This window comes from Pristiophorus japonicus, chromosome 4, assembly GCF_044704955.1.
Source record: "Pristiophorus japonicus isolate sPriJap1 chromosome 4, sPriJap1.hap1, whole genome shotgun sequence".
NCBI classification, from domain to species: Eukaryota; Metazoa; Chordata; class Chondrichthyes; family Pristiophoridae; genus Pristiophorus; species Pristiophorus japonicus.
In genome coordinates, this window is record NC_091980.1 from 41,616,746 (window position 1) to 41,905,103 (window position 288,358).

General features: G+C 45.7%; 5 protein-coding genes across 7 annotated transcripts; 1 reads left to right on the forward strand and 4 right to left on the reverse strand.

Annotated features, from left to right (window-relative positions):
• Positions 1–21,564: 21,564 nt before the first annotated feature.
• On the reverse strand, positions 21,565–23,757 carry LOC139262038 (liver-expressed antimicrobial peptide 2-like). The gene is made up of 3 exons (XM_070877198.1): positions 23,692–23,757; positions 22,318–22,457; positions 21,565–21,601 (listed from the first exon to the last, which is right to left on the reverse strand). Exons 1-3 carry the CDS (start codon positions 23,755–23,757, stop codon positions 21,565–21,567), a joined length of 243 nt encoding a protein of 80 aa, XP_070733299.1.
• An 8,594-nt stretch (positions 23,758–32,351) lies between these two features.
• Positions 32,352–41,441, reverse strand: uqcrq (ubiquinol-cytochrome c reductase, complex III subunit VII). Of its 2 annotated transcripts, none has more exons than XM_070878111.1 (3): positions 41,355–41,441; positions 33,329–33,506; positions 32,352–32,572 (listed from the first exon to the last, which is right to left on the reverse strand). In XM_070878111.1, the coding sequence occupies exons 2-3, from the start codon at positions 33,480–33,482 to the stop codon at positions 32,478–32,480; spliced, it is 249 nt and encodes an 82-aa protein (XP_070734212.1). In that variant the 5' UTR covers positions 33,483–33,506; positions 41,355–41,441; the 3' UTR covers positions 32,352–32,477. The 2 variants fall into 2 exon arrangements, with proteins under 2 accessions (XP_070734212.1, XP_070734213.1); XM_070878112.1 differs by lacking the exon at positions 41,355–41,441 and adding an exon at positions 41,183–41,273.
• A 47-nt stretch (positions 41,442–41,488) lies between these two features.
• shroom1 (shroom family member 1) lies at positions 41,489–236,970 on the forward strand. Of its 2 annotated transcripts, XM_070877200.1 has the most exons (11): positions 41,493–41,573; positions 44,610–44,645; positions 98,241–98,318; positions 107,059–107,177; positions 175,786–178,483; positions 183,528–183,595; positions 186,504–187,244; positions 195,919–196,425; positions 201,919–202,051; positions 225,618–225,890; positions 236,581–236,970. In XM_070877200.1, exons 5-11 carry the CDS (start codon positions 175,865–175,867, stop codon positions 236,833–236,835), a joined length of 4,596 nt encoding a protein of 1,531 aa, XP_070733301.1. In that variant the 5' UTR covers positions 41,493–41,573; positions 44,610–44,645; positions 98,241–98,318; positions 107,059–107,177; positions 175,786–175,864; the 3' UTR covers positions 236,836–236,970. The 2 variants fall into 2 exon arrangements, with proteins under 2 accessions (XP_070733300.1, XP_070733301.1); XM_070877199.1 differs by lacking the exon at positions 44,610–44,645 and having other exon boundaries at positions 41,489–41,573.
• LOC139262439 (growth/differentiation factor 9-like) lies at positions 45,942–49,185 on the reverse strand. Its single transcript, XM_070877630.1, has 3 exons — positions 48,846–49,185; positions 47,342–47,798; positions 45,942–47,305 (listed from the first exon to the last, which is right to left on the reverse strand). The coding sequence occupies exons 1-3, from the start codon at positions 49,183–49,185 to the stop codon at positions 46,849–46,851; spliced, it is 1,254 nt and encodes a 417-aa protein (XP_070733731.1). The 3' UTR covers positions 45,942–46,848.
• A 24,401-nt stretch (positions 236,971–261,371) lies between the features above and the next one.
• On the reverse strand, positions 261,372–263,766 carry LOC139262040 (ankyrin repeat domain-containing protein SOWAHA-like). The gene has a single exon (XM_070877201.1). It carries the CDS (start codon positions 263,623–263,625, stop codon positions 261,748–261,750), a length of 1,878 nt encoding a protein of 625 aa, XP_070733302.1. The 5' UTR covers positions 263,626–263,766; the 3' UTR covers positions 261,372–261,747.
• Positions 263,767–288,358: the final 24,592 nt, after the last annotated feature.

The window sequence follows — 288,358 nt, forward strand, 5'->3', positions numbered from 1 at the left end:
CATGCACACTGTACCAGTACCCTTGAAATGCACACCCTGATCATAAGGGGTGAACTTGCGGGAGACACTCCTCACCTGGGTTTCCAGGTATAAAAGGGGAGGCCCCACCCAGGGTCAGTACTCCTTGGTCCTGGGAATAAAGTGAAGGTCACGGAATGACCATGTCTGATATATACATGCCTCGTGTGAGTTTGTAAAAGGTGCAGAGACACTACATTTGGTGACGAGAAACGGGAATCACTGAACCACGGGGATGGCCACCGGTGGCACAAAGGAACGCTACTCTGCGGGTGAGGACTGGGACGACTTTGCGGAAAGACTCCAGCAGAGTGGTCCACAGACGTATGCGCTGATGAAAGACCTGCTCGCATCACAAAAGTCAGTGGACAAGTCCTTCGAAGAGCTCAGCCAGCTGATCAGTGAGCATCTAAAGCCGGCAAGTAGCGTACACATGGCCCGGCACCGGTTCTTCTCTCACCGGCGTCGAGAGGGTCAAAACATCTCGGACTTTGTGGCGGAACTGCAGCGTTTGGCCAGTCTCTGTAAGTTCTCCGATGCCTGCCGGGGGGAGATGTTAAGGGACTTTTTCATCGAGGGCATTAATCATGCCGGCATTTTCAGGAAGCTCATAAAGACTAAGGACTTGACTTTAGAAGGGGTGGCGTTGATAGCTCAGACCGTTATGGCAGGGGATGAGGAGACCAAGCTAATTTACGCAAGCAGCCCTGGTTTTAACATTGCGATGAACCAGGGAGTTAATGTTGTAAAAGTCATACAGAACCCCGCAGGCAGGCAAGGGCAATTCGACACCGCCCAGGCAGCAACAAGCTCCAGGGTGGGCCCGCAACAGGGACAATGGAAAGGGGATTGGCAATTCATGCCATCACGAGGAACAATGCATCCCATGATGGGACCATTAACACCCTCCATCAGAGTGCTTAGAAACAGCCAAATGGGCCATCAGAGAGGAATGCCTGGGAATAGTCTTTTTGTTAACAGCACTCTCAGCTCATGCTGGAGGTGTGGGGGTAGACATACTGCTAAAATCTGCAGGTTCCAGCTTTATACCTGTAGGATTTGTAATGTCAGTGGACACTTGGCCAGGATGTGCAAAAAGTCAGTAGTGAGGCTAGTCTGCAAGACAGAGGAACCAGACGAGAGGTCTGCAATGCAGGATGAGGCCTGGGGAACAACCATGGATGCTGAAGTTCAGAGAGTTCATGTGGCTGACGTCCACAGCTCATACACTAAAATGCCACCCATGATGATGAAAGTCTTACTGAATGGCATCCCGGTGCACATGGATACGGGAGCTAGCCAGTCACTCATGAGCGCCCAACAATTTGAGAGACTATGGCCACACAGAGCTAGCAGGCCCAAACTGGAACACATTGAGACGCAGCTACGTACGTGCACCAAAGAGATAATCCCAGTGCTGGGCAGTGCAAACTTGGTGGTAACGCATAATTGATTAAAGAACCGGTTGCCACTCTGGATTGTTCCGGGAAATGGCCCCGTGCTTTTGGGGAGGAGTTGGCTAGCTGAGATGAATTGGAAATGGGGGGATGTGCACGCCATTTCATCCGTGGAGCGAAGTTCATGCTCGCAGGTATTGCAAAAATTCGAGTCACTCTTTTAATCCGGTGTCGAACGTTCAAAGGCACTAAAGTAGTGATACGCATCACTCCGAACGCCAGACCAGTGCACCACAAAGCCAGAGCGGTGCCGTACGTGATGCATGAAAAAATTGAAAGTGAACTGGACAGGCTGCTCAGAGAGGGCATAATTTCGGCCGTTGAATTCAGCGACTGGGCAATTCCCATCGTTCCCGTCCTCAAAGCAGATGGGTCGGTTAGGATTTGTGGCAACTACAAAGCCACCATCAACCGAGTGTCGCTGCAAGATCAATACCCGCTTCTGAGAGCGGAGGACCTTTTTACCACGCTGGCAGGCGGAAAGCTGTTCATGAATTTGGACCTCACTTCGGCCTACATGACTCAGGAACTGGCGGAAGACTCCAAGCTTCTGACCACCATCACGACGCACAGAGGATTATTTGTCTACAACAGGTGCCCGTTTGGCATTCGTTCGGCAGCGGCTATCTTTCAACGAAACATGGAAAGCTTGCTCAAGTCCATCCCTGGAACGGTCGTATTCCAAGACGACTTCCTTATAACGGGTCGAGACACCGAGGAACACCTCTGCAACCTGGAGGAGGTGCTACGCTGATTGGATCGGGTAGGCTTTCGGCTGAAAAAGGCCAAGTGCGTGTTTCTGGCCCCAGAGGTCGAGTTCCTGGGCAGGAAGGTTACCGCAGACGGGATCCGGCCCACTGAATCAAAAACTGAGGTGATTCGCCGGGCGCCCAGTCCCGGCAACACGTCGGAGTTGCGATCATTCCTGGGACTTTTGAACTATTTTGGGAACTTTCTGCCGAACTTAAGCACATTGTTGGAGCCGTTACACATGCTCCTCCGTAAAGGGTGTGAATGGCTTTGGGGGGATTGTCAAGAACGGCTTTCAATAAGGCGAGGAACCTGCTGTGTTCCAACAAACTGTTAACTTTGTATGACCCCTCTAAAAAACTGGTTTTAACATGCGATGCGTCATCCTACGGGGTTGGGTGTGTGTTGCAGCAGGGTAACGATGACGGCCGACTCCAACCGGTGGCTTACACCTCCAGGTCGCTCTCCCAGGCAGAGCATGGATACGGCATGGTCAAGAAGGAGGCACTCGTGTGTGTGTACGATGTGAAAAAGATGCACCAGTACCTTTTCGATAGACAGTTCGAGCTAGAGACGGACTACAACCCGTTAACATCCCTGTTGTCCAACAGCAAGGCTGTCAACGCTAACGCGTCAGCTCGCATACAGCGATGGGCCCTCACGCTGGCTGCGTATGACTACACCATACGGCACCGGCCAGGCACCGACAATTGCGCTGACGCACTCAGCAGGCTCCCACTGGCCACCACCGAAGGGGCGTCGGAGCAGAGCGCCGAGATGGTCATGGCCGTTGAGGCTTTTGACACTGCGGGCTCTCCCATCACAGCCCGACAGATCAAACTCTGGACCAACAGGGACCGCCTCCTATCCATGATAAAGAAATGTGTCCTGACTGGGAATTGGGTGCCCGCACACTGGGCATGCCCCGACGAAGTCAGGCCGTTTCAGAGATGGATGGATGAACTCTCTATCCAAGCCGACTGCCTGGGACAGCCGGGTAGTCATGCCCCAGAAAGGAAGGGAAGCGTTCATCAGGGAACTCCACAGCGAGCACCCTGGCATCGTGTTAATGAAGGTCATTGCTCGGTCACATGTATGGTGGCCGGGGATTGACTCAGACCTGGAACACTGGGTTCGCAGGGGCATGACGTGTGCCCAGCTGGGCAATGCCCCCAGGGAGGCCCCATTCAGCCCGTGGCCCTAGCCCACCAGGCTATGGTCATGCATTCACGTAGACGATGCGGGCCCGTTCATGGGGAAAACGTTCCTGATCATTGTCGGTGAATACTCGAAGTGGATCGAGTGCATCATATTGAGCTCGTGCACGACATCCATCACTGTGGAGAGTCTGCGGATGGTTTTCGTGACCCACGGCTTGCCGGACATCCTGGTGAGCGACAGTGGCCTGTGTTTTACCAGCCATGAATTCCAGGAATTTATGTCGGGCAATGGGATCAAGCACGTCCGGACAGCGCCGTTCAAGCCGGCTTCCAATGGCCAGGCGGAACGGGCGGTCCAAGTCATAAAGCAAGGCATGCTACGCATTCAAGGACCCTCCCTTCAGTACCTCCTATTGCGCCTCCTGCTGGCCTACAGGTCCCGGCCGCACTCGCTCACGGGAGTCCCGCCAGCGGAACTCCTCATGAAACGCACGCTCAAGACGCGGCTGTCCCTCATTCATCTAGACCTGGCAGACATTGTTGAGGGCAAGCGCCAATCCCAAACCGAGCTCCATGATCAAGGCTCAAGGGGGAGGTGTATAGAAATAGATGACCCGGTATATGTTCTTAACCATGCTTTGGGACCCAAATGGCTTGAGGGCACCGTAATTGGCAAAGAAGGAAACAGGGTCATAGTGGTCAGACTAAACAATGGGCAGATATGCCTCAAACACTTGGACCAAGTAAAGACAAGGTTCAGCATAGACACGGAGGAACCGGGAGAAGAGCATGATGAGATGGCACCCACACCACTGCCAGCGTACGAGCAACAAAGACAGCCCTCAGCATGCACAGTCCCGGCGGTCAGCCCGGACAGGCCGGAATCACCTCAAGTGACAGAAACGTGTGCTGAGGCTCAGACACAAGAGCCACAACTGCGGCGCTCCACGAGAGAGCGTCGACCACCCGATAGACTTAACCTCTGAAACTAAAAGACTTAAGGGGGGAGGTGATGTCATGTATTTCATCATCTTGCAATGACAATAGTTATGTAACTGTAACTCATGCACACTGTACCTGTACCCTTGAAATGCACACCCTGACGATAGGGGATGAGCTTGCGGGAGATACTCCTCACCTGGGTTTCCAGGTATAAAAGGGGAGGTCCCACCCAGGGTCAGCACTCCTTGGTCCTGGGAATAAAGTGAAGGTCACAGAGTTTGTAACAGGGTGCAGAGACACTACAGCTACCAGTTTGGTTCGCCCAATCAATATGCAGATTAAAGTCACCCATGATAACTGCTGTACCTTTATTGCACGCATCGCTAATTTCCTGTTTGATGCCATCTCCAAACTCCCTACTACTGTTTGGTGGTCTGTACACAACTCCCTCTAATGTTTTCTGTCCTTTGGTGTTTCGCAGCTCTACCCATATAGATTCCATGTCATCCACGCTAATGTCCTTTCTTACTATTGCATTAATCTCCTCTTTAACCAGTAACGCTACCCCACCTTCTTTTCCTTCCTGTCTGTCCTTCCTGAATATTGAATACCCCTGGATGTTGAGTTCCCAGCCTTGGTTACCTTGGAGCCATGTCTATGTAATCCCAATTACAACATATCCGTTAACAGCTATCTGCGCAGTCAGTTCATCCACCTTATTGCGAATGCTCCTTGCATTGAGACTCAGAACCTTCAGGCTTGTTTTTTTAACACTCTTTGTCCTTTTAGAATTATGTTGTAATGTGGCCCTTTTTGATTTTTTCCCTTGATTTCTCTGCCCTCCGCTCTTGCTTTTCTCCTTCCTACCTTTTGCTTCTGCCCCCTTTTTACTTCCCTCTGCCTCCCTGCATAGATTCCCATCCCCCTGCCATATTAGTTTAAACCCTCCCCAACAGCACTAGCAAACACCCCGACTAGGGCATCGGTTCCGGTCCTGCCCAGGTGCAGACCGTCCGTTTGTACTGGTCTCACCTCCCCCAGAACTGGTTCCAATGTCCCAGGAATTTGAATTCCTCCCTCTTGCACCATTCCTCAAGTCACGTATTGACCTGAGCTATCCTGCAATTCCTACCAGCACGTGGCGCTCGTAGCAATCCTGAGATTACTACCTTTGAGGTTCTACTTTTTAATTTAACTCCTAGCTCCCTAAATTCAGCTTGTAGGACCTCATCCCATTTTTTTACCTATATTTTTGGTACCTATATGTACCACGACAGCTGGCTGTTCACCCTCCCCCTCCAGAATGCGCTGCACCCGCTCTGAGACATCCTTGACCCTTGCACCAGGGAGGCAACATACCATCCTGGAGTCTCGTTTGCGGCCACAGAAACGTCTATCTATTCCCCTTACAATTGAATCTCCTATCACTATAGCTCTCCCACTCTTTTTCCTGCCCTCCTGTGCAGCAGAGCCACCCCTGGTGCCATGGACTTGGCTGCTGCTGCCTTCCCCTGATGTGTCATCTCCCCCAACAGTACCTAAGGTGGTGTATCTGTTTTGGTGGGAGATGACCGCAGGGGACCCCTGCACTACCTTCCTTCCACTGCTCTGCCTGATGGTCACGCATTCCCTATCTGGCTGTGTAACCTTTACCTGCGGTGTGACCAACTCACTAAACATACTATTCACGACATCCTCAGCAGCGCGGATGCTTCAGAGTGAATCCATGCGCAGCTCCAGTGCCGCAATGCTCCTGCACATGTAGTTGTTAGGGACACTGGAAGCATACCTGACTTCCCACATAGTACAGGAGGAGCATGACATAGGTCTGGGCTCTCCTGTCATGGCTTAAATTAACCTAATTGATAACAATACCAAAGATTTCTTACTGATCAGAAAAGAAAAAGAAAAAGATTAAATACTCACCAATCCACCAGCCAATCACTCTTGGCTATGATGTCACACTTCGATTTCTTTTTACTTCTTTGTTTATCTTCTGCCCCTGTCCCTGCACTAGCTGGCCTCCTCCGACTGCTGGGCCCCTTTTTATGGGCCTCGCTGCTCACGACCTGCTCCGCTCTTACCTCCTCCGACTCTTCAGCTCCCGCTCTTTTTAAACTGCCCGCTCCTTCGACTCTCCGATCCTTGTCAGAAGTGAATTCCTCGCCTACCTCCGGCCCGCCTGCTCCTCGGACTCCTGGCCTCCCAAACTCACGGACTTCCGCTTTCGGACTCTCCCGAACTTGGACTCTCCCGAACTCTCGGATTCTCCCAAACTCACGTACCTCCGAACTCTCTGGCTTCCCGAACTCACGGACTCCTGACCTCCCGAACTCACAGGCTCCTGGCTTCCCGAACTTCTCTTAATCCTGGCCTCCCGAACTCATGGACCTCCCCAACTCTCTGGCCTCACGAACTCACGGGCTCCTGGCTTCCTGAACTCTCGGACTCCTAGCCTCCCGAACTCATGTGAAACTGTACTCATGTTTCTATTAACAGAATTAATGGATGGCTGATGCCGAAACTGAAGGAAAAAGCCTGCTTAAAGAATGTATGCTTGTGACAAAAAGTCACTTCAAAATTCACTCTGTACCTTCAGAGATGTTCCCTTTCACAGAGAAATTGTTGCCTTCTAATCTGCTCCTCTCAATTTACAGAGGCACACATTCCCTAAAACGCACCCTCTCCAAATTTACAAAGGGACTATTCTCCTCCAACATCCAGTTCACCCATTCCTCCTCCCAAATTCATTCTACCTTCTCCGTATGCTCCTCATTGCAATTCCTACCTAATGCTGATTGGTTTTTGGTTCCAGTTTTAGTCTCTATGGACAGAAATTTTGTTCGAGAGAATTTTCACTTGCAGGAGAGTCCAATCCAGAGCAAAACCACAGCATACAGTGCAAATAAAATGGGTACATGGTGCTGAAGCCACCCTTCCCTCCTGCATTCCAAAAATAACCTCGATCCACATGGTGCCAGCGGCCTCCTTCCTGACCATAAAGTAGTGTGCGGCGGCCTGGCCAGGAAATCGGCGTGGTCCCGGCCTGCAAGACTATCAGCAGGCCGGGGCCATCAGAGGGAGCAGCGTGCGGCGGCGTACCACTGCAGGAGGGCGATGGCTGGGAAGTGCGGGCAGGCACAGCAGGAGGGGCGAAGGAGCAGCAAGAGTTTGTAGAAGGAAGTGACTGGGGCCCAGGAGAGGCGTGAATCTGGGGCCCAGAAGAGGCGAGGGCCCAGGGGCAGCAAGGGCCAACTGACACTGCGATATGTGTGTGCGCTCGGTCCATGCAGCAGAGCTGGTCTCCAGTCGTCTTGGGTAATCCTTGCCACTGGACCAAGACCTAGCTCTGTCAAGCCCGTGTGGTGGCTGGTGTGCAACAGCCACCACACGTTAAAAAAATCCAAGCACGGGCATTTTCCACATTCTAAGATATAGTTCAGGATCTGGAATATTAGGTCCTTCATGGAAACACCTGTGAACTCATTCCTTTTTGGTCTGGAAACAAGTCATCCTCGCTTCGAGGGACTGCCTATGATGATGAAAGAAAATAACCCATGGCTCCCACTGGCATAAAATGAAAGGCTGAAATTGATGGTATCCTTATATGAAATGAGTTTTAACAGTTTTCCAATAATATTAGGCTGGTGACTTGCCCTGTCCTACTGAAGTCATTTATCAAGAAAGAAAGGAAAAAAGAAAGACTTGTATTCATATAGCGTTTTTCACAACCACCGGATGTCTCAAAGCGCTTTACAGCCAATTAACTACTTTTGGAGTGTAGTCACTGTTGTAATGTGGAAAAATTGCAGTCATGTACTGCATTTTGGAGCTGCTTGCTGCTCCACATTCGTAAGCCCTGAGGTATTACTGTGTTCCTAACACAGATGAGGCTGCACACAGGGAGGTTAAAGTAACAGTGACCTCAGTCTTTAATAAGACACTCCAGAGTGAGGAACAGGCCTTAGGGGCTGGCTTATATACAGTGCTCCCAAGGGATGCTGGGATCCCGTTGGACTTCAGGGGATGAGCTCCTTGGTGGGAGTGCATGCTTTACAGATACACAACATCAACCCCCCCACAAAGTCAAAGTGAAAACTATTCACAAGGTGAGGCGGTCGGGAGCCTTTCTTTCACTGGTGGACCGCCTCGGTAGAAATGTCTGATCTGGTGTGTTGGCTGTGCCCTCGCTGGGCTGGTGTGTTGTTGGCCCTGCAGGGCTACTAGGTGAGCCTGGCCTTGCTGGGCTGTTGGGCGTGATGGATTTGATTTCCTGGTCCGGCGTGGTGTCGTTGATCCTTTGGGTGTGTGTTGTTGGCTCGAAAAAGGTGGTGTCTGCTGTGGGTTGTTCAGGGCAGTCTGGGAACTGCAGCCTCGTTTGGTCCAGGTGCTTTCTGCAAATTTGTCCATTATCTAGTTTGACTACAAACACCCTACTCCCTTCTTTAGCTATCACCGTGCCCGTGATCCACTTGGGACCACATCCATTGTTTAGCACATACACAGGGTCATTCAGATCAATTTTCCGTGACAGTGGCGTGACCATTGTTTACATTTTGTTGCTGCCGCCTGCTCTCTACCTGATCTTGCAGGTTGGGGTGAACCAGCGAGAGTCTGGTTTTAAGTGTCCTTTTCATGAGTAGCTCAGCCGGGGGCACCCCTGTGAGTGAGTGGGGTCTCGTGCGGTAGCTGAGCAGTACTCGGGACAGGCGGGTTTGGAGTGAGCCTTCTGTGTCTCGTTTAAGACTCTGTTTGATGGTTTGTACTGCCCGCTCTGCCTGCCTATTGGAGGCTGGTTTAAACGGGGCCGAGGCGACATGTTTGATCCCATTGCGGGTCATGAATTCTTTAAATTCGGCACTGGTGAAACATGGCCCATTGTCACTGACCAGTATGTCATGCAGGCTGTGGGTGGCAAATATGGCCCTCAGGCTTTCAATGCTGGCGGTGGTGGTGCTTCGCGACTGTCATGTTTGTAACTACAATGTAACACTACTGTATTACTGTATACAATCAACTTAGATGCACACCTTGACCACAGGAGGTGAACTTGTGGGAGACACTCCTTACCTGATCACATAGGTATATAAAGGGAGTTCCCACGCAGGGTCATCACTTCTGGACTCGTGTAATAAAGAACTAAGGTCACAGAGTGGCCTTGTCCCTGGAATGTGCCTCGTGTGGTTTCATGGTGTAGAGTAAGGACTTTACAGCGACATTATTTCACATTCAATCCATTTTGAAAAAGCATCCACCACCACCAGGAACACTTTACCGAGAAATGGGCCCGCATAGTCGAAATGGATCCTCGACCATGGTGGTGCCTCTCTGGGCACGTTGCTCAACTGAGCACATACGCTGCATTGCCGTATACAGGACTCTAAGTCAGAGTCGATACCGGGCCACCACACATGGGATCTGACTATCACTTTCATCATTACTATACCCGGGTGTGTGCTTGCTGTGGAGATCCGAAATGAACGTCTCCCTGCCCTTTTGGGGTAGCACTATGCGGTTACCACACAACAGGCCTGCATGCCTGCATGGCTCTTGCATTCCAATGGGGATGCTGGCCCAGCTCCTGATACGTCCTTACTACACAGTATAAATGCACACGAGGCCCATGCTTGAGAGAAGGTCAGTCTGTGGCCTGTCCTTTATTCCTTAGCACTCAAGTGATGAAGGTGGGTGGAGCTTCCCCTTTTATACCTGAAGGTCCAGGTTAGGAGTGTCTCCCACCTAGTGGTCAGTGTTCTCACGGTGTACAACTTAGGTCAGTTTATACATGTGTTACAATGCTGGTTGAATACATGACATCACCTCCCCCCCTAAAGTCTTATTGGGATCACAGGTTGAGTCTCTCTGGTGGTTTACGCTCCCTTGTAGAGCGCCTGAGTTGGGGCTCCGGTTGTTGGGTGCTGGCCTGAGTGTCTGCTGTTTGCAGTGCCTCAGGCCTGTCCGGACTGCCCACAATGACTGGGCTCTGCTCCCTTTGGTTCCGGTGTTTGGTCACCTGTGGTGGAGTGAACTCTATATCGTGTTCTTCCTCTGCTTCTTCTATGGGGTTGCTGAACCTCCTTTTTGTTTGATCCACATGTTTACGGCAGATTTGTCCATTGGTAAGTTTAACTTCCAGAATCCTATTTCCCTCTTTGGCAACCACAGTGCCTGCGAGCCATTTGGGCCCTGCAGCGTAGTTGAGGACAAAAACAGGATCATTTACATCAATACATCGTGCCCTCGCATTCCTGTCATGGTAGTGATATTGTGACTGGCGCCTGCTCTCGACAATTTCTTTCATGGTGGGGTGTATAAGGGATAATCGGGTTTTGAGCGTCCTTTTCATTAGTAGCTCTGCGGGTGGAACCCCTGTGAGCGAGTGTGGTCGGGATCTATAGGCCAACAGGAGGCATGATAAGCGGGTTTGTAGGGAACCCCCTTGGAATCTGAGCATCCCCTGTTTGATTATCTGCACTGCTCGTTCTGCCTGGCCGTTTGAGGCCGGCTTGAACAGTGCCGTTCTAACATGGTTAATTCCATTGCCTGTCATGGAATTCAGTGCTTGTGAAGCACGGGCCATTGTCGCTGACCAAGATGTCCGGTAGACCGTGGGTGGCGAACATTGCCCGTAGACTTTCTACCGTGGCAGAGGATGTGCTTGAATTTAAAATGTCACACATCGATCCATTTGGAGTAGGCGTCTACTACAACCAAAAACATTTTCCCCATGAAAGGACCTGCGTAGTCCACATGGATGTGTGACCAAGGCTTGGTGGGCCATGGCCAGGGTCTAAGGGGGGCTTCCCTGGGCGCATGGCCCAGCTGGGCACATGTGTTGCACCTGCGAACACAAAGTTCCAGATCTGCGTCTATCCCTGGCCACCAAACGTGTGACCTGGCAATTGCCTTCATCTTGACAATGCCCGAGTGCCCATTGTGGAGTTCTCTGATGAACACCTCTCTGCCCATCTGGGGCATGACTACGCGGTTTCCCCACAGTAGGCAATCGGCCTGAATCGAGAGTTCATCCTTGCGCCTGTGAAATGGTTTAAATTTCTCAGGGCATGCCCTGTACGTGGCTGCCCAGTCCCCATTCAGGACACATTTCTTGACTAGAGACAATAGCGGGTCTCTATTTGTCCAGACTTTAATCTGACGGGCTGTCACGGGTGAGCCTTCGCTTCCGAAAGCTTCAACAGCCATGAGCATCTCAGCAGTATGCTCGGTAGCCCCCTCAGTGGTGGCTAGTGGGAGCCTGCTGAGTGCATCGGTGCAGTTTTCGGTGCCCGGTCTGTGCCGAATTGTGTAGTCATAGGCAGCTAACGTGAGTGCCCACCTCTGTATGCGGGCCGATGCGTTTGCATTTATGGCCTTGTTGTCGGCCAAAAGGGACGTTAGGGGTTTGTGATCTGTCTCCAGCTCAAATTTCCTGCCAAACAGGTACTGGTGCATTTTCTTTACCGCGTATACACATGCGAGCACCTCCTTTTCTACCATCCCGTAGCCCCTTTCTGCCTGGGACAGACTCCTGGAGGCATAAGCTACCGGCTGTAACTGACCCTTGGCATTGACATGCTGCAACACACACCCGACACCATAGGACGACGCATCGCACGTTAACACAAGTTTCTTACATGGGTCATATAGCGTTAACAGATTGTTGGAACATAACAAATTGCGTGCTCTATTAAAAGCCCTTTCCTGGCTGTCCCCCCAGACCCATTCACGACCTTTGCGTAGGAGCATGTGTAGCAGCGTGCTCAATTTGGGAAGGAAGTTACCAAAATAGTTCAGGAGCCCCAGGAACGAACGCAGCTCCGTCGTGTTACGGGGTCTGGGTGCTCTCTGGATCGCTTCCGTCTTGGATGCAGTAGGGCTGATCCCGTCTGCTGCTACCCTCATCCCCAGGAATTCTACCTCTGGAGCTTGGAAGACGCACTTCGCCTTTTTCAGTCGCAGACCTACCCGGTCCAGTCTGCATAGTACCTCCTCCAGGTTGTGGAGGTGTTCTTCAGTATCGTAACCCGTAAGGAGGATGTAGTCCTGAAAAACCACCGTCCCTGGAATCGACTTGAGGAGGCTTTCCATATTTCGTTGGAAGATCACGGCGGCCGAGCGAATCCCGAACGGACATCTGTTGTACTCAAACAACCCCTTGTGTGTCGTGATGGTGGTCAGCTTCTTCGACTCACTCGCCAGCTCCTGGGTCATGTAAGCTGAGGTCAGGTCCAATTTTGAAAAAAGTTTGCCACCGGATAGCGTCGCAAAGAGGTCCTCCGTTCTCGGTAGCGGGTACTGGTCTTGGAGTGACACCCGATTGATGGTGGCCTTGTAATCGCCACATATCCTGACCGACCCATCCGCCTTGAGCACCGGCACAATCGGGCTCGCCCAGTCACTGAATTCGACTGGCGAGATGATGCCTTCCCTCAACAGGCGGTCCAATTCGCCTTCTATCTTTTCCCGCATCGCGTACGGCACCGCTCTGGCCTTGTGGTGTACTGGTCTGGCGTCCGGATTTATGTGAATCACTACCTTGGCCCCCATGAAATTGCCAATGCCGGGCTGATAGTGCGAGTGCACACCTATGTATGTGGGCTGAGGCGTTAGTATTTATCCCCTTGTTTTCAGCGAAAAGGGATGTGAGGAGCTTGTGATTGGTTTCCAGCTCAAATTTGAGGCCAAACAGGTACTGATGCATTTTCTTTATCCCAAACACACACGCTAATGCCTCTTTCTTAATCATGCTGTAGGCCCTCTTGGCCTTAGACAAGCTCCTGGAAACATAGGCGACAGGTTGCAACTTCCCCGCAGCGTTAGCTTTTTGTAATACACACCCGACTCCGTACGACGATGCATCACATGCCAGCACAAGTCTTTTCACGGGTTGTACAATACAAGCAGCTTGTTGGAGCATAAAATGTTTCTGGCGTTCTCAAAAGCAATTACTTGATTTTTTCCCCATACCTAGTTCTCACCTTTGCGCAATAACTCATGTCGGGGCTCTAAAAGGGTGCTTAACCCCAGTAGGAAGTTACCAAAATAGTTGAGGAGGCCCAGGAACAACCGCAGCTCCATGACGTTCTGTGGCCTGGGCGTGTTCCTGATAGCCTCTGTCTTGGCGTCTGTGGGCCGAATGCCGTCCGCCGTGATCTTTCTCCCAAAAAACCTCCACTTTTGTGACGCATTTCGACCTCTTCAGCTGCAGCCCTATGCGATCCAGTCGCTAGAGGACCTCCTCCAGGTTTTGTAGGTGCTTGGCGGTGTCCCGACCCATGACCAATATGTCGTCCTGAAAGACCACCGTGTGTGGTACCGACTTGAGTAGGCTCTTCATGTTTCTCTGGAAGATCGCTGCAGCCGACCGAATTTCAAACGGGCATCTGTTGTAGAGGAACAATCCCTTTTGCGTATTGATGCAGGGGAGGCCCTTCGAAGACTCCTCCAGCTCCTGCGTCATGTAGGCCAAAATCAGGTCGAGCTTGGTGAATGTCTTGCCTCCTGCCAGCATCGCAAATAGGTCATCTGCCTTAGGTAGCGGGTATTGGTCCTGTAGCGAGAAACGATTAATAGTTACTTTATAATCGCCGCAAATCTTGACCATGCCATCACTTTTGAGTACTGAAACAATCGGGCTGGCCCACTCGCTGAATTCCACTGGGGAGATGATGCCCTCGTGTTGCAGCCTGTCCAGCTCGATTTCCACTCTCTCCCTCATCATGTGAGGTACCGCTCGCGTCTTGTGGTGAATGGGTTGTGCCTCTGGGACCAAGTGGATCCGCACCTTTGCCCCAGAAAAGTTTCCAATGCCTGGCTCAACAAGGGAAGGAAATTTGTTGAGAACCTGGGTACATAAGGCCTCATCGACATGTGATAGCGCTCGGATGTCATCCCAGTTCCAGCGGATTTTGCCCAGCTAGCTCCTTTCAAGCAGTGTGGGGCCATCACCCAGAACAATCCAGAGTGGCAGTTCGTGCACCGTGCTCTCATAGGTGACCTTGACCATGGCGCTGCCCAGGACAGTGATAAGCTCTTTGGTGTACGTTCTCAGTTTCGTGTGAATGGGGCTCAGGGCTGGTCTGAATGACTTGTTGCACCACAGTCTCTCAAACATCTTTTTACTCATGATGGATTGGCTCACGTCAGTGTCCAGTTCCATGGCTACGAGTAAGCCATTCAATTTTACCTTTAGCATTATAGGTGGACATTTCGTCAAAAATGTGTGCACCCCGTGTACTTCAGCATCTGCCTCCTCTCTCTGAGGCTCGAAATTGCTTTGATCCTCCATGGACCGATCTTCCTCTACCACGTAGTGGTTAGCAGGTTTTGCAGAGTTTGCAGTTCGTTTGCAAGCTTGTTGGAGGTGCCCCATTGTTCCACAGCTCTTACAAACATACCCTTTGAAGCAGCACGAATAGGCTAAATGGAAGCCTCCACAACGCCAACAAGGTGTGAATTGCCTTGCATTCATCCTTTGTTGGGGACTCTAAGTCATCTGGGTCACCTGAGGCCTGCTGGCAGTTGCAGACTCGTGGGTTCTGCCCTGTACATTTCTGCTCGTAAACACAGTTCCAGTTAATTTATGAACATTGCTAGCACTTGTGTGCTGAGAGATTTGTTTGGTGTTATCACTGGTGGACATAAACGTCTGTGCTATCACAATGGCCTTACTGAGGGTCGGTGTCTCTAGTCAAAAGTTTTCATAGGATGGTCTCGTGGCCAATGCCCAGTACAAAAAAGTCTCTGAGCATTTGCTCCAGGTAGCCATCAAACTCACATTGTCCTGCAAGTCGCCTTAGCTCTGCGACGTAGCTCGCCACTTCCTGATCTTCAGATTGCTGGCACGTGTAGAACCGATACCTCGCCATCAGCACGCCCTCCCTCGGGTTAAGATGCTCCCAAACCAGTGTACACAGTTCCTCATACGGCTTATCTGTGGGTTTCACTGGAGCCAGAAGATTCTTCATGAGGCTGTAGGTCGGTGCCCCGCAGACTGTGAGGAGAACCGCTCTCCTTTTTGCAGGACTTCCTTCTCCATCCAGCTTGTTGGCTACAAAGTACTGGTCTAGCTGTTCGACATAGGCTTCCCAGTCCTCACCCTCTGAGAACTTCTGCAGGATGCCCACAGTTTGCTGCATCTTTGCGTTGGATTCATATTCTCGTCGCCAGTTATTGTGTTCCTAACACAGATGAGGCTGCACACAGGGAGGTTAAAGTAGCAGTGACCTCAATCTTTAATAAGACACTCCAGAATGAGGAACAGGCCTTAGGGGCTGGCCTACATACAGTGCTCCCAAGGGATGCTGGGATCCCTTAGGACTTCAGGGGATGAACTCCCTGGTGGTGGAACATGGGAGTGCATGCTTTACAGATACACAACAGGTACGTGATCATTTCTTCTTTTTTCTCTCTCTCAACACAGTCACTTATAGAGGCTAAGCTGCCTTTGGGTGAATTGCACAGATTTAGGCATGAGTTGTGCTGAATTTTTGGAAGCATTCATGCAAGACGTCAATCAATTCTGCACCTGTGCATGCTGCGTGGAAATATAGCGTAATCTGTACTAAATGCCAGTCACATTTTAAATCCCTTCATATTTGGCTTATTTTCTGTGTGCATCCATGATACACATGGCTTTTGAATGCGAGAGTTGTAGATCTGATATTAGTTATCTTTTTGCTGAATTACATTCTCTCCTGTCTAAGCTCTCCTATAATCCCTCCCTTCTCACTCCCTTCCCATTCATTACGCTACTTCCTTCTTTTGCCTCACCCCTTTATCCGATAAGAACACCCCTCCCATAAGAACATAAGAAATAGGAGCAGGAGTAGGCAATTTGGCCCCTTGAGCCTGCTCCGCCATTCAATGAGATCATGGCTGATCTGATCTTGACCTCAACCCCACTTCCATGACTGCTCCCCATACCCTTGACACCCTTTTCATTCAAAAATCTGTCTATCTCCACCTTAAATATATTCAAAGAACCAGCTCTCTGGGGTATAGAATTCTAAAGATTCATGACCCTTTGAGAGAAGAAATGCCTCCTGATCTCCGTTTTAAATGGGCGACTCCTTATTCTGAAACTACATCCCAGAGCAATCAGGGGGGTGATTTTCACTTTGATTTTCACACCAATTCTTCCCCTCACATTTTGCACTCTACCATCATAGTTCCGTTGCAATTTTTTGTTTAAAATAGATTGAAATCTCCGACACATCTCTGTGTTGATGTATGGGAGGTTAATGCAAAAGACTTGGGGGGCGTCATAACCCATGGACTATAAGGAACTTGAAGGCACATGTTTTTCTAAGTTTTCATGGTGCATAACTCCATTAAATTTAAATAACGTTTACTGAAAGAAGCATTAACCCACTGCCCTTCGGAGTGCTTCATTGGTGGTTTTCTCCAACAGTTCCTCATGTGGAGAATTTCCTGATTTCAACTGAACCATGAATTGTCAACCAGGCACTTTCCAGGGGTGAGGAGAAGCAATGACCACAGGCTAATCTCTCAACTGTCATAGTGAGAGGACACTACACCAAAATTGATATGTCTTTAATACATATATAAAGACTCCATAAAGGCTCTGTATTGTGCTTAAACTGGTGTGGCCTTAGCCCATTTATTTCAACTCTAGAGTGAGGCCACAGCATGGTGGGCACCCTTTTATTTGGCCCTTCACACCTGGGCAGGTAACCCCTGGGGCCTCCAACAGTAGCGCCCTCTGGTGGTACATCATGTCTGTTTACATAGTTAATACATAAAGTATACATACATAACATCATTCCCCCCAAAGCCTTTGATGCGAGTAACTGTCTGATTGGACTTTTGGGAATGGTGGGATGATCCTTGTGTTTGGTCGTGAGGTCCGTTGTAGATTTGGTGTGTGCTGGTGGGTCGCTGGAGACCAGGTCCTTTCACAGTAGTTCCTGGTTATCTGTAGTTCGCAGTTTGGTCTGGTCCAAATGCTTTCTACATTTGCCTATTACATGATTTCACAACAAACACTCCATTTTCATCACAAACATTCCATTCCCCTCTTTGGCTAATACAGTGCTAGCAGCCCATCTAGGGCCATGATCATGGTCTACATCATTTATTCTGATGTCGCGTGGAGGAGCCGTGCGATCATGGTACATTCTCTGCTGATAGCATACGAAAGGTTCGGTTCTGAGTGATTCTGTCTGGTGACTGCGTAGCACCCGGGATAACCGGGTCTGTGGGGAGCCTACCGTGACACGTGTGGTGCTTGGCTTTATCATTTGGGCTGTCCGCTCCGGAGTATTGTTGCTGACCCTAAGGTCTGGCAAGCCAAGGGAGGCTGCATGGTCCCCGTTGATCCTGGGGCATGGTATGGAGGCCCAGGACCACCGACTGTGTGTAGCCTTCCTGCCTTTCTTTGTAACGTTGCAGGGTTGCCCCATAGGGGGCAATCTGATGGGATGAGCATTTCGTCTTTGCGACAGATTAGGAAAAGGGGAGGTGCAACGAGACCTGGGTGTCATGGTACATCAGTCATTGAAGGTTGGCATGCAGGTACAGCAGGCGGTTAAGAAAGCAAATGGCATGTTGGCCTTCATAGCGAGGGGATTTGAGGTGTTACTACAGTTGTACAGGGCCTTGGTGAGGCCACACCTGGAGTATTGTGCACAGTTTTGGTCTCCTAACTTGAGGAAGGACATTCTTGCTATTAAGGGAGTGCAGCGAAGGTTCACCAGACTGATTCCTGGGATGGTGGGACTGACATATCAAGAAAGACTGGATCAACTGGGCTTGTATTCACTGGAGTTCAGAAGAATGAGAGGGGATCTAATAGAAACGTTTAAAATTCTGACGGGTTCAGACAGGTTAGATGCAGGAAGAATGTTCCCAATGTTGGGGAAGTCCAGAACCAGGGGTCACAGTCTAAGGATAAGGGGTAAACCATTTAGGACCGAGATGAGGAGAAACTTCTTCACCCAGAGAGTGGTGAACCTATGGAATTTTCTACCACAGGAAGTCGTTGAGGCAAATTCACTAAATATATTCAAAAAGGAGTTAGGTATCATCCTTACTACTCGGGGGATCAAGGGGTATGGTGAGAAAGCAGGAATAGGGTACTGAAGTTGAATGTTCAGCCATTAACTCATTGAATGGCGGTGCAGGCTCGAAGGGCCGAATGGCCTACTCCTGCACCTAGTTTCTATGTTTCTATGTTTCTATGTCTAGTGGTTCGCCGTTAGCAGGCGGTAACGTGGGATCCTGGCTGGTCCAGGTCCTAAACTAGGGAGCCGTTATGGTTGACTCCTCGCTCTCTAGCACTTCCATAACAACGAGCAGGTCTGCAGGCTGCGCCATTTCCACCCCGGTAGTGGGCAACGATAGCCAACTGAGGCCATCCACGCTGTTCTCAGTGCCTGGCCCGTGGCGGATCATGTTACAGTGCACAGACTGTGTTAGACATATTCGAAACAAAGCATTGATAACAGTGCCTCTGCTCTCCAAAACTATGAGATAGGCAGCTTGTCTGACTCGAGCAAATATTGGGACACATTTTGGTAAGTCTCTTTTGTCACGTGAACGCAGGCTACTGCCTCGGTTAACTTATTGGATACATATACAACCAGTTGGGGTTCGCCCGCTCATTTGGCTTGCTGTACCACATGCCCGACCCCGTGTGATAACACATCACTTGCTACAAGTACTTTGTTAGATACATATACAACCGGTTGGTGTTCGCCTGCTACTTTGGCTTGTTGTAAGGTGCCCTCGACCCCATATGATAATACATCATTAGCCGCGAAAGGGCACTCACATGGGTTACACAGTGCAAACAACTTATTGGAACGTAGTGGGTTCCTGGCCTTCTCAGAGGCCGCCCCTTTACATTTGCCCCAAGCCCAGTCGTCTTCCTTGCTGGGCAACACATGCCTCTGTTTCGTTGCGGCGACATCCCTTGGTCTGGAAGCACTTACGTCCCGTGGTCTGGACGCACTCTTGTCCTGTGGTCTGGATGCTCTTCCGTTCCGTGGTCTGGATGCACTCTCGTCCGTGTCCGTGATGCTGACTGCCGCGATCTTCCTCCCTAGGGATTCTGACTCTGGCATCGGGAAGGCGCATTCAGATTGTTTCGGTTGGAGTCTCACTCTGCTTGGTCAACCTTGAGCCTCTTCCATCATCGCGAAGAGGTTGTCAGCTTCGGGTGGTGGGTACCGCGCCTGTACCGCTGCTCGGTTGATCTTTACCTCCTCGTGGTCATTATGAACGGCCTGTGCCTTGGGGAACTGCAAATGGATCTGCAAATGAATCTGCAGTTCCATCAAATCTTCCCCATCCATCTTCTACCAAGCAGCATTGGCCCATCACCTGAAACAAACCACAGTGGTAAATCATGGGATACTCTTATATCCGCACTACCAATAACTGGTATCAGTCCCTTGGTGTAGGTGCGCAGCTTTGCCTGAATCGGGATCAGTTTGGGTCGTTGTGCTCTGTCGCCCTAGAGCATCTTTAATGCCTTCTGGCTCATAATTGACTGACTCGCCCCCATGTCCAACTCCATGGAGACTGGAATGCCGTTTAACTCAACTTTCATCAACCTGGGAGGACTTTCTGTAGTGAAGGTGTGTACCCTATACACTGCTTCCTTGGGCTGAGTTGCCTCTCTCGCTAATTCTCCATAGTCCTCACCGGACTGAAACTCTTCTGCTGACTCCTCTGCCACGTGGTGAGTCACAGTACGTTTGCACATTCGCTGGAGATGGCCCATTGTTCTGCAGCTTTTGCACTCACAGCCTTTAAATCGACATTGATGGCTCCTACGATTACCTCCGCGACACCAGCAATTTGTTAATGGATTCACATTTACACCCCTTGGTGGACTCTGAGTCATGCTTGGCCTAGCAAAAGCAGGCATGTAAGTTCTGTCATGTACAGTCCTTGTTTGTTCAACAGTTCTGCCTGAAAACGGCATTATTTTATGCACGGTACTTTCCAGTAAGCTTTGATTCCGCGAATAGATCATCTGTTTGGTATTGCAACTTGAGGACATGAATGCCTAGCCTATGGTGATGGCCCTCTTCAAGTCAACAATGGTTTCGGCAGCCAGTAGCTTGCAAAGGCTAGCCTCGTGACTTATACCAATCACAAAAACGTCCCGCAACACGTCTTTCAGGAACTCGGCAAATTCGCACGGTCCTGCAAGTCATCTTAGGTCGGCGATGTAGTTCGCTACATCCTGGCCCTCCGGGCGGCGGTGTGTATACCTGGCCATTAGGATGCTCTCCTTTGGTTTGAGGTGTTCCCGAATCAGCGTGTGCAGCTCTGCGTATGACTTCTCCGTTGGTTTCACTGGCACAAGCAGATCCCTGATGAGGCCATAGACCGTGGACCTGTAGCTGGTCAAGAGAATCGCCCTGCTCTTTCCCTCCAGCTTCTCAGCGTCCAGATCGTTGGCCATGAAGTACTGGTCTAGCCGTTCAATAAAGGCTTCCCAATCTTCACCCTCTGCAAACTCCTCTAAGATACCAACAGCAGCCATGATTGTGTGAAAGTTCTTGATCCGTTGCTCGTCGCCAATTGTTATGTCTTTAATACATATATAAAGACTCCACAAGGCTCTGTTCTGTGCTTAAACTGGTGTGGGCTTAGCCTATTTATTTCAACTCCAGAGTGAGGCCGCAGCATGGTGGGCACTCTTTTATACAACCCTGCACACCTGGGCAGGTAACCCCTGAGGCCTCCAACAGTAGAGCCCTCTGGTGGTACATCATGCCTGTTTACATAGTTAATACATAAAGTATACATACATAACAAAAATAATATATATACTAGTGAGTGGTTATTCAAGGAAAATGGTCTGATTCTAACTCTTTGTTGTAACAGACCGAGAGAGGTTGCAACGCACCTCTGGAGCAAGTAAAAACAACAGGTGTTAGTTACAGCATTGCTCATTAATTACAATGAACTAAAATATGGTGCTACCAATTCTAGGATTTTAATATATTATAAATGAAAGCCATTATTCTTCACACATTTGTATGTTTTATTCAAGCATAATGTCATATATACATATAAATATATTAAATAAATAACATACAATCAACACTGTACACAATTCATTTACAGGAGTGCATTGATCAGAAATTAATTTACACAAGGGCATTGATCAGAAGTTCATTTACACAAGTACAGTGGTCAGGAGTTCATTTACATGACTATATTTGACTGTGACTCCATACAAAAACTTTCCGTGAAACTCAGTCTCGATGAACAGTCAAGGAACAGCGACTCTTTCTGCAAAAACAAGATCATCTCTAGATTAGAATACAGCTTTGCTATTGTTTAATGCAACAGACTAAAATAGAAAATGTTTGCATGACAATCCAATTGAGTACCTAATTATTTAAAGGACTTTAAGGGGCATGTATCCCTATCACCATTAATATTATAAAAGGGAAGTAGCTTTACACTTGCTGGTATTTGAATTTTCTTTTGTTTCTTTACGTTTTATGTTTTACTGATTTATCATATTTACAATGTAGCTGGTGTTTGACTCTGTGATGCAAACAGTTCCATTTCCTAAATATGGTACCCTGTATCTAAAAAGCTAAATTCATGATTTTGGAGAAGACTTTATTTTTCTCTTTCAATTCCTTTTAATTAAACCGATTGTATTATGCAGATTCCAGGGATGGGCACTTTGGAATAAAACAATAACACACACAAGTTAAAAAATATTAGCTATGTTGAGTGAGGCAATGTGCTAGACATCGATTAGTAATGATTTATTTTTGCTTAAGTTCATGTGCCCTTTCATAAGAAATAGGAGCAGGAATAGGTCATTTGACCCCTCGAGCCTGCTCCGCCATTTAATAAGATCATGGCTGACCTGATCATGGACTCAGCTCCACTTCCCTGCCCTTTCCCATTTAGACCACAGTTAAAATACTGGTCATGATATTTTTTGTCTCAGTAAGTTTTAATCTTTCCTCAAGATTTTCCTTGCTTACCTGCAGTATTTTGAGCCACACTCAACATTGTCCCTGCAAGAGGATCCAAGGGGTTTGTAAGTGATCCATCTCCAGAGAGGAGTCATTCTTCGGACTCTCTGCAGCACAGTTTCTACTGGACCTATAGCAGCGCAGTCGGCCTAAGAGAAGAGCGCAGAATGACATTATTAATAATGGCACTGAAATCATCCAGTTGCTCAGATAGCACAATAATACTTTTTACGAAGTCACAAATCAATTACTGCTAAAAGTTTCTTTTTACCTTTCTCTCTTTCCTCATTTTGACTTTTCCCCGTTTAAGTTTCCATAGCGCACACATTCCCTGCCGCAGGTGAGCAGAAACCAGCTCCCAAGCCTCTGCCAGTGGCACTCTGCATTCCACCAAGAAGGTATAATGAAGAGTGTCACTGCACAGGGCTGAGATCTGGAACCCGCTATGGTTTGGAGCACCAGTCTACTTTGTTACCCTGCATAGCAGCTGATACTGGGCTATGGGGGAGAACTGTGCAGTGAGCGTAGATTTGGAGTGCTCTAGCAAATAGAGGCCATTGGCTGAATAGTCTCTTTTAGTGCTGAAAACTTCAGTAGCTTAATAGACTTTAATAATGTTTAAATATATATTTTATCTCTGATTAAAACTGCCATTAAAATACCATTTGCCATGATTCAAAAGCTACTGTTGTCCTTACCTACATATGCATGCAGACACACATTCAGATAAATGTGGTACAGATAAAAAGAGGAAAAAAGGTGGAAATGTGGTTACCATAAAAGATTAAAACGCAGAAGATTAGTTAATCCATTATCTCCTTAATAGTGGAATCCAAAACTAATGCCACTCTACTTTAAAAAAATAAACCACTTTTGACAACACAAAAAGCTCGCATTGGAGAAATACACCGTGTACTATTGTCCAGCTGACACATAGGAAGGTAACTTGCTCCCAGGCTTCACCTGTTGCAATTCTTTCACCAACTGCCACCAGTTGCATGAGGAGGTAACTCCAGAATGATCAGCCCTCCATTTTGCCATCCTTCCTGTGTGAAGCACCTGGCTTGGTGTCTCCCCAGTGATGGTCAGGATCTTGCTATGTAAAATCTCAGGCATGAACCCATGTTCAGCCACTGTTACAAAAGCAATATATTGTGGATGCTGAAAATCTGAAATAAAAACAGAAAATGCTGGAAATACTCAAATTAACTCTGTTTCTCTCTCCACAGATGCTGCCTGGCCTGCTGAGCATTTCCAGCATTTTCTGTTTTTATTTCAGCCACTGTTTCTTTTGATAAAATATTGAAACACAAAGTGTTATACATTTCATTACATAACCTCGTTACATGGTTTCATGAAATATTGTAATTTGGATGTACATACCTGGCTGCTCAAAAGAGTTGAAGCAATGCAAACAATTGTAAAGAGTTTCATAAGCTGAGTGTTCATTGTAGAAGAACAGTCTGTAATAGTTGTGCACACACAAATGTAGAACAGACAAATTGTGTCCTGCAATCTTTGGCACCTTGTTTTATAGGCAATTGTATGGCATAAACGCACACTCTTCATACGGTATAGGTGACGTTGCTGGCTCATGAAGCAAAGGTCAACTCTAATATTCATAATCTAGCAGATGCAGAATAAGCAACTATTTACAATCTATATTAACGACTTGGATGAAAGGACCAAATGTAACGTAGCCAAGTTTGCCAAGATGGAAGGAAAAGCAATGTGTGAAGAGGGCACAAAAAACCTGCAAAAGGAGTGGGAAAAAATTTGGCAGATAGCGTATAATGTTGGAAAGTGTGAGGTTATGCACTTTGGCAGAAAAAAATCAAAGAGCAAGTTATTATTTAAATGGAGAAAAATTGCAAAGTGCTGCAGTACAGTGGGACCTGGGGGTACTTGTGCATGAAACACAAAAGGTTAGTATGCGGATACAGCAAGTGAATAGGAAGGCCAATGGAATCTTGGCCTTTATTGCAAAGGGGATGGAGTATAATAGCAGGGAAGTCTTTCTACAGTTATACAGGGTATTAGTGAGGTCACACCTAGAATACTGCGTACAGTTTTCGTTTTCATATTTAAGAAAGGATATACTTGCTTTGGAGGCAGTTCAGGGAAGGTTCATTAGGTTGATTCTGGAGATGAGGGGGTTGACTTATGAGGAAAGGTTGAGTAGGTTGGGCCTCTACTCATTGGAATTCAGAAGAATGAGAGGTGATCTTATCAAAATGCATAAGATTATGAGGGGGCTTGACAAGGTGGATGCAAAGAGGATCTTTCCACTAATAGGAGAGACTAGAACTAGTGGGCATAATCTTAGAATAAGGGGCCGACCATTTAAAACTGAGATGAGCAGGAATTTCTTCTCTGAGGGTTGTAAATATGTGGGATTCTCTGCCTCAGAAAGCTGTGGAAGCTGGGTCATTGAATACATTTAAGACAGAGATAGATAGTTTCTTAACCGATAAGGAAATAATGGGTTATGGAGAACGGGCAGGGAAGTGGACCTGAGTCCATGATTGGATCAGTCATGATTGTATTAAATGGTGGAGCAGGCTCGAGGGGCCGTATGGCCGACTCCTGCTCCTATTTCTATGTTCTGAGCAAAAAGATAACAAGGACTCAGTTTATAGAAAATAGAAAAAAAAACATAGAAAATAGGTGCAGGAGTAGAAGGAAACACCCTGATTCCTCCTGATTCCACATCTTTTAATAACATATAAAGGTGTAATGCCATTGGCCCACTCTACAAGGCAGTGAGCAACCACGCCTGCCATCAATGCATATATACATACACACACACACATATATATATATATATATATATAGGTTACCCATACACACACACACACACACACACACACACATATAATATATATATATATTTATATAGGTTACCCACCACCAGTGCATACTTGGAAAAGTAGGCTAAAGTATAGAACAAAGACTGGCCATTCTTTAATCTGCTCCTTCCAACATTCCAATAGACCTTGCACTATCGAGAACTCTACCAACTTTAATTAACTATTAGAGTACCAGCGGGTCTAGAAGGTTCTGTGCTACCTGGGCTGACGAGTTCTTAAAGAATTTAGTTCACACTGTGACACTGTAAATTGTCTTAGTATTACTATAGGAATAGTTGTAAGAGAAGCTTTATCACTGTAATATTAATGTTATAATAACCAAAATGTAACATTTTGAACAAACTTAAGTAAAAGCTAAACATTATTTGAATCTTACTTTTGTGCTCATCTCTGTTCCTTCATTTTATCATCCATAATTACTATTTGAATTTTTATTCAATATATTTTATTTATTTAAAATAAATAAATAAAGAACTTGCATTTATACAACACATTTCATAACCTCAGGTTGTCCCAAAGCGCTTTACAGAAAATGAAATACTTTTGAAGTGTAGTTACTGTTGCACTGCAGGAAGTGTAAATAATACTAGCATTTGTGTGCTTCCATCACCTAATATTTGTGCTCAACCGTTGATCCTGAATGTGTGTTAGTTTATTAGCCAAATACAACATTTAGCAGCCTGAAGTGACCCAAGTACCCAGTGAATTAACTTGGTGAAAGCCTAGGGAGTTAGATACTGTTGAAATAAGTCAGCAGCATTCAAAATATTAAGCCCCTTCAGTTGATGTAGAACTATAGGTAAACCTGAGAAAACTAACATTTCTTCTTGACCCCTGAAGGTTGTAATTGACTGAAAACTTTATAATCTGCATTATTCAACCCTCAGAAGTTGCAATTCATAGGTGACATTCCTTTGGTCCATCAAAAGGATGCTGACAGTAAATTTATATTTATATACACTTCTTCCAAATAGTGTTTACAATTATTTTGGCTAAATAATTAGTGGTTAATTTCACTGTTAGCAGATATTTTCACTATAACAGGACTTTTATTGCATTAATTTTCTAGGCAAGTTCATTTGGACAGAAGAATTTTTTGCTATAAATAAAAATTTCACTGTCTGAGTACAATATAAGCAGATGTCCCTGTCGTGCATGCATGAGCTGGCAGTGTTACCTTTCTGTATTTTGACAAGACTCCAAATGGGGTAAAGAAGCAAAGGGATCTCGGGATACAGGTCTACAAATCACTAAAAGTAGTGACACAGGTTAATAAGGCCATAAAAAAGCAAACAAAGCACTGGGGTTTATTTTTAGACAGATGGCATTGAAAAGCAGAGAAGTCATGTTAAACTTGAACCTTGGTTTATCCAGAGAGTGGTTGTTGTTGTTTAAAATATGGAACTCCCTACCACATGAAATAGTTGAGGCGAATAGCAAAGATGCATTTAAGGGAAAGCTAGATAAACACATGAGGGAGAAAGGAATGGAATGCTATGCTGATAGGGTTAGATGAAGCGGGGAGGGAGGGAGGAGACTCGTGTGGAGCATAAGCAACGGATCAGTTGGACCAAAAGGCCTGTTTCTTTGCTGTACTACCACACCAAACTCGCTCCAGCCCCATTGAATTTTGTGGTGAATAGTGATCTGTGACATGTGACCTAGGGATGACTCTGGGCCACATTACCTTGTCAGAAAGTGCCCAGCCTTCACTGGGCACATTACCTTTTTCACCTGTTATGGCGCTCACCCTGTAGACAATAATGGGTGAGAGCCACGTCTTGGAGTTCCAACGTGTAGTACCATTGTATCACCTTCATAATCTCCCAGGTTGCCACGTGGTGTTACCAACATTTGTTTGAGTAGTGGACTTTAATATATTCCATTACCTTTGCCTGATCACCTGTGCATTATTATTTTATATTAATCACACTAAATCTTATCCAGAAACATCACTTGAGGACTTTTGTCCTCCAAAAGCCACAGTTTAGACCTTTGATTTTATAACACCGCTGTGTTGTTTTGTGTGTGCTGATCTGTTTAATAGTATATTTACACTTTGCCCTTTTTCTCTTATATATTCCACCTTTCCTGTTCTTGTATTATTGGTTTTGTTTTCTTTTAATTCATCACTTTCTTTAGTTACTTTATTTTCCTTTATTTAGATTCTTCCTTCCGTGTGCCAATCTCCAGCCAAGTGCACGTAGGCTGCTCTGTGACTTTTATCAATCCAGTGTCATACAGCTAGGAGATCAAGGTACAAACTCCATTCTTGATGTGCAACAGCTGAATCATTACATCTTTATCCGCTCAACACCATTGAAAGGGAGTATTGGAAATCGAATCCCCTTTAATTTTTCAGTTCTCTCAAGTCCAACCAGCAGCTATTATCGCTTAACCTTTATGCTGCCATTCTTCGCTGTCTTCATCCATTTGCATTCTTGGCTTCACTAAATACTTTATCCTTAATTTGGACTCTCTTCCAGTACGTGCAAAATAATAATGGCCAAGTTTTGTCTCTGTGCAAGGAAATACTGAGCCTCAGTCCACAATGTTATAGCCAAGGTTGTTAAGTCATGTGAAATCGTGGACCTCCCCAGTCTAATGGCTCACTGATGCTTCACTATTTGGTGCATTTACCCAGCAAGTCAACAGAGGGCTCAAAGCCATATTATTAATTCCACTGTTAACAACCCAAATTATACGAGCCACACAAATGCAAAGTGTTTGCTCGAATTGGTCAATAGGAAGAGACACCAAAGCTCAATTCATAATTTGCACATTAGAAAGTCAGCCACAGACCTGAATCCAGAAGTGGCAAAAAGCCAAAGGTATCACATATGTTGGAAGTCAGCAAGAGCAATTGGCAAATAATTAAAGAGCTACAGTCACTTTCTGCAGCCAGTGCAGGCTCTTGAATTGGAGTACAACACACACTCAGTTTATTTCACATTTGAAACACGAGAATGGGTGTGGGACAAACTGAGTATCTCAGTTCTGGAATAGAATCCATGCACAATCTTTGCATTTTAAGCCAGCAGAGAGATAGGTCTGCTTCTGAAGCAATCAAAAAAGTTTTTTTAATTAAAAAAAGTAGTTTTACCTACACTAAAGCAGGAGATACCGAGGGAGAAATTTGGTCGGGTGCTAACTTCTTACATTTTGGAAGTTTAGCACCAGGCGCAAAGGATTCTGAAGTTTTTCTAAATTGGGCTTTAGCACCCCAGGTAGGGGGCAGTAAATCAAACATTAATGACCTCATTGGGGCACTACAACCAGAGCATGACCAAATTTCAGGTGACTTGCATTCAGCAATCATCCTTAAATCCTTCACACTGGTTCATTCCAGCTCGTAAAATGGAGGTTCTATCAATCTGCAGCTGCTTATTTTCACCATTCCTGCAACTGAAGTTGACCTGATACCAACTGAAAGACTTTATGGCTTTGGCTGCTCCCAATCCAAATCAAAGAGAGAGCTCGTCAGTTCAATGACACCTCATTGGTGGCGGCAGTGGAACAAAGGAGGGAAGTGCTGTTCCTGGCAAGTGGAAAGAGGCCATTGTCCCAGGTCTTCAGGGCAACGTGGAGGGAAGTGGGACAGGAGGTCTTGGTCAGTAGTGTCGTGGAACCAGCCTGACACAGTGTCGTAAAAAGTTCAATGACCTCAATCAGGTGGTCAAGATGAGTACATGCTTCAACAGGTCCTACATACCAGCATCTGAACCTATGTCTGCACATTGTGCAAAGCACCATTCCCCCACCACACATCTGCAACTACTTAAACTCCATTGATATCTCACACCTTGCCTGCATTCACAGCTATTCAATGACGGCAGGCATATCTCCCGGCCACGTAGGTAGACTCTGACTCTCAAACATTCCTTTCTTTTGCAGGCCAAGATGGTCCACAATTGGAGGGAGCAGCAGAGGACAGGTGTGGTGAACCTCAAGCTGCAGCAGCTCAGACCTGGAGGAGCGCGTGCTATGGCACATTGGGCAGCAGGTGATGGGCACCACGGCCGTCAGCGACATCGACCCCGCTAGGGGCAACAACGGTATCTTCATCCCCTCTCCACTTATCATCCCACAAGCCTTTATCACTTTCCAGCTCATGATACTGTCTGTATTCCATTCCTGTCTCCCTGCCCTCACCTCAACGCGAGTCTTGTGCCCTTATACTTTCAGATAATCAGCCAGCAGATGATCAGCCTGTCCCTGAGCCCTCCAATGAGTGATGAAGGAGAAGAGGAGAACCCAAACACCGCGTCACTATATATCGCACCCGGAGGCACCACCTCAGAGACTGGCACTAAGGATTCGTTAGCAGTAAGCTGAGTAGAGGGATCTGCACTGGGTGATGCACCAGGCTGCAGCAAGGCCAAGGGGAAAGATAGCTTGGGGGTCAGCTCTCCAGAGGTAGAGTTCACGTGCGAGTTCTGTTGCACATGACTCAGATGAGGACCTCGTTGGGGAGGCGTTCACAACAAGGGTGATGGCCATCCACTCCGAGATGATAGGTGCAATGGCAAGGGTGCCCGAGAACCTCTCAGCAATGGTAAGGAGTGTCGAGGAGTCCGCCTCCAACATTGCAGAGAGCTCTGTGCATACCATGGAGCCCATCATTTTCAGTCTGCAGACAATGATGGACTCCCAGAGAGCGTGGGGACCAATAACCTCATGTCATGTTTCGCAGCTTCCATTGCAGCACAGGTTGAAGCAACACAACATCTTAGTGCAAAAATGCAGAGAATGGTTGCTGGCATCGAAGCTCAGACTGCTCTCATGTAGTCTCAACTGGATGCCACACGAGCTCTGACTGCTGCCATTGTCGCTGGGTCCACCACAGTTGACCATGGATCTCACAGTGTTGCAGCAGGGCACCAAACTGTGCTCCAGCAGTTTGGGAGAGATGCTGCACCAGGACAGTGGCAGTGAAACAGTGGAGCAGGACCACGCTGTCCTCTCTCAGGATGATCCCACCACTGCCACTCTGCCATTGCACTGGTCGTTGCCAGTCATTCAGCCAGCCCAAACTGCCGCCGTCCAGCCCGAGGTGGTGTAGTCTACAGCCAGTCTCTGGCCCTGACACTCAGCAGCCTTCCACCAGCTGTGCTGCAGCCATTGGGGAGACACTACGTAGGAGCAGTAGTATAGGTAAAGGCAGTGTTAGGAGGAGATAAGGGTTTTGCACAAGGGTGAATAAAAAATTTAGTATATGGTTAATGTTTTCTGATAAAAATGTAATTGGAATGTTGCATATTTGGTGCTGTCTTCCATTTCAGTTTTGGGGCTCTGTTATAGAATGAGAAATTAATGTAATGATGGGGATGTACAGACCAACCTGGAATTGGCATGGAGTTCAATGGAGCCGAAGTCTGATGAGGTGCATGCAGACCACCCTTGCAGAAGATCGAATGTGTACCTGGCTTCGCTGTCGCTGCTACTGCTCCTGTACCACCTCCTCCTGAGGTGGTGGAGTTCAACATCATCGGCGGTCCCTCGAACAAGGATGACTTGCTTCCACAGGAGTTCACAGATGTTTCAATGAAGGACCCGATATTCCAGTCTTGAACTCGAATTGAGGGGGTGGAAAATGCCTGTGTGTGTTTTTTTTTAAAAAACGTGTGGTGACTGTTGTGCACCAGCCACCACACAGGCTTGACAAAGCTAGGCCTTTATCCAGTGGCAAGGGTTAACCAGGACGACTGGAGACCTGCTCTGCTGCACGGATCTAGTGCGCACATATATCACAGTTAGCTTATAGTTTAATAATAAACTCCGATGGTCTGCTCATTGATGTTCCTGGTGACAGCATGGTTCTCATTATACAAGTGCTGGGCAGGAGTGTTGGGGTTGCAGAGGGGAGTCATGAGCCAGGAGGAGAGCTTATAGCCCTGGTCTCCGAGCAGCCAGCCGTGAGCTGGAAGAGAGCTGGCACATCGTGGCTGCTGTCAGGATAGCGGGCACTGATGGCGAGAATTCGCTGTGTGTGGTTGCACACCAACTGCACATTGAGTGGTAGCCTTTGCAGTTATAGAATACCTCAGGATTGTATTGCAGTGCTCGCAAAGCAGGCCCTGCACCATGGGGAGCCCGCTATCCTGACATAGCCAGATGCACGCTCATGATGCTTCTGTCTGGCGATGGGGAAGGAAATGTAGTCCCTCCTCCTTCTGTAGAGAACGTAAGTGACCTCGCGGATGCAAATTGGGAAATGTCTCTTCTTGGCACACTGGACGGATCCACTGGTGTAGAAATTGAGCGTGATGGTGACCTTGACTGCCACTGAGCCATCCACACCCTGGTCTGAGGCTCGAGGTCTGGTTGCAGGAGGTGGTAGACTCTGACCACATCCTTGCTGAAGTGCAGCCTTCAAACACACTGTTCCTCAGTGAAATTGATGCAGAACCGCTGCCGGAATAGCCTGGGGACGGTAAGGCCTCCTATTGAGAGCCATGTAGGGCTTCCTCCCTCTGGCCACATTTTGCTGTCTTTCTCTGTGCCTCAGTTGCCTCCGACAGTGATGCTGAAGCGCGAGGTTCAGTACCAGCACAGCCCCCATGAAACGAGATGTTTCAAATCTGTCTTCAATGAAAGTCATGAATCTTTAAGAGCCACAACTATCCTTCAACTGCAAATCGCTCAAAACACCCGTTTGCCTATTTGAAACTAAGAAAACATTATTGGCCGACTAAAACTTCACCAGATGCTCGTACCTTTAAATAGCGCTCCTCCAACCGAAACCTGAGTGCTGAAGCTGTCGCTGTCAGCGCGAGGGCCAATTTTTGTTCCGGGGTGCTATGCACGGTGATGACGTCAGCATCACCTGCGCAGCAAAGCGGGGCGCTTCGTGTTACTGCTGCCACAAAACCCTCACTTAATTCAGTGGGAGGTGCTGTTCTTGCCATGCCCGGTCGCAAAGTAGACCAATTTCTCCCCCATCTATTTTTACCATCTACCCGTGGTCAAGTGGACCCAAGTGAGACAATTGGCAAGCCACCAGTTTCCAGGCATCTGCCAGAGCCACTCAAATTGGACTTCAGGGCATAAACATGAGCAGGTCTGAGTCTCAAGTTCAATTTCTTGCCCATACTTCAACAAAGTACTTCAGCTCACAATCTTTTACTGTTAGTTGTAGAATAGTATCGTTTAGCGAAGAAAACTCACAGCAGGTAGTACACAATACATACTTTATTTTTCATTAGACAGGGACAATTTTTTCAGTAAAATTGAGCTGTTGGGAACGCTGATCAGGAATACCCTTTGTATGTCAGTATGATCCTCTCCATATACCACCATTCATTTATCATTGGCAAAGTCAGCCGGGTTCTTTCTCAGTGACAATTCATGATCATGGTTGGCCCAGGTATAAATAAGGTATGCAACCACAAATGCTGGAAAGAGAAAATACAAAAATACAATTAACTTCTAAAATCAGACAATAATACTTATTTTCATCAAGCTTAAAAATAATGCAATGCACCTACTGTCAACATGAAACAATTCTTGGTCAGATCTAGCACACAACGTGAAACACTACTTTATTTGGGGTAGTCCCAAAAATGAAAGGTCGTCATTCTAATCCACTGCAACATTCTGTCCCTACACTATCATAATTAATGCTTGCAATCTATCCTTGCCCAAATCAAAGTATAAATGACATATCAGATTCCTACATTACATGGAGTTTGTGATCTCAATACCCATAGTCGCATGGCATATGCACGTGTACTTTAAGCTTTTTTGTGCCTTTATTGGTAAAATGGTAAAATGAAAAGCAGAGCGTGCAAGTGTTTTTTCATCTTAGTAAATGCTTTACTGAATGGTGGTAAATGTTTGTTAAGTAAATACATGTGAACTACATTTACCTGAACTGTGAGAGTGTATGCAAGGCATTTGACTATAAATACGGCTAATATTGTAGCGGCATATGCACACCAATGCATCGTACCTTTAATTCTATGCATGTTTTTATTCAAATATAACAGGATCAAGCCAGACCCATATAAATAAAAGTTTTGAGAGGTTAGCAGAAAGTAACCTACACTTCACCTCTCAGAAGGAACCTGTAAAGCAGAACCCAAAATTATAAACTTCAATTTCAGTACAGAAAATGTCCGTACTACTAATGGAAACACTGCTATACTTACGTGGAGCAACTCGGAACACCTGGCTCTTGAATCTCCTCCATGTATTGGGAATGCCTTTGGACAAATGATTTGCAAATGCCTTTTGTTCAAAGGGAGAGATGGTGTAGGTGATGATGTGCCGCAACCTGATCAAGTTTCCAAAGTGGCGACCCATTTTGTAGCAACTAAATCCAAAGTTCTATGGAAAAGAGATGGACAAAAATATTATGGATCATTCAGGCATGTAACCTACAATTACAAATACCACACAACCAAACAATATTCGAATCTACAACGGTTACCGTATTTTCTACACAAGTCAAAGTGTTTGTTAGCCTGTTGTCACTAAATCTCCCAGTGATCAATAATGAAGGGTTCCATCCAAAGAAATCATTAACATATCGATCCCTTCGAAATACAGGTGCTTAGAAAAATGTCTCAAGAGTGCTTTGCTGGGGACTTGAAAGACTGAAAATATTGGGAGGGTGGGGGGGGGAAATCAAGTGCAGGGCGAGAGATAAGCTTTTAAGATACAGGTTGAACTTCCCTTATCCGGCACCCTCGGGACCTGGCCTGAGCCGGATAAGGGATTTTGCCACACGAGGGGAGGTTGATCGTCTTTTACAACTGCCAGCCCCTGCCAGCCAGCCCCAATACAGATATGCCCAACCCCGCGATCCACCGACACCGACACCCCCACCCCCCACCCCACGATCTCCAAGACTCATTGAAAGTAATGAAGAAGTATTTTCTTTTTGTTTGGCAGAGCGTCAAGGGCAGCGGCCCTACCTCGGAGGGAGCGCAGATGGCAGCTGGGAGCGGAGGGGAGAAGCGGCCAGCCCGAGTGTACAGCCCGTCGGCCTAACCCCGGAGGGAATGCGGACAGCAGCAGGGAATAAAATAACTTATAATTTAAATCAAAATATAATTATTAGTAGAATAGGTTGAACCTCTCTTCGCCTCCCCCCACCCCCGCGCCCCCAATACCCACCCTCAAGACCACTTAGGCGATCAGTGTCTTCAGAATCGGACCGAGGAAGGAGTGTCCGTTTTCAGGAAAAGCAGAGAATATTGGAGAGTGCGGAAACATTTTATTTGCACATGCGCCACCCGGCGGTTGGGAATGGGGCCAGACGAGAGTGTCCCGGATAAGAGAGGTTCAATCTGTACTTTTGAAAGTGAGAGACAGCAAGGTGAATTTGTTTTAGGAAGGAGCTCCATGAAGAAAGGGCATAATGATTGAACGATCAGCACCTATAGTAGAGTGCGAGGATTGAGTTGTTGCCCAGTCAGAAGAGTGAAAAGTGTGGACTGCTACATACAGCTGAAGGCAAGACCAAATTTGACACTTGGATTATTGAAGTTGATGCACTATTAGGGAGACAGTGGAATTATGCAAGGAAAGGGTGATAGGTAGAAACATAGGGCCCAAGTTTCCACACGAAAAAAAACGGGTGCCCCTCCGAGCTGGGCGCCCGTTTTTCACGCCTAAAACGGCGCCTAAAAAAAACCGCGCTATTCTCGAGCGCCCTGCAGCTCCTTGTCTGCTTGGCGCGGCGTACAGGGGGGCGGAGCCTACACTCGCGCCAATTTTGTAAGTGGGAGGGGGCGGGTACTATTTAAATTAGTTTTTTCCTGCCGGCAATGCTGCGCGTGCGCGTTGGAGCGTTCGCGCATGCTCAGTGTGAAGGAAACATTGGCACTCGCCCATTTTTGTAGTTCTTTGTAGCTGTTTAATTTTTGAACATTTTTTAATAAAAGCACATTGCCATCAGCACATCAGCACTGAGGCTTCCTGCAGCAGTGAGAAAGCCTCAGAAAGTTGAGGCAGCCGTTTCCCTCCCCACCCCCGCCCGCCATTGGGAACGCACTGAACGGCTTTCCCCCCCTCTCCCGCCCCGGTGGGGACGCACGAAACGGCTCCCGCCCCCACGGGAACGAACGATGGCTGAAGCACTTTCACGCAGGTAGGAAGATGGTTTATTTAATCTTTTCTTTGCTTATAAATGTTTATTCAGGTTGGATTTATTTGTATAATATTTGTAGAAGTATAAATAAGAATTTGTTGTAGAATTTAATGACTTCCCTCCCCCCCCCCCCCCCACTTCGTTCTGGACGCCTAATTTGTAACCTGCGCCTGATTTTTTAATGTGTAGAACAGGTTTTTTCAGTTCTACAAAAATCTTCACTTGCTCCATTCTACTTTAGTTTGGAGTACGTTTTCACTGTGGAAACTTTGAAATCAGGTGTCAGTGGCCGGACACGCCCCCTTTTGAAGAAAAAATTCTGTTCCAAAGTAGAACTGTTCTACCTGACTAGAACTGCAGAAAAAAAAATGTGGAGAATTGCGATTTCTAAGATAGTTCGTTCTCCACCAGTTGCTCCTAAAAATCAGGCGCAAATCATGTGGAAACTTGGGCCCATAGAAACAGGAGTAGACCCGTTCAGCCCCGCGAGCCCGTTCCGCCATTCACTTAGATCAGGGATAATCAGTTTCTTAACTCCACCTACCCGCTTCGGTTCGATAACCCTCATTACTCTTGCCTAGCAAAAATCTAACAATCTCGGTTTTGAAATTTTCAATTGACCTAGCCTCAATAGCTCTTTTTGGGGTGGGCGGGGAGGGGGAAGAGTGTTCCAGATTTCCACTACCCTTCGTGCGAAGAAGTGCATTCTGTTCCCAAAAGTTTAGAAGATTGAGATGTGATCTCATTAAAACATATAAAATTCTTAAGGGGCTTGACAGGGTAGAAATTGGGAGGATGTTTCTTCTGGCTGGGGGGTCTAGAGCTAGGGGTTAGTCTCAGAATAAGGAGTTTGCCATTTAGGACTGAGATGAGGAGGGTTGTGATTCTTTGGAATTCTCTATCTCAGAGGTTTGTGGATGCTTAGTCGCTGAGTATATTCAAGACAGAGATCAATAGATTTGTGGATACTCAGAGAATCAAGGGATAGTGCAGGAAACTGTTGAGGTAGAAGGTCAGCCATGATCTTATTAAATGACGGAGCAGGCACAAGGAGCCGAATGGCTGACTCCTGCGCCTCCTACTTATGTTCTGACATCACCCCTGAACAGCAAAACTCTAATTTTAAGGTTATGCCCTCTTGTTCTGGACTCTCCCACCAGAGGAAGTGGTAGTTTCTATCTAAGCTATCAAATCATTTAATCATCTCAATTAGATTGCCACTTAATGTGAGTGCGGGGTCTTTAAGTGGAAGAACGAGTCAGAGCTCTGGTTTAGCTGCAGTTTGTGGAGTGGACACTGGTAAGGAAAACATTTCAGAAATTAATTCTTGAGGTAATGAAACTGTGGCTTCAGGTTTTGCCACCATAAGAAAGAGTCAGTGATACAAGCAGGTAATATTAGGAAGTGGAATTGTTAATTCTTGCAAATCAATGATTCCAATCTCTTGCCATTTGACTTAATAATTAATTTTTAAAAAATGACGACAAACGTTAATGAAGTGACTCTCTTCCCTTCCCTTCCCGCACCCCCCACCCCCAACCCAACCAAGAATTTCTCAAAACAATTATAAGATATGTACAACCCAGAGTGATTGCAAGGCCATAAATTAATTTTCGGACTCAGACAAGTTAAGTACTCTCAAATCAGCTAAACTCGCTGATCCCAACCCTGCATTAACTGCCAGGTACTATTTTTTGTATAAATTGTTCTTGCTATTTTGTGAAAATGTTGTTCAATCGATGGCCCTTAATGTAATAAACCTTCAGGACCAATACTTCCCTGATGGATTAGTAGCTGAATACACCACTTGATCTAATGGCCTTAAATGTGTAACAATGGAGGATCACAGGTTTAAGCATCAGTTTGTGCTAATCAGCTCCAATAGGAACTTTACAAAAAAAAACATTAATTTAATATTTTATTTTAGTTGCTTAACTTCCTTTGCGCTTCCATTTTGATGTTGTGCAAGCTTTAGAAATCAGTACTAAGCCAGGTCACAATTATTTTTGCTATTTTAAGAAATATAGTTCCATTAAGATATCACTTGCAACAGATTTTTTGAAGAGTGATAAGCATCAAAATTGTTCATGTTTAAACCGACCATCTCATTCCTATTGTGAAACAGTAGGCAGGTCTTTAACCAATATTAAAAACGTGATGCTAGAAACTATTGGCAACACACATTTGGACATTTTCAATTCCCTGTCCCACTACCAATACAAACATTGCAACCTGTACAAGGTCTGACCTCTAGGGGAAGAAGCAAATTACAACAATTTAAGAAATGCCTTAATCATATAGCCAACAATTCAAAACCCTCCCCAAGGATAAACCAAAGCCAGATGGGAAATATTCCAAATATGGAGGGAAGGTCAGAGATTAGATTTAGGATCACAAGTTGCAAATGCATTTTAAAATATAGAGTCACTTTGAAAGATGGAACTGAAACCCAGCGCTCCTTGGAGAGGATCACACAATTTTTTGCAACCATGTGTCAGCTGTGGTTAGTTGGTAGCACCCTTGCCTCCGAGTTAGAAGGTTGTGGGGGTTCAATTCCCACTCAAGAGACTGGAGCACAAAAATCTAGGCTGAAACTCCAGTGCAGTACTGAGGGAGTGCTGCACTGTTGGAGGTGCTGTCTTTCGGATCAATGTTACATAGGATTCCATAGGACATACTGCACAGGAACAGGCCATTCGGCCCAACCAGTCCATGTCAGGGCATTTATGCTCCACTCAAGCTTCCTCCAGTCTTTCCTCATCTAAATCTATCAGCATAACCCTCTATTCCCTTCTCCCTCATATGCTTGTCTAGCATCACTTAAATGCAACTATACTATTCGCTTCAACCACTCCCTGTCACTCTTCGGGTAAAGAGGTTTCTTCTGAATTCCCTATTGGGTTTCTTGGTGACTATCTTATATTAATGGCCTCTAGTTATGCTCTTCCCCACAAGTGGAAACATTCACTCTGTATCCACTCTATCAAAACATTTTATAATTTTAAAGACCTCTATTAAGTCACCACTCAGCCTTTTTTTTTTAAATAAAGAAAAAATAAACCCTTTCCTGATATGTATACCCTCACATTTCTGGTATCATCTTTGTAAATCTTCTCGCAGCCACTACAGTGCCTCTATATCATAATAGGGAGACCAGAATTGTTTGCAGCATTCCACGTGCGGTCTAAACATGGTTTGGCATAACTTCCCTACTTCTATAAATAAACCCTATTGCTTGGTTTGTTTTTTTAAAATGGCCTTGCTTACATGTGTCACAACTTTTAGTGATTTGTGTATTTCTACTCCAAGATCCCCTTTTCCTGTACCCCACCTACCATCCAAGTAATAAGTGACCTCCCGACCAAAATGTAATACCTAACATTTATCTGTTTGAACTTCATTTGCCAATTATATGCCCATTCTGCAAGGTTATTAATGTCCTCCTGTAATTTGTTGCAGTCCTCCTCAGTATTGACTATCCCCCCAATTTGGTGTCATCTGCAAATTTAGAAATTGTGTTTTTGATTCCAAAGTCTAAATCGTTAATGTAAATTGTGAAAATAATAGGAGCAGGAGTGGGCCATTTGGCCCCTCGAGCCTGCTCCGCCATTTAATAAGATCATGGCTGATCTGATCTTGGACTCACTTCCCTGCCCGCTCCCCATTACCCTTTACTCCCTTATCGTTTAAAAATCTGTCCATCTCCACCTTAAATTTATTCAATGACCCAGCTTCCACTGCTCTCTGGGGTAGCAAATCCCATAGATTTATGACCCTGAGAGAAGAAATTTCTCCTCATCTCAGTTCTAAATGCATCATAGATTTCCCTAAGTGGAAACATCCTCTCTGCAGCTATCTTGTTGAGCCCCCTCAGTATCTTACATGTTTCATTAAGTTCAAATCTCATTCTTCTAAACTCCAATGAGTATAGGCCCAACCTGCTCAACCTTTCTTCGTAAGTTAACCCCTTCATCTCAGAAATCAACCTAATGAACCTTCTGCTGCTATGCCCTGAATGGTCAAATATCCTCCTGACACTGTCTAGGCCTATACTTGAATTAGCCACTTAGGTGAGGTACTGGAGGATAATCAGCATTCATGACCTGTTGCCCAGCAAGGAGTCAGTGCCTCCAGGAGAGGCAGGGACAAAATTGACAAGAATTATTTTCCAGATTAAATTTCGATAGAAACCTTGAACACTTGAATGGAGGAGACACCAGTCAGTCACAGTGAATTGCTGCAATTGCCGTGGTGATGGTGAGCTAGTGAGTAGGCCCAGAAGAAGCAAGTGCCCAGGGGCAGCACGGGCCAGCCCACATTGCAATATGTGCGCGCACAGGTTCCGTGCAGCAGAGCTGGTCGCCAGTCGTCCTGGTTAACCCTCGCCATTGAACCAAGACCTGGCTCTGTCAAGCTCGCGTGGTGGCTGATGTGCAACGGCCACGTCTTAAAAAAATCCTCACACAGGCATCTTCCACCTTTTAGGATGCAGTTCGGGACCTGGAATATTAGGTCCTTCATTGAAACACCTGTGAACTCATCCCTTTTTGGCATAGAACCAAGTCATCCTCGTTACGAGGAACCACCTATGATGATCCCTCCTTAAATAAGGATATCAAAATTGTACACAGTACTCCAGGTGTGGTCTTACCAATACCCTGTACAATTGTAGCAGGACTTCCCTGATTTTATTCTCCATCCCCCTTGCAATGAAGGCCAACATTCCATTTGCCTTCCTGATTGCTAGCTGTACCTGCATACTAACCTTGTGTTTTATGCACAAGGACCCCCAAGTCCCTCTGTACTGCAGCATTTTGTAATCTCTCTCCATTTGAATAATAATTTGCTTTTATTTTTCCTGCCAAAGTGAATAACCTCATACTTTTCCACATTATACTCCAAATGTTTGCCCACTCATTTAGCCTGTCTATGTCCCTTTGCAGATTCATTGTGTCCTCCTCACAACTTGCTTTCTCACCCATCTTTGCATCATCTGCAGACTTGGCTACATTACACTTGGTCCCTTCATTCAAATCTTAATATAGATTGTAAATAGTTGAACAGCAGTGGCCCCAGCACTGATCCTTATGGGACACCATTACCCACTTCTGCCCAGTGAATAGCTGTCCTTTACTCCAACTCGCTGCTTTCTGTCTTGAAGGAAGCAAGCTAGCAATCCATTCTGCTACTTGCCCCCGACTCTGCATTGGCCTTGTTCATCAGTCTATTATGGAGTACCTTATCTAGATTTTCAAAAGGCCTTTGATAAATTACATCCATTGCATTACCATTGTCTACTCTCTCTGTTACCTCTTGAAAAAATTCAATGAGGTTGGTCAAGCAAGAATTTCTCATTTGAAATCCATGTTGACGATTCATTATTATATTTTTGGTTTCTGGGTGTTCTTCTATTTTCACCTTTAGTGGGGACTTCATTATTTCTTCTACCACCGATGTTAAGCTGACTGGTCTATAATTCCCTGAACACGTTCTATCCCTTTTTTTAAATTATTACATTAGCTAGTCCTCTGGCACGACACCTAAACCGAGACTGTGTCTGCTCTCTCAGGTGAACGTAAAAGATCCCCTGGCATCGTTTTGAAGAGTAGAGGAGTTATAATGACCAATAATTGTCCCCCAAATCAACATTGCTAAAACAGATCATGTGGTCATTATCACAGTGCTGTTTGTGGGAGCTGGCTGTGCACAATTTGGCTGCTGCGCTTCCCAAATTACAACAGTGACTACACCTCAATAAGTACTTAATTGGCTGTAAAGCACTCTGCGACGCCCCGAGGTGGTGAAAGGCGCTACAGAAATGCAAGTCTGTCGTTTTCTCGGCAGTGTTCCGCACTCGGGGCCTTGGCCCTTTAGGTGGTGAAACCTGAAGATAAGGTATCAGCAGCACCTCAGCCGCCCTGTCCCGGTCACCCCGGCTGTGAGGGCGGCCCTTCCCCGGGCCGTAGCTCCCCGTCTTTCCCCAACAAGCTCTCGGTGCGCCGCCGCTCACTGCTCCACACTCCGCCAGGGCTGGCCCCAAACTCCGGCTCTCTGTCTGCCTGCCCCACTCCTGCTCTCACCTTCCCGTCTCCTTGGTTCCGACTCGAATGGCGGCGGGACGCAAGGTTCTACGTCATACGCACGCCACACTTGACGCATCCTCATCAGCGCGCGCAGAATGGTGACGTGTAACTTGTACCAGTCAGTGACAAAAAACACGGACACGTACTGTTGCAGATGTGGAACCAGAACTGCACAATGCTGCAAACAGCGGGTCGCTGTTTTTCATATGCATGCAGGTGTGTGGGAGATTGCAGCTCAGTTTCATTGTTTGAGGGGACTGCTCAATTTTGGGGGTAGATATTTACCCCTTACTCTCCTGCTCTTTGGTTACTGGATCTATTACAACAGAAAAAGGCTTGCATTTATGTAGCCCCTTTCATGATGTCTCAAAGCACTCTATAGCCAATGAAATACTTATTGAAGTGTAGACATTGTTGTAATGTAGGAAACGCAGCAGCCAATTTTGCGCATAGCAAGCTCCCACAAACAGCAATGTGACAATGACCAATCTTTTAGTGATGTTGATTGAGGGACTAATATTGGCCAGGACACCGGGGATAACTCCATTGAAATAGTACCATGGGATGTTTTACATCCACCTGAGAGAGCGGGGGGGCGCGTAGGGTGCATAACGTCTTATCTGAAAGGTGGCACCCCCGACAATGCCTTCCTACTGCACTGGAGTGTCATCCTAGATACTTGTGCTCAATCTCTGGAGTGGGACTCGAACTCACAACCTTTTGACTCAGTGGCGAGTGCACTACCATGGCTGACACTAATTGGCATTGTTCTTCATAGTCACTAGCAGAGGACAGTTTATGTTGAGAGTGCTTCCAAGATTAAGCCGCAGACTACTTGATATTTTCTCACTTCCAAGAAAAGGAGGCTGCACTCATAGATTATGATGTGACTCAGCCACATACTTGCAACCAGTAGCAAGAGTTTAAAATTCTTATTCTTATTTTCCAATCCCTCCATGCCCTTGCCCCTCCCAGTCTCCGTAACCTCCTCCAGCCCTACAACCCTCAGATATCTGCAATCCTCCAATTCCGCCCCTTTGAGTAACCACAATTTTAACCACTCCACCATTGGTGACAATGATTTCAGCTGCCGAAACCCTAAGCTCCGAATTCCCCTTTAACCTTTCCCCTTTAAGGTGAGCCTTAGAACCTCTTCTTCTTAGGTTCCTCGACTCCGAGGGACTGCATATCTCTTTGACCAAGCTTTTGATCATCTGTCCTAATATCTCATGTGACTCTGTGTCAAATTTTGTTTGATAATGTGGGGAAGCCTTGGCATATTTTCTCTTAGGTGGTCCCTCGTATTGAGGATGACTTGCTTCCACACCAAAAAGGGATGAGTTGACATCATCATCATCATCATCATAGGCAGTCCCTCAAATCGAGGATAACTTGCTTCCAACAAAAAGTTCACAAGTGTTTCAATGAAGGACTTAAAATTCCAGGTCCCAAACTACATGTTGAAGGGTGGAAGATGCTGTGCGTGGATTTTTTTAACGTGTGGTGACCGTTGCATACCAGCCAACACACAGGCTTGACAGAGCTAGGTCTTGGTCCAGTGGCAAGGATTAACCAAGATGGCTGGACACCAGCTCTGCTGCATGGACCTAATGCGCACACATATCGCATAATGCTGCCCCAGGTCCCTCACCTCAGCTGGGCCCTGAACTCACGCCTCTCCTGGGCACCGATCATGTCACTCTGCAATTTCTTGCCGCTCTTGCTGTACCTGCCCACGCTCCAATCAGCGACCTGGGTTATGATGACGTCCAATCCAGTCGTCTTCCTCCAAGACGTCGCTCTCCTGCACTACCTCGCGCTGCTCCCAGAAGTGGTATGCTCCTTTTATGGTCCAGACCTGCGGCTGGTGTTCTCACTTAGGACGGGGCCGCCACACTGGTTCTAGCATCGCACATTTTACTACATTAAAGTCATAATATAATTGCAAGTTGTTTGTTGTAAGGATCCACGACTCTCCAGTGTGAAACTTGAACAAGCATTGAGCTGGGCCCTTTGGAATAGCAAGATCAGTCATGATTCTTGTGGTCTCCCTGGTTGTTGAATAGTTAAAGTGGGAGTGTCATCATCCTCATTATCATAGGCAGGTCCTCAGAATCGAGGAAGACATGCTTCCACTCCTGAAGTGAGATCTTTGGTGGCTGAACAGTCCAACATGAGAGCCACAGACCCCGTCACGGGTGGGACTAGTTCGCCGCAAGCTCCCTCCGCCACCCGCGCTTGACCCCTACATGCTCTCGCCATTGAGACTCGAGGCGCCCAGCACCCCCCCGATGCACCTCCCCCACTCAGAGCGGTCCTGGGTCAGGGACACCTGTCAGTGGGGATGTCGCACCCCATCAGGGAGGCTCTGAGAGTGTCCCTGTAGCCTTTCTGCTGCCCACCTTTGGCTCATTTGCCGTGAAGGAGCTCCGAGTAGGGCACTTGCTTTGGGAGTCTCATGTCTGGCGTGCAAACTATGTGGCCTGCCCAGTGAAGCTGATCGAGTGTGGCCAGTGCTTCAATGCTGTGGATGTTAGCCTGAATGAGGACGCTGATGTTGGTGCGCCTGTCCTCCCAGGGGATTTGTAGGATCTTGCGGAGACATCGTTGGTGATATTTTTCCAGCAACTTGAGGTGTCTGCTGTACATGGTCCATGTCTCTGAGCCAGGAATTACTACAGCCCTGTAGACCATGAGCTTGGTGGCAGTTTTGAGGGCCTGGTCTTCAAACACTCTTTTCCTCAGGCGGCCGAAGGCTGCACTGGCGCACTGGAGGCGGTGTTGGATCTCATCGTCGATGCCTGCTCTTGTTGATAGGAGGCACACGAGATATGGGAAGTGGTCCACATTGTCCAGGGCCGCGCCATGGATCTTGATGACTGGGGCCGGGGGCAGTGCTATGCGGTGAGGACAGGCAGGTGGAGGACCTTTGTCTTACGGATGTTTAGCGTAAAGCCTATGCTTTCGTATGCCTCAGTAAATAAGTCGACTATGTCCTGGAGTTCAGCCTCTGCACGTGCGCACGTCTAGATTGAGAAAGTAGCTGATGGACCCATTGTATTCTTCAGGGAGGTATTCTGACTGCATTGCAGTGACAATGGGAGTGGGAGCGTACCCTGCTCGTCCCAGCCCCTCCCAGTTTTTTGGTGTTGAAGGATCAGTTGACCTTCATATATTTTGGAAGTGTCAATATTGTAGATCTGTGTCCATGCTTCTCACCAATTAATCCATCCTCAATTGGTTTGTTTGCAGACTGCTCAGATGTACCAGGCACTGAAAATGCCCAAGGTGAGTCTTTGAGAGCTCACTATTGTGCTAGATTGAGAAGGAGCTGATAGAGCCATTGTATTCTTCAGGGAAGCATACTGACTGCATTGCAGTGACAATAGGATGTTTCTGGCTCTTCATTGATCTTTTGAGTATGTATGAATGGTAAGTTTTGCAGGGCGTTAGTAACCAGTCTCAACCTTAAGTTTTGCCATGAGACCAGGGACTAGAAACCAGCCTGCCCAAATGTCCCAAGATACTTGTGTTACCATGCAAAATTTGACACCAAACCGCATGGAAATATTGGGACAGGTGACCAAAAGCTTGGTCAAAGACATGGGTTCTAAGGAGTGCCTTAAAAGCAAAGGTTTAGAGAGGGAATTCCAGAACTTATGTCCTAGGCAACTGAAGACACAGCTGGAAATAGGAGATGTACAAGAGGCCAGATATCAAGAGTTGTAGGGCTGGAGGAAGTTGAGATAGGGAAAGGTGAGGCAAGACTATGGAGGGATTTGAATACAAGGATGAGAATTTTAAAGGGAGGTGTTGTCAGATCCAGGGCCAATGTAGATTGCCCAGGGTTGATGGGTGAACAGGATTTTTTGCAAGCTGAAATTTATGGAGGGAGAGAGGCCAGCCAGACCATTCAAATAGTCACATCTGGAGGTGATAAAGCCATGGTGATGGCATCAGCAGCCAATGGGCTAAGACAGGGATAGATATGCAATATTATGGAGGTGAAAAATAGGTCTTTGTGATGGAGGATATAGGGTCAGAAGCTCAGGTCAAATAGATGCTGAGGTTGCAAAGAGTCTGGTTTAGCTTCAGTATGGCCAGGAATGGAATAGATAGCTAGGAAACTGTGGCATGGACCAAGACAATGGCTTTGTTCTTCCAATATTTAGTTGGAGGAAATTTCTACTCATCCAACACTGGATGGCAGACAAGCAGTGTGTCAAATCAGAGACCAGGCAGGTTGGGGGGGGGGGGGGGGCAAATCAAACAAGCTGGAGGTAGAGCTGGGTGTCTCAGCATGTGGAAATAGCTGAAACAGGAAGCTTTTCTCTCTTGACTCGAAGGCAGGGGGGGGGGGGGGGGGTAGGGGCAGCACAGATCGTTAGTAACTGGATATAGAACCACATTGAGTGTTGATGGATGCAAAGTTGCACTCTTGGCTGAAGATGTAGAGTTTGAAAAAGTAATCAAGAAATACTTAAGTCAGTCTCATGAAACTTCACCAAAATGGGTATACAACAGTATACTAATTTCCCACAAAGCAAAGAGGCACAAAAATCTGAGACTCAAATCATTTGCAATTGTTATTTATTTCTTTGCCCGCCAAGCAGGGTGTGTGTTCATTTGTTCAAAGATTTCATACACTAAAGTATAAACTTCACCAGATACCACCAGGGTCTTGTACCACACATCTCAGAATGGTGCAGGAAAGTTTCATTCACACTCAATGTGTCCTTAAAAACATGGTTTTTAAAAAGTTCATCTTTTTAGTTTAAACAACCATCAGCAGTAATGCAAGAATTTCCCCCACCTGTGGAGCAGTCAAGTACCTCCACATTCTCAGGTGATTGGAGTCTCAGCCCAAGTGTGGGAACATCTCAGTTCACTGCTGGCTATGGTGCAGTTTGTGAAAACTTTACAATAAAGACACTTGGTTCATTACTAGGATATATGTTTCAAGAGTTATGCTGAATAAATATTGGCAGCCCACCAAAATAAAACTAGCTACCTACATCACCAAACATTTGTATAAAAGTTACTTAATTTGGGGAGGGGATAGGGACAGGTGAAGGTAGCATTCGTGGTCCCGGTGTACAAAACTCTCTGCCTGTACAGCCAAGAAAAACATCATTTAGGACAGTTATTGCCTCTACATTTAAACACAGCTTCAAATACAACTTGAAAACATTAAAAACAAGATCCATTACTCAGACAGAACTACAGAGAGCACATTTAGCAAAACAAAACCTGTGCTTGATAAATCCAAATATACATTCACACGTGTAGCCAGTCAAACACTCTCCTGGGCATTTAGAAGTAGAATTTTCAACGATTAAATAGCACAGAAAATAAATAAAAAATAAAACAGTCCATATATAGTACACATGGCGATTTTCTTGGCTTTTCAAGCAATGACATTTCCCATTCCGACTGATCCGTCACACAAATTGCAGATGTTTAGAAACCTCAGGACTCACATCCTCCTCCACTAGCGGCAGGTACATGTTGTGGCGATCATATCATTGTACTCCTTGTAAACGATGGAGCCATCGTTTTCCAGAGTGAGCACGCTCAAGGGATTATACTGCGAAGGGACGCAGGAAGGGCGAGGGATCGACGAGTCCACCTTCTCGTACAGGATATTCTGGATCAAGGTGTGGACGGGGGAACCGTAGCGATGGCTCAGCGCCCGGGGGCAGCTGCCCTTGCAGTAGCGAGGATTGTAGTTGTGGGGAGCGATGATCCAGTGGTCCCAGAGCAGCTGGCTGAAAGACAAACGGAAATCGTGAAGCTGGCACTCATGATCAGGGTACTGGAACCAGGGGAGGCGGTGAGCTTTCGGCAAGTCCAGGGGCGAGGTGCCCAGCTCGTCACTTTTCGGACCGCGACGCCGGCGGCCGGACCTTGTGCCCGCTCTCTCGCCGTCGACGAGACTTTTTCTCGGTCTCGCTGCTCGGCCCAGCCTGGACTGGGTGCCGAGCTGAGCCGGGAGCCAGCTGTGAGGAACCTGTTCACGCGTGTCGTTGAGGAACAAGAGCAGGGAGGGCACCGCCACTGTCACTTTCAGCATGCCCTCTGAAATTCCCCGGCTGGCCGTGCGGTTTGCGCCTGGTTGGCCCGGTCGGGCGCACGTGTAGCGGAACACCATGTGCAGCTCCCCCCGGCGAGGCCCGACAAACGGCTGGAGGAAAGAGGCCAGGTCCACCTCTACCCACTTGCGCCTCTTCCTGCGCTCGAAGCGCACACGGATGTGCTGTGACCGCAAGTCGTTGGAGCACATCTGGTCCGACAGCGGATCGAGGTCTTGGACCGTGAGATTGCAGTGGCACAGCATCGGAAAGTACGCCGATTTATCGACAGGGTACAGGAGTACAGATCGCAGTAATTGCTCGTGAGAAGTGACAGGACCCAAGCCGTAGAAAACATCTTGCTCAAATGCTAAAAAAAAGATTAAATGTTACCAGGTGTAACTGATTTGCAAGAATCAATGCATACATTTTTTTTTTAATTCGTAGCCAATCGTTCCAATTCTTTGTCAAATCACAAACGCCAGAGGTCACCTTGCACACGCCAAGGATCACTCTGCGCCAATGCTCTTAGCCAAAAGGCCTAGAGCCACTGCACCGTTCCTGGAAGTACTGCAATACCAGGTTCGTGCCATGGAGGTGGATGGGTCAGGTCCCCCACACACCTCCGTGGAGGTGGATGGGTCAAGCCACCCCACCCACCTCCTGTCAATGCATACATGTTATAGTGAGTTAGGTACTAAAGCTGTCAAATTAAGGCGATTGGCAAAAGAACCAAAACTGGCAAAAGAACCAAACTTTAAAAAAAACTTTACGCAGCGAATGATCGGAAATGCAGTGCCCGAAAGGGTGGCGGAGGCAGATTCGATTACTGCTTTCTAAGGAGTTAGATAAGTACATGGCGAAACATTTGCAGGGCTACGGGGAAAGGATTAGCCGAAGTTCTCTTGCAGAGCTGGATCAGAGGGAGGCTTTAAATTGAATATCTTAATGACCTCGCATCCAACGCGAAATCCGTTTGGTACAGTTGACAACTCCTGTACCATCACTGCGACAATAAATATCATCCTGTGCCCCGCTCCAGAAATCTACAAAGTCACAGCATAGAAAAATGGCAATTGGAACAGGAAATACGTCGGCCAGGCAGCATTGGCCTGAAACGTTAACTTTCTCTGCCCACAGATGCTGCCGAATCTGCTGAGTATTTCAAGCAGTCTCCCTTCCATTTCAGATTGCCAGCAACCGCAGTATTTTGCATTGGATAGAAAAATGGCAAACATAAAACTCGGTGACACGCGATATATCGCAAGCGATCCGCGACAGCAACTTTAAAAACACGGGCAATATATTTGCTAAAGTCATTTAAAAAACCAGCACCTTGTAAACAAGGCGACTTTGGAAGATTGATTCTTCTAATATGTCGTTTGAAACATGAGGCTACACTGAAATCGGACCTTACCCTCCGTATCGCGGGATTCGGCTCGTGGCGTTAATAACCTCACGGTATTATACCGGTGATCAGTCGGTCTTTTGGGAACTCCGTCCTGCGTTGCGGACATAGTGTAGAATCTTTTCATATACTTCAGATACTTTGCATCGGGTTTTGTCGGAACCCGGTAGTCCCAGCCATTCTTGTCCATTAACAATTTTAACAGAGGAACCAGATTATAATCCTCAGGATTTTGGATTACCTCCAGGCTGCTGGAGCTGGTTGGAGTGGTGGGAGAGGTGGAACTGCTCAACAACGCTAGCCAAATACTGCAGCGAAGACACAAAAGGACACCTTTCACAACACACATAGTTCTTCAAACAGCGACTAGCCCAACACACTCAACAAAAGATACTCAGCTCAATAGAATTAAAGTCACTTGGTCGATGACCCTTATAAAGGGTCAGGTGCAACCACCTTATTAAGACCATCAATAACGGATCATTTAATAATCAGTGCAAGGACAACAGGCCCTTGTAAGGCATACAAGAATGTTGTGATCGTATTAGTAGTTTGATGAAATTAATATGGTTTTACAGAAATGTGCAATTGGACTTAAAAAAATAGGTTCAACAGAGTTTAGCTATCAAGATGGGATAAGCTTTGGGGCATTGCAGGGTATTGGCAAATAAACCTAAAAAAGTTTTTTTTTTAACAATTCACGATGAAGCTGCCACTTTAAAGCTATCAGTGTAAGATTTTGTAACTATTTGTAACTGCATTAACAATGATCTCTAGCTCCTGTAAGCCCCATTCATGCTTGAGGCTCCCATTCCCATCCCGCTATTAATGCTTATTAGCTTGAGCAAACCCTGTATTTAAAACAAATTGTTCCTGGGATGTTCCTGGGATGTGGGCGTCGCTGGCAAGGCTAGCATTTATGCCCATCCTTAATTGCCCTTGAGAAGGTGGTAGTGAGCCATCTTCTTGTACCGCTGCAGTCCGTGTGATGACGGTACTCCCATAGTGCTGTTAGGGAGGGAGTTCCAGGATTTTACCCAGCAACAATGAAGGAACGGCGATATATTTCCAAGTTAGGATGGTGTGTGACTCGGAGGTGAACGTGGAGGAGACGGTGTTCCCATGCGCCTGCTGCCCTTGCCCCTCTAGGTGGTAGAGGTCGCGGGTTTGGGAGGTGCTGTCGAAGAAACCTTGGTGAGTTGCTGCAGTGCATCCTGTGGATGGTACACATTGCAGTCACGGTGTGCCGGTAGTGGAGGGCGTGAATGTTTAAGGTATGTGTCATGTCTTCAACTGTCATTGTAAGCCATGTATAAACTGACCTAAGTTGTACACCGTGATAACACTGACCACTAGGTGGTGAACTTGTGGGCAACACTCCTAACCTGGACTTTCAGGTATAAAAGGGGAAGCTCCACCCACCTTCATCACTTCAGTGCTGGAATAAAGGTTACTGGTCACAGAGTGACCTTCTCTCAAGTATGGGCCTCGTGTGCATTTGTACTGTATAGTAAGGACATATCATTGGTGAAGAGAAACTGGGATTTAAACCACGTGAGCATGGCCACTAGCAGCACAGACGAGAGGTACTGTGTTGGTGATGATTGGGACGATTTTATTGAGAGATTACAGCAAAGTTTCATCACTAAGGAATGGCTGGGACAGGATTCGCCCGACAAACGCAGGGCTCATCTCCTGACGGTTTGTGGATCCAGGACATACTCCCTGATGAAGGACCTTCTAGCACCAGAGAAGCCGGTGAACAAGATTTTTGAAGAGCTCAGTAAGTTGATTGGGGAACACTTTAAACCAGCAAGCAGCATGCACATGGCGAAACACTGGTTTTACATTTACCGGTGGCGAGAAGGGCAAAGCGTTCCAGACTTCGTGGCAGATCTCAGGCGACTGGCGAGCCTGTGTAAGTTCCCAGATGCATGCAGAGCGGAGATGCTGCAAGACTTTTTTTTATTGAGGGCATCGGGCACGCTGGGGTTTTCAGGAAACTGATTGAGACCAAAGACTTGACACTGGAAACCGTGGCTTTGATGGCCCAGACATTCATCTCAGAGGAGGAAGAGACCAGAACGATGGTTGACAAAAATCTTGGCTTAAATGCAGCAAATGGACAGGGAGTCAACATTGTTAACGCGGCACACAGTTCTCCAGGCAGACAAGGGCAATCGGACATGCCCGAGCATGTAGTCGAACCCAAAGGGGGAATTCAACAGAGACAATGGCTAGCTGAACGGCAATTCACGCCATCGCAAGGGACAATGCGGCCATCAACACCTGTCAATGGTGCGTTTAAGGACAGTTACAGAGACAGTCAGAGACGATTGACTGGTAATGGACCTTTTGTTTCCAACAATGGCTCATGTTGGAGGTGTGGAGGCAAACACACAGCCAGAGCTTGCAGGTATCAGCAATATACCTGCAGAAATTGCAACATCAGCGGTCACTTGGCGCGTATGTGCAGGAAGCCTGCAGCCAGGTTGATGTACAAGGAGGACGGGCCCGATGTAAGCCCTACGAGGCCAAATGGACACTGGGGGAAATCGCTGGAAGCTGAAGTTCAGCGAGTTCATGTGGAGCACATATACAGTTCATACACCAGGACGCCACCGATAATGATGAAAGTGCTCCTCAATGGCATCCCAGTATCAATGGAGCTAGACTCGGGGGCCAGCCAGTCCCTGATGGGTATCAAACAGTTCGAAAAGTTGTGGGCGTCCAAGGCCAGGAGGCCAAAATTATTGCCGATTGACGCACAGCTACGGACATATACAAAAGAGATCATTCCGGTGCTAGGCAGCGCCACGGTAGTCGTGACCCACAAAGATTCGGAGAACAGGTTGCCACTCTGGATTGTCCCGGGGGACGGTCCTGCACTGCTGGGGAAGAGTTGGCTTGCTGTCATGAACTGGAAATGGGGCGATGTCAATGCAATTTCTTCTGTGGAGCGAATATCATGCTCACAGGTCCTGGACAAATTTGACTCACTATTTCAATCCGGCATTGGCACTTTCATGGGGACCAAGGTAGTGATTCAAATAAACCCGCACGCCAGGCCTGTACACCACAAAGCCAGAGCGGTGCCTTACGTGATGCGAGAAAAGATAGAAGGCAAATTGGACTGCCTGCTGAGGGAAGGCATCATCTTGCCAGTCGAATTCAGTGATTGGGCGAGCCCGATTGTGCCGGTGCTCAAGGCGGATGGGTCGGTCAGGATATGTGGTGATTACAAGGCCACCATCAATCGGGTGTCACTCCAAGACCAGTACCCGCTACCGAGAGCGGAGGACCTCTTTGCGACGCTATCCGGTGGCAAACTTTTTTCAAAATTGGACCTGACCTCAGCTTACATGACCCAGGAGCTGGCGAGTGAGTCAAAGAAGCTGACCACCATCACGACACACAAGGGATTGTTTGAGTATAACAGATGTCTGTTCGGGATTCGCTCGGCCACCGCGATCTTTCAACGAAACATGGAAAGTCTCCTCAAGTCGATTCCAAGGACGGTGGTTTTTCAAGACGACATCCTCATCACGGGTTGTGATACTGAAGAACACCTCCACAACCTGGAGGAGGTGCTACGCAGACTGGACCGGGTAGATCTGCGACTGAAAAAGGCGAAGTACATCTTCCTAGCTCTAGAGGTAGAATTCCTGGGGATGAGGGTAGCAGCAGACGGGATCAGACCTCCTGCGTCCAAAACGGAAGTGATCCAGAGGACACCCAGACCCCGTAACACAATGGAGCTGCGTTCGTTCCCGGGGCTCCTGAACTATTTTGGTAACTTTCTTCCCAAATTGAGCACGCTGTTAGAGCCGCTACATGTGCTTCTACGCAAAGGTCGTGAATGGGTCTGGAGGGACAGCCAGGAAAGGGCTTTTGATAGAGCAAGCAATTTGTTATGCTCCAACAATCTGTTAACGCTATATGACCCATGTAAGAAACTTATTTTAACGTGTGATGCGTCGTCCTATGGGGTCGGGTGTGTGTTGCAGCATGTTAATGCCAAGGGTCAGTTACAGCCGGTAACTTATGCCTCCAGAAGTCTGTCACAGGCAGAAAGGGACTACGGGATGGTCGAAAAGGAAGCACTTGCATGTGTATATGCAGTAAAAAAAATGCACCAGTACCTGTTTGACAGGAAATTTGAGCTGGAGACAGATCACAAACCCTTTACGTCCCTTTTGGCCGACAACAATGCAAATGCGTCGGCCCGCATACAGAGGTTAGCCGCCTATGACTGTACAATTCGGCACAGACTGGGCACCGAAAACTGCGCCGATGCACTCAGCAGGCTCCCACTAGCCACCACCGAGGGGGCAACCAAGCATGCTGCTGAGATGGTCATGGCTGTTGAAGCTTTCGAAAGCGAAGGCTCACCCGGGACAGCCCGTCAGATCAAAGTCTGGACTAATAGAGACCCGCTACTGCCTTTAGTCAAGAAATGTGTCCTGAGTGGGGACTGGGCAACCGTGTACAGGGCATGCCCTGAGGAATTTAAACCATTTCACAGGTGCAAGGATGAACTCTCGATTCAGGCCGATTGCCTACTATGGGGAAACCGAGTAGTCATGCCCCAGATGGGCAGAGAGGCATTCATCCGAGAACTCCACAAGGAGCACTCGGGCATTGTCATGATGAAGGCAATTGCCAGGTCACATGTTTGGTGGCCAGGGATAGATGCAGACCTGGAACTTCGTGTTCGCAGGTGCAACATGTGTGCCCAGCTGGGTAATGCGCCCAGGGATGCCCCCCTTAGCCCCTAGTCCTGGCCCGCCAAGCCATGGTCACGCATCCATGTGGACTACGCAGGTCCCTTCATTGGAAAAATGTTTTTGTTTGTAGTAGACGCCTACTCCAAATGGATTGAGTGTGACATTCTCAATTCAAGCACATCCTCTGAAAGTCTACGGGCAATGTTTGCCGCTCATAGTCTACCGGACGTCTTGGTCAGCGACAATGGCACGTGCTTTACAAGCATTGAGTTCCAGGACTTCATGGCAGGAAATGCTATCAACCATGTCAGAACGGCACTGTTCAAGCTGGCCTCAAACGGCCAGGCAGAATGAGCAGTGCAGATAATCAAACAGGGGATGCTCAGAATCCAAGGGGGTTCCCTACAAAGCCGCTTATCACGCCTCCTGTTGGCCAATAGATCCCGACCACACTCGCTCACAGGGGTTCCACCCACAGAGCTGCTAATGAAAAGGACGCTCAAAACTAGGTTATCCCTTATACATCCCACCATGAAAGAAATTGTTGAGAGCAGGCGCCAGTCACAATTTGACTACCATGACAGAAATGCGAGGGCATGATGTATTGGTGTCAATGGCCCTGTCTTTGTCCTCAACTATGCTGCAGGGCCCAAATGGCTCGCAGGCACTGTGATTGTCAAAGAGGGGAATAGGATTCTGGTAGTTAAACTTACCAATGGACAAATCTGCCGCAAACACATGGATCAAACAAAAAGGAGGTTCAGCAACCCCATAGAAGAAGCAGAGGAAGAACATGATGTAGAGTTCACTCCACCACAGGTGACCGAACACCGGAACCAAGTGGAGGAGAGCCCAGTCACTGTGGGCAGTCCGGACAGGCTTGAGGCACCGTAAACAGCAGACACTCAGGCCAGCGCCCAACAACTGGAGCCCCAACTCAGGTGCTCTACAAGGGAGCGTAATTCACCAGAGAGACTTAACCTGTGATCCCAATAAGACTTTGGGTGGGCAGGGCGGGGGGGCGCGGGGAGGTGATGTCATGTATTCAACTGACATTGTAATCCATGTATAAACTGACCTAAGTTGTACACCGTGAGAACACTGACCAATAGGTGGTGAACTTGTGGGAGACACTCCTAACCTGGGCTTTCAGTATAAAAGGGGAAGCTCCACCCACCTTCATCACTTCAGTGCTGGAATAAAGGTTACTGGTCACAGAGTGACCTTCTCTAAAGTATGGGCCTCATGTGTATTTGTACTGTATAGTAAGGACATATCAGTATGTATGGCTATTGATGTTCCCTATGAGCTTCTTGAGGGTGTTTTTTTTAAACAGGATTCCTAAGAATTTGACGTCCTGTGCCAGGAAAACACACTTCGAGCGTTTCAACCTGAGCCCCATGCGATCCAACTGACTAAGAACCTCCTCCAGGTTCTTGAAGTGCTCCATGGTGCCCAGACCTGTAACCGATATGTTGTCCTGGAAGACTACTATCAGGCTTTCCATGTTCCGCTGGAAGATTGCTGCAGCCGATCGAATCCCGAACGGGCACCGGTTGTAAATAAACAGACCTTAGTGCGTGTTCATGCAGGTGAGCCCTTTCGAAGGCTCCTCCAGCTCCTGCAGGCCGAGGTCAGGTCCAGCTTGGTGAAAGTCTTCCCTTCAGCCAGGGTCGCAAATAGGTCGTCTGCCTTGGGTAGCGGGAAATGGTCCTGCAGTGAAAAACGATTAATTGTTACTTTATAGCCACTGCAAATTCTAACTGTACCATCCTCCTTGAGTCCCGGAACAATCGGACTGGCCCAGTCGTTGAACTCCACCGGCGCGATGATGCCTTCATATTGCAGCCTGTCCAGTTTGATTTCCACTTTTTCACGCATCATGTACGGTAACGCCCAAGCCTTGTGGTGGATGGGTCGCGTACTGGGAATCAAATGGATCTGCACTTTCGCTCCCGAGAAACTTCCAATGCCTGGTCAAATAACGAAGGGAATTTGCTTAGAACCTGGGTGCATGCAGTGTCGTCAACTGACGAGAGCGCTCGGATGTCGTCCCAGTTCCAGTGGATTTTCCCCAGCCAGCTTCTGCCAAACAATGTGGGGCCATCTCTGGCACAATCCACAGCGGGAGTTCCTGTACTGCTCCATCATAGGAGACTTTGACTTCAGCACTGCCAATTACAGGGATTAGTTCCTTTTGTATAAGTCCTTGGTTTGGTGTGTATGGGGCTGAGCTTGGGCCTGTGTGCCTTCTTCCCCCACAGCCTGTTGAAGGCGTTTTACTCATTATGGACTGACTTGCCCCCGTGTCCAGCTCCATAGACACTGGAATACCATTCAGTTCAACTTTCAACATTATTGGTGGGGATTTTGTCATGAACATGTGTGCCCCGTACACCTCTGCTCCTCTGCATGAGTTTCCAATTCCGTCTGATCCACTGTGGACCGATCTTCCTCTGCAACGTGGTGGTTTGCAGGGTTTTGAAGCTCGCCTGCACATTCGTTAGAGGTGTCCCGTTGTTCTGCAGCCATTGCACGCATAGTGCTTAAAGCAGCATTGATGGGGCCGATGATCACCTCCACAGTGCCAACAGGGTGTTAACTGCCTCGCATTAACAGATGATGGAGGACTCTGGGTGAAATGAGGTCGGGCCACAGCAGCCGGCGTGTACGTTCTGTCCTGTACATTTCTGCTCAAAACCGACGTTACTTTATGGACAGTACTGGCCAAAACTTCTTTGTTCTGCGAAATCTGCTTGGTGTTGTCGCTGGTGGACATAAATGCCTGGGCTATCGTTATGGCTTTACTCCGATTCAGAGTTTCTATAATCAACAGTTTGCGAAGGATTGTCTCATGTCCGATGCCCAATACAAAAAAGTCTCTGAGCATTTATTCTAGGAATCCCTCAAACTCACTATGTCCTGCAAGGCACCTTAGATCGGCGACGTAGCTCGCCACTTCCTGGTCCTCCGATTGTTGACACGTGTAGAACCGATATCTCGCCATCAAAACACTTTCCATAGGATTTAGGTGCTCCCGGACCAATGTACGCAGTTCTTTGTAGGATTTCTCTGTTTCTTTAGCCGGGGCCAGGAGATTCTTCTTGAGGCCATAGATTGTGGCCCCACAGACAGTTAGGAGGATCACACTTCATTTGGTCGCGTTCTTGCCCCCTTCCAGATCATTGACTACTCCACGAAGGCCTCCTAATCTTCCCCCTCTGAGAACTTTTCCAGGATGCCGACTGTTCTTTGCATTTTTGCATGGTTCGTTACCTCATTGCCAATTGTTATACTCATAATAAATGGTCAGACCGAGTACTGTGTGTAATGACCAGTAGTTTATTGTAGTTCCAGAGTGCGGGTACCTCATGAGTGGCCTGCTTATATACTGTACTCCCAAGGGATGCTGGGATCCCTTGGGACTCCAACTGGTAGGCCCTCTGGTGGACAGATATGATGAAGGTTACAAGGCGTTAAATACATAACAGAAACTATATAGTAAATGTTTTCCTACAGATGCAGTAAAGGTGTAGCAAAGAAAATTTGAGATTGGAGACTTTCTGGCTACAGGTTTTGGACAGCAGGCAGAAGGCCCCATAGCCAGTGGACTTTACTCCTCTATTTCCAGGCAAAGCAAAGGCACTGCCAATGATGGGCATGCACCAGGTGAAAATCACATCTAGGTAATGTCCTGAACTGATATAATAGGAAGACTCCGGTCCCATTCCGTTACACTTTCACTATACTCTTAATTTTTTTTCTTTTCAAATATTCATCCACTTCCCTTTTAAAAGATATGCATTCCGCTCACACTAGTATTTCTGGAAAGATATTCCATTTCCTAAAAACCCTCTGCTTAAAAATACCTCTTCTAACCCCTTCATTATTTGATTTATGCCCAGGCTTACTGGAGAGGAAAATTGTCCCTTAAATGTTTTGAGCACTTTGCCTGTTCATCTTCCTGATTGTAACTATCATTTTCCAGAACATCCGTTCGTGTATGGTACTGTCATCATCTGAGATTCCTGCTTGCAGTAATCTTGATCTGTGCTGGATGCAAAAGATACATTTTCTCTCTGGGCCCGAACTTGGTGGCCTTACCGCTTGCTGCCGCCGGCGGCCACCGACTGCCACTGAGTTTTTTCGGCGGTCTCCCACCCCGTTGCCAGTTTCCACTAGACCTCCCGTTAACGGGAGGGAAGGACCGCTGGGAACCGCCCGCTGACGGCCACTAGCGCGCAAGGCACGTAAGTGGCCTCCCGCCCGCTGAGCTGGCAGATTCCTCCGGGCGGGAGTCGGTGGCAGCAGGGGGAAGGACCGCTGCATGGAGGCAGGTCTAACCCCAACGGTATTGATTGGGCTAACCAAACTGGTAGCAATGCGGTGGAGGAGGATTTCCTGGAGTATATTAGGGATGGTTTTCTAGACCAATATGTCGAGGAACCAACTAGAGAGCTGGCCATCCTAAATTGGGTGATGTGTAATGAGAAGGGACTAATTAGCAATCTTGTTGTGCGAGGCCCCTTGGGGAAAAGTGACCATAATATGGTAGAATTCTTTATTAAGATGGAGAGTGACACGGTTAATTCGGAAACTAGGGTCCTGAACTTAAGGAAAGGTAACTTCAACGGTATGAAGCGTGAATTGGCTAGAATAGACTGGCAAAGGATACTTAAAGGATTGATGATGGATAAGCAATGGCAAACATTTAAAGATCATATGGATGAACTTCAGCAATTGTACATCCCTGTCTGGAGTAAAAATAAAACAGGGAAGGTGGCTCAACCGTGGCTAACAAGGGATATTAAGGATAGCGTTAAAACCAAGGAAGAGGCATATAACTTGGCTAAAAAAAGTAACAAACCTGAGGACTGGGAGAAATTTAGAATTCAACAGAGTAGGACTAAGGGTTTAATTAAGAGGAGAGAAATAGAGTACGAGAGGAACCCCTCTAAACTTCCGAATGTACTAGGGGACAGTGGGTCTAGTGAGAAGGAGGAACTGAAGGATATCCTTATTAGGCGGGAAATTGTGTTAGGGAAATTGATGGGATTGAAAGCCGCTAAATCCCCGGGGCCTCATAGTCTGCATCCCAGAGTACTTAAGGAAGTGGCCTTAGAAATAGTGGATGCATTGGTGATCATTTTTCAACAGTCTATCGACTGGATCAGTTCCTATGGACTGGTGGGTAGCTAATGTAACACCATTTTTTAAAAAAGGAAGGAGAGAGACACCAGGGAAATATAGACCGGTTAGCCTGACATCAGTAATGGGGAAAATGTTGGAATCAGGATGAAATAGCATTAAGGATGAAATAGCAGCGCATTTGGAAAGCAGTGACAGGATCGGTCCAAGTCAGCATGGATTTATGAAAGGGAAATCATGCTTGACGAATCTTCTGGAATTTTTTGAGGATGTAACTAGTAGAGTGGACAAAGGAGAACCAGTGGATGTGGTGTATTTGGACTTTCAAAAGGCTTTTGACAAGGTCCCGCACAAGAGATTGGTGTGCAAAATCAAAGCGCATGGTATTGGGGGTAATGTACTGATGTGGATAGAGAACTGGTTGGCAGACAGGAAGCAGAGAGTCGGGATAAACGGGTCCTTTTCAGAATGGCAGGCAGTGACTAGTGGAGTGCCGCAGGGCTCAGTGCTGGGACCCCAGCTCTTTACAATATACATTAACGATTTGGATGAAGGAATTGAGTGTTATTTCTCCAAGTTTGCAGATGACACTAAACTGGGTGGCAGTGTGAGCTGTGAGAGGGACGCTAAGAGACTGCAGGGTGACTTGGACAGGTTAGGTGAGTGGACAAATGCATGGCAGATGCAGTATAATGTGGATAAATGTGAGGTTATCCATTTTGGTGGCAAAAACACAAAGGCAGAATATTATCTAAATGGCAGCAGATTAGGAAAAGGGGAGGCGCAACGAGACCTGGGTGTCATGGTTCATCAGTCATTGAAGGTTGGCATGCAGGTACAGCAGGCGGTGAAGAAGGCAAATGGTATGTTGACCTTCATAGCTAGGGGATTTGAGTATAGGAGCAGGGAGGTCTTACTGCAGTTGTACAGGGCCTTGGTGAGGCCTCACCTGGAATATTGTGTTCAGATTTGGTCTCCTAATCTGAGGAAGGACGTTCTTGCTATTGAGGGAGTGCACCAGACTAATTCCAGGGATGGCTGAACTGTCATATGAGGAAAGACTGAATCAACTGGGCCTTTATTCACTGGGGTTTAGAAGGATGAAAGGGGATCTCATGGAAACGTATAAGATTCTGACGGGACTGGACAGGTTAGATGCGGGAAGAATGTTCCCGATGTTGGGGAAGTCCAGAATCAGGGAACATAGTCTTAGGATAAGGGGTAGGCCATTTAGACTGAGATAAGGAGAAACATCTTCACTCAGAGAGTTGTTAACCTGTGGAATTCCCTGCCGCAGAGAGTTTTTGATGCCAGTTCATTGGATATATTCAAGAGGGAGTTAGATATGGCCCTTACGGCTAAAGGGATCAAGGGGTATGGAGAGAAAGCAGGAAAGGGGTACTGATCAGCCATGATCTTACTGAATGGCGGTGCAGGCTCGAAGGGCTGAATGGCCTACTCCTGCACCTATTTTTTCTATGTTTCTATGTTTCTATGACCCGGATCAGTTACCTGCTTTAGAACAAAATAGGTGCAATGTTTTCTCTAAGCAGGTGGCTGTATTTGTTTTAAAAAGGTGGTATGTTTTGGGGAAAAGTGAGGGGGTTAATCATGAATCAGGTTTAAGGAAAAGCATATGGTCAGGTTTATAAATACTTACATATTGCATTCTGCATTTGTTTTAGATGTTCATATTGGACTTTTTAAATGCTCATATTGCTAATTTTATTTTGGAATTGTTACATATTAAACCTTTCTGTTTTTAGAGGCTCACCTATTACACTCCTTTTTCAGATGTTTGTATATTCTGCTTTTAGATACGTACATATTGCAACTTTCTATTTTTGGATGCTTACGTAGTGCACTCTTCTGTTTTTAATGCTCTCATATATTGCATTCTTGTTTTTAAATAAAAAGGCTAATGGAATCATAGAATCATAGAATAGTTACAGCACAGCCCGTGCTGAATGGTGACCAATACTTCAAAGCGGTTAGAATACAAAAGTGATGAAGTGATGCTTCAGTTGAACAGAGCCTTGGTCAGACCCCATCTGAAGTACTGTGTTCTATTTTAAGAACCTCATCACAAGAAAGGTTTATTGGCATTGGAAGAGGTGTGGCGCAGCTTCACCAGAATCCAATACTTCAAAGGGTTAAATTGATAGGTTGCATAAACTTGGTTTGTGTTCCCTTGTGGTGATAAAAGGAGCAGATACAGAGAAACTATTTCCTCTGGTGGGGGAATCCAGAACAAGGAGGCATCATAACATTAGAGTTAGGCCTTTTAGGAGTGAAATCAGGATGCACTTTTTTACTCATCGTGCAAATGTGGAACTCACTCTCTCAAAAAGCTGTTGAAGCTAGGTCAACATCCTGTGTGGAGGGGAGCGGGCAGGTCGGAAGGCCTTGTAGGACTGCTCCTGGGCATGGCCAAGGTGGCCATTAACCGGTCCAGGCAGTGGGCAGCCGAGGGGGTCGTTTAGCCCGACTGCCTGCCTCTCTTCCGCGGTTACGTTTGAGCCAGGGTGTCCCTGGAGATGGAGTACGCGGTGTCTATCAATATGCTCGCGGCCTTCCGCGAGAGGTGGGCGCCGGAGGGACTAGAGTGCATCATTTCAACCGGGAACAGAATTTTAATTTGAATTGATTTGACAAAGGTTCCCTTTTATGTTCAATTGTTAATTTGTGGTTTTTGGTACCCTAAAAAAAAGGGGGCACTTGAATGAAAGTTTCTACCAAAATAGTTGAAGCTAGGTCAATTGATATGTTCAAGGCTGAGATTGATAGACTTTTTAAGCAAGGGTATTAAGGGATATGGAAACAAGGCAGGTAAATTCAGTTAGGATACCGATCACCCATGATCTAATTGAATGGCAGAACAGGCTGGAGGGACTGAATGCCCTACTCTTGTTTCTATGTTCCTATTGTTGTGGAATATTTCAAAATACTCTGCACAAGTCTGACATCGAGAATTCAAACAGTCTTTAATTGCACGCGTGGGGCGAGAACTTGCTTTCTGCCCTTAGCCAAGTTTATCCAACTTGATACAGAAATTTACAGATATTTACACTCATAAATGACACATTGTACAATGTCCCCACCTACTTTCTAGGTTACATCATTAGTCTTAATTCCTGTTTACTACCAGATGTTCACCTTAATTTTGATAACAGGTAGACAGTAGGCAGTTGCAGTCAACATTATATAACACTTAGTCACTTTATAAACAGTTGTGGTCGGCAGCTAGTCTGATCTATGACACACATTGTTGCAATTGATTTACTGCTGGCAGTTCAGTCAGCAGATTCAGCTTAATCACATTTCGCCTTGTCTATTGTTTTACCACTCAAGCTGTTGTCCAAGATATCCTTGGTTTTCCTGCCACATAAGCTATTCCCAGATTCCCCTTTCATTATATTCCTAAATGCTCACATATTACACTTCTCTGTTTGTAAATACCCACATGTTTCACTCTGTTTTATTTTAACAGCTCACATATATTGCACGTTCTTTTTATATTTGCATATACATGGCACTCTGTTTCATTTTTAGATTCGCTGGTACTACACTGCTTTTTAATATGAGATGTCCATGCCTATTGTTTGGAATAATTTGTTATTTTGCTATTTTTATTATTGTTTCATAGTTTTAATACAAACTGAGAATTAAGACAATTATGTGCTAAAAAAAATTATCTTGTTTTCTTTGAAAGTGGTATAAATTTTACTTGGGTCCCTTGAGATAGGCCTAGAGGTTGACTTGAAGATAAATATGGTGGAACAGAGGGCTCGCAGGCTCACAATTTCATTCTGCGCCTAGGGCCAAATAAATACTTAGTTCTGCGCCTATATGTCTAACCGTTGCATTTGTTGGTCTAAACAGGGTTTTAATTTAACTCGCATCCAAAAGACAGCACCTCCGACAGTGCAACATTTCCTCAGTACTGCACTGTAGATTATGTGCTCAAATCTCTAGAGTGGGGCTTGAACCCACAACCTTCTGACTCAGAGATGAGAGTGCTATCACTGAGCCAAGGCTGACACCAAATGTGGTATAACATGGTTGACTTGAAGGCAGAGAGAAGAGAAATGTATAATTTTTCACAAAAAAGCAATGCATACTGTACTTTTAGTGTACAGTAAAACTTTTAAGTACAATTACTAACCACAAGAGAGTGACAGACCAGCATTTTTGTCCAGAAAGTATTATGTCACTCCTGTAGAGGGCAGCAAATCAACTGGTTATAGACTGTAGGTTCATTCCTTTGTGATTAGTGTTACTCCATAATAATTTTTTGTCGAGAGCCACAATCAGTAGATCACAAGGTAGTTATGGTCAGGATGATCATTCAACCCACCTAAATTCATCCATCCAGAAAGATCCAAAGGCCTCTTGTTGCAGTGCTCAACTAGTTCTTAAATGTTTCCAGGGATGTCACCTCCAGTAGTCTATCTGGATGTCTGATTCATATATTGGTCAGTCACTTTCTGTATGAAGAAGAATTTCCTGCTATCAGTCCTAAGAATTTCCTGCTATCAGTCCTAAAATGACTTTGTGTCTCCTTACCTACTTTGAAATGTAATCAAAATAATATTCTGGATTTACTTTCTTCAGTCCCCTAACTTTTTAAAATACCTCTAAGATCTCCACTCGCTGATGTCGCCTTTATGGACTGAAGAGCCAAGGTTTTTCCAATCTTTCTTCATAAATCAGACCCCTGATGCTAGAGATCGGCCTTGTGTCTCTTCTCTGCACTGCTTCATGTGTTTGAATGTCTCCCTTGCAACTTGGTGACCAGAACTGCACGCAGTACTCAAGGTGCCGTCTGACTAGAGCACTGTATAGTTTGGTCACCACTTCCGCTGTATTTTATTCTATTGTTTTGGCTATGTAGTTCAACATTCTATTCGCTTTGTTAATTGCTACTCTGCATTGGTTGGACATGTTTAGCATTGATTCTACTAAGACTGCAAGGTCTCTTTTAGCTTCATCCTTAACTATTTCAACATAATTCATGGCGTATATGTTTGCTTATGTCACCTTCCATATGCAATAATTTGCACTTGTCTATGGTAAATTTTATCTGGCATTGTTTTCCCACATACATATTTTTGACCTTCTCAATCTGTAATTTCGGCACTGCTAATTCCACTGTCCCTTCTAATTTTATATCACTTCACATTTATTGAGTTTCTGAATCCAGGGTATTTACATAAATTAGAAAACAGTTGTGGTCCTAACACTGAGCTCGAGTAACTCAGTAACCCTCCCCGCCCCCCACCGTCCAGGAAATAACTCCTCCTAATGAGTACTTATTATTTCTATCCTTCAACTGGCTTCTTAGCCATTCCCCGGTTAATGCTGACTCTTTTAAAATACTGGCAATTGCCAATTAAAAGTCAAGCATGTGTCAATAAAGACTGTAAATTAACAATAAATTTTAAAGGAATCTTAACAAAGCGAATTAAAATGTTTCCGCTTGGGATGATGCAGTCCAACTATTTTAGTTGAAACCATAAATCAAGTGCCCCCTTAAAACCGACAAACAAATTAACTTTTTATCGTAAACTTAAATCAAATTAAAATTTAGTTGCCGGGGGTGATGATGCACTCCAGTCCCTCTGGTACAATTGGCCTGTTTCCAATCTACTGGTATATCCCTAGCATCTAGTGAGGATGATTATTTAACTGACTCCTTCATATTGGTTGTCAATGCCTCAGAAACCTAGTCCTTCTCCCTAGTCCCTAGTCCTTCTCCACACTTTATCCATGGCGATTTATTTATTTTGAGGCCTTTCAGGCTGCCTAGGACTTCCATCTCATTTATATTGAAGCGACTGATTTTACTTATGTTGTCCCTGTTTGGGGTGTGCATTCTCAGGTTTTCTCTTGTGAATTCAGACAAGTAATCATTGAGAATATTTACTAGTTTGCACATCCTGAGTTTCAAGTCCATTTAATAATTATGTTGCCCCTGTCTTATCTGCCCTCTTACTGTTAAAGTTCTGAAAAACATTTCTGTTTAACCTCTTTTGGTATGCTTTTCTCAAGGTCTCTCTTTGCCTCTTTGATCACCCTATGTGAGCTTACATATGCCCCTCTCCCAAGGCTCTTTTTTTTTAACATGAGGAGAGTATGGGAGTCAACGCTGCTTTCTCAGAACAGTTAAGAATCAAATCTTAAGTTTATAAAGTGGCAAAGAAATCTAATAGATTGCTTAAGTACTTTTTAAACATGGCTTCACATCAGACTGGAGTTGTACTCCATCTGCTGCAAAGCCCAAGTGGCGTAAGATCACCTCCTGGAGGAGTTTGTACACTGCTCACCTTTAATAGCTGTGACCCGACACCTAATTTGCACTGCTACTTTGCATTGTTGTGCATCCAATACTACTTTGTATTGTTGCAGTGCAAATACTGAATCACAGAATGATAGGACACAGAGCTATCATTTCAACACAGTGTCCTCACGTGCTCTGTAGCATCTGTGATCATTCTGTCTCCAAATAAGGTACCCTAGTTTCTGTTACTCAAGAGCAAAACAAAAGAGTAGATAGTGCTAAATCATAGTTCTGCTAAGATTCTCCATCTTCGAATGGAGACTTAGAGGACTATGGAACAGCAAATATGCCATGTGCCATGATAATTGGAGAGATGGAGCTCGTGACCCAGGCCTTATTATACGAGGAGGGTGGAGCAACATCATGGTGCTTCCAGACACTGCTACATGGAGAGGCACAGCATATAGTCCACAGCATATTCACCCACTGTAGTTCCCAGTTTCAGCTGAACTCTTTGCTGGAGGCTAGTTACAATCGAAGTACAGGAAATGCAATTATATTAAAAATAGAAAGGGCAATGGAGGACAGCTCCTACAAAAGCAAATACAGCAGATGCTGGAAATCTGGAATAAAAACAGAAAATGCTGGAAATACTCAACAGGTCAGGCAGCATCTGTGGAGAGAGAAACAGAGTTAACGTTTCAGGTCGATGACCATCAGAACTGGAAAAAGTTTGAGATATATCAGGTTTAAGCAAATGTAGGGGCAGGGAAAGGGAGGAGGGGAGAAAGGAACAAAGGGGAAGGTCTGTGATAAGGTGGAAGGCAGGAGAGACTAAATGACAAAAGGATGAAGGTGCAAGGTAACGGGAGATGGTATTGTTACAAGTAAAGAGCAATAGATGGGTCTGGAAGAGAAATAGGAATATCGGAATCATCAACAGCTGCCGCTCAGAAAAATGGGAGCAGACATTATGATCTGAAATTGTTGAGCTCAATATTGAGTCCAGAAAGCTGCAAACTGCCTAATCGAAAGATGAGGTGCTGTTCCTCGAGCTTGCGTTGAGCTTCATTGGAACAGTGTAGGAAACCGAAGACAGAGAGGTGAGAGTGGGAGTGGAGCAGAAAATAAAAGTAACAGGTGAGTTGCTTCTGTTCTTTAAATGCTTTTTTCACCAATGCATCCCTCTCCTGCCTGACGCGTGTTGGAGTATGATTACATGCCACCAGCAGCCCTCTGATATCTAGCCAAAGTGGTCATTTTTCATGGGCAAGCTCAGATAGTGAGTTTCAGAAGGATATTTTAACTTGGGCGTTTTGGCATACTAGCCCAAACCAACCATGGAGAGGGGTCCATCACAACTAGGAGCAAGTTTTCAGCTTGTCTTTTTAGCAAGGGTTATTGCATTGCACAGAAACACACACTGGCCAGAATCTCCCCACTGAAAAAAGAAAGACTTGGATTTATATAGCACCTTTCACAACCACCGGACATCTCCAAAGCACTTTACAGCCAATGAAGTACTTTTGGAGTGTAGTCACTGTTGTAATGTAATATTGACAAGCGTGCAGGTTTGGGGGCGTGTCGGCAGTTGAATTTGAAGAAATTGCTCGTGCGTCGGGTACCCGCCATCATACTGCCGAGTCCCGCAATTTACTCGGGTGTGTCTTGTGATGACTCGGGAACTTCGCCGGTGAAGGGGAGGCAGAGGCTCAGTGGCCATTGTCCGAGTGCATTAATTAAACACTGGGAAAAACACATAAATACTCCCACATTACATCTGATTGGCTAATGAAAAGGCTCTTGCTGACTCCATTTTGCTATTTTGTGCAGAGATTTAGCTGTGAGCAGTATGCAGGTCATTTCTGCAACCTCAGAAGCCACCTTCACCACATTGCTCGTCACTATCAGAACATTGAGGGATTGGGCCCCTGATCTCCACTTTACCTGCCATCTATTACATCAGCATGGGTGCCGCTTATGCTGTCTCACCTTGGAGCTTAGACTTGGACCAAGATAAGCCCCGGCACCAACAACATAGAAACATAGAAAATAGGTGTAGGAGTAGGCCATTTAGCCCTTCGAACCTGCACCACCATTCAATAAGATCATAGCTGATCATCAGTACCCCTTTCCTGTTTTCTCTCCATACCCCTTGATCCCTTTAGCCGCTCCCTCTTGAACTCCCTCTTGAACATATTCAATGAACTGGCATCAACAACTCTGTGCGGTAGGGAATTTCACAGGTTAACAACTCTCTGAGTGAAGAAGTTTCTCCTCATCTCAGTCCTAAATGGCTCACCCCTTATCGTTAGACTATGTCCCCTGGTTCTGGACTTTCCCAACGTCGGGAACATTCTTCCTGCATCTAACCTGTCCAGTCCCGTCAGAATTTTATACGTTTCTATGAGATCCCCTCTCATCCTTCTAAACTCCAGTGAATACAAGCCCAGTCGATCCAGTCTCTCCTCATATGTCAGTCCTGCCATCCCAGTAATCAGTCTGGTGAACCTTCGTTGCACTCCCTCAATAGCAAGAACGCCCTTCCTCAGATTAGGAGAGAAAACTGAACACAATATTCCAGGTGGGGCCTCACTAACGCCCTGTACAACTGCAGTAAGACCTCCCTGCTCCTATACTCAAATCCCCTAGCTATGAAGGCCAACATACCATTTGCCTTCTTCACCGTCTGCTGTACCTGCATGTGAATTTTCAATGACTGATGTACCATGACACCCAGGTCTCGTTGCACCTCCTCTTTTCGTAATCTGCCGCCATTCAGATAATATTCTGCCTTTGTGTTTTTTCCACCAAAGTGGATAACCTCATTTATCCACATTATACTGCATCCGCCATGCGTTTGCCCACTCACCTAACCTGTCCAAGTCACCCTGCAGCCTCTTAGCATCCCAGCTTAGTGTCATCTGCAAACTTGGAGATATTACACTCAATTCCTTCATCTAATCATTAATGTATATTGTAAATAGCTGGGGTCCCAGCACTGAGCCCTGCGGCACCCCACTAGTCACTGCCTGCCATTCTGAAAAGGACCTGCTTATCCTGACTCTCTGCTTCCTGTCTGCCAACGAGTTCTCTATCTACGTCAGTACATGACCCCCAATACCATGTGCTTTAATTTTGCATACCAATTTCTTGTGTGGGACCTTGTCAAAAGCCTTTTGAAAGTCCAAATACACCACATCCACTGGTTCTCCCTTGTCCACTCTATCAGTTACATTCTCAAAAAATTCTCGAAGATTTGTCAAGCATGATTTCCCTTTCATAAATCCATGCTGACTTGGACCAATCCTGTCACCGAACATCAGCCACACCAGCAGCCACAACACCAGCAGCAGCAGCAATCACAAGAGTCGCCTTCTCCTCAATGACCTGATGCTGCACAGGAGAGAGGAGGTCAGCACAGGGCTGCACAGTGCTGAAGCTAATACCCCCAACTCAGGCAGAGAATGAGCTTCCTGAACATGACTGCGTCATGCCAAAGGGGACTCAGGCTATTGCGCCAGGTCATTGCAGACATTTGTAACTTGTTGGAACAAGACCTGCTGCCCAGATGACCTGGTGGACATTCCTTAGCAGTGGCTGTCAAAGTCACCGCCGCCCTCAACTTCTTTGCCTCAGGCTCCTTCCAGGAATCTGCTTAAGACATTTATGAGATCTTGCAGTCAGCTGCCCACAGTTGCATCACCCAGGTGACCGATGCTATGTTTGACAATTCAGCCAATTATGTTAACTTTGCCACTGATGAAGCCAGTGTCATTAAGCGGGCGTTCGGCTTTGCGGCTCTGGCTGGCTCCCCACAGGCGTAGGGTATCATCGACTGCAACATGTGGCCATCAAGGCACCCCACATCACCCAGGTGTGTTTGTGAACCACAAGGGCTTCCACTCCCTCAATGCAGCTTGTCTGCAACCATTAAAAAAATCATCATGCATGTTTGCACCAGATTTCCTGCAGCTGTCATAACTCTTCTGCTGCACCAGTCCACATTCCCTCAGCTCTTCGCTCCTCCAAACATACTTGCTGGCTGCCTGGAGACAAGGTTTAGCCACTGAAGACGTGGCTCATGACACCCGTGAGGATGCCAAGTACTGAGGCCCAGGAGTGTTATAATGAGAGCTATCTGTTCACCAGATGTGTCATATACCAAACAATAGCCTGCTGAAGATGAGCTTCAGATGCTTTGACAGATTTGGAGGAGCCCTTCAGTACGCACCAGCCAGGGGCTCCAGAATCAGTCGTTTGCTGCGCGCTGTACAATATAGCGCAGCACCGGGAATTGGAGCTGCAGGAGGAGCAAGGTGCAGAGCACACAGCCTCTTCAGAGGAGGAGGAGGAACCTGAGGTAGAGATGGCACCAGCAGTAGCGCACATTGCTGCCCGGGATGGCCTCATAATGACCAAATTTACTGAACTTGCTCCAATACACCCATATGGCTGCCACATGCTTACGAAGTCCCCCCCTCCCCCCCACCAACAACATCATAACGCAGTCCTACAATGACCAAGCCATTCCTCTCACCCAAACCTCCATTGCTCGAGGTTAGCTAATGTTTCACCATTCACTCCAAGTGACAAGGCCACTTCCTGGATAGCAGGCAGAAATGGACAAAACTGGAAAGTGGTGCAAAGTAATACATTTATCCGTGTCATAAATACGCTTGTGCATCTATGATTGTGTCTTTTTCATTTTCTGAGTGCTTCTACAAGATGCAACCTCTGTGCCTTCAGCAGAGGTATAGGCAGGCTGCTTACTTCCGTACTGTGACTGCTGTCACACTCTTGGCGAACATCCTCTGGGTTTTGGAGCCTGTGAGGGGCCCTCCAAAAACTGCTTGTCCTGTGACTGTGCAGGGGCAGACACAACCATCGGGATCTGAGGCAGCATATTGGGCTCTGACTGAGGGAGAGACAATGGATGGAGAAGTGGGAGTGCTTTGAGAAGAGCCCCCACTTCCTGTCCTCTCCATCATCCTTCTCATGGGCCACCTGCACTTCTCTGCTAGGAAAGAGCTGGAGAGCATCTTGCTGCACAGCAGTGGGGCGATGAATATCCAAGTCTACGTTTATATCCCTCCTCAAGATGAGGTCCATGAGCGTCTGCCATCTGCTGTCCACAGTAAGCATGTTCTCGTGTGACTGGCGCATTTGCTACTCCATGCAGGTGGCCATTCTTTCCATGGAACAGCACATCATCGTCATCGCCTGTGAGATGGTGCTGCTCATGTTAGAGATGAACTCCTCCACTCTCTGCATATTTGCAGACATCGTGCCCGCAAAAGCTGCCAGAGCCTCCTGCATTACTTGCTACCCCTCCAAGATCACCCTCTTTCTCAATGGCCCCCAAGGCTCAGCACCTGCATGCAGCGCAGCAGAGCTTAGAGCGTCCTGCGCCCTCCGACAAGGAATCTCAACTGCTATCCCCGCCAACACCATCTGCTCTTGCACACTTGTGATGTGAGAGACACCAGGTGACAACACTACTCTATCTTGCATAGGACCCACCGAGCTGTCCGTATCTGCACTGGTGCTGGCTGTGCTTGGGTCTGCTGACGATGCAACCTCAGAGGCTGGAGCTTCTTCTGAGGTATCATCTTCCTCCTCTGGCTGGATAGTGGAGGGGACCCATGATGGACCTTTGGGAGAGTAAAGAGATGCATTTGAAGTGTTATAATATGAATGGGTAACATTACCATTATGCACATGATGACATTTCACTGGTTGCTGACATCAGTCACCATATGAGTGACTGCTGTATGACGTGTGGCTGTATGAGATGTAACTCGGTCAACAGGTTGCTGGGATGTCCCCCTCTCTCTGTCTCCCACCGCCAGCAACTCTGCAACTCCAGCGATCTCTAGGGTCTCCTCCTCTGCTGGAGTCAATTGACTGAAGACTGGAGGACCACCTCTGGTTCTCTGCCTCTCCCTACTGTTGTGGGCTCTCTTCTCCTGCAAGGAGGGAAGGAAGAGAACTTTGAGTGAGAGTGATGGAATGAGTGCAAGGAATGGATGGGCTATAACTGTAGAGAGCGACTATGAGGGAGTGGTGTAACATTGTCAAATGGCCTCCTTCTGTGGTGTTACTTGCTATGATTGCATTAGGATGAGGGTGAATGTCAGTGGTGGTTAGTCAGATGGGGATGTGAGTAGGTGCATAGACAGAGAGGGATGGGTGGATGTGCAAGGTAGGTTATTGTGAGGAGTGACGTGCAGGAGTAGGCTTGTGAAGACAGAGTGATGGGATTGTGGTGACAGGCACATCAGGATGAAGGCGAGTGTGGCACTCACCTTTCCTAACCTCATGAGATCATTGAATCTTTTCCAGCACTGGATCCATGGTCCTCCCCACATCATCCCTGCTACTGACCTCCTCTGCGATCTGCAACCATGCCCTTTTTGTGTCTTTGGGTGGTCATTTGTGTCTATCACCAGGGAGGAGGACCTCCCTGTGTGCTCTTACTGCCTGCACCAGATTATTGAGGCTTCGTTAAATCTTGGTGCAGCCCTCTGCCTTTGTGTCTCCATGAACCACACTTTTATCAGCTTCATAATACTACTCAGATCTCTAGAAATCACCTTGAACATTCCTGCAGCAACCTTCAAATGAGATGTGTGCAAGGCTGCTTTAAACAGCGGCGCTGGAAACAAGTTATCGATGACATCATCAGACCTGCTCCATTTAATTGAGCCGGGAAAAGCACATGACTGGTTTAATTGTGACCATTAAATCGCAGTGGAGAATACGCTGTTCACAACATCAGGTCCCAGACCCCCTACGCAGCCTGCACGCACCCGACCCGACTCCAAGGTAAAAATTCCGGCCACTGAAAAGCAAGAGATGATACCGAGATGTTATTGAAACTAATCTAATTCATTAACTGACCCTGACTATATTTTACTGATATTGTCTAGTCTCGTTTGAAGTTCCTGAGGCTGTGTGATCAACGTTATATTCATAAAGCAATCATATGCTGTATAATCTTGACTTTATGACCATGTTAAAATATTACTTTGGTTTTTGAACTTTTGTTGTCAAAGTCCGAACGCATAAGTGAAACAAGGGTCACGTGTTTTATTCACATTTCCAAGACACAACAACATTCTTAAACGTAATTGTCTCAAATCCAATTTTTAGGAAAAAGATATGTAACATGCTTGATAAGTTGTGGAATAAAGAATAGATTCCAGTAATAAAAACAGAAAATGCTCCACTGGTCAGGTAGCATCTGTGGAGAGAGAAACAAAGTTAACGTTTCAGGTCAATGACCCTTCGTCAGAACTGGAGAAAGTTAGAGATGTAACAGATTTCAAGCAAGTGCAGGGGTAGGGAAAGGGGGAGGGGAGGAAAGAACAAAAGAGAAGGTCTGTGATAGGGTGGAAGGCAGGAGTGATTAAATAACAAAAGGGATGAAGTTGCGAGAAGAAAAGGATATGGTAATAGGACAAGTAAAGAAACAAAAGATAAATCTAGAAGAGGTGTAGATGGGAATAGCAGAATCAATCACAACTGCCATGTGAAAAAATAAGGGCAGAGGTTATGGTCTGAAATTGTTGAACTCGATGTTGAATCCAGAAGGCTGTAAAGTGCCAAAACGAAAGATGAGGTGCTGCTCCTCGGACTTATGTTGAGCATCGTTGGAACAGTGTAAGAGGCCGAGAGGTCAGAGTGAGAGTGGAGTGGAGAATTAAAGTAACTGGCGAACGGAAGCTCGGGGTCACGTTTACAGACTGAACAGAGGTGTTCCACAATCTGCGTTGTTCTCGTCAATGTAGAGGAGACCGCATCGTGAGCAGCGAATACAGTATAGTAAATTGCAGGAAGTAAAAGTAAATTGCTGTTTCACCTGGAGGGAGTGTTTGGGGCCCTGGACAGTGGGAAAGGATCTTCTGCAGATCCCTGGAAGGAGCCTGAGGGGAAGAAGTTGAGGGCAGTGGTTGTCATGTATTCAACCAGCATTGTAACCCATGTATAATCTGACCTAAGTTGTATACTGTGAGAACACTGACCACTAGGTGGTGAACTTGTGGGAGACACTCCTAACCTAGACCTTCAGATATAAAAGGGGAAGCTCCACCCACTTCCAGCGCTTGAGTGCTATGAAATAAAGGACAGGTCACAGACTGACCTTCTCTCAAGCATGGGCCTCGTGTGCATTTATACTGTATAGTAAGGACGTATCAGTGGTCACTTTGACAACCACGGGTAAAGCATGGCCACCAGGTTATGTTGGCAGCAGATCTTGCTCCAGCAGGCTTCAAATGTCTTCCACGACCTGACGTGATACCTGAGCCTCCTAAGGCACTGGTGTTTGGACATGTCAAGGAAGCTGATTTTCTGCCTATATACCCTATGTTGCGGGTATCACCTCCTGCGAGCTGCACCTCTGTGGAGTGCCAGGTCTGTGAGGAGAAGGCTGCTGCTGGTCATCTTAGTCATCTGAGGTCTACGGTGAAACTACATAAGTGGCACCCATGCTGATCATAGAATCATAAAAATGTACAGCACAGAAGGTGTCATGTATGTAACCACAATGTAACACCATTGTATTACTGTATACACTCAACCTAGATGCACACCTTGACCACAAGGGGTGAACGTGTGGAGACTGTCCTTACCTGATCACTCAGGTATAAAAAGGGAGGTCCCACGCAGGGTCACTGTCTTTGGAATCCTGTGAATAAAGAGTTCAGGTCACAGAGTGACCTTATCCCCAGAATGTGCCTCGTGTGGTTTCATACTCTAGAGTAAGGACTTTACATTGGCGACGAGAAACGGGAATTCACGACCCACGAGAATGGCCACCGGTAGCACAGAGGAACGATACTGTGTTGGGGAAGACTGGGACGATTTTGTCGAGAGGCTTCAGCAAAGCTTCGTTATGAAAGAATGGCTGGGAGATGCACTGGCCGACAAGCGAAGGGCTCATCTCTTGACCAGCTGCGGACCAAAGACTTACGCGCTCATGAAGGACTTACTAGCACCTGAAAAGCCGGCGGACAAATCCTTTGAAGAACTTACCAAATTGATCAGGGAGCACCTCAAACCGGCGAGTAGCATACATATGGCCCGTCACAGATTCTACACCCACTGACGTCATGAAGGACAGAGCATACCGGACTTCGGAGCGGACCTCTGTAAGTTCACAGACGCCTGCAGGGGGGAGATGCTAAGGGACTTCTTTATTGAGGGCATCGGTCATGCGGGAATTTTCCGCAAATTAATTGAGACCAAGGATTTGACCTTGGAAGCGGCGGCATTGATGGCTCAAACTTTCATGGCGGGAGAGGAAGAGAAAAAATAATATACGCGCGCAATTCTGCCTCTAACGCGGCGATGGATCAGGGAGTTAACATCATCGATGTGACTCAGAGCCCCGCAGGCAGGCAGGGGCAGTCCAAAGCAATAGACCCCAGAGCAGGACTTCAACAGAGACAATGGCAGGCTGAACGGACATTCACGCCATCACAGTGGATAATGCGGCCCGGGATGAGGCCATTGACACCCACTAATAGGTACTTAAGAGCAGTCAAAGGGACAGTCAGTGCGGAATGCCTGGCCATAGCCCTTTTGTTCCCAACAATGGAAACTTTAACTCATCCTGGAGGTGTGGGGGAAAACACTCAGCTCGATCTTGCAGATTTCAACAGTTTGCCTGCAGGGACGGCAATCTCAGTGGTCACTTAGCCTGAATGTGCAGGAAGCCTGCAACCAGACTAATATATGAGGCGGATGGACCAGAAGAGGGTTCTTTGAGGCAGGATGACCTTTGGGGCAAATCGATGGACGACGAGGTTCAGTGGGTCCATGTGGCGAATATTCACAGTTCATACACCAAAACGCCACCAATGATGATGAGGGTTTTATTAAACCTGTAGGCATCTCTGTACGCATGGAGCTGGACACTGGGGCCAGCCAGTCACTCATGGGCATTCAGCAATTTGAGAAGCTATGGCCACTTAAAGCCAGTAGACCCAAATTAGTACGTGTTGACACACAATTACGGACTTACACGAAAGAAATCATTCCGGTGCTAGGCAGTGCAATGTTGGCTGTCACATACAATGGGCTAGTGAATCGGCTACCGCTTTGGATTGTCCCGGGCAATGGTCCCGCACTGTTGGGGAGGAGCTGGTTAGCCGAGATGTACTGGCAATGGCGGGATGTTCACACAATGTCATCTGTGGAGCGAAGTTCGTGCTCATAAGTCCTACAACAATTCGATTCACTATTCCAACCTGGAGTCGGGACTTTCAAAGGCACTAAAGTAGTGATACACAGCACCCCGGACACCAGGCCAGTGCACCACAAAGCCAGAGCGGTGCCGTATGTGATGCGGGAAAAGATCGAGAGCGAACTGGACCGGCTGTTGAGAGAGGGCATCATCTCACCTGTCGAATGCAACGACTGGGCGAGCCCCATCGTTCTCGTACTAAAAGCGGATGGCACTGTCAGGATCTGTGGCGAATACAAGGCCACCATCAACCGGGTGTCCCTGCAAGACCAATACCCGCTCCCGAGAGCGGAGGACCTTTTCGCCATGCTGGCAGGCGGCAAGCTGTTCACGAAGTTGGATCTCATTTCAGCCTATATGACCCAGGAACTGGCCGACAAATCCAAACTACTAACCACCATCACCATGCACAAGGGACTGTTCGTTTATAACAGGTGTCCGTTTTGCATTCGATCAGCGGCCGCGAATTTTCAACGAAACATGGAAAGCCTGCTTAAATCCATTCCTGGAACAATCGTATTCCAGGACGACATCCTCATCACGGGTCGGGACACCGAGGAACACCTCCACAACCTGGAGGAGGTGCTACGCTGACTGGACTGGGTAGGCCTGCGACTCAAAAAGTCTAAATGTTTGTTCTTAGCTCCTGAGGTTGAGTTTCTGGGCAGCGGGGTTGCTGCAGATGGGATTTGGCCCACCGAATCCAAAACAGAGGCGATTCGACAAGCACCCAGGCCCTACAACACATCAGAGTTGCGTTCATTCCTCGGACTGTTAACTATTTCGGGAACTTTCTGCCGAACTTGGGCACGTTGTTGGAGCCGCTACACGCGCTCCTGCATAAGGGTTGCGATTGGTTTTGCGGGGACTGTCAGGAACGGGCTTTTGATCGGGCGCGAAACCTACTTTGTTCAAACAAGTTGTTGACCCTGTACGACCCCTGTAAAAAAAATTGGTTCTGACATGTGTTGCATCGTCCTATGGGGTTGGGTGTGTGTTGCAGCAGGGCAATGCTGAGGGTCAACTACAACCTGTGGCTTATGCCTCCAGGTCGCGCTCTCAAGCAGAATGGGGATATGGGATGGTCGAGAAGGAAGCGCTTGCATGTGTCTACGGTGTAAAAAAAATGCATCAGTAGCTATTTGGTAGGAAGTTTGAATTAGAGACGGACCACAAGCCATTAACATCCCTGTTGTCAGACAGCAAGGCTGTCAATGCCAACTCATCAGCTCGCATACAGCGATGGGCTCTCACACTGGCTGCTTATGACTACTCCATCCGGCACCGGCCCGGCACTGAAAATTGCGCCGACGTGCTCAGCAGGCTTCCACTGGCCACCACTGAGGGGGCAACAGAGCAAAGCGCCGAGATGGTCATGGCTGTCGATGCCTTTGATAGCGCAGGCTTCCCCATCACAGCCCACCAGATCAAAATCTGGACAAACAGAGATCCCCTCCTATCCCTGATTAAGAAATTGCCCTGACTGGGGATTGGGCGCCCGCACATGGAGCATGCCCTGAGGAGGTCAGACCGTTCCACAGATGGATGGATGAGCTCTCCATCCAAGCCGACTGCCTACTGTGGGGCAGCCGGGTAGTTATGCCCCAAAAGGGCAGGGAGACATTCATCAGAGAACTCCACAGCGAGCACCCAGGCATTGTGCTGATGAAGACCATTGCCCGGTCACACGTTCGGTGGCCTGGAATTGATTCAGACCTGGAACACTGTGTTCGCAGGTGCACGACGTGTTCCCAGCTGGGTAATGCCCCCAGGGAGGCCCCGCTCAGCCCGTGGCCCTGGCCCACCAGGCCATGGTCACGCATTCATGTTGACTACGTGGGCCCGTTCATGAGTAAGATGTTCCTTATTGTGGTGGATGCGTACTTGAAATGGATCGAGTGCATCATTCTGAATTCATGCACGTAATCCACCACCGAGGAAAGCCTACGTGCGATCTTTGCAACCCATGGCTTGCCGGACACCCTGGTTAGTGATAATGGCCCATGTTTCACAAGCTACAAATTCCGAGAGTTTATGTCGGGCAATGGCATCAACCACATCAGGACTGCGCCGTTCAAGCCGCCCTCCAATGGCCAGGCGAAAAGTGCGGTCCAAATCATTAAGCAAGGTATGCTCAGGATTCAAGTGCCCTCCCTACAATGCTGCCTATCGCGTCTCCTGCTGGCCTATAGATCCCGACCGCACACACTCATGGGGGTCCGGCCTACAGAGCTACTAATGAAACGGACACTCAAAACTCAGTTGTCCCTCATTCACCCAGTCCTGACCGACATAGTTGCGGATGAGCGCAAGTCACAAAACAAGTACTATGACCGTAATGCGACGGGGAGATGTATAGAGAAAAATTATCCTGTATTCGTCCTCAATCACGCCATGGGGCCCAAATGGCTTGAGGGCACTGTAATTGACAAAGAGGGGAATAGGGTCATCGTGGTAAAACTCAACAATGGTCAGATATGCCGTAAGCATCTGGACCAAGTAAAAAAAGGTTCAGCATCGACACGGAGGTGCCTGAAGAAAACCATGAGATGGAGCTCACCTCACCGCCAGTGAACGAGCAACAAGAACAATCAGAAGAATACACAGTCCCTGCGGTCAGCCCGGACAGGCCGGAATCACCACAGGTGACAGAAACTCATGTCAGTGTCCAACAACCAGAGCCCTAACTGTGACGCTCCACGAGGGAGCGTAGACCACCTGAAAGACTAAACCTATGATTCCAATAAGACTTTGTGGGGGGAGGTGATGTCATGTATGTAACCACAATGTAACACAACTGTATTACTGTATACACTCAACCTAGATGCACATCTTGACCACAAGGGGTGAACTTGTGGGAGACACTTCTTACCTGATCACTCAGATATAAAAAGGGAGGTCCCACGCAGGGTCATTGTCTTTGGAGTCCTGTGAATAAAGAGTTCAGGTCACAGAGTGAACTTATCCCCAGAATGTGCCTCGTGTGGTTTCATACTGTCGAGTAACGACATTACAGAAGGAGGCCATTTTGGCCCATTGTGTCCGCGCCGGCCAACCAAGAGCTATCCAGCCGATTCCCACTTTTCAGCTCTTGGTCCGTATCCCTGCAGGTTAGAGCACTTTAAGTGCACATCCAAGTATCTTTTAAATGTGGTGAGGCTTTCTGCCTCTACCACCCTTTCAGGCAATGAGTTCCAGACCCACACCACCCTCTGGGTGAAGAAATTTTCCCTCACATCCCCTCTATAAAACTCCCCCAAATTATTTTAAATCGGTGTCCCCTGGTGTTACCCTCTGCCAAGGGAAACAGGTCCTTTCTATCCACTCTATTTAGGCCCTTCATAATTTTATACACCTCAATCAGGTCTCCTCTCAGCCTCCTCTGTTCCAAAGAAAACAAACCCAGCATCTGCAATCTTTCCTCATAGCCAAAATTTTCTAGTCCAGGCGACATTCTTGCAAATCTCCTCTGCACCTTTTCCAGTGCAATCACATCTTTCCTGTAATGTTGTGACTAGAACTGCATACAGTACTCCAGCTGCGGCCGAACCAGTGTTTTATACAGTTCAAGCATAACCTCCTTGCTCTTTTATTCCATGCCTCGACTAATAAAGGCAAGTATTCCATATGCCTTCTTAACCACCTTATCTACCTTTAGGGATCTGTGGACCTGTACTCCAAGGTCCCTTTGTTCCTCTACACTTTTCAGTGTCGTGCCATTTAATTTGTATTCTCTTGCCTTGTTAGACCTCCCCAAATGCGTTACCTCACACTTATCTGGATTGAATTCCATTTGCCACTGTTCCGCCTACCTGACCAGTACATTGATATCTTCTTGCAATCTGCAGCTTTCTTCTTCATTATTACAGCCTATTTTAGTGTCATCTGCAAACTTCTTAATCATATCCCCAAAATCCATTCCAAGTCATTGATATATACCACAAAAAGCAAGGGACCCAGCACTGAGCCCTGTGGAACCCCACTGCCTTCCAGTCACAAAAACATCCAGCAACCATTAACCTTTGCTTCCTGTCTCTGAGCCAATTTTGGATCCAACTTGCCACTTTGCCCTGGATCCCATGGGCTTTTACCTTCGTGACCAGTCTGCCATGTGGGGCCTTATCAAAAGCTTTGCTAAAATCCATATACACTACATTATATGCACGGCCCTCATCGACCTCCTCGAAAAATTCAATTAATTTAGTCAGATTTAACCTTCCCTTAACAAATCCATGCTGACCGTCCTTGATTAATCCATGTCTTTCCAAATGAAGATTTATCCTGTCCCTCAGGATTTTTTCCAATAATTTCTGATATGTGACAAGATGGAAAGTGGAGATCAGACACACAAACCTCCAAACTAGTGAGAGTGACCGCCAATGTGGTGAAAGTTACCTTCAAAGTAACAGAAATCACTTCCAAATTTGTCAAAATCACCTGCAAAGTACTGAAAGCAAATTCTCAGAACAAGTGCTGCGAGCAAAAGCCTTTCACTCAGGCAAGGAAGCAGCTGTGAGCTCTCCGTATTTATGTGACTTTTTGCCTGTCATTTGTTCAGCCCCCTCAATTGCCGCTGTGCTCATGCCTTGCTTTCACTGGCGAGGTCCAGGAAGCCCGGGAAGTCCGTGGTCCCACAGTTAAAGTTGAAAGCCCCTGTTAAAAAAGATTTTAATTATCTCTTACCTACTTCTGAACATCTTTAAATTGGCAACCTGCCTCTCCAGAAAGGGTTTGTCACGTGGAGCCAAACACCCTCCAGTTAAATATGGAGCCGGCTTCCTGGCACGCGGTCAATTTCAGGGCTTCTAACCACCCAACTGCTCCCAAACCCACTCAGTCTTTACAGTTAAAATTCCCCCCAGTGTGTCTGTGCCTTTGCTTGAAGACAGCGTTAGTTGGAAATTATGGTCTCCCAGCCCAAAATTTTACAAACATCTGAAAATGATGAGCAGGAAAGACCATCTGATCCATCAAACCTGACTCACACAGCCGTGATGCCCGAAGCATCATAATTAGACTTCCCTTACCCACCAGCAGCCATGTAGTCTTCGGAGACTTTAGGTGCTTGGGCCGTAGGTGGACTTGACTGCGGCCAGCTGCTGGATCTCCTGTGCTTTCTTCACCCACCTTCTATTCTTTAGGTTGCGGCTTTTTTTGTTGGACCTCGACCTTCAGCTGCCTGTAAAGCTGCTTTGCTGCTCCCAAATTGGGTTGCTGCTTTAAGTTCAGAAATGCCTTGTGCTTGCAACTTATTAGCTCCTGGATCTCCTGGTTGTTCTAGTCAAACAAGTCCTGGTGTTTCCTGGTTGAGTGACTGAGCGTCTCTTCGCAGGCATTGGTTATGGTGGCCTTGAGGACAGACCAGGCGCTGTGGGCACTCTGCGTCTCGGGGCCATCGAGGGTTGCCAGGTTGGCAGTGAGGTGCGGACTGTACAGGGCTTTCTTAACTGGGTCTTTGAGTGCCCCAGCGTTGATTTTTCTGCGGCATTGTTTCTGTTGCCATTGTTGCTGTGGGACTTTATTAATGTTGATGACAGAGTGGATTAGGCGGTGGTCCATCCAGCAGTCGTCGGCTCCTGTCATGGCGCAGGTGATGCGCACATCCTTGCGGTCCCTCACTTGGACGATGTCGTAGTCGAGCAGGTGCCAGTGCTTGGAGCGAGGGTGTTGTAATTGTAATTGTCCCTCTGTCGGAACAAGGTGTTAGTGATGACAAGGTCAGGACGGGGGGGTCCTCCACCGACCTGACCCCACCACACAGCACTGCTCTCCGGTCATCAAAATCCACGGTGAGGCCTTGGACAACGTGAACCATTTTCCATACCTCGGGAGACTACCATCAGCAAGGGCAGACATCGATGACGAGGTCCAACACTGTCTCTAGTGCGCCAGTGCAGTCTTTGGTCGCCTGAGAAAGAGAGTGTCTGAAGACCAGAACCTCAAATCTGGCACCAAGCTTATGGTCTACAGGGCAGTAGTGATACCCACTCTCCTGTATGGCTCAGAGACGTGGACCATATACAGTAGACACTTCAAAGCACTGGAGAAGTACCACCTGCGCTGTCTCCGCAAGATCCTGCAAATCCACTGGGAGGACAGACGCACCAACTTCAGTATTTCGCTCAGGCCAACATACCCAGCATTGAAGCACTGACCACACTCAACCAGCTCCGTTGGGCGGGCCACACCGTCCACATGCCCGACACGAGACTCCCAAGGCAGGCGCTCTATTCGGAATTCCTACACGGCAAGCGAGCCCCAGGTGGACAGAGGGAACATTTCAAGGACACCCTCAAAGCCTCCTTGATCAAGTGCAATATCCCCACCAACACCTGGGAATCCCTGGCCCAAGACCACTCTAAGTGGAGGAAGAGCATCTGGGAGGACGTTGAGCATGTCGAGTCTCGTCGCCGAGAGCATGCAGAAGTCGGGCGCAGACAGAGCATCAGACTCCCCACCCACCCTTTCCTTCAGCCATTGTCTGTCCCACCTCTGACGGGCACTGTGGTCTCCATGTTGGACTGTGCAGTTACCTGGGAACTCACTTTTGAAGCGGGGGCAGATCTTCCTCGATTTCGAGGGACTGCCTATGATGATGAGTCTTCTGAGAGAGGCAAAAAAAGTCCAGATAAAAACAAAGCCAATTAGGGGATAAACTCTTTAAAATTCCTCTCGAACCCCCTTCAGGCAATCAAAGCTAGTGTAGGAGATCATGGAAATAACGGATGGAAAATTAGGAGCTGTCAGCATGCAATTACCCAATTACTACTGCCTGAGTTTACTGCTCCTTGATGGGAGCACTGAGTTAGGGAATCAACACGATAGTGTGTAAAGTACAGTATATAATTAAGAAAATCCTTTAATTTGTCATTTATCTCATAGCTGTTTGTGGAACATTGCTGTATGCAAATAGGCTTCAGTGCTGCCCTACATTACAATACTACATTACAATAATGACTCGCCTTCAAAAGTACTTAATTGACTTTAGAATTTCCTTCCTTCCTTCCTTCCCCCCCTCTTTCCCTCTTTCTCTCTTTTTCTTTTCTTTCCCTTTCCCTTTTCCTTTCCCAGATTTATATCATGAGCCAAAATAACACCAATATAGTTGCAATATATGTGATCCAGGTGCAATTTAGTTAATTGGGTTCAGTATCTTACAGGTATATAAGATTTAAAACCTGGGCAATGAGAAAGCAATGTAAAACCGATATAGTAATAACTGTTTAGTATTACACAAACCTGTGAATTGTTACAGACAGTATAATTTCACATTTAACCTGTTTATGGATACATTTTAAATTTTTGTAATAAATGTTATTTTACAGGTATATAGTGAGGTGTATTAGGAACTGCCATAATGGTTATATCACAGATCTCCTTTTTGCTCGGTTATGATTGGATAGAATCCTTTTTAGAATCTGATTGGTGAGAACATTAAAATTATGGAGAAAGAGCTTTTGTAATGAAAATAGAAGGTAATAATTAGAAAGAAAAAAGATACAAAGACTTAAACAATTATTCAATAAAAAAGAAGGTGGTTGGTAACTGGATTGATGGTTGTGACATAGACATCAGACTTGAAGTACCAGACAGATACAAGAAATTTTATTATAAAGAGTTATGGCTTGTGTAGGATTGGGAGTGGGATATATTTCAATCGGTGGCAAAAAAAAATTGGGTGGTGAATCATCTTGGATCTTTTTAGTATCTCCTAGTATCTGGTTGCTTAGATAGGTCACAAATCAAGCTATTGGGGCTGAATTTGCAGTCAGAGGCTTCCCGTGGGCGAATGCTTCCGACCAGCAAGAAATCTACGAACTTACCTTCTGCCTCGGGACTCACGAATACTTGTGCTCCTGGGTTTCTATTTGTAGGCTCACATATTCCAGGGGTGCATGCGGTTCACAAGCGCCCTTGGGATCATGTGGGCCGACCAAACCAATCAAAGAAGGGAATCCCCATTCATGCTTATGGGGATTCTGTATGTCCGGAATTTCCATAAGTATGAATGGAAATACCCCCCAAAATACCTCTACATATCAAATAAATAAAAGAAAAACATAACATATTTAAGGCATTTAATTAAATATTTAAAACAAAAATTAAATTTTTTGAAAAATAAATTTACATGTTTTAGCGGTCCTTATTGCGCAGAGTTTTTAATGTATAAATGATTAAAAAAAACATAAAATAAAATGTTATCAAACTCTTACGCTGGTAAAAGCAGGAATTTTACCAGGCATAAGAATTTCACAGGCATTCGCTGGGCAGAAGTTGGGTAAATAGCTCTTTGTCCGTGGATGCCTTCTCCCGGGGATGCGCCTGATCTGTCAAGAGAATTCTTGGCAGATTGCAAGTTCCGGCTTTTAGCGCATGCGTAACGCATACCTAAACCCGGAACTTGCGCAGCCCCTACGGGCACGTGCGCACTTCGTACGCGCCTGGAGGGGTCGCAAATACGGCCCATTGTTTTGACTGGAGAGAGATATGTGACTTGGGATGCAGTCTGGACTGGGGGAGCAACAATGACCTAAAAGGAAAACAAAAATAGGGGTCCAAAATTGATGACCCTACAGCCGGGTACCGTCGGGTTTTTCGGCGGTATTTCCTTGTTTTGATTGGTCTTCCATTCTTTGGGAGTTTCACCAGGGCCTTACGCCGGCAGTTTCGAAATACCGCTGGGGAGTGCACCGCCGGTGTGCAATGCTGGGAAAACTGCTCCCGCCCGAGTTTGGTTGGAGCGGTGCTCCGTACATCTTGAAAAAAACAACGTCCAATCGGACCAACCTTTTGATGGATGGTTAGTATGAAACCCTGTAAAAAAAGGTAAGTGAACAATTTTTTTCTAATTCTTTTGCAGCGTTTCAGTGGAAAAGGGTCCTCTGAATGTTTTTTGATGTTTTATTTTTTGAAAAAATATTTTTTGTGTTTCGTCCCTCCCTAGGCTGACTCTAGCCTCGGACTTAATTTGACCAGGATCACCGAGAATCCACGTGTAACGCCCATTTTTCCCGCCGGGCGTTTTTTTTCCTATTTTTTTACCACACCTCTGACCAAAGAACCGTCAGGATCTTAGTGGTCTTTTCGGCAGTAAATGAGCAGAACTTGCCTTTGATCAATTTCGGACCCAATAATTGCTCTTCATTTAAATCTGCACAAAAGTGCTCCCTTACCTCACCTCGCACTTCTTGGTACAGTTTTTGAGAAGGATTTTATTTATTTATTTACTAAAACTTGAGTATAATTTCAGCAGTCTTTATAAAAATGGACTCGCATGCTGTAGTGAAATGAAAGCACAATTGTCTTTCAATCAGCTAACAGGGGATAATGAGCTCCATCATTTGCAAGTTGAAAGTTTGAACCCTGCGGGCTGTAAAATGTTAATGTGAATTATTCAAAGTCATGCCAATGAAGTGCCCTTGAATAACTTGTGTATTTATAACTGAATGTTTCATTTTGAAGTCCATGAAGAGTCCTAATGTAGTTGTGATAGGATAGTTCTAAGCAACCTCATATGGCCTATCTGAAAGTGTATATACTGTTTCTGTGACACTTCATATAGGTAAACTCGCAAGATTTGTGCTTACTTCACAAATGAGAGAGTTGATCAGATCCCTGATGATGATGATGATGTATGCTGGATACACCACATTCAGAGCCCAGCACCTCAAAGCAGTGACCAAACAAGTCAACAAGGGTCATGGATAGGAGTCTTGGGACTTTATTTTACGTGGCCAGCCTTATGCCAGGACAAATGTGGTTTTGAACCATTGAAGCCAACTTTATGAAAGGAGATGGAGGGCCGTAGAATTAGAAATTGGTTTGTGTTGTGCCCGATTTCTGATGAACACGGGAAAGTGATGCAAATTAATAAATGTTATGTAAATAAATAAATAAATGAAACTTACTAACATAACATTTTCATAAACACCCATTTGCATACCCTCGATGAACTACAAAGCTTTTCTCTTCCATTCCCTGCCGCTTCTATATGGTGCGACCCCTGTGGCTTCAGCAGAGATGAGGCGGGCTGTTCTGATTCCTGTTCTGACTTCTGAGTTGCTCACAGCTGACGACCTCTGGATGTTGGAGCACCTGAGGGCCTCATCAAAAACTGCTTCAGCATAACCTGTTCAGAGGCAGCCTCTGACATTGAGACAGGAGGCAGCATGTCAGGAACTGGCTGGGGGGAGGGTGGGGGTGGAAGCAACGATTGAGACGTGGGAGCACTTTGAGTAGAGTTCCCACTTCCGTATCTTCTTCGCCATCATCCTTCTCCTGGGCCAGTGGTACATCACTCCTGCCTCTCTGCGGGGAAGCAACTTGGTACAGATCCATGATGCCTTGTAAGGCCACAGATAAGATATCTATCATCCAACAGAAATGTTGGCATTCACAGTTTGCACATCATCATAGGTGGTCCCTCGTATCGAGGATGACTTTCTTCCACCCCAGGATGAATTGGTCAGGGCCTGCAAGGACTGATTAGAGTACCGTGATTGAAGTTCCACAGAGGAGGCCAGCTCACCTATGGAAGGCATCCTCGCAATGGCCTGCACCATTAATCCACAAATGCTGGGCTCCTCCATCCTCTGTGCTATTATGGAAAGTGTGCCTGGCACATCTGCCAGTATCTCGCAAATTTGCTACCGATCCTCTATCATTCTCCTTTTCATCGATGGCCCCCGGAGTTCAACATTTCTGCCCAGGGCTTGGAGAAGAGTGTGTCCCCTGACACAGACTCTCCACAGCTATCCCTACCACCACTCTCTGCTCGTGCTCCCTTGTGAACTGTGATTCACCAGGTGTGAACCCACTTAACTGTCTAACAGGACCCACCAAAGTGCTCATATCTGCACTGGTGCCTGGTGCTGTGATGGTGCACCCTCAGAAGGAATCAGTTCCCCGGAGGAACTCCCGTCATCTTTGAGCAGGGGCTGCTGTTTTTCGCGTGATGGCCTTGGACGAGAGAAAAGATGGGACCCATCTTTTATTTCTTTACTTGTTCCATTATTATCCCCTTTCACCTTGTACCATAATCGCTTTCATCATTTAATCACTCCCACCTTCCACTCTCTCTTCCCTTTTGTTCTTTCCTCCGCTTCCCCTTTCCCTGCCTCTGTACTTGCTTAAAACCTGTTACATCTCTAACTTTTTTCCAGTACTGATGAAAGGTCAGTGATCTGAAGCATTAACTTTCTTTCCCTCTCCACAGATTCTGCCTGACCGTCTAGAGTATTTCTGGTATTTTCTGTTTTTATTTCAGATTTCCAGCATCTGCAGTATTTCGCTTTTGTGATATGATTTAGTCATGGGAATGTAAAAATGTTGCAAATATGCATGATCAAGGTGATCATATTTCACTCGGTGCCGAATTCAAGTCAAGATGACTTAGTCTTGTAGGAGATGTGGGTTGGTGAGAATTATTCTGCCACACTGCAGCAATCTCTCTGTCTCTGACGGTCAGGAATGCTGATATGCCGCTTATGCCCAAAGCCTCCTGTTCAGCATTTGTGAGCGCCATCATTTATGGGGGTTTACCACCAGTGTTCGATTTCTCCCTCACCCTCTCCCTTGTTTTTGCTCTCTTTTCTCCAGCAAGGGGGCATGACAGACTTATGTGTGCCTGTAAGATATGTGCGCGTTTGACAGATGCATTGCATTCGATGAGGGTGACTATTGGGCAGAAATCGGGGGAGCTGACTGAGGTGGTATCACATTACATAAGGATTGGAATGGGTAGCAGTGGTGGATATAGGAAAGAGGTGAGGAAGTATATAGAAGGGGAACGATGGCTGCTGCGCGAGGAGTGATGCGAATGGAATAGGCTTGACAAGACAGAGTGGCAGGGTGCAGTGTTGCGCTACAGGATGTAGGGGTATCTGCAACTTTGCTCACCTTTCAAGAACTGGTAAAATGATTAAAATGCTTCTTGCACTAAATCCAAGTTCTCTTGATCACACTCCTGCTGCTCACCTCTTGGGCCACCTCCAACCACTCTTTCGTCGTTGTGGCAGCATGATTTTTTCCAATTGCCCTCACTGCATCCAGCATCATTGAATCTGGGTCTTTATCCTCCTTGATTCCATCTCTCAACTTATACTTTATAGAACACATTCCACTGAACTCCAGACCTCTTCCACCACTGCATTAGTGAAGTGTCACTTTAAATGGTTGAGATAAAATCGCATTTTCTGGTCGCCATATTTTAAAAAGGATATAGAGGCTCTGAAGAGAGTGTAGAGAAGATTTACAAAGATGATACCAGAAATTTGAGGGTATACCTAGCAGGAAACGATGAACAGGCTATTCGCTTGAAAAAAGGCTGAGGGGTGACATAATAGAGGTTTTTTAACATTATGAAAGGTTTTGATAGAGTAGATACAAAGAGAGTGTTTCCACTTGTGGGGAAGAGCAAAACTAGAGGCCATCAATATAAGATAATCACCAAGAAATCAAATAGGGAATTCAGAAGAAACTTCTTTACCCAGAGAGTGTTGAGAATGTGGGACTCGCTACCACAGGGAGTAATTGAGGCAAATAATATAGATGCATTTAAGGGGAGGCTAGACAAGCATTTGAGGGAGAAGAGAATAGAGGGTTAGGCTGACAGAGTGAGATGAGGAAAGACGGGAGGAGGCTTGAGTGGAGCATAAACACCAGCATGGACTGGTTGAGCCGAATGGCCTGTTTCTGTGCTGTATATCTTATGTAATCCCATGCGGGTCTGCATCACGCCAGCTCACATGCAGTGGAGACACGAAACCCAGAAGTAAACTGATAATGAACCATCCCGGTTGAAATTGGACATTCTCATGTGTCCCATGATGCATTTGTCACCTGTTACCTGCTCAGATCCAGTCTCAATGTTATTATCGGGCCCACTGGAAGAAATTATTTTACACAGAGGGTTGTTCGACATGGTATGCCATACCAGAAACAGTGGTGGAAGCAGAATCCATAACAGCTTTGAATGGGTAAGTAGATATTTGAAAAGAGATCTTTAAAATAGTATAGGAGAAGGACAGTGAAGTTGGACTAATCGATAGAGAGCTGGTACTGGGCTGAATGGCTTCCTTCTGCAATTTAAAATTCTATGGGCTGGATTTTCGGTTGAATTATGCCTCTGTTAGCGCCCCGAAGGGGCGGTAATGCGTCTGGAAATGCTTACCACCCGGGTGGCCAGCTTCTAGTGCCCCGCTGGGAAATTTGGTGCCGGTTTTGCGGCGGTGCAAAATGCTAGCGTCTTGCTCTGTAGTTTCATTTTGATCATGATATCATTCGTCGTGCAATGTCCCGCTAGCGCCCCGATCGCAAAATTACGCCCGAAAAACCAGGCGGTCCCAAGGTCGATTGGCACTATTTGCAGCATACTGGAAGGGAGGGAGGAGGATCATAAATCGGAGGGCACATTGAGCAGCACGCTTTCACTCAGGACACTACCCAAACTTCTGACTTTATATCCAAGCACTGATCTGCCATTACAGGTTCCTTACATCTTGAGTGAAATAATTTAATGGGTGCATTACTAGTTCACCAGCATCACTTACTCCATGCTGTGGTTAGGCGGCGTGAAGATAGAAGGGCCGTTGGTCATGCAGGACCACGAATGAAGCGAGGCCACGGACATCTGGACAGAAGCCTTCACCCCCCATGAGTTTACAGGAAGCAACCTTCATGTCTCCACCTCTCTGAGGAGCAGTGTGTGAGAAAGATGCGCTTTGGACAGGAAGTGCTGAGAGAGATATGCCATCTCCGACAGGCAGACCTTCAGCCTCACTTCAGGAGGAGGCGAACGAGGAACAGGAGCCTGGCGAGGCCCCGAATGGCCCGTCACATCAGGAGGAGCAGTGCTGCCGGTGCAAGAGCTACACATCAGTGGCTCATAATGCATTGGGTCTCTTGAATGGAGGAAGATGAGGGATGTAACTAATACTAATGGCGCTATGTGCCCCCATAATGCCACATCGACCTTACAGTCCACAATCATACTCAATTCGCCAATGCACAACGGTGAAAGTAACAGTTGATTCACGACACCAATGTGGTGGCTGCAAATCCACAACCAAAGCCCTCCCCAGCAAGTAACAAAACAACACAACGTCCCGTAGAAACCCATCAACCACAATGAACTGAAATAATGTATGGACAAAGTGAAGTTCTGTGAGTCATCCAACAGCAGCATCCATGTGGCATCTTAGGCACACACACTCCAACCAATAGGTTGCGTCAAACAATGCAACAACATATTTACATCCATTATTTACATGATGAGTACATCTGTCCATGGTGGGCAAAGACCTCAGTCAGACTGACATTTCCCACCCCTCACCTGTAACCCCCTCCCACGCCTAGAGCTCCTCCTCAATGTGGCCTCAGTGCCTACAGCAAGGCTGCTTGAGGGCTGCTGTGTGTGTGGGGCAGACAGTATAGTAGGACCCCTGGACCAGCTATGGGCCTGGAAGGCCCAACTGCGGACTCCACCACCTCAGCATCGGCGTCAGCAGTCTGGGATGGCTCGGGTGTAGACTGCGGCAGGTGCAAAGGCAGAGTGGCAGTGGTGGGAGCTGGAATGCAGTCATCTTGAGGAAGGACAGCCCCTTCCATTTCCAGGGGCCCACTGCCACTCACATGGGGTGGTGCGTCAGCATCCGGAGCACGATGTGTGAGCACATATTGCTGGCCTGCATCGGCACCATCACTTCTCCGTCAGACTGTAGGAAAACAGAGAGGATGGCAGCAGTCAGTGATTGCATGGCATCACACTGAGTCTGACTCAGAACACACTGAGCCTGAAACACAGCTTTAATTTACCGTTAACTCCTATTAAAATAGTGAAAAGAGAAATTTGATATAGCTGCTCTAAGTGTCCATACAATAGCATCATCCATAATAATTCCCAGTGGCTAAATTCCTGATAAAAATAAACTAGTCTCCTGGAAAAGTTTCTCCAGGCTTGTGGATTATGTCTTGACAATGTTACTTGTTGGATTATGTTCCATATCATATCGCACTAACAGTATTTTTAAGGCATTTACTATTTTTAATTCCCTTCCCTTCCTTTTAAGGACCCTTCAAGGCCACAAATCATCCCTGATCAAGTAAACCTTCTCACCTCTGTCGCAAAGTGTGAATTGGTTGTTTCACTTAAAGATCAAACTGTGGCCTTGAACAAATCAAGGTGGTTTGTTTCATTGATTTAATTATCTGTGACATCCTGTGACCAAAAGAACTGGTATTCTTTTGTGACTTGGACAATGTGGACCACTTTCCATACCTTGGGAGCCTACTGTCAACAAGGGCAGACAACGATGACAGAGTCCAACACCGCCTTCAGTTGCCCGAGGAAGAGAGTGTTTGAAGACCAGGATCTTAAATCTGGCACCAAGCTCATGGTCTACAGAGCAGTAGTGATAGCCGCCCTTCTATATGCTGCAGAGACATGGATTATGTACAGAAGTACCACCAGTGCTACATCCGCAACATCCTGCAAATCCATTGGCAGGATAGGCGTACCAACGTCAGTGTTCTTGCTCAGGCCAACATCCCCAGCATCGAAGCACTGACCACGCTCAATCAGCTCCGATGGACGGGCCACATCATCTGCATGCCCGATTCTAGACTTCCAAAATAAGCGCTCTACGCAGATCTCCGACATGGCAAGCGAGACCCAGGTGGACAAAGGAAATGCTTCAAGGACACCCGCAAAGCCTCCTTGAAAAAGTGTAACATCCCCACCGACACCTGGGAATCCCTGGCCCAAGACCGCTCAAAGTGGAGGTGAAGCATCTGGGAAGGTTCCGAACACCTCGAGTCTCTTTGCCGGGAGCAAGCAGAAGCCAAGCGCAAACAGCGGAAGGAGCGCACGACAACCCAAGCACCCCACCCACCCATCCCTTCAACCTGCCTCACCTGTGAGAGAGACTGTAGATCCCGCATTGGTCTCATTAGTCACCTGTGAACTCATATATTAGTGGAAGCAAGTCATCCTTGACTCCGAGGGACTGCCAAAGAAGAGAAGATCCTGTTTACACTTATCTAATTAAACCTGTTTGTCTGGGAACATGAGAATTGTTTTTTTCAGCTCTGCAAACAGGTTTGTATAATTCTCTGTTGTGCTCTGTGAATTCTGTCTAGGTCCACGCTTGCTTAATGTATTAGTCATATGTAGCAAAGGTTCTCTGAAAGCTATAACTGAAAAAGTTAAGTGAAGCTTGTGGACTTTGAGGCCTAAGAGGTTAAACCCTTGTGCCTGTCTTCAGTGTGCCTTTGCTTGGCCTAGTGCTCCTACAAAGTGCTACTTCAGTGGCTGCAGCATGGCTGGTGGAAGGTTGCTGACTTTCAGCGGGATGACTGCAGATGGCCTTGCAGGTTGACCTTGAGTAGTCCTAGAAGGCCCGGCTGTGGACTGCACCACGTCAGCATGGGTGGCAGCAGTCTAGGCTGGCTGACTGACCGACAGCAGCAAGGGCACTGGCGGAGTGGCAGTGGTGGGAGTACGAATGCTGTAATCCTGATAGATGGCAGCAGGTTCGTGCTCCATGGAGCCACTTCCACTCCTTTGAGGCGGTGTCTCAGCATTTCTAGTAATCTGTTGGAGGAGAGATTGCTGGACTGCTGTGAGACCCTGCAAGCCCCTTTCCATGCTGCTAAACACAGCCACGATGGCAGCAGTCTGAGCTTGCATATCAGAAGTATGAGCTTCCACAGTAGCACTGAGACATTAGGTGGCTTCTGCTTGTACTACAAGGGACGCTGAGACATCGACTGTCAGAAGCTACATCATGGTTTGGTCCACAAGTGCGCTACTGGATCTGCCCACCCCTTCCATGCTGGAAATCATGGGCTCCAAGCTCTGCGCAAAGCCCTGTGCAAGTTGGTGTTGGATTTCTCCATGCTCTTTGACATTGCACTCAGGCTTTCTGGGAAGCCTGCCAATGCATCAAGCATTTCATTGTGCATACCCATCAGCATTCTTCTGTAGATCACTCCATCGAAGTCCTTATCTGAGTCTTCTACAGCAGAACCCATGCGCGACCTCACCCTCCGAGGAGCTGGCACCTGTGTTACCCTTTCTCCCTGCCTTGGCTGCAGCTCACTTATGCCTGGTGTCTCACCATGTGCAGGTCCCGCCTCTAACCTATCCTCAGTGAGTGTGGTACAATGCGTTTGGGTGATGTGCCTATCATGTTTGAATAGCTGACAGTGTGTGCAAGCTGTGAGTTGTGGGTGTGAGGCTCGGAGCAGTGGTAAGTGAATGAAGGTGAGGGGTGAAGCTATGAATGTGAGGTATGAGTCATGTTTGGTAGAGAATGTTGGTAGGTGAGTAATGGGGGTATGATGCATTGAGCAGTGTGTGAGGCTAGTGGTGCAGATGGTGGGATATGTCATTTGAAGATGAATTTACTGACATTAACCGCTCGTGTGAAGTCATTAAATTTCTTCCTGCATAGCGTCCAGGTCCTCTGTACTGCTGGAATTTACCACAGCGGCTATCTGCTCCTATTGAATATTAGCCATTTGCCTGGAGGGCCTCCTGGCCCTCTGTAGAAATAGGACCTCTCTCCTTGAGATGATCTCTAGCACCAAGGCCTTCAGTGCTACATTGGACACAATCTCTCTCCCCTGTTGGGACATAATTATTTTTTTCCTCTTCTCACTCTCTTCCCCAGCCAGTTGAATGAGCTGCTGCAGGCAGAATGCATCTCCCTTTAAGAGGTGCAGATTGCCTTTAAGAAGTGCAGGCTAGCTTTAATTGGTACTAGCCTTGCATTAACCTGGGTCCCGAGCTGAACGTTCAGCCACTCAGTGCTGGGCTGAATGCCGCAGTTATACTAATCAGCAGGCAACTCTAATTCGGGGGCAAATGAATTTCTAGGCCTCAATCTACAAAAATGGCCAGGGAAATGTAAAACAAATAATTGCAAGCATAATTTTAAATTAATGGAGCTTACAAAATAATTTTAACTGAAGAAATAAAAGGTGGTTTCCAATCAGTCTGGAGGCAGACCAACTCACAATAATGTTAGGATAGCTTGTTATTGATGTTATTGATCACAACAACAACAACAACAACTTGTAGTTTGTGGAGGGTAGAATGTGGGAGGTTGGCCAGAGTACATTGGAATAGTCAAGTCTAGAGGCAACACAGTTTCTTAAACAATAAGGGAATAAGGGGTTATGCAGTGAAGTGGACCTGAGTCCATGATCGGATCAGCCATGATCGTATTAAATGGGAGAGCAGGCTCGAGGGGCCGTATGGCCTTCTCCTGCTCCTATTTCTTATGTTCTTATGTTAAAAGGCATGGATGCAAGTTTCAGCAGCAGATCAGCTGAGATGGGGGCAGAGTCGGATGATGTTCTGGAGGTGAAATAGGCTCTCTTAATGATGGTCTTAATATCTAGTTGGAAGCTCATTTCGGGGTTAAACATGGGTGGTGCTACGGAATACCAAAGTGCAGAAAACGCTAGTGGGAGTTGTGTACAGACCACCAAACAATAGTAGTGAGGTTGGGGATAGCATTAAACAAGAAATTAGTGATGCGTGCAATAAAGGTACAGCAGTTATCATGGGCAACTTTAATCTACATATTGATTGGGCTAACCAAAATGGTAGCAATGCGGTGGAGGAGGATTTCCTGGAGTGTATTAGGGATGGTTTTCTAGACCAATGTGTCAAGGAACCAATTAGAGGGCTGGCCATCCTAGACTGCGTGATGTGTAATGAGAAAGGACTAATTAGCAATCTTGTTGTGCGAGGAACTGAAGGAAATCCTTATTAGGCGGGAAATTATGTTTGAGAAATTGATGGGATTGAAGGCCGATAATCCCCGGGGCCTGATAGTCTGAATCCCAGAGTACTTAAGGAAGTGGCCCTAGAAATAGTGGATGCATTGGTGATCTTTTTTAACAGTCTCTCGACTCTGGATCAGTTCTTATGGACTGGAGGGTAGCTAATGTAACAATACTTTTTAAGAAAGGAAGGTGAGAGAAAAGGAGTAATTATAGATCGGTTAGACTAACATCAATAGTGGGGAAAATGCTGGAATTAATTATTAAAGATGAAACAGCAGCGCATTTGGAAAGCAGTGACAGGATTGGTCCAAGTCAGCATGGATTTATGCTTGACAAATCTTCTAGAATTTTTGAGGATGTAACTGGTAGTGCGAACAAGGGAGAACCAGTGGATGGTGGTGTATTTGGACTTTCAGAAGGCTTTTGACAAGGTCCTACACAATAGATTGGTGTGCAAAATTAAACTACATGGTATTGGGGGTAATGTACTGGCGTGGATAGAGAACTGGTTGGCAGACAGGAAGCAGAGAGTCGGGATAAACGGGTCCTTTTCAGAATGGTAGGCAGTGACTAGTGGGGTGCCACAGGGCTCAGTGCTGGGACCCCAGCTCTTTACAATATACATTAATAATTTAGATGAAGGAATTGAGAGTAATATCTCCAAGTTTGCAGATGACACTAAGCTGAGTGGCAGTGTGAGCTATGAGGAGGATACTAAGAGGCTGCAGGGTCACTTGGACCAGTTAGGTGAGTGGGCAAATGCATGGCAGATGCAGTATAATGTGGATAAATGTGAGGTTATCCACTCTGGGGGCAAAAATACAAAGGCAGAATATTATCTGAATGGCGGCAGATTAGGAAAAGGGGAGGTGCAATGAGACCTGGGTGTCATGGTACATCAGTCATTGAAAGTTGGCATGCAGATACAGCAGGTGGTGAAGAAGGCAAGTGGTATGTTGGCCTTCATAGCTAGGGGATTTGTGTATAACAGCAGGGAGGTCTTACTGCATTTGTACAGGGCCTTAGTGAGGCCTCACCTGGAATATTGTGTTCAGTTCTGGTCTCCTAATCTGAAGAAGGACATTTTTGCTATTGAGGGAGTGCAGCGAAGGTTCACCAGACTGATTCCCAGGATGGCAGGACTGACATATGAGGAGAGACTGGATCGACTGGGCCTGTATTCACTGGAGTTTAGAAGGATGAGAGGGGATCTCATAGAAACATATAAAATTCTGACGGGACTGGGCAGGTTAGATGCAGGAAGAATGTTCCCGATGTTGGGGAAGTCCAGAACCAGGAGACACAGTCTTAGGATAAGGGGTAAGCCATTTAGGACTGAGATGCGGAGAAACTTCTTCACTCAGAGAGTTGTTAACCTGTGGAATTCCCTGCCGCAGAGAGTTGTTGATGCCAGTTTATTGGATATATTCAAGAGGGAGTTAGATATGGCCCTTACGGCTAAAGGGATCAAGGGGTATGGAGAGAAAGCAGGAAAGGGGTACTGAGGTGACTGATCAGCCATGATCTTATTGAATGGTGGTGCAGGCTCGAAGGGCCGGATGGCCTACTCCTGCACCTATTTTCTATGTTTCTATGTTTGTATGACACCAAATTTGCGAACAATCTGATTCAGGGAGAGGGATGGAGTTGATGACTAGAGAACATAGTTTATGGTGGGGACCAAAGACAGTGGCTTTGGTCTTCCGAATATTTAGTTGGAGGAAATTTCTGCTGATTCAGTATTGGATGGCAGACAAGTAACTGACAATTTAGAAATGGTGGATGGGTTGAGAGGGGTGGTGGTGAAGTAGAGTTGGGTGTCATCAGTATACATGTGGAAACTGACGCTATGTTTTCAGGTGATGTCGCCAAGGGGCAGCATACAGATGAGCAAAAAGGAGGGTGTCAAGGACAAATTCTTTGGCAACACTAGAGGTAATGGCACAGGAGCAGGAAGATAAGCATTGCAGGTGATTCTCTGGATACAATTAGAAGGTTAAGAATGGAACAAGGTGAGTGCAGTCCCACCCAGCTAGACGATAGTGGAGAGGATTTGGAGAATGATTCTGTGGTCAAACATGTCAAAGGCTGCATACAGGTCAATAAGGACAAGGAGGGATAGTTTATCTCTGTCATAGTCAAATAGGATGTCATTTGTGACTTTGATAAGAGTTGTTTTAATACTGTGGCAGGGGCGGAAACTCGATTGGAGGGATTCAAACAAGGAGTTCCTGAAAGGAGGGGCACGGATTTGGGAGGCGACAACACATTCTAGAACTTTGGGGGAGAAATGGAGATGGGGTGGTAATGTGCAAGGACGGACGGGGTCAAGAGTTGTTTTTTTGAGGGGAGGGGTGATGACGGCAGATTTGAAGGAAAATTATCGCTTTACTTTTTCATAAAATGAAATGGACACATGAGAATTATAAACATATAAGCTCCTTCAGTACTTCACAGAGGAAGTAGTTTATAACCAAGTTTTCACTTGAAGAGTTATCTTCTCCTTAAAGATTAAAGGGGAAATTTAGTAATCCTATGCTTCCAACTGTGAGTCACATTTAAAGGGAACATAGGTTGGAGAATCAATGTTACAGTGTTGTAGACCTTTACACAACCAACATTATTTTTGAGCATGGGTCCCCACTGACTGAACAGGATCACTAAGTTTACCTTTAAGAGTCATTTCCAAAGCGGTTGCTTTCAACAAAATATCTACAGAACTGAAAGTGTTTGTGTTTAGCATTTCTCCCTTGTAATTAGGATTTACTCTAGAATTACTTCACTGACAAATTCACACATTACTAGCTTCTATTATTACAGTTTCATGTTGAGACGTTTCATTTGAATGTTAATCTGCCTGTCAGACCTACTGTGCATTTCCAACATGTTTGGTTTTTATTGTAGATTTACAGTTTTCCTCTTTATCAATGGTTACTATTATTAATAAGCTATCTAAATGTATTCACTTTCAATGCACCAAGTGCAAACCTTTGCATATCCTGTTGGATGCCAAGCCTGTGTTCGAATATCAGATTGTAAGCTGCACCTATGTCAGTTTGGGTAGGGCATAAATATCAGCATTTCTCACCATCTGGACCATTGCCCAAGGAAACACTGGTTCTGTTGTTGATGCCAGCAGAGTGGTGGCAGCATAGAGCCTCTGTGTCTGTGTGTAAAAACGATGGCAAAGAACAGAAAATTCAAAGGCTAAAGGGGCAAGGGGCTGATAATGAGGGATTGCTTACATTCCCGGCCTCTGCAGTTGTTCACATTGGGGTTTCTGAAGACATCAAGACTGGTTTGTCGAGTATAGTGTTGAGTTGCGCAAAGTGATGGAGCATGACATAACTACACCACTACAGCTTCTAGCAGCAAATCTGAGGCAGCTTTGACAATGCCCTGTCTGGGCCTGGAGGCTGTTGTGGGTTGCTTAAGTGTATTTTAGAGGGTAGGATATGAGACTAACAAAAAAGAAAAACTTGTCAAAGCTGACTGTAAAGATTGTAGTATAAATAAAGACTCTGGTCCTTTTGTAAAGTGAATTTTCTTTTACAATTTTCAAAATATACCAAGGGCTTCAATCCCAACTTACAGAAAGTGAATATTCTTACATTCTCTCAACAAAGAGTTAATACAATTCCAGACTAAAATAACCCAACCACCTTATTTTGTTGCAGCTATGTCAGGGAGATGCAATTTGCATTAAGTGACCTTGTTTTTCTCTATGAAAAGTGACGTAGCTCAGTTTAGCTGGTGAAAGCCGGTTTCTGGAAGCTCCATGTGTGTAGTATTGCAAATGCTTACCTTTTTACTGTTGCTTTCTTGAATCGATGAAGGTGGAGGGGATTTGTTACATAAATCTGTAAACCTCCCCATCTTAAACCTGATTAGGCACAGTGAGAGGCATAGTTACTATTCTGAAAGTGACTCAAAGCAGCAAGTGAAACGGATGAGACAAAGGCTCTGGGTCACTGTACATTTTCAGAAGTGCAGGTGTATGTTCCCTATCACTGAATTTGTCTCTTCACGGAAGTATCTTTAAAATATATATTTATATATTTTACAAGAAGGAAATATACAATGCCCAACGCTTGGAAACTATTCCCATTCAAGAGCCTATTGTACCTGCCATGCCTTTCATTTTTTACAGTGTTTCATAAGGTAATTATACACCTAAACAAGACTATTTATTTCTATTCTAGCTACAGAATGAACCTTCTTAGAGAACACAGCAAGTAGATTCCTTGATGAATGGGCAGTAGACTCACCTGATACTTCAGGTATGTACTGCTCTGCCTAATCCATCAACTTCTATTTGAACATACTGGGGTGGCGATAGTGATACTATTCAATTCCTTTAAAGGGATGTTAACTTTACAAGTACAAAAAATGATAGGGCTTCTTTTTCAGATTACATTTGAAACTTACATTTCAGTTTTGAAATCACTAGTCTGTGTGGTCCTGTAAATATCCACTTACAGTAAGGCAAATCACTTTGCCAATTTTTTTGTTGCATTTTTATCTAGCTTTGGCGTAACAATTTCACTTTCAGCTCAGCAAAGATAAATAAAAAACCCTGCCCCGAGGTATTTCTGATTTCTGGCATTCTTTTAAATCCAGTGAGAAACATGAAAACACCTTCAAGATCTGTGTCATATTTCTTGACAGGAGCTTAATGAGGTTTAAAAGCTGCATAAACCGATATGGGTAAATCCTGTAAAATACATAACTAGTTCCCCATGAAACTGTATGCTTCAATAAGAATTTTTCAAAACTGTACAAAAACAGCCAGTTTGTAAAGCTTTGACCCACTGACTATTTAAATATGAATTCAGAGAATTTAATGTGAAAAATTGAAGCCCATGGAATAAAAAGGGACAGTGGCAGCATGGATAACAAATTGGCTAAAGAACAGAAAAGAGAGAGAGTAGTGGTGAACGGTTGTTTTTCAGACTGGAGGAAGGTACACAGTGGTATTCCCCAGGGATTGGTACTAGGACCACTGCTTTTCTTGATATATATGTTAATGACTTAGACTTGGGTGGACATGGAAAATTTCAAAATTTGCAGATGACGCAGTAAACAGTCAAGAGGACAAAGACAGACTGGTGGAATGTGCTGACACATGGCAGCTGAAATTTAACACAGAAAAGTGCGAAGTGATACATTTTGGTCGGAAGGACGATGAGAGGCCTTGGCCCGAAATTTGCGGTTAGAGGCTTCCTGCGGGCGGATGCCTCCAACCAAATTTTTTTTTCTGAAAGTACATGGCGGTCCCAGAGGAACGTATACTTACGGCCTGAGGCCTAGATGCGCAGCCCATTGCAGGAGCTCACACATCCCAGGAACGTAAGCACAACCTGGGATCATGTGGGCCTGGACCACCAATGAACATGGAGTATTCTCATTGATAATAATGGGAACTCCGTTTGTACGAGCTCCCATTACTATCGATGAGAATACCCCCAAAAACAAAAAAACACAACACAATCAATTTTAAAAACCCTTCACATATTTAAAATAAATTGAAATTGAATTTAATTAGATGTTTTAGAAAAAAGAGGTTTTAATACGGTTAAATAAACTTACCTTAATGGACAGGTTTTCTAATATAAAAATTAGTGATCAAATTAAATTTTTCTATGTTTTAAAACTCTTACACAGGAAAAAGTAGACTATACGCCTGCGCGCGAATGTCCTTTTCCCAGGGATGCATGCGATCTGTCAAAAGACATTTTGACAGATCGCAAATGCTAGTTCTCAACGCATGCATATTGCGCGCTGAGAATCGGCATTTGCGAGGCCCCTTTGGGTGCATGCGCACATTGTACGTACCCGGAGAAGCTGCAATTTACAGCCCAATATAAACTGAAGGTTACAATTCTAAAGGGAGAGCATGAACAGAGAGACATGGGGATATACGTACAAAAATCGTTGAAGGTGGCAAGGCAAGTTAAGAAAGTGGTTAAAAAAAGCATTAGGGATCCTGGGCTTTATAAATGGAGGCATAGGGGCCGAAATTCAGCTCCCCAAAAAGGCCGCTTACCGCCAGAAAGGGGCGGAGTTGAGCGGCCGCCAACTTCCGGTCCAATGGCCACCACCAGTGCAATTCAGCTCAAAGGCTTTTCTGGTGGTCCCTGCCGCTGCCGACTGTCCTAAGTGCTTCATCAAAGAACGCATCACCGATCTCCCGCAACCCCCGTGAAATTTAGCTGCAAAAATCATAAATGCAATGTGCAGTGCCCCCGACAGCTTTTTCTGTTGCTGCACCTTCCTTTCACTCTGTGAGCCATGACATCGTGGTGGCCCTTCAAGGGGAGGGCACACTGCCGCGGCCGCCATGTTATTTTTTTGGCGGCCGACTTCCCGATCAGCCGGACAATTATGTCCCCGGGTTCGGCCGGGCCGCCAACAGGCAACCTGGCAGCCCCTCTTGGATGCCAGGTCTCTGGCACGGCTGAAAACCTCCCTCGTGGCCTAAATGGCCAAACCTAAACAATCGCTACTTCTCTCGCCTTTGAATGAGGGGAGAGACGTGGTGACACACTGTACTGATGTCATCACCGCTCCGCTGCTGATTGACAGTGGCGGTGACTCCATCCCGCTTCCACTTTCACCCCTTATCAGCTCTTATCACCAAACTTCCGGCCTTTTATGACCGATTTCCGATCCGCCTGAAAAAAACGACGAAGAGCTGAATTTTGCGATAGAAGTTATGATGAACCTTTATAAGACACTGGTTCGGCCTCAATTGGAGTATTGTGTCCAATTCTGGGTACCACACTTTTGGAAGGATGTGAAGGCCTTAGAGAAGGTGCAGAACAACGGTTCCAGGGATGGGGGACTTCAGTTACATGGTTAGACTGGAGAATCTAGGGTTGTTCTCCTTAGAGCACACAGGGTTGAGAGGAGATTTGATAGAGGTGTTAAAAATTATAAGGGGTCTAGACAGAATAAATAGAAAGAAAATGTTCCCATTGGCGGAAGGGTCGAGAACCAGATTTAAGGTGGTTGGCAGAAGAACCAAAGGCGACTTGAGGAAAAACATTTTTATGGAGTGAGTGGTTAGGATCTGGAATGCATTGCCTGAAAGGGTGGTGGAGGCAGATTCAATCATCGTTTCCAATGAGAAATTTGATAAGTACCTGAAGGAAAAACATTTGCAGGATGTTATGTATTTAACCCTTGGCAACCTGCATCACACCCACCAGAGGGCCTACCTGTTGGAGTCCCAAGGGATCCCAGCATCCCTTGGGAGCACTGTATATAAGCAGGCCACCCACGAGGTACCTGCACTCTGGAGTCTAATTAAAGGAGCTAAAGTCACACTTACTCATTGCTTACAGTACTCAGTTTCACCCTTTATTATGAGCGTAACAATTGGTGACGAGATGATGAACAACCGAGCGAAAATGCAAAGAACAGTTGGTATCCTGGAGAAGTTCCCAGAAGGGGATGATTGGAAGGCCTTCGTGGAGAGACTCGGCCAATACTTTGTGGCCAATGAGCTGGAAGGGGACGAGAACGCTGCCAAATGAAGGGCGATCCTCCTTACCATCTGTGAGGCAACAACCTATGGCCTCATGAAGAATCTTCTAGCTCCGGTAAAACCAACAACCAAATCCTATGAAGAATTGTGTATGCTGGCCCGGGAGCACCTAAAACCTAAGGAAAACGTTTTGATGGCAAGGTATCAGTTCCACACATGTCAACGGTCAGAAGGCCAGGGAGTGGCGAGCTACGTCGCTGAACTAAGGCGCCTTGCAGGACATTGCGAATTTGATGGATTTCTTGAAAAAAATGCTGAGAGACTTTTTTTATGCTTGTCATTGACCATGAGGTAATCCTTCGCAAACTATTGACTGTTGAAACACCGAATCTGAGCAAAGTCATAACGATAGCCCGGGCATTTATGTCCATCAGCGATAACACCAAACAAATTGCGCAGCATAAAGAGGTTTTGGCCAGTACTGTGCACAAAGTAACATCATTTTCGAGCAGGAATATACATGGCAGAACATACACGCTGACTGCTGCACGACCTCAGATGACCCAGAGTCCGCCATCAATCGTTAATGCGAGGCAGCTAACATCTTGTTGGCATTGTGGAGGTGATCATCGGGCCCATCAATGCCGCTTCAAGCACTATGCGTGCAACGGCTGCAGAACAATAGGACACCTCCAGCGAATGTGCAGGTGAGCTGCAAACCCTGCAAACCACCACGTTGCAGAGGAAGATCAACCCACGGTGGATCAGCTGAACTTGAGACTCGAATCGAGGAGGCAGAAGTGTACGGGGTACACACCTTCACCACGAAATGTCCACCAATAATATTAAAAGTTGAACTGAATGGAATTCCAGTATCCATGGAACTGGACACGGGTGCAAGTCAGTCCATAATGAGCAAAAAGGCCTTCAACAGGCTGTGGTGCAACAAGGCACACAGGCCTAAGCTCAGCCCCATTCACACCAAGCTAAGAACTTACATCAAAGAACTGATCTCTGTAATTGGCAGTGCAGCAGTCAAAGTCTCCTATGATGGAGCAGTACATGAACTCCCGCTATGGATCGTGCCAGGGGATGGCCCCACACTGTTTGGCAGAAGCTGGCTGGTAAAAATCCGCTGGAACTGGGATGACATCCGAGCGCTTTTGTCCGACGACGACGTCTCATGTGCCCAGGTTCTGAGCAGATTTCCATCGTTGTTCGAGCCAGGCATTGGAAGTTTCTCGGGGGTGAAAGTGCAGATCCATTTGGTTCCTGGTACATGACCCATCCACCACAAGGCATGGGCTGTATCGGATATGATGCAAGAGAAAGTGGAAATTGAGCTGGTCAGGCTGCAGCGAGAAGGCATCATCATGCCGGTGGAATTCAATGAGTGGATCAGTTCGATTGTCCCGGTACTCAAAGGTGACAGCACGGTCAGAATTTGTGGGGACTATAAAGTAACGATTAACCGTTTTTCGCTACAGGACCAGTACTTACTACCCAAGGCAGACGACCTATTTACGACCCTGGCTGGTGGAAAGACAATCACCACATTGGATCTGACCTCGGCCTACATGACACAGAAGCTGGAGGAATCTTCGAAAGGCCTCACCTGCATCAACACACACAAGGGTCTGTTCATCTATAACAGATGCCCGTTTAGGATTCGGTCAGCCGCGGCAATTTTCCAACGGAACATGGAGAGCCTGCTAAAGCCTCACACCGTGGTTTTCCAGGATGACATACTGGTCACAGGTCGGGACACCCTCGAACACTTGAAGAATCTGGAAGAGGTTCTAAGTCGGCTAGATCATGTGGGACTCAGGTTGAAATGCTCGAAGTGTGTTTTCCTGGCGCCAGAGGTCGAGTTCTTGGGAAGAAGAATCACAGCAGACGGCATCAGATCCAACGACGCCAAGACGGAGGCCATCAAGAATGCGCCGAGACCACAGAACGTGACGGAGCTGCGGTCGTTCCTGGGACTCCTCAACTATTTCGGTAATTTCCTACCCGGGTTAAGCACCTTGCTACTGCGCAAGGGAGACGACTGGATATGGGGAATTCACAAGAGGCTGCTTTTGAGAAAGCCAGAAATCTGTTATGTTCAAACAAACTGCTTGTTTTGTATAACCCATGTAAACGATTAGTGCTAGCTTGCGATGCGTCGTCATATGGGGTCGGGTGTGTGTTAGAACAAGCTAACGAATCGAGGATTTTGCAACTGGTCGCTTATGCGTCCAGGAGTCTGTCCAAGGCCGAAAGGGTCTACAGCATGATTGAAAAAGAAGCTCTGGCGTGCATTTACGGGGTGAAAAAAATGCACCAGTATTTATTTGGTCTCAAATTTGAGCTTAAAACTGACCATAAGCCATTCATATCGTTATTCTCAGAGAGCAAAGGGATTAACACCAATGCCTCTGCCGGCATCCAAAGATGGGCCCTCACTCTGTCGGCGTATAACTATGTAATCCGCACAGACTGAGCACAGGGAACTGCTCTCAGTTGGCTACCATGCCCACTAGCTGAGTGGAAATGGCACAGCCTACAGACTTGCTCATGGTAATGGATGCATTCGAAAACGAAAAGTCACCCGTTGCAGCCTGCCAGATCAGGACCTGGACCAGCCAGGATCCTTTACTGTCCCTGGTAAAAAAAACTGTGTCCTCCATGGGAGCTGGTCCAGGGTCCCAGCGGAGATGCAGGAAGAGATTAAGCCATTCCACAGGCGCAAAGACGAAATGTCCTTGCAGGTGGACTGTCTTTTGTGGGGTAATCGCATGGTCTTGCCCAAGAAAGGCAGAGAAACGTTCATCCATGACCTACACAGCACCGAGCCAGGCATTGTAATGATGAAAGCCATAGCCAGATCCCATGAGTGGTGGCCCGGCATCGACTCAGATTTAGAGTCATGCGTGCACCAGGGAAACACTTGCTCTCAACTGAGCAATACACTCAGAGAGGCACCATTAAGTTTGTGGTCATGGCTCTCCAAACCGTGGTCTAGGATCCACGTTGACTATGCGGGCCCATTTCTCGGCAAAATGTTCTTGGTTGTAGTGGATGCTTATTCAAAATGGATTGAATGTGTAATAATGTCTGTAAGCACGTCGACTGCCACCATCGAAAGCCTACGAGCTATGTTTGCCACACACGGCCTGCCTGATGTCCTAGTCAGCGACAATGGGCCGTGTTTCACCAGAGCTGAATTCAAGGAATTCATGACCCCCAATGGGATCAAGCATGTCACATCTGCCCCGTTCAAGCCCACATCCAATGGCCAGGCAGAACGAGGAGTTCAGACCATCAAGCAAAGCTGGAAACATGTGCCGGAAGGCTCCTTGCAGACCCGATTGTCCTGAGTTCTGCTCAGCTACCGCACCAGACCCTACTCGCTCATCGGGGTTCCCCCAGCTGAGCTGCTCATGAAAAGGGTGCTCAAAACTAGGCTCTCTCTTGTCCACTCTGATCTCCATGATCACGTCGAGGGCAGGCGGCATCAACAAAGTATGTACCATGATCGTGCAAATTTGTCACGCGATATTGAAGTCAATGATCCTGTGTTTGTACTCAATTATGGATATGGTCCCAAATGGCTCACTGGCATGGTCATAGCCAAAGAAGGGAATAGGGTGTTTCAGGTCAAATTGGCAAATGGACTGATGTGCAGAAAGCATTTGGAGCAAATCAAATTGCGGTTCACTAACAGCTACGAGCAACCCGAAGAGGACACCACCAACTTCGACCCTCCAACACACACAAGTGGCAACTGACATCATGGTTGACCACGAAGCCGAACTCACCATCCGCAGCAGCCCGGCAAGGCCTGCTGCCCAGCAACCCAGTGAAGAACCAACCAACTCACCCACACCTGCATTTGTACCGAGACGATCGACAAGGGAGCGAAAAGCCCCAGTTTGTCTCACCCTGTAAATAAGTGTACTATTGACTTTATGAGGGAGTGATGTTATGTATGTAACCCTTGTCAACCTGTATCACACCACCACCAGAGGGCCTCCCTATTGGAGTCCCAAAGGATCCCAGCATCCATTGGGAGCATTGTATATAAGCAGGCTACCCCCGAGGTACCTGCACTCTGGAGTCTAATTAAAAGAGCTAAGGTCACACTTACTCATTGCTTACAGTGCTCAGTTTCATCCTTTATTATGAGCGTAACACAGGGCTACGGGGAAAGAGCAGGGGGAGTGGGACTAGCTGAAGTGCTCTTGCAGAGACGTCATGGGCTCGATGGGCAGAATGACCTCCTTCTGTGCTGTAACCATTCTATGATTCTATGATTCTATGAACAACAACAGGAAAGGAAGGTGTTTGGTCTATTGAAATTCTATCCAACAGGAATGGGTTTGGACTATTTGGATTCAATACAAAAAGAACGTGAGATGTGTACATGATGAACAGAGTGTCCATTGGCAATGGCACAGAAACAAAATCAACTCGGTGTAATTATTCACCATTCAATGAGCCAATTCAGCTGCCTGAGTCTCAATCTGTGGATTTCCTTCCCTAAACCTCCTTCTTCTCTTTTAAAAGCTACAAAGCCTTTAGCCACCCTTCCTAACATTTCCCTTCCTGGCTTGACCTCTGTTTTCTGTATGCCTATTTGGGAAGCCACCTCGGATGTTTGTTAGAGATACTATTTAAATGCAACTTGTTGTTGTTGCTATTGTCAACAAAACTATCATGTACTAGGATGCATCTTAAAGTTATTTGATTATAAACAGAACAAGTTATTCTTTCCTTGTATAGATCATCGGTGAGATCATACTTGAATATAATGTTGTATTGGCCACCCTACCATAAAAAGAGTATTGAGTATTGGTGTCCTGGAGCATGATTATTTCTCCCCTCCTCGCCCCCACTTCCCGCTCACCCCAGTTCCCTCACAGGTCTCTGATCTCCCTCCTCAACCTTCCATTTGCTATCATAGTGCTGCTCAATATCGCCTTTGTTTCTGCTTTCAGTGATTCCATATCCATCGAATCCACCAATGTCTTCCACCTCCACTGTTGTTTTTAGTACAGCTTTCATCTTGGCATTGTTAAATCCAATGCCTGTAGGCTTGCGCACACGTGACATGCGATTGACCTGGTTGTATACTGCCAGAGTTACCTTGTCCTCTTCTACAGCTAAATCCCTCCGCCCTCCACAGTCATCAGTCCCCAAACCTCTACTCCACCCAAACCAGCTTGCTTTGATCCTCTCTCTGCCGCACCTATCCTAATTTCTAACAGCAAGTGTGATGAGCTCATGGATTTTGCTGTCTCCAAAATTGAGGCTATCAGGTCAGCTGCTTTGACATCCTTTTTCTCTCTCGGCTTTGTCCCCTTCAGACCTTTCCCATCTTAGCCCTGACTTCACAACATTTAACTTCTCCCCATCTCCCTCCCAGCCCCCAACACTTCCAATAGACCCATCTCCTGTTCTCTCAACCTCACAATTTATGACCACGCAACTACTTCTCCTTAACTTGATTCTCACTGAAATTGTAAACTGCTCTCTCTTTTTTACAGATATTGATCCCCCCCACCCTTCAAAACTACTGCCATTGCACTCCCTCCTTCTCTACATATTTAAAGATGAACCCCACTCATCCAAGTAAAAAACTTGATCAGCGGGATCTGGGCAGCACGTAAGTAACTTGGGTGATTTTAACTGCAAACTTGCTCGGTTTCTGCCAACTGGGTAAGATTAAAATTGCCATAATTGATTCAGAATGTTGACCTTCTTTACCAATCTTTCAATGAGCCTCACCCTACTCTACCTATATAATATCCTCCAATCGAATTTGCAGCGTGTACCCTGTGCTCTTCCAACGCAGAACTATTGTGCACCATCCCTCATTTCATTCTACAATGGATGGTCAAGCTTTCAGCCAAAATGTCCCTGAACCCTGGAATTCTCTTCTTAAACCATAGTTATGACAACCAATTTAAATCTATGAATAAAGTTATTATGAAATTTTGTTTCATTTTGTTTCTGTGACCAGTTACTCATATTTTAACTTCACATGCTTGTAAAAACACAACTAAAATGTTCACTAAGGATAGATATTTGGTAAATTTTTATTGGCTTGATACTGATAGTGATGTGATTTACAGAATTGTCCTGATCTCAAGGTAACCAGAAAATCCTGTGGCAGGAAAAGTCAAAGAGAATTTCTGATCCAGCAGGAATCCCAGTGGATTTACTGGGGTTTGGGGTCATTATTATTTTTATAGTAGACTCCCAGGGCTGTTTCAGGTAGCGGGGGAGAGTTTCCTGTTTTGCCCAGTATAATCAATCATTCTACAGCACTTTTATTTTTAAGGAATGCAACATCAATCTTGAAACCCAGCACTGCTAAGGTATTAGTGATGGACAATACATCCGATGACGTCTTCTAGTCACTTACATTTAATTTGAATATACCCACCTGATGGATGGCAAATCCATGGAAGGTCGAGGCCAAAGTCTTCAATGGAGATCTGTTTTCTGTGTTGTTCACCCTTATTATCCCACTCAAAATAGAGAACAATGTATAGTTCTGATTTGCCTGTCAATGTTGCATTCATTGTTTCTCTCATCCCTGTCGGAAATGTCTCCCCTCACACTTGTGGGTTTTCCCAACAACATGGCAAAATTGGGACCTTTGTACATTGATATGGTGCCATGTGGTGGATCGTCTATATGCTACATCACTGTGCCACCTATTGTCTGAATTTCCAAAGAATGCTTTCTACCATCACTGTAGACAATGGTACCAAGAATATGATACTTGTGCAGTGGCACCGGGGTTGCTGCCCGTCAGGTACCATGAGCACATTGAAGGCAATTGGCTGACCTTGTAACGTAATGCAAGATCAACTAATTAAAATGTTGTTGTGGTACTTCCAGTATGAAGTGCATAATGCACTGGGAGCACAGGGTGGAGAGCACTACATTATGGGTGTAACCCTTAAGGGTTTCTGGGAAAAAATGTCATGTTGAGGGAGAAAAATCTTCCAGCCTATAGAAAGCCTTTCTTTTTTTAAATATTGTTTCGAAAGACTGTATGATGGGTGGGGGCAAATGGAAGGCAGTCTCCAGGCACAAAATAGAATCTGTGGGCAAGTGGTGGAGCGAAGCTTGATCTCCTGCTTGATGGCTGGAAAAGTGGATGTGCTGCTGCCTGAGGTATGTATGAGGATCGCACCTTCCCCACAGGATAACAGTGCACTGTGACTGGCAGACAATAGCAGGTAGGCATGAGCAGTATGCACAATATCTACAGAATTCAGGAACAGCTACAGGAAAATATAGGATAATGTAACGAACCTGGCCAGGCAAAGCTTCCCAATAGTACCTTATATGTAACAGATGGTGCACGATTACATGTTACAAAACATGTGACTTTGCTTCCAGGCCTTCTGGCCCACATTTACCACTAGCCCGTGCCTTTCACATATCCCATGCCTCTCACAAATGTACAACTGTATCATTGTGTCTCATGCTTGGAAAAACTGCGACATACGGAATGGATTCCTTTTAGAGGACTCCACAGTACAACCTGAAGGATCAAACCTTCCTCGCAATCAGTGGACAACCATCAACCACCTCAAAACCGTAGATGCTGCCACCTTCTCCATAGACGGAAGATTAAAGTATCCCCATCATGCGATTGTGGAGCTCCTGATCACTCCCTCGAGCACATCATTGAGCACTGCCCTCAGAGGAAATTTGCAGGCAGTCTACAAGATATCCACACCTGGATATCCAATTTAGATATTGCTTTGATAATACCATACGAAAGAAGATTGTGTCTCATGCATAACCATACAGAGTATACATTCCAGCTGCGCATTACGATGGAAAGCCATGCCCCACATATATTCTGAGAACTTTACTCATCAAAACATTGTAATGGAAACACAGTCGATTACTGGCTCCCAATATGGAGTTCAGGTTGGGCATATGGTTGCTATGATTGACCTTTTACCTTGGGAAATAAAGCAGTGCAGTGACATGGAGCAACTTTGTCAATTGCAGGAGATGAAAGTGAAGCCATGCTGACTGATGAATCAGGTATCAATTTGATTTGTGATCAGCTGATTTTGCAGTGCCAGCCAACAATAAACCACATGCAAACAGTCGAGTGTAGTGCTTTCCCAATGTTGCAATTTGTCGATAAGTATGCCTGCTATGGATTGTAAAACTCTGTAGTTGGCACCCTATTGATCCTCAGGAAGTGGAGACACTATTCTTCGGTCATTGGCAAGTAGGTGTATTTAGGTCAGTAGGTAGGATCTGGGGTTTGCTGATCTATTTCGCATCCTTCTTTCATCTTGTGCCTCTAAACCAGAAATATTGCATTTGAGGCTGTTTAAAAACAAAATTATCTCCAGGGATTCAAAAAAAATTCTACAATAAATATAAAAAATGGAAACTTGAAAAATATGGGGAAGATCTCATAACGGCAGCATTGCACTAAAAATGTAAGAACTGGGGAAAGAAACAAAATGACTAAGCTTGACCCACTTTCATAGGAATACATAGGATTTACGGCACATAAACAGGCCATTCAGGACATTCAGCCCAACCAGTCCATGCTCCACTTGAGGCTCCTCTCATCTTTCCTCATCAAAATCTATCAGCATAACTTTCTGTTGTCTATGCAAAAACTCAATAGACTTAATACTGTAAACTCTGAACAGGTACAAACCTGGCTCTACTTTATTCGGGCCCAAAGTGATTACATTACAAGATGGCTGGCCTTTTATACCTGAGCCGCACACACGTGCGCACAGACCAATTACCTCCAACAGTGACGCCACCTGGTGGCTAGTAAACCCCAAGCATACATATGTGACAATATCCCCCTTTAAGATATTAGTAACGGTCTTTTTACAAATTGAGTCGGTCGGGGCTTTCCGCTCCCAAGTTGAACGTCTCAGTTCAACTCCAGCCTTGGGCGAGCGTTCTGAGTCTGTTATGACTGGGGACTGGGTAGCCGATCTGATGGGAGTGGCAATGACCACTTCAGGGATTGAAAGTCCAGATTCATTGACCATGTCAGTGATTGAAAGTCCAGATTCATTGATGACAGCGGAGGCCTCTGATGACTGAGGGTAGGTTGGTTGGTCACTGATTGTGTCTTCCTCAGACTGTTCCGGTTCATCTGTGTGCCGCAGCTTTATCAAATCGACATGATTCCTGCATGTCTGCCCATTCTTGAGATTAACGATAAACACTCTGTTACCCTCCTTGGCCATAACAGTACCGGCGATCTATTTGGGACCTTGACCATAATTCGGTACATACACAGGATCATTGATAGAAATGTCGCGTGACACAGTAGCGCGATCATGATACCTTTGCTGACTTTGACGTCTGTAATCGACACGATTATTCAAGTCAGAGTGGACAAGAGAAAGCCTGGTCTTGAGACCTCTCTTCATCAATAGTTCAGCAGGGGAGTCCCCGGTAAGTGTATGGGATCTTGTCCTGTAACAAAGCAATATGTGTGACAAGCGAGTTTGCAGTGAACCTTGAGTTACACATTTCATACTCTGCTTGATGGTTTGGACAGCACGCTCTGCTTGTCCATTGGATGTGGGTTTGAATGGTGCTGACCTCACATGTTTGATACCATTGAGTTTCTTGAAACTCCAGACTAGTGAAGAAAGATCCATTGTCGCTTACAACGAGGTCGAGCAGACAATGAGTGGCAAACATGACATGAAGGCTCTCAATGGTAGCTGTGGATGTACTGGATGGCATGAGTATACACTCTATCCACTTGGAATATGCATCCACCACAACTAAAAACATCTTTCCCAGGAAGGGACCTGCAAAGTCGATGTGGATCCTGGACCATGGTTTAGATGGTCACGACCACAGACTCAGCGGTGATTCCGCTGGTGCTTTACTTAGCTGCATGCAATTGTTGCACTGATGCACACATGATTCCAGATCAGAGTCAATTCCAGCCACCATACATGAGACCTGGCAATGGCTCTCATCATGACAATACCAGGATGAGTGCTATGTAGATCATGCACAAATTTCTCTCTTTCTTTCTTGGGCATAACAACACGATTACCCCACAGTATACAATCTGATTGAATGGATAGTTTATCTTTGCGACGGATGTAAGGTTTGGTCTTCTCACACATTTGCTTGGGTATGGCAGACCAATCACCACTAAGGATACAACATTTCACAACCGATATTATCGGGTCCTGGCTGATCCAGGTCTTAACTTGTTGGGCCGTGACAGGGGTTCCTTCACTTTCAAAAGCATCCATGACTAACAGTAAGTCTGCCGGTTGTGGCGGTTCCACCTCTGTTGTGGGCAACAGCAGACGGCTCAATAATTCTCAGTGCCAGGTCTATGGCGAATGACATAATCATAGGCAGATAATGTCAGTGCCCACCTCTGGATGCGGGATGATGCATTGGTATTGATATCTTTGTTTTCTGAAAAAAATGAAATGAGTGGCTTGTGATCTGTTTCCAGTTCAAACCGAAGACCAAACAGGTACTGATGCATCTTTTTAACACCATACACAGGCTAGTACTTCTTTCTCTACCATGCTATCAGCTCTTTCTGCCTTTCACAAACTTTTTGAAGTATATGCAACAGGTTGTAATTTGCCCGACTCATTAGCTTGTTGGAGCACACAACCAACTCCATATGACGATGCATCACAGGCCAATACTAGACACTTACATGGATCATAATGTACCAGCAGCTTGTTAGAGCAAAGTAGATTAGTAGCTTTCTCAAAAGCTCTATCTTCAGATGCACCCCAAACCCAGCTGTCGCCTTTTCTTAGCAACATGTGCAGGGGCTCTAATAAGGTGCTCGGTTTAGGTAAGAAATTACCGAAGTAGTTGAGTAGACCAAGGAACGAGCGCAGCTCCGTCACATTCTGAGGCTTGGGTGCATTTTTGATGGCCTTGGTTTTCGAGTCTGTAGGTCTGAATCCGTCAGCAGCAATTTTCCTCCCCAGGAATTCGACTTCCGGTGCCATGAAGATGCATTTCGAGCGTTTCAGCCTGAGTCCCACTTTGTCCAGACGATGTAGAACCTCTTCCAGGTTGTTCAGATATTCGGCAGAGTCACGACCTGTGACCAGGATGTCATCTTGGAACACGACGATTCTGGGGATGGACTTTAGTAGAGGACTCCATGTTCCTCTGAAATATGGCTGCAGCCAAGCGAATTCCAAAAGGGCACCTGTTGTAGATAAACAGTCCTTTATGAGTGTTGATGCACGTAAGTTTCTTCGACGTGTTGACCAGCTCCTATGTCATGTAGGCCGACGTCAGACCAAGTTTTGTGAACGACTTCCCCCCCGGCTAGCGTTGCAAACATGTCATCAGCCTTCGGTAACAGATATTGAACCTGTTTCGAAACTCGGTTGATCGTAACCTTGTAGTCTCCACAAATCCTGACAGTGCCATCACTTTTCAACATGGGAACAATGGGGCTGGCCCATACATTAAATTTGACCGGTGATATGATCCCTTCACGCTGGAATCTGTCCAGTTCGATTTTGACCTTTTCCCTCATCATGTACGGAACTGTCCGAGCTTTATCATGGACAGGTCTTGCATCTGAGTCCACGTGGATCTGCACCTTGGCTCCCGTGAAATTGCCGATGCCTGTTTCAAACAGCGAGGGGAACTTGCTCATGGAATATCCTCCTCCTCCTCTGACAACGCTTTGATCTCTTTCCAGTTCCATTTGATTTTTTCTAACCAGTTCCTGCCAAACAGTGTTAGACCATTGCCTGGAACAATCCATAAAGGTAAATCGTGAACCGCACCATCATACGACACCTTGATTACTGCACTGCCTATCACCGTTATGTGTTCTTTAGTGTACGTACGCAACTTGGCATTGACTGGACTCAGCTTAGGCCTCACAGCCTTAATATCCCACAGCCTGTCAAATGTCCTCTGGCTCATTATTGATTGACTCGTACCTGTGTCCAATTCCATCGATACCGGCACACCATTAAGTTTTACATTAATCATTATCGCTTGGCTCTTTGTTAGGAACGAATACAGTCCACACACTTCCTCCTCTGGTATCTCGAATTGCATATCCAGATCCACGCTAGACTGGTCATCATCCTCCACGTGGTGTCTCGCAGCACGCTTGCTCAGTTGCGGACACAGCGCTGGAGATGCCCCACTCTCGAACAGTCTTTATAAATATACTGTTTAAACCAACACTGATGATGCCGATGATTTCTCCCACAATGCCAATCAGATTCATTCACATTGGCAGTCTTTGAGCAGCCACAGGTTTCGCGTACACTGTCGGGTAGGCCTTGCTATATGCAGCTCTGCCAAACAATGATACTATCTTGTGTACAGTACTTGCCGAGTTCCAATTTTTTAATGATATCTGCTTTAAGCTTTTGTCCATCGTCATGCATGATTGGGCAATCGTGATGGCCTTGCTCAAATCCAACGTCTCCACCGCCAGTAGCTTACACAGGATCACCTTGTGGTTAATGCCGATTACAAAAAAGTCCCGCAACATGTCTGCCAACGCAGTTTCGAACTTACATGGTCCAGCTAGACGTCTTAGATCGGCAACGAATTCCGATACATCATGGCCCTCAGAACGAACGTGCGTATAGAATCGATATCTTGAGATGATGATATCTTCATCTGGTTTGAGATGGTCACGTACCAGAGCACACAATGCTTCACAGTCCTTGTCCGTTGGACTTAAGGGCGAGAGGAGATTCTTTATGAATCCATAGATTTTTGGATCGCGAGGAGGACTGCTTGGCACCGATCTGCATCAGTGGGTTCCTCCATTTTGTTGGCCAAGAAGTACTGTTTCAAGCAGGCTACAAAGTCTGCCCAATCTTCTTCCTCCACGAATCGCTCCAGAATTCCAATTGTGCTCATTTTTGCATGCAAAGGTTCTTGTTACCTCATCGCCAAATGTTGTGTATGCAATAACTCAATAAACTGAATACTGTAAACTTCAAACAGGTACAAACCTGGCTCTACTTTATTGGGGCCTAAAGTGATTACAATACAATATGGCTGGCCTTTTATACCTGGGCCGCACACATGTGCGCACAGCCCAATGACCTCCAACAGTGGCGCCACCTGGTGGCTAGTAAACCCAAGCATACATACATGACACCTTCTATTCCCTTCTCCCTCATATGCTTATCTAGTCTCCCCTTAAATGCATTTATACTATTCACTTCAACCACTCCCTGTGGTAACGAGGTCCACATTCTCACCATTCTTTGGGTAAAGACGTTTTTTCTGAATTCCTTATTGGATTTCTTGGTGACTAGCTTATATTGATAGCCTCTAGTAGAAACAAGGCCACAAGTGGAAACATTCTCTCTATATCCACTTTATCAAAACCTTTCATAATTTTAAAGACTTCTATTAGGTCACCACTCATCCTTCTTTTTTCCAGAGAAAAGAGACCCAGCCTGTTCATCCTTTCCTGATATGTATACCCTCACATTTCTGATATCATCCTTGTAAATCTTCTCTGCATTGATAGGTCCTTACTATACAGTATGAATGCACACGAGGCCCAAGCTTGAGAGAAGGTCAGTCTGTGACCTGTCCTTTATTCCTTAGCACTCAAGTGATGGAAGTGGGTGGAGCTTCCCCTTTTATACCTGAAAGTCCAGGTTAGGAGTGTCTCCCACAAGTTCACCACCTAGTGGTCAATGTTCTCACAGTGTACAACTTAGGTCAGATTATACATGGGTTACAATGCTGGTTGAATACATGACATCACCTCCCCCCCCCCCAAAGTCTTATTGGGATCACAGGTTGAGCCTCTCTGGTGGTTTACGCTCTCTTGTAGAGCACCTGAGTTGGGGCTCCGGTTGTTGGGCGCTGGCTTGAGTGCCTGCTGTTTGCGGTGCCTCAGGCCTGTCCGGACTTCCCACAGTGACTGGGTTCTCCTCCCTTTGGTTCCTATATTCGGTCACCTGTGGAGGAGTGAACTCTATATCGTATTCTTCCTCTGCTTCTTCTATGAGGTTGCTGAACCTCCTTTTTGTTTGATCCACATATTTGCGGCAGATTTGTCCATTGGTAAGTTTAACTACCAGAATCCTATTTCCCTCTTTGGCAACCACAGTGCCTGCGAGCCATTTGGGCCCTGCAGCGTAGTTGAGGACAAAAACAGGGTCATTTACATCAATACATCGCGCCCTCGCATTCCTGTCATATCGTGACTGGCGCCTGCTCTCGACAATTTCTTTCATGGTGGGGTGTATAAGGGATAACCGGGTTTTGAGCGTCCTTTTCATTAGCAGCTCTGCAGGTGGAACCCTGTGAGCGAGTGTGGTCGGGATCTGTAGGCCAATAGGAGGCGTGATAAGCGGCATTGTAGGGAACCCCCTTGGATTCTGAGCATCCCCTGTTTGATTATCTGCACTGCTCGTTCTGCCTGGCCGTTTGAGGCCGGCTTGAACGGTGCCGTTCTGACATGGTTAATTCCATTGCCTGCCATGAAGTCCTGGAATTCAATGCTTGTGAAGCACGGGCCATTGTCGCTGACCAAGATCTCCGGTAGACCGTGGGCGGCGAACATTGCCCGTAGACTTTCTACCGTGGCAGAGGATGTGCTTGAATTTAAAATGTCACACTCGATCCATTTGGAGTGGGCGTCTACTACAACCAAAAACATTTTTCCCATGAAAGGACCTGTATAGTCCATATGAATGCGTGACCAAGCCTTGGCGGGCCATGGCCAGGGGCTAAGGGGGGCTTCCCTGGGCGCATTGCCCAGATGGGCACACGTGTTGCACCTGCGAACACAAAGTTCCAGATCTGCGTCTATCCCTGGCCACCAAACGTGTGACCTGGCAATTGCCTTCATCGTGACAATGCCCGGGTGCTCATTGTGGAGTTCTCTGATGAACACCTCTCTGCCCATCTGGGGCATGACTATGCGGTTTCCCCACAGTAGGCAATCGGCCTGAATCGAGAGTTCATCCCTGCACCTGTGAAATGGTTTAAATTCCTCAGGGCATGCCCTGCAGTGGCTGCCCAGTCCCCATTCAGGACACATTTCTTAACTAAAGACAGTAGCAGGTCTCTATTTGTCCAGACTTTAATCTGACGGGCTGTCACAGGTGAGCCTTCGCGTCCGAAAGCTTCAACAGCCATGACCATCTCAGCAGCATGCTCGGTAGCCCCCTCAGTGGTGGCTAGTGGGAGCCTGCTGAGTGCATCGGCTCAGTTTTCGGTGCCCGGTCTGTGCCGAATTGTGTAGTCATAGGCGGCAAACATGAGTGCCCACCTCTGCATGCGGGCCGATGCGTTTGCATTTATGGCCTTGTTGGCCAAAAGGGACGTTAGGGATTTGTGATCTGTCTCCAGCTCAAATTTCCTGCCAAACAGGTACTGGTGCATTTTTTCTACCGCATATACACATGCGAGCACCTCCTTTTCTACCATCCCGTAGCCCCTTTCTGCCTGGGACAGACTTCTGGAGGCATAAGCTACCGGCTGTAACTGACCCTTGGCATTGACATGCTGCAATACACACCCGACACCATAGGACGACGCATCGCACGTTAACACAAGTTTCTTACATGGGTCATATAGCGTTAACAGATTGTTGGAACATAACAAATTGCGTGCTCTATTAAAAGCCCTTTCCTGGCTGTCCCCCCAGATCCATTCGCGACCTTTGCGTAGGAGCACGTGTAGCGGCTCTAGCAGCGTGCTCAATTTGGGAAGTTACCAAAATAGTTCAGGAGCACCAGGAATGAACGCAGCTCCGTCGTGTTACGGGGTCTGGGTGCTCTCTGGATCGCTTTCGTCTGGGACGCAGTGGGGCTGATCCCTTCTGCTGCTACCCTCATCCCCAGGAATTCTACCTCTGGAGCTAGGAAGACGCACTTCGCCTTTTTCAGTCGCAGCCCTACCTGGTCCAGTCTGCGTAGCACCTCCTTCAGGTTGTGGAGGTGTTCTTCAGTATCGTAACCTGTGATGAGGATGTCGTCCTGAAAAACCACCGTCCCTGGAATCGACTTGAGGAGGCTTTCCATATTTCTTTGGAAGCTCGCGGCGGCCGAGCGAACCCCGAACGGACATCTGTTGTACTCAAAGAACCCCTTGTGTGTCGTGATGGTGGTCAGCTTCTTCGACTCACTCGCCAGCTCCTGGGTCATGTAAGCTGAGGTCAGGTCCAATTTTGAAAAAAGTTTGCCACCGGATAGCGTCGCAAAGAGGTCCTCCGCTCTCGGTAGCGGGTACTGGTCTTGGAGTGACACCCGATTGATGGTGGCCTTGTAATCGCCACATATCCTGACCAACCCATCCGCCTTGAGCACCGGCACAATCGGGCTCGCCCAGTCACTGAATTCGACTGGCAAGATGATGCCTTCCCTCAGCAGGCGGTCCAATTCGCCTTCTATCTTTTCCCGCATCACGTACGGCACCGCTCTGGCCTTGTGGTGTACTGGCCTGGCGTCCGGGTTTATGTGAATCACTAACTTGGCCCCCCTGAAAGTGCCATTGCCGGGTTGAAATAATGAGTCAAATTTGTCCAGGATCTGTGAGCATGATACTCGCTCCACAGAGGAAATTGCATTGACATCGCCCCATTTCCTGTTCATGACAGCAAGCCAACTCTTCCCCAGTAGTGCATGACCATTCCCCGGGACAATCCAAAGTGGCAACCTGTTCTCCGAATCTTTGTGGGTCACGATTACCGTGGCGCTGCCGAGCACCGGAATTATCTCCTTTGTGTATGTCTGTAGCTGTGCGTCAATCGGCAATAATTTTGGCCTCCTGGCCTTGGACGCCCACAACTTTTCGAACTGTTTGATTCCCATCAGGGACTGGCTGGCCCCTGTGTCTAGCTCCATTGATACTGGGATGCCATTGAGGAGCACTTTCTTCATTATCGGTGGCGTCCTGGTGTATGAACTGTATACGTGCTCCACATGAACTCGCTGAACTTCAGCTTCCAGCGATTTCCCCCAGCGTTCATTTCTGCAATTTCTGCAGGCATTTTGCTCATCTCTGCAAACTCCGGCTGAGTGTGTGCCTCCACACCCCCAACATGAGCTGCTGTTGGAAACAAAAGGTCCCTTGCCAGTCGATCGCCCCTGACTGCCCCTGTGACTGTCCTTGAATGTGCCATTAACAGGTGTTGATGGCCCCATTACTGGCCGCTTTGTCCCTTGCAATGGTGTGAATCGCCGTTCAACTTGCCATTGTCTCTGTCGAGCTCCCCTTCTGGGTTCGACTACATGTTGGGGCATACCCGACTGCCCTTGTCTGCCTGGAGAACTGTGTGCTGCTTTAACAATGTTGAATCTCTGTCCCAACCATTCCTTAACACAGTACCTCTCGTCTGTTCTGCTCATGGCCCTGCTCGTGTGGTTTAAATCCCAGTTTCTCGTCGCCATTGATAGGTCCTTACTATACAGTATAAATGCACACGAGGCCCATGCTTGAGAGAAGGTCAGTCTGTGACCTGTCCTTTATTCCAGAGCACTCAAGTGATGGAAGTGGGTGGAGCTTCCCCTTTTATACCTGAAAGTCCAGGTTAGGAGTGTCTCCCATAAGTTCACCACCTAGTGGTCAATGTTCTCACAGTGTACAACTTTGGTCAGATTATACATGGGTTACAATGCTGGTTGAATACATGACATGCACCCTCTCCAATGTCTTTATATCCTTTTTATAATATGGCGACCAGAACTCTACGCAATACTCTTAAGTGTGTCTAACCAAGGTTCAATAACAGGTTTAGCATAAGTTCCCTACCTTTCAATTCTATACCTCTACTAATAAATCCTAGTGCTTGGTTTGCCATGTTTATGGCCTTGCTAACCTGTATCGCAACTTTTAATGAATTGTGTATTTGTACTCCCAGATCCCTTTGTTCCTCTACCCCACCTAGACTCGCACCCTCTAAGTAATTAGTGACCTCCCTATTCTTCTTCCAAAATGTAATACCTCACATTTATCTGCAGTTGGCCATTCCCAACATTTAACAAACAGGCAACAGACAGGAAACGGCGGTCTCCCCACCCCACTCCACCCCGCCCCCGCCGCCCCCCTTCCCCCCACCCCCCACCCCCGCAGTGAGCACTGAAGATACAACTCATACGAAAGGTGGGTTGAAAGGGAAATTAACCTGGGAGAGAACAAAAAATCAGCAGATACTCAGCCTATGCTCCTTTACCAAATTGAGAAAGCATATTCACCCCATCCAACCTATTTAATCTCCTCCAACAGTCCATGGACATTCTCCCCACCCATTTAATCTCCTCCCACAGCCCAATCATAAGAATCAGAGGAACTTAGGGATGGGCGGAGGCCATTCAGCCCCTCAAGCTTGTTCAGTCATTCAATGAGATCATGGCTTATCTGCGACCTAACTCCATATACCCGCCTTTGGCCCACATCCCTTAATACCTTTGGTTAACAAAAACCTATTACTCAGATTTAAAATTAATTGATCTAGCATCAATTGTCGTTTGTGGAAGAGAGTTCCAAACTTCCACCACCCTTCGTGTGTAAAAGCATTTCCTAACTTCACTCCTGAAAGGTCTAGCTCTAATTTTCAGACTATGCCCCCTAGTCCTAGAATCCCCAACCAGCAGAAATCGTTTCTCTCTCTCTCCCTCCTATCTGTTCCCCTTCATATCTTGAAAATCCCAATCAGATCACCCATTAACCTTCTAAGTTCTAGGGAATACAACCCTAATTTGTGTAATCTCTCCTTGTAACTTAACCCTTGGAGTGACTTTAAGAACTCCTGCACACATGGCCCTTCCCTTGCTTCCATTTTAAATGGTTGCTGAAGGAATAAAAGTAGCAAAGCCAATACTGCATTTAGGGTACTATGCGCTCTTTTACATATTTTACTAGTAATTTGGGGCTTAGTGAGGCTTGCTTATGACTGGTGCATTAGCACTTGGCACCACAGGCAATTCCCCATTTTCTTCCTGTGTTTTGAGTGAATCGATTGGAACACTTTCTCCAAGGTTCTCTTGACTGGTCATTCATGATTTCATAAGTCCTTAGTAGTTCCTTACTGACAGTTTTCTAGCTGCTTTCATTGTTTTTTGATTTGTAATGCTGCTGTTCTGATTTGCTGCTGTTTTATTTTGATACAATCAACAACGTGTTACAGATAGCAAGTGAGACACTATCAAGACGTGTGCACTGTATGAATGATATATTATACATATTCTTGCATAGATTTCTTTAAATAACAAAGATCACAATGGGCCCAAATTTCCCCAGGAGTTGCTCCGTTTTTTTCAGAGCAACTTGATTTTTCTGGAGTATATTTTTAGTTGCAATTCTGGCCATTTAATTTGCGCCAATGTAAGTGAGTTAGTTAGATTTTTTTAGTTTAGTTTATTTTTCAAAAGGGGGCATTACCAGTCACTTACGTCTGTTTTGGCCATTTAAGCAAATTTAGCCAGCTAAAAGTTACTCCAAATGAACTTCGGCCAGCGTAAGTGGGCACTCTTGTACGTTCAGAAAAACCTTGCGATGACTTAAGAAATCAGCGCAAGCAGCCAGAGATAGAGGGGCAGGGGACCTTGCAAAGTACTAAACACCTTCACAACAACAGTAAAGAAGCATAAACACATTTAAAGCACCAAGCACTAAGCAAAGCACAAAAAGTAATAAGCGATTAATTAACAAATAAAAAATAGAAGTCCTACCTTAGGGAACGCAGCGGGCCGCCGATGAGGGAGCCCATTCGGCCAGGGCTAGGGACGGCATGCTTCGGGCCCCTCCCACATAGCCTGCAGCGCGCACTCACAGATTCAGCCTGCCAGGAGCTACTGCACATGCATGCAGACTCTAGCGCGCATGTGCAGAGGTCCCGACACTGTTTTCAGCGCCGGGACCTGGCTTCGCCCCCAATCCATTGGGCCACGCTATGCCACCAACGAGGAGAGGCTGGGGAGCGGCCAGAATCGGGAGGAAGATTTTCGTCGCGCTTGGAGGCAGACAAAAGCGGCGTGGGTGAGGGCGCCAGAAAAAGGGATTGGGAAAATTTGAGTCCAATGTAAGTATTTGTAACGTAATGCAATGTCATCCTTATGATACTTTATTCAAACCCTTGTAATTAGTTGCTTTTATACTGCATAAGAGCTGTGCAATTGTAACAGGAAACAAAATGTAAAACTGAATGATTCCATTATTTGGGTGTTCGTTAAAAAATAGGCCAAGAGTCTGGGAGGTCTTGGTAGGCAGTAATTTTCCTAAGTAGAGCTTTAAGGTTACCATGTTGAATATTTCATTGCATTATAAAAGCCCTGGTGAGGGCCTCCTGCCTTCTCTGTGGATACTGAGGTGACAGCGGTGTGGCTTTTGAAAGGAGTCAGTGGAGCTGATCAAAATTCAAGCTGCTACAGGTGTCTCATTAAATTGAAAGGATACTGGGTTCTATCATCGCTGCCACTGTAACAGGAATGCACAGGGTAATGGACACCTGGCCTTGTTAAGGTGTAATTCAGTATGGGGAGATTTCAATTATTATTAAAGAATTTTATGTATCTTTTTTATCATATAAATTGCCTGTGTTTGAAAGATGAAGTATAGAAAAAAGAAATTCAAAAAATTCAGACACTGAAAATCTTCACATAATTCGATCTTAACTGTTGGTGAGGAATGATTATGCTAAAGTCTCTTTTCCAGAAATGTAAGCCCTGTTTTATGTTGTTCTAGTAACTGCACCTGTTGCTCCAAAATAAATGGCTTCTCTAAAGGTTAAGGAGAAATTGGCTTAAAGCAGTGCTTTGGAATAATGTGAAGTTTTTTTTTTTTACATTTTATTTAACTTCTTGTTCAGGTTTGTTTTTCTTGAACAAAATTAGAAAATTCTGAAATACACAGAAGATTCTAAAGAAGGATTCTGCTGAGAACATTGACCTGCAGATGCTGCCTGACCTGCTGTGTATTTCCCGCATTTTCTGAGTTTTTTCCCCTGGATTACAAGCACTTGCAGTTTTTCACTTTTCATTTAGTTCGGCTTTTCCGGCCTTGGTTCCCTTATAGTCTATCTTTATATTTGCAATCGGCTACTTTGTATCTTTTTGACTTTTCATTGGACTGAAATAATCTCACTCTGAATGTCATTGCTATAAAGCTTCATGATGGGAGGAAAGTTCAGTCGTACTTTATTACTTATGAACTATGAACGAAGGTTTATCACACTTAGACCTTGAGAATTGTTCCGTCTCTTTGATTATTTAATGACTCAAGGATGCCTCAAAAAAAAAACTCTCTGAATTGATGATATGATTTTATTAAGATTTTCCTCTTAGAAAAGCGATATATATTTTTATTTGCATATTTTGTGCTTTTTTTATTTCCCTCCATCTCCATTCCATTCCCCATTGTCCATTTCATTGTCCGCATGCCCGATGCTAGACTCTCGAAACAAGCTACTCCATGCTCCGTTACAGCAAGTGAGTCCCAGGAGGGCAAAGAAAATACTTCAAGGACACCCTTAAAGCCTCCTTGAAAAAATGTAACATCCCCACCAACTCTTGGGAATCCCTGGCCCAAGACTGCTTAAAGTGGAGGAGAATCATCCGAGAAGGCGCCAAACAACTCGAGTCTTTTCGTCGGTAGCACGCAAAAGCCAAGCACAAACAGCGGAAGGAGCGTGTGACAAACTAAGCACTCCACTCACCGTCCCTTCAACCACCATCTGCCCCACCTGTGACAGAGACTGTAGGTCCCGCATTGGTCTCATCAATCACCTGAGAACTCATGTGGAAGCAAGTCATCCTCGACTCTGAGGGGCTGCCTAAGAAGAAGAGAAGATTCCCCACATGATAGTGTCTCTGCCCGTTCTAGATCCAGGGGTTGGGGCATGCATGAGAATGGCTACTTGGTAGCCTTCCCTCTAATTTTTTCTTCTTCCACCCCGTGGAGAAGCTCCTGCCTCATTAGTTCAGCCAAAGTGAGAAATGTACTATGCGGGAAGTGCAGGCCGTAATCTGCATTCCTTGGCACCACCTGTCAAACTCTCAACAAGCAACATCACTGCACTTTCAGGATACTTTTTCAGGTGATCCAGCAGAGATCTGGTGCTCAGCCTGCGCAGAATTGCGGGGGGGAGGGGGAAGGTAGGAAGAAAGTACTGCATTAAGACACAGGACAACTGTACACCATCACGCTATGTCACTGGGCTGTATGTGTATGTCTGTCAACCTGTGTATTTTATAAGATGAAACAAGGCTTCATAGCCCAAAGCAATAATACTCTGGTGCTGTGAATAAGGTGAAATGACAAACCTGTCAACAAACAGAGCCAAACACTGAAGTAAGCTTTTCAACATAAAAGGCTAGTGTTGTTCAGTAGGAAAATTATCCCTTGAACAACAGAGAAACAGAAGTAGTGGTTCGATCTCTCTGGTTTCACAGTAATGTGGGTAAGATTACAAAATTTCCCTTTGCAGTAGTGATGTTAGGATCCGGAATGCACTGCCCGAGAGGGTGGTGGAGGCAGATTCAATCATGGCTTTCAAAAAGGAATTGAATAAGTACCTAAAGGAAAAATATTTGCAGGGCTCCGGGGAAAGGGCGGGGGAGTGGGACTAGCTGAAGTGCTCTTGCAGAGAGCTGGCATGGACTTGATGGGTCAAATGGCCTCCTTCTGTGCTGTAACCATTCTATGATTCTGTGATTCTATGTTAGTTATTCCATGCTGTAGTTTGATAGGTCTACTGTTATTAAGGTGAAATATCTTTCTAATTTAAATTGTATCTAGTTTGGAGCTTTAGGTATTTAGCCCTTTGATGGTGGTTAACTTTCCCCATCATTCCCAAAAATCCAAGATGACTCGTTCTAACTTTTATTTGATGCAAACCAAACTTCTTTCCAAGGAATTGTTCTTTCACCTCCCAGAATATTTATATAAATAGACAAGTTCCTTAATAACCTAAACGTCCAGAAAAATTTGACCTTGGTGGTTGTTGTGTGGTATGCCGCAGAGAATAGAGAATATGCCCTTTATTTCCCATATATGAAAGAAAGATGTGACCTTTAACCGAGGTCTGCCCTCCTTGAGTAAATGTAAAAGATCCCATGGCATTATTCGAAGAAGAGCAGGGGAGTTCTCCTTGTGTCCCTGCCAAGATTTGTCTCTCAACCAACGCCACTAAAACAGATTATCTGGTCATTATCACATTGCTGTTTGTGGGAGCTTGCTGTGTGCAATTTTGATGGCCATGTTTGCTACATTACAGCAGTGAATGCACTTCAAAAGTCTGTCTGTCTGTCTGTCTGTCTTTCTTGTAACGAGCACACAAGGTAATGCTAATGTAGAAATAGCTCATATATGGAAAACACAGATTCTTATAAATATTGTGAGCCTTGCTTTCTACAGTTTTGTACTGTTTGCCCATGCTGTGGTTTTCATTGGTATTCCACTCATTTTGGTTCAAAATGATTTGGAATATCACTGTGTGCACTCCCCTGTCTTACTGTAGTGTATACTGGTGCAAATATACTCATGCTCAACAAGCTCCCCACTGGAGTGGAACTAAACTATAGAACCAATGGAAACCTGTTTAGCCTTCGTTGCTTCCAGGCTAGATCCAAGACCATCCCATCCTCTGTCGTCGAACTACAGTGCGCGGACGACACTTGCGTCTGTGCACACTCAGAGACTGAACTCCAAGCTATTGTCAACATCTTCATTGAAGCGTACGAAAGCATGGGCCTTACACTAAACATCCGTAAGGCAAAGGTCCTCCACCAACCTGACCCCGCCACACAGTACTTTCCCACGATCATCAAAATCCATGGCACGGCCTTGGACAACGTGGACCATTTTCCATACCTCGGGAGCCTTCTATCAACAAGGGCAGACATCGACGACGAGGTCCAATGTTGCCTCCAGTGTGCCAGCGCAGCCTTCAGTCACCTGAGGAAGAGAGTATTCGAGGATCAGACTCTCAAATCTGGCACCAAGCTTATGGTCTACAGGGCTGTAGTGATACCTGCCCTCTTGTATGGCTCAGAGATGTGGACCATATACACTAGACACCTCAAATCGCTGGAGAAATACCACCAACGAAGATCCTGCAAATCCTTGGGAGGATAGATGCACCAACGTCGGTGTTCTCGATCAGGCCAACACACCCAGCGTCGAAGCACTCAGCACACGCGACCAGCTCCGTTGGGCGGGCCACATTGTCTGCATGCCGAACACAAGACTCACAAAGCAAGCGCTCTACTTGAATTCCTACACGACAAACGAGCCCCAGGTGGGCAGTGGAAACATTTCACGGACACCCTCAAAGCCTTCTTGATAAAGTACAACATACCTACCGACATCTGGGAATCCCTGGCCAAAGACCGCCCTAAGTGGGGGAAGAGCTTTCAGGAGGGTGCTGAGCACCTTGAGTCTTGTCGCCGAGAGCATGCAGAAAACAAGCGCAGACAGCGGGAGGAGGGTGTGGTAAACCAGACTCCCCACTCACCCTTTTCTTCAATGACTGTCTGTCCCACCTGTGAAAGAGACTGTGATTCCCGTATTGGATTGTACAGTCACCTGAGAACTCACTTTTGGAGTGGAAGCAAGACTTCCTCGATTTCGAGGGACTGCCTGTGATGATTGTTATGTCTTTAGATGCTCTGATAATGATTCCACGAGGCAATGTGTTGTACTTGAACTGTAGTGACCGTAGTCCTTTATTGATAACTCCAGAATGAGGATCACATATGCTGGCCTGCCTTTTATACTAGGCCAAGCACACCTGTACAGGTAACCTACGAGTCTCCCACTGTGGTGCCATCTGGTGGCACACCTTGTAATAGTACAAGCAGTAACCATGTAGGATACATGAAATCACTCTCTTTCAAGCCTTTAGTGCAAATCGTCTCTGCATTGACTGTGCTCTGGGCTTAGCTCTATCTGGTTGACCCTTGGTGGGTCGTTTCAATCTTGGGTGAGTGGTTGGTGTTTCGCTGGCAGTAGAGTGCTGATGGTTTCTGTTTGTGTGTTCATGACCATTCCATTCTCTCGCCACCCCCTCCCCCCGCCCCCCACGCCCCCCACATATAGATTGTGCCGGAGGCTCATTACATTCATATACATTCAAATCCAGAAAAAAAATTTGCATTAACATCCTTACTGTGGTTCAGTTGTGAGGCAAGTACATTTGACTGGTGAGATACATTCTTGATACGTACTAGGAATCGGTACAGGTGTCAGCACCGGTGCATAAGGACAAGCTAGTTCTAGAACTGCTGGATGGTGTCCAGGCAGTCTGGTGGTGGCGCGTTGCCCAGTGCTGGCAGTGGGAATCCGGTTGGCTCGAGTTGCCTGCTCTTGGTCTTTTGCCGTTGCTCCTAGCGTCAGGCAGGTTCACAGATGCCTGTGACCTCCCTGTCCTTTCCTTATGACCTGGTTCGCTGCTGCTCCCTGAGGAGCAGTCGTCTGGCAGTGCACAGGGAACTGCTGACTCACTTGCCTGGGCGTTGTTTGGTTTGGGATCCTGGCTGGTCCCGGTCCCATTTGGGAGAACTGTTGCGGGTGACCCTTTGTTCCCGGGTATGGCCTTGATGGCGATAGGGACTGGGGGCTGCATCTTGGCACAGTTTGCTCTTTCAGGCTCCTGGCAGTTGGTGCACTCGGGTGCCTGAGAGATGGAGCCGATCAGGGGCAGGATATCGATACCGATGCCGTTGCCCTCCTGAGATCGCTTGCTCTGCAGCTCAAATGTATTGGCTGCTTGTGGCCACACTCCATGGTGCATAACTCTGGTCCCAGGGATGCAGGCAACTACACTGGGTAGCTCGCTAGACCTGTGTGCTCCCAATGGGTATCTGCCCGCTGCATTGACTGAATGCAGTTGAAATCCTACATCGCACAACATTTCATTACTCATCGTAAATAGCCTGTAGCTCCGATCGCGATCGCGTGCCTTTTCTTTGCTTATTGCTATTACATTGAGACTTTTCTTTGCTTATTGCATGTACACAATTCTGATCATCAATTGCACATTTTACATCTAGCTCACAGTTGCTCTTACATTGATTGAAAATGTGGAACTGTCCCTTTAAGTGTGGTGGGTTGCAGGCCTCCTTTAAGAGAGCCTTGCCATCTTTACCGCAATCCTCTTCTCCATTTGGTGCCACGTTTGCTCCGTCAGCACTGCACCTCGTGGTCTAGCCGCTGCCATCTTTTTCTTCAGTGCATCACCTCGTGGCTTGGGTGCCATCTTTCCTTCATCCACGATGTCGACTGCGGTGATCCTCTTCTCCCCGGGTTCTGCCACTGAAGCTGGGAAGTCAGCTTTGGATCCGATTTTCTTCCTCCGGAGTCCTGAAGGTGCATTTGGGTTGTCTCAGCTGGATCATCTCCACGCAGTCATGCTGAATGGTCTGTGCCTCGGGTGCTGTGCTGGTCTGCTCTCTGGTGCTGGGTCCACCCTCAGGTGAGGGCTTGCTTTGCCTCTGAGCACGGAGGACATCGATTGCTGGAGAGATGAAGTCTTCCCAACTCCAATGGATCTTCTCCATCCACCTTCTTCCGAGTAGAGTTGGTCCATCCCCTGCAACAATCCACAGAGGTAACTTGTGCACCGCGCCATCATGGAGTACCTTTACATCCGCACTATCAATGACTGGGATAAGTTCATCAGTGTAGGTGCACAGCTTTGCCTGAACCAGGACCAACTTGGGTCGTTCAGCCTGATTGTCCCGTAGCCTCTCAAAGGCTTCTTGATTCATTACTGACTGGCTTGCCCCCATGTCCGCTTCCATGAAGACTGGAATACCATTTATCTCGACTTCCATCCTCAACGGGGAACACTCGGTGGTGCACGTAAACATGCTATATACCTCGTCGTGGGGCTGAGCTGCCTCTCTGCTTATCGTTTCATAATCCGTGCTGGATTCATGGCCATCTGCAGACTTTTCTTCAACACAGTGAATCATATTTCTTTTCCACATTCGCTGGAGCCTTTGTACTGTAGCCTTTACACACATAGTCTTTAAAACGGCACTGGTGAGCCCTGTGATTCCCTCTGCAATGCCAGCATGGAGCTACTCGATTAGCCCCCCTCGGCAGACTCTGAGTTAAGGGACTCGGGGGCCTGTTCTCTCTTCCCTGAGAAGGTTCACATTCTACAGTCCAGCCTCTAAAAGGTGCCACTCTGTGCACAGAACTTGCTGGGTTTGAGTCCTGAGGATGAGTCTTCTGCCTAGAGGCACAAGTCGAGGTCCAAGAGCAACTCAAGCCCAAAGAGAATTCTTGGCTCACAGAGATGGCCTTCTGCAGTGTGACTGTGGTATCTGCAGACAGTAGCTTATGAAGAAAGCCCTCATGGCCGATTCCAATGACAAAGAAGTCCCGCAGCGCTTCGGTGAGGTGGTTGCCGAAATCACACGGTGCTGCCAGCCTCCTGAAGTCTGCAGCATATTTCGCGATTTCCTGGCCTTCGGGCCGTCGGTATGTGTAGAACCGGTGTCTGGCTGTGAGGATGCTCTCTTTGAGCTTGAGATGCTCTTGGATCAACGTTACAAGCTCCTCGTATGTCTTGGTTGTTGCCTTCGCTGGTGCCATCAAGTCCCTGATGAGGCCATAGACAGTGGGCCCACAATTGGTTAGCAGGATAGCTCTGCGCTTATCAGCCATTGTGGCCGGATTGTCACCTGCCAGGTCGTTTGCTGTGAAGAAATGATCGAGCCTCTCCACAAAGGCGCCCCAATCATCACCATCGGCGAACTGCTGCAATGTACCAAGAGTAGCTATTTTCGCATGAAAGTCCATAATCTTGTCGCCAATTGTTATGTCTTTAGATGCTCTGATAATGACTCCATGAGGCAATGTGTTGTACTTGAACTGTAGTGACCTTAGTACTTTATTACATAAGAACATAAGAATTAGGAACAGGAGTAGGCCATCTAGCCCCTCGAGCCTGCTCCGCCATTCATGATCATGGCTGATCTGATCGTGGACTCAGCTCCACTTACCCGCCCGCTCCCCATAACCCTTAATTCCCTTATTGGTTAAAAATCTATCTATCTATGATTTGAATACATTCAATGAGCTAGCCTCAACTGCTTCCTTGGGCGGAGAATTCTACAGATTCACAACCCTCTGGGAGAAGAAATTCCTTCTCAACTCGGTTTTAAATTGGCTCTCCCGTATTTTGAGGCTGTGCCCCCTAGTTCTAATCTCCCCAACCAGTGGAAACAACCTCTCTGCCTCTATCTTGTCTATCCCTTTCATTATTTTCAATGTTTCTATAAGATCACGCCTCATCCTTCTGAACTCCAACGAGTAAAGACCCAGTCTACTCAAATCTATCATCATAAGGTAACCCCCTCATCTCCAGAATCAGCCTAGTGAATCGTCTCTGTACCCCCTCCAAAGCTAGTATATCCTTCCTTAAGTAAGGTGACCAAAACTGCATGCAGTACTCCAGGTGCGGCCTCACCAATACCCTGTACAGTTGCAGCAGGACCTCCCTGCTTTTGTACTCCATCCCTCTCGCAATGAAGGCCAACATTCCATTCACCTTCCTGATTACCTGCTGCACCTGCAAACTAACTTTTTGGGATTCATGCACAAGGACCTCCAGGTCCCTCTGCACTGCAGCATGTTGTAATTTCTCCCCATTCAAATAATATTCCCTTTTACTGTTTTTTTTTCCAAGGTGGATGACCTCACTATCTGCCAAACCTTAGCCCATTCGCTTAACCTATCTAAATCTCTTTGCAGCCTCTCTGTGTCCTCTACACAACCTGCTTTCCCACTAATCTTTGTGTCATCTGCAAATTTTGTTACACTACACTTTGTCCCCTCTTCCAGGTCATCAATGTATATTGTAAACAGTTGTGGTCCCAGCACCAATCCCTGTGGCACACCACTAACCACCGATTTCCAACTCCGAAAAGGACCCATTTATCCCAACTCTCTGCTTTCTGTTAGCCAGCCAATTCTCTATCCATGCTAATACATTTCCTCTGACTCCGCGTACCTTTATCTTCTGGAAATCTAAATACACCACATCCATCGGTACACCTCTATCCACCATGCTCGTTATATCCTCAAAGAATTCTAGTAAATTAGTTAAACATGATTTCCCCTTCATGAATCCATGCTGCGTCTGCTTGATTGCACTATTCCTATCTAGATGTCCAGCCATTTCTTCCTTAATGATAGCTTCAAGCATTTTCCGCACTACAGATGTTAAGCTAACCGGCCTATAGTTACCTGCCTTTTGTCTGCCCCCTTTTTTAAACAGAGGCGTTACATTAGCTGCTTTCCAATCCGCTGGTACCTCCCCAGAGTCCAGAGAATGTTGGTAGATTATAACGAATGCATCTGCTATAACTTCCGCCATCTCTTTTAATACCCTGGGATGCATTTCATCAGGACCAGGGGACTTGTCTACCTTGAGTCCCATTAGCCTGTCCAGCACTACCTCCCTAGTGATAGTGATTATCTCAAGGTCCTCCCTTCCCACATTCCCGTGACCAGCAATTTTTGGCATGGTTTTTGTGTCTTCCACTGTGAAGACCGAATCAAAATAATTGTTTAAGGTCTCAGCCATTTCCACATTTCCCATTATTAACTCCCCCTTCTCATCTTCTAAGGGACCAACATTTACTTTAGTCACTCTTTTCCGTTTTATATATCGGTAAAAGCTTTTACTATCTGTTTTTATGTTTTGCGCAAGTTTACTTTCGTAATCTATCTTTCCTTTCTTTATTGCTTTCTTAGTCATTCTTTGCTGTTGTTTAAAATTTTCCCAATCTTCTAGTTTCCCACTAACCTTGGCCACCTTATATGCATTGGTTTTTAATTTGATACTCTCCTTTATTTCCTTGGTTATCCACGGCTGGTTATCCCTTCTCTTACCACCCTTCTTTTTCACTGGAATATATTTTTGTTGAGCACTATGAAAGAGCTCCTTAAAAGTTCTCCACTGTTCCTCAATTGTGCCACCGTTTAGTCTGTGTTTCCAGTCTACTTTAGCCAACTCTGCCCTCATCCCACTGTAGTCCACTTTGTTTAAGCATAGTACGCTCGTTTGAGACACTACTTCCTCACCCTCAATCTGTAGTACAAATTCAACCATACTGTGATCACTCATTCCGAGAGGATCTTTTACTAGGAGATCGTTTATTATTCCTGTCTCATTACACAGGACCAGATCTAAGATAGCTTGCTCCCTTGTAGGTTCTGTAACACACTGTTCTAAGAAACAATCCCGTATGCATTCTATGAATTCCTCCTCCAGGCTACCCATGCGATTTGATTTGACCAATCGATATGTAGGTTAAAATCCCCCATGATTACTGCCATTCCTTTTTCACATGCCTCCATTATTCCCTTGATTGATGCCCGCCCCACCATGAAGTTATTATTTGGGGGCCTATAAACTAAGCCCACCAGTGACTTTTTCCCCTTACTATCTCTAATCTCCACCCACAATGATTCAACATTTTGTTCATTCGAGCCAATATCGTCTCTCACAACTGCCCTGATATCATCCTTTATTAACAGAGCTACCCCACCTCCTTTCCCTTCTTGTCTATCTTTACGAATTGTCAGATACCCCTGTATGTTTAATTCCCAGTCTTGGCCACCCTGCAACCACATTTCTGTAATGGCCACCAAATCATACCCATTTGTAATGATTTGTGCCGTCAACTCATTTACTTTATTTCGAATGCTGCGTGCGTTTGGGTAGAGTGTTTTAATACTAGTTTTTAAACCATGATTTTTAGTTTTGACCCCTCCTGCAGTCCCATTAAATTCATACATATTGTCCCTTCCTATCACCTTGTGGTTTACACTTACCCCAGTGCTACTCTGATCTGTTGCCACCTGCATTCTGCATTCTTTCTTGAGGTCCTGTTCATCTGAGCTCTCACCCACTCTAACTAGCTCAGAGCCCTCTCCTGGGTTCCGAATACTCCTTGCATTGAGGCACCGAGCTTTCATGCTTGCCTTTTTATTACACTTTGACCCTTTAGAATTTTGCTGTATGGTGGCCCTTTTTGCTTTTTGCCTTGGGTTTCTCTGCCTTCCACTTTTGCTCATCTCCTTTCTGTCTTTTGCTTTTGTCTCCATTTTGTTTCCGGTCCTGCCCAGGTGCAGACCGTCCGGTTTGTACTGGTCCCACCTCCCCCAGAACCGGTTTCAATGCCCCAGGAATTTGAATCCCTCCCTGCTGCACCACTGCTCAAGCCACCTATTCATCTGAGCTATCCTGCGAATCCTACTCTGACTAGCTCGTGGCACTAGTCCCGAGATTACTACTTTTGAGGTCCTACGTTTTAATTTAGCTCCTAGCTCCATATATTTGTCTCGTAGGACCTCATCCCTTTTTTTACCTATATCGTTGATACCAATGTGCACCACGACAACTGGCTGTTCACCCTCCCTTTTCAGAATGTCCTGCACCCGCTCCGAGACATCCTTGACCCTTGCACCAGGGAGGCAACATACCATCCTGGAGTCTCGGTTGCGGCCGCAGAAACGCCTATCTATTCCCCTTACAATTGAATCCCCTATCACTATCGCTCTCCCACTCTTTTTCCTGCCCTCCTGTGCAGCAGAGCCAGCCACGGTGCCATGAACTTGGCTGCTGCTGCCCTCCCTGATGAGTCATCCCCCTCAACAGTACTCAAAGCAGTGTATCTGCTTTGCAGGGGGATGACCGCAGGGGATCCCTGCACTACCTTCCTTGCACTGCTCTTCCTGCTGGTCTTCCATTCCCTATCTGGCTGTGGACCCTTCGCCTGCGGTAAGACCACTCACTATACGTGCTACTCACGTCATTCTCAGCATCGTGGATGCTCTAGAGTAAATCCACCCTCAGCTCCAATTCCGCAACGCGGACCGTCAGGAGCTGGAGGCAGATACACTTCCCGCACACGTAGTCGTCAGGGACACCGGAAGTGTCCCTGAGTTCCCACATGGTACAGGAGGAGCATATCATGTGACCGAGCTCTCCTGCCATGACTTAACCCTTAGATACACTTAAATTGGCAACAATGCTAAAGTTTACTCACTGTTATAGAAGAGAAAAAAGAAAAACTACTCACCAATCACCAGCCAATCATTTACCCCCTTGGCTGTGCCATCATCTTTCTGTTTCTTTCTACTTCTTTTTTGCCTTCTCCCTGTAGCTGCACAAGCCACGCCTCTCCACGCACCTCCGACGCTGCTCCCGACTGCCGCCGCGTTGGGCCTTTTATAATCCAGAGTGAGGATCACACATGGTGGCCTGCCTTTTATATTAGGCCAGGCACACCTGTACAGGTAACCTGCAAGTCTCCCACTGCGGTGCTCTCTTGTGGCACACCTTGTAATAGTACTAGCAGTACCATGTGGGATACATGACAATGATGATGATGATGGTGCAAATAATATTTAAAGTGTTATTTTCCTGCCCATGTGAGGTTTAATAAGTCATCACTAATCATTAAAATCCAATTCTATTTATTTGCATCTAGTGTTGACTAGACATGAGGAATGTAAAATACTCCTCCACCTCTATGTAATAACAGCTGCTCCAAAATGGCTGTAGACTCCAAAGGAGAAGATTTGGATTCCTAAAGGTCAGCAGGTCAGGTATTTATACCAAATGAGGGCTTTGTCACTTGTGTGCCTAAGAAGAAGGACAGTTAAAACTCATATAAAATAAGAGGGGGATTGACAGGGTAGATGCTGAGGATGTTTCCCTGGCTGGAGAGTCTAGGACTGGGGGGCATAGTCTCAGGATAAAGGGTTGGCCATTTTAGACTGAGAGAAGGAGACATTTCTTCACTCAGTAATTCTCTACCCCAGACAGCTCACTCATTGAGTATATTCAAGATTGAGATCAATAGATTTTTGGACACTAAGGGAATCAAGGGATATGGGGAGAGGGCAGCGAAGTGGAGTTGGGGCTGAAGATCAACCATGATCTTATTGACTGGAGGAGTAGACTCAAGAGGCATGGTCTAATCCTGCTCCTATTTCTTATGTTAAAGGGGCAGTCTGCTTCTTAGTGCTTGTGTTCACATTGAACCAGTGAATGTAGATGTTATCCAAGTATTCTTTGGGAAAAAATATTTGTTCATCAAATTCTTTATAACCGCTATAAAAAAAGACCCGACAAACAGGCGTCACGGAAAGGCTTATCAAGTTACCTTTGCACTGGACACCTGTAATGGTATTGAGACAGCAGCTATGCGCAGTGAACTCAGCAAAGCTCCTTTATTGTTGTTTACGTCTGTGAACTTCACCTGTTTCGGAGGAAGCTGGTCCTCTCTCCAAAAAGGTATTTTGTTTGTTTTAGGGTCTGACAGTTTAGAAGTCTGGAGTTGCTCATTGTTTTCTCTGGAAAGGTGCTTGGATGGCACGCAGCTCGCCCAGCAGGCAGACACTTGATATTAAGCCTTTTCTTTCATTATCTTGCTCGGGGAATCATTAAGCGGACTCGCTGTTGGATGAAGCAGGAATCCCTCTTGTTCCCGCATTGCCAGCGATCTCATGCTCGTTTTCTCTTTGGGAATTGCTGACATTCGCCAGTTGTAAGTAAAGCAGAAGCCTCGTTCAACGATGCGAGCGTTAATCGGGCTCCCGGTTCTGTTTGTCCCGATTAGTATCCGGACGTGCGGATTTGCTCGGTGTTTGCGAGTGATCCCTTTTCACACTTTCAAGCATTAAGTGTGATTGGGCCTGTTGCACTGTGCTGTAGAGGAATGCGGAATCGTGAGCGATTTGCTCATTTCTGGTTTGATTTGTACTGGGACAAATCTGAACCTGAGCGAAACTGAGTGTTCTTGAGTGTTGGTGCGTGACTGTGTGTAACACCGTGAGTGACTTGGCGGCTCTCTAACTCCAAAAGCAAAATACTGCGGATGCTGGAATCTGAAACAACAACAGAAAATGCTCAGCAAGTCAAGCAGCATCTGTGGAGAGACACAGCATTTTCTCTGAATTGGCTCTGTAACTCTTCTCGGCCTGTGTTGTTTTTTTGGCTGTGAGGTTGTGCTGCAAAGTCATTGAGGATAGAAAAAGGTCTTCATATCAGTTTAATATTATAATCAATATTATTGATCCTTGACTGCTTGCCTTCCACGGGTGATATTTCTATGGCCCCTCAAGGACTGGAACCAACTTGTTCTGTACCTTAATTTTCATCTAAGAACTTGCATTTATATAGTGCCTTTTACCAGCCTTCAGGCCGTCCCTTTACAGCCAATGAAGTACCTTTGAGCTATAGTAGAAAAGGCAGCAGTTAATTTGTGCACAAGGTCCCACAAACAGTGATGAAATAAATGACCAGACCATCTGTTTTGCAGGGGTAAGACACAGGGCAGAACTCCACTGCTCTTTTTTCATTCATCCCATGGGTTCTTTTACATCCATCTGAGAGGGCAGACAGCACGTCTGACCGTGGGACATAGAATCATAGGAACAGGAGTAGGTTATTCAGCCCCGAGAGCCTGTGCAGCCATTCAACTGGATCATAGTTGATCTGTATCTTAAATCCCATCTACCCATCTTGGTTCCGTAACCCTCAATACTCTTGCATAACAAAAACCTATCAATCTCAGTTTGAAATGTTCAATTGACAGCTTTTTGGGGAGAGTTCCAGATTTCCACTGCCTTTTGTGTGCAGTAGTGCTTTCTTGCATCACCCTTGCTCTAATGTTAAAGTTATGCTCCCTTGTGTTGGACTCCCCCCACCAGAAGAAATAGTTTTTGTCCATCCTATCAAATCCTTTAATGATCTTAAATACCTCAATTAGATTACTCCTTAATCTTTTGTATTCAAGGGAATATATGTCAAGTCTATTTAACCCTTTTAGCCCCGTTATCATTCTGGTGAATCTGTACTGCACCCCCTCGAAGACCAATATATTCTTCCTGAGGTGTAGTGCCCAGAACTGAACACTGTACTCCAAATGGGGTCTAACCAGAGCTTTATATACCTCTAATATAATTCTCACTCCTTTTTATTCCCCCACTCCTTGAGATAAAGTCCAAAATGTCATTAGACATTTAAATTATCTTTTGTACCTGTTCATAGTTCTGCTCACCCACAGTTCATAGCTTCTCACCATTTAGCAAATACTCTGATCTATCTTGCATCTAAAATGGATGACCTCACATTTTCCCACATTGAATTCCATCTGCCACAGTTTTGCCCACTCACTGGCCGGAATCTCCCCGGCCCTGCGAGTGTGGGTTTGGAGGCAGGTCTGCTGCCAAAATGGCCCCGATTGACAACGGGACAGGATCCCGCTCTGAACCCGCCTCCTTGTAAGTTTCCCAACTGTCGGGTCCGCGTGTGGATTGCAGACCTGACACCAAGCGGTGGACCAGTTAATTAAGGTACTTAACAAGTAGTTTGATGCTATTTAAGAGGATTAAAAGCAGACACTTACAATTTTACCAATTTGTTGATGAGTTTGCCGTCCCTCGGGTTTCATGGCAGGTAAGTGTGTCGGGTTCTCAGTGACTCGCCATTGCTTTGGCTAGTTGACAACTGCAGAAGTGGTGTAAAAGCATGTTCACTTTCTGATGTCAGAAGCTGAAGCCTTCAGGATTTTGAAGAGACTTTTGAGCTGTATGCAGTTTTGAAGTGTTTGCAGTAAACTTTATATTCACTGTCACGTCCTTGGAGAAACCTCTCTTACCAATGAAAGATCGCGTCTCTCATCTTAACCTCACCTGCCATCTATTCCAGCAGCATTGTTGCCCTTGAAAAAATCTCACCTTGGTCCTCAGAATCCAACCACAATCAGCCCCAACACCAATATCACTAAACACACCAGCATCACCATCAACCTTTTCCGCAATCACCTGATGCTGCATAGTACACAGGGCATCAACACCTGACCACAATGGTGCCCGAGAGGCCAAGCGTGGCCACATTTACTTCACTTGATGCTGTTAATCCTGGCTGCCACATGATGCGCCAGGTTGGCACCACCCCACTTATAAAGCATCCCACAATGTCCAAACCATTCCTTTCACACTTATCACCATTGTGCAGGGTACCCTTATGTTGACCATTCAGTACAACTCACTAAGCCACTGTCAAAGGTGCACATAAATCTGTCCAAGAACACAAAGTGTTCAAAATAAAGATTTCACTATTTGACAACACATTTGAAGAAGCTCTACATGAACATTGGCTACAACACCCAAGTGGCTATCCTTGTGTATTGTTAGTTGGCATGATTGGATAAGGATGTGCGTGAGTGAGTGTGAATGGTGGCTAGTGAAATGGGGAAGTTATAATGTAGATAGAGAGAGAGGGATAGGTGGAGGTGCAAAGTAAGTTGGTGTGAGTAGGATATTTAGGAATAGGGTAGGGAAGACAGAGTGATGGGAATGTGATGAGTGGCACAGCAGGATGAGGTTGAGTGTGGCTTTGCAGAAACGTTTTAGTTATTTACTGAGATCATTGAAAGGTTTGCGCCATTGTAGACAGGTCCTTCTGATGACATCCCTTGCTTGTGCCTTCCTGTGCAATTTGTAACCAGCCTGGGTTGGTGTCCTGGGGAGATCTCTTCCGTCCATTGGAAGGGAAGAGAACCTCTCTGCAAGGACCGAGTCATGGGAGAGCCTAGGTGCAGTCGTGCATCTTTGTGCAGTGTCTGTTAGTGTTTGTAGCAGCTCAATGCTGTAGAACACTGACAGAACAACTGTCAAAAAAAGTTGGCAATGGCCCCTTTAAGGAAACCGGCTGATGATGTGTCATCCGATGACGCCATCAGACCGGCTTCCTGTTAATTGGCTGGAAACCTCGCAGGGCGGGCTTAACAAGTAAAATTGTGTTGAGAGTGTTGAATGGAGCCGGGAGCGCATTCCCCACAAGCTACCAATGCCGGCCGCACCCATCTTGCCTCTGTGTTGCGAAATCGCGGCCACTTAGTCTATCAATGTCCCTTTGCAACTTTCTTCTCCCATCTACACTATTTACTGTGTCACTCAACTTGGTGCCATCAGCAAACATCCGGGACGGCTGTCTAAAACAGGTATTGAGCCTCTTTCCTATGCTAATGAAATGTTTAATATATGTTTTAGGATCCTGCAGGGAAATTGGTCTTGAAGTTGAGCTAGATCTCTAAAAGGCAAATGCCCTTCTTGTGTAGTTAAGATACAATGGTCAACAAATGAGGCAAGAGACATTATCAAGCTAAAAGGAAAGGCTTACACAGACGCAAGGAAAAATGGAAATCCAGTGGTCCTGGAGAGCCAATAAAAGCAACAAAGGGATACAAAGAAAATAATGAGGTGCAAAAAGAGAATGAAAAAACTTGCACGGAATATCAAAGTTAACAGCAAAAGTTTTTATAAATATATTAAGAGAAATAGATTAACAATAAGGGTTATGGGCCCGTAAAAGATAGATGCAGGTGAGACTATAATGGATAGTAAGAAAATGTCAGACTTGTTAAAATGAATACAATGTATCTGTTTACACAGTTGAGGACGAGGACAAAATACCAGCGGTGGTACAGGAAAACCTAAAAATAAGTCAAAGGGAGAAACTTAGTAGATATAATAAGTTTTTGAAAAAAATGGAAATTGAGAAAATAATGGGAATTCAGATGAACAAATCTGCAGGACCTGATGCTTTCCACGTCAGGATATTAAAAGAAATAGGTGAGGAAATTGCTGAGGCATGAATCATAATTTTTCATAACTCTCTAGATTCAGGAATTGTGACTTTGGATTGGGAAATTACAAATGCCATGCCATTATTTAAGAAGAGAGAAACCAGGTCACTACAGACCTGTCGGTTTAACATCAATTGTGCGGAAGTTACTGGAATCTATCAGAGGCAGGTTTTTCATGGGGAATGAAGGTTGTGGGCGGGAGGGCTCCGACTTTAACGGCATGGCCTGATTTGTATCTGAAGTCTTTGTTTCCCGCCCGCAGCCAGCCAGATGGAGAGGCTGGCTAGCTGTGGGTGGATAGGCCTGTGGCGGGGCCAGTGCCTAACTCGGGGGGACCGGGAGCGGGTAGGGGGGGATGTGAGAAGGATCAGAGCCGTTGAGGGACCTGGGAGGTGGCGGTTATGGAGGTGAGGGAGATCAGGGCTGGCCACCAGAGGATCGTGACTAGCCTTAAGATCATCGGGGGTTGGTGGGGGGGAGAGAGAGGGAGAGAAGATCAGATCGGGGCCGGCCTCAAGATTATCGGTGGGGGGGGAAGGTGATCGGAGGCCTCTTGAGGGGGTCTCTGATCGTGGGTGGGTGGCCTGGGCAAGGACCCTGGATCCAGGAGGTAGATGTAATGGTACTTACCTCCTGAATGTAGCAGTCCTCGCTTTGTTGCAACTGCCGGGTTTTACAAAGTGCGTAATCCCCAACTAGCTACAGTTTAAAAAAAATGTAGGTTAAAGAAGAGGCTTCCAGCCTCATTGTAATATTTAAATTGACGTCCCCACTCCTGGGAGCAGTTTGGTCGCCTGCGTCCATCCCGTTAAAACCGGAAGTGGGTGGATTGGAAGCGGGTTCCGGTCGGGATTCTAATTTTTAACACGCTCCAAACCCACTCGTTCTTTCAGCTAAAAATTCCCCCCAGAGTGACTGAGCACTTGGGCAAGTATCAATTGATGAAAGAGAGTCAGCAGCGTGGTCATGTGAAGAAAAGGTCATGTCTAACTAAACTAGTTGAATTTTTTGAGGAGGTCATTAGCATGGTGGATGGGGGAGTGTCAATGGTTGTTGTCTATATAGACTTCTAAAAGGCATTTGATAGGTTCCCACACAAGAAATTATTAACAAAAATGAGAGCACACTGAAGGGAGGTAACCTCGTTACATGGGTTTGTAATTGGTTGGAAAGTAGGAGACAGAAAGAGATGAAGGTGCCAAAATTGCTCCTTTCTACAAGGCTTGTGGCTGCCTGAAAGCGACGGCCACTGGTCGGTGCGGACAGGCCACCAAGTCTCCGCGGAGGGGCCGGCATTTTCTAAATTACACTTTCTCAGTTTTGGAGCGGTGTAGGGGACCGCTCTGCCTGTTTTCCCATTGTGGCGTGCACGGTGTTTCCCAGGCATCTGTAATTAAGGCCTCAGCCTTTCACCATACACATCAATGACTTGAAGGCAGGAATAGAGAGTTGTACAGCCATGTTTGCAGACGGCACTAAGTTAGGAAGCACATAAGTGCAGATGGGAACAGGAAGTTACAAAGTGACATAGACTAAAGCCGCGATTTTTCCTACCTTGGCGGGTCCATTGCAGGTCCTGGCCCCGCTGTTGGCTCCATCCCGGCCTCCGACATGACTTTCCCCTGATTACCCAACGAGTTTCCCGGCCAATTGAAGGAAGCGGATTTGATGATGTCATTTGATGAAGCGTCATCAGCCGGTTTCCTTAACGGGACCATGCACAAATTTATTTTGACAATTGTGCTTTCAGTGTTCTGCAGCATTGAGGTGCTGCAAACACTGACAAGCACGACATAGAGTTGCAGGGCTGCACCCAGGCTCTCCCATAACTCCCTCCATATGTTTATGGAGGGAGTCACAGCAGACAGAGAGATCCTCTTCACTTCCAGTGGGCAGAAGAGACCTCTCCAGGACACCAACGCAGCCTGGTTGCACATTGTACAGGAAGGCACAAGCAGGGATGTCGTCAGCAGGATCAGGCTGCAGTGGCGCAAACCTTTCAATTATCTCAATAGATCACGAGATATTACTGCAAAGCCACACTCAACCTCATCCTACTGTGCCACTTATCATATCCCCATCACTCTGCTTTCTCTACCCTACTCCTGCACATCCTCACTCACACCAACTTACCTAGCACCTCCACCTACCCCTCTCTAGCTACATTATCACTTCCCCAGCTCACTAGTCACTCCTCACACTTGCTCTCATCCTAGTCTAATCATACCAACTAACAACACACATGGGTAGACACTTGAGTGTTTTGCCAATGTTCATGTGACATTTCTGTTAATGTGCTGTCAAACATTGAAATTTTTATTTTCAACGCTTTGCATTCTCAGACAGATTTTTGTGCACCTTTGGAATTAGCTTAGTGAGTTGCAGTGAACGTTGAGACATAACAACACGCCCCCCTCCCCCCCCCCCCCCCCCCCCATGCTGATGAGTGTGAAAGGAATGGCTTGGGCATTGTAGGGATGCTTTCTATTGTTGTTGTGGTGTGGTGCCAACCTGGTGTATCATATGGCAGCCAGGCTGTTGAGCATCAAGTGAAGTAAACGTAGCCATGGTGAGGCCATCCCTGGCAGCTTGGGCAGCACTGTGGTCGGGTGCTGATGCCCTGAGTCCTGTGCAGCATCACGTGATTGCAGAGAAGATTGGTATTGTTGTTGGTGCTGCTGGTGTGCCTGGTGATGCTGGTGTTGGGATTGATCATGGTCGGATTCTGAGAACCAGGTGGGAGAATATAAACCATACCCATGCAGATGGAATAGATGGCAGGTGAAGTTGAGATGACAAAAGCGATCTGTCAATGGTGAGAGAGGTTGTTCCAATGAGGTGACACTGGATAGAGAGTTTACTCCAAACCCTTGCAACCTGCATCAACCTCAACCTGTCCTCCAAATGTAGTAAGCAATAGCTTCTGAGCTTGGAAAATGAACAGTTGTGAGATGGGAGCTTTTAAAACACATTTCAAGCTGTCAAATAATGAGATGATTCCATGGCCCTTCAACTCCCGACCTGCTTGCCTGACCTGATTCCCGAGCAGCATGAACCCCGTTGATGAGTTGGGCAGGTGAGCTCAAAATTGTTGTTAATCCTCTGTTAACAAAGTCATGATGACCTGAAAAGCCTCCCCCGCTGCTGCGTGTCAGGTCTGCTTAGTGCTGACAGACCCGATGTTTGGTAAAGGTGCGTGGCCCGCTGACCCCCTGGAAAATTCCCTTCTAAATTGCCAAAACTGTGGAAGATGGAATTCAGTATGAGGTCATCCACTTTGGATCTGAGAAAGGCAAATCTTCAAATTTTCTTAATGCTGAGAGCCTAGGAGCTAGTGCGGAGCAATCGGAGTTAGGTGTCCACGTGTTCTATCTGTTCTGGTTTGTCTGTCTATTTCTTGCATTCATAAAATAACTGGATTAGCGCAAGTTCCTTCAGATCATTCTAATTTTCTCAATGCAACTACCTCATCATCATAAGCAGTCCCTCGGAATCGAGGAAGACTTGCTTCCACTCTTAACATGAGTTCTTAGGTGGCTGTACCCACAGCGCTTGGTCTGCCCTCCAGGCCTCCATAACCAGTGCCTGCAAAGAGACGCTTGATCACTCGACCAGGAAACACCAGGATTGGTTTGATGAGAATGATCAGGAGATCCAAGAGCTAATAGATTGCAAACGCAGGGCATTTCTAAGCCTTAAGCAACAACCCAACTCCGGAGCAGTAAAGCAGCATTACAGACGCCTCAAGGCTGAGGTCCAACAAAAAACCCAGGATCTAAAGAACAGGTGATGGATGGAAAAAGCACAGGAAATACAGCAGCTAGCCGACAGCCATGATGGGCGAGGATTCTTCATCGCAGTCAAGGCCACCTACGGTCCAAACACCCAAGGCCCCAGCCCACTGCTGGCCAAGAACGGGGAAATATTCATCAAAGACACTGAGGCAGTCAGGACCCGCTGGAAGGAGCACTTCGAATGGAACTACAATTATGCACTAACCTACTTACATATGTGACACCCTATTCCTCACTCTTCTGCTATGTACCAAAGTACAACATTCTGCGTTCATAGATCTTGAACTGCACAAATGCACATGAATGAACCCCATTACCAGCATCAACAGATCGTGCTGCTGCTCATACCGCTACCACAGGGATAATAAAATTATGGAATTGCTACTTTTTATTCTAAATATTGAACCATCAATATCAGATTTCTATTTTTCATCACCTGCATTGAGCTAAGTTTTTAAGTCAATTTATTTATTCACACTTATTAAGGGAGAGGAACAGATGCTTCTTCCCCTTATTCCCTGTCGCTTACACCCACATCCAGACTTCAGATTGAGGGGCCTTGTCTGAGAGAATTCCTGCGCTCCCCTGGGAATCCCACCAGAGGGGCCATCATAAGGCTCAGTGATATTTTAGTTGCCCTGCTGTACTACAGGTAGGCCCCACCAAAACAAAATCGATCCGCAACCGATTCTGGGCTTGCCGGTGTGGGAACAACAGCAGGAACCCGGAAAGATTCAGGAAGGCTTTGGCCCGAGCTGAAGGAAGAAACACTCCGTCTATCCCTCCTATTATAATCATGAAATTCCTAATTGTAAACATGTTGTTGGTTTCTCTGTACTTGCAAAATAGGAATGGCGTTGTGCTGTTCCTCGATGTGATCCTTTATCAGAAGCATTGTTTCCTATGAGAGTTACCTGATATTTCTGTGCACTCATCGATAGCCTAGACAAACAGTTTCTAGGTCAGGTTACACATCTGTCAAACGGGAGGTGGTTACGCAGGTATGCTGTAAATGAGCCACTCTAGTTGCACGCAATTACGAAATGTGTGGATTTACATTGCTTACGTGCAAAGAGTGAACACATCATGAGTAAGGAATTGTGTGGAGGAAATGGCTACAAATTGGCCCTTCACCACTAAGCCCGAGCTTCGAATTCATCCTGACCGATGAGAATGAAAATCTCTGTCCACCGACTGTAAATGTCCTGAGCAAAATAAGGCCAGTACTATCTCAGCTCAGTTCCTGGTGTACATTGGTCCATAACATATAACATCATTTAGCACAGTTTGATTACATTTGGTTTCTGTGCATCTTCCCCAACATCAGAGAAGCCTTGGTTGAAATGGCAACATGGCAATTATATTAAAGTCATATGCAAAATAGGCACAGGTTCATGGCCACAGATCTCACGCATGGACAGTTGCCCATTATTGCTAATATCACAAAATCTCTTACAATGGAAACTGTTGGAAAATAAAAATGTTCCATTATAAAAATGTTACATGATATAAATGGGATTTCCGAGGCCACAAGGATAGCTTGTGGGGTAGAAAAGTAATTTTGCAGAGTGTGCTGTTCTAAGAGGCTGAGGTTAAAACGGATTGCTGGGATAGAGTAAAAGTTTTACTCTGATTCTAACCGTACTACGCCTGTTCAGTGAGAGCATGATACTGAAGCTTGATGCAAATGTTCCATTCGCCAGAACTAGCATCCTTCACCTTAATGAGCACAATAATAGGCATTCAGGAAAGATTTGTAAGGCTATAAGTGACACATAGACTGAAATCCAGTATTTAACCACCTATATATAATTTTTGTACAATATATCTAGCGAATAATGGATATAGGGCAGAAATTACTGGCCAATAATCTGATTGAAAGTCCACGTGAAATTAGACTACCCGGTAATCAGTCACACGTAACTCATTTAAAAAAATATATACACTGAATCTGTTGAGGCCAATTTTATTTTTATTCTGTTTTCTCAGATGACCATGTTGTAGTGGACATCAACAGCCAGAACACTACTTGTAACTGATGAGTGGTGTCTTGACTGAATGATTAAACAAATTATTGCACATTCACTGGAACTTAATTGAGAGCTAATTACCAGTAAACAGCACAGAAAGCTGATACAATATTATGAAAAGTTAAAACATTTTTACAGGAATGGATTGATGAACAGCCACATTGCATGTTTGTCTACTATACATTTCTGATCTTAACCAAGCCATCAAAGAAAAGGAATTGCATTAAAACCTACTGATCGTGAGTCATAGATAATAATACCAAGTGGTTCTGATGCCATCATAAACCATGAGGGCAAAGCTGAAGTGATTTATAGAAGCCAACATAAAAGTTATATTGAATTATTATCCTACAGTCACAATAAGGCATTTATGATTCTTTAATGTGTATGCAGCAGTTTATTTAAGAGGACAAAGTTAGTTTCAGACTTGTTTTATCATTATGCATGCTGAGCACATTTGCTCTAGTGTGACACAGCTGAAAGGAGGCTAAAGAGGATAATGAAATCCACAAATTGAAATGTCAAAACTCCATTGCCTTCTTGGACAGATCTGCTTTAGCCCAGAACATAACATAAGAATAAAATAAATTGGAACAGGAGGAGGCCATACGGCCCCTCGAGCCTTCTCCTCCATTCATTAAGATCATGGCTGATCTGATCTTGGCCTCAACTCCACTTTCCTGCCTCTACCCCATAATAGTTAACTCCACTATAGTTCAAGAATCTGTCTGTCTCAGCCTTGAATATGATTCAGCCACAGCTGTTTGGGGTAGAGAATTCCAAAGATTCACGACCCTCTGAGAGAAGAAATTCCTCTTCTTCTCCATCCAAAATGGGCGACCCCTTATTCTGAAACTATGCCCTCAGTTCTAAATTCTCCCACGATGGGATAAAATCCTAATTCCTAACACTACTATTTCTGCTGTGTGAGAACTGTGGTTAAGTTGTAAACAGTTATATAATGTGATGCATAACAGGGCAAGATACCCAAAGGGTTGACAATTACTCTTTAAGATAATCATGCTATGAATACAGTATAAATCTCTTCACTTTGGGGGGAATAAAAACCTAAGCATATGCATTGAAACCATGAAGGTAATCAGTGAAGTAGTTGCAGAGAAGTTATTTCAATAGAACTAGGAGACATGATCATATGTTGCACAGGAGGGCAGGAAAAAGAGTGGGAGACCTATAGTGATAGGGGATTCTATTGTAAGGGGAATAGATAGGCGTTTTTGCGGCCACAAATGAGACTCCAGGATGGTATGTTGCCTTCCTGGTGCAAGGGGCAAGGATGTCCTGGAGCGGCTACAGCACATTCTGGAAGGGGAGGGTGAACAGCCAGCTGTCGTGGTACATATAGATATCAACAATATAGGTAAAAAATGGGATGAGGTCCTACAAGCTGAGTTTAGGGAGCTAGGAGTTAAATTAAAAAGTAGGACCTCAAAGGTAGTAATCTCAGGATTGCTACCAGTGCCACGTGCTAGTCAGAGTAGGAATGGCAGGATAGCTAAGATGAATACGTGACTTGAGGAATGGTGCAGGAGGGAGGGATTCAATTCCTGGGACATTGGAACCGGTTCTGGGGGAGGTAGGAGCCGTACAAACTGGACGGTCTGCACGTGGGCAGGACTGGAACCAATGTCCTAGGGGGAGTGTATTCTAGTGCTGTTGGCGAGGGGTAAACTAATATGGCGGGGGATGGGAACCTATGCAGGGAGACAGAGGGAAGTAAAATGGGAGCAGAAGCAAAAGATAGAAAGAAAAGTAAAAGTGGAGGGCAGAGAAACCCAAGGCAAAAATCAAAAAGAGCCATATTTCAGCAAAATTCTAAAGGGACAAAGTGTGTTAAAAGGACAAGCCTGAAGGCTCTGTGCCTCAATGCGAGGAGTATTCATAATAAGGTGGACGAATTAACTGTGCAGGCAGCTGTTAACGAATATGATATAATTGGGATTACAGAGACATGGCTCCAGAATGACCAAGGCTGGGAACTCAACATCCAGGGGTATTCAACATTCAGGAAGGATAGACAGAAAGGAAAAGGAGGTGGGGTACTGTTTCTGGTTAAAGAGGAAATTAACGCAATAGTAAGGAAGGACATTAGCTTGGATGATATGGAATCTGTATGGGTAGAGCTGCGGAATAGCAAAGAGCAGAAAACGCTAGTGGGAGTTGTGAACAGACCACCAAACAGTAGTAGTGAGGTTGGGGATAGCATCAAACAAGAAACTAGGGATGCGCGCAATAAAGTTACAGCTGTTATCATGGGCGACTTTAATCTACATAGAGATTCGGCTAGCCAAACTGGTAGCAATACAGTGGAGGAGGATTTTCTGGACTGTATTAGGGATGGTTTTCCAGACCAATGTGTCGAGGAACCAACTAGAGGGCTGGCCATCCTAGACTGGGTGATTTGTAATGAGAAAGGACTAATTAGCAATCTTGTTGTGTGAGGCCCCTTGGGGAAGAGTGACCATAATATGGAAGAATTCTTTAGTAAGATGGAGAGTGATACAGTTAATTCAGAGACTATGGTCCTGAACTAAAGGAAAGGTAGCTTCGATGGTATGAGACGTGAATTGGCTAGAATAGATCGGTGAATGATACTTAAAGGGTTGACGGTGGATAGGCAATGGCAGACATTTAAAGATCACATGGATGAACTTCAACAATTGAACATCCCTGTCTGGAGTAAAAACAAAACGGGTAAGGTGGCTCAACTGTGGCTAACAAGGGAAATTAGGGATAGTGTTAAACCCAAGGAAGAGACATATAAATTGGCCAGAAAAAGCTGCAAACCTGAGGACTGGGAGAAATTTAGAATTCAGCAGAGGAGGACAAAGGGTTTAATTAGGAGGGGGGAAATAGAGTATGAGAGGAAGCTTGCTGGGAACCTCAAAACTGACTGCATAAGCTTCTATAGATATGTGAAGAGAAAAAGATTAGTGAAGTCAAACGTAGGTCTCTTGCAGTCAGAATCAGGTGAATTTATAATGGGGAACAAAGAAATGGCAGACCAATTGAACAAATACTTTGGTTCTGTCTTCATGAAGGAATACACATATAACCTTCCGGAAATACGAGGGGACCGAGGGTCTAGCGAGAAGGAGGAACTGAAGGAAATCCTTATTAGTCAGGAAATTGTGTTAGGGAAATTGATGGGATTGAATGCCAATAAATCCCCAGAGCCTGATAGTCTGCATCCCAGAGTACTTAAGGAAGTGGCCCTAGAAATAGTGGATGCATTGGTGATCATTTTCCAACAGTTTGTCGACTCTGGATCAGTTCCTATGGACTGGAGGGTAGCTAATGTAACACCACTTTTTAAAAAAGGAGGGAGAGAGAAAACAGGGAATTATAGACCTGTTAGCCTGACATCAGTAGTGGGGAAAATGTTGGAATCAATTATTAAAGATGAAATAGCAGCGCATTTGGAAAGAGTGACAGGATCGGTCCAAGTCAGCATGGATTTATGAAAGGGAATTTTTTGAGGATGTAACTAGTAGAGTGGACAAGGGAGAACCAGTGGATGTGGTGTATTTCGACTTTCAAAACACTTTTGACAAGGTCCCACACAAGAGATTAGTGTGCAAAATTAAAGCACATGGTATTGGGGGTAATGTATTGACGTGGATAGAGAACTGGTTGGCAGATAGGAAGCAGAAAGTAGGGATAAACGGGTCCTTCTCAGAATGGCAAGCAGTGACTAGTGGGTTGCCTCAGGGCTCAATGCTGGGACCCCAGCTATTTACAATATACATCGATGATTTCAATGAAGGAATTGAGTGTAATATCTCCAATTTTGCAGACAACACTAAGCTGGGCGGCAGTGTGAGCTGTGAGGAGGGTACTAAGAGGCTGCAGGGTGACTTGGACAGGTTAGGTGAGTGGGCAAATGCATGGCAGCTGCAGTATAATGTGGATAAATGTGAGGTTATCCACTTTGGTGGCAAAAACATGAAAGCGGACTATTATCTGAATGGTGACAGATTAGGAAAAGGGGAGGTACAACGAGACCTGGGTGTCATGGTTCATCAGTCATTGAAAGTTGGCATGCAGGTGCAGCAGGAGGTGAAGATGGCAAATGGCATGTTGGCCTTCATAGCTAGGGGATTTGAGTATAGGAGCAGGGAGGTCTTAATGTAGTTGTACAGGGCCTTGGTGAGGCCTCACCTGGAATATTGTGTTCAGTTTTGGCCTCCTAATCTGAGGAAGGACGTTCTTGCTATTGATGGAATGCAGCAAAGGTTTACCAGACTGATTCCCGGGATGGCGGGACTGACATATGCGGAGAGACTGGATCGACTGGGCCTGTATTCACTGGAGTTTAGAAGAATGAGAGGGGATCTCATAGAAACGTATAAAATTCTGACGGGACTGGACAGGTTAAATGCAGGAAGAATATTCCCGATGTTGGGGAAGTCCAGAACCAGGGGTCACAGTCTAAGGATAAGGAGTAAGCCATTTAGGACCGAGATGAGGAGAAACTTCTTCACTCAGAGAGTTGTTAACCTCTGGAATCCTCTACCGCAGAGAGTTGTTGATGCCAGTTCGTTAGATATATTCAAGAGGGAGTTAGATATGGCCCTGACAGCTAAAGAGATCAAGGGGTATGGAGAGAAAGCAGGGAAGGGGTACTGAGGTGAATGATCAGCCATGATCTTATTGAATGGTGATGCAGGCTCGAAGGGCCGAATGGCCTACTCCTGCACCTATTTTCTATGTTTCTATGTTTCTATGTTAAGGAAACTTTGAGCTAAATCTAACTTTACTGAGTAACTACTTGACAATTAGGCTGCATTTACACTACAACTTTAATGTCAGTGCGAAGCGATTTCACTTTACACCATCAAAACATGGGAATTGTGGTAAGCCGTTCAGCCCCTCGAGCCTGTTCCGTCATTCAGTTAGATCATGGCTGATCTGTACCTTAACTCCACTTACTCACCTTTGTTCCCTATCCTTTGATGCCCTTACCTAACACAATTCTAGCGATCTCAGTCTTGACCATTTCAATTGACCCAGCATTCACAGCTTTTTTGGGGGACGAGTTCCACATTTCCACCACCCTTTTTGTGAAAAAGTGTTTCTCGATCTCGTTCCCAACTAGCCTAGCTCCAATTTTAAGATAATGCCCTCTTGTTGTTCTCCTACCAGAGGAAATGGTTTCTCTGTATCTCTCTTATCGAATTCCTTAATCATTTTAAGGACCTTGCTTAGATCACCTCTCAACTTTCATAACTCAAGGGAATATAAACCAAGTTTATGCAACCTGACCTCATAATTTAAACCGTTAAACCCTGATATAATTCAGGTGCTTTACCCCTTCCAATGCCAATATATCATTCCTGAGGTTCGATGCTGTGCAGTAACTGAGCGCCGTACTCCAGATAGGGTCTGACCAAGGCTCTGTACAACCCGGTCAATCCTCTTCAGAATCTTATATATTTCAATGAGATCATCTCTCATTCTTCTAAAGTATAGGCCCATTCTACGCAGTCTCATCATAAGACAACCCTCTCCTCCCAGGAATCAATCTAGTGAACCTCCGTTGCATTGACTCCAGGACAAGTATATCCTTGCTTAGATAAGGAGACCAAAACTGTGCACTGCACTCCAAGCATGGTCTCACCAAGGCCCTTTACAATTGTAGCACGACTTTCTTACTCTTATACTCCAACCCATTTGCAATAAAGTGCAACATCACATGGCTCCAGTTGGACTGGAGTATAGAATGTTTCAGTATAAGGGGTGTTACAGTTGTGTGAGGCAGACTGGTTGGGCTGGGTGCTCTTTGCCTTTCTGCCATTGTTCATAGGTTTATATGTAACCTTTAGGGCTGCTGACCAAGGGCCATGCGGCTCTTTGTCGGTCGGTGCTGATGCGATGAGTCGAAATGACCTTCTTTTGCGCTGTAAACTTTTATGTTTTCTATGTTTCTATTTGCCTTCCATATTACTTATTGTACCTGCATGCTAGCTTTCTGTGTTTCTTGCACAAGGACACCCAAATCTCTCTGAACACCGTTTCTCACCATTTAAAAAAATATTCTGTTTTAGATTCTTTCTACCTTACATTTCCCTACATTATACTCCATCTGTCACCTTACTGGCCATTCACTTAGTCTATCTATATTCTCTTTGCAGACACTTTGTGTTCTCCTGACAGCTTACTGTCCCACATAGATTTGTATCATCAGCAAACTTGGATACATTACACTCGGTTCCTTCATCTAGGTCATTAATATAGATTGTAAATAGCTGAGGCCCCAGCACTCAACTTTGCGGCACCCCACTAGTTACAGCCTGCCAACCTGAAAAAGACCCGTTTATCCTTACTCTCTGTTTTCTGTCCATTAACCAATCCTCTATCCATGCTAATACATTACCTCCAATCCCATGAGCCCTTATCTTGTGTAATAATCTTTTATGTGGCACTTTGTCGAATGCCTTTTGGAAATCCAAATATATTACATCCACTGGTTCCCCTTTATCTACCCTGCTAGTTACATCCTCAAAAAACTCTTAATAGATTTTTTCAAACACGATTTCCCTTTCATAAAACCATGTTGACTCTGCCGAATCATGTTATGATTTTCTAAGTGCCCTGATAACACTTCCTTCACAATGGATTCCAGCATTTTCTCGATGACTAATGTCTGGCTAACTGGCCTGTAGATCCTTGTTTTCTCTCTCCCTCCTTTCTTGAACAGCGGTGTTACATTTGCTACCTTCCAATCTGCTGGGACCGCTCTAGAATCGAGGGAATTTTGAAATATCAAAACCAATGCATCCACTATCTCTGCAGCCACCTCTTTTAGAATCCTAGGATGTAGGCCGTCAGGTCCAGGGGATTTATCGGCTTTTAATCCCATTAGTTTCTCTAGTACTTTTTCTCTACTTATATGAATTACATTAAGCTCCTCATCCTCATTAGACCTTTGGTTCCACATCGTTTTTGGTATGCTTTTTGATCTTCTACTGTGAAGACAGATACAAAATATTTATTTAACGTTTCTGCCATTTCCTTATTCCACCTTAATAATTTCTCCTCCGTCATCCTCTAAGGGACCAATGTTTACTTTTGATACTCTCTTCCTTTTTACATATTTGTAGAAGGTCTGACAATCTGTTTTTATATTTCTTGCTAGTTTTCTCTCATATTCTATTTTTTCCCTTTTTATCAATTTTTTGGTCATCCTTTGCTGGTTTCTGAAACGTTCCCAATCCTCAGGCTTACTGCTATTCTTTGCAACATTATAAGCTTCTTCTTTCAATCTAATGATGTTCTTAACTTCTTTAGTTAGCCATGGATGAATCACATTTCCTGTATTGTTTTTGTTTTTCAATGGAATGTATTTTTGTTGAGAATTATGAAATATTTCTTTAAATGCTAGCCACTGCTTATCTACTGCCATACCTTTTTATCTATTTTTCCAATCTACCTTAGCCAATTCGCCCTTCATACCTATGTAATTGGCTTTATTTAAGTTTAAGACTCTAGTTTTGGACTAAGGCAAGTCACTTTCAAATACAATGTGAAATTCTATCGTATTATGACCAGTCTGCCCCAGAGGATCCTTTACTATGAGATTGCTAATTAACCCTGTCTCATTACACAATATAAGATCTAAAATAGCCTGTTCCCTGGTTGGTTACATAGAAACATAGAAACATAGAAAATAGCTGCAGGAGTAGGCCATTTGGCCCTTCAAGCCTGCATCACCATTCAATAAGATCATGACTGATCATTCCCTCAGTACCCCTTTCCTGCTTTCTCTCCATACCCCTTGATCCCCTTAGCCATAAGGGCCATATCTAACTCTCTCTTGAATATACCTATGATGTATTGTTCGAGGAAACTGTCCCAAATGCATTCCATGAACTCGTCCTCCAGATTACCTTTGGCAATTTGATTTGTCCAGTCTACAAAGATTAAAGTCCCCCCACAGATTATTGCATTACCTTTGTTACAAGCTCCTACTATTTCTTGATTACTATTCTGTCCAACGGTATAGCTCCTGTTAGAGGGCCTATATACTACTCCCACCATTGTTTTCTGCACCTTGTTATTCCTTATCTCCACCCATACTGATTCTACTTCCTGACCTTCCGAGCCAAGATCCTTTCTCTCTACTGTCCTTATGTCATCCTTTATTATCAGGGCTTCCACCTCTCTTTACCATTTGGCCTGTCTTTTCGAAACGTCAAGTACCCTGGAACATTTAATTCCCAGCCTTGGTCACCTTGCAACCATGTCTCCGTAATGACTATTAGATCAAACCCATTTATCTCTATTTGTAGACTGCTACTTAGCAGAGTGAGTGTAGTCTTAGTTGAAGTATGCAAACCAAAATAAATGGACAGATTCTTGATTTAATGTAGAATGGAGGGATACAAGATGCCACCAAAGAAAGAGAGAGACGAAGCTGACCCGATTGGCAACTGATCATTGACCTAAACATCAAGACAAACTGAATGGGCTGGTTAATTTTATTTTGATTTATTTGCTGGCGGTGTTGTTCGGTTAAGTGTAGGGTAATTTCATGTCAATAACCAATTTAAAGAAACTGGCAGAACTACAAACTCTACTTTAAACCTGCCACAAGCGTTGCAGTTAACCTTGGAATCATAGAAATTTATAGCATGGAAGGAGGCCATTCGGCCCATTATGTCTGTGCCAGCTGAAAAAGGGCTATCCAGTCTAATCCCACTTTCCAGCTCTTGGTCTGTAGCCCAGTAGGTTACGGCACTTCAAGTACTTTTTAAATGCAATGAGGATTTCTGCCTCTGCCACCCTTTCAGGAAGTGAGTTCCAGACCTCCACTAGTCTTTGGGTGAAAAAAGTTCTCCTCCACATGCCTCTAATGCTTCTACCAACTACTTTAAATCTAAGCCCCCTGGTTATTAACCCCTCTTAATGACTTGATCTGGGAATATTTAGATTTTAGTAATTAAATTTTAGGACCCAAGTCACATGGAGTGTCACAAAATAGGGACTGTGAAGACGCCAATGACTAAGAGACACAGAGGTTTATCTCCCTGCTTGGTATTTTAGGCACAGTTTGATGACAAAATTTATGGCTGAGCTCCATTGAGGAAAGATGTGCGTAGTTTCCCTAAATGTTGGCATGCTGGGGGAGGGATAATGTCAACAATAGGATAAGACATAGATCATAAAGTGGAACTATTACTTTGATAAAACTCAGTAAGTAGAGATAATAATATGCGACTTCCTTCATGTTTAAAAATTAACTAAATAGGAATAAATGGATTAAAGTTGATAAAATAGTAAGTACTTTTCATTTCCACTTACTCCTGCTTTCATTAGGAGCTCTTTCCCAAATCCCCGCCATACTTTAATTTATTTCCCTATTGCAACAAAAAGAATTACAATGACAACGTGGCCTGCGCTGTTGGAATGTTCAAACTGTCCCAGAATCCATGTGTTATAGGGTTGCCAAGTCATTTATTATATACCAGAGACAACATTCCATCCAACTACTTAGCCGATAGCAGCTTTAGTAAAACAATGGCATCATTTTACTGAGATTGGGTTGTAACAGAATGGAAATATCGCCCCTTGCCCTTGGCACAAATGTTATTGAGTTCATCCAGTGTTAAAACATTTCAAAGTATTAAAATACCAAACAAATTGGGATACCAAAGGGCAGGTTCTCAATTAACTCTTTGTAGGCTTACATCTATGAAAGTAACTGTTGCTACGAAGTACAAGTACACTGTTAGTTTTTCAATGCTGGCATTTATTTTTGATGTTACCCCTCCTATCGCAAACTGCTCCTCTTGCCACGCTTCCATCTTCAGCGGTGAGGGTGACAGCATTGCTGATATTATTACCTTGCCACACTGCCTGAAAGGCTGCTCATATTTTGGGGGTGATTTTAACCCTACTCGCTCAACAAGAACCTGGTGGGTGGGCAGTTATAATTGCCCTGGATCTTACCTGTCCGAAAGCCGCCATGATCGCAACATCTGCAATTTTAACCTGCTCTCCTGGGCAGGCAGCAAGGACAAGCGCCCAGAGCCAACAGGGTCCTCCTTTACATGTTCATGTTCAGCCCGATGACATCACTGGGACCCGACTGTCATTTTAACTCTGGCCTGAGCGGGGAATCCACCTGGAGTTAAAATCGGGGCCTTGTTGTTTCACTCTACCTGTGACAAGCTTCCTACGGATGAAACTCACAACTGCCTTCCAATAGAGCTTAGTTCTGTCAGCACTAAAAATCAAAACCACAACTACAGGCTTGAGACATGAGCATTTTAGACAGTCTTATTGCATGAACTTGTGAGCATTCTAAACTCAATAATATTTTTGTTTGCTACTTTTGTCCTCTTTCTGCCTTCCTCCTCTTCTAGAGGCATTCTTTCATATTGGAGTACAATTCAACAGGTATTGGTCAACCTTCAGTACCTTGTATTCTCCTTGTGTGAGCTGTGGGTGAGTGTTTGCAGATTATTTTACCATGGGTATGGGATGGGCACCATAGCTTAGCCTCATCCCGTCCTTACCAGATATTCAGAAGCGCAAAATTTGCAGCAGGGATCAATGAGTATCAACCAAGAGCAGGGATCCAAGCTGATTTTCCCATTCCTAACTTATGGGGCATTGAAATTAATTGCAATGCTGCAACTGCCACCCCAGATAAATGGAAAGTGGGCGAGGAAGAATTGTCAAGAAAAAATAAAATGGAGAGGCTGGGAATAACGGGACAAAGCTAATGGAAGATAGACTATGCAGGAGACAATGAAGCAGTAGTACCTGGGAAGAAAGTGGATAAATCAGTCAACAGTTTCACTGAAAGGGCATTGAGCTGTGTATGTTAGCATTAAAGATTACTTTCAGTACCAGCCTCTGAGACTTGCAAATGACATGACATGAAATAAGCCTAGATCTGCATTTGCGTCAATCAAAAGGTAATGCAATGAAACTCAAATTTACCTCAGATTTGCCAGTGTATAGGTTTAAGATCAAAGCATGCTTTTAGTCAGCCTTTAGAATATTTAATTCATTTAAATAATTAGGAAGGAAACACTTCTTGACTTGCTTTGGCGACGTGATTTCCCTTTTCACACCATGCTTCCTGTTGGAGGTCTAATCTCCCAAGATTATTTTAGAATTCTTTCGAGCAGTGTGTGTAGTGGATCACTGCTAATGGAATTCTGTTTATAATCTGACATGCTGCTGCCGTTTGGCTGCTCTCCATCTTCACCCCAGTTGCAGCTGAACAGTACCAGGACTGTCCTGCTTTGAAGTCAGACAAGAATGTGGGTCTTTTTTTTTTGTTAAATAAGCCATGTCAGCAATGAAATATGTCATTCTAGTTCTATGTGGATATTCAAAGGCTCACGTCATTGAGCTTTCTATAAGCCACCATTGCACCTACTGTTAACCAGTATCAATCCTTTAGCTCTAGATTCTGGTGAGTTTTTTTGTCTTTACTTTTCCTCACAGCTTTAAATGTTCAATTACCAAAATAACTCCGATTAGAACTTTCCACGGTTGTAATGAATATAGTTTGCAGGTTGGAATGGAGTTCTATTTATTTGCTGTGTCCTCTTCTCTGGCGCAAAGTTCTGTAATTCTCGAGCCTTGCATACTGATCTTTTACACTAAAAGGTCTCATCACAGTTCTGAAACGTATTTAGCAACTTGCACATCAGCAGTTAACTCTGTTAAATAAGGGAAAATTAAATTCTTTGCAAAAACCTGTTGGTATTTTTGCAATGCGAAGAGCATTGAACTTGTAAGAGTTGTTTGAAGGTACTTTATTGGGAAATATGACATTTTATTAAGAAACTTTTGTACAGTGTTCCACATGTGAAGATGAGCTGATTCTAAAGAAACGAACAAGGAGCCACTTGCTGCAGTTAATTTATTTTTAAAGGTCAGCGTTGTCATGGTAATAGCTCATAAGGAATTTTACCATGTTTATACTTCGAGAAGGGCACAACAACATGACTAGTGATGAGACTTCGTTACCCTGCTGATTCCATTTCGCTATAAACTATCTTCATTTAACAATTTAAAAAATGTATATTATAAAAAAGCAGAAGGTAGAAATGTTCATGATTGCATCATCACTTCTGTAGTGGTACTCGTGGTGTGCCACTTCTCTACACAGGTAATCCTCATAGTGCACAGGTTCTGACTGTTACGCCATAAATGCCAGTATGTCTGATTAAACATAGAAACATAGAAAATTGGTGCAGGAGTAGGCCATTCGGCCCTTCAAGTCTGCACCACCATTCAATATGATCATGGCTGATCATGCAACTTCAGTACCCCATTCCTGCTTTCTCTCCATACCCCCTGATCCCTTTAGCCATAAGGGCCACATCTAACTCGCTTTTGAATATATCTAACAAACTGACCTCAACAACTTTCCATGGTAGAGAATTCCACAGGTTCACAATTTTCTGAGTGAAGAGGTTTTTCCTCATCTCGGTCCTAAATGGTTTACCCCTTATCCTTAGACAGTGACCCCTGGTTCTGGACTTCCCCAACATCAGGAACATTCTTCCTGCATCTAACCTGTCCAATCCCGTCAAAATTTTATATGTTTCTATGAGATCCCCTCTCATTCTTCTAAATTCCAGTGAATATAAGCCTAGTCGTTCAGTCTTTCTTCATATGTCAGTCCTGCCATCCCGGGAATCAGTCTGGTGAACCTTCACTGCAGTCGTTCAATAGCAAGAATTTCCTTCCTCAGATTAGGAGACCAAAACTGAACACAATATTCAAGGTGTGGCCTCACCAAGGCCCTGTACAACTGCAGTAAGGCTTCCCTGCTCCTATTCTCAATTCCTCTTGCTATGAAGGCCAACATGCCATTTGCCTTCTTCACCGCCTGCTGTACCTGCATGCCAACGTTCAATGACTGATGAACCATGACACCCAGGTCTCGTTGCACCTCCCCTTTTCCTAATCTGTCACCATTCAGATAATATTCTGCCTGCGTCTTTTTGCCCCCAAAGTGGATAACCTCACATTTATCTACATTATACTGCATCTGCCACGCATTTGCCCACTCACCTAACCTGTCCAAGTCACCCTGCAGCCTCTTAGCATCCTCCTCACAGCTCACATCGCCACCCAGCTTAGTGTCATCTGAAAACTTGGAGATATTACAATCAATTCCTTCATCTAAATCATTAATGTATATTGTAAATAGCTGGGGTCGCAGCACTGAACCTTGCGGTACTCCACTAGTCACTGCCTGCCATTCTGAAAAGGACCCGTTTATTCATACTCTTTGTTTCCTGTTTGCCAACGAGTTCTCTATCCATGTTAATACATTACCCCAATACCATGTGCTTTAATTTTTCATACTAATCTCTTGTGTGGGACCTTGTCAAAAGTGTTTTGAAAGTCCAAATACACCACATCCACTGGTTCTGCCTTGTCCACTCTACTAGTTACATCCTCAAAAAATTCTAGAAGATTTGTCAAGCATGATTTCCCTTTCATAAATCCATGCTGACTTGGACCGATCCTGTCACTGCTTTCCAAATGCGCTGCTATTACATCTTTAATAATTGATTCCAACATTTTCCCCACTACCGATGCCAGACTAACTGGTCTATAATTCCCTGTTTTCTCTCGTCCTCCTTTTTTAAAAAGTGGGGTTACATTAGCTACCCTCCAGTCCATAGGAACTGATCCTTGGTCGACAGACTGACGGAAAATGATCACCAATGCATCCACTATTTCTAGGGCCACTTCCTTAAATACTCTGGGATGCAGACTATCAGGCCCTGGGGATTTATTGGCCTTCAATCTCATCAATTTCCCTAACACAATTTCCTGACTAACAAGGATTTCCTTCAGTTCCTCCTTCTCGCTAGACCCTCGGTCCCCTAGTATTTCTGGAAGGTTATTTGTGTCTTCCTTAATGAAGACAGAACCAAAGTATTTGTTCAGTTGGCCTGCCATTTCCTTGTTCCCCATTATAAATTCACCTGATTCTGACTGCAAGGGACCTACATTTGTCTTCACTAATCTTTTTCTCTTCACATATCTATAGAAGCTTTTGCAGTCAATTTTTATGTTCCCTGCAAGCTTCCTCTCATACTCTATTTCCCCCCTCCTAATTAAACCCTTTGTCCTCCTCTGCTGAATTCTGAATTTCTCCCAGTCCTCAGGTTTGCAGCTTTTTCTGGCCAATTTATATGCCTCTTCCTTGGATTTAACACTATCCCTAATTTTCCTTGTTAGCCACGGTTGAGCCACCTTCCCCATTTTATTTTTACTCCAGACAGGGATGTACAATTGTTAAAGTTCATCCATGTGATCTTTAAATGTCTGCCATTGCCTATCCACTGTCAACCCTTTAAGTATCATTCGCCAGTCGATCCTAGCCAATTCACGTTTCATACCATCGATGTTACCTTTCTTTAAGTTCAGGACCCTAGTCTCTGAATTAACTGTGTCACTCTCCATCTTAGTGAAGAATTCTACCATATTATGGTCACTCTTCCTCAAGGGGCCTCGCACAATAAGATTGCTAATCATTACACAACACCCAGTCTAGGATGGCCAGCTCTCTAGTTGGTTCCTCGAAATATTGCTCTAGAAAACCATCCCTAATACACTCCAGGAAATTCTCCTCCACCGTATTGCTACCAGTTTGGTTAGCCAAATCTATATGTAGATTAAAGTCACCCATGATAACTGCTGTACCTTTATTGCATGCATCCCTAATTTCCTGTTTGATACCATCCCCAACCTCACTACTATTGTTTGGTGGTCTGCACACAACTCCCACTAGCGTTTTCTGCCTTTTGGTTTTCTGCAGCTCTACCCATACAGATTCCATGTCATCCAAGCTAATGTCCTTCCTTAATATTGCGTTAATCTCCTCTTTAACCAGCAACACTACCCCACCTCCTTTTCCTTTCTATCTATCCTTCCTGAATGTTGAATATCCCTGGATGTTGAGTTCCCAGCCTTGGTCACCCTGGAGCCATGTCTCCGTAATCCCAATTACATCATATCCATTAACAGCAGTCTGCGCAGTTAATTCATCCACCTATTACGAATGCTCCTCGCATTGAGACACAGAGTCTTCAGGCTTGTTTTTTCAACACTCTTTTTGTTCTTTTAGAATTATGTTGTAATCTGGCCCTTTTTGTCTTTACCTTTGATTGCTCAGTCCTCCACTTTTATTTATCTCCTTTCTTCTTTCTATCTTTTGCTTCTGCCCCCATTTTACTTCCCTCTGTCTCCCTGCATAGATTCCCATCCCCCTGCCATATTAGTTTTGACCCTCCCCAATAGCACTAGCAAACACTCCCCCTAGGATATTGGTTCCTGTCCTGCCCAGGTGCAGACCGTCCGGTTTGTACTGGTCCCACCTCCCCCAGAACCGCCTCCAATGTCCCAGGAATTTGAATCCCTCCCTCTTGCACCATTCCTCAAGCCACATATTCATCTTAACTATCCTGCTATTTCTACTCTGACTAGCACGTGGCACTGGTAGCAATCCTGAGATGACTACCTTTGAGGTCCTATTTTTTAATTTAACTCCTAGCTCCCTAAATTCAGCCTGTAGGACCTCATCCCATTTTTTACCTATATCGTTGGTACTTATATGCACCACGACAGCTGGCTGTTCACCCTCCCCCTCCAGAATGCCCTGCAGCCGCTCCAAGACATCCTTGACCCTTGCACCAGGGAGGCAATATACCATCCTGGAGTCTCGATTGCGGCCGCAGAAACGCCTATCTATTCACCTTACAATAGAATCCCCTACCACTATAGCTCTCCCACTCTTTTTCCTGCCCTCCTGTGCAGCAGAGCCACCCATGGTGCCATGAACTTGGCTGTTGCTGCCTTCCCCTGATGAGACATCTCCCCCATCAGTATCCAAAGTGGTACATTTGTTTTGGAGGGAGATGACCGCAGGGGACCCCTGCACTACCTTCCTTCCCTTGCTCTGCCTGATGGTTACCCATTCCCTTTCTGCCTTTGTAAACTTTCCCTGCAGTGTGACCAACCCACTAAACATGCTATTCACGACATCCTCAGCATCGCGGATGCTCCAGAGTGAATCCATGCACAGCTCCCGTGCCGCAATGCGGTCTGACAGGAGCTGCAGCCGGCCACACTTCCTGCACACATAGTAGTCAGTGTCCCTGATTTCCCCCATGTCACAGGAGGAGCATGACATGGCTCTGGGCTCTCCTGCCATGACTTAAACCTTAGATTAACTTAATTTGGCAGCAATGCCAACGGTTTCTTACTGATAAGAAAAAGAAAAAAGATAAAGATAAAAAAAAACTACTCTCCAATCAGTTCTTACTTACTTACTTACATCAATGCCAAATGTTTCCTACCAAAAGAAAAAGATAAAATAACTCACCAATTCACCAGCCAATCACTTACCTGCTCGGCTGTGACGTCACATTTCGATTTATTTTTACTCTTGTTTATTTTCTGCCCCTGCTGCAGCTGGCTTCCTCCCGACTGCTGCTGCTCCAAACTGCCGCCGCACTTTGTAGTCCCGCGCCCGCCCACTCTCGCGATGCTGGCCTTCTCCCGACTGCCGCTGCTCAGGGAATAACTAGCAATCTTTCTTGGTATTAAATAAAAATGTTGAATTCCTAATCCTCCTTCTCACATCCCACTTCCCCCTCATCCCACAATCTCTTCAAGCAAAGTTTTGTCATGCCTGGGAAAGAAGGAAAGACTTGCACTTATTTAACACCTTTTATATCCTCAGGATGTCCCAAAGTGCATACCAGTCAATGAGGTGCTTGTTGAAATTGTCACTGTTGCTATGTCTGCAAAAGTAGCAATCAATTGCACCCAGCAAGATGCCACAGACAGCAAATGGGATAAATGACCAGTTAATCTGATTTGATAGTGTTGAGGGATGAACGTTGATCAAGACACTCAGAGAACCTCTGACTCTTCTCTGAATAATACCATGGAAACATTTACGTCCAGCTGAACAGAAGGACACAACCTCAGTTTAACATCCCATCTGAAAGACACCATTTCTCATAATGTAGCACTCCCCCAGTACTGCACTGTACAAACCAGCACGGGCTCAACGGGCCAAATGGCCGCCTCCTGTGCTGTTCTCATCCTTATTTTCAAATCCCTCCATGGCCTCCCTCCCTATCTCTGTAATTCTCCTCCAGCCCCATAACCATCAAAGCTGCCTGCGCTCCTCTAAATCTGCCCTTCTGAGCATTCCTGATTATAATCGTTCAACCATTGGCGGCCATGCCTTCTGTTGCCTAGGCCCCAAACTCTGGAACTCTCTGCTTAAACCTTTCCGCCTCTCTACCTCACTTTCCTCCTTCAAGACGCTCTTTGACCAAGCTTTTGGTCACCTGCACCAATATCTACTTATGCGGCTCAATGAAAATGTTTTCACATAATTCTCCTGTGAAGCGCCTTGGGACGTTTCACGATGTTAAAGGCGCTATTTAAATACAAGTTGTTGTTGTTGTTACCATTCTATGATTCTATGTAGGATGAAGGGGTAGATGGAGCAGTTGGTTAGAATCCTGTCTGGTGGGATGTGTGTTCAAAATAGTCTAAACTGATGCAACAAAAACCGCAGCTCTCTCATGTCTAATAGATTCAGGGGTCGAAATTGCCCCCCGACTAAATGTATTCACCATTCTTTAAGATTTTTCTCCGCCGGACCGATATTCAGGTCTTTTTTTTCCGATCGGGGCAGATGTTGGGTTGTCTAACGCAAGGAGTCATCAGTGCTGCACAGATGACGTCAGCGTTAAAGGGGCGGGCTGCTGCGAGCTCTGCCTGAGGTTTAGTTAGGCCCACTGGGCCACCAAGGAGGGTTTCGGCCAGGCTAGCGCAGAGAAAAGCTGTCAGTGGCAATGACTGGCGGCGGTACTACCGCGTAGGTCGGAAATGAGGTCGCCGCTGGTCGGAATGGGGTCGGCACGTGTCCGACAGGCGGCAGCACGTGCAGCGCGGAAACCCGTTCCCGCCGCTCCCGGCCCGGGGGCAATATAGGAAGTGTCGGCCCATCTGTCTGCTCCCAGTCGGTAAGGCCTATCCACTCCATTACCGCCTCTTAGAGCTTAAGCATGGGGGCAATTTTGGCCCCTCAGTGTTCATGTAATCCTAAACTTATTTCACAGTCACTCACAACACAAACTGCCCATAGTTTGGCACTAATTGGCATTAAACTATTTAAACTACAGCTGGATCTGTAGCCCCAGAACTTAAATCCATGAGGTTCAAAGTCCATGGTCAAGTTTAATAACAGAATTAAATTATTCTTGTTAATAATATTCCATACTTATAATGATATTGAAACCTGGTTGCAGCTGAATGAAACACGCCATAATAATTCCTGTCCATGTAGATGATGTCAGACATCAGTTTAATAAGTTTTTTTTTTAGGTGCTTTTTTTCCAGTGAAACAAAACCCAGAAAATGCAAGTTTCCTGCATTTAAAATTTATGCCAAAAATTTTAGGTATAACAGTACTCAAATTCATATTTCTGGTTTTATGGCAAATTTGAAACCATTTTTTTTTACAATTTCTCCTCACTGAGACCTACGTTGTGTCTTCTGGATTTTTGAATGCGGCTGGATTTTCCGGTCCTGTCTGCCTCTGTTTTCGCCCCGGAGGGGCAGCAATGGTGGCGGTGAGCTCTTCTGGGGGGCTAGCTACCAGCGCCCTGCCGGGGTTTTCAGGGCAGGTCTCGGTGGGGTACGGAGCATTACTGCCCGGAAGAAGGGCAGCCACCCTGGTTGCAAAACCGGCTCGATTTTTGAGCCCTGCCCGACCCATAGCACCGTGCACCGCGTCTGCTTGGACCGACTGTGAAATTGGGCGGTCCAGCCTATACCGGCAGCATTGAGATAATTAATGTCTACTTCAGGTAAGTGTGATTGTTTTTTTAAAATTTTTTGCGATTTTATGTTGTGGTGGTGTGGGCTATGTATTGGGAATGTTTTTGGTGGGTAATTTTAGTTCTTTTTTCTCCCCGGGCCTCTCTCAAAGCGCTCCCAGACAGGCTGTTTAGCTTGGGATTTCCACATGCCCAGCCAGCCTTGCGCCCTAAGAGAGTTGTGCAACGAGGCCCTTCGCACTCTGCCCCACACTCAGGGCCCAGCTGCCCAATTTTGCTGACTGAGGCGCAAACTATTCCCGGGCGCAAACTTTACCACCCCGCCACCATTACTGCCCCGAAATGAGCAGAACCGAAAATCCCGCCCTAAAAAACTTCCACAATTGCATTGTGTGTGCCTAATCTGTAGAAAGGATGGTTTGATCGTTTCAAACTTTTAATTTTCGTGCATAAATGAAGGAATGTTGCATAAGTTCCGTGCTTTCTTCACATCCCAATTGTTTACGGTGATTACTGCTGGTTTTACACCATTTTTTTACATTCAGGTGTATGCTCATGAGATTCTCCAGAAATTTTGTCTTCAGTTGCCAACGGCAAGAGCGGCATAAATTTAGTTTAAGGAAATTGCAGACCAATGTGATCCCTGTAGTTCTATACTGTCATATAGCAAATCTCACCTTAATACAACTTAACTTCAGTCTTTACTTTTAAATTAGAAGAACCACATCACACCGACCCTTTAATGAGCTAAAAAAAACATTCACTTTTCTGCAAGAGTCTTTGGGGGCTATTTTCCCTGGATACTTTAGGCACTAAAGAACATCCCAGGTTGCCAATATGGGGTCTTAAGCTGAAACATCGGTTTAGCCTGCGTTTAGCGCAAGGTGCCACCTTGATAGAGGAGTCAAAGCTTGCGCTCGGAACAGCCACTCGGAGGTTCGTTAAACAGCTGATTGCCACTTAAATTGCCTGCTAGCGCTCATTAAGAAGGCTGCACAGCATTTTGGTGGCTAGTGCTTGACCTAGCGCCCGCTCCTAACAGCGACCAGGTGTTCGGGAGTAAACAAGACTTTGCAGAGGATTTTGAGCGCTACTTAAAGGTATATCTCTTCTTACTGTTCACTTGCTGCTGGAGGTTTAAAGAGCACTACTGAAACACATTGGGAGACTTTCTGGGACACTTTGCCTGGACTTTACCAACAGTTCATCAACATTTATTCTGAAAATGTTCTGAGGATTTCACGTAAAAAATGTACGTGCTTTCACTTAAGCTCTCATAGAGCTAAATCAAGCTCTATCACTTCCCTTAGAGTGGTAAAGTGAGTGAGGGGGACGATATCGGTATGTTCAGATCAGCGCTGCCATCTGTACAGGCTCCTTCCTTCGCTTAAAGGGACGGGCCAGTGATGCATTGAATGAATCTTCATGCTGTCTGTGTTGGGTCACAGCACCTGCGCTACATGCAATTGTAGCCCCAGGCACTCTAAGAGAGCGCAGGGCTGAGCAATCGCAGGGGCAAAAGAAATCAGGAGGCACCAGAATGGGGAGATAAGTAAGTTTTGGCTACCTGACCACCACTGCCTTTAAATATCATTCTCCAAGCGGCCAGTCGAGGTGACAACGCCTCCTACAGCTGCTGTTGTGGATGCCCGGTGATACTGCAGGGGGCGGGAGCGAATATTACATCCGGGGCGATAACACTGGATGGCATCACAAATTACGGAGCGCAAGAGACGAGGCGGTAAGTGTTGATGCCAGCGCAAAACTTCCTGGGAAGTTTACGGGCATCGGTGATTTCACCGCGCTCGATTGGTAACGCCTTATCGTCCCGTTACTGCGCCCCCCCCGCCCCCCTCCCCCTCAGGCGCTAACGGGAGGCGCAAGCCAGGCAAATTTTTCTCCCTATGATTCATCAAAATAACCCCCAAAATCTCGGAAGCCCAGGCAGCTATTTAAACCTAGGCCAGTCTTCTTCTTAAAGGAGACATGCCTCTTTCCTGCATCACTCAGCAACCTTACTTGGAACTAACTCTGGACATTTTCTGTACCCTGTCTCCACAGGAATTGTGGGAGTGGCATGGGGTGGGACAGTTCTCCCAGTGTCCTGACCAACATTCCTCAACCAACACATCCACCAAAAGAAAATTAATTATTCTTCTCATTGCTGTTTGTGGAACCATAATGCGTGCAAATTGGAAGCTATAATTACCTGCAAAACTACAGTGACTACACTTCAAAGTATTTGTAAAGCATTTTGGGACATCCTGAGGATATGAAAGGTCCCATGTAAATGCAAGTTCTTTCTTTATATAATAGTTTCAATGGCTGTCCATTACCTGTCAGATGAGCTAATTAACATACCAAACCCCTGTTAAAAATAACCAGAAGGAGGCTGTATCTTAGTGAAATTAAAGAAAGACTTGCATTTATATAATGCCTTTCACGACCACTGGACGTCTCAAAGCGCTTTACAGCCAATTAAGTTGTGGGGAGTAGTCACTGTAATGTAGGAAATGCAGCAGCCAATTTGTGCACAACAAACTCCCACAAACAGCAATGTGATAATGACCATGTTATGTCTTTAATACTCTTATGAATGACTCCACGAGGTCTAATATTGTACTTGAGCTGTTGTGACCTTAGTCCCATTTATTGTAACTCCAGAGTGAGGCCGCAGCATGGAAGGCACCCTTTTATACGGCCCTGCACACCTGGGCAGGTAACCCCGGGGCATCCAACAGTAGCGCCCTCTGGTGGTACATCATGCCTGTTTACATAGTTAATACATAAACTATACATACATAACATCATATCCCCCCCCCCCCAAAGTCTTTGATGTGAGTAACTGTCTGATTGGACTGTTGGGAATGGTGGGATGATCCTCATGTTTGGTCGCGAGGTCTGTTGCAGATTTGGTGGGTCGCTGGAGACCAGGTCCTTTCACAGTAGTTCCTGGTTATCTGTAGTTCGCAGTTTGGTCTGGTCCAAATACTTTCTGTGTCTGCCTATTACATGATTTCACAACAAACACTCCATTTTCATCACAAACACTCCATTACCCTCTTTGGCTAATACAGTGCTAGCAGCCCATCTAGGGTCTTGATCATGGTCTACCTCATTTATTCTAATGTCACGTGGAGGAGCAGTGCGATCATGGTACATTCTCTGCTGATAGCGTACGGAAGGCTCGGTTCTGAGTGATTCTGTCCGGTGACTGCGTAGCACCCGGGATAACCGGGTCTGTGGGGAGTCTACCGTGACGCGTGTGGTGCTTGGCTTTATCATTTGGGCTGTCCGCTCCGGAGTATTGTCGCTGACCCTAAGGTCTGGCAAGCCAAGGATGGCCGATATGGCCTTGAGACTTTCATTAGTGGCAGGAAGTCTGCCTGGTCCCCGTGGATCCTGGGCCATAGTATGGAGGCCCAGAACCACCAACTGTGTGTAACCTTCCTGCCTTTCTTTGCAACATTGCAGGGTTGCTCTGATAGGATGAGCATTTCGGTCTTTGCGACGGATGAGCTGCAACATCCCGTCTAGCGGTTCGCCGTTAGCAGGCTGTAACGTGGGATCCTGGCTGGTCCAGGTCCTAAACTGGGGAGCCATTACGGTTGACTCCTCGCTTTCTAGCACTTCCATAACAACGAGCAGGTCTGCAGTTTCCACCCCGGTAGTGGGCAACGGTAGCCAACTGAGGGCATCAGCGCCGTTCTCAGTGCTTGGCCCGTGGCGGATCATGTTACAGTGCACAGGCAGTGTTAGACATATTCGAAACAAAGCATTGATAATAGTGCCTCTGCTCTCCAAAAACTGAGAGATTGGCACCTTGTCTGACTCGAGCAAATATTGGAACACACTATTGTACATCTCTTTTGTCCCTTGAACGCAGGCTACTCCCTTGGTTAACTTATTGGATACATGTACAACCGGTTGGGGCTCGCCCGCTACTTTGGCTTTCTGTACAACACGCCCGACCCCGTGTGATAACACATCACTTGCTACAAGTACTTTGTTAGATACATATACGACCGGTTGGTGTTCGCCTGCTACTTTGGCTTGTTGTAATGTACCCCCAACCCTAATACATCATTTGCTGCAAAAGGGCACTCACATGGGTTACACAATGCAAACAACTTATTGGAATGTAGTGGGTTCCTGGCCTTTTCAGCGGCCGCCCCTTTACCTTTGCCCCAAGCCCAGTCGTTTTCCTTGCTGGGCAACACATGCCTCTGTTTCGTTGCAGCGACATCCCGTGGTCTGGACGCACTCTCGTCCCGTGGTCTGGACGCACTCTCGTCAGTGTCCGTGATGCTGACAGCCGCGATCTTCCTCCCCAGGGATTCTGCCTCTGGCGTCCGGAAGGTACATTTGGATCATTTCGGCCGGAGTCCCACTCTGCTTGGTCGACCTGGAGCCTCTTCCATCGTCGCGAAGAGGTCGTCGGCTTTGGGTGGTGGGTACCGCACCTGTACCACTGCTCAGTTGATGTTTACTTCCTCGTGGTCGTGATGAAGAGTCTGTGCCTCGGGGATCTGGAAATGGATTTGCACTTCGATGCCTGGTTCAGCTGAAGGTGGGGACTTGCTCAGCCTTTGAAAACGGGAGACATCGTTCACCGGGGAAGGTACACAGAAGTCTTCCCAGTTCCATCGAATCTTCCCCATCCACCTTCTACCAAGCAGCGTTGGTTCATCACCTGAAACAAACCACAGTGGTAAATCGTGCACCGCTCCCTCATGGGATACTCTTATGTCCGCACTACCAATAACTGGTATCAGTTCCTTGGTGTAGGTGCGCAGCTTTGCCTGAATCGGGATCAGGGTCGTTGTGCTCTGTCACCCCACAGCCTCTTGAAGACTTCCTGGCTCATTACTGACTGACTCGCCCCCATGTCCACTTCCATGAATACTGGAACGCCATTTATCTCGACTTCCATTATCACTGGAGGACAATCTGTGGTGCAGGTATATACTCCATACACTTCGTCCTGGGACTGAGCTGCCTCTCTAGCCATCTCATTGTAATCCACACTGGATTCACAGCCATCTGCTGACTCCTCTTCCACGTGGTGAGTCACAGCTCTTTTGCACATTCGCTGGAGGTGGCCCTTTGTGCTGCAGCCTTTGCACACATAGTCTCTGAACCGACACTGATGAGCCCTGTGATTCCCTCCGCAATGCCAGCATGGTGCTACTCGACTTACGTTTGCACCGCTCGGCGGACCCTGAGTTAAAGGACTCGGGGGCCTGTACGCTCTGCCCTGGGCAGATTCACGCTCAACAGTTCTGCCTGAGAAAGGCTCCATTCTATTTACAGTACTTGCTGGGTTTGAGTCCTGAGAGTGAGCCATCAACTGCTTGGCGCTGCAGCTTGAGGTCATGAATGCCTGGCTGATGCTGATGGCCTTCTGCAGAATGACGGTGGTTTTGGCAGACAGTAGTCTGTGGAGAAGGGCCTCATGACTGATGCCAATTACAAAGACGTCCCGCAGTGCATCAGCGAGGGATGCACCGAATTCATACGGTCCTGCCAGCCTTCTGACGTCGGCAGCGTACTTCGCGATTTCCTGGCCCTCGGGCAGCGGTGTGTATAAACTCTCCTGCTCTTCTTCGAAATAGTGCCATGGGGGGATCTTTTACATCCACTTGAGAAAGTAGACGGGACCTTGGTTTAACGTCTCATCCCAAAGACGGTCCTCAACCTGAGTTCATATCAGAAATACATTTTAGCATGAAACAAAAACCCCTTTAGTAGCCAATAATCCCTAATTATAACAACCATATAGAAATATAGTATTTGATATTTTCTTGATCTAAGTATGTGTGATTATTTACTGAAAAAGACGTTATTAAAATTATATGCAATCGTAAATATAAGAAAAAGGGGAGGGGGGAGGGGAAAGGCAGTCCAGAATTAAAATTGAGTGATCGTGTAAAACGGGCGATATTGGATCTGTCGCTTGTTTCATCTCTCCCGATTTATCATTCCCATTGAAGTCAACGTAAATGAATATCAGAAGAGATGTAAAATGGGCTCCCAGTTTGCTATCGCTCATTTTACACTATTACACAAGTTCAAAACTACCCCCAGTATATGATTATCGTCCGACACAAGAAAAAATATATATGATTAAAGTGTTAAGTGATGATTTTTACAGACCTTTTAACACTGTGCTTCTGTCGGAATCATTCTACTGTTGGTGATATGTTAATTTATTACTCTAAAAAATGCTTTTCTAAAATTATCTGTCATAAGCTAGATGTTCAGTTTGTTGGTTTTATGCATGTAGTGTTCTTTTTCATGTCCATTCCAACTGCCCAGACCAATTTCCTAATTTTTCTTCTTGCCCTGTTTCTGTGCGTCTATCTATTTCCTCATGTCTACTAATATCTGGCTGTCTGAATACCTCTCTGACCATTTGTGCCCATCTGGTTGGTTGCTTGCCTCCTCCTCTGCTTCTCTCCACTGCACACACCTTTGGTTACAAATTTGGGTGCCCCCATTTGGGGGCCAGGCGCAGAAGTCTCGCAGAAGTCTTTCATTCGGGGGATTGATCTGAACAAAGTCCCTTTCTGGCAGTGAATTCTTTCCGCTAGAAAAGAAACACACGGGGACCAAAATTGCCCTTTCCTTAAGGCCTGTTACCACTGCAAATTGGCAGCCACGCTGCGGAGTGGAGTGGCCGCTGACTTTTCATGGAATGGCTGTTAATAGCCCAATTGCCCTTCCGAGGTTTCCCAGTGGTGCCCCGATCCATCCCCTACCACTCCGCTGCTGCTGATCCATGTTAAGTGCATCATCACCATGCGCACCGCCGATCTACCTCCCCGACGGCAACATTCCCCTCTGAAAATCTTCGGCCCGCCTGGCGGTGCCAAAATCTGCTTTTTCCCAGTGGTCCTGTGAGACTGTGGTCTCTTGCAACGGCGGTGTGGCTTCTCTTAAAGGGGAGAATACACTGCCGCTGCCGCCATGTTTTTTTTTGTCAGCCGACTGCCATGTTGGCCCGACAGTTATGTCCCCGAGCTCGGCCGGGCCACTAACAGGCAGCCTGGCATCCCCTCTTGGGTGCCAGGCCCCTGGCCCGGCCGAAACCCTCCCTGGTGGCCCAGTGGGCCGAAGTTTTAAAATTGCGAGGCACTCCCCTGGTGAGGCAGCGCCGTGATGATGTAATCGCGGCGGTCACACAGCACCGCCCCCACCTTCTGCCCCTCAGGTGTTGCCACCTCCACGTATCCGCCCCTCTTGTGTAGTCACCGCCCCCATTAGAATGACTTCCGGATTAAAGTAAAAAAAACAACAACAAAGAGCGGAATTTCGCTCAAGAGGCGACCTCAACCATAGCTGCAGTAAAAACCCATTGAAATGTGCGCCCCGTTTCGAGCAGGAGGCAATTTCTACCCCCTGGAGTCACGTCTATAGCTGTAGTGAAGAAGACATTTGAAAAGCATCTCATACTCAGAAGAAGAGTGACCTGCCAGTTGGATTAGGAACCCCCTCCTCTCTACCAGCCACCCTCACTACACAAGGTTTGCATCTCATTTTAAGCCAATAACTATAATTGGGAAAGAAAGGGAAATGTGCCGGAAAAGGTATTTTCCAACATTGTTCTCGCATTTCTCTTGGTGAGTCACGAAAGGGCTGGTATTGATGAGAACTGTTGACAGATCCCTGGGAGAACCGACTTTTACCAAGCAGGATTAGTGTATAGAAAACAAGAGAATGTATTTAATATATTCTGAGAGCATTATTGGCTTGTACAGAAATGTAAATTGTTGCATATTTTGTGTCTTGTATCATCTCAAATAACACAGACATTGCTCACAAATTGTACCTCAGATTGAAAAATAGGCCCAGAAATTTATTTGTGCCCCATTTGGGGGTGGTAATATCTGGGAGGCGGGACATTTTGCGCCAGGCGAGCAAGTCCTGCCCCGCTAGTTAAATTCAGGTTACCGCCCCCGGAAGGAAGTGGAGTGCTAAATAGCGTACGAGGGGCTCTTCCCTCAATTAAAGGGAAGGGCCCAAGCTGCATACTCTGCCAAAGAAGAAGCCATCCACCACGACCATCGGGGAGCGGAGTTGCCACGCAGTCAGCAGAGAGCTGGACTGAGCGATCACAGAACCGACCCCACGAACAAACCGCAACCGGAACACAGGGTATGCGTCCCCTGAAGCAGTCACTGACATCGCCCCATGTTACTTCAGGGGCGAAACCCAATTTAAGGGCTGGGGAGCTAACAGGACAATGTGCACGGCGATGACGTCACGATCTCTGGGCACAGGAGATCGGGGCACATCGCCTTAGCGCCGCCACTAAACACACACTGAATATAGTGGGGGTCGTTAGTGGTGCCGCGCCCAATCGCAAACTCATTTGCGCCCCGTTAGCGCCCCTGGGAGGCACAGATGCACCCAATTTCTCCTCCATAGTGTTTAAATGAAGTAGAGGAACAGAGGGATCTGGCAGTGCAGATACACAAATCACTAAAAGTAGTGACACAGGTTAATAAAGCCATAAAAAAGCAAACATTGCACTGGGGTTCATTTCTAGAGGAATGGAAATGAAAAGCAGAAAAGTTATGTTAAACTTGTATTGAACCTTGGTTGGACCACACATGGAATATTTTGAACAGTTTTGGTCACCATATTATAAAAAAGAGATAGAGGCACTGGAGAAGGTACAAAAAAGGTTTATTCGAATGATACCAGAACTGAGAAAATAGTTTTTCTCTACTTATCCTATCGAAACCCTTCATAATATTGAAAACCTTTATTAAATTCATCTTATCCTTCTCTGCTGCTGTGGGATCATTTTATACTTATCTATTTCTATTATATGCATAAAAGTTATAAATCATTCATGACATTGTTCCCAGGTGTAACCACTGCTTTGATCATGTACAACAGGTAAATAAAGGTAGGCGTCTCGCCAGTGTCTCACAGTGAAGCTGGCACTCCTTAAACCAATCTCACATTCCAGCTAACGATGTCATATATTTACAGAAACATAGGAGCCAATTTCCCTCGGTAACTGATACAAGGATCCCAGTTACCACCCATCACCAGTCTTTTCTTGATTTAGAATTCTGTCCAAGAATGGACAACTATCATATTAGAGTTTGAGGTTTTCGTCCATTTTGGGGAAAGGGTGGGTGTGTGAAATGCAAATGTTCCCTGGCTTCCGTTGCCACTTCTGGGATTTTCGATCAGAAGTGAGTCAGGCTCTGGTAATGCCTTGAGTTATTTTGAGGTATTGTGTAGACTTACACTAAGTATCATCTTGGCAGTGGATGGTAGCACACATGCCTTTGAGTTAGAAACTTGTGGGTTTAAACATCACTTCAGGAATGAATAACCGAGAGCAACATTTCAGTGCAAAACTGAGGGAGTGCTGCAATGCTAGAGGTGATGTCATTCAGTTGAGATGTTAAAAACTGAGACCCGTCGGCCTGTCAAGGTAAAAGTAAAAGTTTGCATATTTGGGTAAAAATATTCAAATGATGGGTCATTGAGGGGATTTAAGAATTAAAGGGCCACCTCGCCTAATGCGATTAATCCCAGAGCAATGAATTATTTTGCTGCAATCTGGTAAATGCTGCTGCCATCTCTCCCACCACCCACCTTGTGGGGAGAGGGAGCTATAGAAATGGGAGAGAAAATAGTAAAATTATAGGGGAAAATAAAATATAATGCAGAGGGAATTAGATGATAAAACAAGAATCTGTGTATTTTTTCTCTATTAAATGTTCACCTTTCAATGACCCATCATTTGAATATGCTCACCCAAATATGGGAACTTTTATTTAACCTTGACAGGCTGAAGGGTCTCAGTTTTTTAACATTTTATCTGAATGACATCACCTTTAGTAATGTAGCACTCTCTCAGTTTTGCACTGAAATGTTGCTCTCGGTTATTCAGTCAAATGGGAAATAACACTGCTAGCACCGGGAATCTGACACCAACATGCAAATGAGCCTGACTACAGATGGAAGTTAGGTTTGATCTGCGACCCTTCTTGAGTAGATCTGGCCGAATCAAAAAAACTTCCAGCCCGAATTTCCTTCTAACAGGGGCCTCTCCTCCTCAAGACCCTACATAAACTGGAGGTGATTCTAAACTCGGCTGCCCGTGACCTAACTCAAACCAAGTCCCGCTCACCCATCCTTCTTCTTAGGTAGTCCCCTGGAGTCGAGGATGACTTGCTTCCACACTAAAATAAGTTCAAAGATAACTGATGAGACCAATGCTGGATCTACAGTCTCTGTCACAGATGGGGCAGATGGTGGTTGGAGGGACGGGTGGGTGGGGTGCTTGATTTATCATACGCTCCTTCCGTTGTTTGTACTTGGCTTCCGCGTGCTCCCGATGAAGAGACTCGAAGTGTTTGGCAACTTCTCGGATGCTTCTCCTCCACTTTGAGCGGTCTTGGGCCAGGGATTCCCAAGAGTCGGTGGGGACATTAAATTTTTTTCAAGGAGGCTTTGAGGGTGTCCTTGACAGTTTTCTCTGACCTCCTGGGACTCGCTTGCCATGAAGTAGCTCTGAGTAGAGTGCTTGTTTCGGGAGTCTTGTATCGGTCTTGCGGACAATGTGGCCCATTCATCGGAGCTGATCGAGCGTGGTCAATGCCTCGATGCTTAGGATGTTGGCCTGAGAGAGACCACTGACATTGGTGCGCCTATCCTGCCAATGAATTTGCAGGATTTTGTGGAGGCAGTGTTGGTGGTACTTCTCCAGTGCCTGCTGTACATACATTAGCTTCCAGTTAAGCAACGTCTCGATGTCAAAATTCTCATCCTTACTTTTAAATCCCTCCATGGCCTTGCCCCTCCCTATCCCTGTAATCTCCTTCAGCCTGGCAACCCCCCGAGATGTCTGTACTCCTCTAATTCTTCCCTGTTGAGCATCCCTGATTATAATCGCTCAACAATTGGTGGCTGTGCCTTCTGTCGCCTCAGCCTCAAGCTCTGGAACTCCCTGCCTAAACCTCTCTACCTCTCTTTCCTCCTTCAAGATGCTCCTTATAAACATACCTCTTTGAACAAGACCTGCGCTAATTTCTACTTATGTGGCTCGGTGTCAAATGTTCCTCTTATAATACTCCTGTGAAGCGCCTTGGGACGTTTCACTACGTTAAAGGCGCGATATAAATACAAGTTGTTGTTGTAATTCTAGCACTCGCTACTGACATTACAAAATATGGCAATTTTTAAATTTTTTATTGTTATCTAATTATTGTTTTAAGACTGGAGTGATTGCATGTGGATTTAGATCCATTGCTTCTTCCTGCAGTGTGAGCCGGATCGTTTCCTGACTTTACATTGGAGGGTGGGGGGGGGCAGGGGGGTTCACAAAAGAGAGGCCTAAAAGAATGGAGGAGGAAACAGTAAATTGATAGGGGGAAATAAAATGTAATGCACAGTGAACTGAATGATAAAACAAGAATCTGCGAATTTTTTCTTTTTTCCGTACATTTTTCCTTCATTTATTTCAAATTAGTAGTTGGTTTCTGAGTGGTGCTGACCCAGGCAACTAATTTGCTCCTTCGGCTAAGGAAAGATGCCTGGCCTATACAACTGACTGTAGAGAGAAAATAAGTCTGTTCTCCCTGCACCATATATCATCCCCCATATACGATGGCAAGCAGGGGAGGTCCTTTTTAAGCCAACATTTTCTTCCTCCCCCTTCTTATCCTGGACAACCGTCCTCCTTCAACCTATGCTACTAACAGCAGACTGATTGGTCATTACTCTCATTTGCTGTCTGTGGGACCGTGCTGCCTGCAAAATTGGCTGCTGCATTTTCCAACATGATAACAGCATTAGAAGCACTTTGGGATGTCCTAACATTATGATAGGGTTATGCAAGTTCTTTCTTTGCTCCAGTCGTCAGTGCTTTAACTGCAATTAATCTGCTTTCAGAAATTGTTTTGCCCAAAGCAAGCAGACGACTCCTTATTTGGAAAAGATGAAGATCAGATCGCAGATCATCAGTTGAAGCATGGACAGATTGGATCAGACAACAAGTGCCTATTCCACAAGTCGCTTCTCTCCTGACAGGCTCACCGGTTACACTGACCAGTTCAGCCACCATCGTGGCAAAGGGGACTCTGGTTACAGCTCGTTCTCTACTTCTTTCAATGCTCCAGAGCACCTGTCCCTAGCTCACTGCAGTGAAAGTCCCTGGCAGTCAGGGAAGGTTTTCTACCAGGGTCCTGATTCAGAGGCACTGCAATATACTGACACAAAGCCTACATCAGTAGTCTGTGATGCTGGTGTTATGGACACTGAAGCAAGACCCGTGTTCCCATCAATGGAAAACTACAATAGCAATGGTCAGGATGGGAAGTATAATTGGTCAAACCCACCTCCCCCACCAACACGCTCTGATAGTTTCCTAGTTACCAGGCAGCATGATGGTCTTGGCAACTATTACAGCTATGATGGGCCATACCCACAGAATGTGACTGAGAGGTCATCAACTGAGAGCAAGACACAGGGGATGCCTATTGAAATTAATCACCAATCGAGAGAGGCAACAAACCTGATCCTTGATAGACAGCCTTCTAATCTTGGACAAACGTATTCCGAGACTCCCTGGTTGAGACCTACTTTAAAGGTTACTGGTTTTGTGCCAGAGAAACACAGTCACTCACTTGAAGGCGCAGATAATTTTACTTCCAAAAGGGGTGAGAAGGCACCTCAGAACAACTCAGCTGACTCATCTCCTTCCTTTGTCCATCACAGCTCTGATGTCACACTCGACTGTGTAGAATCACAGAAACAAATCTACAATCTTCCATTAGCACACGGAAATAAACCACTTCCCGTCAGCCTACAGCGCCATGAGCTGCCACCTGTAAGAATTCTTAGTGGTTCGAATGAAAGCAGCCAGAAAACAGCACCATATTTTTACGTCACAAGCACATACACACATACATCTACAAGGGAGTCCAGGCCTGCAGACAGCTTTTCGGGCCCTATCCAGGCAAAGGGCCCAGAGCACATCACAGAACCACAAAAATCTGAGGTAGATTATAAACTTCATGTAGTTAGAGATTGCAAAGATAGACAAGAATCTTTGAATGTAGCAAATAACAGACATTTTGTACTTCAGTCACCTGGTCTGGATTTCCAACCTATGAGTGGAGAACTTGGATTTAAAGGGCATAACAACACCAGCAGCTGCCAAGTCTTCTACTGTGGACCAAGTGAAATTTCTCACAACCCTAAACCACATCCTACAGTGGTAGCCAAGCAGAGCAAGTATGGAAACGAACGGCAAATGAGGAATAACACAGATAGTGTAGGGCATCGATTCATTCCACGTTCAGATGCAAGAAATAACTACAGTGTTCTCGAGAACCACTTATCAAGGCCAGCAAGAGAGTCAACTACTGACAGCGTGATCACTGCTGAAAATACTCCAATGTTGCATCGCCTTGCCTTCGAAAGCATGAATGCTGAAAAAAATGCAGCAGTGAATGCTAAACAGAAAAGGCGTCTCTCCGAGGGGCCAAAGGAGTTGCAGAGACTGAGAGAAGGAAACCGGGGCCTACACAGGGGGTTCCAGAACAAAATGACACAGCTGCGAAAGTGCAAGAGTTCTTCACAGCTCTTGGATGAATCTATTGAACTCAACCAATTGAATGAAGAATCCGCAGACACCTCCGGCTCATCGATTGATTCTTCTCAAACTGCTTATAGAAACCAAGTAAAGCATGCACAGACGAAGGTCCTGAGGGAGACCTCTTTTAAACGCAGAGACCTCCAGCTTAGTTGGCCAAACCGAGCTAAGCAGAAGCCCAACATGAGGCCAAGCATTACACATTTTCGAACAGTTTCTTTATCCGACCCGAGCCACAGCCCAGATGATTCAACAACCACGTCCCCATCATCACAAGTATTACATGAGGCCTTACGAATCAAACCTCTGGCCGCCCAGCACCAGGCCACTCGTATAGGCAGCAGGAAAAAACTGACATTGCAGGAGAAAAAAATTTATTATTCAGAACCTGAAAAAATCAATCAGTTGGGTGTGCTGAGTAGTCCAAGGAAATGCACTCCCTCGTGGGAGCAGGAAAAGACCTTCAACTTCCCCAACACGCACGGCGAGAGGAGTTTTGTAGCTTCAAGGCGACAACTGTTTGAAACGGCTACCTCACCAGCAAATGCGTCGCAGTTGGGGTTAAAGCAGATTCAGCATGAGGCTTTGGTTGAATACATGGACCGCAAGAGAAGTCAGCGACCCGGTGGCACAGAACTCATTTGTGATCAAAGGCAAATGGCAAAGTCTATACAGCACAGGAGGTTTTCAGAGTGGAGTTGCAATCCATGTTCCGGCTTTAACCCTGCCAAAGGACAGAACATATCTCGACACAAGTCTGCAGAGATACTGTGGGAGCCTTTTGATAATTCCTCGGCAGTCCCAACCGGCTGCAGCAAAATATCTCCCACGTGCCTATTAAGCCAGCCATTTGAGATTCAACACTTTCAAAAGCGGATAGATAATGTTAGCATTTTTGGAAAGTGTGCCTCCACTGATAATTTGCTGGATCAACTGGAATCTGTTCATTTCAGTGGGCGTGCGAGATCGAAGTCATCTCCGTCACCGCCACAGGTATGTATCCAAAGTAAGTTAGCTGTGGTGGAATCATTCTCATTTTGTCTTTGCTGGTTTGCTGTGGGCTGGCACCTGTGGTTCCAGGCCTATATGATGTGAACAGGGATGAGAGTCAGAAGCAGAGGATTGGGTGTGAAAACAGTGAGAGCTTTTTGCAACAGTGGCTGAGGATTGTAAAGTGATTGGAATATAGAAATTGAGATTTTGGAAATATTCTGTAACTAAAACAATCGGGAATCTCGTGGTCCAAAAGCTTCTGTTGCCGAGACACCAGGTTAACTGATAGCCATTACAGAGACGTGGTTGCAAGGTGACCAAGACTGGGAACTAAATATTATGGGGTAGTTGACAATTCGGAAGGACAGACAGAACGGAAAAGGAGGTGGGGCAGCAGTTAATAAAGGATGGGATCCGCGTGTTGGTGAGAAACGATATTGGCTCAGAGGTTCAAGATGTTGAATCAATTTGGGTGGAGATAAGGAATAATAAGAGGGAAAAGTTGCCGGTGGGTGTAGTCTATAGGCCCCCTACCAGTAGCTACACAGTTGGACGGAGTATAAATCAAGAAATAAGGGAGGCTTGTAATAAAGGAACGGCAATAATCATTGGCGATTTTAAGTTTGATGTTGATTGGACAAAGCAAATTGGCCAGGGTAGCCTTGAGGAAGAGTTCATAGAGAGTATCCGGGATAGTTTCCTTGAACAGTACGTTGTGGAACCAATCAGAGAGCAGGTTATCTTAGATCCGGTACTGTGTAATGAGACAGGATTAATAAATGATCTTGTAGTAAAGGATCCACTGGGAATGAGTGACCATAACATGGTTGAATTTCAAATTCAGTTGGAGGGTAAGAAAGTTGGTTCTCAAACCAGGGTCCCAAGTTTAAATAAAGGAGACTACAAAGATATGAGGGCAGAGTTGGCTAAGTGGACTGGGAAAATAGATTAAAGTATGGGACAATTGATGAGCAGTGGCAAACATTTAAAGAGATATTTCATAACTCGCAACAAAAATATATACCAATGAGAAGGAAAGACTGTAAGAGAAGGGATAATCATCCGTGGCTAACTAAGGAAATAAGGGAAGGTATCAAATTGAAAACAAGGGCATATAATGTGGTCAAGACTAGTGGGAGGCCAGAGGTTTGGGAAACTTTTAAAAGCCAGCAAAGAACGACTAAAAAAATGATAAAGAGAGAGAAGATAGATTATGAAAGTAAACTAGCATGAAATATAAAAACAGATAGTAAGAGTTTCTACAGGTACATAAAAAGGAAAAGAGTGGCTAAAGTAAATGTTGGTCCCCAAGAGGATGAGACTGGGGAATTAATAATGGAGAACAGGGAAACAGCAGAGACATTGATCAAATATTTTGTATCGGTCTTCACGGTAGAAGACACTAAAAACATCCCAATAATGGATAATCAAGGGGCTATAGGGACAGAGGAACATAATACAATCACAATCACTAATGAAGTAGTACTCGGTAAAATAATGGGACTAAAGATGGACAAGTCCCCTGGACTTGATGACTTACATCCTAGGATCTTAAAAGAGGTGACTGCAGAGATAGTGGATGCATTGGTTGTAATCTACCAAAATTCCCTGGATTCTGGGACGATCGCAGCGGATTGGAAAACTGTAAATATAACGCCCCTATTTAAAAAAGGAGGCAGACAAAAAGCCGGAAACAATAGATCAGTTAGCCTAACATCATTGAGAAAATGCTGGAGTCCATTATTAAAGAAGCAGTAGTGGGATATTTGGAAAAGCATAATTCAATCAAGCAGAGCCAGCATGGTTTTATGAAAGGGAAAACATGTTTGACAAATTTGCTGGAGTTCTTTGAGGATGTAACAAGCAGGGTGGATAAGGGGGAACCAGTGGATATGGTGTATTTGGATTTCCAAAAGGCATTCGATAAGGTGCCACATAAAAGGTTACTGTACAAGATAAAAGTTCACGGGGTTGGGGGTAATATATTAGCATGGATAGAGGATTGGCTAACTAACAGAAAAGAGAGTATTGTTAAATGGTTCAATTTCCGGTTGGCAAACAGTGTCTAGTGGGGTGTAGCAGGGATCAGTGTTAGGTCCTCAACTATTTACAATCTATATTAATGACTTGGATGAAGAGACCGAGTGTAATGTAACCAAGTTTGCTGATGATACAAAGATGGGTGGGAAAGCAAATTGTGAGGACACAAAAATCTGCAGAGGGATATAGAGAGGCTAAGTGAGTGGGCAAAAATCTGGCAGATGGAGTATAATGTGGGAAAATGTGAGCTTATCCACTTTGGCTGTAAAAATAGAAAAGCAAATTATAATTTAAATGGAGAAAAATTGCAAAGTGTTGCAGTACAGAGGAACCTGGGGGTCCTTGTACAGGAAACACAAGAAGTGAGTATGCAGGTAGAGCAATTAATTAGGAAGGCAAATGGAATGTTGGCCTTTATTGCAAGGGGGATAGAGTATAAAAGTAGAGAAGTACTGCTACAACTGTACAGGGTATTAGTGAGGCCACATCTGGAGTACTGCGTACCGTTTTGGTCTCCATATTTAAGGAAGATTATACTTGCATTGGAGGCTGTTCAGAAAAGGTTTATTAGATTGATTCCAGAGATGAGGGGGTTGACTTATGAAGATATGAAGATAGGTTGAGTAGGTTGGGCCTATACACATTGGAGTTCAGAAGAATGAGAGGTGATTTTATTGAAACATATAAGGTAATGAGAGGACTCAACAAGGTGGGTGCAGAGAGGATATTTCCACTCATAGGGGAAACTAAAACTAGGGGACATTGGGCTCGATTTTCCACTTTTTTCGGCGCACTCACCCGAGATGCGTCGACTTTGTGCACTGGAAAAAATGTGCCCGCATCCTGGCCGCTCTGCCGAGTGTCCCAGGTCCTGACACGGCATATAATGGAGTGGGGGGCAGAGCTACAGCCCTGCACTGAAAACAGTGCCGGCAGCTGTCCGCGTGCGCAGTCTACGCACATGCTCCTCGCCCTCCCAGCACATCCTGCAGGCTGTGAGACCCGATGTTCGCCGCCCCTATCATTGGCCGAAGGGACGACCCAATGTTCGCCACCCCTATCCCTGGCCGAATAGTCTCCCGCTGTAGATCTTTCTCCCCCCCCCCCCTTCACCGATGCCGCTGTGGATCTCTCTCCCCACCGTTCCCCCCCCCACCCCTTCATCAATGCCGTGTTCAGCCTCTCCCTCCCCGCCCCCCACCCCTTCACCCATGCCGCTTTCAGCCTCTCCCTCCCTCCCCCGTTCACAGATGCCGCATTGAGCCTAGCTTCCCGGTGTGCATCTTGCCGCCCCTATCCCAGGCCGAATGGCATCCCGCATGGGCCGGCCGCTGCCGAGTTTAGTTGAAGGTAGGATTTACTTCAGTTCTTTATTTGCGAATTGAATTATTTACTTCAGTTCTTTATTTTTTATTGAATGCTTATTACTTTTTGTACCGTGTTTAGTGCTTTGTAAGTCGTGGTGCTTTAGGTGCAGGTCTTCTCTGCTTCCTTCTATTTTTTACTTGTTAATTAATTGCTTATTACTTTTTGGGCTTTGTTTAGTGCTTCGTAAGTTTTGGTGCAGATCCTCTCAGCTTCCTTGTATTTTTTATTTGTTATTGAATGCTTATTTTTGTGCTTTGTTTAGTGCTTTGTAAGTCTTGATGCTTTAAATGTACTAACCTGCGCCGATTTCTTAACTGCCTGCAAGGTTTTCAGAGCTGGCCACATACGCTGACCTAAATCGATTTGGAGTAAGTTTTAGCTGGCCAAAGTGGCATAAATGGCCAAAACTGGCGTAATTGGCTGGGAACGCCCCCTTTTGAAAAAAAATCTCAACTAAAAAAATTGGAGCAAGTCATGGCCAAAATAGAGCCCAGTTCCAGAATAAAGGGCCGTCCATTTAAAACTGAGAGGAGGAGGAATTTCTTCTCTCAGAGGATTGTAAATCTATGGAGTTCTCTGCCCCAGAGAGCTGTGAAGGCTGGAATATACTTAAGGCAGAAATAGACACATTTTTGAGCGATAAGGGAGTAAAGGATTATGAGGAGCGGGCGGGGGTGGAACTGAGTTCATGATCTGCTCAGCCATGATCTTATTGATTGGCGGAGTAGGCTCAATGGGCCGAATGGCCTACTCCTGTTCCTATATCTTATGTTCTTATGTTCTTAACTGTGGGACGGACTATAGCTAATGCTGTCTCTCTTGCAAAACTATTTTTGCATTTTCATTTTTAACCATAATAAAATCTGAGTTTGAAAAGAATTAGCAGCACACATGTTGGTTGCATGGTTTGTTAAGGATTGCAGATGTTGTTACAGTCCTTTTGTGTGAAAGCTTGATGACACTTTTACCATGGCAACAGCATTACATAGAATATACAGTAAATATACAGCACAGAAATAGGCCTCTCGGCCCAACTAATCTGTGCTAGTGTTTGTACTCCACACAAGTCTGCTCCCATTCTATCGATCTCATTTCAGCCTTTCAACATATCTTTCTATTTCCCTCATCTACTCATCTAGTTTCCTTTTGAAAGCATCTAAGCTATTTGCCTCAACCACTTCCTGTGGTAGCAAGTTCCTCATTCTAACCAGTCTCTGAGTAAAGGAATTTCTCCTTATTTTCCTTTTGGATTTCCTTGTATTTATGGCCCCTAATTTTGGATTCTCCCACAAGTGGAAATATTCTCTCCACAACTACCCTGTCAAATCCATTCACAATTTTAAAGACCTCTATCAGGTTACCACAAGTTTTCTCTTTTCTAAAGAAAAAAGCTCCAACCTGTTCAATCTTTCCCGATAGCGGTAATCTCTGAATTCTGGTACCATCCTTGTAAATCTTTTTTGCACTTTCCCCAGTGCTTCTATGTCCTATTTATAATATGGAGACCAGAACTGTGCATAGTACTGCCTGACCAGGATCCCAAGTTTAACGTATGTCTTTTAAAATGCATTGAATTGAAATCGAACAATCAGGGAGTACGTCAGGTGTTTAAAAAAAGTATTTTTTACTGTTGCAGAAGGATTCAGGCCCCGGTCTGAACTTAGAATCTTCGAGGCAAATGGGTAAAGGCAACAACTCTTCCAGGTGAGTGGCAAACCGGTACCCTGGGCTTTAAGCTCCAACACTGCGTCAACAGAACTCAGATGAGTGTGCACTTCCTGCTGCCCCGGGGATGCCCTCCTGACCCCGGCATATTTCCAGCCTCAGGATGTTTGCCATGTGGGAGGCAGCTCTGTAGCCTCGGTTAGGGAATTGTGATGGAACAGGTCCCCCCCGAGACCCTGCCATAGCGACAAGGAGAAGGCAGCCAGAGCATTGCTGATACAAGGAAAAGTTGTAACATTTTTAAATTGCATATGTTCTTGCTGGTGCATGTGCATGGCAGCACTCTGAGAGTACTTACACAGGCCCCTCTTCCAGTTTTGTCCCACTGCCTCCCTCCCCCTACCCCCCACCGGTGACCTCTAGGACCTAATAGGTGGATCATGTGACCACTGTTGCACTGCAAATGGCAGGAACTATTCCAGAGGCCTTGATTGCCTCATTTTATGTCTCGTGGATGGCCACAGTGTGTACTGGTGGAACCAGCCTGCAGAAAGCAGTGAGCAGGCGTACACGCAATGGTGATCATCCCCAAGTTGATTTCCACCTCCACCTCGTCGAGATCCAACAATATAATCATTGGGCAGGAAGTGGAAATGCTATCCCGGTGTTGGGGAGAGCAAGGTGTTGAAGAGCCAAGGTACGTTATGAGCAGTGATGCGGTAAGTTGTTTTGATGTGATTTTACATCGCCATGTGCTGATGGAAAACAGCTTGTCAAACACTTTTTAATTGAAAATGGTATCTCCTTACACCGCTTATTAGTCTGGAAATAGACTACAATTCAAATAACATATGAGGTATTGGTATAACAGGGACGGTTTGAATAACCAGCCATCATTCTCATTGTATGATGGATACAAGGTGAAAATATCAATAATTAATATTCCAACAAGATTATAACCTATTAAGGCAGTGACTGCAGACAGATCATACAATGACATCTGTGTGATTTAGTGGTTTATTCTAGGCCCAAAAATCCAAAGCCATTCAGCAGACTACTGCTGTATCTTGGGCCATTACAAAGGGGGGCATTGGGGACAGCTATAGAGTCTTTCTGAAGGGACTTCTTCATGCATCTGCAGACCAGATTTTTGGTAGGAAACAATGGGAATTTTGGGGGGGGGGGCGGCGCGGGGGGCAGGGGTTAACTCAAATTCAGGAGGAAATTCATTTTTACCAATTCATCTCCTGAAAAACATTTGGAAATTTATTGGTGGAAATCGGTAAAAACTGATTTTGATGATCCATAAATACAAGTTCGAGGAGATTATAAGCAAACTGTACAGTGCTTTGTTCAGATTGCACTTTGAGTTCTGTTGAGAAATTAGGAAAATGTTCAAATGCTTGAGGCAGTGGAGAGAAGAGCCAAGAAGTTGATCCCGAGGGTCAAAGATTGGAGAGTTATGAAGAAAGACTGGGGGTGCCGAAATTGCCCTCCGCCCAAAACAGGGCACACCTACCGATTTTTAAGTGTTCCATCTGCCCCAATTTATGGGGCAGACAATCCGCCGATTTTCAGCGCTTTGTTTCTTGTCTCCGGTCGGAGCGATGTTGGTGTCGGGAGAAGGGCGGAAGTACGGCGGGTCGGAACAGCCGTCGCTCCAAGTCATCAGCGCCGCGCTGATGCACCATAACGTTCCTCCTCTTCAGTTAAAGGGGAGGGCCGCTGCGAACTCTGCAGCCATGTTAGTGGAAAACATTGGACCACCAGCGAGGGATTTGGCTGGGTCAGCGGCCTGGCACCCAAGATGGGGTTCCAGGCTGCCTGTTGGCGGCCCGATCGAACCGGTAGGCATAATTGTCGACCTGACTTGGCAGTCGGCCGACAAAAAAATAAGATGAAGTCGCCGGCAGCGCGACCTCCCCTTTAAGAGCGGGCGCGCCGCCCAGCCACACCCGCCGGGGAAAGCTGTCAGTGGCACGAACCGGCGGTGCCGCGCCCTCAGGGCAATTCTGCGCTGGGTTCGGAAAGAGGGTCACCACTGGCCGGTAAGGGGTCGGCGTGTGTCCGACGCGGCGGGAAAACGGGTAGTGCAGTAACATGTTCCCGCCGCTCCTGTTCCTGTGGGCAGTTTCAGTCGGGTCAGCCCATCCGTCTGCCCCCGGTAAGGCCTCTTCACTCCATTCCTGCCTCTTAGAGGTAATGGAGCTTATAGAGGGGGGCAGTTTTGGCCCCTGGGTGTGATCTTGTTGAGGTATACAGGAATAGTTAAGGGAATGGAAAAAACCAGTCCTTAACATTATTTAAAATAAAACTGTGAGGTTAGGATAAGAGGTTCAAACCAGTAAAAGGCAAATTGGAGGTTCTTTGCACAGAAAAGTGATCAACACATGGAATGGTCTCCTGGATAGAATCGTGGGGCGGGTGGGGCAGGGGAACCAGGAGTTGTTTGAGAAACAGTTGGTTGCTGCAGTGGGAGAAATGTAGCCTTTCTGGTTGGAAAATCTAAGATGTGCCAAATGGTCTTCCTTCTCTGCAGTAAAGGAACCCAAGTTCAGAAGAGAATCTAGTGAAATGCACTAATTCACCACCAGAGGACGCTGTGCACTCTCCATTGTCTTGACACATCCCTGTTAGATTCATGATGTGGGTCATTTTAATTGGATCATCATGTTCCAAGTAGTATTTGATCCTCTTGTAATTATTTTTATATATCACAATTAATCCTAGTCAGTTAGTCTTCCAGCTCTTTTTGGAGATGTTAAAGGACTGATTATTAACTACTTTAGCTGGAGTTTTTTCCACATTTTCACTACTCTTTGTGGGGAGTGGGATGGGAAATTCTTCTAATCTGTTTTGCTTAAAACTTGTTAATTTTGTGTTTTGTGTGCCCTAATTCTGCATTCAGAGTCCAAAATCATGTCAATTTGAAATGTTCTTTTTTCAGGCATATTATTCCTAAAATTAATGCTATAACTAAACCAATTTCTTATGCAAAATGCCGTGAAAACGAGTGTGATAACATGACACCCAACAAACGCAAATTTGAAAGAGGAAAGTCCTTGGATGAGTTGGAATCATCTGTAGTGAGGAGTCCCAGACTATTGAGCAGAAGTTCTGACCAGCTCCACCACTCAGTGACTGATGGTGAACCAGTATCTGAAACTGGCACTTTGGGATTTCAAGGAAGAGCCAGTGGAACTCAAACTGAACAGAATAACACAGCACTGACAATAAAAAGGGGACCCCCACCACCACCAAGATTGCCTTTTTCCAAACAAAACTGGATTAAATTAAAGAGGGAAAACATTATTAAGACAGGAACCAACCAGGTTTCAGCTGTCAGTGTGTTTGAGAGAGGATCCAACATGACCAAGGCACATACACGTTCCTTTGGTGCAGAACCTCCTTCTCTGAGATCCCCATCTCCACATTCCACGGTGCCGCCGCCACTCAGGAAGTCAGGAGATCGGACGTATTCCCTTTCCTCCCTGTCTGGCCGGGAAGATGATGTGTTTCTTGAGGATTCCTCTATAATATCAGAAAACAGTGAGATGGATCTTTGCTTAGCTTCTGAAAACGCTTCTGTTCGATTCGACCTCACACATCATCCGTCAAAAACGTTTGAATCTTCGGCCATGGAAATATCAACAAACAAAGAAATCAAAGTGATTGAGCAAACGACCAGGTAAGGAAGCAACAACACATTTTTGGTTCAAAGTAAATTCTTACTATTCTTTGTAAACTAGTATTCCTATGGAGTATGGCACCTTTTTAATATCCAGATATTTATGTTACATAAGCGAACAGCACCAGTAGTAAAAGGTTAAGGGGGAAGAATTCGGGTTGTTTGCGCCTCCAGTCAGCGCCTCCCCAGGGAGCACTAACGGGGCGCAAACAACGTTTCACCCAGGCGCAGCGCTGCTACCCACTCCTGCAATATTCCACCCCAGGCCTGCTGGCTGTCGGCTGATCGCGGGGTGACAATGAAAGGGGAGGTGAGGCAGTCAAATATTTTAAAATGGCCGACTTGCACGGCCTTCTTGATTGTAGATCGTGGGGTCCATGCCACGATTTTGTAGCCCGGCATTCCGCTTGTGTGTCAGGCTGTTGCCATGGCAACCCGCTCCCTGATGGTCCAGCGATGGTCGACCGTTTCACTCCTGCAGAGTCGGCAGCTTGGCCCACCCATTTAATGGAAGGGCAGGGCCCTGTCTTCCGAACAGCGCTAGGCCTCCCACCGCGTAGTGCTGGAAACTTTGCACCTTTTTGTGCCCCGGTCCCATCCCCAACAGGAACTGCAGCGCGAGATTTAGCGCTGTAGTTCTCGTTGGGGGCGGTAAGCTCAATATAGGTTGCGGGCGGGACTTCCGCGCCTGGCGCAGGAACTCCCGCCTCACGGCTGTTACCTCCCTCATGGCGGTACCGAACTTTCTGCCCTAAATGTTTCAATATATCTCGGTCAGAGTTACAATGCAGTGAAGGTATTTCAAAAATTTTAGCTAAAAATGTAAACCCCAGTATTAGGGACAAGACAGCCCCAATGAATATATCCAAAGGTGTCCTTGACTTTGGGATTGGCACTAAGCTTTGGGACATGGCTCTGGTTATCATGCACGTAATCTCTTTGAACCTGTGCAGAGGAACTTCATGACAACACTGAAGGAAGAATTCTAAATAAAATGTCTTGTTCGAGCAGCTTGAAAGCATAAAACACAAGAGCACGGAAAGCCTGAAAACACCAGTAAGCAAGGGAGCATTAACGCATGGGTTTTTGGGGCCCATCTAAATATGGGGCCCCCACCAGGGGTCTAGTATACACAGCTCAACCTTAACTAACGCTGCCTGCTGGTTTTATTAACCAATGCTGCCTGCTGGTTTTATTAACCAATGTTGCCTGCTGGTTTTATTAATCAGTGCTGCCTGCTGGTTTTATAAACCAATGCTCCCTGCTGGTTTTATTAACCAATGCTCCCTGCTGGTTTTATTAACCAATGCTGCCTGCTGGTTTTATTAACCAGTGTTGCCTGCTGGTTTTAATAACCAATGCTGCCTGCTGGTTTTATTAATCAGTGCTGCCTGCTGGTTTTATTAACCAGTGTTGCCTGCTGGTTTTAATAACCAATGCTGCCTGCTGGTTTTATTAATCAGTGCTGCCTGCTGGTTTTATTAACCAGCACTGCCTGCTGGTTTTTTTAACCAATGCTGCCTGCAGGTTTTTTAGTTACCAGAGTAGACTCCCAGACACAGGTATTAAGGAGACTGGTCGGGCCTGTGATGTGCAGCCGATTGGTGTATCCAGCGTTGGGAAAACCAGGGACCTTGGTGTCACCTTCACTGCTCATGTTTCATGCTTCATCTGTGAGAATGACAGTTAATGAAGACAGCATAGGGGTGAGCATGGCATCAGAAACATGCTACCCTCAAGGTGCCAGTTTGTCAAATGTCGATACTGGTGCTGCTGAAAAGTTTTAATCAATTGCGGGTGGGGAGGTGGGGGTTGGTCATGGGAGGGGGTGGCCATTGTGCGAGAATGGACATCCAATGTTCTTGATGCCCAGGCCCCAAGAATTCTCAATGTGGCTCTGCCAGTACGTGCACAGGTAGCCCTCTTTATAACCCAAACAATCAATATCAACTATGATTTTAGTGGGAAGTATTACAAAGTAGGTACAGCTCAGAAACAGGCCATGCTGGTGATTATGTTCCACACAAGCCTACTCCCACCCCTCTTCATCTAACCCCATCAACATATCCTTCTATTCCTTTCTCTCTCATTTGCTTATCTAGCTTCTCCTTGAATGCATCTCTGTTATTCGCCTCAACTACTCCCTATGGTAGTGAGTTCACATTCTAACCACTGCCTGGGCAACGAAGTTACTCTTGAATTCCCTTTTGGATTTATTAGTGACTATCTTATATTTATGGCCCCTAGTTCTGGTCTCCCTGCTAGTTGAAACATCATAGAATCATAGAATATTAGAGGTAAGAAGGTCGTTTTCTACCCTATGAAACCCTTTTCATAATCTTGAAGAATTCTATCAGTTAACCCCCTCAGTCTGATATGTATAACTTCTCAGTTCTGGTATCTTTTTAGTCAATCTGTTTTGTAAAAACATAAGAAATAGGAGCAGCAGTAGGTCCTATGGCCCCTTGAGCCTGCTCCGCCAATCAGATCATGGCTGATCATCGACCTCAACTCTACTTTCCCGCCCGATCTCCATAGTCCTTGATTCCCCTAGACTCCAAAAATCTATCGATCTCAGCCTTGAATACACTCAAAGACTCAGCATCCACAGATGTCTGGGGCAGAGAATTTCAAATATTCACAACCTTCTGAGTGAAGAAATTCCACCTCATCTCTGCCTTAAATGGCCTGCCCCTTATCCTGAGACTATGCCCCCTAGTTCTGGACACTCCAGCCAGGGGAAACAACCTCTCAGCATCTACCTTGTTAATCCCCTTCAGAATCTTGTATGTTTCAATGAGATCATCTCTCATTCTTCTAAACTCCAGAGAGTAGAGGCCCATTCTACACAATCTCTCATCATAAGACAGCCCTCTGATCCCAGGAATCAATCTAGTGAACCTCCGTTGTACCGCCTCCATGGCAAGTATATCCTTCCTTGGATAAGGAAACCAAAACTGTGCACAGCACTCCAGCTGTGGTCTCACCAAGGCCCTGTACAATTGTAGCAATTGTACCTTTTCTAGTGCCTCTCCATCGCTGGCACCAGTTTTGGGACAGGAAGAAACTGTACCATTGAGACGGGCTCCATCTGAACTGGGATGGGAAAGGGTAAATAGGGAGGTGGCAAAGGCTTTAAACTAGTAAAATGGGGGGAGGGATCGACAAGAAATTTAACCAGCCTAAATATAAACTAAACAGGAAAAGAGAGCATAGGAAAGAATAAAGTAAGGGAGGACATTGATGGCCAGGGTATAAATAGAGTTATAGAACAAGAGTCTAAAAGGATGGTTCAACATAAAGTGAGAGGAAATCCTATTAAAAATAAGCTAAACTGTCTGCACACAGTGTCCGTAATAAAACGGGAGCTGGAGGCAATTATGCGCTGTGAGGAACCATACACAGTAGGAATTACTGAGACGTGGCTATAGAAAAATCAGGACTGGGAATTAAACATTGCAGGGTATAATATATTTAGAAAAGATAGATAGGGAAAATGGGGAGGTGGAGTAGCTGTACTTATTAGGGATAACATAATGGCAGTAGAAAAAGCGACGCAGCAATCAGTAAGACAAAAATAGAATCCATATAGATAGAGATAAAAGAGAATAAAAGATCAATCACAGTATTAGATGTAGTCTACAGAACTGAATAGAACTTGGGAAAATAAAATGGGAAACAATATTGGCAAAAAACAATGTAGAACAGCAATGGAAAACATTTAAAACGGTGTTCAACAGAGTGCAGGAACAGTATATTCTGCTAAAAGGAAAGAAAAAACTAGATACTAATGAGACTCCATGGATGAATAATGTCATAAGGGAACAACTGAGGGTAAGAAAAGAGGCATACATTAAGTACATAGACAGCAGGGAAGTGCATGATAAGGGAGAATATGAAAAGATTAATAAAGAAGTCAAAAAAACAATTAGGAAGACAAAGAGGAACTATGAAATTAAATTATCAAGCAACATACAACAAAATAGTAAAATATTTTACCGGCCAAATCAATAAAAAAGGAACGTTGGGATAGGAATATTCCCATATGGGCGCGGACATGATGGGCCGAAATAGCCTCCTTCTACGCTGTAAATTTCTATGTTTCTATGTTTCCATTAAGGGATAGACAGGATAATACCACAGGTAACAATAGAGAGTTGGCAGAAATATTAAATAATTATTTTGCTTCAGTATTGACCAGGGAGATAGAGCAGGTGGATATGACATTGGATGATGAGATTGGTAATGAAATTAGCTCCTCGTTAGCATTTAAAATAAAAAGAGGGCATATATTAAATAAACTAATCAAACTCCAAGAGGATAAAACCCCTGGTCCAGATGGATTGCATCCACGCATTTTAAAAGAAACTAGGGAAGAGATAACAGAGGCATTACTACACATATTTAATAATTCGTTAGATAAAGGTGTAGTTCGAGAGGACTGGAGGATAGCTAACATAATACCTATATTTAAGAAGGGGGATAGAACATGTGACTCAAGTGGAGCATAAATGGACTGGTTGGGCCAAATAATAGCCTGTTTCTGTGCCGTATATCCTATGTAATCCTATGTAATGTCCAGAGAATTATAGACCAGTCAGCTTAACATCGGTGGTAGGAAAAATAATGGAATCCCTACTAAAGGAGAAAATAGAAGAACATCTAGAAACATAGAAACATAGAAAATAGGTGCAGGAGTAGGCCATTCAGCCCTTCGAGCCTGCACCGCCATTCAATGAGTTCATGGCTGAACATGCAACTTCAGTACCCCATTCCTGCTTTCTTGCCATACCCCTTGATCCCCCTAGTAGTAAGGACTACATCTAACTCCTTTTTGAATATATTTAGTGAATCGGCCTCAACAACTTTCTGTGGTAGAGAATTCCACAGGTTCACCACTCTCTGGGTGAAGAAGTTTCTCCTCATCTTGGTCCTAAATGGCTTACCCCTTATCCTTAGACTGTGACCCCTGGTTCTGGACTTCCCCAACATTGGGAACATTCTTCCTGCATCTAACCTGTCTAAACCCGTCAGAATTTTATCCCCTCTCATTCTTCTGAACTCCAGTGAATACAAGCCCAGTTGATCCAGTCTTTCTTGATATGTCAGTCCCGCCATCCCGGGAATCAGTCTGATGAACCTTCGCTGCACTCCCTCAATAGCAAGAATGTCCTTCCTCAAGTTAGGAGACCAAAACTGTACACAATACTCCAGGTGTAGCCTCACCAAGGCCCTGTACAACTGTAGTAACACCTCCTTGCCCCTGTACTCAAATCCCCTCGCTATGAAGGCCAACATGCCATTTGCTTTCTTAACCGCCTGCTGTACCTGCATGCCAACCTTCAATGACTGATATACTATGACACCCAGGTCTCGTTGCACCTCCCCTTTTCCTAATCTGTCACCATAGCCTGTCTCTCTGTTTTTACCACCAAAGTGGATAGCCTCACATTTATCCACATTATACTTCATCTGCCATGCATTTGCCCACTTACCTAATCTATCCAAATCACTCTGCAGCCTCCGAGCATCCTCCTCGCAGCTCACACTGCCACCCATCTTAGTGTCATCCGCAAATTTGGAGATACTACATTTAATCCCCTTGTCTAAATCATTAATATACAATGTAAACAGCTGGGGCCCCAGCACAGAACCTTGCGGTATCCCACTAGTCACTGCCTGCCATTCTGAAAAGTACCCATTTACTCCTACTCTTTGCTTCCTGTCTGCCAACCAGTTCTCAATCCACCAAAAATATAATAATGAAAAGTCAGCATGGATTTCAAAAGGGAAAGTCTTGCTTGACCAACTTCATTGAATGTTTTGAACAGGTAACAGAGAGAGTAGACAATGGTAATGCAATAGATGTAATTTATCTAGATTTTCAAAAGTCCTTCGATAAGGTACCCCATAATAGACTGATGAACAAGGTCAGAGAATGCGGAGTCAGGAGACAAGTAGCAGAATGGATAGTTAGCTGGCTTCAAGACAGAAAGCAGAGAGTCGGGGTGAAAGGTAGCTATTCAAAGTGGCAGAATGTGGGCAGTGGTGTTCCACAAGGATCAGTGCTGGGACCACTGTTGTTCACAATTTATATTAATGATTTAGACTTTGGAATCAAAAACACAATTTCAAAGGGATCTTGGAGTACAAATACACAAATCACTAAAGGTTGCGACACACGTTAGCAAGGTCATAAAAAAGGTAAAGCAAGCACTAGGGTTTATTTCTAGAGGTATAAAATTGAAAAGTAGGGAAGTTATGCTAAACCTGTATCGGACCTTGATTAGAGCACACTTAGAGCACTGCGTACAGTTCTGGTCGCCATATTATAAAAAGATAAAGAGTCCATGGAGAGGGTGCAGAGAAGATTTACAAGGATGATAACATAAATGTGAGGGTATACATATCAGGAATGAATGAACAGGCTGGGTCTCTTTTCTCTTGAAAAAAAGAAGGCCGAGGGGTGACCTAAAAGAGGTTTTTAAAATTATGAAAGGTTTTGATAGAGTGGATAGAGAGAGAATATTTCTACTTTTGGGGAAGAGTATAACTAGAGGCCATCAGTATAAGATAGTCACCAAGAAATCCAATAGGGAATTCCGAAAAAACTTCTTTATTCAAAGAATGGTGAGAATGTGGAACTTGCTACCACAGGCAGTGGTTGAAGTAAATAGTATAGATCCATTTACGGGGAGGCTAGATAAGCATATGAGGGAGAAGGGAATAGAGGGTTATGCTGATAGATTTAGATGAGGATAGATGGGAGGAGGCTCGAATGAAGCATAAATGCCAGCATGGACTGGTTGGACCGAATGGCCTGTTTCTGTGTCATATATATCCTATCTAATCCTATGTAACCTTTTCTATAATATGGAGACAGAACTGTTCACTGTATTCCATGTGTGGCCTAACCAAGGTTCTATACAAGTTTAATATAACTTCTCTGCTTTTCATTTCCATTCCTCTAGAAATGAACCCCAGTGCAATGTTTGCTTTTTTAAGACCTTATTAGCCTGTGTCACTACTTTTAATGATTTCTGTATCTATAACCCCAGATTCCTCTGTTCCTCTACTTCATTTAAACACTACTTCTCAATCTGAGGTAAAATTTGTCAGGAACGTCTGTGTTATTTGAGACGATGTAAGATAAAAATTAAACAACAATTTACATTTCTGTACAAGCCTATAATGCTCTCAGAATATATTAAATATTTTCTTTTATTTTCAATGCACTAATCCTGCTTGGTAGAAGTCTGTTGTCCCAGGGATCTATCAACAGTTCTCAATACCAGTTATGAAAATAAAAGCCTATGGGATCCAGGGTAAAGTGGCAAGTTGGATCCAAAATTGGTTCAGAGGCAGGAAGCAGAGGGTAATGGTTGATGGGTGTTTTTGTGACTGGAAGGCTGTTTCCAGTGGGATTCCGCAGGGCTCAGTGCTGGGTCCCTTGCTTTTTGTGGTATTTATCAATGATTTAGACTTGAATATAGAGGGTATGATTAAGAAGTTTGCTGATGGTACTAAAATCGGCTGTGTGGTTGATAACGAAGAAGAAAGCTGTAGAATGCAGGAAGACATCAATGAATTGGTCAGGTGGGCAGAACAGTGGCAAATGGAATTAATCCGAAGAAGTATGAGGTAATGCATTTGGAGAGGTCTAACAAGGCAAGGGAATGCACATTAAATGGTAAGACACTGAGAAGTATAGAGGAACAAAGGGATCTTGAAATGAATGTCCACAGATCCCTGAAGGTAGCAGGTCAAATAGATAAGGTGGATAAGAAGGCATATGGAATACTTGCCTTTATTAGCCAAGGCATAGAATACAAGAGCAGCGAGGTTATGCTTGAACTGTATAAACACCACTTAGGCCACAGCTAAAGTACTCCGTGCAGTTCTGGTCACCACATTAATGGAAAGATGTGATTGCACTAGAGAGGGTACAGAGGAGATTTGCGAGGATGTTGCCGGGACTGGAGAATTTTGGCTATGTGGAAAAATTGGATAGGCTGGGGTTGTTGTCTTTGGAACAGACTTTATTGAGGTGTATAAAATTATGAGTAACCTAGATAGAGTAGATAGGATGGACCTATTTCCCTCAGCAGAGAAGTCAACAACCAGGGGGCATAGATTTAAAGTAATTGATGGAAGGTTTCAAGGAGATTTAAGGGGAAATTTCTTCACCGAAAGGGTGGTGAGGGTCTGGAACTCACTGCCTGAAAGGGTGGTAGAGACTGAAACCCTCAACACATTAAAAAAGTACTTGGATGTGCACTTGAAGTGCTGTAACCTACAAGGCCACGGACCAAGAGCTGAAAAATGGGATTAGGCTGGATAGCTCTTTGCTGGCCAGCGGGACACGATGGGCCGAAATGGCCTCCTTCCATGAGGTAAATTTCTATGATTTGATACCAGTCCTTTAGTGACCCACCAGGAGAAATGCGAGAACAATGTTGGAAAATAACTTTCCTGGCACATTTTCCTTTCTTTCCCAATTTATAATTATTGGCTTAAAATGAGATACAAGCACTGTGTGGTGGGCGTGGCTGGTAGAGAGGAGGGGTTCCTAATCCAACTGGCAGGAGGTCACTCCTCTTGTGAATATGAGATGCTTTTCAAATGTCTTTTTAACTACAGCTATTAGACATGACTCCATGTGTTTCTTTTCTAGTGAAAAGAATTCACTGCCAACAAGGGACTTTGTTCAGATCAATCCCCCAGAACACAGTGAGGAACATCATAACAAGTACATGCCAATAGAATTGGCTTCTTCGCCAAACTGTTCAGACACCAGTATTGAAACGCCCATGCCAACCTCCATGGCACAAGTTGCAAAGACCGTTGAGGGCAAAAGTGAGAACAGTAAGACGTTGCCAGTAAAAAACCATCAAGATAACAGAAGAGAAACATCTCAGCAGCTTCCAGTGGACCCAGGGACTGCCTCTGTCCATCTGAGGGTGAAGACAAAGTCTCCTGAAGACCTAAGAATGGAGGAGCTGATGAAGGAGATTATAGATGAAGATCATTCACTCGCAAATATCCTGGATCCCAGCCCCACAAGGAAAACTATAATGGATCTTGTGGAAGGCTTGTTTCAAGAGGATACCATGCTGCTTGAGGCTTGTCGAAGGAGAAATCAAATGTACAGTCAGACAATGAAGACAGAAACTAAAAACAAGTAAGTAGACTAAGTACACCAAAACTCTGCTGGATTGTTTGCAGGTACAGTGACAATAAATGATAGCATGGAAGGATAACTGATAAGTGACATGAGCAAAGTGACATCTTTAAGGTCTCAAAATCTGTTAATAATGATATTGGAACACAGTCCATCATACTTGATGTAATCAAAAAAGTGGTTTTGGTTGTTAATTTTGCTATTAGGTGCTGCATTAAACTGTGCAAGAATGAACCAGAATGATTCTCGTTCCAATTTCTTCACTTCCTTTCTGTGTGGAAATAGTCAGGTGCCGCTGGATACCTGTTCACAGAGCCATGGGTGAGATCGTGGTCAGGGGACAAGGAAGAGGGTAACTATGCAAGGGGCATAGTGGTACAGTGTGTATATGTATTGATGCATTACAAAATGGGTTCAGAATAAAAATGGCTAGTTGAGATGTCTACTGACATCCATTTGCAGCAGTTTAGCTGTTTGTATGATATGGAAATGGGTAAACACTGGGCAAAGATGTACTGCTATATTTTTAAGCAACTATAATGGTAGTAACAATTTTTTTTCCAGTACTAAAAATTCTATTTGTAGTTGTTCAAATGCATAATGATTATTGATTAGTCACCGGGGTCATCCACAACCCAAGCCATACAGAAAACCTCACTCTGTCCCATGTATACTGAACTTTGTATACTGTATATTACGAATATGTGACAGTGAAATATGCATTGTGAACTAGAGAACAACTGGAAAAATTAGTACTTTTGTGCCCCAACTGCTGTAAAGACCAGCTGCTGCAACAGGCTGACCCAGTGGTGGAGGTGAGGGGAGTCAGCAGCGACATTGTGTGTTACTTGTCATATGGCATCACATACGTTTGAGGAAAGACGTGGCAAAAAGCTACTCATACGATCGTGCATAGCAAGAAGCAATAACAAACATTCTGATTTATTTAACATTTAGGACTAGAAATTGGCCAGCCTTGCGCCCATTTTTTCGGCACCATTTTGCCGTTTTTGGCAGAAAATAGTGATCAGGTAAATTGGCCAAAGCCTTGCGCCGGCGATTTTGAAATACCGCTGAAAAGCGGAGCGCCGTCGTGCAAGACAAAAAGAAGCACTATCGCTTTAAATTGGCTGTTCAGCACACCCGCATTCTGGGTGAAAAGAAACGCCGGAGAAAAGCCTGCGTTGCAGCTTCAGAAACAGCGGTTATTATGAAGACCTACAAAAAAGGTACGTTAAAGTTTTTATTTTTAAATTCTTTTTTAGCAATTCTTATGACTGTTTTGTGATTTTTTCTTTTTGTTTTTTGCAAATTTTTTTTGTATTCCCCCCCTCCCTGGGCCTGTCTTTTAACGGTAATCGGCCTCGGACTAAAGTTGGCAAGGACCGCGGACTCTGACAATTTTTACCGCTGGGTGCATTTTTTTGCCAATTTGAGGCCTTTAAAAAATGGCAGAGTGATTAGCGGTATTTTTGGCGAAAAATGCCGAAAAAAATACCGCTATCACCAAAAGACCAATTTTTAGCCCAAAGAATTTAATATAAAACTGTCAGATACCATTGATTTTTGGAGCCATCAGCCTCTGTTCCTTTAATTTACTCCACTGTGAATGAAGAGACAGATGTGAGATTGGCATGGTTGATTGTATCACTCTCTGATATGCTTCCGAGGCAATAGACTGGAACAAGCGGGCAGAAACATGTAACTACAGTCTACTGATCACCCCAGAAGACAATTTTATTTTAACGGCATGACTGCTGCCTACGAACTGGAAGCTGAGCAGAAGCATTATGCGCATAACTGTCAGTGTTGGCAGCAGTCATGTCCAATAAGATATGGGTAACTTGTTCAACAATAAACAGAATTATAGGGGGATGCAGACTATTGTTGAATTGCTGTGATGAGTTAAAGGGACGTTACAGAAACCGAGTGACTGCTACAATACCTGAAATTTTCACCCCTCTCCTTTCTCCCTTCCTCACTAATCTGTAGGACAACAAACAAAAGAAAACACTGGAACTGCGCATGTGCCACTACTTCCAGTTTGTTGGCGGCACTCGCCTCCTTATTTTAAATATATAAATCTTTTGTGAAGGATGTGCAGGATGGATACCGGGTATGAAGAAGGCCATTCGGCCCATCTAATCTCATCCATTCAGAAAAAACATACAGCTTCCCTCATCACGATATGTTAAATGATTCCAGGATTCTTGCCTCCAATATCCTACCCAGAAGTCCCTTCTTTGTATTGATCAATCTGTGTGCGAAGAAGAGTTTCCTCCTCTTGATCCTAAATTTGTCATTTACTAGCTAGCACTTGGGCCCCCTGTCCTATTATCATGGTTTGGCATGAAGTGGTGGTCTAGATCAACCTTTTTCACCCTGCTTACTATTTAAATACCTCTATTGGGTTCCCCTGTAGTTGCTTCTTTTCCAGGCTGAATTAGTACAGTTTATTATTCTTCTCAATTTTTGAGAAAAGTGAAAATAGCAAAGAAAGCTAGGTTTGTTTACAATTGCCACACTGTACATTCACATGCTGTCTGCAACATAATCCAGTTTAACAATTCTCGCTGCAGTGTTTCTCAATCTGGCTTCTGAAATTGGAGAGGTTCATATGAGAGCACATATGAAAGACACGATATCCAGTTCAAATCACGACATCCAGTTCAAATCACAAGTTGGGTCCTACTGTTACATCCACTATTGTCAAATTAGATATTGGGCATACTCCTGGACATGGAACATTCAGACCACTTATGGAGGTGACCGACACTGCCGTACCCAACAAAATAAGGCAGACTCTAAATTTGTAGCGCTTATCTTTGTGCAATAATGCAGTCCTTTGATGCAAGGATCAGCCTCTTTACTCTTTTCTGCATCACCGTCAGAGCTTGAATGTCACCTTTATGTCATAGGGATGTAAAGGTCAAGGTGTGGTCAGACCAGAGCACTGTATAAAAAAAACGTGTTACATTGTCCCATATACACTTGGGCCTGTATAGCTCAATGTCAAGATAAAGAATATCAGCTTTTCATTTTCTAGCACCAATTATCATCAAAGAGCATTCTCGGATCAGATATAGTGCAAATTGGGTAAATCGTAAAACTCTCAACACCACCCTAGCAATGCGCCTTATCCTTAGCTCCAGAAGAGTACATCCTTCTGCACTAGTGAGACATTACTATTCCCACACTATGGACTCGATTTTTAACTCTCGGGCGGGGATGGAGCAAAGCGAACGGCCAGTTGAGCAGTAGCAGGAAGGCTCGGCCGATTTGAACGGCTGGGGTTCATTAACGTTCTGCTTTCCATCTTCCCGATCCGTCAAAATCGGGTGGCAGGGGTCCACCACCGGGGATCCAGGGATATGGTACGCGGCATAGGGTAAGTGCTATCGGTCCTGGAGAGCGAAAGGCCGACTGCGGAGCAAATGGGCCAGCAGGGCAGACTACACCACCACCTCCTCTCCCTACCACCGCCCCTCCCCCCCCCCCAGCCAACTTAAATGTGGCAAGCGGGGTAGGATCAGCTGGCTGTAGTTCCAAAGGGAAGAAAATGCTCACGTAATAAGGCAGCAGTAAGGCTAGCGAACTGATTTTTGCCCAATTTTCCACCATAAGGTGGGATCATGGAGGAAAATCCAATCCATCGGGCTCTATTTTAACATTTGCCTGGCATAAACCAGGCATGGAGCCAGTTAAAATGGAGTGGGGGGCTGACCCACTCCTTTCCCGCCCCAATCTGCCCGACTGCAATTTGAAATTGCAGGCAGCAAGGACACTTGCCCCCAATCCGGTGGTGCACTGTTAATGGCCATCGCCATCTCTTCTGCTGCTACAGTGAAAATCATGCTGTAGCAGTGTCAACTTTTGTGACTTGCATTGACGGATTCCTTTTAGTGACAAAAGTCCTAGTGGTAGCCCGCCTTACATAGAATTACAAAGAGATTACAGCACAGAAACAGGCCATTTGGTCCAACTGGTTTATGCCACTGTTGATACGCCACACAAACCTCCATCTGCTCTATTTCATCTAACGCTCTCAGCATATCCTTCCATTCTTTCCTGCTTCCTGTACTTGAATGCATAAAAATGTCCATTCTATGTCATGCGTAGAATATAACCTCTGACCCAGGAAAATGAATCGTAGAATCATAGAAAGGTTCCAGCACGGAAGAAGGCCATTCAGCCCATCTAGCTCGTGCCAGCTCTCTGCAAGAGCACCTCAGCTAATACCACTCCCCTGCCGTTAATTGAGCCTGCCTCCACCATCCTTTCAGGCAGTGCATTCCAGATCCTAACCACTAGCTCTGTAAAACAAAAACAAAATCTTATGTCACCTTGGTTCTTTTGCCAATCACCTTAAATCAGTGTCCTCTGGTTCTCAACCCTTCTGTCAATGGGAACAGTTTCTCTCTATCTACTCTGTCCAGACCACTCATGATTTTGAACACCTCTATCAAATCTCCTCTCAATCTTCTCTGCTCTAAGCAGAACAATCCCAGCTTCTCCAGTCTATCCATGCAATTGAAGTCCCTCATCTCTGGAATCATTCTCATAAATCTTTTCTGGACCCTCTCTAAGGCCTTCACATCCTTCCTAAAGTGTGGTGCCCAGAATTGGACACAATACTCCAGTTGAGGCCGAACCAGTGTTTTATACAGCTTCATCACAATTTCCACACTTTTGTACACTATAGCTCTATTCATGAAGCTCAGAATCCTGTAACTTTTTTTTAACTGCTTTCTCAATCTACCCTGCCACCTTAAACGATTTGTGCACATATACCCCAAAGTCTCTCTGTTCATTGCACCCACTTTAGGATTGTACCCTTTAATTTATATTTCCGCTCCTCATTCTTTCTATCAAAATGTATCACTTCACACTTTTCTGCATTAAATTTCATCAGCCACATGTCCGCCCATTCCACCAGCCTGTCTATGTCCCTTGATGTCTATCACTATCCTCCTGGGGAGTTCCACTGTCTGTATACCTTCCTCCAGTCCGAAAAACAACTGTTCACCACTGCTTTCTGTTTCCTGTCAGCATGGGTCAAGATAACAGTGGGGTGGGCAGAAGTCCTACTCCGCCCCTAAAATAAATTCCCACCTGATCTATTCTTATCCCCTGTTTGAGTGTGATTGTGAATTTGTGGTGACTCACCAACAGTTTTATGCTGTGGACTTGTGCCTATTAAACACCAAGTTTATTTAGTCTGAGTCTCTTGTGACCCCTGATGGAGGATATATGGTTGCAATAGTTTGAGCAGGATTTGACTGCAGGTCCCAGGGTTGTATTGTGCTGAGTCACAGCATCATCCAGTTCCTTATTTTCCAATTGATATGTTTTAAATGGTAGTTTGCTAGTGGTAGAATCACAGTAAGAATGAATGGAATAGTGCTGGTCTTGTTGCTGCCTTGATATTCCGCAGTGTTAATACAACCCGCTGGAAACATAATCTCTGTTCTGTTTTCCATTTCTTTTCATTAGAGACAAACAAGCTACTCAATTCCCATCTTCACCAAAAGCAGATTCCCAATCTGAAATGCCAATCAAAATTAATCAGACACAAGAAAGCATCAAAAGTGAAATGGAGTGTCCAAGTGATGTCACAGAGAAGAAGGTGAGTGTTTAATGATAAGGTCCCAGTACAGCTTTGTTCCTCTGAAGCCAGTTTTGGCGGTGAGTGTCAGGCAACACTGGGGGTTATACATGCATTGGCGAACCCATTTTCTCCACTGCAATCCAGTATCACATATGCTCAATAAAACGCACTTTAACTATTGACGCTTCCAATATAACATGCTATTTTTGTAATCCATGCCTTTAAAGAAAATGTTCTACCCACATCGGTGCTTAAGAAGAATTTTCACAATGCGGCTAATGCCCTTTCAGTGGGTGATAATCTTCCAATGCCCTGCTGCTGGGTAATGGGCTACTGGTGGGAGATACTCTGGTACATTCTAATGCATACAATATTACTGCCCTCTTCCAGGCAACAGTATTACTGCCTCTTGCAACATTATGCTGCAAACAATGAGAGACGATGTCTTCTCTACAGCAAAATCATAAATATATTCTTTATAAATGGGCTTATCATTTTGTTGCACACAAAGGACATCTTCACATTGTTACTGCCTTTCAGGGAGGTGGTATTGTCACATTTAGTATTTTTTGATTTTTTTTTGTTCTTCACAGAAAAGGTTTTGTGATTATGCTATGTTTTAGTGTTGTACTTTAAAAGATAGATTTAAAAAGAAATGCCACAGGCTGCATTGACCAGATGAGCCAATTTTGGGAATGTCACAATTTACAATGTATATCAAACTGATACAACAAGGACCTATTGTATGATCCCAGTCCCACTAGCCAGGATGACTGGGGACATTAAGTAATTAGTCATCTAATCCGATGGCTAACAATTATGAACGCGTTTATTTGCAACAGAAAAATGGTCTGATTGTGTCCACTTGATCACATGACCTATTTGCTGATTGGTCCCCTTGGAGGGTAAGACACACTCAGCAGTTTCTCTGGAATGGGTAATTAGAACCGCCCTGCCTTTATAATCAGTGATTTTGCAAAGTGTAATTCAAGCCATTCTGACTGCCGATTCCAGACAGGAGAAAGCTCACTCTCACAGATTAAGACCTTCCCCCCCTCCACAGTTCCTGCCCTTCCCCAGTCCAAGTTCCTGACCCCCCCCCAGCCCAAGTTCCTGCCCCCCCCCAGCCCAAGTTCCTGTCCTATCCCAGCACAAGTTGCCTCTCCCTCCCCCCCCCCGCCATGCCATAGATGGGGCACTGTGTGTGGGCCACGGATTGTTAACAGGTTTATTGGGTATGAAGTGAATAGTAACAATGTCGTGTCTTCCGGATTTCATCTACTCCAATGATGTCACTTGTCACACACGCACCGAGCTTTCCGAGAAATCGGGTGTGGGTGCAAAGATTTGGAAGAACGTGATCCATCTTCCTTGAGTTTCATCTCCCTCTCACTCCGCCCAGTCTCTCTCCCCCAGTCTCTCGCTCTCTCTCCCCCAATCTCTCTCTCTCCCCCAGTCACTCTCTCTCTCTCTCTCTTTCCCCCAGTCACTCTCTCTCTCCCCGCCCTCCTCTCTCTGCCTCCCCATTCTCTCTCTCCCTCCCCAGTCTCTCTCTCACTCTCCAGTATCTCTCTCTGCCCCACCCCCTTCTCCCGAGTCTCTCTTTCTCTCTCCCCCAGTCTCTCTCTCTCTCTCTCTCCCCCAGTCTCACTCTCTCTCTCTCTCCCCCCTAGTCTCCCTCTCTCTCTCCCCAAGTCTTCTTCTCTCTCTCCCCAAGTCTCTCTCTCTCTCTCTCCCCCAGTCTCTCTCTCTCCCCCAGTCTCCCTCTCCCTCTCCCCATCTCTCTCCCCCTCCCCCCAGTCTCTCTCTCTCCCCCAGTCACTCTCTCTCTCTCCCCCAGTCACTCACTCTCTCTCTCCCCCAGTCTCCCTCTCCCTCTCCCCATCCCCCAGGTCTCTCTCTCTCTCACTCTCTCTAATATGTCTCTACTTATCTGTTGAATAACTCCACAAGGCCTAGTGCTGTGCTGTGCTTGAACTGCTGTGACCTTAGTCTCTTTATTCTAACTGCAGAGTGCCTTCACTGCGTGGTGACCAGCCTTTTATACAGCTCCTGCCTGGGCCTCCCACAGTTGCACCCTCTAGTGGTACCAGCATATTATATACACAGAGTATACATATATGACAGCATTCCCCCCAAAAGTCTTTGATGTGAGTTAGTTACAGGTTGAGGCGATCGGGAACTCTGCGCTCCCTGGTTGATCATCTGAGTGTCACTTCTGGCATGGGTGAGTTGGCCGGGCCACTGCTGTCTTGCAGCGCTGTTGGTCTGACTGGACTGTTGGAGATGGTGGGATTATCCTCGTGGTTGGCAGCTAGATCTGTTGCTGATTAAGTGTGTGTAGGTGGATCGCTGAAGGTAAGGTCCTCTCCCGGTAGTTCCTGGTTACCTGTAAATCGCAATTTGGTCTGGTCCAAATGCTTTCTGCACGTTTGTCTGATAAGCAGTTTGACAACAAACACTCTATTCCCCTCCTTGGCTAAAACAGTGCCAGCGACCCATTTGGGGCTATGAACTTGATTCAGCACAAACACCGGGTCGTTTACAGTGATGTCGCGTTATACAGCCGCGCGATCATTGTACATGTTTTGCCAATAACGCCTGGTTTCCACCTGATCGTTGAGGTCAGGGTGGACTAAGGAGAGCCTGATATTGAGTGCACTTTTCATTAGTAACTCCGCAGGGATGATCCCGGTAAGCGAGTGGGGTCGTGTCCTGTAATTGATCAGCACCCGGGATAGGCGGGTTTGTAAGGAGCCTTCCATGACGCATTTCAAGCTCTGCTTTATGGTTTGGACTGCCCGCTCCGCTTGGCCATTAAATGCGGGCTTGAACGGGGCAGACCTGACATGCTTGATGCCATTGCGGGTCATGAATTCATTGAATTCCGAGCTGGTGAAACACGGACCATTGTCGCTGACCAGAATTTTGGGCAAGCCACGGGTGGCGAACATGGCCCTGAGGCTTTCAATGGTGGCGGTTGACATGCTGGATGCCATTATTACACATTCTTAGAGTAGGCGTCCGCTACAACGAAGAACATTTTTCCTAGAAAGGGGCCCACATAATCTACGTGGATCCTGGACCATGGTTTTGAGGGCCAGGACCACAGACTGAGTGGAGACTCCCTGGGGGCATTGCTCAATTGTGAGCAAGTGTTACACTGGCGCACGCACGACTCCAAGTCCGAGACAATGCCGGGCCACCAGATGTGGGACCTGGCGACAACCTTCATTACTATGCCTGGGTAGGCACTGTGTAGGTCACGTATGAAGGTTGCCCTGCCTTTTTTTTGGCAAGATGACGCGGTTGGCCCATAAGAGCCAATCCGATTGGATGGTCATTTCATTTTTACGACGGTGAAATGGCTTTATTTCGTCTTGCATTTCTCTTGGGACCGCTGACCAGCCCCCATTGAGGACACAACTTATTATAAGAGATAACACAGGGTCCTGGTTGGTCCAGGTCCTGATCTGGCGGGCCTTTACGGGCGACCCTTCGCTTTCGAAGACATCCATGACCAGGCACAGGTCTGCGGGCTGCGCCATTTCCACCCCGGTGGTGGGCAACGGTAGCCGGCTGAGGGCATTGGCACAGTTCTCAGTGCCTGGCCTGTGGCGGATCGTATAATCGTAGGCCGACAGTGTTAGTGCCCACCTTTGAAGTCGCGATGAAGCATTGGTGTTTATGCCTTTGCTTTCCGAAAACAGTGAGATTAGAGGCTTGTGGTCAGTTTCTAACTCGAACCTGAGTCCGAACAAATACTGGTGCATTTTTTTAACCCCATTGACACAGGCCAAAGCCTCCTTCTCGACTATACTGTAGGCACTTTTGGCCTAGGATAGACTTCTAGACGCATATGCAACCGGTTGGAGTTTGCCCGCTACATTTGCTTGCTGTAAAACACACCGGACACCATACGACGAAGCGTCACATGCTAAAACTAGACGGTTACCTGGGTTATAAATACTAGCAATTTGTTCGAACACATCAAGTTTCTGGCCTTTTTGAAGACGGCCTCTTGATTTTGACCCCAAAATCAGTCAGCTCCCTTGCGTAGCAACTTGTGCAATGGTTCGAGCAAGGTGCTCAACCCTAGAAGAAAGTTACCGAAATAGTTGAGGAATCCCAGGAACGGGCGCAGTTCCGTTACATTTCGTGGTCTGGGTGCATTCTTGATGGCCTCTGTCTTCGAATCTTTGGGCCTGATATTGTCTGTCGCAATCTTCCTCCCCAAGGATTCTACCTCTGGCGCCAAGAAGACACACTTGGATCATTTCAGCTGGAGTCCGACTCTGTTTAGTCGACTTAAAACCTCTTGCAGGTTGTGCAGGTATTCGGTGGTGTCGCTACCAGTGATTAGGATGTCATTCTGAAATACAATGGTGCGTGGAACTGATTTCAGTAGACTCTCCATGTTCCTTTGGAAGATAGCTGCAGCCGAGCGGATCCCGAACGGGCACCTGTAATACAAAAACAGTCCCTTGTGTGTGTTAATGCACGTTAATTTTTTCGACGACTCAGCCAGTTCCTGGGTCATGTAAACGGAAGTTAGATCCAGCTTGGTGAACGCCTTTACCCCTGTTAATGTCGCAAAGAGATCATCGGCTTTGGGTAGCGGGTACTGATCCTGTAATGAAACTCAGTTGATCGTTACCTTGTAGTCGCCACAGATTCTGACCATGCCATCGCTCTTTAGCACCGGAACAATCGGACTGGCCCACTCGCCTAATTCGAGTGGTGATATGATTCCCTCGCGTTGAAGTCTGTCCAATTCAATCTCCACTTTCTCCACTCATCATGTAAGGAACCGCTCGAGCATTGTGATGAACAGGCTGTGCCTCGGGGACCAAGTGGATCTGCACTTTGGCGCCTGTGAAGTTGCCGATGCCTGGTTCAAATAAGGATGGGAACTTGCTCAGCACTTGAGCACAGGAAACATCGTCCACTGAAGGTAGTGCTTTGACGTCTTCCCAGTTCCACCGAATCTTCTCCATCCAGCTTCTGCCAAGCAGCATTGGCCCGTCGCCTGACACAACCCACAATGGCAATTCGTGTATCTCTCTATCATAGGATACTTTTACGTTTGCACTGCCGATAACTGGGATCAGTTCCTTGGTGTAAGTGCGCAGTTTTGTCTGAATCGGGCTCAGCTTGGGTCTTTGTTCTTTGTTGCACAACAGCCTCTCAAATGCCTTCTGGCTCATAAGTGACTGACTCGCCCCCGTGTCCAACTCCGTGGAAACAGGAATGCCATTTATCTTGACTTTCATCATCATGGGGGGACTTTTGGTAGTGAAGGTGTGCACCCTGTGCACTGCTTCCTTGGGCTGAGTTGCCTTGCTAACTTATACTTTATGATCCTCGCTGGATCGGAAACCTCCTGCCGATTCCTCTGCCACGTTTTGAGTCGCAATTCTTTTGCACATTCGCTTTGGGTGGTCCTTTTGGCCACAGCCTTTACACACATAGTGTCTGAATCGACACAGACGGGCCTGATGGTTACCCCCGCAATGCCAGCATGTAAAACGATTCACATTAACACCACTTGGCGACTCTGAGTCAGACTAATTCTTTGATCAACAGTTATTTTCTGCACAGTACTTGCCAGTGAGTTTTGATTCTGGGAGAATCTCAACATTGAGGTCATGAACGCCTGGCTTAAAGTGATGGTCTGCTTCACGCCCCGTCCCGTCGCAAAAACATCCCGTAACACATTGTTGAGAAGTTCGCCAAATTCGCACGGTTCCGCGAGCCTTCGTAGGTCTGTGACATATTCCGCTAAATCCTGGCCCTCGGTGCGGTGGTGTGTGTAGAAGCGATACCTGGCCAGGATAACCCGAGTAAAGGCTTCACCCTCTGTAAACGTTTCTGAACTACCAACAGCAGCCATCTCTGCATATAAGTCCGTGATCTGTACTCATCGCCAGTTAATATGTCTCTACTTATCTGTAGAATAACTCCACGAGGCCTAGTGCTGTGCTTGAATTGCTGTGACCTTAGTCTCTTTATTCTAACTGCAGAGTGCCTTCACCACATGGTAACCAGCCTTTTATACAGCTCCTTCCTGGGCCTCCCACAGTTGCACCCTCTAGTGGTACCAGCATAGTATCTACACAGAGTATACCGATATGACACTCTCCCCAGTTTCTCTCACTCGCTCCCCAGTTTCTCTCACTCGCTCCCCAGTTTCTCTCTCTCTCCCCAGTCTCTCTTTCTCTCCTCAGTTTCTCTTCTACCCACCACCCCCCAAAGTCTCTCTCTCTCTCCCCTCTGCCCCGTCTCTCTCTCTCTCCCCCAATCATTCTCTCTCTCCTCAGTCTTTCACTCTTCCCCAGTCTCTCTCTCTCCCCCATTTCTGTCTCTTCCTCGTCTCTCTCTCTCTCTCTCCCCTGTCTCTTTCTCCCCACAGTCTCTCTCCCCCAGTCTCTCTCTCCCCCAGTTTCTGTCTCTCCCAGTCTCTCACTCGTCCCCAGTCTCTCTCTCTCCCCAGTCTCTCTCTCCCTCGTCCAGTCTCTCCTTCTCACCACTTTCTCTCTTGCCCCCCCCCCATTCTCTCTCTATCTTTCTCCCTAGTCTCTCTCTCTCCCCAATGTCTCTCTCTCTCCCCAATGTCTCTCCCCACCCACCCCCCCGCCCAGTCTCTCTCTTTCACCCCCAGTGTCTCTCTTTCCCCACGCCCCCCCCAGTCTCACCTTCTTCCCCCCCAGTCTCTCTCTGTTAAGTCCTGACTCTAATATACTGACTTACACAAGACACATGCTGAAGTCAAAGTCACTCAGGACCTGCACCTTTAATTCCAGCTCTCCAGTGCTGCACTTGCCTGAGACCTCCCTTTATATACCTCAGTGGGACAGGTATGGAGTGTCTCCTGCAAGTGCACCCCTGGTGGTACGGTATGCTTATTGTTACAGGTCATATCCAGTTACAGTCATGTATAGCATGGTAAGATACAGTTATATACAGTAATGTGAGATACATGACATCACCCTCCCCCAAGGTCTTATTGCCTTTATAGATTCAGTCTCTCAGGTGGTCTGCGCTCTCGCGTGGAGCGTCTTAGTTGTGGTTCAGTTGTTTGCCTTGGTGCCTGTTTTTCATTCGGTGTGATTGCTGGTATCTCGCCCGGGCTGTCTGTTTCGTTCGGTGTGATTGCTGGTATCTCACCTGGGCTGTCTGTTGAGACTGCCCTTTCCTCAGGTTATTCCACCTGTCTGTCCACCAGGTGTGGTGTGAGTTCCACATTGTAATCTGCCTCTGGTTCTTCAGTGTTATCAGTGAATCTACTTTTTACTTGGACTACATGCCTCCGGCAGGTTTGGCCATTGTCCATTTATACAACCAGTAGCCTGTTTCCCTCTTTGTCTGTCCCTGCAAGCCATCTGGGACCCCGGCCATAGTTTAGCACAAACATTTTGTCCCTTATCTCATTCCACCTCCCCCTCGAATTTCGGTCATGGCACTCAGTTAGCTTTTGACGCTTAGCCTCAACAATTTCATGCATGTCTGGAAGGATTAATGAGAGCCTGGTCTTTAAGGTTTGTTTCATCAATAGTTGCGCGGGGGGAACCCCAGTCAACGAATGCAGACGAGATCTGATTGCCAGCAGCAGTCGCGACAGGCAGCTCTGCAGTGTGGGACCTTGGATTCTGAGCATGCCTTGTTTAATGATCTGCACTGCTCGCTCCGCCTGGCCATTGGAGGCCAGCTTGAAAGGTGCCGTCTTAACGTGATTTATACCGTGGTCAACTATAAAATCATAAAATTCTGCGCTGGTGAAGCACGGACCATTATCACTGACCAATATGTCAGGAATGCCATGTGTTGCAAACATGATTCTAAGGCTCTCCACAGTGGTGGAGGTGGTGCTCGAGTTTAAAATGGTGCACTCGATCCATTTTGAAAATGCATCAATGACTACGAGGAACATTTTACCCATGAATGGGCCCGCATAGTCTACATGCACCCACGACCACGGTTTGGTGGACCAGGGGCTTAAGGGAGCCTCCTTGGGGGCATTACTGAGTTGGGCACAAATGGTGCACCGATGGACGCAGAGCTCCAAGTCCGCGTCAATGCCAGGCCACCAGACATGAGACCTGGCTATGGCCTTCATAAGGACGATCCCCGGGTGCTCCCGGACAAATGCCTCCTTGTCTCCTAAGGGCATAACTACTCGGCTGCCCCACATCAGGCAGTCTACCTGTAGTGAGAGTTCATGCATGCGCCTATGGAAGGGTTTGACTTCCTTGGCGCAGGCATCGCGAGCCTCTGCCCAGTCACCAGTTAAAACGCATCTTTTAACTAGAGATAACGTGGTGTCGCTGGTCATCCAGGCTCTGATTTGGATGAACCTGTGGATTCAAAGGCATTGATTGCCATGACCATCTCACAGTTCTGTTCGTTGGACCCTTCTGTGGTCGCCAGGGGTAGCCTGCTGAGCGCGTCAGCACAGTTGTCTGTGCCTGGTCTGTGCCTTATCGTGTAGTCGTAAGCCGCCAGCATGAGTGCCCACCGTTGCCGTTGATTGCCTTGCACTCGGATAGTAGGGACGTGAGGATTTTGTGGTCGGTTTCTAATGCAAACTTGGCCCCGGAAAGGTATTGGTGCATCTTTTTGACACTGTACACGCACGCGAGTGCCTCCTTCTCAACCATACCGGACCCGCGCTCCGCCCGCAAAAGTGACCTGGAGGCATAAGCAACGGGCTGCAATTTACCCGCATCATTGACGTGCTGTAAAGCGCACCCGACCCTGTACGCTGACGCATCACACATAAGGACTAACTTTTTACCTGGGTCAAAAAAGGCTAAAACACTCTTGGAACATAGAAGGTTGCGTGCCTTATTGAAGGCGCGTTCTTGGGCGTCCCCCCAAAACCAATCGTACCCCTTTCTGAATAGCACATGGAGAGGCTCCAGCTGCATGCTCAAGTTCTGCATAAAGTTCCCAAAGTAATTGAGTAGCCCGAGAAAGGCACGTAGATCCGAGACATTCCGGGGCCTGGTTGCCAGGCGAATCGCTTCGGTTTTGGATTCGGTTGGGCGGATTCCATCAGCGGCAATCCTTCTGCCCAAAAGGAGCGAGAAACAGACACTTGGATTTCTTAACTCTTAGGCCTACCCGATCCTATCGACTTAGTACTTCCTCAAGATTGCGGAGATGAGAGTCGGTATCCCTGCCCGTGATGAGTATGTCATCTTGAAACACAACCGTTCCCGGGATGGAGACTCTCCATGTTGCGCTGGAATATAGCAGCTGCCAACCTGATGCCGAATGGGTATCGATTGTACACAAAAAGGCTTCGATGTGTGTTGATGGTGGTGAGTAGCTTAGACTCTTCGGTCAGTTCTTGCATCATATATGCAGATGTGAGGTCAAGTTTCGAGAAAAGTTTTCCTCCAACCAACGTGGCAAATAGGTCCTCTGCTCTGGGCAGCGGGTATTGGTCCTGTAGGCAGACTCTGTTTATGGTAGACTTGTAATCCCCACAGATTCGCACGGATCCATCAGGCTTCATGACAGGGACGATGGGGCTTGCCCAGTCGCTGAATTCCACGGGAGAAATTATGCTTTCTCGCAGAAGCCAGTCCAGTTCGTTTTCAATCTTTTCCCTCATCACATAAGGCACAGCTCTAGCCATGTGATGGACCGGTCTGGCATTCTGTGTGATGTAAATTCTAACTTTAGCCCCTTTGAAGGTGCCCACACTTGGCTGAAAGAGATGTTCAAAACGGCTTAGAACTGTTGAGCAGGAGGTCCATCCCTCTGACGACATGGCGTGAACATCATCCCATTTCCCATTAAGTTCTGCTAGCCAGCTTCTCCCCAACAGGGCTGGGAGATCCCTGGGGACAATCCACAGGGAAAGTCGGTGCACCATCTCTTTGTGTGTGACTGAGAGCATGGCACTGCCAAGGACTGGGACGATTTCTTTAGTATAGGTCCTTAGTTTGGTGTCGATCTTTGTGAGTTTTGGTCTGTTGCTTTTGTGCGGCCACAACTGTTCAAATTTTTGAAAGCTCATGAGGGATTGACTGGCCCCCGTGTCCAGTTCCATGTTGACGGTATCCCGTTGAGTAGAACCATCATCATAATTGGAGGCGAGCCAGATGCCCTGTGTAGTTGCAGATTCTGCAAACGGCATGCTGAAATCATAGAAACATAAAAACATAGAAAATAGGTGCAGGAGTAGGCCATTCGGCCCTTCGAGCCTGCAGCGCCATTCAATGAGTTCATGGCTGAACATGCAACTTCAGTACCCCATTCCTGCTTTCTCGCCATACCCCTTGATCCCCCTAGTAGTAAGGACTACATCTAAATCCTTCTTGAATATTTTTAGTGAATTGGCCTCAACAACTTTCTGTGGTAGAGAATTCCACAGGTTCACCACTCTCTGGGTGAAGAAGTTTCTCCTCATCTCGGTCCTAAATGGCTTACCCCTTATCCTTAGACTGTGACCCCTGGTTCTGGACTTCCCCAACATTGGGAACATTCTTCCTGCATCTAACCTGTCTAAACCCGTCAGAATTTTAAACGTTTCTATGAGATCCCCTCTCATTCATCTGAACTCCAGTGAATACAAGCCCAGTTGATCCAGTCTTTCTTGATATGTCAGTCCCGCCATCCCGGGAATCAGTCTGGTGAACCTTCGCTGCACTCCCTCAATAGCAAGAATGTCCTTTCTCAAGTTAGGAGACCAAAACTGTACACAATACTCCAGGTGTGGCCTCATCAAGGCCGTGTACAACTGTAGTAATATCTCCCTGCCCCTGTACTCAAATCCCCTTGCTATGAAGGTGTCGAAATCTCGACCTCCGATAAATGACTCCGACACTGTCAGCTCCGGCAGAAGTTTCTTTAATTTACTTGCTAGCAAGGGGCAGGTCACACTCAGTCAAGGGCTAAGTGAACACCTTCGAAATGGTACAGTTTCACGAGATATTTATACAGTAAAACCCAAGTTATGGCCTCTCCCTGTGTATTGGCTCTGTCTCGCAGTCAGTGAATACAGATAAAGAGTTAATTACTGCATCCTTGTCCTGACATGGTTTCCAGATATTTCTTTTTGTCAGGATTATTAGTTGGCCAGCCGGCCATTACTCCATGAGAGTGTGGTAATGAGCTATTACCTGTCTTGCATTGTGTCAGGATTGTTCAATTTCCTAGTCAGTTATCTGTTTGCATCAAATGGATGAGGTAATGGCTGGTGGTTTGAGTACTTCGAAAAGGGTGGGGTGACATGGAACTCTTGTCGTGTAGACAATAGGAGAGTACCATGGGGGGGTACTTGTCTCAGCATGACTTGTCTCCTAGCTGTCTGATGGCCATCAGCCATCTCAAACCAGGTTTAGCTGTTTATGCAAGCTGACTGCTTTTATGCAGAAAGTTCTGGAAGGACCAGGACTCCATTTTGTTATATATATATATTGCAAAGGGCACACAAATACCGTATGGTATCAGCTTAGATAAAAATACATTTCCACAAATGCCAACATGCCATTTGCCTTCTGAACCGCCTGCTGTACCTGCATGCCAACCTTCAATGACTGATGTACCATGACACCCAGGTCTCGTTGCACCTCCCCTTTTCCTAATCTGTCACCATTCAGATAATAGTTTGTCTCTCTGTTTTTACAACCAAAGTAGACCTCACATTTATCCACATTATACTTCATCTGCCATGCATTTGCCCACTCACCTAACCTATCCAAGTCACTCTGCAGCCTCATAGCATCCTCCTCGCAGCTCACACTGCCACCCAACTTAGTGTCATCCGCAAATTTGGAGATATTACATTTAATCCCCTCGTCTAAATCATTAATGTACAGTGTAAACAACTGGGGCCCCAACACAGAACCTTGCGGTACCCCACTAGTCACTGCCTGCCATTCTGAAAAGTACCCATTTACTCCTACTCTTTGCTTCCTGTCTGACAACCAGTTCTCAATCCACGTCAGCACACTACCCCCAATCCCATGTGTTTTAACTTTGCACATTAATCTCTTGTGTGGGACCTTGTCGAAAGCCTTCTGAAAGTTCAAATACACCACATCAACTGGTTCTCTGTTGTCCACTCTACTGGAAACATCCTCAAAAAATTCCAGAAGATTTGTCAAACATGATTTCCCTTTCACAAATCCATGCTGACTTGGACCTATCATGTCACCTCTTTCCAAATGCACTGCTATGACATCCTTAATAATTGATTCCATCATTTTACCCACTACCGATGTCAGGCTGACCGGTCTATAATTCCCTGTTTTCTTTCCCTCCTTTTTTAAAAAGTGGGGTTACATTGGCTACCCTCCACTCCATAGGAACTGCTCCAGAGTCTATGGACACACCCTGGTTGAGTGCCTTCCCCCACATCTCCAACACAGACCGTTTCCATTGTTTCTGAAGGATGAGCTGCGTCTGGCTGATCTCCCTTGAGCTTCTCTCAATTTGTTGTTGATTGCTCGCATTGTGGGTTGATGAGGTGTGATCGGCCGTTCATGTGGCCCTTGATTTTGATGGCTTCTGGCGCCACTGTCTGCTGTTGAAGGCCTGCTCTCCTGCCTTTGTCTGTGTATGGGGATAGCGGTTTGTTTCACACTGTGAACCCCTTGTTCCGATGCCTCGTTGGTTGTCGTACCCAAAGTATAGATCAGTCTCGTTTCTTCTTCAACTGCCAAGAACGTCTGTGCGACCAGTGCTGCTGCCTCTAGAGTCAAGTTCTTAGTCTCTATAAGCTTTTGGAATATGCCTGCGTGGCCTATTCCTTCAATAAAAAAGTCTCTCAGTACTTCTCTCCTTAGTTCATCCGGGATCTCACATGAACTAGCCACCTCCAAAGTTCCACGAAGTCGGGTATGCTTTGGCCCACACAGCGTCTGTAGTTGTAGAACCTGTGTCTGGCCATGTGTAGGCTGCTCGCTGGCTTCAGGTGGTCTCTCACCAGTGTGCTCAACTTCTCAAATTACTTGCTTGCTGGTTTCTCGGGTGCCAGCAGGTCTTTCATTGAAGCGTATGTTTTCGAGCCACAGCTGGTCAAGAGATGGGCTCTTCTCTTGTCTGCCTTATCATCGCCCAGCCAGTCTTTGGTCACAAAGCTTTGCTGGAGCCTTTCTATAAAGTCATCCTAATTGTCTCCAGCATTGTATTTCTCATCTGAGCTGTTGGTAGCCATTCTGTGGATTCTGTGATCCCGTAACTCGTCACCACTGTTAAGTCCTGACTCTAATGTACTGATTTACACGAGACACAAGCTGAAGTCAAGGTCACTCAGGACCTGCACCTTTAATTCCAGCTCTCCAGTGCCGCATTTGCCTGAGACCTCCCTTTATATACCTCAGTGGGACAGGTATGGAGTGTCTCCTACAAGTGCACCCCTGGTGGTACGGTATGCTTATTGTTACAGGTCATATCCAGTTACAGTCATGTATAGCATGGTAAGATACAGTTATATACAGTAATGTGAGATACATGACATCACTCTCTCTGCCCCCAGTGTCTCTCTCTCTCTCCCCCCCAGTCTCTCTTTCCCCCTCAGCCCCAGTCTCTCGCTCTGCCCTCAGTCTCGCTCTCTCTCCCCCCAGTCTCTCTCTCTCTCCCCACAGTCTCTCTCTCTCTCTCCCCACAGTCTCTCTCTCTCCCTCTCCCTCTCCCCCCCCACCCCCCTCCCCCCAGCCTCAGTTTCACTCTCCCTCTCTCTGTCTCTCTCTCCCCAGGCTTTCACTACCTACGATTTTTCTTTTCTCTCCCACAGAAGGCTGCGAAAATGTTTGTGTAGATAATGACAGCGATATTTTAGGCAAAAGTCTAAATCAGCAAAGCAATGCATTCGACAGCAGCTCCAGGCACCTCGCGATACCAGCCCCAATTCCGGTTTTGAGTTTGAGGAGTCTGCGCCTGCGCGGGATGGAGGGGGGTGGTGTCCAGGGCGGTCGTGCGCATGTGTAGCACGTCGGGGGCGGAGTCCAGGGCGCACATGCCCAGAAGGACACACAAAACACTGTTGCAAATCATCACTCCGAACAATTATTCCCACCATTGTGGGAGATCAATTCAGTTCACGTGGCCATGGCCGGTGGTGCCTGTGGAGAGTATACTCCTGGGAGAGAGGGCAGTCGGTTTGGTTTACAGGGCTGCTGGTTAGTCCTTACATGAGAAGATGTCAAAGACGTCAGCCCTCTGTTTACTGGCGTCAGAATTAACTGGAAAAGGAAGGGGAACTCATGGCTGTGAGTAGTTGGGTTTTGAACATAGGACGGCCAGGCACATTCTTGGCCCTGAGCTGCGAAGCCAATAATTCAGGAAGTTAGGTTTTTTGTTAATATTTACCTGGAGAAAAAAGAGTGAGTCTGCCCTTGCAAGGAACAACAACAACAACTTGTATTTCTATAGCGCCTTTAACATAGTGAAATGTCCCAAGGTACTTCACAGGAGTATTATGGGATAAACAAATTTGACACCGAGCATGATTTATTATTTTTCCCATTTTTTGAGGAAAGATGTGAGATTGAGTGACTTTGATTTTGTCTGATCACTGGCCATTTTTGAAATGAAGCAGCTTAACAATCCATGCCTGGCCTGGTCTTACTAAAAATTTCTCAGTCTGCCCTCAAACGCACATGTGAAAACAAAATATTCAATTCCAATCACAAGCGGGTGTTATTGGTACACCCCGAAGTAATAGAATGGCCAACTCTGGTTGGATATATTCCTGGAGGCTTAATCAGGTGACATTTGACCATGTGACATTTCCTGTTTCTTTTCTTATAAAAGTTTTTCCTCATGTCGCTTCTGGTTTATTTGCCAATCACCTTAAATCTGTGCCCTCTGTTATCGACCCTTCAGCCATTGGAAACAATTTATTTTTATTTATTCCATCTAAACCCTTCATGATTTTAAACTCCTCGATCAAATCTCCTCTTGGCCTTCTCTACTCTAAGGAGAACAACCCCAGCTTCTCCCGTCTATCCACTTAACTGTACTCCCTCATCCCTGGTACTATTGTAGTAAATCTCTTCTGTACCCTCTCTAAAGTCTTTCACGTCCTTCCTAAAATGTGACGCCAAGAATTGGACACAATACTCCAGCTGAGGCCAAACTAGTTTTTATATAGGATTGGCATAACTTCCTAGTTTTTGTATTCTATTTATAAAGCCCAGGATCACATATGTTTTAGTAACCGCTTTGTTAACCCATCCTGCCACCTTCGGTGATTTCTGCACAAACACTCCCAGGTCTCTCTGTTCTTGCAGCCCCCTTTAGAATTGTACCATTTAGCATGTATTGTCTCTCCTCATTCCTCCTACCAAAATGTATCACCTCACACTTTTCTGCTTTGAATTTAATCTGCCATGTGTCCGCCCATTTCACCAGTCAGTCTATGTCCTCTTGAAGTCTATTACCATCTTCCTCACTGTTTAATACACTTCCAAGTTTTGTGTCATCTGCAAATTTTGAAATTGTATCCTGTAACTCTAAGTCTAAGTCATTAATGTATATCAAAAACAGCAATGATCCTAGTACTGAGCTCTGGGGAACACCACTGTGTCCCTCACTCCAGTCCAACAAACAACCATTCACCACAACTCTCTGGCCCAGAATTTGCTATGAGTAATGATGGCGAACTACCAGTGTTCGCCATCATTACCCCTCTGAAACTGACCGCAACTTCATGTTTTCGCGCATGGTCATCTAAACGTAGAAGTCGGCCAGTCATTCACTGCTCCGACGCTGACTGCGATGTTGAAACTCCTGCGCCCCCCCCAACACCCACCATATAGCCTTCAATCAGTGAAATCCGTGGAACTGATGAAAACTTGGGCTTTTCCATGATAATATCTCTGTTAAATACCCTATTAAACGTTAAGTCTTGTTTGGAATAGGTTTAACTTGGGTTTTAACAGCGAATTGCCTGGTAAACAGATGTCTGGCCCTGAAAAAACTATTTTTGTATTTGTGGAGCATCAAATGTCTCTATTATGATATAAAACATATTTTTTTAAAGTTTGTTCATGACATTTCAGTTTCTACAGCATCCCCCTGTGAGAGTCTCAATCTGTATTTCGCTCTCTGAAACATATTTAAAAAGTACGGATAAAAGGAGCTTCTCGTTTCCTGTCTGTGAGAATTCAGCAATGTGATTGGCTGCCTAGACAGTTTGTTGATGTCACTACAGCATCGCCATAGGAATTCCCTATTCACAGTGCTGCAATTAATTGAACGTGGAAAAAAGCAAACTTCTTGCCACAGAGATCGCGAGAGCGACGAGTGCCTTTGCTTTGCCACTAACCGCAAATTACTGGGCTCTGTTTTCTATCCCTTTGCCAATGTTGTATCCAGGCTGCTACAGCCCCTTTTATCCCATGGGCTTCATTTTTACTAACAAGCCTAATATCAAACACCTTTTGAAAGTCCACATACGCAGCATCAACTACACTGCCCTGTCCACCCTCTCAATCATGCTCGTCAAATTCAGTTTGCTTTTAATAAGTCCGTACTAGCTCTCCTTTATTAGTTCATGCTTGTCCAAGTGGCTGTTAATTTTCTCCTGATTATTGTTTCTAAAACCTTTCCCACCACCGACGTTAAACTGACTGGCCTGTAATTGCCAGTTTTATCCTTCTCTCCTTTTTTGAACGTATGTAACATTTGCAATCCTCCAGTCCTCTGATACCACCCCTGTATCTAAGAAGGATCAGAAGATTGTGGTCAACACCTCCACAATTTCTACCGTTACTTCCCTCAGCAACGTAGGATGCATCCCATCTGGGCCAGGTGACATCCACTGTACGTGCTGCCAGCCTTTCTAGTACCTCATCTTTATCTATTTTTATCTCATCCAGTACCCTGACAACTTCCTCGTTTACTGTAGTTTTGGCAATAGATCTAATTTATTTCTAGATAGCACTGGATTTTCAGTGCTCAAAGTGTTGAGTCCTTAACTCTTAAACATAATCACACAAGGCACTCTGTGACCTTCACCTTTATTGCCTGGACCAAGGAGTCTCACCCTGTGAGGGACCTCCCCTTATATACCTGAATCCCCAGGTAAGGAGTGTCTCCCACAAGTACACCCCCTGTGGTCAAGGTGTGCATTTCTAGCAAGTATGTACAGTATGTAGTGGTTACATGAGGGTTACAATTGTATAAGGGTTACAGTAGTATGCTGGTTACATAGATGACACAAAGGATTTTTCAGAGTAGCACAGAAAAAGGCCAACTGCGACAAGCACTGAAATGTATTTCCTGTTTAGGAAAGTTACCTCACAGTAGTTCATATATGCCACTACTGCAAGTGTGTATAATACTAATGGTCAGCAACACCACAGTATTGCACACTTTCCCAATGTTGCCCGAAAAGTTCAAATTTTGACCGCCAACTCAAGACATTACAGATTTCTCACACATGTGATGTTGGGGAGGGCATCAAACATGAAATTAGGGGTGCGTGCAATAAAGGTGCAGCAGTTATAATGGGTGACTTTAATATGCACATAGATTGGGCTAACCAAACTGGAAGCAATACGGTGGAGGAGGATTTTCCGGAGTGCATAAGGGATGGTTTTTTAGACCAATATGTCGAGGAACCAACTAGGGGGGAGGCCATCTTAGACTGGGTGTTATGTAATGAGAGAGGATTAATTAGCAATCTTGTTGTGCGAGGCCCCTTGGGGAAGAGTGACCATAATATGGTGGAATTCTGCATTGGGATGGAGAATGAAACAGTTAATTCAGAGACCATGGTCCAGAACTTAAAGAAGGCTAACTTTGAAGGTATGAGGCGTGAATTGGCTGGGATGGATTGGCGAATGATACTTAAGGGGTTGACTGTGGATGGGCAATGGCAGACATTTAGAGACCGCATGGATGAACTACAACAATTGTACATTCCTGTCTGGCATAAAAATAAAAAAGGGAAGGTGGCTCAACCATGGCTATCAAGGGAAATCAGGGATAGTATTAAAGCCAAGGAAGTGGCATACAAATTGGCCAGAAATAGCAGTGAACCTGGGGACTGGGAGAAATTTAGAACTCAGCAGAGGAGGACAAAGGGTTTGATTAGGGCAGGGAAAATGGAGTATGAGAAGAAGCTTGCAGGGAACATTAAGACGGATTGCAAAAGTTTCTATAGATATGTAAAGAGAAAAAGGTTAGTAAAGACAAACGTAGGTCCCCTGCAGTCAGAATCAGGGGAAGTCATAACGGGAACAAAGAAATGGCGGACCAATTGAACAAGTACTTTGGTTCGGTATTCACGAAGGAGGACACGAACAACCTTCCGGTTATAAAAGGGGTCGGGGGGTCTAGTAAGGAGGAGGAACTGAGGGAAATCCTTATTAGCCGGGAAATTGTGTTGGGGAAATTGATGGGATTGAAGGCCGATAAATCCCCAGGGCCTGATGGACTGCATCCCAGAGTACTTAAGGAGGTGGCCTTGGAAATAGTGGATGCGTTGACAGTCATTTTCCAACATTCCATTGACTCTGGATCAGTTCCTATGGAGTGGAGGGTAGCCAATGTAACCCCACTTTTTAAAAAAGGAGGGAGAGAGAAAACAGGGAATTATAGACCGGTCAGCCTGACATCGGTAATGGGTAAAATGATGGAATCAATTATTAAGGATGTCATAGCAGTGCATTTGGAAAGAGGTGACATGATAGGTCCAAGTCAGCATGGATTTGTGAAAGGGAAATCATGCTTGACAAATCTTCTGGAATTTTTTGAGGATGTTTCCAGTAGAGTGGATAAGGGAGAACCAGTTGATGTGGTATATTTGGACTTTCAGAAGGCGTTCGACAAGGTCCCACACAAGAGATTGATGTGCAAAGTTAGAGCACATGGGATTGGGGGTAGTGTACTGACATGGATTGAGAACTGGTTGTCAGACAGGAAGCAAAGAGTAGAAGTAAATGGGTACTTTTCAGAATGGCAGGCAGTGACTAGTGGGGTACCGCAAGGTTCTGTGCTGGGGCCCAGCTGTTTACACTGTACATTAATGATTTAGATGAGGGGATTAAATGTAGTATCTCCAAATTTGCGGATGACACTAAGTTGGGTGGCAGTGTGAGCTGCGAGGAGGATGCTGTGAGGCTGCAGAGCGACTTGGATAGGTTAGATGAGTGGGCAAATGCATGGCAGATGAAGTATAATGTGGATAAATGTGAGGTTATCCACTTTGGTGGTAAAAACAGAGAGACAGACTATTATCTGACAGATTAGGAAAAGGGGAGGTGCAAAGAGACCTGGGTGTCATGGTACATCAGTCATTGAAGGTTGGCATGCAGGTGCAGCAGGCGGTTAAGAAAGCAAATGGCATGTTGGCCTTCATAGCAAGGGGATTTGAGTACAGGGGCAGGGAGGTGTTGCTACAGTTGTACAGGGCATTGGTGAGGCCACACCTGGAGTATTGTGTACAGTTTTGGTCTCCTAACCTGAGGAAGGACATTCTTGCTATTGAGGGAGTGCAGCGAAGGTTCACCAGACTGATTCCCGGGATGGCGGGACTGACCTATCAAGAAAGACTGGATCAACTGGACTTGTATTCACTGGAGTTCAGAAGAATGAGAGGGGACCTCATAGAAACATTTAAAATTCTGACGGGGTTAGACAGGTTAGATGCAGGAAGAATGTTCCCAATGTTGGGGAAGTCCAGAACCAGAGGTCACAGTCTAAGGATAAGGGGTAAGCCATTTAGGACCGAGATGCGGAGGAACTTCTTCACCCAGAGAGTGGTGAACCTGTGGAATTCTCTACCACAGAAAGTTGTTGAGGCCAATTCACTAAATATATTCAAAAAGGAGTTGGATGAGGTCCTTACTACTAGGGGGATCAAGGGGTATGGCGAGAAAGCAGGAATGGGGTACTGAAGTTGAATGTTCAGCCATGAACTCATTGAATGGCGGTGCAGGCTAGAAGGGCCGAATGGCCTACTCCTGCACCTATTTTCTATGTTTCTATGTCTATCAGGGTTAGAGATTCTAAATAGAGTGCTGTGCATTCAGCAGTACTGGGATTATACCAAGATCGTAGCTTATTTGGCTTGTAGCACTTAACAGATGTCAGATCTCCAAGAGACCTAATCTACTTTCGTTGACTGTAGACATTTCTTAAATCCTGGGTTTCCAAAGTTTAAAACAAGTTAATTACAGAACACCAACCTCTCTGGTGGCCCAGCAATTCTCATCACAAGAAAAAAGAAGGAATCGAGCACTGAAGTTTCTAATGCTAATTAAGCAATATTCTGGAATTCCAGATGGTATAAAGTAGTAATTGCACCAAACAGCTCCTGCACATTCACGAACATTGAGACATTTAATAATGCATGAGTACTTTTAAAAAAACAACATTCTTCAATGCACTATACTAACAAAATACTCTCAATACTGAAATTTACAGTTTCTATCAGTTACCAACCGCAGGCTGGTTACACAGGACATGAGAGTTTCTCCGTTGCTCTCAGGTTGAATCCCCTCAATCAGAAAGAAATCAAAGCAGGCTGCACAGGCACAGAGAATTTCCTCATGGTTGGCCCCCCTGCACCGCAGTGACCTGACCAGAGTGTGGTAAGCCGCATTTTCGGCGAATTTACTGACTTGGAGCAGGACCAGCAGTGAGGAAATTCCAGCAGGGAATGGCTGGTGCTGGAGATGGACAGCGCCAGGGAAGCCAGGGAAGCCTGGAGGAAAGTGTAGGGTGGGAATTCAGAATACGGAATTCAGAGACGGTCAAAACTCCTGGGTTGCCAGCAGCAGCATCCGGGAAATCGCTTCCAGAGTTAGTGGGTGAGGCGGAAACTATTCAAGATCAGATGGGATAGGTGGAAGGAAGAGGAGTTGAAAGAATATGGGTACAAAGTAGGCCATTTTGATTAAAACTGTTTGCTCACACAGAGGGTAAACAGTGACGTGGACTGGTTGGGTCGAATTACCTGTTTCTGTGTTGTGACTTCTATGGGGCAGACTCCCTAGCGGGACGGTGAAAGCAGTTAATATTGATTCACTCAAATTAAAATTAGATTTCTTTCAGAAAATAAAATTTTCTGCTACGCTATTATAGTATATGAATAATTTAAGACATGACATGCTTGGGAGGATAAAGGTGAGTTTGGATCTATGGTTCCCAAAGCTCTGCTCCACTGGGCTTTTCCTTGTGTTATGTCTGGGTCTATTGTAGACTAATTGATATAGATTGATTTCTATGATTAGCCAACAATTCCATTATTATTGTATCATGCGACTTCCAGTTTGGCAGAAATCAAACTAAATGGATCTTAGTCTTTTTTTGTCTAGCAATTCCTTTGTTCCTATATATTTCTATGTATATAATTCGACATTGGGCAGTATGAGCACACTCCTGAACAATCCTTTGCATAATAAAATCATAAATCTGTTCTTTATAAGTGGGTTCATGATTGTATTACATAAAACAGAGAGAGGACATCTTCACCCAATATTATTGCCTCTTGCAGGGCTGTGCTTTAAAAGGCCTAATTTTAATCTTGCCCACCCGGCGGGAACAGGGCAGGCGGATGGTTAAAATGGTGGCCGAATGCTTCCTACTGCGTTCCTAGCAAATTGCCTACATCCGCTATTTTAACTGTCAGGGTCAGGCAGGAGTCAGAGTTTGATCATTTAACTGATGCCTGGGGGTGAAACGTTCTCAGTCCTCACGCTGCGGGAACTGCACAGTTTATCGCCTGCCTTGACCCCACATGCCACTCTTATGCCCGAGTTAAAATCAGGCCTGCCATCTCTCAGGCAGACAATAAAATTGCTAATGTGTTTAAAGAGAATGGCTGGAATTTTCTGGGGTGGTAGCGGTTCGAGTGGGAAAATTGTTAATTTTGATGGCGAGTAGGGAACCTACTATCATCCTGTCCCCATGTGTCTTTCCCTTCATCACGGAGCCGACCCGACCGACAGCAGCAGGTGTCCTAATTGAAATCAGGTCGTTTACAGGCACTTAAGAGCCTTATCCCTCCACATGTTAAATTTTCCTGCATGGCCATGGGATTCACACAGCTCGGGAACCACATCTGTCAACCTGAGGCATGAATTCCATGGTCATTGCTCCAGCTGATTACTTCACAGCGTCAAATATACAGTAAAAGCTCCCACCTGACAGATGATCACTTTCTTCAGGCAGCAGCTGTTGCTCAGTCCATTTCCAGCACAGATTCTGCAGGCTGCAAGTCTTTCCAGCAAAGTCTTAATTCATTGGAAGAACTCTTTCACCATTGACAGAATGCTTCTGTCATCTGTACTTCACCTGTTATCTATTCCATCAGCATCAGTGCCCTTTATACTCTCTCAACTTGGTCCGCAGAATCCCACCACGATCAGCCGCAACACCAGCAGCACCAGGCACACCAGCAGCACCAACAACAACACCAACCTTCTCCGCAATCAACTGATGCTGTGCAGGACACATGGCACCAGCACCCACACGCATTGCTGCCCTGGAAGCCAGGGATGGCCTCATCATGGCCAGATTTAGTTAACTTGATACTGTTCACCCATATGGCTGCTATATGTTGTGCCAGGTTGGCACCACCACACACCAACACCATAAGAATCTCTACAATGACCAAGTCACTCCTTTCACACTTATCACCATTGCAGGGGGTACCTGAATTCTCACCATATTCTCACTATGTCTCACCATTCACTGCAACTCACTAAGCCATTAAGTGCACATAAATCTGTCCAAGACCAGAACCGGTTGAAAAAAAAGATTTTTTATGTTTGACACCACATTAACAGAAACTTTACATAAACATTGGATAAAACACCCAAGTGGCTACCCTTGTGTGTTGTTAGTTGGTATGATTGCACTAGGAAGCGGGCGAGTGTGAGGTTGTGACTGGTGAGATGGGAAGGTGATAATGTAGATAGAGAGAGAGGGATGAGTAGACATGCAAGGTGAGTTGGTGTGAGTAAGGATGTGCAGGGTAGGGCAGGGAAGGCAGAGTGATGGGGATGTGATGAGAAATACAGCAGGATGAGGTTGAGTGTGACTTTGTAATAACATTTTGTGATCCACTGAGATCATTGAAACGTTTGTGCCACTGCAGCCAGGTCCTCCGGAACACATCCCTGCTTGTGCCCTCCTCTAATCTGCAGCCAGGCTGTTTTGGATTCTTGGGGAGGTCTCTTCCGCCTATTGGAAGGGAAGAGGACCTCCCTGCATGCTCTGAGTCCTTCCATAAGCATATGGAGGGAGTCATGGGAGAACCTGGGTGCAGCCCTCTGCCTCTGTCCAGTCATTGTCAATGTTTGCACACTCCAATGCTGTAGTAGACTGACAGCTCAATGTTAGATTTAACTTCAAATGTAATGTGGCCATGGTCCCCTTAAAGATCCTGTCTGAAAACCGTCACCAGACCTGCTCCATTTAATTGGGCTGGCTAACGTGCTGGATGGGCTTAATAGGCCCTATTAAGGGAAAGCCTTTTTCAGCAGCGGGATGGAGCCAGCAGCGGGGTCGCGACCCGCCATGCTGACTGCCCGCACCGTACCCACCGAGGTAAGCAAAATTCCGGCCAGTATGTGCGCTAAGGAGCTGATGGTTATTTTGCTTTGATTTCCAGAAGGAGTTAATTAACACAATTAAGTGTAAACTTCAGAAGCTTCAGCAAGCTAAAGCTGGCCTAAGTGAAGATATCAAAATGAATAGCACACTGGGTGAAGACATCGAGGCCTGGGTCAATGATGTTTGCAAACCTAATGAAATCCAGAAATACAAGACCTTCATTGAGGATTTGGACAAGGTGATGAACTTGCTGCTGTGCCTATCAAGCCGCCTGGTGCGAGTGGAAAGTGCCCTGAGTAAAGTCAACGAGGCCACTGACTTGGAAGAAAAGGTTTGTTCCAATCATCCAGCTGTGTTCAGCTTGGCTTTTTTCCAGCAGACATTACTGAAAAGACCCAGGGTTGGTTAAAATATTCTAATTGTTAGCACATTAATGCAGACTTGTATTTTAGGGGGCAAGAAGAAAATAAGAACTTTCCAAGGATTCTGCACTTAAGGGAAACAACATTCTGGGACGGAAGCACCCCTTCTTCCCGGAAATATAGGGTGAAGCCATGCATCACAGAGAATGTTTTATTCCTGAGAGGACTTTCCTGTGTACTGTCAATAGCTAAATTTAGCCCAAGAGTTAATTGGTAACACGCTCACTTCTGATTCAGAAGGTTGTGGGTTTAGATATTATTATATGCTTGAGCACATAACTTAGGCTGACACTGAGAGAGTGCTGTATTGTCTGGTGGAATGTTAAACTAAGGCCCGGTCTACCTGCTCATGTAGATGTAGATGATTCCATGACTGTATTCATAGAAGGGTTCCAACAATTCTGCTTCAACCAACACTGCCAAAATATAAATCAATTGACCATTCATCACAGTTGTTGTTTGTTGGGCCTCGCTGTGTGTAAATTGGCTGCTACATTTGCTCACATAAAAACTGACTACACTGCAACATTAATTCATTGGCCTTGAAGCCCTTTGGAACATTTTCAGGATATGAGAAGGCACTATATAAACGCAAGTTCTTTCTTGATGCCAAACTAGGTGGGACAATGGAATCAGGACAGTGCAATCAGACGAGGCAACTCTGAAATTACAGAATGAGTTGGACAAAATATCCATGTGAGCAGAACAGTGGCAGATCCGATTTAATGTGGACATGAGCAAAGTACTGCACAGAGGAAGGAAAAATTGATGACATGTGGATGGTGTTGAGCTATGGATAAAGCTGAAGGAGGCCTAAGGGCCTTAGTAAACCCAATACTAAACACATCCAACCAAGCAATTAACAAAGCAAATAGAAATTAACTGTAGAGCTGAATCAGTAGAATGCAAGTCAAAAGCAGTTGTGATCAAACTGTGCAATGCTCTGGTCAGATCAGATAGCATCTTGAATCCTGCCTCCATTTCTGGTAACTGAGACATAAGGCAGATATTCAAGTGCTGGAGGCAGTTCAGAGATAAGTCATGGGATTGATCCCTATTGTCAAAGCTCTGAACTATGAGGGACATTTGGAGAAACTTCAGGTTGTCAGCCTAGCAAGGAGGCAGTTGACAGCTGATCTTATCAAGATATACAAGATTGTTAAAGGAATGGAAAAAGTAAATCCAGAATAGTATTTAAAATTATATAGTGAGAGTAGGACAAGGGGACATGAGTTCAAACTAGTAAAAGGTAAGTTTAGAACTGATAGCAGGATTTTCTTCATACAAAGAGTGATTAACATTTGGAATAGAATTCCAGGTAGGCTGGTGGAGGCAAAAACCTTGGAATTATTTAAGAAACAATTGGATGCTACAATGGGAGGACTTTAGGGGGCCGAAATTCACCGTCCCCAAAGGGACGGCTACCACGGAACTTGGGCGGGCGATAAAATCGATCGGCCACCAGGGTCGGATGATTTTCCCTCCCCGAGCCATATTCGGCTCAAGGGGGATTTGAGCGGTGTGCGCTTCCGCTGGAAACAGTGCAGTGAAGCCGATGTAAAGGAGACTTTCCAGCAGAGAGCTCTGCAGCGTGCGGGCCACTGAAAAGCCACCAGGGCCGGGATTTTCAACTGCAAAAAGCTAAGACTTTTCCCAGCAGTACCCCCGCGAGGTATTCGGGTCGGTGCTCAAACGGGACACCGCTGGAATCTTACCACGATCGGGACCCTTTGGTGGGGAAATAGTTTTATTAATTTTAGTATTTTTATTTAAGGTTGCAGCATTCACTGTATTTATCTTTTATTAGTTTTATTAATTATTAGTGATTTTATTTAAGATTACAGCATCCACTGTATTTATCTTTTAATAGTTTTATTAATTGTTTTTGGCTCCATTCAACCTGCTGAGTGCTGCACATACTTTTGTACAATTTTTAGGTCTGACTCTTTAGTGGAGTTCTGTGGGCTGCAGAGACCTGCTTGGCAGGGTTCACCCTGAGGATGGGAGGAGTGTTGGGAGGGCAACACCTGGTACACCTGGTCAGAAGCAGGGTGGCACACACAGTGCAGACAGGCAACGGGCAAGGGAGGAAGCATCCATGACTCATTCATTCTGCGCCAGACCAGTGTGCCCACCGTCTTCACCAGCCCAAATCAGGATTGTGGTTGGCTGCTTGGAGACAAGGGATATTCCCTGTCCACTTGGCTGCTCACTCCAGAACCCCAAGACAGCGCCAGAGCAGGCATACAATGACGTTCATTGTGCCACCAGGTGCATCACCGAGCAGTGCATAGGCATCCTTAAGCAGAGCCTGGACCACTCTGGTGGCACCTTGCAGTACTCTCCTCAATGGGTCCCCATAATCATCATGGTCTGCTGCATGCGGCACAACCTGGCCATCATGAGGGGACAGCCGCTGGAGGTTGAGCCAGCAGTACCATCCGAGGAGGAGCAGGAGGAGGCGCAGGAGGAGGAGGATCCCCGTCGCCCAGAGCTAGGAGGCATCGACCCATTGCCATCCTGGAAGGGCCGGTTGCAGACTGGTCAACACACTCCTGGGTGGATGCGTCCTCACATATATGGAGGTACCTGACACCTCCCCTGCAATCTCCCTCCATGCATTATGTACTGCCTGTCTGCCAGGTCTCCCCACGTCTTCTGTACTCCACACCGTCCATCAGTGTCTCCAGCTCCATAGCAGTGAACCTGTTGGCTCTCCTTGCATCTCTTATACCGGCCACCCTTCCAAACTCCTTCTCCCCGCCCCCTCCCCCCCCCCCCCCCCCTGCCCTTAGGGCCTTGCTGCAAACCCTGGACATTAGAAACCCTTACCTGCATGCTGAATTTCTCAGTGGTGATAACGCTCAAATTAAGACAGCCACACCACTGAAAAATTTACTTTGGAAAGGTTCATTAGCGCTGGAACCCATTTATTCACTTTTGGAGCTGAATATGGGGTGGCCCAGCCACGAAAAGATTTCGGAGCTAATGGCCACAAAAAGGTGGGGGGAGCACCAGCTATCCAGCGGTACTGAATTTCGGACCCTATATCTCTTTGGATGGATGAATTAAAATGAGTCAAATGGCCTTCCACATCCGTAATTATCTTGTGCTTTTGTGAAATGCACTTTACCTTAAAAGTTCTGGGGAGGGGGCAGGAAAGAGACAGGTTTCACCGGTGATCACCTGTGCATTGCATTGGCTCTGTCTTGGCTGCAAGATTTGATGGGAGGTGTGGATCCAAAGGTTTTGCAGGACTCTGTGTTGACAGACTGTGAACTTTAATCTTAATTTGCCTTCTCATCATGTGAGTTTGGCTAATCATTTACAGCAAGCACTGCATCCGCACTCACTGACTGGTTTTGCAACAAGGTGCTCGTGGTTTTGTGACCACGTAACAGATAACTGAAATATGCGTTTTCGCTGATGTTTCAAGAACAAAATAAAAGTAGAAATTATTATTGAAGAAGAACTGTACAATTTTGTATGCTTTTCATTGTGGTTAGACTTGTTACTCTGTTGCTGTAGGTACATAAGAACATAAGAAATAGCAACAGGAGTAGGCCATTTGGTTCCTCGAGTCTGCTCCGCCATTCAATAAGATCATGGCTGATCTGATCATGGACTCAGCTCTGCTTCCCTGCCCGCTCCTCATAACCCTCTATTCCCTTATCGTTCAAAAATCTGTCTATCTCCACCTTAAATTTTATTCAATGACCCAGCCTTCACAGCTCTCTGGGGTAGAGAATTCCACAGACCTCTGAGAGAAGAAATTCCTCCTCATCTCCATTTTAAATGGGTGACCCCTTATTCTGAAACTATGACTCCTAGTTCTAGATGTCCCCACTGCATCTACCCTGTCAAACCCCCTCATAATATACATTTCAATAAGATCACCTCTCATTCTTCTAAACTGCAATGAGTATAGACCCAACCTGCTCAATCTTTCTTCATAAGACAACCCCTTCATCTCAGAAGTACATTAAGAAAAATATATTGACAAAGAAGAACAATATAAATGTTTTTTGATAGTTCATAATGGTTCATCATCTATGTCTGAGGAAACTGCCATCATCACTTCTAAAATGTTTAGATAGAGTTAAAAGTGATATTCAAGCTGAATCACCATGAGCTACTATTTCTGTTTTGTATGTAAACTTTACCAATGTGTAAGACTTGCCACTAGGGGGCGCACCTGTGGGAGACGCAAGGGTCACCTGCACACCCTGGGCAAGCAGGTATAAAAGGCAGTCTACCATGCTGCTTCCTCACTCTGGAGTTACATTAAAGAGACCAAGGTCACAACAGTTTGAGCTTACAGCATATAGTCTTGTGGAGTTATTCTGAAGATAACAGATCACGAACTTTCACAAGAGAGGGTGATGATTGGGAAGCCTTCATTGAGCGTCTTGCCAGTACTTTGTGGCTAACGAGCTGGATACAGAAGGGACCCCTGTCAAGCGCAGGGCGATTCTCCTCACCGTTTGCGGGTCCACGATACATGGCCTCATCAAAAATCTATTAGCACCGACGAAACCAACAGAAAAGACACATGAAGAGTTGTGCACGCTGGTTCAGGAACACCTCAAGCCGAAGGAGAGCATCTTAATGGCCAGGTTTCGCTTTTATACGCACCACCGCTCCAAGGGTCAGGGCGTGGCGAGCTATGTCGCTGACCTAAGACGCCTTGCGGGACCATGCATATTTGCTGGATTTTTGGGGGAAATGTTGTGGGTCTTTTTCGTGCTTGGAATCGGCCACGAGGTCATTCTTCGCAAATTGCTGTCTGCCGAATCCTTAGATGTGAGCAAGGCCATCACGATAGCCCAGGCTTTCATGTCCACGAACAATAGCAGTAAACATATCTTTGCAGCATCGAAGCTTACCGGCAAGTACTGTGCATAAAATAACGCCTTCAGCAGGCAGAACTGTACATGGCAGAGCCTACACGCCTGCAGAGGCCAGACCTAGGATGACTCAGAGTCCGCCGTGGGGCGTGAATGCGAATCCATTTACACCATGTTGGCGCTGCGGGGGTAACCATCGAGCCCATCAATGTCGATTCAAGCACTACGTGTGCAAAGGCTGCAGAACAATGGGACACCTACAGTGAATGTGCAGACGTGCTGCGACTCACCACGTGGCAGAGTCGGCAGAAGATGACCGATCCGGCGTGGATCACGTTGAACAAGTAAGAGAGGCAACCCGAGACTGAAGAGGAATTGTATGGGGTACACACCTTCACCACCAAAAGCCCTCCGATATCATTAAAAGTCAAATTAAACAGCATTCCAGTTTCCATGGAAATAGACATGGGGGCGAGTCAGTCAATTATGAGCCAGAAGGCTTTTGAGAAACTGTGGGGCAACAAGACACAAAGGCCAAAACTAAGCCCGATCCACATCAGGCTGTGCACTTACACCAAATAGCACATACCAGTCATTGGCAGTGCGACAGTGAAGGTATCATACGATGGAGCTGTGCATGATTTACCACTATGGATTGTACCAGACGATGGCCCAATGCAGTTCGGCAGAAGCTGGCTAGGAAAGATCTGATAGGACTGGGACGACATCAAAGCACTGTCTTCGGTGGATGACGCCTTGTGCGCCCAAGTGCTGAACAAATTCCCATCGTTATTCGAGCCAGGCATCGGCAACTACACAGGCGTCAAAGTGCAGATCCATCTAGTACCTGATGCATGACCCGTTCATCACAAGGCCTAAGCAGTTCCATACATGCTGCGGGAGAAAGTCGAGATCGAACTGGACAGACTTCAACTAGAGGGGATCATATCGCCAGTCGAGTTCAACGAGTGGGCCAGTCCAATTGTTCCGGTGCTGAAAAGCGATGTGACGGTCAGAATCTGTGGGGACTACAAGGTAACGATCAACCAAGTCTCGTTACAGGACCAGTACCCACTACCCAAAGCGAATGACCTGTTCGCAACGCTAGCAGGGGGGAAGTCATTCACCAAGCTGGATCTAACCTCTGCTTACATGACAAAGGAGCTGGCTGAACCGTCAAAAAAATTGACATGCATCAACAAGCACAGAGGACTGTTCATATATCACAGATGCCCCTTTGGGATTCGCTCGGCTGCAGCCATCTTTCAGAGGAACATGGAGAGTCTGCTGAAATCCGCGCACTGTGGTGTTTCAAGACGACACTGGTCGCAACACCACCGAACACTTGCACAACCTGGAAGAGGTTCTCAAGCGACTGGACAGAGTGGGACTCAGGCTGAAACGCTCCAAGTTTGTTTTCCTGGTGCCAGAGGTAGAATTTCTGGGGAGAAAGATTGCGGCGGACGGCATCAGACCCACGGACTCCAAGACGGAGGCCATCAAGAATGCACCCAGACAACAGAATGTGACGGAGCTGCATTCGTTCCTGGGACTTCTCAACTATTTTGGTAACTTTCTACCAGGGTTGAGCACTTTGTTGGAACCTTTGCATTTATTGCTACGCAAGGGTGACGACCGGGTTTGGGGTAAATCTCAAGAGATTTAATAAGGCCAGAAACCTGCTATATTCTAACAAGTTACTTGTATTGTATGACTCGTGTAAACGTTTAGTACTAGCTTGTGATGCATCTTCGTATGGGGTCGGTTGTGTGTTACAGCAAGCCAATGTGTCAGGCAAACTGCAACCGGTTGCTTATGCGTCCAGAAGTTTATCTAAGGCTGGAAGAGCCTACAGTATGGTTGAGAAAGAAGTGTTGGCATGTGTATACGGGGTTAAGAAAATGCACCAATACCTATTTGGACTCCGGTTCAAGCTCGAAACCGACCACAAGCCGCTCATTTCGTTGTTCTCAGAAATCAAAGGTATTAACACCAATGCTTCGTCCCGCATCCAAAGATGGGCACTAATGTTATCTGCGTATAACTATATAATCCGCCACAGACCAGGCACTGAGAACTGTGCCGATACTCTCCGTCGGCTACCATTGCCCACCACCGGGGTGGAAGTGGCGCAACCCGCAGACTTGCTTCTTGTAATGGATGCTTTTGAGAGCGAGGGGTCACCTGTCACGACTTGCCAGATCAGGACCTGGACTAGCCAGGACCCGGTGCTATTACTAGTAAAAAGCTGCGTCCTCAATGGGAACTGGTCGGTGGTTCCCAGGGAAATGCAAGACGAAATTAAGCCATTCCACCGACGCAAGGATGAAATGTGCATCCATTCGGATTGTCCCCTATGGGGGAATCGTGTAGTTTTGCCAAAAAAAGGCAGGGCAATGTTTATACGCGACCTTTACAGTACCTACCCAGGCATAGACATGATGAAAGTTACCTATCACCAGGTTGCATGTTTGGTGGCCCGGCATTGACTTGGAATTGGAGTCATGCGTATACCAATGTAACACTTGCTCACAGTTGAGCAATGCACCAAGGGAGGCCCCACTGAGTCTGTGGTCATGGCCCTCCAAACCGTGGTCCAGGGTCCACATAGATTTCGCTGGCCCCTTTCTAGGAAAGATGTTCCTAGTAGCAGTGGATGCTTACTCTAAATGGATTGAATGTATAATAATGTCATCATGTACGTCCACTGCACCATTGAAAGCCTCCGGGCCATGTTCGCCACCATGGTTTGCCTGACGTCCTTGTTAGTGACAATGGACCATATTTCACCAGCTCGGAATTCAACGAGTTCATGACCCACAATGGCATCAAGCATGTCAGGTCTGCCCCGCTTAAGCCCGCATCCAAAGGTCAAGCAGAACAGGCATTCCAAACTATCAAGCAGAGCTTGAAACGGATGGTTCCCTGCAGACCCGGTTATCTCGGATTCTGCTCAATCACCGCACGCGACCCCACTCGCTTACTGGGGTTCCCCTGCAGAATTGTTAATGAAGAGAGCACTCAAAACCAGGCTCTCCTTAGTCCACCCGATCTCAATGATCATGTAAAAACCCAGCGTCACCGGCATAACGTGTGCCACGATCGCGCAGCTGTGTCGCATGACATTGAGGTTAATAACCCTGTGTTTGTTCTTAATTACGGTCATGGTCCCAAATGGGTTGCTGGCACTGTTTTAGCCAAGGAGGGAGCTAGAATGTTTATTGTCAAACTTTTGAATGGACAAACGTTCAGAAAGCACTTGGATCAGACCAAACTGCGGTTCACTGACAACCAAGAACAGTTTGAAGAGGAAATTACCATCATTGATCCACCCACACACACCCAACCAGCAATCGACCTCGCGGTCAACCACGAGCATGAACCCACCAAGCCCGACAGTCCGATCAGACCAGCCGCGCTGCAGTGCAGCAATGATCCAACCGAGTCACCCATGCCAGGACTTCAACTCAGGCGATCGACCCGGGAACACAGAGCCCCGGATTGCCTCAACTTGTAAATAACTTGTATCTAAGATATTGGTAGGGGTGGGGGGGGGGGGATAGTGATGTTATATATGTAAACTTTACCAATGTGTAAGACTTGCCACCAGGGGCGCACCTGTGGGAGACCCAAGGGTCACCTGCACACTCTGGGCAAGCAGGTATAAAAGGCAGTCTACCATGCTGCTTCCTCACGCTGGAGTTACATTAAAGAGACCAAGGTCACAACAGTTTGAGCTTACAGCATACAGTCTTGTGGAATTATTTTGAACATAATAATTTCATCATCAGACCCAACTGAATGTTATGATTCCCCTAGTTTATTGAACAGTACAATGCTCAATCTTAGTGGAGAAAAGAACCCAATTATGTTGCAGCGGCTGAGTAGAGAAGTGATTAACATTCCATGGCAATAATGAACAAAAAGGTTACCTTAAAGTGGCACATTCTTAGGCTGCTTAGAGTTCATCAGCTGATTTGATTCGTGCGTATCGGAGCCTATGGCCAAATTTAGAAATGCTGGCTGAGGAAATCGGAGTTCTTTATTCAATCTTTTATGATAAATTTATTCAGCTGATTTCCAGAAAATCTGATGGCAAGACTAAATGAGAACTAAAACAAACCAAACTCAAATTCAATTATTGCACTTCTGGTCTTTCTCACATTGGCTAGCACATTAGATATATGTTAACGTGTGGGGATTTAGTTGAAAGATTCTTGAAGTTTATAACAATCCAGGTGTAATATGCTGCACAGCTGGAAGAAACTGTATTTAAGACTCATGAAGATCTCAGAATACAGATCATTGACTATGTTGGGTAAAGTTACAACATCACCGATATGGTTGGTAAATATTCAAACATTCGTACAGTATTAAGAGAGTGCTGCATTGTCAGAGATGTCATTTTTGTATGAGATATTAAAACAAGGTCAAATGGAAATAAAAGATTCCATGGCACTTTTTTTAAAAAGAGCATGGAGTGCAATACTGGAAATCCTCATATTGCCAAACCCTGAGAAAGCTTTCTCCGAGTTCAACCACATCCGAGTACCTTCCCCAATGCTGAAAGAATCTGGGATGTCCCTTCTCAATATTGCCAAAACCTAGGTAACCATTCCATTACATAGTGTTGCCATCCCCTGGTACCCCACCTCGTGTTACTTCATCCCAGTATCTGGCCCGGTACTTTCACACCCCAGGAAACTCCGTTATCAACCCAACCCCACATTGCAACCCCCTAGATCCCTCTCTGCAGTGTCACTAAACCCTTGGCACCCCTCTACCATTTACCGAAATCCCAATGAAATACTATCAAACTTCTGACAGCAATATATTTGGTAAATATTCAGGAACATTTCAGTGCTGAGGGACGACTGCATTGTCAGCAATGCCGTCTTCTAGTGAGACAACAAACTTTAAGACAACTCTTCTTTAAAAATAGAATAATACTTTGGGTGGAAATTCGGTTGTCTAGCGGCCAGAAGGGACGTTAAAGCGAGCGTGATAGCTTAGCGACCGGGCTCGCAGCTTGGAGCGCCACGCCAGAAAATTCACTTGAGGGCTAACTGGGCCTGGCTGCTGACTATCAGTCCGATCATGACATCAGTCGGGTGCAATGGCTACGCTAGAGTCCCACTCGCTAAATTCGGTCCGGCCATCTCATTCAGCAACCGCCACTAATCACATCTGAAAAAACAGTTGGTACAGCCTTCCACAGTTGTCACTTAAAGGGATGAGGATCCTCGGAGGTTACAGTCAGTGCAACGTTTGCACAGAGCACGGTGTGTGAGCCTCCGACTTTGCTGCAGCAGACAGACATAACAGCAGAGCTTGAAAACAAGTGATTTAAAAAATGTAATAGGTGCATTACTACGCCACGCCTTTAAGGCTTGACTTTTCCCGGGATTTCAAATCAGACTTTGGAGCATGCGCAATGCATTTCAGAATTTAACACGAGCATTTCTGTTCGCGCCCCACCCGAGGTCAAGTGTGTAACGGCTGATTTAGCGCGCCTGTCAGCTCTTGGCCCGATTCTAACAAATTTCTCAGCAGAAGATGCAAACTTTTTCAAGGTGCTATACTTACCGCTCCGCCTGGATTAACGCCTCAAAATGGGCAGTAACGAATTTCCATGTCCAAGTGTTTTACATGGTATAATGTTCCTGCCCTTATTAAATCGCACATTCTCTGACTTACCGCGACCAGTGCCACAATAGGCTTGCTAGTTATAATACATGTTCTTTTTGTTTAGCAATCATTGAATGAAAGACACCGGACCCTCACTCGCCAGCATGAAGATGCTAGAGGACTGAAGGAACACCAAGACCACCGGGAACGGGTTACCTTCAGTATCCTCACAAACTACCTCACTGAGAAGCAGCTTCAACACTGTCAACACTTTGTCCAAATGAAAAAAGCTTTATTAATCAAGCAAAAAGAACTTGAAGAGAATCTCAGACTGACTGAGGAGCAACTGGAATTTCTCGAAAATAGCCTTCATTTATGATTTCATTTTGCTTTTTTTTCTAAAAGAAAAACCTGATCTTTGGTTTTCCAAAAAGGCACCCACTAAATTCTAAAATAGATGAAGTAATCCAGGTCACAGGGTAGATTAAAACAATCATTCCAAAGCCAGCAAATGTTAACTGTATATTTCTTATTGTTTGCATGTAAAGTAACTTAAATAAATAATTACATAAAGTGAATTGGGGTTATGTTGTAGTCAGAGAAGTTGGTTCTTTAGAATTAGAGAAGCATCTATTGGCGCAATGTTGCTCCTGGATAATTAACTAAAAGCTTTTTGTTTAAGTTAAAAAACATGAAACACAGTATCACTCATAATCATGTGATGCTGTTTTCATTGCAAAAACGTTAAGTTCATCACAACATGCCTCTGCAGTGCTCATGCATGACATCATCTTGATTCCTAACTCTTTTAGATTGATTTCTGATCAAAGTGGCAATAATTCCCCATTAATATACAATCACAATACTGCTTATTAACATTTAATAGATGGAAGTCTACACAATATATACTTGACCAGAACTCCTCCGCATTCTTCACTTGCTGATACTTATTTTCTTATTCATTTTTTATAATATGTTAGTTTTCTGGCTGGCCCCTCCCTTTCACCAGTCACCCAACCAAGAGATAGTGCTCCAGTGTTGGCCAACCTTCCAATTTTATTTATTTTGCCAGGGGGAAGTGCTTTTCCCTCCATCCAAGTGGTCTGACCACAACCATCTTTGCTCCCCTACCTCACTTACTGGCCTGGCCAAGAGCAGGAGTAAGCACATTTCAAAGTTCAAATCTTGCCCCTTTCATTTATTTTCTTTGCATCTTTTGACCAGTTGAATCTCTCAGATAATTGTGAATTCCATCTAAATTGGCTTATTTCCTTTTCGCGTCTCGGGGTACAATGCCTACATTGTCAGAAGGAAAGTCATGGGCTCTCCTGCCCGGGACTCCCCCCTTTCCTCCTGAGAGACCCTCCCAAGATCCACCTTCCCTGCTGGCAGCTACTCTGCATCCTCTTTGAGTAAATGAGTTGAAGTAGCCCAGGTTTGAAACTTAGGCTAGCTATTCACGCTTGCCCTGTTCCTCATCTTCCTGATACCGGCTCAGGTTTAAAATCCAACTTTTTTTTCTCCAATGTATCCTATCAAAACCTTTCATAATTTTGAACAGCTCTATTAGATCGCCTTTTAACTTTCTTTGTTCTAATGAGAAAAGCCCCTGTATCTTTAATCTGCCCTTATAACTAAAATCTCTCATCCTAGGTATTGGCTCTCTGATTCTCTTCTGCACACTCTTTGTAGCCTTGATTATCTTGCTAAAGTAAAGCATCCAAAATGGGACACAATATACTAACTGCAGCCTAACCAATGATTTGTTTAGCTTGAGCATTACCTCTTTACATTTGTATTCTGTGGGATTGAAATCTGACTGGCCCAGAAATGGGGCTGCGTAGACAGCACGTGTGCCAAACAGAAGGCCTAAGGCCGGGCTAAATTTGTCCGCAGACCTAATTTCAATAATTTACCTTTGTAAGGGGCCTAATGCCTGTTTTTAATGGCTGTACAGAATGCATGCAAAGCTCCCTTTACCAATATGGCAGCGCCTGTAATGCAGGTGCAGATCAGGCACAGGATTTTGCACCCCAAAATTTTTAGCTGCCCTTTTTTGACCAGAAAACACGAGGATCAGTTTCTACCCTATGTGCCGATTAATAAGATCTAAATTCTCATGGTTTTTATTCAGCTTTATTAATGTCCTCCCGTCTATGTATCTGAACCACTAAGTCTTTCTGCTCCTCTACACCTTTTAAAGTTTTACCATTTAGTATGTATGCCTTCTCCTTATTCTCCCTACAAACTTGTATCACCTCATAGTTCTTTGCTAAATGTCATCAGACATCAATCTGTCCAATCTACTAATTAATATGTATCCTCCTGAAGTCACTTACAGTCCTCATCACACTTTAACCACACTGACTATTTTTGTGTCACCTGTGCCCCCTATATACAGTCCAGTTCATTTATATAGTATAACATCTTGGGGTACCAGCAGCAAATTAGTTCTTTTTACCAAGGATTCTTTTCCTCATGGTTTGCGCTCCACGCTCAAGAGTTATAGAGTTTCTGCTGGAAATGGTGGTGGGAAGGGGAAGCTTGTTTATTAAATGAACTTTATTGGGGTACGGTAGCATAGTGGTTATGTTACTGGACTAGTAATCCAGAGGACTGGACTGATGATCTGGAGACACAACTTCAAATCCCACCACGGCAGCTGGGGAATTTAATTACAGTTAATTAAATAAATCTGGAATTTAAAAAAAACTAGTTTCAGTAATGATGACCTTGAAACTACCGGATTGTCATAAAAACCCCAAACTGGTTTACTAATGTCCTTTTCAGGGAAGGAAATCTGCCATCCTTACCCAGTCTGGCCTACATGTGATTTCAGATCCATAGCAATGTGGTTCACTCTTAACTGCCCTCTGAAATAGCAAGCCACTCAGTTGTACCAAACTGCTGCAAAGAAGTATCACAGACTGCTGGACATGCCAGTGACGCCCTGTTAACGAATATATTTTTTTAAATGACAAGGTTCTACCGTATGTTTAAAACATGTGCTTGCTGTACTGTTCTGAAAGGTAGAAATACTTAAAGCTCCAGGTAGAGCCTCATTTCAAACTCAGCGCACTTGCTCCCCAGTGAAATGAATGGGACATGGTCTGGAAATAATGGTCGGGTCTACTGCTGTGAAGATGTCATTAGTAAACTGCAGGCATTTTTCAGGCCCATAAAGAGACGACACACAATTGCAAAGAAAGGCATATTCATTTGTTACTGTGCAGATGGAGGCTCGTGGGAATGTGAGATCTCACAGAGGGCAGAAATCTCATCTGTTTTAAAGGATATATTAGACACCCTCATGTTATAAAAAATACTCAGTGATTTTAAAGCTGTAATCTCATCTCAGTGTTTTGATAAAGGTTGAAAACTGTTTCAGTTTGGTCTCAGTAGTCAAATTACTGGCTTGTAATTACTTCTGGATATCTATTATCCTTTATATAAATGTAAAAAAAGTTGTATATAGTAATTATTGTTCTTGCATTATCTTCTAATATTGAACGATCATACTGTCATAAATTACATTTTGTACATTGTAATATATATGTAAAAGTACATTTTACATCCATATATTTCAGCACTAAGTGATGTTTTCTTAAAGAGGCACTCTTATTTTGAGCAACAAGAGCTGAAAACCTATTCACCATTTTCTTTCATGACGGCACTTGCATTCTGACACACAAACAATCATTCTTCCTGTGTAATGGCAAACAAGTTTTTTTTAAAGTTTGCCGTATATTTTATGAGGAAGGCTGTGCCCCTTTAACTGAGACATTCTCCTTTGTCAGTCAGTGGAAGGTATATTTCAAAGACAATGAATCAAAATAACTTCTAATTAGCTTATTGGTTCAGCATGTTGGTACAGCATCGGGGTTTACTCCTTGTAGTCCACGACATTCAAATGTACCGCCCAGGTTCACAGTGATGTTCCCGAAGTTGCTCCAATATGTGGCTGAGCATTGACTGTCATACAGAGGCCCAACGTTAACTATCATTGTAGTTGTTGCCTAACTGCACAATAAACACATCTCCAATGAGGGAAGCATAAAGCAGTGTTTGTCGTCACTGATCCTTGAGAATCCACAGGCAGCATGGAGCCAAAAATGATACTGTAACAAATAAATTCAAAAGAAAGCATAATGTAAGCTGCTTACAACAACTTAACTGAATGTTCTTCACTTCTGTAAAGAATGCCCACTTAGGTGAGGTACTAGAATATGACCAGTGCTTTTGTAACTACCCCAATGCTTTCAGGAGAGAATGGGAGACAGTGTGGTGGGAAGCAAGGACAATTCAGTAATACAGCAGTTATTGTCAGCAGGTTACTATGTTATTTTTATTTACTTGTGACAGTTTATGGCTCTATGTTGCCTGTGGATTCTCAAGGACCAGTGACGCCAGACACTGCTTTATTCTGCAGCAAGGCAACAACTACAATGATAGATAACGTTGGGCCTCTGCATGGGATTCATTGCTCAGCCACATAATAGGGTAACTAGGGAAAATAATTCTTCATGTGTCGGATAGTAAATCTAGTAGGTGATTTCCCTATGGGCAGGCAGAGAGGAGGAACATCGCATAGCTGGACCTCTTCTATCCCCATCTGACATCCACTTTCCAGCAGAGGACACACGGGACAGCAATCAAGGGATAGAACCGTAGATGAATTTCCTGTTCCCTAATTCAGGGGTGCCAAAGTCAATTTCTGATTGTTTCATTCATTAAAAGTCAACCAAATGCCTCCTTGTTAAAGGGGCACAACCAATAAAACCTTTAAATTAATGAAAAACTTCAAATGAAATTTAACAAATCAAACTAATATCCTATTTCCAGTGGTTATGATGCACTCCAATCCCTCCGGAGCCCACCAGTCGCGGAAGACCTCAAGCGTGCCGAAGGACACCGCGTGCTCCATCTCCAGGGACACCCAGGTGTGAACGTAGCTGCAGAAGAGAGGCAGGCTGTCAGGCCGAACGACCGCCTGCTGCCTGGACCTGTTAATGGCCACTTTGGCCAGGCCCAGGAGCAGTCAATTCCTGTCATTGTAACTGAGAGCAGTTAACACAACACAACTGGAGATCGAGCCTGCAACCTTCTTAGTATGCATGGTACGGTTTCAGTGCATTTTCCAATTATCGGTTAAAAAAGTATCATTATCAAATGTCTAGCCGGAAATCATGCATGCCAATCGTTGCTACTAGCCAGTTTCACCAAAAATGAATGCTGGGGGTTTCCCCTAATGCCTCACTGAGTTTAGTTACTGAGCAGTCGATCCATGGAGACAATGTTCAGTCCCCACATTAGGTACTCTCAACTAGAGCAATGATGGCAGCCTTAGCCTGGTTTACGGAAAGTAAAAGTTGGTGAGAGTTTCCACACCTGCTTCTGATACAGTGAGCCCCACAGGTGTCAGCTGTGGCTCAGTGGGTAGCACTTTCGCCTCTGGTTCAAGTCCTACTCCAGAGACATGAGCACAAAAATCTAGGCTGACACTCCAGTGCAGTGCTGAGGGAGTTCTGCACTGTCAGAGGTGCTGTGTTTCGGATGAGACGTTAAACCGAGACCCCGAGTGCTCAGGTGGAGGTAAAAGATCCCATGGCACTATTTTGAAGAGCAGGGAAGTTATCCCCGGTGTCCTGGCCAATATTTAACATTCAGTCAACATAACAAAAACAGAATATTTGGTGTTTATCACTTTGCTGTTTGTGGAAGCTTGCTGTGAGCAAATTGGCTGCCATGTTTCCTACATTACAACAGTGACACTTCAAAAGTACTTCATTGGTTGTAAAGAGCTTTGGGACGTCCGGTGGTCGTGAATGGTGCTATATAAATGCAAGCCCTTCTTTATTTCTGAAAGTTCTTGGGGGTTATTTTGACGTTGTGCAATAGTGTAAAACAATTGATAGTGAATTGGCTGTGGATTCCTAATCGCCCGTTTAACACTATCGCACAAAATCAAAATTACCTCCCTTTGTGTGGAGATGTCAAGTGAGGACAAGATCAGGTTCAGCAGTGATATCCCCCATGCTGAATAGTTTGCCAATGTAGTCCGGGCTTGAACAAGAAACCGAAGGACAGCTTTCACTTCCAGAACTATACCCATCAGGGAGAGCCTTCAAGAGAAAAGGGAGAGGATGGCAGAAAGTGGACAGAGAAAAATAAGACAGTGGGAGTGATGCTTTACCATTTTTAAATCCATTTGGGGCAGATACTGTATGAGTTAGTATTATCCCTATGTTAGTGAAAGTTCTGCAAAGATTATGATATTTTGAAGTACATCAGTTCTTTCTCTAGACTGACAGAAAGGAAGCCTACTTGACTACCAGTGCTCTTCAGTGATGATGTGTAATTTAGTATATGTATATTCGTGTTTTAAGATAAAATCTAGATCGTACAATTATTGCTGTTTTATTTAATGGCCTACAACTGTAGGATAATAAAGTGCTGCTGTTTAAGTGGAAAAGAAAACCATGTTGATAAAGCCTGTGGAAATACCAACTGTTTTGGTGATGGTATTGATAATTGAAACGGTTTTCCCTCACGGATTGTGCTTCAGAGTAATAGAATGTGGATTCATCCCAACACTTCACGCCCTCTGCCCCCCACAGTTGGGTGCATGTCATAGACAGTCCAGAAGAAGATAAAACACACAGACACAGACACTGAACCACATTACGAACACACACAAACTTATAGCTGGTCCTGGGGAAAAATAAAGCAGGGAGACATCAGAGAGAGCACTTTGAGCTGCATTGTTAGATAACTGAGGACCATTTTTCAGCCCAACCGATGGTCTGCAATTTTTTCTCCATTTATTTTAAAGCATAATATGAGAATCTGAAGAGGAGAAAAGGGGGAAGAGATACAAAAATAATTTGGCTGGAAGATCTTATTGACTTTTTCCCTCTCAAGAACTTGGGATTGGAGTGTCCTGTGCAACTCATACATGGACATAGCTTGTGCAATTTTACATTTCATCTCCTCAGCAGCTTTGGTGACGTAGCTAACTTGAGTGACCCACATGCATACAAGGGCAGCTAATCTATCGAAAATCACCTGGAAGATGCAGTCTTACAATGGGAAGAATGGTCATTGGCATAAAAGCAATTTGGTACAAAGCCTTGCCAAAAACATATGCTTTGAAAGTTAAAACAAACTACGGTGGCCTGCCACACCACCATTTATATTTTATTCATTCAAAACAGCTAAAAATAGACAGTTCAAATCAATTATTCAAAGTTATGCTGGAGGTAGGAGGTTAGCAAGCAGGTCTCCATTTCAGTTCCATCGTGGAGCCTTGGCTTCCCTAACTTCGCAGCCATGGCCAGTCAGTGAAAATGTGGTTCCCACTTGCACCACGGTAAATACTGAACCAATATTCCAGCCTCCAAAAGAACATAAGAAATAGAAGCAGGAGTAGGCCATACGGCCCCTGGAGCCTGCTCCTCCATTCAGTAAGATCATGGCTGATCATCTAACTCAACTCCACTTTCCCATCCGATCTCTTTATCCCGTGTTTCCCCAAGAGTCCAAAATTCTATCTATCTCAGCCTTGAATATACTCAAAGACTCAGCATCCACAGTCCTCTGGGGCAGAGAATTCCAAAGATTCACAATCCTCTGAGTTAAGAAATTTCTCCTCATCTCGGTCTCATCTCAGTGTGAGCCTGGAGCAGCTGGAGGGAAATTTAAACATCAGCGTCTCCTTGACAACGGAGGCAGCTTGAGTTTGGAGCAGCTGGAGAGAGTTTTAAACATCAGGGTCTTCCTGACAACTGAGGCAGCTCAAGCCTGGAGCTATTACAGGTCCTGTCAAGAGGACAAAATGAGAAATAAAAAGTAATAAAATTATGACATCACAAGGATGGAGGACAGTGATTGGTTCTTCCAGATTAATTGAATCACTGGACAGGGAGTGAATCTTAAAGAAAGCTAATAACTGATTTAATTTAATTCAATTGCTGATTTTTTAACTTTAACATAATTTATAATGATGGTATATATTATTTAATTTTGTTTAACAATCTTGATTATACTGATTTTACTATTGTATACTCCTTATTGTATTATTTACAATGTCATTTGAATTTCTTTTTTTTTTAGTTTTTTTTCGCGATGTCTATCTGCGTGCGCATTTTGGCTGCTGCTTCGGACCCGAACCTTTAACCTCTTTTTACACTTCCTTCTCACACTTTTTCTTTCTTTCCCTCAATGATCAATATCTAACGTGTTGTAAAATTGTTGTGAAGCACCTTGGGACGTTTTACTACGTTAAAGGCGCTATATAAATAAAAGTTATTATTATTATTATTAAATGGCCTACCCCTTACCCTAAGACTCAGCACCCTAGTTCTAGGCACTCCAGCCAGGGGAAACAACCTCTCAGCATCTACCCTGTCAATCCCCTTCAGAAACTTGTATGTTTCAATGAGATCATCTCTCATTCTTCTAAACTCCAGAGGGTATAGGCCTATACCAAACAATCTCATCATAGGACAGCCCTCTCATCCCAGGAATCAATCTCGTGAACCTTCGTTGTACCGCCTCCAAGGCATGTATATCCTTCCTTAGATAAGGAGACAAAAACTGTGCACAGTCCTCCAGGTGTGGTCTCACCAAAGCCCTGTACAATTGTAGAAAGACTTCCTTACCCTTATACTCCAACACCCCCTGCAATAAAGGCCAACATGCCATTTGCCTTCCTTATTGCTTGCTGTACCTGTATGCTAGCTTTCTGTGTTTCTTGCATGAGGACAACTAAACCTCTCTGAACACCAACATTTAATAGTTTCTCACCATTTAAAAAATATTCTGTTTTTCTATTCTTCCTGCACTGCAGCATTAACATATAGTAACATTTTTCTTTCTTTTTCTGTTTCGTTCCCTTTTTATCTAATTTAATTATTTTATCTAATTTTCTCCTCTCAATCCTTTTTCCACTCTTGACCTCTTTTTTCCCCCTTCCTTTGCTAACCGTTTATCTATTTATCTACCTTGCTGTGGGTACAAGTGCATGTAACTCTGGCTTTCTTTCAATGGAGAGCAAAAGAATGTTATGGAGCCATATCACTGGTGAGCTTCTTAAAATGTTACAGTCCGTTGTTTTTACTACTGATCTATACGCTGGGATATTCATGGCTCCACAACTTTCTTTTGCTTCCTGCGTGGAAGCTAGAGAGCCAAAATCACAAATCACAAGTTACAACACTTTTAAAAAGCTGACAGTAAAGAAATCAAAAATAAGCAATGGATTAAAGGAAACAGCTTAGATACAAAAATCAGGTTCATGTTACCAGTGAAAAGAACGAATGTAAGAAACAAATAAGTTCTAAAATAAAACATTTATCGAATTATAACTAAATATTACAAACTTTTTATTTATTCTGATAGAAAATACCCAATAATGAGATAAATACATGGATGTATGCGTAATTGTTCTGAATGTGATGTCATCCTTAACGTGAGTGTGAATTGGGAGGTCTGCTTTGAATACTCTGTGTATCATTTTACATACAAGAGAGAAATTACTGTGAAATCCACTGCATAGTCTCTATGCTTAGAATTCCCTATATAACTGGGGGTCTGATTTGTGCACAGATATGAATAGGCTTCAATCACTATGTCTAAAGACCCTTTAAACAAGGTCTTTAGGCATAGTGATCGAAGCCTATTCATACCTGTGCACAAATCAGACCCCATGTATCGGTTGTACCCTTTAAACAGGTACAACCGATACATATTGTTACAACACTTCCAGGAATTTGGGATTTTATTACTACAACTGTGTCAGCTGTGGCTCAGTGGGTAGCACACTCGCTTTTGAGTCAGAAGGTTGTGAGTTCAAGTCTCACTCCTGGGGCTTGACCACATCAATCTAGGCTGACACTCTAGTGCAGTACTGAGGGAGTGCTGCAATGTCGGACGTGCTGTCTTTTGGATGAGATGTTAAACCGAAGTCCAGTCTGCCCTCTCAGGTGGACGTAAAAGATCCTGTGGCACTATTTCGAAGAAGAGCAGTGGAGTTTTCCCCGGTGTCCTGGCCAATATTTATCCCTCAAAAAAAGGGGACAAGTGTCACTGCGGCAAGTACAGAGGAATCTCCCTGTTATCAGCCACTGGGAAAGTCGTTGCTAGAGTCCTCCTCAACTGTCTTCTCCCTGTGGCCGAAGAGCTCCTCCCGGAGTCAGTGTGGATTTTGTCCCCTACAGGGCACAACGGACATGATTTTTGCAGCGTGACAGCTGCAGGAAAAATGCAGGGAACAGCGCCAGCCCTTATACATGGCCTTCTTCGCCCTTACAAAGGCCTTTGACACTGTCAATGTTGAGTGTCTATGGAGCGTCCTCCTCCGTTTCGGATGCCCCTAAAAGTTCACCACCATCCTCCGCCAGCCCCACGATGACATACAGCCCGTGATCCTGACCAACAGATCCATCACAGACCCAATCCACGTCCAGACCAGTGTCAAACAGGGCTGCGCTATCGTCCTAACCCTTTTCTCAATCTTCCTCGCTGCCAGGCTCCACCTCACATCCTACAAGCTCCCCGCTGGAGTGGAACTGACACCTGGGAGTCCCTGGCCCACGACCAACCTAAGTGGAGGAAGTGCATCTGGGAGGGCGCTGAGCACCTTGAGCCTCATCGCCGAGAGTATGCAGAAATCAATCGCAGGCAGCGGAAAGTGCATGCAGCAAACCTGTCCCACTCACCCTTTCCCCCAATAACTATCGGTCCTATCTGTGACAGGGACTGTGGCGCTCGTATTGGACTGTTCAGCCACCTAAGGATTCATTTTTGAGAGTGGAAGCAAGTTTTTGTAGTGTAGACCAGTACAAACCGGATGGTCTGCACCTGGGTAGGACAGGAACCAATGTCTTAGGGGGAGTGTTTGCTAGTGCTGTTGGGGAGGGGTTAAACTAATATGGCAGGGGGATGGGAACCTATGCAGGGAGACAGAGGGAAGTAGAATGGGGGCAGAAGCAAAAGATAGAAAGAAGAAAAGTAAAAGTAGAGGGCAGAGAAACCCAAGGCAAAAAGCAAAAAGGGCCACATTAGAGCAAAATTCTAAAGGGGCAAAGTGTGTTAAAAAGACCAGCCTGAAGGCTCTGTGCCTCAATGCGAGGAGTATTCATAATAAGGTGGACGAATTAACTGCGCAGATAGCAGTTAATGGATATGATGTAATTGGCATCACGGAGACATGGGTCCAGGGTGACCAAAGCTGGGAACTCAACACCCAGGGGTATTCAACATTCAGGAATGATAGACAGAAAGGAAAAGGAGCTGGAGTGGCATTGCTGGTTAAAGAGGAAATTAACACAATAGTAAGGAAGGATATCAGCTTGGATGATGTGGAATCGGTATGGGTGGAGCTACGGAATACCAAAGGGCAGAAAATGCTAGTGGGAGTTGTGTACACACCACCAAACAGTAGTAGTGAGCTTGGGGACAGCATCAAACATGAAATTAGGAATGCGCGCAATAAAGTACAGCAGTTATCATGGGCAACTTTAATCTACATATTGATTGGGCTAATCAAACTGGTAGCAATGCGGTGAGGAAGGATTTCCTGGAGTGTACTAGGGATGGTTTTTGAGACCAATATGTCGAGGAAGCAACGAGAAGGCTGGCCATCCTTGACTGGGTGATGTGTAATGAGAAAGAACTAATCACCAATCTTGTTGGGCGACACCCCTTGGGGGAGAGTGACCATAATATGGTCGAATTCTTTATTAAGATGGAGAGTGCCACAGGTAATTCAGAGACTAGGGTCCTGAACTTAACGTAAGGTAACTTCGATGGTATGAGATGTGAATTGGCTAGAATAGACTGGCAAGTGATACTTAAAGGGTTGACGGTGGATAGTCAATGGAAAACATTTAAAGATCACATGGATGAACTTCAACAATTGTACATCCTGTCTGGAGTAAAAATAAAATGGGGAAGGTGGCTCAACCGTGGCTAACAAGGGAAATTACACTGCTTTGAGTACTGTTGAGGGGGATGACTCACCAGGGGAGGGCAGCAGCAGCCAAGTTCATGGCACCGTGGCTGGCTCTGTTGCACAGGAGGGCAGGAAAAAGAGTGGGAGAGCGATAGTGATAAGGGATTCAATTGTAAGGGGAATAGATAGGCGTTTCTGCGGCTGCAACTGAGACTCCAGGATGGTATGTTGCCTCCATGGTGCAAGGGTCAAGGATGTCTCGGAGCGGGTGCAGGACATTCTAAAAAGGGAGGGAGAACAGCCAGTTGCCATGGTGCACATTGGTACCAACGACGTAGGTAAAAAAAAGGGATGAGGTCCTACGAGACGAATTTAAGGAGCTAGGAGCTAAATTAAAAAGTAGGACCTCAAAAGTAATAATCTCGGGATTGCTACCAGTGTCACATGCTAGTCAGAGTAGGAATCGCAGGATAGCGCAGCAGGGAGGGAGTGGTGCAGCAGGGAGGGATTCAAATTCCTGGGGCATTGGAACCGGTTCTGGGGGAGGTGGGACCAGTACAAACCGGATGGTCTGCACCTGGGCAGGACTGGAATCAATGTCCCAGGGGGAGTGTTTGCTAGTGCTGTTGGGGAGGAGTTAAACTAATATGGCAGGGGGATGGGAACCAATGCAGGGAGACAGTTGGAAACAAAATGGAAACAGAAGCAAAGGACAGAAAGGAGATGAGTAAAAGTGGAGGGCAGAGAAACACAAGGCAAAAAACAAAAAGGGCCAATGTACAGCAAAATTCTAAAGGGTTAAAGTGTAATAAAAAGGCAAGCCTGAAAGCTCGGTGCCTCAATGCGAGGAGTATTCGGAATCCAGGAGAGGGCTCTGAGCTAGTTAGAGTGGGTGAGAGCGCAGATGAACAGGACCCCAAAAAAGAATGCAAAAGGCAGGAGGCAACGGAGCAGAGTAGCACTGGGGGAAGTGTAAACCACAAGGTGATAGGAAGGGACAATATGTATGAAGATAAAGGGGCTGCAGGAGGGGTCAAAACTAAAAATCATGGTTTAAAAGCTAGTATTAAAACACTCTACCTCAACGCACGCAGCATTCAAAATAAAGTAAATGAGTTGATGGCACAAATCATTACAAATGGGTATGATTTGGTGGCCATTACAGAAACATGGTTGCAGGGTGGCCAAGACTTGGAATTAAACATACAGGGTATCTGACAATTCGGAAGGATAGACAAGAAAGGAAAGGAGGTGGGGTAGCTCTGTTAATAAAGGATGATATCAGGGCAGTTGTGAGAGATGATATTGGCTCGAATGAACAAAATGTTAAATCGTTGTGGGTGGAGATTAGAGATAGTAAGGGGAAAAAGTCACTGGTGGGCGTAGTTTATAGGCCACCAAATAATAACTTCACGGTGGGGCGGATAATAATCAAGGGAATGATAGAGGCATGTGAAAAAGGAATGGCAGTAATCATGGGGGATTTTAACCGACATATCGATTGATCAAATCAAATCGCACGGGTAGCCTGGAGGAGGAATTCATAGAATGCATACGGGATTGTTTCTTAGAACAGTATGTTACAGAACCGACAAGGGAGCAAGCTATCTTAGATCTGGTCCTGTGTAATGAGACAGGAATAATAAACGATCTCCCAGTAAAAGATCCTCTCGGAATGAGTGATCACAGTATGGTTGAATTTGTAATACAGATTGAGGGTGAGGAAGTAGTGTCTCAAACGAGCGTACTATGCTTAAACAAAGGGGACTACAGTGGGATGAGGGCAGAGTTAGCTAAAGTAGACTGAGAATATAGACTAAATGGTGGCACAATTGAGGAACAGTGGAGGACTTTTAAGGAGCTCTTTCATAGTGCTCAACAAAAATATATTCCAGTGAAAAAGAAGGGCGGTAAGAGAAGGGATAACCAGCCGCGGATAACCAAGGAAATAAAGGAGAGTATCAAATTAAAAACCAATGCGTATAAGGTGGCCAAGGTTAGTGGGAAACTAGAAGATTGGGAAAATTTTAAACGACAGCAAAGTATGACTATGAAAGCAATAAAGAAAGGAAAGATAGATTACGAAAGTAAACTTGCGCAAAACATAAAAACAGATAGTAAAAGCTTTTACCGATATATAAAAAGGAAAAGATTGACTAAAGTAAATGTTGGTCCTTTAGAAGATGAGAAGGGGGATTTAATAATGGGAAATGTGGAAATGGCTGAGACCTTAAACAATTATTTTGCTTCGGTCTTCACAGTGGAAGACACAAAAACCATGCCAAAAATTGCTGGTCACGGGAATGTGGGCAGGGAGGACCTTGAGACAATCACTATCACTAGGGGGGTAATGCTGGACAGGCTAATGGGACTCAAGGTAGACAAGTCCCCTGGTCCTGATGAAATGCATCCCAGGGTATTAAAAGAGATGGCGGAAGTTATAGCAGATGCATTCGTTATAATCTACCAAAATTCTCTGGACTCTGGGGAGGTACCAGCAGATTGGAAAGCAGCTAATGTAATGCCTCTGTTTAAAAAAAGGGGGCAGACAAAAGGCAGGTAACTATAGGCCGGTTAGTTTAACATCTGTAGTGGGGAAAATGTTTGAAGCTATCATTAAGGAAGAAATAGCGGGACATCTAGATAGGAATAGTGCAATCAAGCAGACGCAACATGGATTCATGAAGGGGAAATCATGTTTAACTAATTTAATGGAATTCTTTGAGGATATAATGAGCATGGTGGATAGAGGTGTACCGATGAATGTGGTGTATTTAGATTTTCAAAAGGCATTCGATAAGGTGCCACACAAAAGGTTACTGCAGAAGATAAAGGTACGCGGAGTCAGAGGAAATGTATTAGCATGGATAGAGAATTGGCTGGCGAACAGAAAGCAGAGAGTTGGGATAAATGGGTCATTTTCAGGTTGGAAATTGGTGGTTAGTGGTGTGCCACAGAGATCGGTGCTGGGACCACAACTGTTTACAATATACATAGATGACCTGGAGGAGGGGACAGAGTGTAGTTTAACAAAATTTGCAGATGACACAAAGATTAGTGGGAAAGCGGGTTGTGTAGAGTACACAGAGAGGCTGCAAAGAGATTTAGATAGGTTAAGCGAATGGGCTAAGGTTTGGCAGATGGAATACAATGTCGGAAAATGTGAGGTCATCCACCTTGGCAAAAAAAATAGGAAAAAGGGAATATTATTTGAATGGGGAGAAATTACAACATGCTGCGGTGCAGAGGGACCTGGGGGTCCTTGTGCATGAATCCCAAAAAGTTAGTTTGCAGGTACAGCAGGTAATCAGGAAGGCGAATGGAATGTTGGCCTTCATTGCAAGAGGGATGGAGTACAACAGCAGGGAGGTCCTGCTGCAACTGTACAGGGTATTGGTGAGGCCGCACCTGGAGTACTGCGTGCAGTATTGGTCACCTTACTTAAGGAAGGATATACTAGCCTTGGAAGGGGTACAGAGACGATTCACTTGGCTGATTCCGGAGATGAGGGGGTTACCTTATGATGATAGATTGAGTAGACTGGGTCTTTACTCGTTGGAGTTCAGAAGGATGAGGGGTGATCTTATAGAAATATTTAAAATAATGAAAGGGATAGACAAGATAGAGGCAGAGAGGTTGTTTCCACTGGTCAGGGAGACTAGAACTAGGGGGCACAGCCTCAAAATAAGGGGGAGCCAATTTAAAACAGAGTTGAGAAGGAATTTCTTCTCCCAGAGGGTTGTGAATCTGTGAAATTCTCTGCCCGGGGAAGCAGTTGAGGCTAGCTCATTGAATGTATTCAAATCACAGATAGATAGATTTTTAACCAATAAGGGAATTAAGGGTTATGGGGAGCGGGCGGATAAGTGGAACTGAGTCCATAGCCAGATCAGCCATGATCTTTTTAAATGGCGGAGCAGGCTTGAGGGGCGAGATGGCCTACTCCTTTTACTAATTCTTATGTTCTTATGTAAATTAAGGGGGGGATAGTGTTAAATCCAAGGAAGAGGCATATAAATTCGCCAGAAAAAGCATCAAACCTGAGGACTGGGAGAATTTTATAATTCAGCAGAGGAGGACAAAGGGTTTAATTAGTAGGGGGAAAATAGAGTATGAGAGGAAGCTTGCTGGGAACATAAAAACTGACTACAAAAGCTTCTATACATATGTGAAGAGAAAAAGATTGGTGAAGACAAACGTAGGTCCCTTGCAGTCAGATTCAGGTGAATTTTTAATGGGGAACAAAGAAATGGCGGATCAGTGAAACAAATGCTTTGGTTCTGTCTTCACGAATAACCTTCCGGAAATACTAGGGGACCAAGGGTCTAGTGAGAAGGAGGAACTGAAGGAAATCATTATTAGGCAGGAAATTGTGTTCGGGAAATTGATGGGATTGAAGGCCCATAAATCCCCGGGGCCTGATAGTCTGCATCCCAGAGTACTTAAGGAAGTGGCCCTAGAAATAGTGAATGCATTGGTGAGATGCAGGAAGATTGGAAGTGGATCGAAAGAAACTGTTAGACAATTTGTGCCTTTCAGCCAATGAAATGAGTGACTGGTCATTGTCTGGATGTTAAATATTTGAGTATCGACTCTGGATCAGTTCCTATGGACTGGAGGGTAGCTAATGTAACACCACTTTTTAAGAAAGGAGGAAGAGAGAAAACAGGTAATTATAGATCGGTTAGCCTGACATCAGTAGTGAGGAAAATGTTGGAATCAATTATTAAAGATGAAATAGCAGCACATTTTGAAAGCAATGATAGGATCGGTCCAAATCAGCATGGATTTATGAAAGGGAAATCATGCTTGTCAAATCTTCTAGAATTTTTTGAGAATGTAACTCGTAGAGTGGACAAGGGAGAACCAGTGGAAATGGTGTATTTGCATTTTCAAAAGGCTTTTGATAAGGTCTCACACATGAGATTGGTGTGCAAAATTAAAGCAATGGTATTGGGGGTAATATACTGACATGGATAGAGAATTGGTTGGCAGACAGGAAGCAGAGAGTCGGGATAAACGGGTCCTTTTCAGAATGGCAGGCAGTGACTGGTGCGGTGCCGCAGGATTCAGTGCTGGGACCCCAACTTTTTACAATATACATCAATGATTTAGATGAAGGAATTGAGTATAATATCTCCAAGTTTGCACATGACACTAAGCTGGGTGGCGGTGTGAGCTGTGAGGAGGACGCTAAGAGGCTGCAAGGTGACTTGGACAGGTTAGGTGAGTGGGCAAATGCATGGCAGATGCAGTATAATGTGGGTAAATGTGAGGTTATCCACTTTGGTGGCAAAAACACGAAGGCAGAATATTATCTGAATGACGGCAGATTAGGAAAATGGGAGGTGCAACGAGACCTGAGTGTCATGGTACATCAGTCATTGAAGGTTGGCATGCAGGTACAGCAGGTGGTGAAGAAGGCAAATGGTATGTTGGCCTTCATAGCTAGGGGATTTGAGTATAGGAGCAGGGAGGTCTTGCTGCAGTTGTACAGGGCTTTAGTGAGGCCTCACCTGGAATATTGTCTTCAGTTTTGATCTCTTAATCTGAGGAAAGACGTTCTTGCTATTGAGGGAGTGCAGCGAAGGTTCACCAGACTGATTCCCGGGATGGCTGGACTGACATATGAGGAGAGACTGGATCGACTGGGCCTGTATTCACTAGAGTTTAGAAGGATGAGAGGGGATTTCATAGAAACATATAAAATTCTGACGGGACTGGACAGGTTTGATGCAAGAAAAATGTTCCCGATGTTGGGAAAGTCCAGAACCAGGGGACATAATCTAAGGATAAGGGGTAAGCCATTTAGGACTGAGATGAGGCGATACTTCTTCACTCGGAAAGTTGTTAACCTGTGGAATTCCCTACCGCAAAGAATTGTTGATGCCAGTTCATTGGATATATTCAAGAGGGAGTTAGATATGGCCCTCACGGCTAAAGGGATCAAGGGGTATGGAGAGAAAGCAGAAAAGGGGTACTGAGGTGAATGATCAGCCATGATCTTATTGAATAGTGGTGCAGGCTCGAAGGGCCGAATGGCCTACTCCTGCACCTATTTTCTATGTTTCTATGTTTCTATGATTCCGAGGGACTGCCTATGATGCTGATGATCCCTCAATCAACATAACAAAAAAAATAGATTATCTGGTCATTATCACATTGCTGTTTGTGGGACTTTGCTGTGTGCAAGTTGGCTGCTACGTTTTCCATGTTAGAACAGTGACTACATTCCAAAAGTACTTCATTGGCTGTAAAAAGCTTTGAGCCGTCCGGAGATCATGAAGGCACTATATAAATGCAAGTGTTTCTTTTAACAACTGGTATTTTATTATCTTCTGTCTTTTCTGGGCTGCTCATGGTAAATCCATATCTGCAACAGAATGATGGAGTTGATATATGCACGATTTGATTGGGAATTCTCCTCTTTAGCGGGAGAGTTGCAGTGGGGCCGAAGTTCCATGTCCACCTCTGCTCCAATATATTGGGGCCCATTAAATATGCACAGTGGGCTCCCAACTGGATTCACGCTAACAAAAGGGAGCCCGCCAGTGCAAAAGCCGAGAATCCCGGCAGAAACGCCCCAAAGATCTGAAATGAAGACCCACCAAAGACCTCGCGGAGACCAAGGTCTTCAGCAGGTAAATCTCTGAGGCCGACTGGCGAGAGTGAAAGCTGCTACAAGGTCTTCCCTCTCCATTGGGTAAAGTCTCAGTCCTTTCTGTTGCCTTCCATTATTATGGCCCAGGGAAGCAGCAATAACTCGGGTGGAGAGAAGAACATTCTGCAATGGGACCTGGCCGCCTGCTGTCATTTGCATGTGGTGAACAGGGAACAAGTGGGCAGTGGTGGTGAAATCCCAGTCAGGGCAGTGAAGTAGTGGTAGAAGCACAATTTTTGATCCTGCCCGATTTGTCTAAGATTTCCTGCCTCGTGTATTAAGAACCACCAAAGGATCACAAATTAATTGGGCTGACTGATTTTGGTTTTCTAATTATTCTTGCTTCCTATTGATGTACAGAATAAAGAATTCATTATATTTTTGTTCATTGTAGTCTCATTAGACAAATCATTATAGTCACATGCAATACACCAATTACTAGGAAACATAATTTGGGTGGTGGGCTGTTATTTAACCTGCACAGAGGACTTGCAGTGGCAGAAAATCGTCAGCCATGGTGATGCAACATCAACAACTTGTATTTATCTAGCGCCTTTAACATAGTAAAATGTCCCAAGGCACTTTACAGGAGTGCTATAAAACAAAAACGTTTGACGCCGAGTCACATGGGAGAAATTAGGGCAGGTGACCAAAAGCTTGTGCACAGAGGTAGATTTTAAGGAGCGTCTTAAAGGAAGAAAGAGAGGTAGAGAGGTTTAAGGAGCGAATTCAAGAGCTTAGGGCTGAGACAACAGAAGGCACAACCAACAATAGTTGGGCAATTAATTTGTAACAAGGTGATCTTTTCTTGCTTGTCATCGAGCTCTCAAATGGCATTATCCATTGAGAAATTGGAACAATATTTGCACCAGTCAGATCCCAGTTAATAATCAACTGATTTGGAATTGCTTCATCAGTAACCTCCTTCTACTTGATCCATCAATCCTTGCTTGATACTATCATTTGCTGGCAGCTTTTGTACTCTTGTGTTCAACAAAACTCCCGCCCAAATGTAAGTCAGTTTCCCAATGTCTCAGTGGGCAAATGCACTGCATGATGTGACACTGAGCTACACAGACCCAGAAGGTCCTAGATTGATTCCTAATCAAACTAAATTAGCCAATTGCCATCCAGACATCCATGTCATTGTATTGGGACAGAGAAATTGGTGTTAGTTTCCATTCCTCAGCTCGAAACATTGACCCCTGCTGAAAATGTACATAAGAACATTAGAAATAGGAACAGGAATAGGCCATATGGCCCCTCGAGCCTGCTCCGCCATTCAATAAGATCATGGCTGATCTGATCATGGACTCAGCTCCACTTCCCCGCCCATTCCCCATAACCCCTTATCGTTTAAGAAACTGTCTATTTCTGTCTTAAATGTATTCAATGTCCCAGCTTCCACAGCTCTCTGAGACAGCACATTCCACAGATTCACAACCGTCTGAGAGAAGAAATTTCTCCTCATCTCTGTTTTAAATGGGCGGCCCCTTATTCTAAGATCGTGCCCTCTAGTTCTAGTCTCCCCCATCAATGGAAACATCCTCTCTGCATCCACCTTGTCAAGCCCCCTCATAATCTTATACGTTTCGATAAGATCACCTCTCATTCTTCTGAATTCCAATGAGTAGAGACCCAACCTACTCAACCTTTCCTCATAAGTCAACCCCCTCATCTCTGGAATCAACCGAGTGAACCTTCTCTGAACTGCCTCCAAAGCAAGTACATCCTTTTGTAAATATGGAAACCAAACTGCATGCAGTATTCCAGGTGTGGCCTCACTAATACCTTGTTTAGCTGTAGCAAGACTTCCCTGCTTTTATACTCCATCCCCTTTGCAGTAAAGGCCAGGATTCCATTGGCCTTCCTGATCACTTGCTGTAACTGCATACTATCCTTCTGTGTTTCATGCGCAAGTACCCACAGGTCCTGCTGTACTGCAGCACTTTGCAATCTTTCTCCATTTAAATAACAACTTGCTTTTTGATTTTTTTCTGCCAATGTGCATGACCTCACTTTCCCACGTTATACTTCATCTTTTTGCCCACTCTCTTAGCCTGTTAATGTGCTTTTGCAGATTTTTTGTGTCCTCCTCACACATTGCTTCTCCTCCCATCTTTGTGTCATCAGCAAACTTGGCTATGTTACACTCAGTCCCTTCTTCCAAGTCGTTAATATAGATTGTAAATATTTGGGGTCCCAGCACTGATCCCTGCGGCACCCCACTAGTTACTGATTGCCAACCAGAGAATGAACCATTTATCCTAATTCTCTGTTCTCTGCTCGTTAGCCAATCCTCAATCCATGCTATTACCCCCAACCCCATGAACTTTTATCTTGTGCAGTAACCTTTTATGTGGTACCTTGTCGCATGAGTGGGCTCAGGTATGATGGCACCCACACTCTAATAGTCATCATTAAGCCTCATATAGGAATTATGGCCAAAGGGCTGCCGATGGAACTTCTGCCCTAGCCTGAGTTGCCACTTTCAGAAGAGAGTTCAGGGGGGTTGGTTGGAAGAGAAGCTGGAGAGGAAAAAAAGTGTTGAGCCACAACTTTTTCCGTAGGCATCACAGGTGTCAGAGCTTCTTCTGGTGCCTCTATGAGCCTGATGGTTGGCTGTAATTTTCTCATTGGCTGTCTTCTGATGTCATGGAACCATTTTCTGGCACTGTTCTACGATCTTTTATTAGTTTAACCTTTCAGCAATGTTTTGGTCAGAATTGACAGTGGTTCCAAAGGTGGCGAGCACCTTCCTCAGCACTTGGTTACAGTTTACATAACTGAACATAACTTCCTGACTCTTGATATAAAGCGTGCAATTTTAGTGAACTGGTTAAACTGACCTTGTGATTCTTTTAAATTATTTGTTCACAGAATGTGGGCAGTAAGGCTGCATTTATTCACCATCCCTAGTTGCTCTCTCACACACATCATGGGCAGATCAAGAAGCAAAATACCTTAAGAGACAAATGGAGAGAATAAAGACTGCAAATGCTGGAAATGCAAATCCCTAACGAGAAAAGACTGGTCTACACTCAAAATATTAAGCATCTGTAAAGTGAAAAGATAGATTAAGAGACTTGCATTGAAAAGAAAAGATTGCTGAAAATATTACATGGGCCTGAGCTGCATTTAAATCAAACATCATCCAAATGGTTGGTGTTAAAATCACTGCCATAGAGTTTATCAGCTCATTAAACATTTGGAAAGTATACAGCTACTGAAGATGTCTCCAGGTACAATCACATGTTTAGCTGCTGCTTGTATAGGCAGAGTAATATGAGCACACCCAGAAATATGAAACCAAAAACAAGATCTGTGACATTCCTATCCTCCATGCAAAGACCAGTTTCATCAATAGATTTAAACTAAAGAATCCCTAATCCTCAAACATTAAACCAACTATTACATATTAAAGTTGAAACAGGGGGCTGGCATTTCATTGAAATCTTAAGTAACCTACAGCAACTGTTAAAGCAACTACTTGCATTTATAGGGTACCTTTAATTTGGAAAAATTATTCCAAAGTGCTTTGCAGAAATATAATCAAAAAACTCTCCAATGATAGGCCTTTTCAATGTTAAAGGTGTCGTACTGAATGCCACATGATGTCTCTTATTTTATCATGCGTACATCATCCTGTGATTGCACAATCTGATGATGATGCACAATCTGACCACTGGGTTCGCACCATCGCTAAAATACTTTCAGAAACTTACATTTTTAATGTTGAAAATGAGGGTTTAACCAAAAAGTTAAAAAAATTATACTGTTTTTACATAAACATAATTAAATTTAGCCAATGAATTGTCTTTCATGTATTTTAGTTCCTTCATTATAGTTTTTACTTGAAAGTCTGCATATGGTTCATACTTTTTGCCTAGAGCTGTAACTTGGTGAGTTGAATTTTCATTGTGTTGTCAAAGTATTTTGTGTGCCTAATTTTCCAGGATGCATCAGTACCAATCAGCTGTTTTGCTAGAATATTTTTCTTTTAACTTCCAGCATTTTCTACTGCTTTTGTTTAAATAGAGGAATGCATTACTTAAAAATGGGAATTATATCTACACATGCTGGTATAACTACATCCTGCCCTCTAACACTGCTTTACCCATGGACGGCACTTAGTCTTAACACTTATGTACAATGTCATGGGAGATTTACTAGTTCAATATTAAGGTTCAGCGGCACGGGGAAACACAGGCTGGATTCCTCAGACTGCTGAATTCTTGCCATTAGTTATATAAATGAGAGGCCAGACATCTCCCCATGGTTTGGGGAAAATAAGCACCCACCCGTAAGGTTTGACTACTAAAAATTTCTTGGCCTCCTACCCCATTTACAATGACATGATTAAGTCTATACTTTGCTTTTCTGTTACCATAGCTGCTCCCTCTGTTTCTCAGTTCCACACGCTTTCTGAAGTAAAAAAAATGAATTGCTTTGATTTAAAAATGTAGTTGTAAACTTTTAATTAAGCTTACTCGCATACATTGGCCAGTTTGTACTCAAATAATTTTCAAAAACTCTCAAACTATTATACACAAAGGAAGGGCAATAAATGGTGGCCTTGCCAGCGACTCCCACATCCCAGGAACAAATTTTTTTTTTTAAAGTCACAATTTCACTTTTCTCAGTGGATTCAAATAAAGCAGCCACCAGAATGTAATAAGCACTGACTGCCATAACTGAAGTAAATTTCTCTCTGTAGCTTTCTCTCACTTGCTTTTGAACAAACATAGCCATACTGTTAAAAAAAATACAAGTAAACTTTATTTAAATAAAGCTTTTGAAATTTCTCTAGTTTTTCTTTATTTTCTAAAACAGTAAGTTTTAGAACTGACAAGGGAACAGGAGGACATACTGGATTTAGTGATGAGTAACAAACCAAAGTTAGTGAGAAATCTAACGGTAAGGGAGAATCTTTCAAATAATGACCATACTATGATTGAATTTGATATTAGGTTTGAGAGGGAGAGTCACAAACCATGGTTTTAAATGTAAGTAAAGCAAACTTTGAAGGCATGAGAAATAAATTGACCACAGTAAACTGGGCTAATCTATTAACGGATAAATCCACAGACTAAATGTGTGAAGTCTTCAAAGAAGTATGTGGTATGATACAAAACCAGTGCATACCACTAAAAGGCAAAAGCTCCATTTCTAATTTCCACTTGTGAATTGTCTAATACATATCCTTCTTTGGGATTAAGGTACCCTCAAAATGGCACAGCTTACAATAGAAGATTGGAATTAAATCAATGCTCTCTGGAGGGCTCAGTAATTCAACACAAGCCAGGCTGATCCGCAGCACTCCAGGGTACTGACTCATCAATGGGACCAGTATTATTCCTACTCAGATCAGGATAACCATGCAAGCAATAACCTAAGGGGTAGGCTGGTCCTAACTGGATAAGCAGCAGGAAGCTCACAAGTGCTCTGTGCTGGTAAGCTGAGAGGTTTTACCTGTTTAAACACCAGCAGTTACATCTGTGCATGTTTGGGGTCCAGAAGCTTGGGCTATTGCCAATTTGCGCCTAAACTCTCTCGACCTGTGTATGACTGGTACGTCCCAAATGACAGAGTGCATGCACTCCATAGTCAAATAAACCGAAACTCTACTGTGTAAATTTCTCAATAACTTTAGTTGAAGATTCTTAAACATAGGTGGTGAAAATACAGCTGGCAGTGGAGTGGAACTTTTGCCCACCACTGTGCCCTCCCAGTTCAAACTGCAGTGACATGATCATTTGAATATTCTGGGTGCTTGACCACTTTGCCACCAGAAACTCAAATCATCTTGCCACGTCAGTACTGCTGCAAAGGGATTTGGGGCGGGGAGCCCGGGGCATTATTCAGCTGAACATTTAAGTTATAACAAGATATTTCCCCACAAGGAATGGTGGTCCAGAAACAGATCACTCTGGGATTGATTCGCTTGGGTCCTTACCAACTTTATGGCTTTCAGGAGGCCCATAACAGAACTGATGCTGGGGACCTATTGGGACTAATGGGCGAGCTGGTTGAAATTCGCAGGGTTGCCTGGGAATAACCCAGATGCTCCCAAAAACAACTTGTGGTCGTAATGGCAGTGAAGTTAGGAAGCAGCAACTCCTCCTGGACTGCAATCTGTGGGGCAGCACTGTAACATCTCTGCTAACACCACCAGAACTCTGACCCACTTCCCACAGGAGCAGCATTTCTACTCTCGTGTTTTCGCATGCATCAGATATCCAGTTGACCATTAAAAAAAATCCAGAAATTAGCAATTTTATTACTAGCTGCTATGCATATATAGCAGCACTATATGAATTTTTAAAACTTAGTTAATGCTTAAGATTACATTTTGACCCACAAACGCTCCCAGAGAGAAGATCAGCTAACACATTAACACAGCACGATTCTCTACCGCAGAAAGTTGTTGAGGCCAGTTCGTTAGATATATTCAAAAGGGAGTTAGATGTGGCCCTTACGGCTAAAGAGATCAAGGGGTATGGAGAGAAAGCAGGAAAGAGATACTGAGGTTGAATGATCAGCCATGATCTTATTGAATGTTGGTGCAGGCTCAAAGGGCCAAATGGCCTACTCCTGCACCTAATTTCTAAGTTTCTATGTTAAGACGCTCTCCATTGATCCATTATGCTCATTTTAAAAGTTACTAAAAAAAATCTTCAGAAGAATATTTCAGTCACAGGTCGACGCTTCAGAACAATCTCTTCTCTCTCTTCTTCTGGCTCTTCATTCATTGAAGTAAAGTTTGTGCGCATTTTAGCTCTTTTCTTATGTCCAGTTGGAGCAGTAAAGAACTTGCTTAGATTAGTTGGTTTTTTCAATGATTTGGAAAACTCCTGGAAGTTTATATCATCAGCCAATGCACCCAGAAGATTGTTAGTGCTGCTCAGGATGGAGGAAGCCACCTTTGATCCCCTTTTCTGAGGAATAGATTCGCTGATGAAAGTCTCCGGGTCCCCTAACAATTGCTTCACTTTGAAGGAGTTATCCTTATTCAAGTAATGGTATGGCTTCTTGCCACTATAGTCTCTGAGAGTTGTTTTTGCTCCATAGTTTTGTACCAGCTCAATAATGACATTCTCTTTACCATGTATAGCAGCTATGTGCAGGGGTGTGTAACCACCATATGCTTTGGAGTTGACATCCATTTTGATACCATTTAACTCTGCGGTATCAATGATCCAACACATAATTTCACTGTTGCCAGATTTTGCTGCCCAGTGGACAGCTGTGAAGCCGGTCATGAAATCCCTCTTCTCAGCCAAATAACTGTCTCTCAGCAGCAGTCCAGACACTTGGGTCCAGTGGCCCAAGGCAGTTTTCATGATCCACTCATGTTCAACAGCTTCCAAGGGGACTTGATCAGAGAAACGAGCATCTTCAGGCAATTTCAAAAGCCTTGAAGCTCTCTTTAAATGAGGAGAACTAGAGCCCATCTCTGTGGTGGGCTGGCTCCTTTTCATTTTGGGTACCTTAGGAGCATCTTGGTCACCTGAAACTGGTGGACACATATTTTTGATTTGAACGACATCTTCCAAATCTTTCTCCTCATCTCCCTGCCCTCTGTGACACATGCCATATCTATTGGAGTCTGGAGGCAGGCGTAGCGGGTACATATATGGTTTGGGCTTCTGAGCTGATGTCTTCTGTGTAACTGGTTGAATACTGACATCATTGGACTTGGCTTCATAGTTTCCAATCTTTTGTTCAAAACTTAAAGTGCTATCATTGCATTCTGTTGGAGAAGGAGGAGGAAGAGAAGCCAAGTGCTCAGGTTCGGGAACAACGTCAGTGGTAAGCACAGCATTGCCCCTGCTTGTAACATTCAGAGACTCCACTTCTTCAGATAGGACAGGGCATGCCGAGGCTGAAAGATCCTCCCTCGATAAGCCCTCGCCAGCAGGATCTTGCTGTTCAAAGGGGAGATTCTGGTATTTCAAATCTTGTTGCTCCACCATCTGTTCGAGGCTATCGCTGTTGGAACGGAGCAGACGCTGCAATTCTGTCAAACTCCCCCACCCCTGCGCGACTGAATCGCCGTGTTTTGGAGCAGGGAGGACGGCCTCGGTGTCAGCATGACTTTCGCTTTCCAGGTGATCTGACGAGCCGGCCAGGGGTCTCAGCTCACTTGGCGAAAGTGCAGAAGGCGCAGAGTTCCGCCGAGCCCCCGTCTCCTGGAAGCCCCCCACAGCCTGGCTAGCTTCCACCAGGTCCCCCAGACTCTCCACCTTCCCCAGAGCCCTGGCCGCCTGCACTTCCTCTTTTTCTTGCCGTACAGCTGGAGAGAAAGTCTGCGGGCCAGTCAGCAGGTGCTGCAGCTTTTTCTTCAAGACCACAAACTTGACCCCTTCCTCTTCGCGCACCACGGCCACGTTATTAATAAACCTTTTGAAGAGCTCCCGGGCTTCTCGCTTGCGCTGCGCATCGTTCTGTGCCAGCTCGTTCCTGAAGTTATACAGCAGGTCCGAGTTCTTCACTTTGCCTCCAGCGTCCACCAGAAACTCGATCACACCGGCTTGGCTCAACACTGGCTCCATTCTCCCCTCACCTGTGCGGATGGAAAACAAAAACTCCAGGTGAGAATCACGCCATCTCCCACGGGATTCCCCCGCTCCCCGGTGTGAAGGCTGTGCACTTGCCCTGAAACTGCTGTCAGGAAACTGCCTTCTCCGCTCCGAGTCCCGTCTCTCCTGCAGTACCTGTTATTTCCGGAACACAACCTCATTCGCCAGAGACATTATCAGATATTACGTGCAAGTGAGAACCAAAGGGAGGAGACTGCTTTGGAATAGGGCTCTGGGATTTGTAGTCTTGGTGTGTTTTCAGACTGAGATTATTGTACTTCATAATCGCTGTTTTCATCTTTTTACATAAGAACATAAGAAATAGGAACAGGAGAAGGCTATACGGCCCCTCGAGCATGCTCCGCCATTCATCGTCATCATCATCATAGGCAGTCCCTCCAACCGAGGATGACTTGCTTCCAAGTCAAAAAGTTCACAGGTGTTTCAATGATGGACCTAAAATTCCAGGTCCGAACTAAATCTTGAAGGGTGGACGATGTCTATGCATGGATTTTTTTAACGTGGGGTGACCATTGCACACCAGCCACCACACGGGCTTGACAGAGCTAGGTCTTGGTCCAGTGACAAGGATTAACCAAGACCACTGCAGACCAGTTCTGCTGCATGGACCTAGTGCGCACACATATCGCAGTGTGGGCTGGCCCGTGCTGCCCTGGGCCCTCGCCTCTTCTGGGCCCCGAACTCACGCCTCTCCTGGGCCCCGATCACGTCCGTCTACAGTCTCTCGCTGCTGCTTCGCCCCGACCTCGCTGCTCCTGCTGTACCTGCCCACGCTCCAATCACCGACCTGGATCTTGGCGACATCACTCTTCACTGCTGTTGCTCTCCTGCTCCAGCACGTGCTGCTCCCCGGAGTGATGTGCCGCCACACTGCTCCTTCCACTCCCCGGCCTTCCCCGATGGTGCCCGCCATTCAATAATATCATGGCTCATCTGATCATGGACTCAGCTCCACTTCCCTGCCTGCTCCCCATAATCCCTTATCCCCTTATCACTCAAGAGACTGTCTATTTCTGTCTTAAATTTATTCAATGTCTCAGCTTCCACAGCTCTCCGAGGCAGCAAATTCCACCGATTTACAACCCTCAGAGAAGAAATTCCTCCTCATCTCTGTTTTAAATGGGCGGCCCCTTATTCTAAGATCATGCCCTCTGGTTCTAGTCTCCCCCCATCAGTGGAAACATCCTCTCTGCATCCACCTTGTCAAGCCCCCTCATAATCTTACACATGTCGATAAGATCACCTCTCATTCTTCTGAACTCCAATGAGTAGAGACCCAACCTACTCAACCTTTCCTCATAAATCAACCCCCTCATCCCCGGAATCAACCTAGTGAACCTTCTCTGAACTGCCTCCAAAGCAAGTATATCTTTCATAAATATGGAAACCAAAACTGCACGCAGTATTCCAGGTGTGGCCTCACCAATACCCTATATAGCTGTAGCAAGACTTCCCTGCTTTTATATTCCACCCTTTTGCAATAAAGGCCAAGATTCCATTGGCCTTCACTTGCTGTACCTGCACACTATCCTTTTGTGTTTCATGCACAAGTATCCCCAGGTCCTGCTGTACTGCGGCACTTTGCAATCTTTTTGGGGGGCCACTTTTCCTACATTACAACAGTAACTACACTCCAAAACTCTGCCACCTACATTTTGTCCGACACTAAATCCTGCTTCCCCATCACCCACATCCTTGCCAATCTCCACTGACCCCCTGAACCCCAGCACAACACATTTAAAATCCTCATCTTCCTATATAAATTCTTCCATGGCCTTACCCCACCCAATCTTTGCAACTCCAACACCACACTAGGCTTACATTTCAGTCCTCATTTTCTATGTGGTTAGAAAACCTTCCTGTCCACTTTTCTGAATGATAACCCCTCCTTGAAGAAAATACTTTCTCCCCATTACTTTTCACCCGTACTAATTATTATTTACAGCTAGAAATCTGTGTTTGTTTCCTGTTTTCCTTTCTTTTTACCTTTTTGGTCCCCTGTTCTCCAATACTCACACACACTCTATTCGCATGGCAGTTTTCAAGTTTGCAAATAATAGTTAAGTTTATGATGAATAAATAAAGAACCAAGGAGTAAGTTGTTATGTGTAGTGACATTGTAAATTAATTCATAAAGCTATACTCAGGTATTTCTAGTAAATGTATTAGCACAGTCACTAAAAATAACGAAAATGTTCACACATTTATGATGCTACACAAAATGACAAGAGAAATTCTTATTCTCAAATAATAAAAAAAACTGTCAGATTTAATCCTAAAATAGCAGTCAGCACATCCAATAAATCTTACAACTTTGCTGTGCTACCTTGTGCCCTGATGATTTTATTTTTGTGACACTTGCTCTTTGACTAAACATGACGGTCGTGGGGCGGGGATTGTCCCCTTCTTTAAGGCCCGTTTCCACCTCCAATGAGGCAGTAAGGCCTTTCCGCCCAGGGGCAGGCAGCGGGACCGACACATCCGGAATTGCATCCTGTGTTTCTGCCCCGCCCGGCGCGCCGATCCTTCACCACCCACAGGAGCATGGCCGCCACCGGGTGGTGCCCCCGACAACTTCGCAAGGCAGGAAGCTGCCAGTGGCTGGGCAGTGAAACCGCCCTTAAAGGGGAGGGGCCACCATTTTGTTTTATTTGTTGGCCGACTCCTGAGCCGGCCCGACAATGGCGGCTGCTGGTACAGCCGGGCCACCAACAGGCAGCCCGGCACCCCCTCTTGAGTGCCGAGCTGCTGGCCCAGCCAAAGCCCTCCCTGGTGGCCCCAGTGGGCTCCACATCAGCCTCGCAGCATCCCTCCCCTTAAGTGAAGGGGAGGGACGTTGTGATGCATCAGTCTTCCCCCTCGCTTCATTCCACTCCGATAGGAGCCAAATCACCTTCACACAGCTCTACCTCTCCACCACCTCTTTTGACGCATCCACTGCCTCTGTCAGAATGCTTGTCTGACAAACACTCTTTGATGAGCTGCAATTTCCTCCAGTTAAACATTGGGAAGACTGAAACAATTGTGTTTGGCTCTCACCACTAATGCCATACCCTTGCCATCAATCCCATCCCCCTCCGAACTACTGTCTCAGGTTGAACCAGATTGCTCACAACCTATATGACCCCAAGCTATATACTCCATCATTAAGACTGCCTACATCCAACCTCTGTAACATCACCTGCCTCTGCCCTTGCCTCAACCTATCTGTTGCTGAAACCCTCATAAATGCCTTTGTCACCTCCAAGCTCAACTATTGCAGTGCTCTCCTCACCGGCCTCTCATTTTCCACCCTCTGTTAACTTGAGCTCATCCAAAACCCTGATGTCTGTTTCCTATCCCACACTATCCTGCTCACATTTCATCCTATCCTTACTGACCTACAGTCGCCAACGCCTCAAATTTTAATCCTTTAATGGCCTTGTCTCTCCCTATCATTGTAATCACTTCCCGCCTTACAACCCCTTCCACAAACTCTCTGTTTCTCTGAAAAAACCCAGAAAATGCTGGAAACACTCAGCAGATCAGGCAGCATTTGTGGAGTGAGGAACAGAGTTAACTTTTCAGGTCGATGACCCTTCATCAGAATTGGGTTTTTGCTTTTGTCTTCGTTTCTCTGACCGGCTCCCCGCCACCTCCCATTCCACCTTAAAATCCACCTCTAACCAAACTTGTTATCACCCTCCTAATATCTTGTTTTGTTCCTCGCGTTCATTTTTGTGTGATTGCGCCTCCGTGAAATGCCTTGGGACATTTTTCTGTGTTAAAGGTGATAATAAAAATGCAAATTGTTGTTATTCTTCTTCCTATTGTATATCAGCAGCTATACTTCACACACTACTTCACCTGGCAGTGTTGGTTGCTTGGAACACATACTTGAATATTTTAAAGACAGGGTAAACCATCACCTGCTCTCCCACAGTTATTGGCACATATTTATTTACTCGTTCACGGGATGTGGGCATCGCTGGCAAGGACGGCATTTATTGCCCATCCCTAATTGCCCTTGAGAGGGTGATGGGGAGCCGCTTTCGTGAACCGCTGTTGTCCGTGTGGTGAAGGTACTCCCACAGTGCTGACTTTGTCGTCTGAGTGGCTTCCCAGGCCATTTCAGAGGGCAGTTAAGAGTCAACCACATTGCTGTAGGTCTGGAGTCACATATAGGCCAGACCAGGTAAGGACAGCAGATTTCATTAGTGAACCAGATGCATTTTTCCGACAATCCGGTAGTTTCAAGGTCACCGTTACTGATACTGGAGTAGTATGCCCTTGCACTCCTGCACCAGCATGTGCTGCTCCCTGGAGTGGTATGCCTCCGTGCTGCCCATGGCCGCCGCTCCTTTTGTGGCCCCGACCATCAGCGGCAGGTTGGGGCCGTGGAGGGAGTGGCGGGCGGCGGCCATGGGCAGCACAGAGGCATACCACTCCAGGAAGCAGCATATGCTAATGCAGGAGGGCAACGGCAGTGAAGAGTGATGTCATCAAGGTCCAAGTCGTTGATTGGAACGTGGGCAGGTACAGCAGGAGTGGCGAGGTTGGGGCAAAGAAGCGGTGAGAGACTGTAGAGGGACGTGATTGGAGCCCAGGGGAGGCATGAGTTCGGGGGCCCAGAAGAGGCGAGGGCCCAGGGGCAGCACGGGCCAGTCCACGCTGCGGTACGTGTGCGCACTAGGTCCGTGCAGCAGAGCTGGTCTCCAGTGGTCTTGGTAATCCTTACCAGTGGACCAAGACCTAGCTCTGTCTAGCCGTTGCACACCAGCCACCACACATTTTTTTTAAAAATCCACGCACAGGCATCTTCCACCCTTGAGGGTCCTTCGGGACAAGAGCGGGAGAGTCCGTGACGAGAGCGGGAGAGTCCGTGACAAGAGTGGGAGAGTCCGTGAGTTCTGGGGAATCCGAGTTCAGGAGGTCGCCGATTTGGTAGGCCCTGAGGTTGGCGATTCGGTAGGTCCTGAGGTCGGTGAGTCGGTAGGCCCTGAGGTCAGCAAGTAAGTGGGCCCTGAGGTCGGCGAGTCGGTAGGCCCTGAGGTCAGCAAGTAAGTGGGCCCTGAGGTCGGCGAGTCGGTAGGCCCTGAGTTCAGCGAGTTGGTAGATCCTGAGGTTGGCGAGTAGGTAGGTCTTGAGGTCGGCGATTCGGGAGTTCGGAGACCGGGTGGTCGTTGAGGTGAGTTGGTAAGTAGCTCTCTTTTCTCTATTTTCTCTATTTATTTTTAAGTAGGTCGGGAGTTTGGAGGTCAAGTGGTCGGGAGTTCGGAGGCCGAGAAGTCGGGAGGCCACAGAGGTCGGTGAGTTCAGGAGGCCACAGAGGTAGGTGAGGTGAGTTGGTGAGTAGCTCTCTTTTCTCTATTTCTTTTTAAGTAGATTTTAAACTAGATAAGTCTAACTAGAGGGATGGCAGTGCAGCTCAATCCCGTGGAGTGCACATCCTGCGGCATGTGGGAAGTCCTGGACGCTTCGCGCAGCCTAGAAAACCATGTGTGCAGGAGGTGTCTCCAGCTTCAACTGCTCAAGCTCCGCATTTCAGAGCTGGAGCAGTGGGTGGAGTCAGTAAGGTACATCCGCGAGGCTGAGAATTACGTGGATAGCACGTTTCAGGAGGTGGTTACCCCACAGCTTAAAGGCATGCAGGTGGAGGGGAAGTGGATAAGTGTGCTAGGCAGGTAACGCAGAAGTCCCGCATGAGTCCATCTCGCTTTCGAACCAATATTCAATTCTGAGTATCGTTAAGGACGATGGTGCCTCTGGGGAGTGCAGCCAGAGCCAATTCCAAGGCACCACGGGTGGCTCAGCTGCACAGGGGGGAGGGACGAAGAATAAAAAAGCCCTAGTGATAGGAGATTCTATATATAGGGGAACAGACACGCGTTTCTGCGGCCATAGATGTGACTCCTGAATTATTTTTGCCTCCCTGGTGCCAGGGTCAAGGATGTCTCAGAGCGGACGCAGGGCATCCTGGGGGGGGAAACAGATGGAGGTCGTGGTCCATATCGGGACCAACGACATAGGTAAAATGAGGGATGAGGTCCTACAGGAAGAATTTAGGGAGCTACGAAGAAAATTAAAGGGTAGGGCCTCAAAGGTAGTAATCTCTGGGTTACTACCGGTGCCACGTGCTAATGAGTATAAGAATAGAAGGATAGAAAGGATGAACACTTGGCTGGAAAATTGGTGTAGGAGGGAGGGCTTTAAATTCTTGAGGCATTGGGACCGCTTCTGAAGGAGATGGGACCTGTACAAATCGGACGGGTTGCACCCCAACAGCGCCGGGACCAATATCCTTGCGGGGAGTTTTGCTAGTGCTGTTGGGGAGAGTTTAAACTAGCTTGGCAGGGGAGTGGGAACGTGAGAATGAATTCAAAAGGGAAGGAAGTAAAGCAGAAGTTGGATAGCAAGAATCTAGAAAGCGAATCTGTAAGACAGAGGAAGCAGGGCTTAGTATGTAATAAACAAGGAGGTCTCCCTGTGCTGAATGGTATATACTTTAATGCAAGGAGTATAGCGAATAAGGCGGATGAGCTCAGAGCACAGGTAGACACTTGGGAGTATGACATTATAGCCATTACAGAAACATGGCTGAAAGAGGGGCAGGTTTGGCAGATCAATATTCCTGGCTACAGGATTTTTAGACTAGATAGAGAGGGAGGTAAAAGGGGCAGGGGGAGGTTGCGGTACTGATTAAATAAACTATTACAGCGGAGAGGAGGGATGATATGTTAGAGGGGTCATCAACTGAGGCCATATGGGTCGAATCAAAAAATAAAAAAGGGGTGATCACACTACTGGGAGTGTATTATAGACCCCCAAACAGTGGGAGGGAGATAGAGGAGCACATATGTAGGCAAATTGCTGTGAAGTCTAAAAACCATAGGGCAGTAATAGTCGGGGATTTTAACTATCCAAATATTGATTGGGACAAATTTAGTGTGAAGCGTATAGAGGGTGCGGAATTCTTGAAATGCATTCAAGAGAACTTTTTTAGTCAGTATGTAGCAAGCCCAACACGAGAGGGGGTGGTCTTGGATTTAGTTTTGGGGAATGAAGCTGGGCAGATTGAAGGGGTATTAGTGGGGGAGCATTTGGGTGCCAGTGACCATAATTCAGTCAGATTCAAGTTGGTTATGGATAAGGACAAGAATAGGCCCGGAATAAAAGTTCTGAATTGGGGAAAAGCTAATTTTGCTAAATTAAAGAGTGATTTGGCCATGGTGGACTGGAAACAGCTACTTGTGGGTAAATCGGTGTCGGAACAGTGGGAGGCATTCAAAGAGGAGATCCGAAAGGTTCAGGCCAAACATGTGCCCTTAAAGAAAAAGGCTGGGAAAAATAATTCTAGAGCCCCATGGATGTTTAGGGACTTACAGAGGAGAATTAAGAAAAAAAGGGACACTTACGTCACATAATCAATGGCTAAATACTTTAGAATCTTTAGAGAAATATAGAAAGTTAAGAGGCAAAATTAAAAAGGAATGCTAAGAGAGAGAGCATGAGAAATTCTTGGCCAGTAAAATTAAGGAAAACCCTAAGATGTTCGAAAATATATTAAGATTAAGGGGGTAACCAAGGAAAAGGTAGGGCCTATTCGAGACCATGAGGGTAATCTTCGTGTGGAGGTGGAAGATGTTGGTAGGGTTCTAAATGAATACTTTGTATCTGTTTTCACAAAGGAAAGAGGTAATGCAGATACTGCTATAGAGGAGGAGTGTGATATTCTGGGTGAAATAAATATAGTGAGAAAGGAAGTATTAAGCGGTTTAACAGCTGTGAAACATAGAAACATAGAAAATAGGTGCAGGAGTAGGCCATTCGGCCCTTCTAGCCTGCACCGCCATTCAATGAGTTCATGGCTGAACATGCAACTTTAGTACCCCCTTCCTGCTTTCTTGCTATACCCCTTGATCCCCCTAGTAGTAAGGATGACATCTAACTCCTTTTTGAATAGATTTAGTGAATTGGCCTCAACAACTTTCTGTGGTAGAGAATTCCACAGGTTCACTGCTCTCTGGGTGAAGAAGTTTCTCCTCATCTCGGTCCTAAATGGCTTACCCCTTATCCTTAGACTGTGACCCCTGGTTCTGGACTTCCCCAACATTGGGAACATTCTTCCTGCATCTAACCTGTCTAAACCCATCAAAATTTTAAATGTTTCTATGAGATCCCCTCTCATTCTTCTGAACTCCAGTGAATACAAGCCCAGTTGATCCAGTCTTTCTTGATAGGTCAGTCCCGCCATCCTGGGAATCAGTCTGGTGAATCTTCGCTGCACTCCCTCAACAGCAAGAATGTCCTTCCTCAGGTTAGGAGACCAAAACTGTACACAATACTCCAGGTGTGGCCTCACCAAGGCCCTGTACAACTGTAGCAACACCTCCTTGCCCCTGTACTCAAATCCCCTTGCTATGAAGGCCAACATGCCATTTGCTTTCTTAACCGCCTGCTGTACCTGCATGCCAACCTTCAATGACTGATGTACCATGACACCCAGGTCTCGTTGCACCTTCCCTTTTCCTAATCTGTCACCATTCAGATAATAGTCTGTCTCTCTGTTTTTACCACCAAAGTGGATAACCTCACATTTATCCACATTATACTTCATCTGCCATGCATTTGCCCACTCACCTAACCTATCCAAGTCGCTCTGCAGCCTCATAGCATCCTCCTCGCAGCTCACACTGCCACCCAACTTAGTGTCATCCGCAAATTTGGAGATATTACATTTAATCCCTTCGTCTAAATCATTAATGTACAGTGTAAACAGCTGGGGCCCCAGCACAGAACCTTGCGGTACCCCACTAGTCACTGCCTGCCATTCTGAAAAGTCCCCATTTACTCCTACTCTTTGCTTCCTGTCTGACAACCAGTTCTCAATCCATGTCAGCACAATACCCCCAATCCCATTTGCTTTAACTTTGCACATTAATCTCTTGTGTGGGACCTTGTCAAAAGCCTTCTGAAAGTCCAAATATACCACATCAACTGGTTCTCCCTTGTCCACTCTACTGGAAACATCCTCAAAAAATTTCAGAAGATTTGTCAAGCATGATTTCCCTTTCACAAATCCATGCTGACTTGGACCTATCATGTCATCTCTTTCCAAATGCGCTGCTATGACATCCTTAATAATTGATTCCATCATTTTACCCACTACCGATGTCAGGCTGACTGGTCTATAATTCCCTGTTTTCTCTCTCCCTCCTTTTTTCTCTCCCTCCTTTTTTAAAAAGTGGGGTAACATTGGCTACCCTCCACTCGATAGGAACTGATCCAGAGTCAATGGAATGTTGGAAAATGACTGTCAATGCATCCGCTATTTCCAAGGCCACCTCCTTAAGTACTCTGGGATGCAGTCCATCAGGCCCTACTCACCAATCACCAGCCAATCACTTACCCCCTTAGCTGTGACATCACCTTTCTGTTTCTTTCTATTTCTTTTTTGCCTTCTCCCTGTAGCTGCACCGGCTCGCCTCTCCCGACTCAGCGACGCACCTCCTCACGCTGCTCCCGACTGCCGCCGTGTTGGGCCTTTTGTAGGCCTCTCGCCGACCCCGGAACTCACGCCTCTCCACGCACCTCCTCGACGCTGCTCCCGACTCAGCGACGCACCTCCACACGCTGTTGGAGGTGGTTCACTGTTCGACCTCCGCCGCCTTGCTGCAAAGACCAAAGTACGGAAATGTCTCATCCTAGAGGCACTTTTTGTTGATGACTGCACCCTTATGGCACACAAGGAGAGTGACCTACAATTCATACTCAACAAATTTGCTGAGGCAACAGAATTGCTTGGTCTAACCATCAGCCTTAGTAAAACCAAGGTTCTCTATCAGCCTGCCCCTGGCACCACAGCACCTGCTCCCACAGTCTCCATCTGTATACAACTAAAGTCAGTGGACAGCTTCAAGTACCTTGGCAGCACCATATCAAGTAGATAAGCCTTCAGGCCCGGATGAAATGCATCCCAGGTTGTTGAGCGAAGTAAAAGAGGAAATAGCAGAGGCCTTGACCATCATTTTCCAGTCCTCTTTGGATATGGGCATGGTGCCGGAGTATTGGAGGACTGCTTATGTAGTACTCTTGTTTAAGAATGGAAAAAGGGATAGGCCGAGTAATTACAGGCCTGTCAGCCTAACGTCAGTGGTGGGAAAATTATTGGAAAAAATTCTGAAAGACAGGATAAATCTGCATTTGGATAGGCAAGGATTAATTAGGGACAGTCAGCATGGATTTGTTAAGGGAAGATCGTGTTTGACTAACCTGATTGAATTTTTTGAGGAGGTAACCAAGAGGGCTGATGAGGGTAGTGCGTACAATGTAGTGTATATGGACTTTAGCAAGGCTTTTGATAAGGCCCCGCATGGTAGACTGGTCATGAAGGTTAAAGCCCATGGGATCCAGGGCAAAGTGACAAGTTGGATCCCAAATTGGCTTGGAGGTAGGAAGCAAAGGGTAATGATTGATGGAAGTTTTTGTGACTGGAAGGATGTTTCTAGTGGGGTTCCGCAGGATTCAGTACTGGGTCCCTTGCTTTTTGTAGTATATATCAATGATTTAGATTTGAATATAAGGAGTATGATTAAGAAGTTTGCAAACGACACTAAGATTGGCTGTGTGGTTGATAATGAAGAGGAAAGTCATGGGCTGCAGGAGGATATCAAATTACTGGTCAGGTAGGCAGAGCAGTGGCAAATGGAATTTAATTCAGAGAAGTGTGAGGTGATGCACTTTGGGAGGGCTAATAAGGAAAGGATAGACACATTAAGTGGTAGGCCACTTAATAGTGTGGATGAATAAAGGGACCTTGGAGTGCTTGTTCACAGATCCCTGAAAGTAGCAGGCCAGGTGGATAAGGTGGTTAAGAAGGCATACGGAATGCTTGCCTTTATTGGCCAGGGCATAGAATATAAAAGCAGGGAGATTATGCTTAAATTGTATAATACTTTGGTTAGGCCACAGCTGGAGTACTGCATGCAGTTCTGGTCACCGCATTATAGGAAGGATGTGATTGCACTAGAGAGGGTGCAGAGGAGATTTACTAGGATGCTGCCTGGAATGGAGAATCTTAGTTATGAGGACAGATTGGATAGGCTGGGTTTGTTCTCATTGGAACAAAGGAGGTTGAGAGGAGACCTTATTGAGGTGTACAAAATATTGAGGGGCCTGGACATAGTGGATAGTAAGGGTCTCTTTCCATTGGTGGAGGGGGCTATTATGAGGGGGCATAGTTTTAAGGTGGTTGGTGGAAGGTTTAGAGGGGATTTGAGGGGGGGCTTCTTTACATAGAGGGTTGTAGGTCTCTGGAACGCGCTGCCTGGAAGAGTGGTGGATGCAGAAACCCTCACTACTTTTAAGAGATGGTTGGATGGGCACTTAAAGTGCAGTAACCTGCAGGGTTATGGACCTAGAGCTGGTAATTGGGATTAGACTAGATGACCTTTTGTTGGTCGATGCAGATATAATGGTAAGTACTGCAGGGAATAGAATACGGCCAGGGTGATCTCCTGGACTAGTTTCGATCGCCTGGATGGGTCGGAGAGGAATTTTCCCAGATTTTTTGTCCCTAAATTGGCCTGGGTTTTTATTTGGTTTTTGCCTCTCCCAGGAGATCACATGGTTCCGGTTGGGGTGGAGTGTAGACGTTTTTAGTATAAGGGGTGTTGCAGTGGTGTGGGGTGGACTGGTTGGGCTGGGTGCTCTTTGCCTTTCCGTCATTGTTCATGGGTTTGTATGTAACCTTTAGGGCTGCTGACCAAGGGCCGTGCGGCTCTGTGTCGGCTGGCGCAGACACGATGGGCCAAAATGACCTCCTTCTGCCCTGTAAATTTCTACGTTTCTACGTGTCATTGAAACACCTGTGAACTCACGCTTTTTTGGCGTGGAAGCAAGTCATCCTTGTTTCGAAGGACCGCCTATGACTGACTACTGATACTAATTTTTTTTAATTCCAGATTTATTTAATTAACTTCATTTAAATTCCCCCAGCTGTCATGATGGGATTTGAACTCGTCCATGGATTATTAGTCCAGGCCTCTACATTACTAGTCCAGTAACATAACCAGTATGCTACCATATATTTGGCCCACTGGAAGGCTCCACCTAAGATTTCCCTACAATGTTGTAATTTCATCAACCACAGCAGGTAATTTCCTGCAATGTCGGTTTATACCAACTGTAATTGCACGAGCTGCTTCCTGTTTTATGCCACCTAATATAAATGAATGTTTATTTAAAAATGTGGCATTGTTCTTTCTTTGTACCATCAAATATTAAACACAATAATACCTGGAACATTGACACTGTTTGTAAGTGCCAAAAGACTTGCCTTGCTGCATTTAATGTTACTGCAAATTGATACCACCAACAATACTTCATTTGCTATGCAAAGTAAATCATATTTTTACAGTGTGATATGCTTGTTACTTTGGTGTTGATCTGAATTGCTGAAAATACATTTAAAATTGGATTAATTCCTAGTCATGTAGGTCCAAGGTCAGTAACAATAAGTAGCTTGTTATCCTTCAGCAGCTCATTGTAATTAGCTGAATTGAAACTGCAAGATTTGGAGGTCATAGTGCACAATAGCACAGTGAAAGAAATTAAAGGGCCACTGACTTCAGAAAAAGTGCTTGGTAAATTTCCTTGGACCTACATTTCTTGAGCATCCCTGATTATAATCGCTCAACCATCGGTGGCCGTGCCTTCAGTTGCCTAGGCCCCAAGCTCTGGAACTCCCTCCCTAAACCTCACTGCCTCTCTACCTTTCTTTCTTCTTTTAAAACCTACCTCTTTGACCAAGCTTTTGGTCATCTGCCGTAATTTCTTCTTGTGTGGCTTGGTGTCAAATTTATTTGTTTTGTCTTAGAACACTCCTGTGAAGTGCCTTGGGATATTTTGCTACGTTAAAGGCACTACTTAAATCCAAGTTGTTGTTGTTGTTGTTGGCTCAGCCCATCTGCTGCTAAAATCCTCGTCTATGCCTTTGTCATCTCCAGACTCCTCGATTCCAATACTCTCCTGGTGACCTCCTATCCTCCACCTTCCATAAGCTTCAACTCATCCAAAACTCTACCTGTATTCTATCCCGCACCAAATCCCCCTTACTCATTACCCCTGTTCTCGCTGACTTACTTTGGCTCCAAACGCCTCAAATTTAAAATTCTCATCCTTGTATTTAAATCCCTTCATGGCTTGCCCCTCCCTATCGCTGTAATCTTCTCCAGCCCCACAACCCTCTGAAATCTCTGTGACCCTTCAGTATGCTACAGTCATCAGTGCGTACGCCCCAATCCTGGAAACTACGATGAGGCGAAAGAGGAATTCTACTCCAGCCTTGAATAATCCCTGGGCGACAAGCTGATTCTCCTTGGCGACTTGGTGAGTTGTAAAGGACACAGACCTCAAGAGAGGGGTGATTGGCAGGGAAGGGTTAGGGAAAACCAACTCCAATGGTATCCTCCTCCTGACCAAATGGTCTCGTCATAACCAACACCTTGTTTCGTCATAAAGACAAGTACAAGGCCTCCTGGCAACACTCTCGCTCCAGGCACTGGCATCTGCTAGACTACATCATCATCTGAGCGAGGGACCGCAATGACGTCTGCATCACTCACGCCATGACAGGAGCTGACGACTGCTGGATTGACCACCACTTAATCCGCTCTCTTATCTCCATCAACGTAGCCTCAAAATGGCAGGGAAAACAGAAATGCTGCCACAGAAAAATCAACGCTGAAGCACTCAAAGACCCTGCAAAGAAAGTCCTATTCACCCAATGCCAACCCGGTGACCTCCAACGAACTGGAGCCGCAGAGTGTCCACAGTATCCATAGGGTCTTCCCTCAAGTCCACCATAATTAACACCTGAGAAGAGATTCTTGGTTACTCTACCAGAAAACATCAAGACTGGTTCGATGAGAATGTCCAGGAGATCCAGGAACTAATAAACCGCAAATGCAAGGCATTTTTGAATTGGAAACAACACCACAATGCGAGTGAAAAAAAGCAGATCTACAGACAACTGAAGGCCAAAGTCCAACAAAAATTTTGTGACCTAAAGAACAGATGATGGGTGGAAAAAGTCAAGAGATCCAGCAACTAGCTGACAATCACGACGGCGTGGATTTTCTTAGCACAGTCAAGACCACCTATGACCCAGCACTCAAGGTCCTATTCCACTAAGAGCCAAGAATGGAGAGGTTAAGGACACTCATCAAGGACAGAGAGACAGCCAGTGCCCACTGGAAGGAACATTTCGAGGATTTCCTTAATCAAGACTCTGTCTTTGACGTGAGTGTCCTTGACTCCACCCCACAGCATGCTACCCTTCACCACTTCGGCACAATCCTAGCCCGGCATGAGGTTGAAAAGGCCATCGACAACTGAAAAACAACAAGGCCTCAGGAGCAGATGGAATTCTCGCCAAAGTACTAAAGCATGTCGGAGAAGTACTCGGCACAAATCTCTCTCTCTCACAATCATTCAATTAATTACTTTTTAAGTGCAGTTACTGTTGTTATGTAGGCAAATGTAGCAGCCAATTGGCAGACAGCAATGTCCCTATGATAGCAAATTTGATGAATGTCCAGACTGTCAGCTTTTGGTGGTGGTGGCTGAGGAAGGAATAATGGTTACGATAAGATGAGTACTCCCTGCTCTTCTTTACATAGTGTGAGGTAACCTTTTATGTAATATGGATATTATAGCCTATTGGTTCTAGGACTGAACTAATAATGTCGAGGTCATAAGGTCAAAATGAAACTATATCAAGTTGAAAAATGTAATTTAATAAATCTGGTAATTTTTCAGTTAGCAGTAAATGATCATGAAAGCTTCCATTTTGTCATAAAAACCCACCTAATTCACTAATTTCCTTTAAGAAAGGGAACCTGCTGCTCCTGCCTGATTTGTCCTACACGTGACTCCAGTCCCAAACTATGGGGCTCAATTTTCCCCGGTCATTTGCCCCACTTTTTGGGCGGGCGCCGTTTTTTCTGGCGTATTAATTTTTTTCAAAGCTCCCCCTGCGATCTGCACCGGCGTAACTGACTTCGTAACGATTTTTCTAGGCCAGTTTTTTTGACAATTTTTTTCAATTGTTCGCAGTTGGGCCAACATTTTTTTCTCTTAGGTCGGCGTATCTGGCCACTCCCGAAAAAGCTTCTGGTGAGTTAAGAAAACCACGTCAAAAAAACTGGCCTGGAAAAAACTGGAAATGGGGGGATGTGCACGCCATGTCATCTGTGGAGCAAAGTTCATGCTCACAGGTCCTACAGCAATTTGAGTCACAATTTCAGCCTGGCGTCGGGACATTCAAAGGTACCAAAGTGGTGATACGCATCACCCCGGACGTCAGACCAGTGCTCCATAAAGCCAGAGCTGTGCCGTATGTGATGCGGGAGAAAATTGAGAGCGAGTTGGACCGGTTGCTGAGAGACGGCATCATCTCGCCCATTGAATTCAGCGACTGGGCAAGCCCCATCGTTCCCATCCTAAAAGCGGATGGCTCGGTCAGGATCTGTGGTGACTACAAGGCCACTATCAACCGGGTGTCCCTACAAGACCAATACCCGCTCCCGAGAGCGGAGGACCTTTTTGCCACGCTGGCAGGCGGCAAGCTGTTCACCAAGTTGGACCTCACCTCAACCTTCGTGACCCAAGAACTGGCCGACGAATCTAAACTACTGACCACCATCACCACGCACAAGGGACTGTTTGTTTACAACAGGTGTCCATTTGGCATTCGATCAGTGGCCACGCTTTTTCAAAGAACCATGGAAAGCCTGCTCAAATCCAATCCTGGAACAATCGTATTTCAGGACGACATCCTCATCACCGATCGTGACACCGAGGAACACCTCCACAACCTGGAGGAGATGCTACGCCGACTGGACCGGGTAGGCCTGCGACTCAAGAAGTCTAAGTGTGTGTTTTTGGCTCCCGAGGTCGAGTTTCTGGGCAGGAGGGTTGCTGCAGATGGGATTCGGCCTACCGAATCCAAAACGGAGACAATTCGACAAGCGCCCAGGCCCTGCAACATATCGGAGTTGCATTCATTTCTGGGACTCTTGAACTATTTTGGGAACTTTCTGCCGAACTTAAGCACATTGTTGGAGCTGCTACACGTGCTCCTGCGTAAGGGTTGTGATTGGTTTTGAGGGGACTGTCAGGAACGGGCTTTCAATCGGGCACGGAACCTACTTTGTTCAAATAAGTTGTTAACCCTGTACGACCCCCGTAAGAAATTGGTTCTGACATGTGATGGATCATCCTATGGGGTTGGGTGCGTGTTGCAGCAGGATAACGCTGAGGGCCAACTACAACCTGTGGCTTATGCCTCCAGGTCGTTCTCTCAAGCTGAACAGGGGCATGGGATGGTTGAGAAGGAAGCACTCGCATGTGTATATGGGATGAAAAAGATGCATCAGTACCTTTTTGGCAGGAGGTTCGAATTAGAAACGGACCACAAGCCGTTAACATCCCTGCTGTCAGACAGCAAGGCTGTCAATGCCAATGCATCAGCTCGCATACAGCGATCGGCTCTCATGCTCACTGCGTATGACTACACCATCCGGCACCGGCCAGGCACTGAAAATTGCGCTAACGCGCTCAGCAGGCTTCCACTGGCCACCACCGAAGGGGCAGCGGAGCAAAGCGCTGAGATGGTCATGGCTGTCAATACCTTTGACAGCGCAGGCTCCCCCATCATAGCCCGCCAGATCAAAATCTGGACCAACAGAGATCCCCTCCTGTCCTTGATCAAGAAATGTGTCCTGACTGGGGATTGGGCGCCCGCACACGGAGGAGGTCAGGCCGTTTCACAGGTGGATGAGCTCTCCATCCAAGCCGACTGCCTACTATGGGGCAACCGGGTAGTCATGCCCCAGAGGGGCAGGGAAGCATTCATCAGGGAACTCCACAGCAAGCACCCGGGCATCGTGTTAATGAAGGCCATTGCCCGGTCACGTGTGGTGGCCGGGAATTGATTCAGACCAAGAACACTCTGTTCGCAGGTGCACGACATGTACCCAACTAGGTAATGGCCCCAGGGAGGCCCCGCTCAGCCTGTGGCCCTGGCCCACCAGCCCATGGTCACATATTCACGAAGACTACATGGGCCCGTTCATGGGAAAAACGTTTCTCATTTTGAATTCGTGCACGACATCCACCACCGTGGAGAGTCTGCGCGCGGTCTTTGCGACCCACGGCTTGCCGGACATCCTGGTTAGCGATAATGGCCCATGTTTCACAAGCTACGAGTTCAGGGAGTACTTGTCGGGTAATGGCATTAACCATGTCAGGACAGCACCGTTCAAGCCGGCCTCCAACGGACAGGCGAAACATGCGGTCCAAGTCATAAAACAAGGTATGCTCCGGATTCAAGGACCCTCCCTTCAATGCCGCCTATAGCGCCTCCTGCTGGCCTATAGGTCCCGACCGCACTCGCTCACGGGGGTCCCGCCCATGGATCTACTCATGAAACGAACACACAAAACTCGGCTGTCCGTCATTCATCCAGTCCTGTCCGACATTGTTGAGGGCAAGCGCAAGTCCCAAAACGAGTACGATGACCGAAATTCAAGGGGGAGATGTATAGAAATTGATGACCCCGTATTTGTTCTCAATCACGCTTTGGCACCCAAATGGCTTGAGGGTACTGTAATAGACAAAGAAGGGAATAGGGTCATAGTGGTTAAACTTAACAATGGGCAGATATGCCGCAAGCATCTGGACCAAGTGAAAAAAAGGTTCAGCATGGACACTGAGGAACCTGAGGAAGATCATGAGATGATACTCACACCACCGCCAGTGAACGAGCAACAAGAACATTGAGCAGCATGCACAGTCCCTGCGGTCAGCCTGGACAGGCCGGAACCACCACAGGTGACAAACACGCATACCAAGGCTCAACAACCAGAGCCTCAACAACGGCGCTCCACGAGAGAGCGCAGACCACCCGAGAGACTTAATCTATGATCCCAATAAGATGTTGAGGAGGAGGTGATGTCATGTATGTAACCTTTATGTAACAACACTGCAATACTGTAGATACGTAAGAAATGCACACCTTGACCACAGGGGGTGAACTTGTGGGAGACACTCCTCAGGTATATAAAGGGAGGTCCCATGCAGGGTCATCACTTCTTGGTCCTGTGAATAAAGGTTCAGGTCATGGAGTGACCTTGTCCACAGAATGTGTCTCATGTGGATTTGTGGTATTGTGTCAGGACTTTACAATGATGATGATGGTCCTTCCTCAGCGGTTCGACCCCACAGCCCCGTGCTTGACTGAAGCATGCGAGATCCACGTTGAAGTTGAAGTCCGTCGGGTTGGAGAAGCGAGGATTTGCTCTCGGTCCTTATCCTTTTTTTTCCGAGGGATGGGCAAACGTGTCTTCACGTAGGATGTGATAGAACGAAGATTGAGCTTCCAAAATGCTCGACAGTTATACTGCTGTTAATCCACAATTCTGGGGAATTTTTCCTGGCTTCTTCAGGTTTTATCTCGCACTGTCTGAGATATCTTGGGGTCAGAACAAAACCAGCCGATCGATGTCAGAAGGCGTTCCGAGTGAGTGTTAAATGGCCTATTAGTCCTGATTGCTGGACTGTTGTGGAGACAATGTACCTGTGTATCTTGTCCTCGCACATTGCTCTCTTCCCCAGATAACTTGGCTCTGCACACAAAAGAGTCCCTTGGCCTTCCTAAGAGCACCCAGCTCTGACATCATTGGCTGCTGGCAGGGCAGTGTTCAAATTAACATTTGAACAGCTATAGCTTCTCTCACCAGTTTCTGTGGGAGAGTTCTGCCCCCACGTGTTCCACCCAGCAACAGGTTTCTTCCTAATCCAGACCAGCCATCTTGTGTCACAGTATTTCAAAAGTCCTTTTCAGGGTGTACAGCCAACAGGGATATAAACACAACAGTCCAGAGTTGACTTTGTGGACTTACAGCTGCCTGCTTTCTTGCCATTTTGAGCTTCTTTCAAAGGTTAAATTTAAGTCAGCGACAACTATTCCACACGGACATGTTTACTGTTTGGATCTGTTCCGTAATGTTGTGTTGTGTTAATGGAACATGGTTCAGTTTTAATGTAAAATATATTTTATTCAAAAGTTTACAATAACTTAACTTTAATAAAATTATTCTTGTCTCAAACTTTACTTTAAGATCACTCTTTAAGATCACTTAAAAACTTTAAGATCATTTATAAACTTGTAAATTTACATAACTTACAAAAAACTTTTAATTTGAGAACAGTTACAACAGTAACAATAATAATTAAAAAAAATTCCAAAAATATACTTTATTCATATAAAATTTTTCACAATGCATTGGAAAATATTTCAGTATCTTGCGGTCACCAATTCCATACAATTCATTTGGATGCTGACAGCAGTTCCATACAATGCACTAGCGTGCATTTCATTTCAAGGTATAGTTTAGTACATCTCGTAAATCACGTTACATGTAGTACTGTGCAAATAAGAGTATTACCTGGAGCAGATAAGAAAAGGTTTACATTATATTCCAGGATACATTTCAATACCGATCATGAATCACGTTACATGTAGCACTATGCAGATAAAAGCAGTACACAGAACGATGGGAATACATTTACATTTCTTTGCAGGTTACTGAACAGTGAGGAGACTTTCATTATACATGGCACAACACAGATGTTTTTCAGTACATGGTGCTCTATGTATACAGGCAGATTAACAAGTACAGCCCGAGGGGGGTCTGATTCCATCCCCTGGGTTTACTGTGGCGGAAGGGCCTTAAACTGTGGCTCTTCCCCATCGTGCCTTTGCGGCGACTGCACCAACCTTTAATGTGTCCCTCAGCACGTACTCCTGGAACTTGGATTGCGCCAGCCTGCAACAATCGGCCGTGAACATCTCCTTGCTGTAGAAGACCAGCAAGTTTTGGGAAGACCAAAATGCGATTTTCACCGAGTTGATGGCTCTCCAGCAGCAGATGATGTCTGTCTCGGTGTGCGTCCCTGGGAACAGTCCGCAGAGCATAGAGTCATGTGTTACCGAGCTGCTCGGAATGAGCCTCGACAGCAACCACTGCATCACCTTCCAGACCTGCCTTGCAAAGGGTCAACCTTGAAGGAGATGGTTGACGGTCTTGTCTGCGCCACAGCCGACTCGAGGGCAGAGTGCCGTGTCTCTGAAATCCCGGCTGTGCATGAAGGATCTGATGGGTAGGGCCTTCTCACCGCCAATCAAGCCATGTCTTGGTGCTTGTGTGAAAGCTTTGGCGATGAGACATTCTGCCAAACGAGTTCAACAGTCTGCTTAGGGAACTGCCCGACAGGATCAATCATCTCCTTCTTTCGTAGGGCGTCCAGGACCTTGCGTGCCGACCACTGCTTTATGGCCTTGTGGTCAAAGGTGTTTTTCTTGAAAAACTTTTCCACGAAGGACAGGTGGTGAGGCATGGTCCAACTGGTTGGAGCGTTCCGCGGCAGCCTGGCCAGACCCATCCTTCGCAACACCGGGACAGATAGAATCTCAGCACGTACTGACACTTGGTGTTTGTGTACAAAGGGTCTATGCACAGCTTGATGCAGCCATATACATAGATGGCCATCAGGATGAGGGCCACGTTCGGAACATCCTTTCCACCCTTGTCCAGAGATTTGTACATCGTGTTTCTGCGGACACGGTCCATTTTCGATCTCCAGATGAAATGGAAGACGGCTCGGGTGACTACCATGGCCCAGGAGCGGGGTATGGGACAGACCTGCGCCACATACAACAACAGCGAGAGCACCTCACTCCTGATAACCAGGTTCTTTCCTGCAATGGAGAGGGAGCGCAGTTTCCACCATCCCAGTTTATGTTTGGCTTTAGCGATACGCTCCTTCCAGTTTTTGGTGCACGCCCCGTCCGCTCCGAACCATATTCCCAACACCTTCAGGTAATCTGGCTTAACGGTGAAGGGAATAAAGGATCGTTCGGCCCAGCTTCCAAAGAACATGGCCTCGATTAACCTTCGCCTCCGAGGCCAATTCAAACTGGTCGCAAATTGTGAGCAATCTGCGGACCGACTGTGGATCCGAGCAAAAGACGGCGACGTCGTCCATGTACAGGGAGGTCTTGACCTGAGCGCCTCTGCTGCCTGTGATTGTTACCCCCCTAATGCCCGCATCCTTCCTGATGGACCCGGCAAAGGGCTCGATACAGCACACAAACAAGACAGAGGAGAGAGGACAACCTTGCCTGACTCCAGACCTGATCGGAAAGCTTTCAGTTTTCCACCCGTTGATTGGGACTGTGCGACTGATGTCTGTGTAGAGCAGTTGGATCCAATTGCGGATACCCTCCCCAAACCCCATCTTAGAGAACACGTCCATCGGTACGTGTGCAATATCCTGTCAAAGGCCTTCTCCTGGTCCAAGCTGATTAAACAGGTGTCCACCCTCCTGTCCTGCACGTAAGCGATCGTATCCCTGAGTAGCGCGAGGCTATCAGAAATCTTCCTGCCGGGGACAGCGCAGGTCTGGTCCGGGTGGATCACCAACACCAGAGCAGGCTTGACCCTGTTTGTGATGACCTTCGACACATTGAGCAGCGAAATGGGCCGCCAGTTTTTGATTTCCTCTCTCTCCCCATTCTGCTTGTAGATGAGAGTGATGATGCCTTTCCTCATTGATTCTAACAACAACAACAACAACAACAGCAGCAAAGAAAGGCTGCACACATGTCATCCCCCTTATTCTAAGACTTGGTCTTGGACACACCACCACCCCTGCCCGCAGGCGGTAGCGCAGTGTTTCTGAGCTTGATACCAAACTTATTCTTTCTAACATCTCAGGTACTGCACACCTCTTGAGGGTCGGGGGGTGTTAGCATCAAGCGGCAAGTTGGAGGGCCCGGCTTTGGGCTCTTCAGAGACTGGTGTGGGGATTGAAGTGGGATTGACAGTTGATTCTATCAATGGATGCGGGGTCTGGGCGTGTTCCCTTATTGCAGCAGCTAACTCCAACATGCCGTCCCTCATGCACCCTTACAGTGTCTCAATAACCTGCAACATTCCCTCCCTCATGGTCAGTCATGTGGTTTGCACTACCTCTGACATTCCCTCCCTCATGGCCACTATTCCCTTGCTGATGGTCCCGGATGTCATTCCTATTTCTCGTGTCATTGCTGTTACTTCTCCCGACAGTCCCGCTCCCTCATCACTCACCCGACTGATGGCGTCCAGGAGTGATTGGGTAAGATCAATGCTCTCCACACTCAATGACATCATCTGAACCACATCTGTTAGATCCTGCACCTCAGGAGAGCGCGGTCGAGCTCTCCTTCCCCTCCTCCCCATGGATGTGGCTCGTACTCCAACACTGGGACCTGCAGCCTGGGAAGGTGGGAACCTGGGTGTGCCTCGCTGCACCACACCACTTGGACCCACAATCTCGGAAGGTGTGAAACCATGGAATGTCCCACCAATACTCAAACCACTCGTCATGGAAAGGGCTGTCATCTCCATGAGCGGCACCTCCTCCAAAGTCAGTACAACAGTGGGAGCTTCATCCAGCTCCTCCCCCCCCCGCTCACCCTCACCCCCATGTTCTTAATCTGGAGTGTTGGATTGGAAGATGTTCTCCTCTTCAGACTCATCCTCGTCTGAATCTTCATCTGCATCGTCAGGGTTGGTCTCAAGTTCTTCAAAATATAACAGAACAGACAAATGGTTAGCAGTAGAGAAGGGGGCAGGATGGGTGGCATGAGTAGGCTCACACATAGCAGGCCAGGCAGCAGATTGATTTGAAGGGCCATGATGAATTTTCAGGACTTACCCTCTCCCTCGAGTATGGGCCCAGCTTGTGCAGTACTGATTGCTTTTTTCCAGGCAGGACCCATCAAAGCAGCGACCCTCTCTTCCAAGGGTGTCATTGGGTGCAGATTTGCCGGGCCTCCTCCTGTTCGAGTTCTTTCCCTTTTGTTGTGTGCTACTTTCCTCTGCAAAGATGAAAATGCAACTTTTTAGAAATGGGTGTCTTTCTGCTGGGTGGGACATATACAGCTGGTCACATTTACAATTGTGTTGAATAAATGAAAATATTACTTACACTAACTACTTGACCAAGGTCTTGCCATTTCTTTTTACACTGGCCTCCAGATCTTATGGTATTCACCATTGCACAGTAATCTTCTGCAACTTGGTTCCAGCATTTCTTCATTTCTTTTGGTGGACCTTTTATGTGACCTCTGCTGGTGTCAAGCTCCTGCCATCTGTTCTCAATCACAGTAACTAGTGCCTCCACTTCTTCCTGTAAGAAATTCTTGGTCCTTGCACTGCGTTGCATCTTCTCCTGCTGCAGCTGCAATGTTTCCAATGCTCTCACACAGCACTTGTAATACACACAATTGGCTCTTTAAAAATGACCGATTACCAAATCCGAGCTGTACTGAGCATGCGTGTCCATTGGAACAACGTCAAAAACGTAACTTTATTTCCCCACACATGCACAGAAGGTGCGGCATCATTTTTTTGCGCAAACAGCAGGCTCCACCCCCCCGAGACAACTGGGCACGCTGCTCGGCGCCAAATTCGAATTATACATCAGGGACATTTTTGCTAAATATTTCTGCCACATTTCTGGCCTAGAAAAATGGGCGTAACTCTGGCAATATGCCAGAAAATGGGCTTGGGGAAAATTGAGCACATGTAGTTGACTCTTAATGCCCTCAGGGCAACCAGAGATTGGTAATAATTAATACTTTGCCAGTGTTGCCCACATCCCAAAATGAAATTTTAAAAAGCCTAAACTACTGGAACATCCAGTTGGGACTTTGGTTTTATTTCTCATCTGAAGCATGGATTAATAATTAGCCTCGAATTGCTAATTGACATGGGGGGACAATTACACCCTGTTGCCAAGTTACATGCAGCTGCAATTTATCAGTACAATAAATACATTGTGTGCTACATCCTTTAAATGCTACCATACTTATAAAACAGTATATCCTTTGACCGAGAGTGAGTATGCCACAGGAGATCTGTTTTTATGTAATGTTATGCATTGCATCTGTCCGCTGTGCTTTGACTCGTCTGTGAGAACGAGGTGACCAATTAGCAATCATATGATCTAGTGTTCAATTAGATGTGCTCTGCTGAAACAAGTATTGTTAATAGAAAATTACCTAATTTTAGATGCCAAGTAGCTCAGATGTGGCCCCAGCTCTCATTCACTCTAAAGGTCTGCAGCTCTTCCCAGCCAATATCCCAGCCCTTAGTTTCTGTGTCACCCACATGTATTACAGTAGCTCCCAGAAGTACCAATAACTGGTCAGAGCATTGGCTCTCGATTCTGCATGATAGGTACAGGAAGATCATTTGGCGCACTGCAGCCCAGGTCTTGACCCAATCTGATCTCCCAAAATCTGGCTCAGTGCTCCATCACAAATCCTAGTCTAACTTTCCAGCCTGGCCTGAGCCCCAGACCCCAGCCTCCCATTCCCTTCTTCATACCTAGCAATAAACAAGATCATTTCTGTATCAAAGGTCTCCAGGTCTCCTGAGAGGAAAGGGTGAGAATCATACAAAAGAAAGAAATGTGATACAGAGAAAAAGATAACATGTGAGGGAAGACAGAGAAGATGGGAAATACATGGAAGAAAAACAAAACAGAAGGAAGGAGAGACTTATAGAAAGACAAATAGAGATAAAAAGTGATA

Excerpts from the sequence above, each read along its gene's own strand:
- shroom1 (XM_070877199.1), top strand. The coding sequence starts at position 175,865 with ATGGACAGATTGGATCAGACAACAAGTGCCTATTCCACAAGTCGCTTC. Across the intron at positions 187,245-195,918 it reads GTGATTGAGCAAACGACCAG|TGAAAAGAATTCACTGCCAA; the intron begins GTAAGGAAGCAA and ends TTTCTTTTCTAG. Across the intron at positions 196,426-201,918 it reads AAGACAGAAACTAAAAACAA|AGACAAACAAGCTACTCAAT; the intron begins GTAAGTAGACTA and ends TCTTTTCATTAG.
- LOC139262038 (XM_070877198.1), bottom strand. The coding sequence starts at position 23,757 with ATGAACACTCAGCTTATGAAACTCTTTACAATTGTTTGCATTGCTTCA. Across the intron at positions 22,458-23,691 it reads CAACTCTTTTGAGCAGCCAG|GCCGACTGCGCTGCTATAGG; the intron begins GTATGTACATCC and ends CTCTTCTCTTAG. Across the intron at positions 21,602-22,317 it reads TGTGGCTCAAAATACTGCAG|AAAGAGTCGCTGTTCCTTGA; the intron begins GTAAGCAAGGAA and ends TTGTTTTTGCAG.
- LOC139262040 (XM_070877201.1), bottom strand. The coding sequence starts at position 263,625 with ATGGAGCCAGTGTTGAGCCAAGCCGGTGTGATCGAGTTTCTGGTGGAC.
- uqcrq (XM_070878111.1), bottom strand. The coding sequence starts at position 33,482 with ATGGGTCGCCACTTTGGAAACTTGATCAGGTTGCGGCACATCATCACC. Across the intron at positions 32,573-33,328 it reads GGTGTTCCGAGTTGCTCCAC|CATTTGTGGTTGCATACCTT; the intron begins GTAAGTATAGCA and ends TTCTCTTTCCAG.
- LOC139262439 (XM_070877630.1), bottom strand. The coding sequence starts at position 49,185 with ATGTGTGTTGTGAAAGGTGTCCTTTTGTGTCTTCGCTGCAGTATTTGG. Across the intron at positions 47,799-48,845 it reads CGAATCCCGCGATACGGAGG|CATTTGAGCAAGATGTTTTC; the intron begins GTAAGGTCCGAT and ends TCTTTTTTTTAG. Across the intron at positions 47,306-47,341 it reads CACAGCTGGCTCCCGGCTCA|ACCGAGAAAAAGTCTCGTCG; the intron begins GCTCGGCACCCA and ends CCGAGCAGCGAG.